Raw genomic sequence first — 284,032 nt, 5'->3', positions numbered from 1 at the left:
GTGTTGAGTTGTAGGACTTCTTTATATATTTTGGATATTAACCCCTTATTGAATATGTCATTTGTAAATATCTTCTCCCATTCAATAGGTTGCCTTTTTGTTTTCTTGGTGGTTTCTTTTGCTATGCAAAAGCTTCTTATTTTGGGATCTCTGGGTGGCACAGCGGTTTGGCGCCTGCCTTTGGCCCAGGGCGCGATCCTGGAGACCCGGGATCGAGTCCCACGTCGGGCTCCCGGTGCATGGAGCCTGCTACTGTCTCTGCCTCTCTCTCTCTCTCTGACTATCATAAATAAAATAAAAAAAAATTAAAAAAAAAAAAAGCTTCTTATTTTGATGTAGCCCCAACAGTTTATTTTTGCTTTTGTTTCCCTTGTCTCAGTAGATGTAACTAGAAAAATGTTGATATGGCTGATTCAGAAAAATTTCTGCTTATCTTCTCTTCTAGGATTTTTATGGTTTCAGGTCTCACATATAGGTCTAAATCCATTTTGAGTTTATTTTTGTGTATAAGAAAATAGTCCAGGGCAGCCCTGGTAGTGCAGTGGTTTGGTGCTGCCTGCAGCCGGGGATGTGATCCTGGAGACCTGGGATCGAGTCCCATGTCTGGCTCCCTGCATGGAGCCTGCTTCTCCCTCTGCCTGTGTCTCTCTCATGAATAAGTAAATAAAATCTTTAAAAAAAGAAAGAAAATAGTCCAGATTCATTCTTTTATGTGTAACTGTCCAGTTTTCCCAGCATCATGTCTTTTCCCTATTGTATATTCTTGACTTCTTTGTCATGGATTAATTGATCATATAAATGTGGGTTTATTTCTAGGGTCTCTATTCTGTTCCATTGATCTATTTTGTGCCAGTATCATATTATTTTGATTACTACAGCTTTGTAGTATATCTTAAAATCTAGAATTGTGATATATCCAGCTTTGTTCTTCTTTCTTGGGATTGCTTTAGCTATTCAGGATCTTCTGTGGTTCCATTCAAATTTTAAGATTATTCTAATTTTATGAAAAATGCTATTGGTATTTTGATAGCATTGCATAGAATCTGATGATAGCTTTAGATAATATGGACATTTTGACAATATTTATTCTTCCAATCCATGAGCATGGAATAACTTTCCATTTGTTTGTCACCTTCAATTTCTTTATTTTTATTTTTATTTTTTTAAAGATTTTATTTATGGGGGGAGGGGGGTGGGCAGAGATACAGGCAGAGGGAGAAGCAGGCTCCATGTAGGGAGCCCGACATGGGACTCCATCCCCCGTCTCCAGGATCAGGCCCTGGGCTGAAGGCAGCGCTAAACCGCTGAGCCACCCGGCTTGCCCCCCGCCCCGGCCCCCAGGCCACCTTTTTTTTTTTTTTTTTAATTCATGAGAGACACAGAGAAAGGGGTAGCAAAGACATAGGCAGAGGGAGAAGCAGCCTCCCCACAGGGAGCCCAGTGTGAGACTCCATTGCGGGACTGTGGGACTTGATCCCGTTGATCCCAGGACTCCAGGATCACACCCTGAGCCAGCTAGGTGTCCCTCATCTTCAATTTCTTTCATCAGTGTTTTATAGTTTTCAGAGTACAGGTCTTTCACCTCTTTGATTAAGTTTATTCCTAGATATTTTATTTTTAGTATAACTGTAAATGGTGGGTTTTTTTTTTTTTCTTTTCTTTTCTTTCTGTGACTTCATTTTTGCTGTATTGAAATGCTACCAACTTCTGGGCGTTAATTTTCTATCCTGTCATTTTACTGATTTGTTTATTACTTCTAGTAGTTTTTGGTGAGTCTTTAGAATTTTCTACATATAGTAGATCATCTGCAAATAGTGACAATTTAACTTCTTTACCATGAATGCCTCTTACTTCTTTTTCTTGTCTGATTACTCTGGCTAGGACTTCCAGTACTATGTTGACTAAGCAGTGAGAACTGACATCCCTGTCTTGTTCCTAACCCTAAAGGAGAGAAAATTCTATTTTTCACCATTGAATATATTGTTAGCTGTATGGTCTATTTATGGTCTTATTATGTAGAAGTATATTCCAGCTAACCCCATTTTGTTGAGTGATTTTAGCATAAATGGATGTTGTACTTTATCAAATGCTTTTTCTGCATCAATATTGAGGTGATCATATGGTTTTTATCCTTCATTTTGTTACTATAGTGTATGACATTGATTTGCAAATATTGAACCATACTTACATCCCAGGAATAAATCCTACCTGATTGTGGTAAATTATTTTTAATGTACTTTTGTATGCAATTTGATAATATTTTGTTGAGGATTTTTGCATATATGTTCATCAGGGGTATTAGTCTATAGTTTTCTCTTTTTGAAGTGCTTTTGTCTGTTATCAGGATAATGCTGGCCTTCTAGAATGTATTTGGTAGCTATCCTTCCTCTTCTATTGTTTGGAATCATTTAAGGAGAATACATATTAACTCTTCTTTAAATGTCTGGTAGAGGGCCACCTGGGTGGTTCTGTTGGTTAAGCCTTTGCCTTCATTCAGCTCAGGTCATGATGTGTCAGGGTCCTAGGATCAAGCCTCATGTTAGGCTCCCTGCTCAGCAGGGAGTCTGCTTCTCCTTCTCACTCTGCCCTCCCCCTACTCATGCTCACTCATCCTCTGTTTCTCTCTAAAATAAGTAAAATCTTCAAAAAATATAAAAAAAATAAATTTCTGGTAGAATTTATTCATGAATCCATCTGGTGCTGAACTTTTATTGGTAGATTTTTAATTATTGATTCAATTTTGTTACTTGTTATCAGCCTATTCAGACTTTCTATTTCTTTCTGGTTCAGTTTTAGAAGACTGTTTCTAGGAATTTATCCATTTCTTCTAGGTTGTCCAGTTTGTTGGCATGTACATTTTCATAGTATTCTTATAATCCTTTGTATTTCTCTGGTGTCAGTTGGTACTTCTTTCATTTCTGATTTTGTGTCCTTCCTCTTTTTTTCTTAATTAGTCTGGCTAAAGGTTTGCAAATTTTATCTTTCCAAAGAACCAGTTCTTGATTTCATATTGGGTTTTTTTTTTTATTGTTTTTTAGTCTCTACATCATTGATTTTTGCTCTGATCTTTATTGTTTCCTTTCTTCTAGTAAAAACAAGATTTAACTTTAAACATGTAGGAGCACCTGGGTGGCTCAGTGGTTGAGTATCTGCCTTTGGCTCAGGTCGTAATCCTGGGGTCCTGGGATCAAGTCCCGCATTGGGCTCCCCACAGGGATCCTGCTTCTCTCTCTGCCTATGTCTCTGCCTCTCTCTGTCTCTCATGAATAAATAAATAAAATGTTTAAAAATTAAAAAATTTAAAAGTAAATAAAAGTGTATGTGGAAATTAAAATTTCTATGTATTTCGAGACACCTGGGTGGCTCACTGGTTGAGCATCTGCCTTCAGCTCAGGGCATGATTCCAGGTCTGGGGATCACATCAGGCTCCCTATGAGGAGCCTGGTTCTCCCTCCGCTTATGTCTCTGCCTCTTTCTTTGTGTCTCTCATGAATAAATAAAATATTTTAAAAAGATTTAAAAAAATAAAATTTGTATACAATTCTATAAATAGTTCTACATATTTCCTATAAAATTAATATTCTACATATCCTGGTTGTAACATTCTAGATGATCAGAACTGAACTCTTTTTTTCTGGCCCTCTCTTGCTGATGTCCTATGCAGTCAACTAGACTATGCATCTGTCTAGTTGACATTCATGAAGGGATGTGTGTCTACTGATGTGTAGGTCCATGGTGAAGGGCTATACAGGCTGTACACTGCACAACAGGGGCCCCTTCACAACGAGGTTATACTGTGAACAGCTGGCCCTGATGTTATGCAGCTTGGAAGACCTGGGATATAGGCACCGATTGAGAATGGCAGCTAAACAAGGCACGGTCAGAGGACCAGAGTACTCTGCCCTGGAATCACTAGAGTACTTATTGAATACAGATTCTAAAGCCTAAAGGTGGAGAGATAGGAGAGCTGGAATGTCTATATTAAACTAAGCATTACAGTTAATTGAGTGTTTTGGTGAAATATGCTAACTACCATTAGGTGAAGTTACTATCTGCTATTTCTCCTCTGCCCCTAAGGAAAACTCCAAATAAGAGAGGCTTGACCTTCTACTCTGGAGAGCAGTTCTGTCCTGGCCTGTCCCAGCATCTGGTCAACCTACTGCAGCCATTGGAAGTTCTTGGTTAAAACAGGGAAGTAGGGCAGCCCGGGTAGCTCAGCGGTTTAGCACCTGCCTTCGGCCCAGGGCATGATCCTGGAGACCCAGGATCGAGTCCCATGTCGGGCTCCCTGCATGGAGCCTGCTTCTCCCTCTGCCTGTGTCTCTGCCTCTGTGTGTGTGTGTGTGTGTGTGTGTGTGTGTCTCATGAATAAATAAATAAAATATTAAAAAAAAAAACAGGGAAGTATAAAGCCGTTGTCAAAGAGGTGTATCGGGAGCCCTGGAGAACAGGATTTCAAGACCTGGACCCCAGTTTCAGTTCTGCCACTAACTAGCCATGTGCACTAGTTAAATTAATAAAATTTTTCTGCACAAGTTTTCTTGTGTGTTTGATGAGAGCATTAAGTCAGAATGTATCTTCTGGACCTTGACCTAAAGCATGTCTTTTTTTCCTAAGTTATGTGGGTGAAAAAAGCACATGCTATGGAGCCACAATTCAGAAAGTATCTCTAAACCTCCAAAAACCTCAATTTCAGAGTGTTCTGATTTTTGGAATTTTAGAACAAGAGATTGTGGACTCGTACCAATGCCAATTTTCATGTCTTAGCTAAAGCTTGTACTTTGGTCCAATATACATCTTTGATGTTAGAGGAGAGAGCAGAGACGAGGAATCCAGGGGTCCAAAGGGCCACAGCACCCTAAGTGAAGAGAAAAAGTGCTGAGATGTCAATTCACAAGCCTGGCCCTTCACTAATTAACTGTGACCTGGGGCCAATTAATTAACCTTTCTGTGCCTTACTTCCCCCACCTGTAAGTCATAAAGAAGTTGTGAGTTGGAAATAATTTATTAGGTTTTCCTTTAGAACACCACTTGGCCTGGATAGATATCAGTTTGCATTATTCTAGGAACTGTTAACTTACTGGTTCTCCTTGCTTGTTTCTATTTGGAGATGGGGCTGGTGAAATGAGGTATAAACCATGAGAGGGTGTGACTTGGCAAAGGACACTGTCAGAGTTTTCACTCTGGTGCACGCTGCAGGACCAGTGTTCAGTAGCTTCCACCTCCCATTTCCATGCACTCACCTTTCCACCGTTAAACCCAGGGAAATCATTCATTTTACCCACCGACAAAGATGATGTAAATAAAGGCAGATTGAATTTTTCAGGAAAGGAGTTCTTATCATTTACCTGAAAGATAAGCTTATTTTTGCCACTAATTTTAGCCTAGATGGGCTGCTAAGAAATGTTAAGAAAGCAGGAACCCAACAGGACTTCCCTTTGTACTTTAAACTGTGTCTGTGTCTGTCTGTTTGGCCAGTGAAGCCAGATGAAAAAATTTCAAAATGAAAACAAACATTCAGTTTCCACGAACTCACTCACTCACCTTCTTCACAGCCCAGGAAATTTTGCTTATGATTTTGAAAGATTGCGGGCCAGAAGTTTGCCCCTCCTCCTGATTGTAGAATTCTGTCTGGATTGTGACCTGCTGCAGCCTCTGAAGTAAACCACTGCTTCTAAAGTCCCGGCTGCTGAAGCAGAGTAGCTCCACTCGAAGCTGAGCTCAGGGTGGAACCTACAAGCTAAAGCCAAGTGGCACATCAACCACTGGACGGTGCTCAGTTAGAGAGGGTGTTTCTCTCCCATCTCATACTATGTGACGAAAGTGTTTTCCCTTTCCCTTCCAAATATGCAGTTGAGGAGTTATTTGTAACCACCCTAGTGTCAGATGTCCATGCATACATGCACACCACAAAGCCATCTCCACCCCAGTCACCTTAGATGGAATCTTTCAAATTTCTCATGGAAAGCATTATTTAGGGAATGCATGCTTTTCTATCAGAGGAATAAAGATTGCTATAGGAAGGGAAGACTGAGCTGGAGGTTTCTTTTTAGTAGTAAATTCCCAAGAATTTGCTTACCTTCTCGCCACTGCCACACAGGACAAGACTTCTAAAAGGGTAAAACAATCTTTCTGTGGTCTCAGATCAGCTGTTTTTAACCCCCCTTCCCTAACTAACTTAATCAGATTTTCCTTAAAAAGAATTGCTCTGGGCTCAAAATTTGTATGCCAAGTTTCAGCCTTGGAGCATTTTTTTCCCCTGTGAAATGATTAACCTCTAAGAAAACTAATAGCTCCTTAATTATACCAATGCTACCAGGAAAAGCCATAATAGTCTTTGATCCCCTTTTCCGTTTGTCACTTTCTTGAATTTTATTTACATTTATTTTAACCAAGGTCATTAATTCAGAACCTTGGGAACATCCCACCCACACAAAGGCACAGTCGCAATGTAGGTAAAGAATCATTCAGTGATTCTAAAATACTCTATAAATAAATTACAAACTTGTAAGTAACTCCATTTATCCATCACTGAAAGATATTTCCTAATGAAGTGGCAAATCACCAAGTTGCCATGTTTTAGGACACTTGGGCAAAGTAGGAGTGAAAAAAAAATCAGTAACTGATTTTGAAAATGAGTATTTGATTTTTTAAAAAAAATCTTTAATGGCCACAGCTAAACAATCTGCTAATGAAATTGTTCTAAACAATTGCATGCCCCTGGGTAAGCCGATTAGTTTAGATCTCTATCTTGAAGGTAACTTCCAGTTCTAACAGGCGACCATGGGGAGCTGTGGTATTCTTTTATATCTTTCCAACTCTAAGACTGTGTTGTATAAATTCTGAAGAAGAAAAAGAAAGAAATCTGTGTAATCCTATTCCTGCCATTAAACCCTTCAAGAAAGATAAGGCTTTGCCTTGCTTTGTGAATCTTGACGGCAGTACCATCATAATGTGTTTTTGCCAAAAATGTTGAATCTGAATCTTACCAAACCTTAAAATTGAATCTTAGCTTAAAGGAAATATGGAAAACCAGGGAAGGAGACAAAAACCATATTTGGGGGGTGTCTGGGTGGCTCAGTCCATTAAGTGTTGGACTCTTGATTTTGGCTTAGGTCGTGATCTCACAGTTGTAACACTGAACCCCATGTCAGGCTTGTGCTGGGCATGGAGCAAGCCTGTTTTAGATTCTCTCTCCTCCTCTGCTTCTGCTCTGCACCCCCCCACACACCCCTGACCATGTGTTTGCGCAGACACACTGTGGGTACACCTTCTCTCTCTCCAAAAAAATAAACATCACCATTTGGAAGCAGGTAGACAAATCCAGAATGTGGACAGTCTATTTGAATACTGACCTGGTCTCTTTAATAATTCATAATAGCCAAATCAGTCTGCAGAATTTGGGAGGGGGATTAAAATTCAAACTGACTATAGAATAACACTTGATGCAATTGGGGAAATTTGAATATGAACTAGGTTTTAAAATATAATGGTAAAATGCCATGATGTCTGAAATTTGTTTTAAACCACTTCAAAATGCAAGCAGATGTGGCAAAATAATACCAGTTTAATCTAAATAGGACATACGGGATTCACACTACTACTTTGTAAGTGAAAAAAAAATTTAAGATTTTACTTATTTATTCATGAGAGACACACAGAGAGAGGCAGAGACACAGGCAGAGGGAGAAGCAGGCTCCATGCAGGGAGCCCAATGCAGGACTGGATCCCAGGACTCCAGGATCATGCCCTAGGCCAAAGGCAGACACTCAACTGCTAAGCCACCCAGGCATCCCTGGAAAAATTTTATAATAAGAAAATCACATGAAAGAAAATTTTAAGACCTTCGGAGACCTGCTTTAATTCCTTTACACTGCTTTTAGTCACCATGTGTTTGTACACATAACCTAAATTTCATACTCATTCCTTTTTATTCTCTCTTTGTGTAGGTACAGAACAAATGGCATTATAACTTGTGGTTCTTGAGACAAGAGGTCCATGGGCTTCTGTATTAATCCTTGAGACCCTTTTAGGAAATACATAAGGCCAAAACTCTTTTCATAATAAAAAGTTTATTTGCCTTTTTCACTGTGTTATTTACATTGAAGATACAAAAAAAAAAAATTGCTGCTTGATAATGTTAAAATAGATTTCCCAAATAGGGAAGCATATTCAAACATTATCATAATCAGCAGTCTTTTTAAACACGAGAAAACCCTTTTTGTACCAATTGTAAAGAGAATAAAATCATATTTTTTTTCTTTTCTCTTCTTTTAAAATAAACATGGAAATCTTAAAAAAAAAAAAGGGGGGGGGTGGCTCAGTGGGTGAGCATCTGCCTTTGCCCTGGGTCATGGTCCCAGGGTCCTGGGATTGAGTCCCACCTCGGGCTCCTGGAAGGGAGCCTGCTTCCCTCTCTGCCTCTCTTCCTTTGCAAATCATTCAAACTTTTCTTAGAAAAAAAGAAGTTGCAAGACCAATTGATTACACAATCTTCCTTTATTTACCATTGTCTGTGAGCTAGCTTTTTGAGAATTTATTCTGATTATGATTTCTTTTCTATCTTACTTTTTGTAATTTTTAGAATAATACATGTTTATTTTATTTTTTTAAAAAAGATTTTATTTATTTACTCATGAGAAAGAGACAGAGAGGAGTTTCATTGCTTTGTCAAAGTCATCTTTGAATAAAATTATTAGCTCTTCTAATATTTCAAAGAACATCGGTTGAACTATTTTTCATTTTTTAAAAAATTATTCAATTTAAACTAAAAAAAAAGCAGATTATCTATTTCTCCCAATCCCAGTCTTTTCTCTGTATTTGTCAGCTTAGTGTTTTATCTTCGTTTTTCTTAAGATTCCACATATGAGATCATACAGTGTTTGTTTTTTTTTTCTATCTGACTTATTTCACTTAGCAAAATGCCCTGAAGGTTAATCCATTTTGTCACAAATGGTAGAATTTCATTCTTTTTAATGGCTAAATAATATTCTGTTGTTATAGACTTCTTTTTCTTTTTCCATTCCTTCACTTATGGACATTAGGTTGTTTCCTTATCTTGGCTATTGTAAATAATGCTGCAACTAAAATAGGGGTGCAAGTATCTCTTTGAGTTACTGTTTTGTGGTTGTTGTTGTTTTGGGATAAATACCCAGAGTAGAATTTGCTAGATCATATGCTAGTTCTATTTTTAATAGTTTGAGAAAACCCATACTATTTTTCCTGGTGGCTGCACCAATACATATCCACACAAACAATGTATAAGGGCTCCTTTTTCCCCACATCCTTGCCAGTACTTATGTTTTGGCATTTTAATACTAGCCATGCTAACAGGTGTGAGGATACCTATCATGGTTTTTATTTGCATTTTACTGATGATTGATGATGAGATTCTTCTTTTTACGTACATCTTAGCCATCTGTAATAAATAAATTATATTTTTTATTGGAGAGGAAAATTGCTGGTATGTTAACATGAATCAAGACACCAAATATACCATTAATTGTAGTCTTCATATGCAGTCAAAAAAAAGAGCTAATAATTTTATTCAAAGATGACTTTGACAAAGCAATGAAACTTAACTTTGTAGATCTACTCTTAAGTAGATGTCTTTTATTATTGTGTGTGATGAAATGGGAAGCACATTTGTTGCACTGAAGTATAATAGTTGTCTCAAGGAAAAGCACTTGTGTTCTTGTTCTGAACTATTTGCTGAACTGGCCACTTTTTCTAGAAAAACAATATTGAAAAAATAACTGACAGATAAACTGGTTATTTAGACTTGAATATTTGGCAATCATTTTCTCAAAAATGAAGTGAATTTGTCAATTCCAGGAAACAATTGATACTTTAGCAATGACAAACTTTGAGCTTTCAAGTGAAAAATACAAATTTTGGAAACTTGTCCCAATACTATAAGTTTAACAGTTTTCCAATACTTAGAAGTCTTTCTAATAAGATTGGTACTGATATTAATGAATGTGACTCTTTAAATATTATAAAGGGTAGTATGTCACAATTTAGAAAATTTGCATAATTCAATGAAGTAATATTTTACAAATGATCAGTGTTTTTTAAAATGTTACAAAATCATGCATGGGTAAAATTTTCAAAATGTAAGATAAGCCAATGGATTTTAATGCAACAAAAAAGTTCATTGATATGGTCTCTAACTCCACATGGCAATTAACTTTTATGAAAATGCCACATCACAAATACTCACAATTACCTGAAAATGCTATTAAAAATATATTTTCTGGGATGCCTGGATGGCTCAGCAGCTGAGCGTCTGCCTTTGGCTCGGGTCCTGATCCCGGGATCCGGGATGGAGTCCCTCATTGGGCTCCTTGCAGGGAGCTTACTTCTCCCTCTGCCTATGTCTTTGTCTCTCTCTCTGTGTGTCTCTCATGAATAAATAAATAAAATCTTTAAAAAAAATGTATATTTGTCAACATTAGTAAATTTTACCTTGATTATATTTTTACCTAACCTATCTGTATTTCAATTTCACATTTTTCTAGTTTTTTTTTTTTACTGTAGGAAGTTATGTTATCTATTTGAGATATTTCTTCATTTTGTAATATACGTATTTATAGCTATAACTTCAGCTTTGAATGCTGTGTTAGTTGTACTTTTATTATTACTTTTCTCATTTTTTAATTGATTATTGAATTGGATATTTTAAGCTCTTGAGTTGTAGTTCTTTACATATTTTAGATATTTGCACTGTATCAGATATATGATTTGCAAATATTTTTCCCATTCTGTAAATTTTCTCATTTTGTTGATTGTTTCTTTCATGCATAAGCTTTTTAGTGAGATAGATATAGCACAGCTTGTGTATATTAGATTTGTTACTTGTGCTTTAGGTGTCCTTTCCAAAAAATCATTGCCAAGACCCTTATCATGGAGCTTATTCTTGGATTTTCTTCTAGCAGTTCTATTGCTTCAGGTCTTCGTTAAGTCTTTAATCCAGTTCAAAGTAATTTGTGTGGGTGATATAAGATAAGGACATCGTTTCATTCTTTTACATGTGAATGTCCAATTTTTCCAGCACCATTTATTGAAGAACTTGTCTTTTCTCCATTAAGGTTTCTTGTCTCCCTTGTCAAATATTTGTTGACTATACATGAATGGGTTTATTTCTGGGCTCTCAATTCTATTCCACTGATCTTTGTGTTTGTTTTTTTTATTTGTTTATTTTAAAGATTTATTTATTTTACAGAGTGAGAGAGTATGCATGAGTGGGAGGGAAAGAGGATTAGAATCTTCATAGGAATTGCATTGAATCTACAGATGGCTTTTGGTAATTTTGACATTTTAACAGTATTTTTCAAATCATAATCATGGGATATCTTTCCATTTATTTGTGTCTTCTTCAATTTATTTCATCAATGTCTTGTAGTTTTCAGAGTAGAGATCTTTCATCTCCTTAGTTAAATTTATTCCTAAATATTTTATTGTTTTTGATGCTATTGTAAAAGGGATCATTTCTTTATATATTTTTTCAGATAACTCAGTGTATATAAATACTGATATTTGTATGTTAATTTTTTTATCCTGTGACTTTACTGAATTTTTTGATTAAATCTAAAAGAAGTTTTTTGCTGGAGACTTTACGGTTTTATATAGATAAAATCATGTCATCTGCAAAAAGATGATTTTACTATTTCCTTTCCAATTCTGATACATTTTGTATCATTATCTTGCCTGGCTAGGATTTTCAGGACCATGTTGAATAGTCATGGTGAGAAGGAGCATCCTTGTCTTATGCCTAATATTAGAGGAAAAATTTTCAGACTTTCACCACTGAATATGATATTAGCTGAATTTGCCTTTATTATGTGAGGGTTTGTTCCTTCTACACCTAATCTGTTAAGAGTTTTTATCATGGGGCCTTGGTTGGTTAAATGGCACTTCAGCTCAGGTCATGATCTCAGGGTTCTGGGATAGAGCCCTGTGTCCTACTCCCCAGTTAGTGGGGAGTATGCTTTTCCTTCTCCCTCTGCCCCTCCCCCCACCTCATTCTCTCTCTTTTTCTCTCTCAAATATATAAATAAAATCGTTTAAAAAACGTTTTTATCATGAACAGATGGTGAATTTTGTCAAATGCTTTTCCTGCATCTATTGAAATGATCATATGGATTTTTCCTTTCATCCTACTAATGTAATATGTCACATTGATTTAAGTGTGTTGAATCATCCTTGCATCCCAAGAATAAATCCCATTCAATTATGATGAATGATCCTTTTAATGTGCTTCTGAATTTGGTTTACTAGAATTTTATTTTTTATTTTTTTTTTAATTTTTATTTATTTATGATAGTCACAGAGAGAGAGAGAGAGAGGCAGAGACACAGGCAGAGGGAGAAGCAGGCTCCATGCACCGGGAGCCCGATGTGGGATTCGATCCAGGGTCTCCAGGATCATGCCCTGGGCCAAAGGCAGGCGCCAAACCGCTGCGCCACCCAGGGATCCCGGTTTACTAGAATTTTATTGAGAATTATTGCACTTACATTCATCAGGGCTATTGTCCTGTAGGGTTTTTTTGTTTGTTTGTTTGTTTGTTTGCTTGTTTTCTGGTATTATCCTTTTCTGGCTTTGGTATCAGGGTAATGCTGGCCTCATAAAATGAGTTTGGGAGAGTTCTTCTTTGACTTTTTTGGAAGAGTTTGAGAAGGATTGACATCAATACTTTAAATGTTTGGTAAAATTCTCCAGTGAAACCATCTAGTCCTGGGCTTTTCTTCTTTGAGAGAGTTTTGATTACTGATTCAAACTCCTTACTAGTAGTTGGTCTGTTCAGATTTTCTATTTCTTTGTGATTCAGTTTTAATAGTTTCATATTTCTTTAAAAAAAATAGAGTAATCTCTAAAATAAGAGATTAAGATTAATCTCTACACCCATGCAAAGCTTGAATTTATATCCCTGAGATTAAGAGTCATATGGTCTACTGACTGAACCAGATAGGTACACTGGTAGTTGTATATTTCTAATAATTTTTCCATTTTTTCTAGGTTATCCAGCTTGTTGGCATATAGTTGTTCATAGTAGCCTCTCATTATTCTTTATAGATCTGTGGTATCAGTTATAATGTCTCTTTTTACATTTATAATGTTTTAAATTTAGGCCCACTCTCTTTTCTCCTTTCTTAGTGAAGCTAGAGGTTTGTCCATTTTCTTTATTGTTTCAAAGAAACAATTTTTTAAAAGATTTTATTTATTCATGAGAGAGACACACACAGAGAGAGAGAGACAGGCAGAGACACAGGCAGAGGGAGAAGCAGGCTCCATGCAAGGAGCCCGACGCGGGACCCGATCCCAGGTCTCCAGGATCACACCCTGGGCTGCAGGCAGTGCTAAACCGCTGCGCCACCGGGGCTGCCCTAAAGAAACAATTCTTAATCTATTTTGTTCATATTCTCTATTTCATTCATTTTTGCTCTTAAATTTATTGTTATTTTCCTTCTCTAAATTTGGGCTCAGTTTATTCTTTTTTCTAGTTTCCTTTCATTAAAAACAATTTTTTTTTTATTAAGTAAACTCTACCCCCAACATGGGACTCAAACTCATGACCCTAAGATCAAGAGTCAATTGCTTGAGCCAGCCAGGTGCCCCTTCTAGTTTCTTAAGTTTATTTGAGATCTTTCTTGTTTCTTAATGTGGATATTTACTGATATAAACTTTCCTCATGGAACTGCTTTTGCTGCATCCCAAAAATTTTGGTATGTTTCTTTTTCACTTTCATTTATTGCAAGTTATTTTTCATTTTTTATTTCTTCTCTGATCCATTGGCATTGGTTGTTCAGGAACATTATTTAATTCCCATGTACTCTTGAATTTTCCCCCATTTTCTCCTGTTATTGATTTCTAGTTTCATGTTATTGTGGTCTAAGAAGATACTTGATATGATTTTAATTTCTTGAATTTTCTAAGACTTGTTTTATGGCCTAACATACAGTGTATCTGGGATGCCTGGGTGGCTCAGTGGTTGAGCATCTGGCTTCCGCTCAGGTTGTGATCTCGGGGTCTGGGGATCGTGTCCCGTATTGGGCTCCCTGTGAGGAGCCTGCTTCTCTCTCTACCTGTGTCTCTGCCTCTCTCTCTCTCTCATGAATAAATAAATAAATTCTTTAAAAACAACATACAGTTTATCCTAGAAAACGTTCCATATGCCCTTGAGAAGAATTGTTGAATCAAATATTCTGTGTGTGTTGATTAAGTCCATCTGATTTATAGTGTTGCTCAAATCCACAATTTCTTTGATTCTCTGCCTGGATAATCTATCCATTGTTGACAGTGGGGCATTAGGTCTCCAACTAATATCTTATTGCTGTTTCTTTTTTTAGTTCTGGTTAGTTTTTGCTTTGTATATTCAGGTGCTCTGATGTTAGACACATAAATATTGACAGTCGTTATATATAGATATGTTTTTAAAGATTTATTTACTTATTTTTAGAGAGTATGAACAGTGGGGGAGGGGCAGAGGGAGAGAAAAAATCCTCAAGCGGACTCTACACTGAGCACAAAGCCTAACAACAGGGCTCCATCCAGGATCCCAAGATCATGACCTGATCATGAGCAGTAGTTGACTGCTCAACTGATTGAGTTACCCAGGTGCCACCAATTATATATTTTTGATGGATTGATCTTTTTAACATTATGTAATGATCTTTTTCTCTTTTTACCATTTTTCACTTATATAGTTGGGTAGAATAGCTGGCTTGGTTTCCTGCCAAAGTGAGGCTATAGGATGGGCTCTGTGGTTGCCTGTACTCTCCAGTCAGTCTAACTAGCTGGTCAAGACTGGATACTAAGGGATCCCTGGGTGGCGCAGCGGTTTGGCACCTGCCTTTGGCCCAGGGCGCGATTCTGGAGACCCGGGATCGAATCCCACATCGGGCTCCCGGTGCATGGAGCCTGCTTCTCCCTCTGCCTGTATCTCTGCCTCTCTCTCTCTCTCTGTGACTATCATAAATAAATAAAAAAAAAAAAGACTGGATACTAAAATCAGCAGTAGGTAGAGCTATGAACTAGCCTCTCTGTCCTGGCAGGACAGGAAGATGGGCCCCAGGGCCTGACTAGCTCATCGTTTGGGGCTCCAAATCAGGCAAGACTGTGCAATGAATTCCCTAACCTGGGTGCTGCAGGTAGGAATTCAGTCACCAAGATCTGAGTTGTCAAGCTCTTTTTTCTCACCAGAGAAAGCATAGGTTCAGGGGGTACCTCTCAACATAGTTCTATGCCAGCAGCAATGCAGTCAGCAAATGTAACCATTTCCTATTACCCTCTAATGTCTGTCTTGGTCTCTATAGTGCAGAGAATGCTTCAGCATCACCTCTGTGTTCTAGGATTTCTCAGCAATGTCTTGTCCATAAATAATTGTTAGTTGTTTTTCTTATGAGAGGAAGCAAAGTCAGGAATGACCTATGTACCCATCTTTCTGATGCTACTCCCTCTGGTATTTCTTTTAAAAATTTTATTTACTTATTTAGAGAATGTGTGTGAGTGGGGGGATGGGCACAGAGAGAAAGAGAATCTTAAGCACACTCTGCGCTGAGCACAGAGTTCAACATGGGTCTCGATCCCGTGACCTTAAGATCATGACCTGAGCCAAAATCAAAAGTTGGACGTTAACCAGATGAGCCACCCAGAAGCCCCTCTAATATTTCTTTTAAAGCACGTCTGATAGCAATAAATTCTGTCAGTCTTTGTTTAGATGGAAATACCTTTGTTTTCATATTTGAAAATTTTTTCTGTATACAGAAATTTTTCTTCTTTCATCACTTTAAATATATCATTCCACTGTATTCTGGCCTCCATGATGTTTAATAAGAAATCAACTCTTATTGTAATTTTTTTTTGTATCTAATGTATTGTCTTGTTGCCTTCATGATTTTTCATTGTTTTTGTCTTTCAACTGTTGGCTTAAGATGTGTCCATGCTTGGATTTTTTTTTTCTTATTCTACTTGGATTTTACTGAACTTCTTATTGTGTAGCTTGTTTTAATCAAATTTGAGAAAAGTGATCAGCCGTTAATGAATGTTTTTCTCTGCTCTTGTGGTAAGTAGAATAATGCACTCCCACTCCCATTCCCAACCTGCAAATGTCCATGTCCTCATCTATGCAACCTATGAATATGTTACTTTACATGGAAAAGAGTACTTTGCAGATAAATTAAGATCAAAGACCTTGAGTTGGAAAGATTAGTTTAGATTATCTGGATGGGCCCAACCAAATCAGAAGTCCTCAAAAGAACCTTTCCTGACTGAGGTCAATGTTGGAATGAGATGTGACTACAAAGAATGAACAGAGATGCAGTATTGCTGGTTTTAAAGTTAAAAAGGGAGCTATGAGTGAAGAAAGGTAGGAGTCCCATAGAAGCTGGAAAATGAAAAACAAAAATTTCCCCTAGAGCCTTGAGAAAGGAATGCAGCCCTGACAACACTTTGATTTTAGTCCCATGAGACATACGTTAGATTATTAACCTATGTTACTGTCAAATAGGGAGTGAAGGAATGAATATATGTTTTGAGCCACTATGTTTTTGGTAATTTGTTATGACACCGATACTAAACCAATAGGATTCCTTTTTCCTCTCCTTCTGGTACTTCAATTATACATATACATATATTGGTATGCTTAATGATATCACAGATGTCTGAGGCTCTGTTCATGGTGGGGTTTTTTTTTTTCTTCTGTTCTTCAGATTGGATGATCCCTATTGATCTGTCTTCAGTTTCACTGATCTTTTCTTTAAAAAAAAAATATTTTATTTATTTAGTCATGAGAGACACACAGAGAAAGGGGCAGAGACATCGGCAGAGGGAGAAGCAGGCTCCCTGAAGGGATCCCAATGCAGAACTGGATCCCAGGAACCTGGGATCATGCCCTGAGCCAAAGGCAAATGCTCAACCACTGAGCCACCCAGGTGTCCCTTTAGTGATGTTTTCTTCTGTCAGCTAAAATCAATTCTTTGAGCCCCTCTGGTTTTTATTCTAGTCATTGTACTTTTCAATTCAAATATTTCTGCTTGGTTCTCTCTCTCTCTCTCTCTCTCTGTCTCTCTTTCTCTCTTTTAAATTCCATTTCTTTATCAATATTCTCTATTTGGTGAGTCATTATCATACTTTTGTTTAATGCATTAAATATGGATTCCTTTTTTTCTTGGAACATTTTTATAGTAGTTGCTTTGAAAGTCTATTAACTCTAACATCTTTGTATCCCCAAAGGCAGTTTCTATTGAGTTTTTTCTCCCCCTGTGTATGGGTACACTTGACTGTTTCCTTGCTCATCTCATTATTTTTAAAAAATATTTTATTTATTTATTCATGAGAGACACACAGAGGCAGAGGCACAGGCAGAGGGAGGAGAAGCAGGCTCCATGCAGAAGCCCAATGTGGGACTCGATCCCAGAACTCCAGGATCATGTCCTGAGCCAAAGGCAGATGTCCAACCACTGGGCCACCCAGGTTTCCCACTCATCTCATTATTTTTTGCTGACATCTGGGCATTTAGATAATATAGCAATTGTCAGTTCTTATTCTGTGTTCTCTTATTCTCCAACAAGTTTTTTGTTGCTGTTTTTTGTTTCTTAGTGACTTGATCAGACAAAATTTGGGAAGTCTATTTTCTCTGCATTGTGTAGTCTCTAATGTATGTCACTGTTCATTTGTCTTCCTTTTTCCTTTTTAAGCTTCCTAGACATCACCCCTGGGTTAGCTTAGCTTAATGGTCAATGATTCGTCAGAGGTTATGCTTAAGCCTGCTGAGGCAGAAATGCTTCCAATCTGCTGTTGGATCTGTTTATAGTGTGTGGACTGCTATCAAGGTTCAAAATTACAAGCCTGCTCCACGTTCAGACAGGGACCAGTAACTTCTGGTTATTTGTGTGAAGTCTAGCTCATGTGTGTAACTTGTCAAATGAATAGGGATGAATGTGAATAGGCTCTCTTTGGCTCTTTCCCTAAATCTCCTGCTGAAATTTGTGACAATACAGTTTTATTTACCATTACTAGTAGCACAGAGATGTTATCCTTTCTTGATGATTTGTCACTGATCTCTAACTGTTCTTAGCAATGTTCCTGGGCATGGCTTTTTCCATTTTCTACTTCAAATAAAGTTAACCCCTCTAGGCAAGGCCAGGCAGTTTCCAGTACTCATGATGGTCCATGACCATCTTGCACAGAACCTCCACAATACAAGACCAGAGCCATGGGTGTGGAGATAGCAGCCACTGGCCTTTCCAACCTGCCCCAGCCTTTCCTGGAGCAGAACCTGTGAGGGAGAATGGGAGCTGTCATTTCTCAGAAGCTGGTCTACCCATAGTTAAAATTTCTGTAACATGGAAGTAGTGATGATGGGAGCAGCGCCACTGGTTTCAGTGATGTAGAGTCCCACTCTTCTTACTGAGATGCATAGATTTTCCTGAGCATTTGCTTCTCAATTTGTTGTATGCCCTTTTGTCAATTTCCAGAGACTTCTTTAAAAATATTAATTTGTTTATATATTTACCTTGTTTTACCACTTTTTCTCAGAGGAGAGGATCTGTTAAGCTTCTCAAATATATATATATATATATATATATATATATATATATATATATATAAGATATTTTTTCAGCATATAATAAATACTTTATTAGCCAATTGCAAAGATGCAAGAAAAACATTTAAACAGAATGTTTTATTGACTTTAAGTCAGCTGGGAACAAAAACCTGTATTTATGTTCTAAGACATTTCATCTCATTGGGAAAAAAAAGATAAATGTTGTATTAGAGATTTTTGACTTTCATGTGTTTTCTGCTCTGGGTTGAGAAAACATTCAGCTCTTCCCTGAAAGATGTGTTTCAGTATTACAACTCATCAACAAAAGGTGTATGGCCCAAATTTCCGCTTGCTGCCATGGACTTCCGGCCAGAAACAAACTTCTTTGCAGCATTTACGATATCAGCGTCAGCTACGGAATCAATCTGCTGAAGGACCGTGGCTGGCGGTGTGTACAACGTGTACAGCATGTATTTATGAAATATAAATCCCACTGTTTAATCAAATCTTGACTGTGATGGTTGCAAACTACTGATTCTCCAAGTTCAGGATTCTCTCTCAATTTACAGGTAGCACTTGGCATTTTATTATAAACAAGAGCCCCTTTTCCTCCTTCCTTATTTACCTGTATTATCACTCTGGATTCATGAGTTGCTATTCTTTTTCCTAATGGTTTATACTTCATTATAATGTACGTAGTAATTTTTCAGCTCAGTTTGTCAAGATTTGACTAGACCAAGTTCTCAGTGCTAAGTGTGCTCTCTGATACTGTAGTATCTTGGTAATGGGCAAAACTAGGAAATTTCTCTCTATATAAATATATACACACATATACATATACATGCACACAGACACATATTTAGAAATCATGGGTTTACATTAATATCATCAACTCTAATTCATGCCCACAAAGTTGGTTCTTGCCTTTCCTTATTCTGTATTTGTATGTCCTTTCTTCCTCAATGAAAATAATGTATTTATTATGTATTAATCTTAAAATTCATTCAAATTTATTTCAGAATTTCATTGCCCATACTACTACCTAGGACAACCTTACCAAGAAAAGATTTAAGGATATGCTTTCAGTTCAGCCTAGCCATTCCACCTCATCCAAGACTGTGAGTATATAATTGAATACTATGTTTAGAGTAACTTGGTTAAGTTTGTTCTTTTTCCTCCCTTCAGTGTAATTATGGTTTTCATTTACCCATTGTAGGTATAGTAGGTATAGTGCTTCATTGTTTTCTGGTTTTCTCTACTTTTTACACTAAGGGAGATATATAGGATATATATATTTTTTTAAGGGAGATATATATCTCCCTTATACTTGTTACTTCAGTAAACAATGTGTGCTAGAAATCACTCCATATCTGTTCATACGAATTTTCCTCACTCTTTTTAACAGTAGTAAATACCCAATTGTGTGAATGTTCCATACTTCATTCACTTAATTTCTTTTTTTTCATTCACTCAATTTCTAATGCCTATATATTTATGTAGTTTCTAATATCTTTATTAGAGTTAAAGGTATGATTAATAAAGTTAGCCATACATAATTTTATATTTATTGAAGTGTATCATCAAGGTAAGTTCTCATAAGTATGATTACTGAGTCAAAGAAAACATAGTTAAGTAGTTTGTGTGTTGTTGCTGAATTCCTCCTCATAGAGGTTGTGCCATTTAGTATTCATAGCAACACAAGAGCGTCTATTATTAAATCATAGCCTCATCAACAAAGTATATTGGATTTTGACTTTTTGCCCGCACAATGGATGATAAATGGTATCACAAGATATTTTTAACATTTTCCCTTGTTTGGATTAAAGTTACATTTTTACATAAGTCTCAGGGCCATTTTTGCATGTCTGAATTCACTGTTCATGACTTTTGCCCATTTTTCTATAGGATTTTTGTCTCCCCACCCCAATTTCCCCCCCCCAAATTCTTAAAAAACCTTAGTATATGAAGGATTAGTCCTTTAACTGATATATTTTACAAATATTTTTTAAGTTTATTTGCCTTTCAACTTTGCTTATGAGTTCTTGTCATTTCAAAAATTTTTATTTTTATATAGTCAAACTTGTCAATCTCTTGTGTTGCATCTGGGATTTTAGTTATAGTTAAAAAGCCTTGTATTATAGCTAAAAAACCTTTCCTTACTGAAGCTATAGACAAATTCACCCAGATTTTCTTTTAGAATATATATAATTCCTCCTCTCTCCTTCCCCTTTCTTTCCTCTTTCCATTAAAACTCTGATCTCTTTGGAGTTTCTTCTTATATATGGTGTGAGGAATGGGTCAAATTTCCTCTTCTCCAGTTGTCCCAATAACATATTACTAAAAGATCATCTTTCCTCAAATGATGTAAGATCTCACCTTTATCAGATACCAGATTTCTATTGGTAGTTGGTCTATGTCTGTATTTTCTATCCCATTGGCCTGACCATTCATGCTCAATACCAAATTGTTTTAATTATAGACATTGTAGTATGTTTGAATATCTAACAGGGGTAGACTTCACTCAGAGGTTTTTTTTGTTTTGTTTTGTTTTGTTTTCAGTTTTTTCCTAGCTATTCTTTTGTTTTTGCATACAAGTTTTGAGAAATTCTCTAGACTCATATACAAATTAACTGGGTTTTAACTGAGAAGACATTAACTTTATAAATTAAGGAAAATTGACATCTCTGTGATGATGACATGTTCTGTCAAAAAGAAAGGATATCTTCTCATTTGTTCAAGTCTATATTGTCTTCCATGAATGTTTCATAATTTTCTTCATGGAGATCTTTGACAATTCTTATCAAGTTTATTCCTAAGTATTTTATCTCTTATCTTTTTATTGTTATTATAAATAGTTATCTATTATAATGGTTATTATTTGTATAAATGCTATTGTTTTTGTTTCATGGTAAAAAACACATAAAATTTGCCATCTTAACCATTTTGAAGTGTATAGCTCAGTAGTGTTAAATATATTCACTTTGTTGTGAAATAGATCTCCAGAACTTTTTCATCACGCAGAACAAATTCTCTATACTCCTTAAATAATAATGCCCTACCCCATGGCAACTGCTATTGTAATTTGTCTCTATGAGTTTGCTTAGTCTAGATACTTCATATAAGTGTAACCATGTAGTATTTGTCTTTTTATGGCAAATACTTAGTATAATGACCTCAAGGTTCATCCATGCTGTAGCATGTGATAGAACTTCTTTCCTTTTTAAAGGTGAATAATCCATTTTATATATACACCATGATTTATGAATTCATATGCCGATATACATTTGGGTTACTTCCACATCATGGATATTGGGAATACTGTGGCTATAAAAATGGATGTGGAAATGTCTCTTCAAGGCCTTGCTTTCAATTCTTCTAATAGGTACCTAGAAGTGAGATTGCTGGGGTACCTGGCTGGCTCATTCGGTGTAGCATGCAAATTTTCATCCCAGGATTGTGAGTTTGAGCCCCATGTTGGGTATAGTGATTTCCTTCTTTTCTTTCCTTCTTTTTCTTTCTTCCTTCCTTCCTCTTTCTCTTTCTTTCCTTCTCTTTTCTTTCCTTCTCTTTTCTTTCCTTCTCTTCTCTTCTTTCTCTTCTCTTCTCTCCTCTTCCTTTTCTTTCTTTTCTTTCTTTTTTATTTATTCATGAGAGACAGAGAGAGGGGCAGAGACATAGGCAGAAGCAGACTCCCTGCAAGGAGCCTGATGTGGGACTCGATCCTAGGACCCTGGGATCACCACCTGAGCCCAAGGCAGATGCTCAACCACTGAGCCACCCAAGTGATCCTGGGTGTAGTGATTACTTTTTTAAAAAAAAATCTTAAAAAGAAAAAAAGAAGTGAGAGGTGCCTGGGTGGCTCAGTCATTTAAGTGTCTGCCTTAGGCTCAGGTCATGATTCCCTGGATGGAGCCCCATGTTGGGCTCCCTGCTCAAAGAAGAGCCTGTTTCTTTCCCTCCCTCTACCATTCCTGCCTCCCTTACTTGTGCCCTCTCCCTTTCCCCCAAATAAATAAATAAAATCTTTTAAAGAAAAGAAGTGAGATTGCTGAATGATATGGTAGCTCTATTTTTTGAGGATAATTTCATATTCCCACCAACGATATATGTCTCAATTTCTCCACATACTAACCAACACTTGTTATTTTCTGCAATTTTTTGTTTGTTTTTAACAGCCTTATATCATAATAGGTTTAAGGTGACATCTCATTATGGTTTTGATTTTCTATTTTTCTAATGATTAGTGATGTTGAGCATCTTTTTACCCATTTTATATATAATCTTTGAATAGATGTCTATTCAAGTCATTTGCTCATTTTTCAATCAGGTTATTTGATTTTGTGTCATTTAATTCAGTTTTTCTTTTAATTTTCTAGTTGTTGCCTTAGAGTTTTCAATATGCACTTTTGCTTATCTAAGTCCACCTTCAACAAAAACTGTACTGTTTCACATGTAGGGCAGATACTTTGTAACAGAGAATTCACAATTTCTCCCTCCTGTGCCTTATTATATTGCTGTCATTCATTTCCTTCATCTATAAGTCATAATCACTCAGTACATCATTACTATTCATTATTATTTTAAACAATTATCTCTCAGATCAATTAAGAGAAGTGTAAGATCTTAATTTACTTTGAACCTTCTATGATACTTTTCTACTTATCTGATGTTTCTCTGACATTTGTATATATGGCCAAATGGTACCATAAGTCTAGTTAAATTTCATTACCATATACAATTATTTTTTTTCCTGTGATGAGAACCTTTAAGAGCTCTCTTAGCAACTTTCAAATATGTAATAGTTTTATTAACTACAGTCACCATAATGTACGTTATATTCCTGTGACTTATTTATTTCATAACTGAAAGTTTTACCTTTTGAACCTATTCACCCATTTCACTCACCTCCCACCCCTTGCCACTGGAAACCATCAATTTGTTTTCTGTATCTGTGAGCTTGTATGGCTTTTTAAAGAATCCACATTTAAGTAAGATCATACAATACCTGATTTCTTTCAGGTAGCCTAGAGATCCATCCACATTGTTGCAGATGGTAAGATGTCATTCTTTATGTCTGAATGATATTCCATTGTATGTATATAACACAATTTCTTATCTATTATACACTGATGGATACTTAGGTTGTTTCCATATCTTGGCTATTGCAAATAATGATGCATGAACATGGGGATGCACATATCTTTTTAAGTCTGTTTTTTATTCTTTGGATAATTACCCAATTGCTAGATCATATTTTAGTAGTAATTTTCATTCTTTGAGGAACCTCCATACTGTTTTCCATAGTGGCTATACTGAAACACACTCCCACCAATGGTGCACAAGGATTCCCTTACTCCACATCATCACCAACACTTATTTCTTGTCTTTTTGATAGTAGATGTTCTATCAGGAATTAGAGGATATCTCATTGTGGTTTTGGTTTTCATTTCCCTGTTGATTAGTGAAGCTGAAGTTCATGTACCTGTTAGCCATCTGTATGTCGTCTTTGGAAAAATATCTACTGATAGTCTCTGCCTATTTTTAATTGGATTTTTTCCCTATTGAGTTGTATGTATTCTTTATATATTTTGGACATTAGCTCCTTATCAGACACATGATTTGGAAATATTTTCTCCCATTTAGTAAATTGCCTTTTCGTTTTATTGATGGTTTCCTTTACTGTACAAACCTTTTTAGTTTGATGTAGTTACATCATTTATTTTTGCTTTTCTTGCCTTTACTTTTGGTGTCAGATCTGAAAAGTAATGACTTTTGCCAAGACTGATGTCAAGGAGCTCACCGTGTACATTTTCTTCTAGGAGTTTTATGGTTTTAGGCCTTGTGTTCAAGTCTTTAATCGATTTTGAGTTAATTTTGTATGTGCCAAAAGGTAGTGATCCACATTTATTCTTTTGTATTTGGCTGTCCAGTTTTCCCTACACCATTTATTTGAAGAGACTATCCTTTCTCCATTGTGTGTTCTTGGCTGTGTTGTTGTAAATTAATTAACCATATTACATGGGTTTCTTTCTGGTCCCTTTGTTCCATTAATCTACTATTTTTTGTTTTGCTTACTATAGCCTTGAAATATAGTTTGAAATCCAGGAGCATTATGGCTCCAGCTCTGTTCTTTTTCAAAAATGGTTGGCTATTTGGAGTCCTTTGTCCTTTTCATGCTAATTTTAGGACTCTTTGTTCTGTTTGAGAAAACCTGTTTGGAATGTTGCTAGAGATTGAATCTATAGATTGCTTTAGGTGTAATAACATTTTAATAATATGAATTCCTCCAATTCAGGAACATGGAATATCTCTCCATTTATTTTTGTCTTCCTCAATTTCTTTCTTCAGTATCTTCTAGCTTTCACACTTCTTGGCTTAATTTAATTTTTGGTATTTTACTATTTTTGATACAATTGTAAAAGGAATCGGTTCTTAGTTTCTCTCTGATGTTTGTTAGTATATAGAAATGCAATGAATTTTTACAAAATGATTTGTATCCTGCAACTTTACCATAATCATTTATTAGTTCTAACAGTTTTGGAGTGGGATATGTAGGATTTTCTATATATAATACCATGTCATCTGCAAATAGTGACACAAAGACTTCCAAAACAGTATTAGTAACAGCAGTGAGAATGGGCATCCTTGTCTTGTTCTTGAACTTATAGGAAAAGTTTTTAGCTTTTCATCATGGAGTATAATGTTAGCTGTGGGCTTGTCTTATACGGATGGCCCTTATGTTGAGATAATTTCCTCTATACCCACTTTGTTGAGTTTCTTTTTCTTTATATTAATGTAGGGCTGACACACAATGTTACATTAGTTTCAGGTATACAACATAGTGATTCAGCAACTCTATCATGTTATGTTCACAAGTGTAGCTACCATCTGTCACAACATTATTATAGCACCATTGACTATATTCCCTATACTGTACCTTTCATCCCCATAATTTATTAACTCCAAAACTGGAAGTCTGTACCTCTCATTCCCCTTTACTCATTTTGCCTATTTCCTTATCCTCCTCCCCTCTGACAGTCACCAGTTTATTTTCTGTATTTGTGATTTATTTCTGCTTTTTCTGTCCATTTGGAGTTTTTGTTATTTTGGGGTTTTTATTTTTTTAGATGCCACATATAAGTGAAATTATATGGTACTTGTCTTTCTCTGACTGACTTATTTCACTCAGCATAATTCCCTCTGAGTCCATCCTTATTTTTGCAAATGGCAAGGTTTCATTATTTTTAACAGCTAAATAACATTCTGTTGTATATCTATACCACTTACAGTATTTCTATTTTTAATTTGTTGAATACTCCGTTTTTGTATCTATGTTCATCAGAGATATTGACCTATAATATTCTTTTTTGTTTTTTTAAGTAGACTCCACCCTGGGCTTAGAGCCCAAAGTGACCCTGAGATCAAGACCCTAGCTGAAATCAAGAATCAGACGTTTAACCAACTGAGCCACTCAGGCACCCTTCCCCCACATTGGGCTCCCAACTGACTGAGGAATCTGCTTCTCCCTCTACCCTCCCACCTGCTTGTGACCTCTCTCTCTCTCTCTCTCATGCTTTCTGTCAATCAAATAACTAAAATCTTTTTTAAAAAGTAATTATTGATAGGCATGTATTTAATGCCAATTTGTCACTTTATAGCTGTTTTGTACTTCCTCTGTTCCTTTGCAGTTTGATGACTTTCTTCAATGGTATCTTAGGGTCTTTTCTCTTTTGTGTATTTACTATAGATTTTTTTTGTTGGGGTTACTCTAAGGCTTACATATAACAATTTATAACATTGCATTTTCATCTGATAATAACAAGTTTAAATGCATTCTAAAATTCTACATTTTTACTCTCCCATGTTTTATTTATTTTTTAAAAGATTTTATTTATTTATTCATGACAGACACAAAGAGAAAGAGAGGCAGAGACACAGGCAGAGGGAGAAGCAGTCTCCATGCAGGGAGCCCGACGTGGGACTTGATCCTGGGTCCCCAGGATCACACCTGGGCTGAAGGCGGTGCCAAACCGCTGGGCCATTGGGGCTGCCCTCCATGTTTTATTTTTGATGTCACATTTTACATCTCTTTATATTGGGTATCGCTTAACTAATTATTGTATTTGTCTCTTAACCTTAATACTAGCTTTGTAAGTGATTAATCTACCATCTTTACTCTATACTGACCTTTACCAGTGAAATTTATACCTTTATGCTTTCCTGTTATTAATTAGTGCCCTTTGTTTCAGCTCAGAGAAGTACCTTTAATACATCTTGTGAGACCAAATTAGTGGTGATTAGCTCCTTAGCTTTTGCTTCTCTGGAAAACTCTTTATCTCTCTGTCAATTGTGAATGGCCATTTTTCCAGGTAGAGTATTCTTGGTTAAAAGTATTTTTCTTGAGCAGCCCAGGTGGCTCAGCGGTTTAGTGCTGCCTTCAGCCCAGGGCCTGATCCTGGAGATCCAGGATCGAGTCCCACATCGGGCTCCCTGCATGGAGCCTGCTTCTCCCTCTGCCCGTGTCTCTCTCTCTGCCTCTCTCTCTGCATTTCTCTCTCTCCGCCTCTCTCTCTCTCTCTCTCTCTCTGCATTTCTTATGAATAAATAAATAAAATCTTAAAAAAAAAAAGTATTTTTCTTTCAGCATTTTGAACATAGCATACTATTCCAATATGTTTCTGCCCCCAAATCTGCTGATTGTCTTATGGGGGTTTCCTTGTACATAACAAGTTGTACCTCTCTTGTTGCTTTTAAGATTCTTTCCTTGTCTTTAACTTTTGGCATTCTAATTATAACGTATCTTGGTGTGGGTCCTTGGGTTAATCTTACTTGTAATGGTCTTCCTGGATCTAGATGTCTGTTTACTTCTTCAGATCAGGTTTTCAGTCATTATGTCTTCAGATAATGTTCTGTCCCGTTCTCTCTCTCTCTCTCTCTCTCCTTCTGGGAGCCCTATGATGTGAATATTAATCTGTTTGGTGTTGTCCTACAAGTACCTTAAGCTAGCTTCACTTTTTTAAATTACCTTTTTTCCCTCCTGCTCTGTCTACGGCCTTGTCTTTGAAGTCACTGATCCTCTGTTCTGCTTCATGTAGTCTGTTCTTGAGCTCCTCTGGTGTATTTTGCAGTTCAGTCATTATATTTTCATCTTTGTGGCTTCTATTTGGTAGTTTCTTGTGTTTTCTCTTTTGTTGAAGTTCTTAATGTGTTCATTCTCCTCTCGAGTTCATTGAGTATTATTTTGAAATCTTTAGCTGATAAATCCCTTATCTCTGTCTCATTTTGTGAGGTTTTATCTTGTAACATATTTCTATTTCTTCATTTTCTTTTACTGTCAGTGTTGGCTTCTATCCATTAGAGAATATAGTCACTTCTCCCAGTTTTGGAGGAGTGGTATCATGTAGAAAATGAACCTCATCTTTTAACTGTGCCCTAGCTCTTTTTTGTCTCTCAAACCTTGCAATTGTTTAAGCAGATTATTTTATTTTTTATGGCTGCAAGTAGATGAGGTTGTCCAGGACTTTTATTTTTTATATATGATCTACCTTCTGGCATTTGGCTTTTGTTGTCTTCTTTGTTGGAATTCTCTCCATATATTTCTTTGAATGGTGTAACCTAAAGCAGAGTACAATGTGTACTTTCTTCTTTAGAAGTTTAGCTGAAGCAATTCTTCATTTAATTTATCCTTTGTTTAACCCACAATGAAATTGCATTATGCACTCCCAAGGGTCCTTCCATACTGTTACATATTTACTTAATTCATATTCAGCTATGGTACTCTCTGATCCTACTCACCACTAGCAATTTTGTTTCTTATGTAACATTCAATCATTCCCTGTCTTGTATTTGTATGATTTATAATCCTGAAATGCACTGCATTGTGTGTCCTTAGGTGAATTGTCATTTGTAAGAAAGACTAAAGCATCCTTTAACTATGGCATATATTATTTTAGATTCACATGGAGATCCCTTGCTAGGACTCATTTGATTGTTTTATGTCTCCAAGATGTTTCCCTCCATTTAATGATTATAAACTGGTATCAAGAACAATTTTGTTTGGTTTTCATATTTGTAGGCCTTACTTTAAATGGATTTAACACTTTCAGATTGGCTAGCTCATGTTTTTTGCCAATTATTCTCATAATTACATGAAAATACTTTATTTAGAACCTCACTATCACCACAGGCCCAGAGCACATAAGCCCAGGAGACAGGACTGCCTCCACCTTGATTTCAAATGGCAGTACAATGCTGAGTGAAACTGGGAGTAGGCAACTGGCAGAGGCCTGGTGGAATAACCTCCACACCACAGAGAAGTGTAGCATGGGCATGACCACTGCAAAGAGCCATGGGTGGGCCATGCTCTCTGAATTGGGGGGAGAAGGGGTAATAATGCCATACCAGTAGATTTGGAATGTAGGACCACCAGCCCAATGAGTCTGAAGGATAAAACATCCAGCCAGAGAATTATTCTTAAACCTTATGGTTTAATGTTTCCCTTGTTAGGTTTTGGACTTAGTTGGGACCCATAAGCCCTTTTATCTTTCCTATCTCTCCCTTTTGGAATAAGATGTCTTGCCTGTTCTTGTTTATAACTTTATGAGGAAGCATGTAACTTGTTTGGTTTCACAGGTTTACAGATAGAGTAATTTGCCTCAGGATGAATTATATCCTGAATCTCACTCCTATTTGATTTAAATGTAGATGAGATTTTAGACTTAAGAGGTGATGATGGAACAGTTTAATAAGACTTTTAGGACTGTGTGATGGAATGAATGTATTTTGCATACAAGAAGGGCATAAATTTGGAGGGTGTGGTGATGGAATGTTATGGAATGAATGTTTGTGTCCTCCCCACCCAAATTTGCAAGTTGGAATTCTAACTCCCAACATGACGGTATTAGGAGGTCAAGTTGTTGGAAGGCAACTGGGTCATAAGCTGTCATGAATGGGATCTGTAACCTTTTAAGAGCCCGGAGAGCTATCTCATCCCTTCTGACATATGAAGAAGACACAGTAAAAAGTTAGCTGTCTGTGAACTGGGAAGTAGGCCTTCACCAGAACCTGACCACGCTGGCACCTGGCATCTTAGACTTCCAGCCTCCCGAACTATAAGAAATAAATGCTGTTTATAAGCCATCTATTCTGTGGTCGTCCATTATACCCATCTGAACTGACAAAGATAGGAATGTATAATACAAACTCCTGACATCAATTTGAGAGACTAAAACAATACCATTCATGAAATCTATCACTGTTTAAAAAAAAATGTTCACCCAGAAGAGCTGTTTAAAATTATTGTTTCACCTTGTGACTATCTTCATTGGTTTTAGACAAAACATAATTTCCTCCATTTATACATATTTTATTATTCTAAGGATTATAAAATCCTCATATTCAAACTCTTAAAAGTTTTAGGAGCTGATAATTATGTATTGATAATAAAAAGTATCAGCAGGTATTATATTGTAATCTATTGGTTTCTCTAGATATTTCATTTAAGAGTAAATTTGAGTTAGATATTAACAAACCTAACTATCCCATATCACTGTACCCATACATTATTTCATTGACTTCCTATAAAACCATTAATTCAAGTATTTACAACAGGTCACAGGTCAGCTAAGTCTTGTTTATTCTTAATTATAAGCACAACCTTAAAAGTTAAACTGTATGCTATTTTACTTAAGTCCTACTCCTATTTGTAAGCATCCTGCTTTATCTTTCTATCTCACATTATGATTAAGGGTTTAAAAAAAAAAACTACTTAAATAGAAATCCTAGAAGGCACACATAAATTTAGCCTAATGTCTGGCCACAAGTAATATTTAATGAGTGATGTGAATCATGAAGGAGAGTGCCCAACATTTATAAAGTATCTACTAAGTACTTTTCAATTTCTTTTTTTTTAATCTTTTTTTTTTAAATTTTATTTATTTATGATAGTCACACACAGAGAGAGAGAGAGAGAGAGAGAGAGAGAGAGAGAGAGAGGCGCAGAGACATAGGCAGAGGGAGAAGTAGGCTCTATGCACCGGGAGCCCGATGTGGGATTCGATCCCGGGTCTCCAGGATCACGCCCTGGGCCAAAGGCAGGCGCCAAACCACTGCGCCACCCAGGGATCCCAGTACTTTTCAATTTCACTTGATAACACCAAAGGTGTAGAGGTCAAGCAGCACATCTGACACTTGATTTAAGAGTTGTCTTAAGATACAGATGCAGTGAATGCCGGGACACCTGCACCCCGATGTTTATAGCAGCAATGTCCACAATAGCCAAACTGTGGAAGGAGCCTCGGTGTCCATCGGAAGATGAATGGATAAAGAAGATGTGGTATATGTATACAATGGAATATTAGCCATTAGAAACGACAAATACCCACCATTTGCTTCGATGTTGATGGAACTGGAGGGTATTATGGTAAGTGAAATAAGTCAATCAGAGAAGGACAAACATTATATGGTCTCATTCATTTGGGGAATATAAAAACTAGTGAAAGGGAATAAAGGGGAAAGGAGAAAAAATGAGTGGGAAATATCAGTAGGGGAGACAGAACATGAGAGACTCCTAACTCTGGGAAACGAACAAGGGGTGGTGGAAAGGGAGGTGGGCAGGGGGTGGGGGTGACTGGGTGATGGGCACTGAGGGCGCACTTGATGGGATGAGCACTGGGTGTTATGCTATATGTTGGCAAATTGAACTCCAATAATAAAAAAAAAAGTTGTCTTAAGAATACTTTGATTTTGGTTCTCACCAAAGGGGATATTAAAGCTGATAAATTTATTTATTTAAAAATTGCTTTTAGGGGCAGCCCAGGTGGTTCAGCGGTTTAGCGCTGTCTTCCGCCCAGGGAGTTATCCTGGAGACCCACGTCGGGCTCCCTGCACGGAGCCTGCTTCTCCCTCTTTCTCTCATTCTCTCTCCTCTCTCTCATAAATAAAAAATCTTTATAAATAAAATAAAATAAAAATTATTTTTAACTGAAATATACTTGATATACAGCTTATATTAATTTCAGGGGTACTAATGATTTGACATTTATGTACATTATGGAATGCTTATCATGGTAAGTGGTTACCATACAAAGTTATCACAGTATTATTGACTATATCCCCATGACTGACTCTGTGTGTACCTCTTAATCCTCTTTACCTATTTTGCCCATTCCCCTACCTCCCTTCCCTGTGGTAACCACCAGTTTGTTCTATATATTTGAGTCTATTTGTTTTCTTTGGTTCATTTGCTTTTGAAATTTCACCTATAAGTGAAATCATATGACTTTTTTTTTCTCCTTCTGACTTATTTCATTTAATAGAATATCCTCTAGGATCATTCATGGGGCAAATGGCAAGACTTCATTCCTTTTTATGGCTAATGTTCCTTTGCATGTATCTTTTTTATCCCTTTATCATCCATAAATGGACACTTAGGTTGCTTCCAAATCTTGGCTATTTATTTTATTTTATTTTTTAAAGATTTTATTTATGAGAGAGAGAGAGAGAGAGAGAGGCAGAAACACAGCAGAGGGGAAAGCAGGCTCCATGCAGGGAGCCCGACGTGGGACTTGATCCCAGGTCTCCAGGATCACGCCCTGGGCTGAAGGTGGCTCTAAACCGCTGAGCCACCCAGGCTGCCCAAATCTTGGCTATTTTAAATAATGCTCTGCAATAAACATAGGGGTGCATATATCTTTTTGAATTAGTGTTTTCACTTTCTTTGGGTAAATACTCAGAAGTGAAATTACTGGATTGTATTACTAATTTTAATTTTTTGAAGAACTGCCATACTATTTTTATAGTGACTCCACCAATTGACGTTCTCAACAATGCATGAGTGTTCCCCTTTCTCCACATCCTCGCTAACACTTGTTATCTCTTGTTTTTTTTTTTTTTTTTTTTTTGATACTGGCTATTCTGACAAGTGTGAGGTGATGTCTCATTGTGGTTTTGATTTGCACTTCCTTGATTAGTGATGTTGAGCATTTTTCATGTGTCTGTTGGCTGTCAGTATTTTCTTCCTTGGAAAAAGGTCTACTTAGGTCCTCTGTCCATTTTTATCACTTTGGTTTTTTGGTATTGAATTATGAGTTCTTTATATATTTTGGATATTGACCCTTTACTGGATATATCATTTGCAAATATCCTCTCCCATTTAAGTAGTTTGCCTTTTTGTTTTATTGACCATTTCCTTTACTGTGAAACTTCATAATTTGTTATAGTCCCATTATTTATTTTTGCTTTTCTTGCCTTTGCTTTGGTGTCAGATGTGAAAAGTCATTGCCAAGATTGATGTCAAGGAGCTTACTGTTTTCTTTCAGAAGCTTTATGGTTTCAGGTGTCACATTTAAGACTTTAATCCATTTATAGTTTATTTTTATGTATGGTGTAAAAAAGTAGTCCAGTTTACATGTGGCTGTTCAGTTTTCCCAACACCATTTATTAAAGAGACTGTCTTTTCCCAATTGTATATTCTTGCCTCCCTTGTTATAGATTAATTGGCTTTATAAGCATGTTTACTTCTGGGCTCCCTATTCTGTTTTGTTAATCTGTGTGTCTATTTTTGTGTCAGTACCACACTGTTTTGATTATTATAGTTTTGAGGAAGTTTAAAATCTGAGATTGTGATACTTTCAGCTTTGTTCTTCTTAAGATTGCACTGGCTATTTGAGCTCTTTTACAGCTCCATACAATTTTAGGATTATTTGTTGTGGTACTGTGAAAAATGCTGTTGGTATTTTCAAGGGATTTCATTGAATCTGTAGATTGCTTAGGGGAGCATGGACATTTTAACATTATTTATCCCAAACCATAAGCATGGTGTATCTTTCAATTTGTGTCCCTTTCAATTTTTTTCATCAATGTCTTACAATTTTTAGAGTATAGATCTTTCATCTCCTTGGTTAAATGTATTCCTAGGTATTTTATCCTTTTTGATGCAGTTGTAGATGAGGTTGTTTTCTCAATTTCTCTCTCTGCTATTATTAGTATATAGGAACACAACAGGGGCACCTGGCTGGCTCAGTTGGTAGAGCATGCAACTCTTGACCTCAGGATTGTGAGTTTGAGCCCCATGTTGGGTACAGAGATTAAAAATAAAATAAAATCCTCAAAAACCACAAAAAATTTCTATATATTAAATTAGTTTTAATACATATATTTTTTCATGGAGCCTTTAGGCTTTTCTCTATATATAGTATCATGTCGAACTGCAAATGTATGGTGACAGTTTCACTTCTTCCTTACAAATATGGGTATCTGGGATCCCTGGGTGGCGCAGCAGTTTGGCGCCTGCCTTTGGCCCAGGGCGCGATCCTGGAGACCCGGGATCGAATCCCACGTCGGGCTCCTGGTGCATGGGGCCTGCTTCTCCCTCTGCCTGTGTCTCTGCCTCTCTCTCTCTCTCTCTCACTCTCTCTCTCATAAATAAATAAATAAAAATTAAAAAAAAAACAAACAAATACGGGTATCTTTTCTTGGCTTCAAGCAGGCCAAACTTTATCATGGTCTGATCAAAATGGTTATGCAACTATTCAAGGGAACTATTCAAAAGGAGAGAAAATATGAAGTCTCATTGTGATAAGATTGTTGGCTTTTTTATTTTATTTTATTTATTTATTCATGAGAGATAGAGTGAAAGGGTGGGGGGCAGAGGGAGAAGCAGGCTCCAAGCAGGAAGCCTGATGCGGGATTCAATCCCAGGGCTCCGGGATCAGACCGAGCTGAAGGCAGACCCTCAACCGCTGAGCCACCCAGGTGTCCAAGAAACCAAGAAAATTGGTTTTACAGACTTGTATAAGTTACTCCCTATTTTGACAAGTTTCAATTAGATCCATTATTATCTTTGAAGGTCTTTCTAAAATGTTATCATTCATATACACACTGATAACTGTACTGCCAAACAAACTTATCAGAGAGATTGACAGTTTAAGGAGTGAGATAGTTCTGGGACATTTTTCATGGCTTTATTTTCCTATGTTTTGGATTATCTAGGTGAGTCCTAAATGTAATCACAATGTCCTTATAAAAGAGAGGCAGGAGGTAATTTGACTTGAGGGGAAGAAGGTAATGGGACAAGTAAAGCAAATGTTCCTGGCTTTGAAAATGGGAGGAAGGCAGTCTAGAACTGAAATAGGCTAGGAAATGGATTCTCCTCTAGATCCTGTGGAAGGAGTACCCTGCCAACACCTTATTTTTGGCCCATTGCAACTGATTTTGGAGTTCTGACCTCTGAAGCTATAGAAAAATGTGATGTCCTTTTAAGCTACCAAGTTTGTGACAATGTGTTACAAGAACCATAAAAAACTAATATGAGGACTAAATAACTTTATAACTTAATAACAGAGCCACATTTTCTTTATGAAATTGCATCCAATTTTCTTCAATTTCCTGTTCTGATATTCTAATAATCTTGATCCTAAGCACCTAGCAATGTATAAAGAGGTATGCAGTCTGTTAGTTTTATTAGACAAATCCTTTTCATTAAAAAACAAAACACCAAAATCTTACATTGATCTCCTCTATTCCTTGTTTGCCACTTCTTCTTCACCAAAAATATTTTCTCAATCCTGTACTTGTCACTCTACTCATTGCTGTAGCTTGATTACTATACAGCCAATTCTCTTGAACTATCCGCTAATCTCCAGACCTATACTTTCAATGGTCTGCCATACATATTCAGCTGGTAGCTCACTGGCATCTTGTATTCAATATAACAAAATGAATTCATCTTCCCAAGATAGATTTATAAACAGAAAACCAAATCACACCAGGAAATGAATGCTTCATCAAATAAGGCATGTTAAGAATTTTGTTTTGTTTTGTTTTACACAATAATGGAAAACTAGAGGAGTATCTGATTTGGGGAGTTTTGCAGATGTCAGTTTTGAGTAATATTTTTCAGCATTTCTTCACTTTGCTTTGTCCACATGGACAATTCTCTTTATGGTGCAAATGACTATAGGAATGGAAAAATCTTTTAGACTATTCTGTATTTGAATTATAACAATACAATTTTCTCTAGTATCAAAAACTTTGTATATATAGTTGATTGATTTTCTACTATAAGCCATACTGAAATTCATTGATCATGACCTCACAAAGTACTGCTTTGACGACATACTCACGTTTGTTTTCATGTCTCAATCAACTTTATTGAGGTATACTTTACATACACTAAGATGTATTTAAGTAGAAAACTTACTTTTTTTAAATTTTTTTTAAATTTTTATTTATTTATGATAGTCACAGAGAGAGAGAGAGAGGCAGAGACACAGGCAGAGGGAGAAGCAGGCTCCATGCACCGGAAGCCCGACGTGGGATTCGATCCCGGGTCTCCAGGATCGCGCCCTGGGCCAAAGGCAGGCGCCAAACCGCTGTGCCACCCAGGGATCCCCTGGAACACTTTCTAAAGTATAATAAGTAAAAAAAAAAAAAAAAAAAAAAAAAAGAGCAAATTACAAAACAGTATATATAGTATGCTTCCTTTTGTGTAAGAAAGCAAAATATGAATATGTATATATTTTTGCTTTCTTTCACAAAACAAAACACAGGAAGGATAAAAATAATAAAATTGGTTAAAGTGCATAGAGCAGTTGAGAATGGGACTCCTTAGACTACAACTTTTTAATACAATTTTGCTTTAAAAAAAAGATTTAGGGCAGCCTGGGTGGCTCAGCAGTTTAGTGTGGCCTTCAGCCCAGGGCATGATCCTGGAGACCCGGGACTGAGTCCCACGTCAAGCTCCCTGCATGGAGCCTGCTTCTTCCTCTGCCTGTGTCTCTGCCTCTCTCTCTCTCTGTCTCTCATGAGTAAATAAGTAAAATCTTAAAAAAAAAAAAAAAAATTGAGAGAGGGGTACAGAGAGAGGGAGAGAGAGTCAAGCAAACTCTGCACTGAGTGAAGAGCTGATGAAGCACTAAATTTCACAACCCTGAGATCAGGACCTAAGTGGAAACCAACCAAGAGTCAGGCACTTAACCGACTGTGCCACTCGGGTGCCCCTATCATTTTGACTTTTGAACCAGGTTAAATTTTACATATTTAAAAAATAAGTCAAGAAAAAAAAACATATAGATGAATACAAAGGAACAAAAGAACCTAACTGTGCATGAAAATTGACAATGTAAAGAATGAATTCATATAACTTGGAACACAGTGCTCTTCTCTGTAATTATTTTCTGAAGACAAGAATTATGTAAAAACCTTGAATTTTACCTTGTAGTTTGTTACTGATGGTATTAGTGATTTTAAACCAATTTTGTGTGTATTGTAGGACAGAATAAATGAATAATCCATTGATGTAAAGTACCAGGGTTCTCATTTTGAGAAAAGGGTGATAAAATGAAGCAGGATACAGGGGGAGAGGAAGAATTCTGAGCTACCAGAATGAAATTGGATGTTTTCATCATGATGATGTTGATAATGATGTGTGTGTATGTTGGACAGTGATCTTATGTGCCTCCAGAAGTAATTTTTTGAGAATATAAAATCACTAATTGTTGGTTGGTGATCACCTGGTTAAAGCCATCATAAAAGTACTTTTATCTCTTTTAGTTAATATGTAAGTTATGGGTTGATATTTGAGATTGCATTAATTTTGTTTTCCAACAAAGTTTCACCAAATTCTTTTAGAGTCCTCTGGATTGTTACCAAAATGTTTAACCTGAATCATCTCATGAGGAAAAAATGAGAGAAATCCAAATTGTGAAACACTGTATGAAATGACTAGCCTGGATTCTTCAAAATTGCCCAATGTCATAAGAGAAACAAAATAGCAGGTAAACTGTTCAAGATTAAAAGGGACTGGGCAGCCCGGGTGGCTCAGCAGTTTAGCACCGCCTTCAGCCCAGGGCCTGATCCTGGGAAACCGGGATCGAGTCCCACGTCAGGCTCCCTGCATGGGGGCCTGCTTCTCCCTCTGCCTATGTCTCTGCCTCTCTTTCTCTCTCATGAATAAACAAATAAAATCTTTAGAAAAAAAAATAGGATTAAAAGAGACTAAATTAAATGCAGGACTATTGAGTGCATCCCGGACTTTAAGAAAATCAGTGCAAAGAACAATATCAGAGCAACTTCACAAAATCTGAATATTGTTAAACTGCACCAGTGATCAATTTTTTTTTAATTGTTAGAATGTTATTGTGGTATATAAAAGAATGGTATCTTTTTTCAGGATAGACACACCCTCAAGCATTTAGAGATGATATCATGATGTATGCACCCTACTTTTGAATGAAAGTTATGTACAGGAAGGAAAGGAAAACGCATAATAAAATGTTAACTAATAAATTCAAGTGAAGCACTTATGAATGTTCAATGTTTATTTTTTAAATAAAAATTTAGAGGAAATTCCAGTGAAAAGAAAGGACTTTAAAAATATTACCAGTGACCTTTAGACAAGAAAACTATTAAGTTATAATACATTATTATTATCACATACCATTGTTGGCAAACTTTATTCCCAAAATCAGCATCATGCGCTTCTTACCATAATGAAATCTCCTGGATTTATTTTTGTTAAATTGACAACTGGAGACAGTGAAGCTTTTCATCAGGTTCCCAGAATTGCCATAAATTCCAGCATTGTTTCCTCAGCCTAAATCTAGCCCAATCAGGATCCAAAGCACAAATGTAATTATTTCTATATTTATGGGTGATCAATTATATCACAATTAAAACCTAACTTTTTTTCAATTTTGGGATTTAATTTTCATTAGCCATGTAGATTTCATATTTATCTTTCAAAGAAATCCACTGTAACATATAATAATTAACTTTCTCCCAGATTGAGAATTTATTGAAAGTTATTTAAGATGAAATATAAGACTGTTTAAAAAAAATAAAACCTGACTCCTAAAATTTAAAGAAAAATAACATTTAAAATAACTCCTTAGGGGCTGCCTGGGTGGCTCAGTCAGTTAAGCATCTGCCTTCAGCTCCATCTTAAGATCAAGGCCCCCCATCAGGCTCCCTGCTCAGTGGGGAGTCTGCAGCTCCTTCTGCCTCTGCTACTCCCCCAGCCTGTGTTCTCTCTCTCTAATATATAAATCTTAAAAAAAAACAAAACTCTTTAGAGGTGTTTGGTTGGCTTAGTTGGTGGAGCATGTGACTCTTGATCTCAGTGTTGTAAGTTTGAGCCCTACATCTGGTGTAGAGATTACTTAAAAATAAAATCCTAAAAACTAGTAACTCTTTAGTGCCTGGTGCAATTTTTATTTTATTTTTATTTTTTTATTTTTAAAAATATTTTATTTATTTATGGGAGACAGAGAGGCAGAGACACAGGCAGAGGGAAAATCAGGCTCTACGCGGGGAGCCTGATGTGGGACTCAATCCCGGGACTCCAGGATCATGCCCAGGGCCAGAGGTGGTGCTGAACCACTGAGCCACCCAGGGATCCCCCTGGTGCAATTTTTAGGTGAGTGTAAACATCATCCACTCAAGCAGCTACTGACTAGAGTCCCGGTAAATATCCACTGACAATTTCAAAGACATTATCAACTGACAACCAGAAGAGAATAAGACATATCAACTTTGATATGTATTCAGAATCCCCTATATAATTAAGTATTGAGTTTTCCCATCAATGAGCCTTTGTGGAAGGCACTGAGAAACTACAATTCTTATTACTCTTCTCATTTATGGTATGGCTGGAGAGATGTTAGATTTGTAAAAATATAATAGCAAAAATTTAGAAAAATCAATGTTGGAAAAAAAAAAGTTAAATTAACCATTAAATATCATGTCATAGAAAAATGTCATTGGAAAACTGAGTTGGTATCAGTTAAAGTGATACCGATTCAATTTGATTTTTAAAAATGTATGTACAGGGATCCCTGGGTGGCGCAGCGGTTTGGCACCTGCCTTTGGCCCAGGGTGCGATCCTGGAGACCTGGGATCGAATCCCACGTCGGGCTCCTGGTGCATGGAGCCTGCTTCTCCCTCTGCCTATGTCTCTGCCTCTCTGTGTGTGTGTGTGTGACTATCATAAATAAATAAAAATTTTAAAAATGTATGTACATTATTGTGATTTGTTTTATAAAAGCAAAGTATATGTAGGGAAGAGAAAAAAATACTAGAAACATACACACCAGTTGTACAACAGTGGTTGTGCTGGAATGGGAAGAATTTGCAATTTATCTTTTTGACTTCTATATAGATCAAATATTTTTGCAACACTTTTGTAATCAGAGTACAAATATTAGATTTTATTTGAGAGAGAGTGAGCACGTGCAGGGGGAGGGGCAGAGGGAGAAAGAATCTCGAGACTTCATGTTGAGTGTGGAGCCTCACTCAGGGCTGAATCTCAACACCCTGAGATCACGACCTGAGCCAAAACCAAGAGTCAGCTGCTCAACCAACTGAGCCACCCAGGCGCCCCCAGAGTACAAATATTTTAAAGAAGAATTCCACGGGATACCTGGGTGGCTCAGTGGTTGAGCTTCTGCCTTCAGCCCAGCGCGTGATCCTGGAGTCCTGGGATCAAGTCCCACATCGGGCTCCCTGCATGGAGCCCTCTCTCTCTCATTTATTTATTCTTCATTTTAAGAATAAATAAAATCTTTAAAAAAATAATGTGAGAAAGTAAGACAAATTTGTAATGATAATATGTTAGAACTATTGATAGTGTTTGTTTTTTGTGAGTTTTCTTTTACATACAGGCTCCCTTAGCATAAGACAGAGACTATAAAAATGAGAGCTATGTTATTCTTTCCTTTCAGACTTATCATACCCTAAAAGGAAAAAACCTACTCAAAAACAAGGGGGCCCCTTGATGCTAATCTTACAGATATAAATGAAATTTTAAGTTATACTAAATATGAACATAAAAGTCACTGCATCGGCTGCAACTATAGAGTAATGAAAAAGAAGGAAACAACCCAGGAACAGAGGCACGTTGATTTATTATGTAAATAAGGACCAGATATTACAAAAGAACAATCCTTTTGCCAATGCATGAGGTTGCCTAGGAAGTGAGTTCTTCCAGAGTAACAGAAATAAAGAATGCTATATTATATTAAAAACCAAAGTGAAGGTGGAATGCTGAATCGCTTTTGGGAAAAAACCTATTGTATTGCCTTATTGTATAGAATACAAGTTTCTTTTACTGAAATTTAAACTTATGTTCAATGAAGTATCTGTGGAACTTCTTAAAAGCTATATTTTAACATTTTGTAGAGTTTACTGTTTACTTGAAATAAAATTCTAATTAAAGTATTAAAAAAGTAACATGTATAATTTTCAAGCTTAAGATGGCAAGGTATGAATTGTAGTGTATAAATAATTATAGTTATGTATATTTGACTATTCAGCTAGTACATCCTTATAGTAATATATTTAAATACTGTATTAAAAGTTGGAAGAGGGGATCCCTGGGTGGCTCAGCGGTTTAGCGCCACCTTTAGCCCAGGGCATGATCCTGGAGTCCCAGGATCAAGTCCCAAATTAGGCTCCTTGCATGGAGTCTGCTTCTCCCTCTGACTGTGTCTCTGCCTGTGTGTGTGTGTGTGTGTGTGTCTCATGAATAAATAAAATCTTTAAAAAAATAAAAGTTGAAAGAACTGGGGAGCCTGGGTGGCTCAGTTGGCTAAGTGTCTCCCTTTGGATCAGGTCATGATCCCAGAGTCCTGGGGTCAAGACCTGTGTCTGACTCACTGCTCAGTGGGAAGTCTGCCTTCTTCTCCCTCTGCCCCACCCCCTGCCCTGCTCGTGCTCACTCACTCTCTCTCGAATAAGTAAAACCTTTTAAAAAAAAAATTGAAAGACCCAAGACTGTCCCCTCTCAAAATCAGTGGTAAAGTCACGTTACTAGTTTCTTATGTTATCTTTCCCAAAATATTCTAGGGGCATATATGTGTAAGCACCTGCTGCCACATCTCACCCCCAGATGTTACCTACTATTCCTATATTTTTCTACTTAGCAATGTAACTTGAACATCATTCCAAACAGCTCATAGCTATTTCTTGTCCTTTATAATAGCTGCATAATACTCCATTTAACTCCATTCCTCTTAATAAACATTTGGATTGTTTCAACATATTAGCTATTAGAAATCATATCTTTGTACAATCACCTCTGTGTATATCCATAGGCTATTTGTTAGGATGAGGATTTTTAGAATTAAGTGGATACAGAGTTAATGTTTTTGAAGAGATTACTCTTCAAAAGAAGATTGTACCAATTTATATATACTTTGAGGTGTTTTCTTTGTTGGGCTAGGTCAATGTGCTATTAGTGTTTTTATGAAATGTAATTGTGAGAAGAGACATAATTGACATAGAACTTTCATAACAATTTATTAGCAATCCAAAGAATCATCTGCCATGAATCAATCCTATTTCTCTATAACTAAAGTAATTCAAAGAATGGGATGTGAAGACATGAGTTCAAGTCCTAGCTTTGGCACTTAAGATCTGTGTGATTTTGAGCAGGTTATTTGGTCCTTTTAAGCCTTGATATGTCTTTGCAAAAGGGGGCAATAATAGTGCCTACCTAACAGAATTAGGAAGATTAGTGTACAGAATGAGTATTGAAGAGACTGACAGGAGTACGTGCTTGATAACTCAGTGGATGACCTGAGTGATTAACACACAACAAGAGCATTATCTATGTCTATTTGAAAAAAAAAAACAAAAAGATATCAAATAATGAACTAATTATTTTCTCAGAGTCTTTCAATTCAGAAGAATATAGCATCTTCATCTGAACCCCTCACAGTCATGAATGTGAATTTCTGGGCAGAATTTAGTATGGAACACAATTCATTTACAATCAGACTCAAACTCAGAAAATATGAAGTTCTAATTGAAGAAGAACTTCAGAGGTGCCTGGCTGGCTCAGTCAACTGTCTGATTCTTGATTTTGGCTCAGGTCATGATCTCAAGGTTATGAGATCAAGCCCTACACTGGGTTGGGAGTGAAGTCTACTTAAGCTTCTCTCTTTCGTCTCCTCTTCCCACCCAAGAAAAAAATTTTTAAAGAAAAATAAACAAGAGAACCTCAATAATAGGGAGATTTGGGTTTATGAGATTGCAATATAATCCAAATTTCTCTAATCTCAGAACAAGCAAATTTCTAAGATAGCATTATAATAATGGTGGCTGGTAATTTATAAACACTCTTAACTTGAGAATGGCTATAAAGAACCAAGTGTAAAACTTCAATGTTGCAGCTGATTTCAAGCATTCCTTTTAATGGATTTTATGTACTAAAAGTATGATCACCTCAAATCTCTATAAATAGGAAATTGAAACATGTTCACTTTGATACATCAAAAAATATTAAAATAGGCACCGCAAAATGTACTTGTGGTTAAAGGTCAAATTTATTAGAAGATTAAGAGATGTATTATACCTGGACTATAAATACTGCACAGCTGACTTTATTCACAGTCAAGCACAGAGATATAGTCAGTGCCAACCTATTTTGTGGATACTCTTGTTCTCTTGTTCCAAGAAAAATTTGCACCATAAGACTTGGACTTGGGTTTTGGAACCTTCCTCTCTTCAATGTCATAGCTCCACCCTACAAAACAAAAACAAACCCAAAGAAACACAATTAGAGATATCTCAAGAGCACAGCAAGTAGAAGCTAACTTTCATAAATTTAATGTTCATTTATTATGAAGAGTATGTGTCAGCACATCTGAAATATACTTAATGTTTTCCCTTATAATCCTGTGACAAGAGAGTCCAAAATATTGCCTGAAGATGATTTATTGTATCTCAAAACTGTCACCCATGATGTGACTTCTCCTTGTTCAATATTCCTTGTTCAATTACTTATGGTTATGTATTTATGTAAAATTTTCTATTTCTCTATGTGGTATAATATGCATCCTCTTTAATAACTGCAGTGCAGAGCATTGAGCAATATAATCTGTCTCACTGTTTTCTAAAAGCTCATGTTTTCACAACAGTTTGGATCTCACTCAAAGCAATACAGGAAAGTGTACATGGTTATATACATATCTATGTACATAAATAATGGATTCGGAGCATTAAAAGATTACTTGGTCTAGCTCTTTGGACTTTGGCAGGCTACTGATTAAATTCAAGAACTTTTTCAGCATTTGTATCAAGGGCTATCTATTTAGAATCCCATGGAAATACTTGATAACAACGCAAATTCTTTGTCCTGATCAAAGGCTCGCTGGATCTAACACCTTTTTTTTTTTTTAAATTTATTTATGATAGTCACATAGAGAAAGAGAGAGGCAGAGACACAGGCAGAGGGAGAAGACACAGGCTCCATGCACCGGGAGCCTGACGTGGGACTCGATCCCGGGTCTCCAGGATCGCGCCATGGACCAAAGGCAGGCGCTAAACCGCTGCACCACCCAGGGATCCCAGGCTCACTGGATCTAATTTCTGGTACGGGCTTGAGAATCTGTACTTCAACTACTGATGCTAGATTTTTATGCATAGAGGTTGAGAACTACTGGCCTAAACGATCTATTCTCTTCTGAGAGTCTTTGTATCTTCTCTCCAAAGCCCTTCTTATTGTTTTATGATTTTGAAAAGTAGATTTATTCATGTCCATGTCTTCTGCTTTAGCAGTTACTCCGTTCTTCTAAGTTATGGAGAACAACCCTTCAACTTCCTTCTCTTTGAAAATCATTCTATTCCCTAGTGCGAGCAACCTCCGTAACTTTTACTTTTCTTCATAAGATTCATTTTCCATTCCTGTAGTTTATCATTCTATCTGAGGATTTTCTTCAAATAACTCATCTTGAAACACTTGATTCATTACTGAATCATGCAGTCATGTAAAAATGTCCACCAAACTCAGTATTATATGTCTTATTAAGTAAACTTCTTGATCTTGTGAGTCATTCTAAGTTCTAGTGCCTCTTGGTCAGTACAGTATTTGCTGCCACAAAAACTTATATTTCAATAGCTCCCTACAATGCAATTTTGCCACCAAAGTGAAGCCTGTGAAAATCAAAGCATATTGCTACTGCTGCTTATTTTAGTGTCCAAAAAGAGAAGATAATTAATAATTCCATTGCCAAAACTCCATCTTCAAAGAAAATCCATGTGCTATAAGGAAATTGAGGCAGGAAAGCAAATGAAACAAATGGTTTAAAAATACAAACAAAACATCAGAATCCAGGAGACAATATATTGATTCAATTTACTTGCTTAAACACAGCCTTACTTTCATGGAGTAAAGTTTTGAGTACTTTCTAATCCATTAAAACAGAAAAAAATTAAAAAGCTGTCTCTTACTTTAGGAGGACCTGAACTTGTAAGTACATTAATAAGTGGCAAATAGCATTTCAAAAACTTTACTAATGGGCCTAAGAAAGTACCTACTTCATAGGTTGTCATGAGGATTAAACAACCTTGTTCATGTGAATGCTTAGAAAACACCTGGCCCTTAATCATTTATTGGGTTCTATGAAAAAGGTACTTTTCTAAAACCTTTATATGAACTAATATTATTTCCTTTATATAACTAAGGAAACTGAGGCACAGAGTGGTTAGGTAACTAGCACAAGCTCACTTGGCTAGGAAGGGACAGAATCAGGACTTATAAACAAAGACAATCTGGGGCGCCCAGGTGGCTCAGTTGGTTAAGCATTTGCCTTTGGCTCAGAGTCCTGGGATCAAACCCCACATGATGCTCTCTGCTTGGTGGGGAGTTTGCTTCTCCCCCTCCTTCTGTCTGCAGCTTCCCCTGCTTGGGTGCTCGTTCTCTCTCTCTCTCTCTCAAATAAATAAATAAATAAATACATACATACATACATACATACATACATACATACAAATCTTATTTAAAAAAAGGACAATCTGATTCCGGAGCTTCTGCCTTAACAATTGTGTCTCATGTGGTTTACAGCAAGCACTTGATAAATAAGCTATTCTTTCTGTCTCAAATTTGATTTGCAACTTTCTAGCAACATATCTTCTATATGAAGTGAAGCATTAATGTGAATAAAATTTCCATCACATTGGAACCCATTACTTTCGAATTAACTATAGAAAGGAATTTTGGTAAGCAAATTAATACTGTGAACTGAACATGATAACTTTAACATTATAAACTTCTCAAGCACCTCCTACATTAACCAACAAATGATGCTGCTAATTATAAAAAAAACTCAATTAAATAAAGCAGGTATAACAATATTTACTGAGCATTTGCTATTCATTTAATAAATATTATTAATTGCATACTGTATGTCAGGGACTGCTGAGACACCAGAGGTAAAGCTGTGAATAAATCCCCAAACTACTTCAAGTTAGCAGAAGAGAAACTGGTAAGTAGATGCATAGTATATTAGGTGTTAATATAGTAATATCTATGATTAAAAATACATAATTTATGCTAATGAGCACTAAAGAGAAAACACCTTAGAGTGGGTACACAGGGAAACCCACCCTCCTTGAGAAGGTCGCATTTGTCTGAACACCTGAAGGAGGTCAAACAGCCATGTGGATGTCTGGGAAAAGAGCTTGAGGCAGGAGCATATCTAGCATTCTATGTTGTTAAGTCTTCTGCTAAGTGCTTTAAATGTATTCTTAGGGGATCCCTGGGTGGCGCAGTGGTTTGGCGCCTGCCTTTGGCCCAGGGCGCGATCCTGGAGACCTGGGATCGAGTCCCACGTCGGGCTCCCGGTGCATGGAGCCTGCTTCTCCCTCTGCCTGTGTCTCTGCCTCTCTCTCTCTCTGTGACTATCATAAATTAAATAAATAAATAAATGTATTTTTACAGAATTTTAAAAGATCGTAGGTTGCCTGGTTTATAAAGTAGGCATTATATATACTCCAATTTTATATCTAATTATTAAGGAAAAATAAAGCACAGAGAAGGTAAATAAGCAGCCTAAAGCCACACAGCTAAGTGGCAAAGTCAGTGTTCTAACTGAGGTTGACTTTAAAATTATGGACCGAATCACGTCATAGTTTAAACTGCATTTCTTTAAATGCATCTTGTAATTGTAATTTTTATCTATTTCACCCATTTCCTTTCAATCTTTGTGATTTTTAACTGCCTCCCCCCCCCCCCCGTTTTTATAAATGTGTCTCAAGAATGCCTGGAAAGTAAGTCTATGTTCATCATATGTCCTCCCACTCCCACCCCAGTTGTGGAGGAAGGAAAAGGTTTCTAGTGCAGATGCTACGTCCTGTTATAATGATTGTTGCTAAGTTATCCAAGGCCTCCATGATCTCTTCTTGCCAAATGATGGGTGAGAGAATCTATGCTCCCTCCCTACCCCTGCTTCCCAATATATACTCTCCAGCCCAATAAAGACATTATAAGAGGAACTGAAGAAGAAATGAGGAAACACTTGGACATATTTAGGAATTGGTATTATACACAAATACATACCTGATACTCTCTCATTTACATGGTTAATCTTTCAACCACTGGGGAGAAAAAAATTTTTTTACTGCATCAGAATGCAGATGTAGCTCTATTATCTGTTTTGTTCATGGAGTTTCAAAATGCTGTCGGGGTCACTGCAATGTGAGATGACTGGGATTTTGTACACATAAAAGAACAACTGGTTTGGGTTTTCTCCTTTAACAAAGGAGTGGCCTGGCTCTTGGGAATTGTGAGCCAGATTATAGTTGCTGTTGATGGTGATAACAATAAATAGAAGTATCATTATAGGGACTGGAATGTGGACGGGAAAAACACAAACACGTGGAAGAAACTAACATTTGCTAAGAATACCCATCTCTATATTATTATTGCTCTACCACAGCCACCATGATTATTAGGATGTAGAGGGGGGAAAACCCTTTTTCTCGCATTTTTCTGTTAGAAACAACTTTGTTCCCAAAGCTGCACAACTAATACACTTCTCTGATTAAGTAAAAGAAGGGTATGAGGAAATCTAATGATAACTCACAAGAGACTGAAACTCAAGTCAGAGTCTACATAAATCTCCATTTGGATTTTGTATCACCGAGAAAACTTTTCTACTATGTAGGACTGATGCTAGGATGAAAATCTGCTCTTTTGAGGGGGGGTGGGAGGGTCCTCTATTACAAATCAGACCACATTTCCAAGCATTATTCTCCAAAGTATTTACCTTACAATGTGTAGATAAATTATTTTATTGGTCCCACTATACTTCATACTACATACAATCTTTCCCAAGTTATTTTTTCTAATATTGTGGCAATATACCGGCTACTGGAACAAGCAGTGAACTTTAGCTAAAAACACAAAATAACCATAAGAATAACAACACTTGAAAGGACTGCAAACATTTGTATTTAATGGATAAGTTACATGAATTATGCTTATTTTCTATTTCCTATTTGGAAGTTGTTCTTAAAAAGAACATAACCTGGAAGAAACAACATAAAAATTTAAGAATGGAATTTTATATGTAAAGTGTTAAGCTTCTATAAGAAATTTCTTTTCAACACTAAGAGCTTTTTTTAAAAAACTCAAACTTAAGTTTCTGTATTAGATCATGGAAGTGAAAACACTTGCATTCTCTGAAGAATGCTTATACAAAATCAAGGTGTAGTGTATGGCAGTGGTCCCAATATGTTGTTCTATTAGGACACTGAAAACCAGCCCTTACTCTTCCCAGCTGTGCAACAGAAGAAGATCAAAGCAACTGAGTCCAAAGCAGCTGCCCCAGGGATGGAGTAAGCTCCTAGGGCTGCCGTCACTTCCCACTGAGGAGAGCAGCCATATGGCATGGATTAACCACAAATCCAACCACCAGCACCTAAATGATGAGAAGCTGACTCCCTTTGCTGTTTCACACGCTGGAATGCTTTCACAAAAATATTTTGATCTTTAAGCCCTAGTATCAGAGAAGTACCTCTGGCAAATACTGTAGTAAACTTAAAATGTGACCTGTAATATCTTATGCTCAATTTCATTTTTGGAAATATGCCCATTTATTTTGTTGATCTCCAGGCTGTGGTTGAGTTATTCTACTTCCTGCAATATGAATGTTTGGTGAAATCTTTCAAATGCACCTCCATAAAAAAGCCCCAAACTCAAAAATCAAAGACCAAAAAACAACCACAAAAGGCCTCTGAACAAAACGAGACCATGAAAATTAACTTGTGAGTTCTATGTATGAGACAGAAAATTGATTCCATTCACTTTTATATACAGAACCATTTTATTTATGGTTCATAATGCAAAAATAGAGAAATATTCATTAGTGCTTTTATTGCTTGTGAAATATGTTACTTCTGGTAACCTTGGTTCAAGTCCTATAAAATGTCTTTCTCCTGTAATAATCTAATCTCAAACCCTGATAGTTCAGAAGTGAATAGTTTAATAGTTTTTCCTACTCTCCTTCTGTGTACAAAGCAAGAAGCACTGCATAATTTGGCACAAAATGACATAACTGGGAGTCACTGCTAATAGAGGCTTTGGGAAGCCAAAGCAAGATATATTGATACTTGAAAGGTTTTGTATCCATATTATGCCTCCGTAAAAGCACAGCATAAACTTTTAAAATATAATTTAAAGAGGGGGGAGAGGGCTGTGATAGCCTTTGAGGGATTTCACTTTACAAGTCTTGGGCCAGAGCAGCCCAGGTGGTTCAGAGGTTTAGCGCTGCCTTTGGCCCAGGGCCTGATCCTGGAGACTTGGGATCGAGTCCCACGTCAGGCTTCCTGCATGGAGCCTGCTTTTCTCTCTGCCTCTCTCTCTCTGTGTGTCTCTCATGAATAAATAAATAAAATCTTTAAAAAAAGAAAACACTAAATTAAAAAAATAAATAAAAAAAGTCTTGGGCAGCCTGGGTGGCTGAGTGGTTTAGCACCACTTTCAGCCTGGGTGTGATCCTGGAGACCCCAGTCCCACGTCGGGCTCCCTGCATGGAGCCTGTTTCTCCCTCTGCCTGTGTCTCTGCCTCTCTCTGTGTCTCTCATGAATAAATAAATAAAATCCTTTAAATGAGTGAGTGAATGAATGATAAGTCTGTCTACTTTGAAATTCCCAAGTACCTAATATTTGGCAAGGGAAGAGGTTCAGATTAATTTGCAAGCATCTTAGATCTTCTTTTAGAAAATACTATGGAGAAATAATAGGGGTTGGGATACATTTGCAAAGTAACTCTTTCCATAAAAATTATATAAAATTATTTAAACAAGCAAATAAGGTGAAAATGTGAGGCACCTGAAATATTTATTAGATTAGTAACATTCTACACCTGCCACAGCTGCAACACCTCAAAAATAAACCCACCTTTGATGTGATAGTCAATGGCCCCCTTAAATTTTATCTTTTCAAATAATATAGTTGCTATACAGTATTATTTTTATTTTCAAAGCAGTAATTGGAACCACATTATTCAGAATTTGCCACAAAATAAACTGGTCAGTGTTCCAAAAGTACATGTGAAAATCAGTCATTAGAAATTGAGAACATATTTTTTCTAGAGAAAGAAACTATACAACAGTGTCCATGTCCAAAAATCACTTTCAGAGATTTTGATGTAATTGGTTTGGGTGTGGTCTGTGCATAGGGATTTCCAAATCCCATTTAACCCATAATATACTAGGAACCTCACTAAGCCACCACGTATAACCTTATCTCCATGAGAAATATTATTTTAGACCTCCAACAGGAAATGTAAATCTCTCTCCCCACCCCAATATTGTCTGTCTGTTTCTCAGGAAGCTTAGTAGTTCAGGAGTCAAGCTGAACATTTTCCTGGCCACAAGACAGTACCTGGGACTGGGGATTGAGAAGAAAGAACTACGAAGAAGAAAACTAGGGCTTCAACAAAAAATTATGCAGTGTCTATAGCATGCCAGATCTTAGCCCTGATTGTGGTCCTTGAGGTATATTGAAACCTTATAAGATGTAGGTACAAATAATCCTCATAATTTGTGGATTCTGTATGTGTGAATTTGCCTGTTTACTAAAATTTACTTGTAAACTCCAAATCAATATTCATAATGCTTCCATGGTCATTAGTAACATGCACAGAGCGATGAAAATTTGAGTCACCCAACATATCACTTCCTAGTTGAGATCAAGCAAGGTAATGCTCTGCACCTTCTTGTTTCAGATCTCATACTGTAAACGAGTGTCTTTTTCCGTGGTCTATTTACAGCTACGTTTTTTGCTTTTTTGTGCTTCTTGATGATTTTGCTGTTTAAGACGATGCCACAAGTGTAGTGCTCTAGAGCTTTTTAGTGTTCCCAAGTGTAAGAAAGGCTCAGATATATCAATATGTATGCTAGATAAACTTCATTCAGGCATAAGTTACAGTGCTGCTAGCTATGAATTCAATGTTCATGAAATCAATAATATGTATTAAACAGGTGTTTTTAAACATTTGAACATTGGAGACGCCTGGGTGGCTCAGCGGTTGAGCGTCTGTCTTTGGCTCAGGGCATGATCCCAGGATCCAGGGATCAAGTCCCACATTGGGCTTCCTGCATGGAGCCTGCTTCTCCCCTCTGCCTGTCTCTACCTCTCTGCTGACTCCCTGTTTTTCTTTTAAACTTTGCTCTCTACTAAGTTTGGGAATTGGTTTTATGATCTAATCATTTGATAATTCCCTTAAATGAATTAATGGTTTCAGAGATCTGTTGTCTAAACAGGGTGAAAAAAAAGACAGACTATCTGGTCTGTTGGACTTTGCAGTCTATTTGAGCTCAAACAAATGAAGAATTTGTATTCATTAAGAGAACAGCTGTTTAGTATGGATTACTGAATTTCCTAATTCTGTTACCTGTGACTGAAAGTTTAGAACTAAAGTTATAAGCTGTGTGACTGACTACTGACTGGTCTGTCTATATGTGTTAATTCAGAAGGGTCTTTACCTCTCATTATATGTATGGATAATGTTTTTCCACCTCTACATGTTATTAATGAATTAGATTATAAAATCTCTTAAAGGGGCTCTGTTCTGAATGGCTTATAGAAAAAAATAATTCCTAAAATTCTTAGAAAACAAGGAAATTCAACTTCTAAATAGTCTTAATGTGGTAGCTCAATAAGGCATTCAACTCTTGATTTTGGCTCAGGTCATGATCTCAGGGTCATGAGACTGAGCCCCAGTGGCCTCCACATTCAGTGGTGAGTCTGCTTGAGATTCTCTCCCTCTGTATCCTGCCAGCCCCTGCTGGGACTCCCCAACTTCCCTCCCCTTCCCCCGCCTCAAAAAAGTAATCTGAGAGACAGAAAGAGAGGGAGGCAGAGGGAGAGGAAGGCTTCCCACAGAGCATAGAGCCCAACGTGGGACTTGATCCCAGGGCCCTGGAATCATGACCAGTGCTAAAGGTAGATGCTCAACCGACAAAGCCATCCAGGCGGCCCTCAAAAAAGTATTCTTAAACATCTAAGGAATTCGAGTTCAGGGCAGCCTGGGTGGCTCAGTGGTTTAGTGTTACCTTTGGGTCCCCAGTGTGATCCTGGAGACCCAGGATCGAGTCCCACGTGAGGCTCCCTGCATGGAGCCTGCTTCTCCTTCTGCCTGTGTCTCTCATGAATAAATAAATAAAATCTTAAAAAAAAAAGAAGGAGGAATTATTATTATTATTATTATTATTATTCAAATTCAGATAACATAGATGAGTCTCAGGGTGCCTGGCTGGCTTAGTCAGAAGAGCAGGCAACTCTTGATCTGAGGGTTGTGAGTTCGAGACCCACACTGGGTGTATAGATTACTTAAATGAATAAATAAAAACTTAAATAAATACTTAAGTCTTTGAAAAATACATATAGCTGATCTTTGGGAAATAAGACAAATTTAACAATTCTGATTTAATAAAAGCAGCTATGTTTATTTAATAAAAGCAGCTATGTTTTCTTTATTAGTGTTAAATATAACACAAGCACAGAACTTTATTCTATTTCAATATGTTCTTTCTAAACTTATTTTAAATTTACTGATCAAATAAGCTAGCATTACTTCTGTTTAATGTTTATAATCCTAAAAAATATAAATTTGCATTTATCCAAAATCATTCATTATTCTGGTAATTTTAACAGTAATTATGTTTTATAGTATGCCACTTTGAAAAATAATTTCCAAGATCTTTGGATAACTTAAAACCTTAGATGATGTTAATGGATATTTATTAAATACCTAGATCATTTCTAAGAATACTGAACTACCGATTACTAAGCAAAAATTTAAGTTTATATACTTTTGCTTCTTGATTTTATATGGTACAGAGAGGTTGTACCTTTGGGTTTGTTAATGGACACGTTCATTTTTGCCATTTAGAGAAGTTCCACTATAAAGAGTGCGTGTGGTTGTAGAAAGTTGTTTTGTGAATTTTAAGTTTTGCTAGCTTATTTAAATATTAGTGTGTAACAGTTTTCAATGATCTCTGTTTCCTCTATGAAATCAGAGTAACTTTGGTTAAAAGATATAATTAACATACGAAATTTTATTAGAAGCAATAGTGGCAAAGAGGTATAACTTCATATGCAAGGTAATGAGATGTGTTTCTGTTCTTCAACAGAAAAAAACCAGTATAGAGAGGTCCCTTTCAGGCAACTGACCTGAATGATGGAAACTTGATCAAGAGAAAAGGACCCAGCGTGACCACCAAGCTCATGGTAAACAGGCTCACTAAGCTACCCACCTCAAAATAGCCATAGGCCCTAACTGACCAATTACAACTAGGCACAGTTCCTAAGATTACCAAAAATTCCATACTCTTCCACTCTGCCCAATAACTGTGGTCCCTCACCACCTCCTCATCTCAGTCTTTCCTTTGCGGTCTTGTCCACAGCTTCCTTGCAGTGTATTCAATAAACCTCTATCTCTTTTGTTCTGCCTTGGGTGAATTCTTTCACCTCCTGCACTGTCACATCCACCCTTATTAGGTCACCCCATAGTTAAGTCCTAAAGCTAATGTTCAGAATGAGAAAGAGAATGGTGAAGGACAAAACCTGAATGGATGCTGAAAGTTATGTAAGATTTGCAAAAAGAGAGTTGTGTTTGGCTTACGGTATGTCTAAAAAGTCTGAAAAGCTATGAAATGTGTTAAAATCTTAGCAAAGTTTGCTCAGTTTGGGTGCGCTTATTTCATTAGTTCACTGTTTACTGCCTCTATCTACAACACGAAGGGTTATTCTTTTTGTCTAATCTGCCTAGATTTCAAAGTTTCTGCGGCTTACCAGAATAACTTTAAATGCTTTATGCTGACTTTAGGTCCTTGATGACGTCCGTAAGAGCTCAGGATCTTTACAGTCATGTTACCTTTTATGTCTGTAAGTTTTATCATCCCTTTGAAATGAGCAGTCAAGTACTGTTTGTCCAGCACCCACGATCCTATTCCTATCCTAAGTGTGCAAATCTACTGACATTTTTAAATTTTTGCCTTCCCAAAATAACAGCCTAAATGTAAAATAAGATTCAGATTATCTTTGTACCTAAGAAACTATTTTCATGATTCCCCAGAGGGCCTCTGGAATATCACAAAGATGTATTCTTTCAACCTTGTGAAAAGAGAGATACTGGAAATAATTGGGTTTATTTGACATGATACTATTTACGAGTGGTACTATAAGAGTTATCAAGTCAGAAGATGCTTAACCCTCCTAAGGTTAAATCTATATGGGTAAAATGTTAATAGAAATATTTCAGAAATTTATGTTATATGCTAAATATAGATTCTCAGTGCCCAATAGTCCATGATGTTTTATTTATCAGACACAATTTCACTTATCTTTAAAAACATTAACTTGATTGCATCTTCCATAGTTTGGATCTCAGATCACAGAGGCCAGTATATGCAAATTGGGAATCCAGATCACTTATCAATGGAGTTTTATTAATATGCAAATATTTAGGATCTGCCCCAGACTTACTGAATCTCTTTACTTGATTTTCTTGACATATTTTTGGTATATTCTTACTATATGTTTGACACATTCAGGGTATATTATATCTTAGAATTATTTCTCTGTAAATATTATGTTCATGTATTTTTATAAATTAGATGCACATTCACTGTTTTCTTTGAAAACAGGCTTTATGATTTAGCACCGCCTTCAGCCCAGGGCCTGATCCCAGAGACCCGGGATCAAGTCCCATGTCGGGCTCCCTGCATGGAGCCTGCTTCTCCCTCTGCCTGTGTCTGTGCCTGCCTCTCTCTCTCTCTCTGTCTCTCATGAATAAATTTTTAAAAATTAAAAAAGAAAAACAGGCTTTAATACTGATTACAGATATTTTGTCTATAACATTTTTGGTATGACTTTAAGTTGCATTATTCTTATTTTGAATGCTTATATTTCATTTCTGAAATTTACCAGTAATGTTAATTACAGCCATCTTAAGTTTTTTATCACTTAGGAATAGATTTTTTTTGTTTTATCCTGATGCTATCCTGAAATCCATTACAGGCCAGAGTGCTTTGTCTTCAACAAAGAAAGAACCTCAGAGCTCCATGGAAGACTTAGGTATTCTTGGGTATAGGCTTCTGATGCCGTAAATAATTGTAAGACCATACCAGTAGACTGAGTCAGGATTTCCAGAACTCTAGCTGAGGAGCAGACAAATTTATGACACAGTGAAGCCAGAGTTAATGATACAGGACTGAATGCATTGATGAAGGCTGAATATAGTTTTTGTTTGGAATATTTCTGATATTGTTTCAATGTTCTATTTTCTGGGCAGTTAAGGAAGTCCTTTCCCTTTTCTCCTGGGGTATCTATAATTTAATAGACAGTGTTTTGTAAATTAAAATTTGAGTCATTTGTAAATGATATTAGTTTCCCTGCATGACCCCTACAGAACTGGGTAACTCTTGTTGAATATTCTTATATTCATGGCAATATAGCTATTGGCACATTTTCAATATGTCCTCCTTTTTATTAGAAAATAAGTGTAATCAGTGGCTATGCAATGAAGGCCTTACCTAGATTGACATATTTGACAATGCTACTCATTTAATCAGATATGATCACATACCTTTAAGGAACTAAAGTTGACAAAAATCCTTCTAGGAAAGTGGCCTGGCACCAGGCTAACAAATTAAAAATTCCTCAAGGTAAGAAGGAACCTTATTTTGAGGACTTTCATATTTCCGTGAGAAGGGAGGGAAAATTTGCCCAAAGTAATAGGTATCACAGAAGAAATCTGGTGGCAAGTTATTGGTTGTGAAAAGCCTAACCTGATATTCCTTATGAAAAATTTCAGCAAAGCAAACTTAAGAAAGCTTATATGGTGAAGAGCAGCAGAACTGCGGCCTCCCAAAATGCCTTTTTGGCATACGGATTTGGAGCTGGTTATTTAAAAAAAAAAAAAAAGTAAACAGAAGAAAATCTCTGAAAATGAAGAAATTGCCCTTTTGTGAGGGGACATTTACATTTATAAGGGAAATCTCCATTTGTAAAGGTGTCTCCCACTCTGTATTAGGAAGCAGAGGATGACTAAAACTCTGGAAATTCACCAATGGAGAAGCCTTGGAATTAAATCTGCCTAACAGTTAAACCCTTGTTTATGGTGCATTGCTTCCCAAGATGCACTCTTCCCAGCATCCTCTCCCCAGATCTATTGTCTTTACCTGGAGATTTTATTTAGGTGGTGGTAAAGGTCATTCTGGAGTTACACAGTTTTCCCGGGTGTACAGGAGGTATACATGTAACTAAACCTGTTTTTTTCTCTGTTAATCTTCCAATTATGAGGGCAGAGGTCTCAGCCAAGACCTATAAAGTTAAATGGAAAATTATTTTTCCTCCTCTACAATTGCAAATTATTCATTCTTGCTATACCTAAATAATCAGGCCAAATATTAGCCCAATATTTTGTGATCATTAATCTTTGGGATTTTCTTTTTAACAAAGCGGAAGGGTAGAAACAAATTGTTTCAATAGAAAACTGCATTATCTATAGTATGCCTTTCCCCTTCCAGGTTATCAGATTTCAGTTTAATTCCTAGTCTTTCAGCTATTTTATTTCTTTTTAAGTTGTATGACTGATAGATATGCAAATTATGTCCTGTGTCCTACTGGTAGTGATTTAATTAACTGCCCTTCCCCCACAAAACATCCATCTGTCTCCATTTGCATTCCTTTTTTCCACATACATTTGTGCTGTTTTGACTTTTACTTTGAACTGGTTATAACATCTACCTAGTTCCTTTGTATCACATGAATAAAATAAATTCTTTAACATGAATTTTTATATCTGTAGGAGTCCTGATTCTTACCTTTTGAAACAAAGGTGTCTTTTTAACAAATGAGTGAATGTTAGCTTGAGACCCTTGTTAGTAGGTTTTAAGTTAGGTGGAAGTCCAGACTTTGCTGATGGGTCTACTTCTGGGATAATTGTAAATCCTGGGTTGCAGCTCCAATTACCTCCATATTTTCCTCAATCCAGGGCTTGACCTGTCTGCTTCCTCCCCTGCTTCTACCTTCTATTACTTCAGAGGCGGGTTTTCTTCCCCAATAGATCCACTGTGGACAGAATGCAGTTTCACAGTTTATCCTCTATCCTCCTACTCCTGAAAGAAACCCTCCTCTATTTTGAGAATTTCAAAGAGTTTTTACAGCTAACAACAATGAGAAAAACACAGGGGGTAAAATGACCTACCAAAGGAAAGTCACAAAGTTTCAAATCAGATCAAACGGGGAAAAGGCCATTTCTGGTTTCATTAGCATGTAAATGGTAGGAGACCCTAGCCTTCTACCACTGACATTTTTCCACGACCATCTTCTCCGGCTCTCCTAGATGCAGCTTCCTTCTCCTCCCCGCCCTCACCCTCAACCCTATAAGGAAACACTAGGAAAGACAAAAGCCACAATGGGTGAGAAAGGTAGGTCTTTTCAGTATACAAAGAACTAAAGTGAGGTTCATCTACATTTCAGAGGAAACCCCAGATACTCTTTTCTCTTTTTACAAAGAAAGGTTATCTTTGAAGAGTTCCTCTGGAATATTTGCTGAGCTCAAAGAGAGACCTTCAGGAGGAGGCCCTGGGGTTAAAGCCAAAAGACACAGGGGTATTTATATTTTCTTTACTTAGTGTGTATGGGGGAGGTTGAGAAGACTTGGAGGAGTGGAAGGTAGGGAGCAGGGAGAAAAGCCACAGTGAGGGCATTCAGTCTTTTCTCCTTTCCCATACCCTAGTTTCACAGAATTAGCCCTCTGAAGAAGCGAGATATGGTGAGAAGAGAGACCTAAGCAAAACAGAAGCAGGGGGGTAGTTACAGGAGTTATTAATAGCAGGAAGAAGAGAACTTCTTTTAGTCTCAGAAATTATATATTCTTACATAAAATTCTTATATAAAAAGATGAACCTGCACAGTACCTTATATGGTTAAGAAATGAAAAACGGGTGATTAATGGGATCTTGTGGTATAATATAGGTCTCTTTTAGCTATTTTATTTCATTATTATATTACGTGTAACATAAGAGTTTCCACTTATCCTTGATTCATACTAAGAGTAAAGAATAGAACTATATTTCTCAAAATACAAAATGTGAAGTTTTCAAAGTTGGATAAGGTTTTCATATTTATGATATTCACTATAGAATATGTATTAGTGATTCAGAATATGTATACAATGTATATTCTGTACATTGCTAATAAGTACTATAGATCAGTGCTGTCCAATAAACATAATGTGAAACACAAATACTTTTAAATTTTCTTTTTTCTTTTCTTAAGTTCATTTAAGTAATCTCTATACCCAATGTGGGGCTGGAACTCCTGAGCCCAGGATCAAGAGCAGCACAGTCTTCTGACTGAACCAGCCAGGTGCCTCAATTTAATTTTAAATTTTCTAATAGCCACTTTAAAAAAATGACTAAGGAAATATGTAACACTTATTTTAATTGTATTTTCCTAGCCCAATATATATCCAAAATGTTATCACTTAAATATGTAACCAATGTAAAAACTTAAGTTTTTTTTATACCAAGTCTTTGAAATACAATGTATATTTTACACTTATTGCACTTTTCAATTTGAACTAGACACATTTCAAGTGCTATACAATCTCATGTGGCTACCGTATTGGACAGTGCTGACTTAACTGATGAAGGAAACAAAGGCAAAAGAAAAAAATTAAATTTCCTTACTGTCTACAGCCTATTGAAAGTCTTTGAAATAGGCAGAATGACCTTCCTCAGAGAGCTTAGCTGCCTTGATGGTGACACTTTGCTAAGCGCAAAAGGCAATCTTATCCCCACCCCCACGATCCTGTAAGTCTTCTTTAATATATAAATATTTCTTTGAAAACTTCCTTTATCTCTACCCCCCAAGATACTTAGCAAACATATGGCCCACTGACATACATCTGAAAGGTCTCAAGACTGAGTTTTTACCAAACAGTAATAAATGACCTTTTCCTAATAGCTAGCCCCCTCAGGATCCTGGAAACCTTGTTTCCAAAATACTCTGGAGGCTTGTGCTGTCCCTTACCCCTTCCCAACCTGAAAGTATATAATCAGTCACCCAGTACAACCTCAGAGCTTTGGGTCCTGTCCCTGTGGGTCCTGTTCCCGTGCTTTTAATAAAACCACCTTTTTACATCGAAGAAGCCTTGTTCCTCATTGTACTGATTCTCAAATAGCCCCTGAGTATACAAACTATCTTTTCCTTGAGGCAGTTTTACCCTAACTTCCTATTTCTTGACATTACTAAAAGGCAAACATTTAATACTCCTAAATACAGCATAACCTTTGCCAGGTTTTTTCATTATCAACACAGAATCATCTGTATTCAACAAAAACACATTTTCCCTCTAGAGCATAAAATGGATAAAGTAAAGAAATAAAACTGGATGAGTTGGCCCATGAGCTTAATTTCCTTAAACCTGTAGTTTTTGAGTATTATCTAATCCAACTTTTCATTTCAAAGAGGAAGGAATACGGTTTATCAAAGGTTAAATGTAGTGAAACAAGACTTGTTCAAGATCTCCTGTATAGCAAGCAGACAGTTATGGAATGAGAATCCTAGTTACTAATCTCAATCCAATAGTTGTTACATATTAGTGCTTCTAAATTCTTTCTAATGCTTTCATTAACCAGGACATTGGTTCATCCAACCTTCAATAGCATTACCTTATAAAAAAATGATGTGGAGAGTGGATCCTTTTGTATGTCCCCACCACTATTCACCTACCCAAGAGAGGCAAATCCGAATGTGATAAGATGCGGGTAATTTGGAAAAGATCCTCAATCCCATGATTCTGTACCATTTCAATGATTTGCTTAGACTTGCTGCCTCAATAACTAGAGAAACAGGACTATCTATATAAAGTCTCTTTACATAAAATGATTTATATTGCTGACTTAAATAAATGAGGCAGCTCACAAGTATTATAGTGAATTCAAGGGTGGAATAATCAGCTTCAAATTCCTTTTGCAGAGAAATGTATTTTACAAAGTCCGTAATTTAACCACGTATCGCATGTGCATTAAATAGGTTTTGTGCGACGTGTTGGAGACAAGGCAGTGGCTAAGATGGATATGATTCCTACTACACTGTAGGTTAAAATTCCTGATCCACTGTTAGCCTGCAGTATTATACGACACTACCCACTAAGCTTTTTCAAGTTATACTGTTTATTGACTTTGATAACGTTCCTCAATTTTCTTGCCCAGGGAGCAGAAATCAGAGTGGGAAAGTACCTGATTTCAACAGCAGCAGAGACTAGTTCACACCTGCAATTCACATGGCAACTGTAGTCATGTAGTCCTGGTGACCACTTAGACATTAACCAGAGATTTAACAGTTTAATTAGATTTCCTGTTATTAAACTCACATTGCAGACCTCAAATGAATAATTTTCAAGGTGTCAGACATGAAATATGGTAGGCTGCAAAGATGGAAAACATTAATAGAACTGTTTTTGATAAGCTATATTAGTTTAATTAAAAAGCAATTTAATTTAAATCAAAATAATATTTTAAAGACTATGATCACTTTGAGAATAATTATATAATTAAGAAATTTAGAAACTGCCAAGAACATGTTTTAATAAGAAGCTTTACTTACTAAATTTGTTTTTAGATTTTAAAAAGTCTACTACAAAGAATAGGATAAACTTATAAACGATTATAACTTAACTATGCTCTAAACACTTATTAACTACTTCAATCCTTATAACAATGCCCATTGTACGTAGGAGAAAATGGAAGTGCAAAGGCATACAAATACTAAAAGAGCAACATGGATCTAAACTCAGGCAGTTTGGCTTCACACTCTTAATCATAAGCTATGTAACACTAAATACTAAAAGGCAAGTATTTTAGATAACAAGCTTTATATATATAGTACTTTCACATTTATATGTCAAATATGTTACATAACACTAATAATATTTTACATTTACATATTGCCTTAAATTAACAGCTTACTTAGACATTATCTCATTCAAATAGATAACTTAGATTCAAATTCACCTGATCATTTAGAATAGAAGAATGCATTAGGTAAAAATACATACTAGTGCTTGTAAATCCAACAGACATACAGCAGAAATGTCAGATGGAGAGAGCTAAGGGTCAGAACTAATAATTATCAAGTATCTGTCATGTATGAGATACTGGGCTAGGTACACTATGAGTTAAGTATCATGACTTCAAAGAAAAAAAAGTCCATTATGAAATTAACCCAAAATCATGTAGCTTCCAAATGGCATAATAAGGATCAGAATTCAGACTGGACTGACTCCAAAGCCTCTCTTCACTACCATGTTGCATGGCTTAATAGATAATGAGAAAAAAAATGTTTGCATTTTTGTTTTAGGAACATCAATATAAACAATAGTTTTAGGTGGCTACCTCAAAAACTAATACCCTCTTAGGCTGCATTAATCTAATTGCAGAGTTGAGATTATGCTTGGTACTATACCCATCATATCTAGAAAAGTAGCCTACAGACATTTAGGCTTACATGAAGTTTTACAGAGAATAAGGGAGCAATAACTATTTTCCAAATAATCAAAGAGCCATTAGGTAGCATTATAGATTATAGATGGAGATTTTTGTCTCAGAGTAAGAATAATAAACAGGTATCAAAACTAGGATAGGCTGCCTGCCTTATGAGATGTTCAACTAGAGTTTATAAACTAAATGTTAGTGATTTTTGCAGAGGGAGTCCTAAATAAGGTAGGAGTAGAAGTAGTTTTACTCCTTGCCTCTATTTCAAATTAGAGCATTTTGGCTCTTACAGGTTATGTGGGCATTCCATTTTAGACTTTTTTTGGAGGGAGGAGATGTTCTGATGGTATTAAAAAAAAAAACTAAAAACCGCTGGATTAGATATACTACAAAACTTCTCTCAACTCAAATTCTATATCCCTGACTGGTTTTGATTAAGGTCAAGAATATAAAATCATATCTTGATTTTATTTGTCAAAGCAAAACAAAAACAGACCAAACATACCATTTTTTTCTGCAAAGGCAGCTGCATCTTCTTTAGTACTGAAGGTTAAAACCATGTTGGACAAAGGGTCAGCCCTGTAAGAAACAATTTTTTTTTCCAGGATTTAGCATTAAATTTGCTTTAAAAAACAAAACAAAACAAAAAAACACCATGTTTAAAATACAGTAAATGTTTAGAAAATAAAATGGTACAATATCAGATAAGTATACTATTGAAGGAATATCTTATTTTAAAACTGTTAACTCCTTGAATATCTTTTCCTATGTTAAACTGAGATTTTCTTTTTCTTTTTAAAGATTTTATTTATTTATTCATGAGAGACACAGAAATGGGCAGAGACCTAGGCAGAGGGAGAAGCAGGATCCATGCAGGAAGCCTGATGTGGTATTTCGATCCTGGGACTCTGGGATCACGCCCTGAATCCAAGGCAGACGCTCAACCACTGGGCCATCCAGGCATCCCAAACTGAGATTTTCTACACTATACAGTCAAATTTAAAAATTTATAACTGCAAAGACATTCTGCAATTTTTGGGCTTTAATAAAATCATTTATTCACCTCTTCAGGAAAAAATAATAGAATTGAATATTTAAAATCCCAACAAAATTCTCAAATTGACCTTATAAATTCAATATCAAGAAATTTACTGGTGAGTGCAATTGTCAGTACTATCATTACCCTAAAAAATAGATGGCAACAACACCCACTCTTCTAAATGAACCTTCCAGCATTACAGACAATAATTAAGCATATGACCAGATGAAAAATTAAAGCTCCAAGAATTAACATCTGATTGAGTTCTTCAATACAGGATTGTGATAATGTTTACAAGTCTACAAGGAAACTTCTTGGGTGCCTGAGTGGCTCAGTTGGTTAAGTGTCTGCCTTTGGCTCAGGTAATGATCCCAGAGTCCTGGGATGGAGCTCCACCTCAGGCTCTTGGCTCCAAGAGGAGCCTGCTTCTCCCTCTCCCTGCTGCTCCCCCTGCTTGTTCACGTATACGCACTCTTTCAGTGTCAAATAAATAAAATTATTTTTTAAGAACCCAAGTTTATATAGAAACTTCACAAAATGCACAAAATATATTATTTCAGAAATATCACTTTTATCAGTACATTTATAAAAAGGTAGAACACTGTTTGCTCTAAAAGTTTATTATAAATCTCTCAAAGGCAAATACAGCATTCTGTGAAACATCATTTAGAAATGTGGAAGCAAAAAAGTAAAGATTTAGAAAGTAATGTGGATAATGGGAAGATATGAGATACACATAGGGAGAGAATTTATGGGAAGTAGCCCTCACTGGAATTAAGATCCATAAATTATTGCTGCTGAAGTTCTAGTCCTCTACTATGGCTCCTTTGAGATCCTCATAATGATAGGTATTTTTACCATGTCCTCTCCCCCACCTTGTAAGGAAAAAATGCTTTATACATTGGTTAGCTATATTAGTACCAATAACAAGTAATTTATTGACCTCTCCTTTATGCACAAATGGTTTCTCAGTTGATAATTTGGATAAAATATACTGAGAACAAAAATGGCTACATAAATATGATTCAGTAATTTTTTAAAAAGATTTATTTATGAAAGAGAGAGAGAAAGAGCAGGAGGGGCAGAGGAAGAAGGAGAATCTCCAGCAGACTCCCCACTGAGCACAGAGCCCAACACAGGGCTCAATCCTACAGTCTGGAGATCACAGCCTGAGCCAAAACCAAGAGTCAGACGCTTATCTGCACCACTTAGAAGCCTCTGATCCAGTAATTTGATAAGCACTGACATTCATGTTAGCTTCGTTGAGAATAGGAAACAAAACAAAAACTGTAGGAAAAAATTAGGAGCCAAAGCTCCATTTTCTGCAAAGGTGGTATTGCCATTATTATTCTCCTCATTTTATTCAGGAAGAATTACACACATAGGTTGAACAGTAACAATGTGCATCAATAAGCCAACATTTTTCCAGCACTCCATTTCTATCCTTTTCATCCTCCATCACCTACATTTTGAAGTTCTTTTCTAAGTATGTTGCCACTACCAGCGTTCACCCTTTCTTATCCTTTCCCCAAACTACCAACTTTCCTAACTAATCTTTCTTCTCCCTCCTTGACTCCAATCTACCCTTGACCATGTTGTCAGCTTAATTTTCCTAGTTTGATTTTCAAATTCACTGTCCAACTAGAAAACTTAAAATAGTTTCCTCTGTTTGCCACATGAAATTCAAAATCTCCTACACTTTAGCATTCCAGCACTTCTCCAATATGATCAGAACCCACTTTCTAGTCTTCTTTTGAATTATGCCCCTTGGAGGTAACCAACTAGTCAAACAGATTGCTAAGTGTTCCTCTAAATGTAGCCTATATGTTCCCACCAGCTCAATCTGTTCCTCCCACTAGAAATATAGAGGAAGACCAATATACAGCATAGAGAAGTCCATCCCAACCATCTCTCATGGTTTACAATGAATATCAGTCTTTTCTATGAAGTATTTTCTTTTATATCCAACTTCCTCCAACTATAAATAACCTCTTTTCCATCTTTACTAAATATAATTTGTACTTATGTTTTTAAACTTTACATGCTCAATCCCCAATTACTGAGGTTCCAATTTTGGTAATGGCAGATTTACCTACCATTAAAATAAGATTCATCTGCCTAACAATTACATAATAAGCTACGGAAAAAACAAAAAAAAATCCAACTGTCTGAAGGGAAGAGCGTGACCAAATGCAGGAATGAAAATGGAAAGGATTAGACCTTTGAAAGAAGGGAACCACAATGGATTAGATTCAAATTGATTGAGTTTTCCCCCTAAAGATATTCTCTGGTACAGACATTAAAACCCATCTAGAACTCAAGCAGAAAGCCATAGTCTTATCAGCACAAGGAATCTGAGGACGGGAGTTTTTAGGATTGCCAGAGCAGCTGCAAAGTTGGGGAGGAAAGAGTGAAAAGGAGGAATTTGCAGAGGAGGGAACTTCTGCAAACAAATGGGCAGGGCTCTAAAACAATAGCTGAGAAGGCTGAAAGAATTAACCAGAGATTTCAGCAGCTGTTTCCTGGCTACAGGGAAGACTGAGTTTGGAGTCCCAAAGAGTTAGAAGGACTTGGTTAAGTACTTTGTGCTTTCCACCAAGACCTGCCTTTTTATTATTATTTTTCAAATTTTAAGTAGGCTCCATGCGGGGCATGGAGCTTAACCTGGGGCTTGAACTCATACCCTGAGATCAAGACCTGAGCTGATATTAAGAATCAGACACTTAACCAACTGGGCCACCTATGCATTCCTATACCTTTTTATTTTTTAACACTATGTTTCTAGGACTATGACTACAGAGTAAAACTGAAACAGACCCACCCTAAAAGCATAAAATATACCCTCTACAAATTCAAGGTAATCTATTTGTAATTTAACTGTCTGCTGGAACAAAACTCATCACATTACCAGTGTCATTAAGTGGATAGGCATAAGGATAGAGAATTTAGAGAATTATACTTTTTTTTCTTTTCCTTTTTTCAGAATGAAACTTAATAAAAATTGGCTTGATCAGGATTAATTAGCATATTAATAAAGTCATAGGTTCACCTGATGTACAAGAATCTTCACTTTAGTATTATGCATAATAACTCCAACTGAAAATTGTTCAAAAGACAGCAAGCTTGGGGGCACCTGGGTGGTTCAGTAGTTGAGTGTCTGCCTTCGGGTCAGGTTGTGATCCCAGGGTCCTGGGATTGAGCCTGCCTCTCCCGCTACCTATGTCTCTGCCTCTCTCTGCCTCTCTCTTGAATAAATAAATAAAATCTTAAAAAAAAAAAAAAAAGACAACAGGACTAAAATGGAGTCACTTGTACTTAGCCCCATATCAGCAAATCAGGACTTGACACCTATCTTAACTGCAATTTCAGTTTCTCTCAGGAATGAAGTCTTAAACTAGTCAAGCTGGAATACCAATCAGAGGCAAGGTAATCTGTTCTTTCCTTGTCCATGTCCTTTTTTGCCCATAAGTCTTTCATTCTGTAAAGCTTTTAGAAGCTTCTATTTGCTAGATGGAATGCTGCTGGATTCATGAATCGCTGAATTAAGCCAATTTGATCTTTAAATTTACTCAGCTGAATTTTGTTTTTAACCAATTTAGTGGCAGCTGTGGGATCTGAAGCAAATTTCTGATGGCATTCAGATACAATAAGCAACAGGTGTCGTACCCACAAACCCTTGAATTCTTGGTCTTTTTCATCATTTCCAAGAGCCATGGGTAAGTTTCTCTTGATTCTGGGCTCCACTCTCTCTGCACAATCCCAATCTAATTGGCTTACAAGCCAGTTCCATGCTGGAATTCTGGCTTAACTGGTGGAAACCCCCAGTTCTTGATTCTGTCCCAAGACCCATGTGGGAACTGTTACTGGCAGCTGCAGTTTCCCGCTGATGTGGAGCCTCCAGTCCCCATCTGTTGGTGTCAGCTAGTTTAATCCTTTCCCCAGTCCAAGGTTCCATGGTGGAAATCACTGGTGGTACACACAGGACTATCTCATGGCCAAGACACAGTAACATCTCTTAGTTATTGCCAATATACTACGATATACATGTTTGTTTGTCTTGGGTAAAGGCTAATGCTAATGGGGATCTTGGAAGCGAAGAAGCTGCAAAAATTGGTAGGAACATATTGAGCACTTAAAAGCTGTTAGAGCATCCACTAACTCAAAGATCCCCACGTTAGTATAAATTGGCTGCAGAATGGATTAGATTGACACTATATCACTGCCAACCTCAAAATATCTGTGCAATGAGGTACGCTGCAAAATATCACAAAATCCCCAGTGTAGCAGCACATCCCTTTTAGGTATACGTTTGGCTCTGAGAGATCCAAAGATTTAGCTTTAAAAAGAAAAAAAAAAAAGAAAGAAAGAAAGAAAGAAAAAGAGATCCATAAATTCTAAAAAGTTAAGCATGCCACCTTCTGGCTCACCTGCATATTTTGTCTAAAAACTATGGTCTCAGAAGTTCTAGAGCTTGGCGAAATATCTACAAAAATGTCAAAATTTTATTAGAGACAACCTAGAATTACAATGGCCATTATGGAAAACGTTCCAATTAGATGAGATCATTCATTTAAGAAATGCACTTGAAAACAAGGGTTCCTGAACTGAACAAACAGAATGGGATACGTATTTTAATTGGTATTCAGAAGATTGCAAAATGTATCAAGATTCCAAAATTAATTCATTAAAAATATGAAGCAAAAGGCTAATGAAAAATTAAAGACACAAGAGGTACTTTAAAAAGACATAAAACCGGAATGATTCCTATTGCTCCCCTCTAATCTTCCTTTACCTTAGTATTCAACATTCTACTGATCTATCTAAACTACCTTTCCACCCTGAAGAGACTATTCAAAGGTTACCTTTTATGATAAAATCATTCTTTCACTCCTTGGTCAAAGACCAAACTAAAAACCATAAAGAACTTCCTAAACCCAAGGATGATCCACAAGTTTTCTGAAGAATTTATTCGAGTCATTATGAGGACTTATGACCACAGGCTGCCAGATCTTGTGCATATGCTGGTGGGACCTGGGGAAGCCCAAACAGGATACAAAGCAGGATGATATCCCAGATCCTTAACCTTCAACCTGGTTCCCTTGTGGACAAGAAAAGGCTCACAGAACATCCCACTGATTTTTTTTTTTTAAGGTTTTATTTATTTATTCATGAGAGACAGAGAGAGAGAGAGACAGAGAGACAGAGAGAGAGAGAGAGAAAGGCAGAGACACAGGCAGAGGGAGAAGCAGGCTCCATACAGGGAGCCCAACATGGGACTCGATTCTGGGTCTCCAGGATCACACCCTCGGGCTGAAGGCAGCGCTAAACCTCTGAGCCACCGGAGCTGCCCCCACTGATCTTTAAAAGAGATTCCTAGAGTCTTCCCTGTTCACATTGGTAAATTATTCAAAAGTGCAAGCAAAAGAAAGATGAATCTACCGCAGACTTTAAGCTCACTTGGAAGCTCTCTTCCTGTAGCATTCTGGGCTCTATACAATAATTGAGGTCACCCAATTTGCTCTAGCTGTCCTATTTGTAAATGGATTATCTCTTGAGATTAGTGGATTGACAAACAAGCAGAAAACAGGATGGGAGACAACTGACTGAACCTGTAATCATAGCTGAGCACTTTGAAAGGACTTGGGAACAGCACCACGAACAGAAGTCTGCCAACCTACTAGCCTTTACAACTACAATAGCTCCAAGGCCAGGCACCTAAAATAATGTCCAGGTCCCCCATATCACACCCTCCTAGGGGTCCACAAACAAAACAATGGCCCAAGTGTTGATGCTTCATTTGCAATCAACCAGGACACTAGAAAAAAGTATTCTCAAAGGTTCTATGCAAATCTGTCAACATCAGCTCAAGTGAAGATGTTTCCTCCAGAAACATTAGTAAAAAATTTTTAAATATATATTTTTTAAGATTTTATTTATTTATTCATGAGAGATACAGAGAGAGAGGCAGAGACACAGGCAGAGAGAGAGAAGCAGGCTCCATGCAGGGAACCCAACATGGGACTCGATGCCAGGTCTCCAGGATCACGCCCTAGGCTGAAGGCAGGCGCCAAACCGCTGAGCCACCCAGGCGTCCCCAGAAACATTAGTAAAATCTTTAGCCAACTGAGCAGATAACCTTAATTTATTTTATCTACTAGAAAAACAACTTAGATTCAACTTCTTTTATAACTAGTGAGTTATATATTACTACTGTACCTGATTCATGGCAATAATTTTAAAATAGAAGTTGTAAGTTCTCTATTACATCTCTCTGTAGATCTATGTGTTGCAAATAAGTTATTTTTTTTATCTCTAGACGGTATTGGTAAAATTAATTTATAAGAGTTCTATTTAATTGGCTTAAGGAAAATTAAGCACTTATATGAATTAAGGTATTCCTAAAATTCTCAGATAGACAATAGAAACTAATCCAACTGTTAACTCAGATTCATGAGATCTGGGAAAATATTCAGCATCAAAGCTAACTTAAGTTTGTTGGTTTAATTAAAATAGTTCTTTAGAATTATCAATAGTGAATTTAATGCAGACATACAACTTTTATTCTATTTGGGCTTAATAGTCAAGTATGTTCATATTATCTCTGTTATGGAACTTGTCAGGAAAAAAAATAATATGATGAATTTTCACAAGTGATCTAAACATAATTTTTGAAAATGAGTGAATTAAAGATTTATTTATTTTCGAGAGAGCACACATGTGCCAGAGAGGGAGGAGGAGCAGATGGAGAGAGAGAGAGAGAGGGAGAAAATTTCAAGCAGACTCCTCACTGAATGTGGAGCCTGACTTGAGGCTCGATCTCATGACCCTAAGACTAAGATCATGACCAGAGCCAAACTAACAGTCAGACACTTAACTGACCAGGCTACCCAGGTACCCTAAGAACAAATGAATTAAAATAGGCTTAAGCAAGATAAAAAGTTTTAAATGAATTCTTAGAATAGTTTCCCCAGATTTTTTTTTAAGATTTTATTTATTTATTCATGAAAGACACAAAGAGAGAGAGGCAGAGACAGGCAGAGGAAGAGAAGTAGGCTCCTTGCAGGGAACGTGATACAGGACTTGATCCCAGAACCCCAGGATCACGACCTGAGCCAAAAGTAGACGCTCAACCACTGAGCCACCCAAGTGCCCCTCCCCAAATCTTTTCTTAACCCGAGACCTTAAAGTTGTATTAAATTAAGTGATGGAAGACCATTAAATCTCTAGATCATTTACAGATAATATAAAAACTGAAACATTACTGAATATACGTTTATCTACTTTTGGCTTCCTTTTACTGAGGAATTAAAAGTATTTGGATCTATTAGTAAACATGCTTTGTGCCTGAGAAAATTATTATGAGAAAACCAGCATTTCCAGAAATAACAAAAAGTTTAAGTAGGCCAATCCACAGAATGCTAAAGACAATTCATTACTGTTTACTTAATTTTCATTAAAAATTAAAATTTTTAGGGGCACTTGTTTGGCTCAATCAATAGAGCATGCAACTCTTGATCTCAGGGTCATGAATTCAAGCTCCACATGGAGTATGGAGCCTACTCAGGTTTTGTTTATTATTTTTTTTTAAGGTTCTAGGGTTAAAAATTCTAACATATATAATTAAAGCCACTAAGGTTTATGGAAAAGGAATTTTTGGACAGGAATATTAAGCATGGTCAAGACTGGCTAAGACCAGAATGACTTTAAGTGAATGTTTTATAGTAAGCTAGTGCAGGAGTGCCTGGGTGGCCCAGTCCATTAAGCACCTGACTCTTGATTTTGGCTCACGATCTCAGAGTTTTGAGATCTAGCCCTACATTAGGCTCCATGCTGAATATGAAGCCTGCTTAAAATCCTCTCTCTCTCCCCAATGCTCCTCCCCAAATCACATGATAGATAGATAGATAGATAGATAGATAGATAGATAGATAGATAGATGGAACTAGTGCAAAATCAGAATGTGGTTTTCACTCTGTTAAAAGAACAAAGTTTTCTTGGACTATTTGGTCTGCTTTTGATGAGAGACTAAAAGATTCTTTTTCCTTTACCTTTTTATATAATCTGCCTAGAAAACAAAGATTTTATCTTGTCAAAGTAATTTCCTGTGTTTCATGCTTTTATCACATCTTTAATTACTTAAGAAAACTGAATCTTGGGCAGCCCGGGTGGCTTGGTGGTTTGGCGCTGCCTTCAGCCCAGGGCGTGATCCTGGAGACCCGGGATCAAGTCCCACATCAGGCTCTCTGCATGGAGCCTGCTTCTCCCTCTGCCTGTGTCTCTGCCTCTCTCTGTCTCTGTGTCTCCCATGAATAAATTAAATCTAAAAAAAAAAAACAAGAAAACAAAAAAACCCTGAATCTTCCCCATTAAAAGAACTAAGATTATTATTTTGCAATGATCTAACTTTTTCTATTTGCCTTCCAAGTCTTTAACTGTCACTACAGTTAATTGGATAACTACTGTTTCACAGTAACCTATGATCCCACCTGACCAAGTGTTTTCTAATCTGTGATTTTTTTATCAACTTCCCAAAAATCATAGTATTTCTGACCTTAAACTAATTTTAGTATTTTTCTAGGGGGGGTCCCTGGAAAATTGGAAAAGATTTGTATTCTCTCCTTATAAAAAGGGAGATGTTAAATTAATTAATTAGGCCTACTTGAAATGTTAAATGAGGAGAAGCATTGTCAAATAGTATTAAGCCTTCTTTATGTTGTTTTTATATGGGCATGTATTATAAGTGTTCTAAAAAATTATACGAAATTCCTAGAAATCTGACGTCCTGGTATAATGTTATATCATTCATAATTCTACTTATCTTAAAATGATGTGTAACACACACACACACACACACACACAAAAATTTCCTTGTCTATTCCATTTTAAGGGACTCTTGTCAGACCTTTAACCACAGTTAAGTCTTTTAAGGCTTCTGTCACTCAGAGATGTTGTTTTACTCTAATGCTTAAGTGTTCCTGCAAAAGTACTACACATTCATGAAAAGGATTTTGACAAGTACAGGTTATTTTTTTTTTTTTTAAGTAATCACAATACCCAACATGGGGCTCAAACTTACAACTCCAAGATCAACAGGTACATGTTCTACTGACTGAGCCATGCCAGGTGCCCTGCCAATGACAGGTTTCTGATAACTAAAATCATACAACTGAACTAGAAATTCCTATTTCCAGAACTATTAGAAAAAACTGGATTCAAGAATTAATAACATGGTTGGCTCAGTTCAGAACATGTGACTCTTTTAAAAAAAAATTATTTATTTATTCATGAGAGACAAACACAGAGAGAGAGAGAGACAGAGAGAGAGAGGCACAGAACAGGCAGAGGGAGAAGCAGGCTCCATGCAGGGAGCCCAACATGGGACTCGATCCCAGGTCTCCAGGATCACACCCTGGGCTGAAGGCAGGCGCTAAACCGCTGAGCCACCTGGGCTGCCTGAACATGTGACTCTTAAAGGCCATGAACCCCATGTTGGACACAGAGCCTACCTAAAAAAATAAAGAATAACATAGGACTGAATGAGGAAAATTATAATTTTTATCACTTCTTGTTTGAAATACTGCTGGTTCTTTAATGTTTTGCTTTTCCAGACTTGGCAATTTGGTAAAGTATACCTTTAAATAAAGATGAAATACTAGGGGATCCCTGGGTGGCGCAGCGGTTTGGCGCCTGCCTTTGGCCCAGGGCGCAATCCTGGAGACCCGGGATCGAATCCCACGTCGGGCTCCCGATGCATGGAGCCTGCTTTTCCCTCTGCCTGTGTCTCTGCCTCTCTGTCTCTGTGACTATCATAAATTAAAATAAAAATAAAAATTAAAAAAAAAAAGAAATACTAAAGTATTCTTTTTTTTTAAGTAGGCTCCACACACAGTGGGACTTGAACAAATGACCCTGGAATCAAGAATTGGCTGCTTAACCAACTGAGCCACCTAGGCACCCCAGGAGTATTCTTTTCATAGTAATATAGTTAGTTATTTACATAACTTCAATAAAAGTCTGTTCTCCTTATAACCTAACTGAAAGTACTGGTTATGGGACGCCTAGGTGGCTCAGCAGTTGGGCATCTGCCTTCAGCTCAGGGCGTGTGATCCTGGAGTCCTGGGATCAAGTCCCACATCGGCTCCCTGCATGGAACCTACTTCTCCCTCTGCCTATGTCTCTTTCTCTGTGTGTGTGTGTCTCTCATGAATAAATAAATAAAAATAAAAAAAAATTAAAAAAGGAAATACTAGTTATGTCACCAAGGCTTTAACTGGAGGTTTTACAAGTAAAATTTGATGGCCAGTCCTTCAGAGGCTTTTGAGAGTCCAAAGATTCCTTAATAAAAATTTCAGCAAAGCAGTCTTCAAAAAGAGCTTATGTGGTCAGTCACTATTCTCACTGCACTTATATACACTTATATAAACAATCAGGCCAAGTTTACTGTAAACAAATGAGTTTTACGGTGATTATCTTGTTTGTTTTTTTAAAAAAAGAGTGGAGTTACTTGTAGAGAATAAGATGTTTGTACCTTTTAAATGTCAGATTCTGGCCCTATTAACTATTGAGGTTTTGTTACATGCCTGCATGTATCCTGAATTTTTCTAGTTTCCTCAAATATCTGGCTACAACTCTCAAAACTAGTTTTTCTTTTCTTTTTTTTTTTTTTAAGATTTTATTTATTCATTCATAAGAGAGAGAGGAGGCAGAGGGAGAGGGATAAGCAGGACCCTGGGACCACGATTCAAGCTGAAGGCATACACTTAACCGACTGAGGCACCCCGGTACCCCTAAACTAATATTTTCAATTCTCTCCCACCTTTGGGATCACTAAGACTGCCCTTCAATCTCCTTGGAAAGGTCTCTACCAGTTCCCCCTCACCACCTAGATGGCAGCCAAACTCCAAGGACTAGAAGAACCCCAAGCACATATTTCACAGCTTGAAAAGGCTTCGCCTAATATCTAGTCCTGTGAAAATGTTGGAAACCTTCAAATTAAACTGAAGAAGAGAAGTAGGTAACATTGATGTATGCTACTTCCTCCCAAGACACCAGATCAAGACCATACTTTAGCCAATATCCTCTTTGTCATAAAAAACTCTGATCGATATACTAAAGACCCCTCAGTCCATTTTCCTGTCTTTTATTAACCTTAAAACTTGGGGAACTTTGCATCCAGGCTCTATATAAAGAAAAGGACACGAGGCAAGGGTAACCAGAATAAAACCACAAGTGCGGTCTACAAACCATTAAAATATTACTGGCTTCCATTGCTGATGCCTTTCCAGTCCAGAGCCACAGATTAAGATGGGAATTACTGGGAGGCATTCAGGATTCACTTCCTTTGGCAGGACTCTACTTTCCCTGGTCAACACCACCTGCTATGGATTACCACTTCTGAGGAAGTTGAAACTCAGTTACATAAGATCACTGAGAAAGCCACTTGGCAAAAAAAGGTGAGTCCCTCCAGGGAGTCTTTCTTTGACTTAATTGATTTTGATTGGTTTGGGTCTTAGAGAGTCCTCGGTTCTAAAGTCCAATCCAAACACTGGGAATTATCTCACTTATTATAATCATACTAGTTTTCCCTGATATGCTGTATTCTCTCAAAGGCTTTAAATGCATGTTCGTAGCCTCTACCCACTAAGCAAATGATCTCCCTAAAACTGAAACATCAAAAAAGAAAAGAATGACCAGCTTAAAAATATGAACCTGAAGCTGGGGTCTGTCAAAGAGATCAAGACCTGTGAAGACACACAAAGGATCAACAAAAGCTGTGAGAACTTTAAAAAGTGGTAGCTGGGAACAATGCTAATGCCTTAAATTTTAATCATATCTCTCAGTTAAACTGAGAGTCTAATACAAAAGGTGAGGGGTCGGTGGGGGTGCGGGGCAAGGATTGTTAAAAAAATAAAAATAGGCCCAAAATGGGGTCACTTGTGCTAAGCCTCACATCAACAAAGATTTCATACCTAACCTAACTATACTTTCAACCTTTCCCAGGAATGTAATCTTAAACTAGTCAATCCTCGAATTTCCTAGTCAACAATAGTGAGGTAATCCTCCCAATAGGCCTCTTCTGTCCCCAAAGAAAGATGAGGTAATCCATGCTTTCCTTATCTCTTGCCCCTTCTGCCTATAAAAGTCTTCCATTGGAATACCTGGGTGGCTCAGCAGTTGAAAAGTCTGCCTTTGGCTCAGGGCGTGATCCCGGAGTTCTGGGATGGATGGAGTCCCACATTGGACTCCTGCAGGGAGCCTGCTCCTAACTCTGCCTATGTCTATGTCTCTGCCTCTCTGTATCTCTCATGAATAAATAAATAAATAAATCTTTAAAAACAAATAAATAAAAGTCTTCCATGTTGGAGGCGCCTGGTTGGCTCAGTCAGTAGAGAATGTGACTGACTCTTGATCATGAGACTGTGAGTTCAAGCCCCATGCCAAGTGTAGAGACTACCTGAAAATAAAATTTTAAAAACATAAAAAAACAACTTTTCCATTTTGTATAGTTCTTTAGAGCTCCTATTAGCTAGATGGGATGCTGTCTGATTCATAAATTGCTAAATAAGGCCAATTTGATGGTTAAATTTATTAACAAAACTACCCAAGTACCATCAATAAATAGTGCAATGGATATGAGTCTTACATATAGAGAAAACATATTAAAGTCCCATGTAACTTAAAGAGTAATCATGACATTTCAGGGGCACCTGGGTAATCAGTCGGTTCAGCATCTGTCTTCGGCTGGGATCATGATCCCAGTAGTCCTAGGATTGAGCCCTGCATTAGGTTCCTTGCTCAAGGGAGTCTGTTTCTCCCTCTTCCTCTACTCCTACCTCTGCTCCAGCTCCTTCTCTCTCTCAAATAAAATCTTGAGTAAAAAAAAAAAAGGAGTAATCATGACATTTCAAATACTGAGTATGGATACCTAAAACTCTTTATATATTATTTTACAAATAAGATATAATTCTATATATTTTGTTAAGATATTTTATTTATTTCAGAGAGAATACAAGAAGCATGAGTGGTGGGAGAGGGAGAAGCAGACTCCCTGCTGAACAGGGAGCTTTAATGTGAGGCTCAATCCCAGGACCCTAAGATCCTGACCCTAAGACCATGATCATGAAGGTAGACTCCTCACTGACTCAGCCACCTAGGTGCCCCTATAATTCTATTTAAATTCCAACATGGCAGATGCCTTAAAAACTCTCCGGGTACTTTGATAAAAGAAGATGTTAAATGTCATACTTTTCTAAAATTGGATATAATTTAAATGGATAACCACCTTCAGCTGGAGACTGAACACATAAAATGTTCTAGAGTCTCAATTAGATTGATAATTTTTTGGGACGCCTGGGTGGCTCAGTGGTTGAGCATCTGCCTTCAGCTCAGGGCGTGATCCCAGGATCCGGGATCTGGGATCGAGTCCCACTTTGGGCTCCCTGTGGGGAAGCCTGCTTCTCCCTCTGCCTCTGCCTCTCTCTCTCTCTGTCTCATGAATAAATAAATCTTTAAAAAAAAAAAAAGACTGATAATTTTCTAGCTTATCTGGCTATTTTCTCTAGTAGCAGCAGCTTGTATTGAACTAGGGGTAGTTCTGCTATTTAACACAGATATTCTATTGTGTTCTACAAAGAACACAGTTCTGCTATTTTATTCCACCACAGATATTTAGGTCATTGACTTACTTCACTGGTGCCACAGAATTTATAACCACTTTGTTCCAATGCACTGTAAATCTGTTAATCACAAGATCACAGGAACTTACAAGTTTCCCTCAAAATAGCTAATTTCTAAACTCGTCTCCTTACAAACAATGACAAAAAATAATTTAAAAATAAACAAAAGTGTTATTAAATTATTAACACTATTCACACATCGTATCTTAAACTAATATACAACATTTGAGAACATACTAACAGTGCTCACATTATCAGCCATTTCATCCAATAAATACTCTGAAAAGACTGGTTCTAGGATTTATTGTGCTGGGCCACACATACATAAATACTGAATATATATGTCTATCATTGAACACGATATCTACATAAATGGATAAATGGTCTCTCAAAAAGTACTATCAAAGGATACTGTACATTAAAAAGTTTACAATTCAATATATTTACAAGGAAAATCTATACAGAAAGAGGGCAGAAAACAATATTCAAATTAAACCAAAGTACTCACGTTGATGCCCAACCCATCAAAGGATTTTCCCATCGCTCCCTGGTATCAAACTCCATCTTCCATTTCTTTGTGTTATTTACTCCAGACTGCATGTTATTGCGAGCAGGAACAAAGATCCTGACTTTTCTAGTTTTGATATGCTCTTCTGGAACACCAGTTAAAGTAGTAATATCCTACAGAAAAACAAGCAAACACATTTCTAACAGCTCATATACACTCTGATGTACTTTTGCTGCTTTGTATACCCATATAACCCTATTCAGATTTCCCAACTGGGGTTTTTAGCTTTCTGATTTCACTAACTCTACTATTTACCCTATATACTGCTATTTTGACATCTGAAAAATATATATTGGGAGTAGTTAGGGTACAGTAGAAAAGGGTTCATGAAAAAAAAATTTAGGTGCCTTCTGTCCAACAAAACATTGGTAATTTCTGAAGTGTTTGCTGGTAGATGAACCTGTCATCAGTAGACTCTTATTTCATGAGCTGGTATAACTAGTAAGAGAGAAAAATTGTGAATGGAGTAAGGAGATATAAAAAACTGATAACTTTTAAATAGAAAAAAGTCCATTACCAGTGATTTCTGTGTCAAACTGCTTACAACAAGGCATTTCTTTAGAGAAAGGCGTAAGCCTTTTGGCAAACAAAATCAATTAACAACTTTAGATACTACCATTTTATCTCTCTTTGGTGAAATCTACTGAAAAAAAAAATGATACATCAAATCTACTCTGCAAAAGTAAACCAAAAAAGTTACCATTGTTTTCATTTCACCTTTCTGCAAAAATTGTGTAACTTTCTCTTTTTTAAAAAAAATTTTATCTAGTAACAAATGCTCAACTGATAAATGCATATAATTCTGATACCCCAGTTTAGACCTATTTCTCAAATATGGTACAATCAGGACACAAAATAGTAAAGTAATTCAGAATTTAAGTCTCCATTCAGTAATAGTAGAAACACTATATTTAATCAAAGTAAGATCATATATCAGAGTTAACCATATTCTTATAAATGAAGCATTATCATATCATGGTTCACTTACTAAGGTAAATTTTAAACAACTGGTTAAAAACAACAGAGTAAACATGAAAATGATACCAAACTTGTGAAAACCGGAAAATTTTGTGAATTTCAATTTAATTGTAAAAAATCCACTAAAGACAAATGTTTATTTAATTTATAGTTCCACTCTAAACAATATTATGGACCAAATAATTGTGTTAAACACTTGGTGCTGCAATAGGTACTGGGCAAATACTATATATATTTCTGACTGCACTGGCCTTCCTACTCAGACTTAAAAAAATTGTTTAGGGGCACCTGGGTAGCTCAGTCCATTGAGTGGCTGCCTTGGGCACTGGGCAAAGGTCAAGATCTCAGGATGCTGGGATTGAGCCCTATGTCAGGAATCCCTGCTCAGTGGGGAGTCTGCTTCTCTCTCACTCTCTCTCTACCCCTCCCCCTGCTATGCTCAGGCTATCTTTCCCATAAATAAATAAATAAATAAATAAATAAATAATAAATAAATAAATAAATATAAAAATAAATAAATATAAAAATAAATATAAAAATAAATAAATAGTTTAGGGTTATTTTAGCTGGCAACCAATCTTCTGCTTGACATGATATCTTTCTACTTACACCAATAACTAGGTGTGGTTACTCTGTCACAGCTTGTCTGGAGAAACTACCAAAATAACCCATATAAATATTTATTATACAAATACGCACTTCTAGTACATACCTACATTTTTAAAGTCTCTTTGTATACAGGATAAAAGCAAAATATGCACAACACTCATAATTTTTAAACATATAACTAAGTTTTAGTTGATCATTTTTAATTGTCAAGTTCAATTTCAAAGAAATTTCAAGTATGATGACATCTGATGACTTAAAGAGCTTAAAGAAACTCCTGGGAAGTCCTCAATAATTTGTCATATTAACTTATTTAATATTATATACTGATGATAAATATATATATTTATTTTATTTTTTTCAGCTAGAGCTGAAGTGGTATATAAACAAACAATGCACATGTATTATAAAATTACAGGATAAGGTATCATTTCCAAATTCCACAGCAAACCCTCCAATATGAGTTGAGTCCATAAACACTGGATCTATAAGTTAGCTACTTTTTAAGACTTACAGGAAAGGAAACTATTAAACTCTTAACACTAATTAATTAGCTCAGGAAGATGAGATGACAGGAAACATTACTTTCTCTTTATAATCTCCTATATTGTGAGGTATACACACTAAAGTAATTTTTTTAAACTTTTAAAAAAGGAAATAGCATTTCTTGATTTGTACTATTAGAATAGGCAAATGATTTTTTCTTTAGGATGGAAAATCTCTCTTAAGTGGCTATAAAATGTTACTGAGCTCTTTTTATTTTGAACAACCATGAGTGCCTCCATAGCTTCTCAAAGTATAGCATTTTTTAAATTGATATTCCCCAATTTAAAGTTGATATTCCTCAATTTAAAGTTGGCACTGGCACAAATAAGTTACTGAATTTTGAAGACCAAGTTGTCCTGACACAGAATCTGTTTTTGCCGGCAAAAGACATGTAAGGTACTGCAGCCCAGTTGAGCTGCTGCCAAAGACGAGGATGAAAAGGCTTGGCATCGCTCACATACTTGACACCTAAAGGGCACAGAAGCTCTAAAATTCCTAGTCCCTGTAGGCACACTCTTAGTCTAGACAAACTGATTTCTCACACTTTTAAAATGCATTACGACACTATTGTTATCATTTCATCCACACAGCTTCAGCTAGTGACAGAAGAACCTGTCCTTTAAGCCACATTTCAATGGGCTAAAAGCTCCCACTCCAAGATTCCATTAAAACAATGTAATACTTGAAAAGAACTATGAGGCACTATATTGAAATCTTTACTTATGTCTTGAATTCTTTGCTCTCCCTCAAAATAAATAAATAAAAACATCTGCAAACTAAACTACATTGAACCAAAAACCAAAGACATCAACTCTAGACTTCTACTCTGGTATTGCAATTTGGATCACCTGTGTTTTAAAAACAAAACAAAACGCTTATAAAAGATATGTTTTGAAGATGTCAATATTGCCTTTTATAGATTTCTCATTTTACTGGTAAAATATTTATAAATAACAATTCATGATATTCTATGACCACAGAAAAGCTAAATCGCATTTGATAGGAAGTCTTAAAGATTTTACCTGAAGAAACTCAAGACTCACTAGCTAATGATTATCTATAAATTTTAATACATCAAGTTACCCTTTGGATAATACACACTAATTTACTGAATTTCAAAACTTTTAAACAGATGAGTAAGCATAAAACCTATATTCCGATTATTAAAGAATGTCATTATCTTGTTTCACAATCATAGGTATAATAATGTGATTTTTAAGAAGCAATAATTAGTGATTTGTAGACTGAAAGGCATTCAAATATCTGCTACTGAAAAGATGCATATCATAATTCCAAAGTTCCACTCTTTCAGTATCATCTCTTCTACAATTTTAAATTCTGGAAGAGCGTACAGCTTACCTTCTATTTCATAAGTTCATAACTATTTCATAGTTCAATGGAAGAGGAATTTTAAAAATCATTAAGAAAGTATATGCCAGCATATGTAAATAAACTTTATTCTTTCAAACACCGATTTCCATTATAAAATATTAGTTTTCCATATAAAAACTGTATGATTCGGTTATCAACTGTCCCCATTTATGTTGTGTGAATTCAACTTTTTTTTTTTTTAACAAAGGAAGCAGGGAACAAGCAATGGGAAGTTGGTGTCAAAATGCAGAAAAACCTCCCAGCAAGCTTCTTGCAACCACCCAGGATTTAGAGTCTTGCTGGTCGCTCTCTTTTCAATACCAGAATTTCACACATTTCAATGACTATTATGACTTCAAAGAATCAAATTTTCATCATTGTCCGTCATCTGCCGGTTGATTTGTATAAAGGAGTTCTTCTGCATGCACTCCAAACAAAAGCCTCCTTACTTTTGTGGCTATATATCAAGTTTAAAAGTTTTGTTTGTGACAGTTGTGTCTTTGGTAAATTAGGGTAACACTGAAGGAGTGCAGCTGCTCTGCAGGAACCTCCTTTTTGGCACCATTTCACTTAAATAAAAACTGAATAATTAGCTTCTGCCTTTATTAAACCACAAAAATGCCACTGGCCTTAGTAATTACTTCCAGTTGCCCCACCCACTTAACCTTAATAGTTTACACTTGTCATAAAGAGAAATAAATGAAAAAGGTTTTCACCACTTTGGGGAATTTTTGATCTCCCTGTACATCCGTAAGAGCCAAAATTTTAACCAGGCTTTTTGATAATAAGTTCACTAAAACACACTGTTGAAAAGTTTTAATAAAGCACATACTGGAACATTAAGTACAAATATTGTTACAGAAACTTGTTCTACTGCAAACTTTTAGTTACCAATTATGTATTTAAATTTATTCCAGGGCTAAAACTGATCTAAATTTGAAGACTGCGTTTATATTCTACTTCAACCATGAGAGATGTTAAAAAGAAAACAATTTTAGATCTGTAATAAAAACTTCCTTTCAAGTACCCCACAGATACTTAGCACAAGAAATTCATGAAATGATCTCATAAATAATGAAGGGCATTTTATAAAATAAATTTTACACTTTGAAAAATATAAAGAGTTGACAGCATAACCAACAAATGTATTTAGTTATCACGGAAGAACTTGAAGCACTTCTAAAAAGAAAAAATCAGTGGCCATAAAAATTAAGATACAAATAAAAATTGCAAATGCACCGATGTGGGAATCCAACCAGGTGATGAAACAGTGTTGGAATGTAACATTACATTTTGCATACTGGGTAAGGCTATCATGGAACCAAAAGTTTTAAATAAAATGTTAAGATAGAAATAGTAACATGCAAATGCTGCAAATCATAAAACAAGTAAAAAAAAAAACCTAAGAATTAGAGACATTTCTCAATCTCAAACCATTTTCATTACTCCCAGATCCTTCTGAGCAGGACCAATGGTTAAAGGCAAAGGGCTGAGTCCCAAATGTGGGCAAATGAATAAACTTTTCTTAATTTGCTAGCTATACAATCAACAAAATGAGGTAAAATGACAACTAACATATGTAAAATGCATACCTCAGACAACAAAAAGAATATATCTCATTTACTCAACATATTTTTCAGCACCTACCATGTTATTGGACACAATGCTCAAAACAGTACATGCATCGTCTCTATTCTCATGAAAATTAATATGAACTTTTTAAAAAGGACAGGGTGAATAAATAGTAAGAAGCTGGTATTAAGATGCAGAGAATCTCCCATCTTCCTTGAAAACTTTGTAATCAAAATACAACAAAGGGTTTTGTAATTAGAGTCAGTAAATTGCTACAAGTCTGGAGAAGAGAAAAATGTAGCTTTTTCAAAGAGCTGAATGTCCCATTTGTTGGATACATCAAAAACAGAGTCAAATATACATTAAATTGGTTTTACAAAGTATGAAAACACATACTAGTAAGCCTATGACACTCATGTAATTGAAAGAATAAGATATAATTTGCCTTTATTTGTTTCAACTCAAAATCAAAGATCCTACCATGCCAAGTTAGTTATGCCAGGGGCTGCAGAGCATATAACGACAAAATTTTGGGACACCTGGGTGACTCAGTGGTTGAGCATCTGCCTTCAGTTCAGGGCGTGTTCCCAGAGTGGTGGATAGAGTCTCTCACTAGGCTCCCCGCAGGGAGACTCCTTCTCCCTCTGCCTGTCTCTGCCTCTGTGTCTCTCATGAATAAATAAAATCTTAAAAAAAAAAAAAAGACAAAATTTTATTCCTAAGTTTACAATTTGTACACCCATAGTGGGAGTAATGTGTGGGAGAAATAACTAAATAATCATATCGTGAAATACAATATTGGGTAACAGCAAGGAAGTAGAATTCAGATGAATCTGGAGGAAACCCAGACAGCTCCACCATTTGTTACATGTGCAATACTGACAAGCTATTTCACCTTTCTGTATGTCCGTTTCCTCCTTTAAACTGTATCACAATACCTGTGTCATAGCACTGTTTGGAAGGATTAAATCAGGTTTTAAAGGTGAAAGAGTATCAGAAAATACATAATGATGAGGGACAAAAAGATGATTCCTTCAGGATACTTATGATTTTAATGAGACTGGTAAACACTGTAACAGTATTAAAGAGAAATTTATAAAAATATATCCATATGCCTAACACCCTAGTAACTGTTTTAAGTGTTTTTACCTACCAATAATTATCCATATACATATCCACTTTACATAGTTAAACCAATATTTTGCACTGATTATTTTTAAGTATCATATCACTACGTTTTTTAACATATAGTTACCCAGTGTTCATATTTGTTTTAATGGCCTCATTAAAAATCTATTAAGTTGATATGTCACATTGTCTTAGCCATTTTGTCAGGGAGCCCTCTTGTTTAACTATAGATGCCAATAGTTAACCAGAAATAGACAAGACTGCTTAACTCAAGTTCTAACTAAAACCCATTGTGCTTATTTCTTATTGCACTTCCTTCAGGCATTGACAAAGACATTTTGCAATGACTGGAACATTCCAACACCAGACCAGAAAAGCCGAGATAGTAATGGAATGCCTAGAAGACCATACCCCACGTATCCCCTTCTCAGCCCATATGGGATCATGGTCTAAACACATATGGACTGCCACCCATGATCATACACTCTGCTTGCTTTCTTGTATGGAACCCCCACCCTCCTCAAACTCTCCCAATAAAACTCTAGGTATCCATTTTGCCAGCAGAGAAGTAGGTTGTAAAGGCTTGTGCCTGCCACTTGCAAAGGCTGCTGGCACCTGAATTAAATTTCTCTTTCTCTTTTCCAAATCCTTGTCTCTTGAGTTATTGGCTTCTGTCGCAACAAGTTTGTTCAGCAATACTGTTGGCAAACACAGCTAGAAGCTATGCTTCAGATTTGTCCAGGCCCCTCAGGAATCCCTGGGATGGAGCAGTTGGCTAACACAGTGCACGGGGATTCACTCATTTATTTCCTGAGTTAGTGGCTATGACAGACTGATCAGCAACAATTTCTCATTGTTGAAAAATCAAATTATTTCATTATTATTGCCTTTCAAATACACTGCAATGAAAATCTCAGTAAGCTGATTCCTTTAACTGTCATGGAGGGTAGAATTGACAAAGTCAAAGGTTATAAGAATTTTCAGGGTCCCTGAAATGTTATCAAATTGCTTCCCAAAACTGTGGTCAAATTTTATATTGCCACCAACAAGATAGGCCAACTTCCATTTATTCTTTAAAGGCATAGAAACACAGGTATATATTAATTGGCTTGAATTTATTTAGTGTGTATTCTCCCACATGGAACTATAAAGGAGAGGATGAGTTTGGTGTTTGACTTGTAAAAACATATCAAAAAAATTAACAAAATTTCTTCAAAATTGACGCAAGTGATATTATGTTACTTTATAAGAGCAGCTACCAGAAGAAACCAGCATGAGATGGTAACACTCACCTAAAATCTAACTACCTAAAATATAATTCTGAAACATCATACAAATATGCAATCTCTTTGTAATTGTAGGGACCAAGAGCAGGACATCTCGAGACAGGACAACTTGGCATGAACATTATTTTGATTTAAAAACAATCAAGGGATCCCTGGGTGGCGCAGCGGTTTGGCCCCTGCCTTTGGCCCAGGGCACGATCCTGGAGACCCGGGATCGAATCCCATGTCAGGCTCCTGGTCCATGGAGCCTGCTTCTCCCTCTGCCTGTGTCTCTGCCTCTCTCTCTCTCTCTCTCTCTCTGTGTGACTATCATAAATAAATAATAAAAAATAAAAAAAAATAAAAAAAATCAATCAAAACCCAGCAGATTTAGGAAAATCTCTTTACTTCCCCCCTTAACTTCCTGCTTGTGCCAGAAAAAGAGCTATTAACAGAGTCCTCTTTACTAAGAAACTTATGTATACAATAAGGCAATTTTTTTTTAACACCTCTTCTTACTTTCCCACTAATGGTCTTTCTGCCCATTGTAGCTTCAGACTCCTACCCTCTCCTTAGCTCAGATAAGCATCACATTGCTCAACTGTGTTTGGAATTCCATGTCTATGTGAATTGCCATATGTACACTATTAAATTTGGTTTTCTCCTGTTAATCTGTCTCATGTCAACTTGATTCTTAGTTCATCCCTGAAGGACCCTGAAGGGCAGAATAAATTCTTCTTCCCCAACATAATGGTGTGGGGATGGCAAAAATTTTCAGATCAGTACTGTACACAGTCTATTTTGTAGTGCATGATTTGACATACAGGGTAGCTAGATCAAGTCTGCTAAGCACTATTTCATGACAGAATAGTACAATTTTTTTTTCAGAATGCTACAATTAAAAAAAAATGATACAGAAATAAACTTCTCCCCCCCAAATCAGGAAAATCCACTGGAACACATCAATCAGTTTTACAGGGAAACACTTGAAACAATCTTTATTTTCTATAAACTTTGAAACAAGTGAAAGTTACTACAAAAGTCATGCTTCACAAATAAATGATCAATATTGCCTCAGTGAAAACCAAGATGCTTCACTGAAGCATTCTTAAGTTATTAAGCTAACAATTTTTTAACTTAACAAGAAGAAAGTTATAATAATAATGATCAACTTTTTAAGAATTAAAAAGACTTAATTTTTGCTTTTTAATCCAATGCTCCCAAAGGTTTTGGATTTTTAAATCACTAAGTCATGTAGCTATACAAGACATGCGAGAGCTTTTTCAGAAACTGAAAAGGACAAAAGAGTGTAGCCACAAAGCACTTGGAAGTCACATATTACAGTTTGTAAAGATCCAATTTGTATTTTTTAATCAAATAGTCCTCCACATACCCTGGTAACAAATTAAAAGGCTAACATACATTAAAAATTATTACAAAAGTCACAGCAGTAAAGAACTAAATAACTGCTGATTAATATTAAGGCAAAGGAATAGACGGTAAATAAACTTCTTAAAATCAAGAGATGGTTTAAGCAATAAATGAAATTAAATCTGGAAAGGAAGCTGGAAATAATAAAAAATAATGGATCCAAAGCTAAATGCTTCTGGTTTAATAAAGCAATATTCAAGAGGCAATGATATGAAAGTCAAACTACATTGTGAGGAGGCACATAAACTATATATAAGACAATTTCTTGTTAATTTAATGTAAGAATAAAAGTGAAAGTACCCAAGAGAAGTCTCCTTTTTGCCTTAGGAAATGACAGTTAACTGAAAATATTAGTGACAAGAGGGGACCCCTAAGCATGTAAATATATACATGCACATATGCACGCATGTGCATACATATCCATTCATACCTTAAACATTGTATTATAACTCAAAAAGCATACATGTACATCCTTTTAATAAAATAATAACAGGGCCAGTACTTAACAGGTATAGGTCCAGTGAGTAAATTCCAAATGTCATTTCTTACACTAGCCACCAAGAAAATATATCATATAGTTTTGGCTTCTTAAATATGAAGTTAGAATATAAAAATATCTGTGAAACACGTTGGGTCCAAAATTTGTTTAGAATTTTGTGATTTCTTTACACTACAATCTTTTATAATTGTTTAACCTCCACTTAATTCGACAGAAATTGTTTATTAGAAATTCACCAGTATTGTCTTTTCAAAGTATTCAACAGAACTGTCACGAAAAGAACTTTGTCCCCTATATAGCAATCAGATCATAGTATTCAATTAAATTATGTAATTACAATTTCAAGTAAAACTGGCATAAAAATCTGTGGAAACAAACACAACTGAGTCTTAGTAAGCATATGAATCAATTACAAAGACCTGAAGTCTGGAAGTATACTAAAATGAAACCTAAATTAAGCCATAGTATGTAGTGTGTTCAGGTGTCAGAAAGTATGTTTTAAAGAAAGAACTGAATCAGTAACTGAGCAAATTGTTAAAGATAGGTTAAAAAAAAAAAAGGTGAAAGATTCATTAACAAAGCCATTATTGTACAAGAACTGTCACAATGTAGAAAGTACATGGACTTTTACTGCCACCTATGATGGAGTAATTATTACCAGACTTCCTCTTGCCATATAAAACTGGGAAAATTATTTTAAGCAACTATTTTCAGGTACTGGACAACTAGATAGTAGGCAGAATCATACTGTAATCCCTGGAAAAAGAATTCATGATGTAGCCCTTAACTGTCTCAGCTTTATGCTTGGAAGCACAGTGCAGACCACTGGGAAGCCCAAGCAGAACACAGGAGTTCTCAAAGCAGAGTAGGTGGGGATCAGTTTAGGGATGGTGAGGTAACAAACATTTGTGAAGCAGAGTTCTAAAGAGGAGCAATGAGATAAAAATGAATAAAAGGCAACCGAATTAGAAATAAAGAAGTAAAATCATCTCTGTTCACAGATTTATAGGATTCCATATACACTCACAAAAACTGTTAGAACTAATGAACAAGTTCAGCAAAGTGGCAGGACAAAAAACACAGAAAACATAGTTGTGTTTCTAAATGCTACCAATAAACAATATGAAAAGAAAATTAAGATATAATTCCATTTATAATAATATCAAAAAGAATAAAATGCCTGGGAATAAACTTAACCAAAAAGGTGAAAGACATGTACACTGAAAACTACACAAGACTGCTTACAGAAATTAAAGACGGCAAAAATAAATGGAAAGACATGCCATGTTCATGGATTGAAGTCTTAATATTATCAAGATGATAGTATTACCCAAATCAATGTACAGACTCTATCAAAATCTCAGTGATATTTTCTACAGAAACAGAAAAATTCATCACAAAATTCATATGGACTTTTTGCTTCAAAACAATCTTGAAAAAAAAGAAAAAAGTTGGAAGATGCAAATGTTTTGATTTCAAAACTTATTACAAAGCTATAGTTCTTGAAATAATATAGTACTTGAAATAATACTGGTATAAGTATGGATAAAGGCCAATGTAATAGCCCCAAAATAAACTCTTACATATACGGTCAACTGATTTTTTTTTATTCTTTTTTTTTTTAAAAGATTTTATTTATTTATTCATGATAGACAGAGAGACAGAGAGAGAGAGGCAGAGACACAGGCAGAGGGAGAAGCCAGCTCCATGCCGGGAGCCTGACACGGGACTTGATCCCGGGACTCCAGGATCGCGCCCTGGACCAAAGGCAGGCGCCAAACTGCTGAGCCACCCAGGGATCCCCAGGTCAACTGATTTTCAACAAGAGTATCAAGACTGGTCTACTTCAAGGTTTATTAATAGTGAAGAAAGAACGCTAAAGCAGAAAGGGGACTTCAGGTACCTTCTAGAGTGTGAGACCCAGTGCCTCTCTCCCACTCTCCTGAAGACTTTTGTCTCCTTTGACAAATATTGTATGACTGTGCTCATAAGAGGAACCAATGATAGGCAAATTCATAGAGACAGAAGGTATAATAAAGTTACCATAGATGTGGTGAAGTGGGTAATGGGGAGTATATGGGGTAACCCATTTAATGAGTTCTGTTTGGAAACATGAAAAAGTTCTGGTAATGGATACTGAGGATGTCTGCACAACACTGTAAATGAGCTTAAGGCCACTGAATCATACACTTAAAAATGGCTAAAATGGTGAATTTTGTGTTATGCATATTTACCACAATTAAAAAAAAAAGAAAATGGAATGGCATCTTTAAAGTGTTAAAATAAAAACCTTCAACCTATATCCAGTGAGAAAGTCCATAACATTCAATGTCCCTTTACCCCACAAATTCATGTCTTGAAAGCTTAATTCCAAACATGATGGTATTTGAAGACATGATGGGTCTTTGGGAAGTAATTTGGTTTAGATGAGTTATGATGTAGGGTCCTTATAATGAGATTAATGCCCATATAAGAGATACCTGAGCACGTGTTTGCTCATGCCTACCCACACACATTCACTCTCATTCTCTCTCTTGTTCTCTCTCCCTCCCTCTCACTCTGCCATGTGAGGACAAGGTAAAAAGGCAGCCATCTACAAGCCTTGGAGTTTGTCCTAACCAGAAACCAACCATGCTGGCATTTGGATCTAGACTTCTAGCCTCTAAAACTGAGAAAATAAATTTCTGTTATATATATATATCCCTCAGTCTATGGTATTTTGTTATGGCAGCCTGAGCTAAGACAAGGTCTTTCAAAAGCAGAGGCAAAATGAAGGCATTTCCAGATACACAAGTGTTGAGAGATTCTGTCCCAATAGAACTGCACTACAAGAAGTGTTCAAATGAAGTTCTTCAGGCTGAAAGAAATACCAAAGATATAGAAATCTATATATGGAGGAATGAAAAATACAAAAAATGGCAAATTAGTGAATAAATATAAAAGATTTTTCTCCTTGTTTTGTAGTTTCTTTAAAAATAACTGATTGTGGGATCCCTGGGTGGCTCAGCGGTTTAGCGCCTGCCTTCGGCCCAGGGCGTGATCCTGGAGTCCCTGGATCAAGTCCCACATCAAGCTCCCTGCATGGAGCCTGCTTCTGCCTCTGCCTATGTCTCTCTCTAAGTGTCTCATGAATAAATAAATAAAATCTTTAAAAAAAATAAATAACTGTCTAAAGCAGTATTAATAATTTACTATGAGGTTTACAACATTTTTGGAAGTAAAATGTATGTCAACATTAACACAAAGGACTAGAGTAACAGATGGAAGCAGTGTTTCAAGGTTATGTTACATGTAAAGTGATATATTACTAGTTTATGGCAGAATGTAAAAAACTTAAGAATGCATACTATAAATCCCTAAAGGAACCACTAAAAAAAAAAAAGAGGTACAGATAAACATTGACAGAGGAGATAAAAAAGGTTTCTAAAAATGTTTTTAATCCAAAATTATGAAGGCAAAAGGGTAGAGGGTGAAAATCAGATGGGAATTAAAAGGCAGATTATACTTTAACAGAAATATACTATATTAACAAAAATGAAGGATAAAAAAATGAAGGATAAAAATTATATTATCAACTCAGATGCAAAAAAGCATTTCACAAAATTTAATATTGATTTATGATAAAAATTCTTTTTTTTTAAAGATTTTATTTATTTATTCATGAGAGACAGTGATAGAGGCAGAGACACAGGCAGAGGGAGAAGCAAGCTCCATGCAGGGAGCCCGACGCGGGACTCGATCCTGGGTCTCCAGGATCACACCCTGGGCTGAAGATGGTGCTAAACCACTGAGCCGCCCAGGCTGCCCTATGATAAAAATTCTTAACAAAGTTAAGTGTAGAGGGAATGTATCTCAACATAATAAAAGCCACATGACAAACCCAAAGCTAACATCATACTCAATGGTGGAAAGCTGAAAGCTTTTCCTTTAAGATCAGAAACAAGACAAGTATGCCCACTCTTGCCACTTCTGTTCAACATAGTATTGGAAGTCCTAGCCAGAGCAATTAGGCAAGAAAAAGATATAAAAGACATCCAATTAAGAAAGCAAGAAGTAAAATGGTCACTATTCTCAGTTGACATACTATTACATATACAGAAAACTAAATACTCTACCAAAAAACTGTTAGGAGCACCTGGGTGGCTCAGTTAGTTAAGGATCTGCCTTCAGCTCAGGTCATGATGCTGAGGTCCTGGGATCAAGCCCCATGTTGGATTTTCTTTCTCCATCAAGTAAATACATAAAATCTTTAAAAAAAAAAAAAAAAAAAAAAACTGTTAGAATTAGAAGTGAACTTAATACAATTGCAGGGAACAAAAGTAATATAAAAAAAACCTGGTGCATTTCTACACACTAGCAATAAACTATCAGAAAGAGAAATTGAGAAAACAATCCCATTTCAAATAGCATCCAAAAAAGGTCCCTGAGTGGCTCAGTCAGTTGAGCATCTGACTCTTGATTTCAGCTCAGGTCATAATCTCAGGATCATGAAACTGATCCCTGTTTTGGGCTCTAGCTCAGTGCAGTCTGCTTGTCCATTTCCCTCTGCTCCTCCCAGTGCCTGCGCGTGCGCTCTCTCTCTCTCTCAAATAATAAATAAATAAATAAATAAATAAATAAATAAATAAATAAATGTCTTAAAAAATAAAAAGTATGGGGACGCCTGGGTGGCTCAGGGAGTGATCCTGGAGTCCCAGGATCAAGTCCCCCATCAGGCTTCCTGCATGGTGCCTGCTTCTCCCTCTGCCTAGGTCTCTGCCTCTCTCTGTCTCTTTCATGAATAAATAAATAAAATCTTAAAAAAAAAAAATAGCAAGAAAAGAACATATCTAGGGGTACCTGGGTGGCTCAGCCGGTTAAGGATCTGCCTTCAGCTAAGGTAACAATCCTGAGGTCCTGGGATCAAGTCCCATGTCATGCTCCCTGCTCATCAGGGAGCTGCTTCTCCTCCCTTGGTCCCTCCACACCCCCATATTTGGGCGCGCACACTCTCTCTCTCAAATAAATAAATAATCATTAAAAAAGAAAATTCCCAGGAATAAATTTAACCAATTGTATAAACTATATACTGGAAACTATATGATATTGATAGAAGAAAATGATGAAGACATAAAAAAATGGAAAGATAGTCCATGCTCAATGGATTAGAAAAATATTGTTAGAATGTCCATAGATCCCAAAGCAATCCACAGATTCAACACAATTCCTATCAATATTCCAATGGGGGTTTTCTTAAATGGAACAAACACAGTCCTAAAAAGGACCCCAAATAGCCAACCATTCTTGAGAAAGAACAAAGCTGGAGGAATCATACATCCTGATTTTTAACTATATTGCAAAGCTACAGTTGGCATAAAAGTTCACATAGAGATCAACGGCACAGAGTAGAGAGCTCAGAAATAAACCCCTTATGGTCAATTAATTTACAACTAAGGAGTGAAAAATACAAATGGAGAAAGGACAGTTTCTTCAATAAAGGCATTTGGGAAAACTGAACAACCCATGAAAAAGAATGAAATTAACTACTATCTTATACCATATACAAAATTCTCAAAATGTATTAAAGAATAGAATGTAACACTTGAAACCATAAAACTTTAGGAAGAAAACACAGACAGGGGTGCCTGAGTGGCTCAATCAGTTGAGTGTCTGCTTTTGGCTTGGGTCATGATCTCAGGGTTCTGGGATCAAGTCCCACATCAGGCACCCTGCTCAGTGGGGAACCTGCTTCTCCCTTTCCCTCTGCCTGCAGCTCTCCGTGCTTGCATTCTGCCAAATAAATACATAAAATCTTAAAAAGGAGAAGAGGAGGAGGAAGAAGGGTTGGAGGAAGAGGAGGAAACACAGACAATAAGCTCCCTGACATCAGTCTAAGCAATGACTTTTCAAATTTGACACTGAAATCAAAGGCAAGAAAAGCAAAAATAAATAATTGGACTAATCAAATGATAAAGCTTCTACACAGCAAAAAAACCACCAACAAAATGAAAAGGCAACCTATTGAACAAGAGAAAATGTTTGCAAATCATGTATCTGATAAGGGGTCATGATATATCCAAAATATATAAAGAATGCATACAACTCAATAGCCACAAAAATAAAAAATAAAATAACAACCAAACCAACCTGATTTAAAAATTGGCAGAAAGGGGTGCCTGTGTGGCTCAGTCTGACTGACTGACTCTTGGTTTTGGCTCAGATCATGATCTCAGGGTCTTGAGATCAAGCCCCATGACAGGCTCAGTGCTTGGTGTGAAGTCTGCTTAAGTTTCTCTCTCCCTCTCTGCCCCTCCCTCTGTCCTTGCATGCTCTCTCTTAAATAAATGTCTTTTTTAAAAAATTGGCATAAAATCTGAATAGATATTTTTCCAAAAGGTACATGAAAAGATGCTCAACATCATTAGCCAGCAGGGATTTTAAATACAAATGAAAATGATAGGACACCTGAGTGGCTCAGTGGCTGAGAGTCTGCCCTCAGTTCAGGCGTGATCCTGGGTCCAGGGATCAAGTCCTGCATCCAGCTCCCTGAAGAGAGCCTGCTTCTCCCTATGCCTATGTCAGTGCCTCTCTCTCTGTGTGTCTCTCATGAATAAGTAAATAAAATCTTTTAAAAAAAAATCAAAATGACAATGACATATTGCTATACACTTGTTAAAGTGGCTACTATAAAAAAGACAGGAAATAACCAGTGATGCAGGTATGTGGAGAAAAGGGAATGCACTGTTGATGGAAATATAAACTTGTGCAGTCGCTATAGAAAACAGTATGGAGAGTCCTCAAAAAGTTAAAAATAAAACCACTATATTATCCAGCAATTCTACTTCTGGATATTTATCTGCAGAAAACAAAAACACTAACACAAAAAGATACATGCACTCCCATGTTCACTGTAGCGTTATTTACAATAGCCAAAACATAAAAACAACCTAAATGCCAATGAATAGATGAATGGATAAAGAATTCATGGTGTGTGTACATAAATGGAATATTATTCAGCCATAGAAAAGAATGAGACTTTCCCATTAATGACAATATGGATGGACCTCACAGAAACTGTGCTAAATGAAATAAGTCAGAGAAAGACAAATACTGCATGATTTTTTTTATGTGTGGAATCTTAACAACAATAACAAAACAAAACACCAAGTCCACAGATAGAGAACAGATTGGTGGTTGCCAGACATGAGGACTGGAGTGAAAGAAATGGGTAAACTTGACCCCTCCCCCCCAAAAAAAAGAAAGAAAAGAGAACTCACATGGGGATTAAAAGGCAGAGATTGTCAAACTAGGTAAAATAAAAGAGCCAAACTTTATTTATTTATTTTTAAAGATTTTAATTATTTGAGAGAGAGGACACAAGCAGGGGGAGCAGCAGGCAGAGGGGGAGTGAGAATCAGGCTCCCCACTGAGCAGGGAGCCCAATATGGGACTCAATTCCAGGCCTCTGGGATCATGATCCAAGCCGAAGGCAGACGCTTAACCGACAGAGCCACCCCAGGCGCCCCTACACGTGCAAGAGACAAACTTTAAATATAAGCTCACAAATAGGATTAAAGTAAAGGGGTTAAAATATGCACCATGCAAAACTATGAAAACAGGAGCAACTATATTAATATCACCAAAGGAGACTTCAGAATAGGGATTAGCACCAGGAAAAGGAGGACAGTACAGAGGGATAAAAATATCAATTCATCAAGCATACACAACACTCTTCAATGTTTACATATCTAATAGTAGAGCTTCAAAGTAAGTGAAGCAAATAAGTGACCAACATAAGAAACAGACAGGGATCCCCGGGTGGCGCAGCGGTTTGGCGCCTGCCTTTGGCTCAGGGCGCGATCCTGGAGACCGGGGATCGAATCCCATATCGGGCTCCCGGTGCATGGAGCCTGCTTCTCCCTCTGCCTGTGTCTCTGCCTCTCTCTCTCTCTCTCTCTCTGTGACTATCATAAATAAATAAATTTTAAAAAAATTTAAAAAAAAGAAACAAATTACAGTTTGAGATGTTAACACTACTCTCAGTAACTGACAGAAGATACAGACAAAATTATTAGGAAGGATGAAGAAAATCTGAACACTATTAACCCCAACTTAAAACTGAACTGAAATTTATAGAACACCAAACTCCAAAACTAGAAAATGCACATTCTTTCCAGGTATACATGGAACATTCATGAAGACAGGCCACATTCTGAGCCATTAAAAAAAAGTCTCAAAAATTTTCAGAACTGAATTCAGAGTGTGTTTTTGACTACAATAAAGTTAAATTAAATTAGAAACCAATATAAATGTAGTTCACCAAAGAGAAGTACTATAGACATTTTAAAAAATGATCACCTGCATTGTTCTGGAAAGGCGTTGTAACAAGAAAGAATGTAGACTGACACATAAGATAGGGAGAATGCTTCTTTCTTTTTTTTTTAAGATTTTTATTTATTTATTCATGAGAAGCAGAGAGAGAGGCAGAGACACAGGCAAAGGGAGAGAAGCAGGCTCCATGCAGGGAGCCCAAGGTGGGACTCAATCCCAGGTCTCTAGGATCATGCCCAGAGTGGAAGGCAGATGCTAAACCGCTGAGCCACCCAGGGATCCCAGGGAGAATGTTTCATAACTTCCTCAGACACATTCTTTATACCATAAACTCTGTTAAAATGTATTATAATAGTAACAGCAGTACTGTTATGCATTTTATATACATTTATGATAGAAATCTCATCTAGAAATCGATAGTACAAAGACAGCTAACTTCATAATGTTGATCTTCAGGATGTACTAAACTTTGAAGCACTTTCAATGCATTTAAGTATTATGTGTTTTTGTTGTTCTCTACTTCTTAGACATATTAGGTAGAATCTGTTATACCCATATGCCAGAGTCTGAAAGGTATCCATAGATGCTAGGACCATGTATGCTAGGACTATGAATGTTAGGAAAAAAAGCACAGGTTATGAAGAGCCATATCCCTAAAATTATACAGAGTTAAATACTAAAAACCTCAGAAGTATTCTGTATCAATTATCTTTAGGTATCAAAAATATTTGAAATATTGATACTAACCCCTTTAATAATCCTACTCAAAGAATCAATCCTAAAATAATGATGTTATCAAAGCCTACACTTAGTTACGAAGTTGTTCATTCTAGCGCTGTGTATAATGTGAAAAATTTTAAATAATGGGAAGTATAACAATAGATGTTATTATGGTATAGCCATACAATGAAAGAGTACATATCCATATATCCATTTACAATTATGCTTTTGAATAATTTTAAAGATATTCACAATATGTCAAATGAAATGAAAAAATAGGATATCAAACTATAAAGCATGATTTGTGTTATATATAAATATGTTGGATGTTGGTGTGTGAATTTTTATATTCATATAAAATTATATTCATATATATATTATATAAAAAATTATATATATAATATATATATATATAATTATAATATAAAATTATATTCATATTCATTCAATTTTATATTTTTATATTCATATAAAAATGGGAGTAATATCACTAAGATTGAAATTAAAGATGATTTTAATTTTCTTTGTATTTTTACATTCCAAGTTAATATTTCTACAATGTACTTATTTTACTGTTAAAATCAGTAAAGTTTTTTAAATTATATGACTGTAACAACTGAATATAATATATAATAAGATGAATAAGGCCTTCAGAAACTTCTTTGTAGTAATAGTTTAAAATTCCCATTAAAAACAGGTTATAAGCAGGGCACCTAGGTGGCTCAGTCAGTTGAGCGTCTGCCCTCAGCTCAGATCATGATCTAGGATGGAGCCCCATGTCAAGCTCCCTGGTCAGTGGGAAGCCTACCTTTCCCTCTGCCTCTCCCCCAGTTCATGCTCATTCTCTGATCCTTTTTTTAAAAAAGTTTATAGGGGGATCCCTGGGTGGCTAAGTGGTTTAGCACCTGCCTCTGGCCCAGGGCATGATCCCGGAATCTAGGGATTGAGTCCCACATCAGGATCCCGCATGGAGCCTGTTTCTCCCTCTGCCTGTGTCTCTGCCTCTCTCTCTCTCTCTCTCTGTCTCTCATGAATAAATAAACAGACTCTTTAAAAAAAGTTTATAAATGACTAACAAACCTTCTCACTGAGGGGTGCCTGGGTGGCTCAGTCGATTGTGCCTTTGGCTTACAGAGCCCTACTAGTCTGATGAACTCTATGCTCAGCAGGGAGCCTGCTCTTCCCTCTCCCTCTGCCAAATAAATAAATGGAATCTTTAAAAAAGAAAAAAAGATTCTCATTGAAACAAAACTATATATCAATACATCTATACAACTGATTGTCAGAAACTATATAATGAGATAGTTATATCAAAGATGATTTAGTAAAATGCCACAGGCTGTTAGAAGGCAAGTTACATAACAAAAATAATTAAATACACACACATACATACACAAAGAACACAATGATGTATTAACATAAGACCACTGTAACTGAGGTCAATATTTTGCTCCAAAATCCCCTAGCACTCAAGTGTCTGAGTAGAAATGTGACTCAGAATAGTAGTCTTCTCAACACTTCAGATTCAGTTATGTATCACAATCGTAATTTCAGTTTGCTTCTCTTCATACAAACAACTCCACATAGGGGGAAAAAAGGAAGGAAAAGAGCTTTTATTGAATGATGAAATAAATAAGATATTGTATCTCCTCTTGTTTAAAGTAGATATCCTCAATTAACTTCCAAAACAAATCTGAAGGGGATCCCTGGGTGGCGCAGCGGTTTGGCGCCTGCCTTTGGCCCAGGGTGGGATCCTGGAGACCCGGGATCGAGTCCCATGTCAGACTCCCTGCATGGAGCCTGCTTCTCTCTCTGCCTGTGTCTCTGCCTCTCTCTCTCTCTCTCTCTCTCTCTCGAATAAATAAAATCTTGAAAAAATAAAAAAAATAAAAAAATTTAAAAAATAAAAAAAACAAATCTGAAAAGGTGTTTTTATTTTGTAAGATGAGGACACAGAAGTTAAATAACTTCCTCAAAGTCTTACAATTAAAAGAACGGATTTGAAGATCTAGTGCAGTCCAGTCTTTCCAGTGTCTCAAAGCCTCTTACTAGAGTGAAAATTTCAAAAATATAACGTACAAATCATGACATTCTTTTTCCAGTCAGTAAATGTCTTCAAAATCCTATACATTCTCAAAGAGAAAAATAAGGCAATGAGAAAAGAAAGAGAAAAATAGGCTCTACCTATTAGAGGGTAGGGCCGTCTCTGTCTCTTCTCTCTAGATCTCCCAGTATTTTGGGGAGAAGAAAGAAGTATGAAGAAAGACAAGAGTAAGAAATGCGGAAGAAACAAGAGAAAGGGAGAAGAATAAGAAGAGTACAAGAGACTTAAGAGACATAATTGAGTGGAAAAAGGAAAAGAAAGATAATGTCCAAAGCCTATTTCTTTATAGCCAATTGCTGAAAGGGGAAACTGAGAGGGACAAAGGAGAAACACAGTCAGAAAGCCAGAAAGATGGCTGTCAGCTTCAGAGACAGCAAAAATGAACAGTGTCACAAAGACAGGGAACTAGCTATATAAATACTAGAGAGAGAGACAAATCTCAAAAAGCAGAGAGAAAGAAAAAGAAAGGAATGGCAAAGAGAGAGAGAAGTAGAGTCAAAGTTAAGACAAAGACAACTGTCACCACTGGCCCACACCACAGGCTGAAGCAAGGTACAGAAGCTTAAATGTATTTGGGGCTTTGTCAGCACCTACTTGGTGGACAGCAGCTCAGTTAATTTATCTTCCTCACAGTGATGACAGATCTCTACTTTTTTCCCCTTTTGATGGAGGAAGGGGTGTGTGTGTGGAAGGCCCATAGAGTGGAGAATTAGAGGAAGTAGATAAATTTATTATTTCAGGTCCCAATATGATCTTTAACAAAAAGCATTTCAAGTTGAGAAGAGTTTTTTTAATAGGAAGAATCACTGAATTGTTATACCATATGTAAAATCTAAAATACAAAGGCAAAAATCAGGATCCATTTTTAAATGGCTGTTAAAAATTCAATCACTTGTAGAAAACTTTATGTAGGAAAACTTCATGAAAACTATAAAAATTATCTCATGAATGTCAAAAAAAGACATAGGAGTAAATAAAAATGGCAACAAGTAAACCACTTCTTTGAACTTCTCTGAAGTGCTCTTTAACCATCAAGAGCTAAGTAATTCTTAAGCTTTTTTGATCAGTAAATCAGATCAAATCACTTTCCTACTTAAAACCCTAAATTCAAACTTCTAACCATCAACCTAAAAACTGTATCTGATTCAATCCCTGACTACCTCTTTGACCTCATTTTGTTTAATCTCCCCCCTCCCATTATGTCACAGCTTTCCTTCTCCTGACTACTACCAGCTGGCTTACACTTCGGAACATTAGCTTCTTCCTCTGACTGGTATGTTCTTGGATTCTCACATAGCTGACTCCTCACTTCAGATCTTAATTCAAATATCATACCTTTTCAAAGTGGCTTGTCTTAATTACCCTATAAATAACCTCCATTCTACCCAAACCCCGTAGCTACTCTCTATCCCATCACTTTGCTCTTTCCTATGATATTCATTAATCTATGGACGTATCTTAATTATTTATAAAGTTGGTATACGCTTACATGTGAGAATATAAACTTTAAGGGTAACAATGTTGTTCCATATTTACAGCTATATGCTCAAATAATACATACAGGTGCTCAGTTATGGTACATATGTATATATACATATGTATACACACACATATATACTAAAAAATGGAATACAAAAATGAAAAAGTACGGTAAGATTTTACGCTATAAATAAGAGACAAGTAAAAAAAAAATCTCTTATAGGATCTTCAAAACTACAGGCTGTCATAGTTGAATATTCCTAGCCCTAGGGGCACCTGGGTGGTTCAGTTGGTTAAGCACCCATCTTCTGATTTCAGCTCAAGTCATGATCTCAGGGTTATGAGATTGAGCCCTGTGTGGGGCTCTGTGCTGGGGGTGTAGGCTATGTAGGATTCTCTCTCTCCCTCACCCATTGCCCCTCCCCCACCTTCCTCTCTTAAAAAAAATTTTTTTAATATAAATAAAGAAATAAAAAGAAAACTCCTAGCCCTAGAGTAGCTTTAATTTCTAAACACTCTAGGCACAGGCTACATCAGCCATATGTGAATGGTTAATACATTATGATGCTTACTAAACTAGGAACCTTATTTTAATAAGGTTTTAATTTCTTGGATATCAAATCTCGAACTAATCAATTATGTCTAAAAATCTTTTTGACAGATTTTAATTAAAACAATGTATGCTTAGTGGTCATTGTAATAGATGCAAATCTGTATACTAATCAGATCCTCAGTTCTTGAAATTACATTAGTGTTCTCAGCCCAACATATGTCCTATGTGTTGCTTAAAGAAAGCCAATATCAAAATTTTTATATTTGGTGGAGGCATTAAGACTTAAAAAACTCACTCAATTACTAATACGCAATATACTCAAAGCTGAAAGAAGTATTAAACATGAAACAGGAATGGAACAAAAAGCCTATTCATACATTCTTGAAAAGTATGCCTTATTGAAGAAGCAGAGTTTTGTGAAGACAGTACACTGCATATAGTAAGGGTTCCATATCACTATCCATTTTTTAACTTCCTCATCTTGTAAAACATGAATGATATTTGCAAGCTTGCCAGTGGTATTTTAAACAGTTAGAATCAGCATAGACTAAGTCATATAAAATTAAAAGGCCTGAATGAAGAAACAGAATCGAAGTTTGCTAGTCTTGAATTCTGAGGTCTGCATTTTCCTTTCCTTTGCTCTAATTCTATTCCCTGAGATACATGAGATAAAGAGAGAAAAGTAACTGTCACCAGAAGATGTTACTCTCATTTTCTTTACTTTCTCTGACCTCTGCATTTGTTAGGTACTTACTATAATATGATGAACATCAAGCTTTCACAAGTTTGAAGCAGATATTTGGATGTATTATTGAGTTTTGAAATTATCTGGGTAAATTGGCCAACTAAAAAAGCAGTAACTCTAAAAACAAAATACTCTACTACCAAATAAGCAACAATTAAAAAACTCACCTGTACTCAAACACAGTATAAAACATCATGTACCTACATATTCTGATATAAACACTGATGATGTTTTTCAATTATATTCAGTCAAATGAATAAATTAAACAAGCAATTTCCAAACAGATAACATACAGTTTCTGTACCTTGAATTCATTAAAGAAAAACAGATAATGTATTTTACATATAAATTGTATAATCTCTAAAATATGACCCAAAAATTTTAATCAAAATCCAAACAAGTAAAATATTATTAATTCTACTTTATTGAGGGCCAAAGCTCCTACATAATAACATGCAAGAATTTTAAATTCATGAAAGCAAGTGTCAAGTACTACACACAATTTCCATACACAGCAGGTAGTAAAGCAAGAAAAGAACTGACACAGTTACTCTCCTTAAAAGAGACATACAATGGAGAACTGTTATACAGCGCTAGCATACTACAGATCTATGCATTAAAGATGTTGTGGCTATTAACAGTTTAAACCTTTACTGTATTTTGCTAATTGGTACATAGAACTTTAAAGCTTTTGAAAGATAAAACATTCCAGTCAGTTCAATTCTCCAGCATTGTTCAAGTATTCCAAGTAGGAACAAAGAGGAAAATAAATCTGCTTTAATTGCTGAAGAATCACAGATAATAGAGATGGCTGAATACTGTAGAGGAAAGATCTTTTGTTCCTTGAACAATTTTAATATAGAAAGATCATTCTCTATTTTAAATTAAATGGTTCCTGTCTGCATATAAAAATTACTATTAACATCCATTTCCTCTGTAAGTACATAAGTACAAGTTTTATATAACTTGATAATATGTGAAAATAACTTATTTTAATTGGGAGTGTGTTTCAGGCAACAAAGTTATGTAATTAGTGTGATTTTATTAAAATAACTCTATAAAAACGATCTGACTTGTTTTAATCACTATTAAATGTACAAGTTAACTGAAGTTTTAAAATTGATGTTACTAATGAGTAGAAATATTTCTATTTTAAATGATCATTTTACTCTATTTAGATAAATCTTCAATAATTTAAGAGTATGTTTCATCTGTAAACATAAAAACAGGCTATTTTAATATTAGTTCATAGGCTTAGGTATATATATAAGATAGGAATATTAAATGCAATTTAATAACCTTCTAAGACATATAAGCAACCACTTATGTGATTAATATTATTGGTACAAAATACATTTACGGATTAATCTATCCCAAATGTGTAGGAAGAACATTTCTTCTGAACCATACCAAATCTTAACATTTTTTTATTACTTCAGTTTTTGATATTTTCCAAAATCAGTTATCTCTTCCCTTTCCCTCCTCTCCCCTCCATCTCTCCCTCTCTCCCCCTCTATTTCTTTCTCTCTCCATCTCACACACACTCACACAAAATAGTGCTTGAAAAAAGGCCAATTAAAGAATGGCCATGTTACTATAAAATTTACATTTCCAAAATCATTAGTCATTACTTCTTAGAATTTTAAGTAATAGTATTGCTACAATTTTAATAGGCTATTCAACAATTTTCTTCAGTAGCTAATGGGTAGTGTAAAACCACAGAGAAAAGTACATTGTAAAAAAAACTAGTTGTTTTTAAAACATAAAACTATATTGCAAACTAACATTTATATTTAGTAATGCTTTTTCTCTTTTTATTTTAATAGTCTCATCTAAATACAAGAATATAAATAAGCATCTGTAGGCTGAAAAACACGAAGAAACATTATTCCATATTTAGTGAAAGTCTTAAAGAAAAAAAAAACCCACATGCTAAACTGCCACCATAGAAGGTTCTCAAAGACTGCTATTCTTTGATGTAAAATGAAATACTACTTAGTGAATAAAACATAAAAAACTCCTGTCTACCCTTCAAAGAGACATATCCTTTGACCCAGTGCTCCAGACTAAAGCCTTGAAATTTTTGCACAAGAATGCTGCATGAGGAAAGTCCAGACAAAACAGACACTTGAGATGCTAGAAGGCTGTATAACCCCAACTGCAGACACTAGTCCTTCCAATAATCTAGCAGAGATAGCGCTGCCATGCACCAAAAGTAATCTCACCAAAAGAAAACTGACCCCCCACCCCCACCAAAAAAGCAAGCAGTCAAAGCAAATCTAAGCCTTTAACTTAAGTTTTTATCTTTTTGTACTGGTCACCTCTTAATGATTGATTTTTATTTCAAGTTTGCAGATTTATAAAGTTTTCATCTGTAAACTTCTAATATGTTAGGAAGTAAAAACAACATAAAACAAGTACTTGTGTAGTAAACATCTTTTATTTCTGAAGGCTTGCAAACATTCATTTTTATAAATTTCTTAGAGCAAAATCAAGCAATGAAAAAATTTTAAACCTATTAAAGTGACAAAAAAATTCTATTCAATAACTTGCTGCTGGCAGACATTCTAAAACAGCAACATTATCACTCAGTTGACTGAGCATGCTACCAATACCATGTACTTAATCAAATAGCAGTTATACGTAACAAATTATCAGCAAGTAACAAAGCTTTAACTGGTGCTGTTATTGCTCTGTGGAAGAAGCTGTCAAGTAGTAAAATAACAAATTAGTAATATCCAAAACACTCTATTTTACATGCATACCTTATTTTTAAAGAAAATAAATACAGACTACTTAAAATGTCCAAAATATTAGGATTTTATATTAATAGTGTATATTGTAATTTCTCAAGAAAAAGCTTAGAAATGATACCAATCCTCCCGGCTCCAATGACTGGAGTTGTATTACAGACTGCTAAATGTTTCCTTTTTCCTATGTGTTATTTGCGTTGAGGATGCAGGGATAACTAACCATAATTCCTTTGTAAGATTTTAAAAAGGTAGTGCTTAACAGGTTTTAAACAAAATAACTAAGCACCTAAAATAAAACAAGCCATTCAAATTTATATGTGTCTGGCACACATAAGTGTCCAATAAATATTTACTGACTAAATAAATGAAAAATGAAGAAAAGATGGCAGCCAACATAATTTTACAGATTATCCTAAGGTACAAACTCATCTCACATGTTTTATTAATAAATTAAAACAATTCTTACATATTATGAGTATTTTTCTGCTTCTGTATTAAAATTTTAATTATAGCAGTAGATAGGTAATAAAGGTAACTGCGACAAACAGGAACTGGTATTTAAAAGAGGTAATAAAGATGATTAAAAACAAACAAAAAACCCCCAATCAAAAACATACCTTTTAATGTTTAAAGTTTAATATATGCCTTAGTTGTTTTGTGGGAAAGCACCTACACAAAATCTTTAAAAGAGTACCAAAAATTTAATTTCTTTTTGTAGTCCAAGTGACTACAGAAAGACAACATGTTCATGAGACTTGCATTTTCATCAAAAGTATTGATTGAAAGGAGATGGAGGTGAGGTGGCATAAAAGAAGGAAAGTTACTCTCTTAATAAAACACAAAGGCAAAAACATTCTTCACCTAATCTCTATGGCAAAGCAGCTCCTGCAACAAAAACTAAGGGCCAAAAAACCATTAGAAAGCTTTCCTTATCACTTTTAGGAAGTATCTCATATTTGGAAATAATAATGGTGCAACCTATGAAAAGAAATTTTTTTAACACTGTGCTTCTTCTACATGAATTGACAAGATTATTTTAAAATGCTGTCATCTCTTTTGATATTTAAAATTTTACTAGTTCATTTATTAGTAAATGAAAAAGACAGTTTATGAACAAGAGAAGACATGCTTATGATCGACCAATTAGAAATTTACTATGTGCTCTGACATAAAATTTATTATTAACTGTAATTCAGGAATTACAATTTTATTCTCTGAAGATTTGTTCTCCAATATGTCAATTCTGTATATAGTTCTAAAATTAGAGAATAGATTCTTTACAATAGAAAATGCCAGGCAGATTTACCCCTTAAAAAGAAACCAGAAAACATGTTGTCAATATACAATTGCTGCCCAGAATAAAACATTTTATTAAATTCTGCCTGTCAGATGTGATAGGAAAAAAAAAAAAAAAAGCTTCACTTGATTAACATGCTGTTTGAGCTAATCTAAGAATAACAGTTAAAAATAAAAACAGCATATATTTAAGAAGAAATAAAACTGACTTGGTAACAATACAAATAAAAAAGGATCTGAGGTTTTAACTATTCATGAAATCCACATTAAGGATGAAGTATGAAAACCTAAATTTTAAATTGCTTTATTAGAATTGCTGAGATTAAAAGAAATAGAGGTAATAATCCCTGCCATACCCTGCACCACACACCTAGAGTAACTTAAGAAATCCTGGCAACAACATTTAAAAGGGATTCAGTCAAACTAGAAATTAATCAAGAGGATGAATTAACTGGAACTCATGTGAAATGAATCAAAGCCCTGGAGATGTTTAACCCAGAAAAGAGAAAACTTAGGATAATGATTAACAAACATTTTAGTCTCAGGATTTGTTTATAAGCTTAAAAATTATTAAGTCCCAATGAGGTTTTATTTATATGAGACACCTATAGATATTTACCATAAAAGAAATTAAAATAAAGAAAAATGTAAATATATATTTAATTTAAAATAAATTGATTATATATCTACATAAATAACATTATAATGAAAAATATATTTTCAAAAACCAGTAAGAGTGCCACTGATTTGCATTTTTGAAAATCTCTAATAATCTAGCTTAATAAAAGACAGCTGAATTCTAACATGTTTCTGAATTCAAACTGTTGCGCTAAATTGTCTTGGTTTCAATAAATGAAGAAAATAAATGTAATGAGAAAAGGGAGCGATTTTTTCATAGTGTTAATTTTTTTTTAAGATTTTATTTATTTATTCATAGACACAGAGAGAGAGGCAGAGACACAGGGAGAGGGAGAAGCAGGCTTCATGCAGGGAGCCCGATGTGGGACTTGATCCCGAGTCTCCAGGATCACAACCCAGGCTGCAGGCGGCGCCAAACCGCTGCACCACCAGGGCTGCCCAGTCTTAATTATTTTTATGCCCAGTTACATTAAATTCATTGCTATAAATATATATATATATAAATTCATTGCTCTTTCTTGCACTTTGAATGACACTTTTACCCATGCATGATTTTAAAATATCATATATTGGTCTATGGAAAATACTATTTCATAGAGGTATGCAGGATCTTACGATTGTTAGCACGTTTCATGATATGTTCGTTAAAAATCATGTTTGTTAATAAGACCACTGTGCTCACTTTGGTAGCACATATACTAAAATCGTTAATACTACCACCAATCCTATTAGAACAGTCTTTAAGTATTGAAAAGATGTCAAGCTTTCAGATCAGTGGTAAAATCAAGTTCTACAAAAATTCTAATTTTCACTTGAAAGTTTGCAGTTTATCATTGGCAACATTTCCTTGAAGTTCGTTTTTGAGAAAATGCCTGCCATGTAGTAAGAACTGAAAAACCATCATTTGTCTGTCATCTGTTACTGTTTTATCACTTAAAAGGTGTTTCATGAAAAACGTGGCTAGGTTGTTTGCAACAACTCAACCATACAGATGCTTTGCCTTGAGACAATTGTGGTACTTTAGCAAGAGTGTTTTATGGGTGTGACTTCTGTTTCTTTACATGGAACATAAAAAGATGTTTATGCAGCATTGAAATTTTTTCAACTAATAATTTTTGCTGATTTATCAAGGACATTAAGTGAAACTGGAGTTTTTTTAAATCTCAAATGCAAGAAAGTGAAATACAAAATAACTAGTAGTACAGATGTACTACAGCTGCTTTTGTACCTTAAATGTCAATGTAAACACATCCTTGTATAATTTTTAGAAGTCTGATCTGTGGACTCTTATGAGGATCTTAGGCCAATCCCCACCTCCACCCTGCTCAGATCACCCTTTGAGAACCACAGAGTTAGGATGACCAAAGAGCTGTTCTCAAATACACAGGAGGCTGTCACATAGAAAATGGCATGTCCTATATAGTAAGGCAGACCTTGAACCAATGGATATTAGTTATAAAAAAGCAGATAATCACCAAATTAGGAAACAATCTTTACCCCTTTTAAAAAACTGAGATGTAATTTATAAACAAAAAAATCTATCCTTTAAAGTTTACACTTCTTTGTTTTAAACAAATGAACACAAATAAAAGATTTTGAAGAAAGAATCAACACCATAATCCCGATATAGAACAGTTACATTACCCCCACCCAAATTTCTTAATGACCTTTTTAGTATACTCTGCTTCCACATCCAGTCTTGACAAACAGTGATCAATTTTCTGCCTCTAGAGTTTTGCCTGTTCTAAAATGTCAAATAAATGGAATCACATAGTATAGTAGCCTGTGAGTCTGGCTTCTTTTACTTAACATAATGCACTGGAGATTTATCCAGATTTGTTACTAATTGGTGAGTAAAAGTCTATTATATAGGTGTACTGAAGTATAAGTTGTGGTACTTCCAGTTACTGGAATGATGAATAAAGCTATTAAAAACATTTGTAGGGATCCCTGGGTGGTGCAGCGGTTTAGCGCCTGCCTTTGGCCCAGGGCGCGATCCTGGAGACCCGGGATCGAATCCCACGTCAGGCTCCCGGTGCATGGAGCCTGCTTCTCCCTCTGCCTATGTCTCTGTCTCTCTCTCTCTCTCTCTGTATGACTATCATAAGTAAATAAAAAAAAAAATTAAAAAAATATTTTTATCATTAATGTTGATATACAGTAGATCCCACACTCTTGTAGCACCTCATCCATGGTTTCTCTTTCTGTAGTTTCAGTTACCCACAGTCAACCACAGTAAGGAAGCTAATGATTGTCTTTCTAACATATTTGTCTGGAGGTCAGTAGTAACCTAACATTACATCACAATGCCTACATCATTCACCTCACTTCCGTTTTATCATCTCACAGCATCACAAGAAGGGTTAAGCACAATCTAGTAAGGCATTTTGAAGAGAGACCACATTCACATAAATTTTATTAGAGTATAGTTACAATTGTTCTATTTTATCAGTGTTGTTAATCTCTTACTGTGCTTAATTTGTAAATTAAACTTTATCATAGGTATGTATGCATAGATAAAACATAGTATATATAGGGTTTATACTATCCATGGCTTTAGGCATCCCCTGGGGAGTCTTGGAACATATTCCCTGTGGACTGGGGGAAGACTACCATACATTTTTAGAATAATTTTTGTTCGAAATGCAAATATAATCAAGTCCAACTGTTCAATATTTCTAGAAGTACTCTTTGGCCACTTGCCATTATACTATCAACTGAACCTTTCATCCAGTAGTGTATGGAAACAAGACCTGAAACTCCCTATCAACATGTTATCTATTTGATTATTTAATACTTGTATTTTAATATAAATCTAAATGAGGGATGCCTGGATGGCTCAGTTGTTGAGAGTCTACCTTCATTCAGATCAGGACGTGATCCCAGAGTCCTTGGATCGAGTCCCACATCCAGCTCCCCGGAGGGAGCCTGCTTCTCCCTCTGCCTATGTCTCTGCCTTTCTTTGTGTGTCTCTCACAAAAGAATAAATAAAATATTTTTTAAAAAATTTTTAATGAAAAATCTTAAGTGAATGGCTAAAATTCATGTCTGAAAATTACCTATGGGATTCAGTTATCTGTTTAAATATTATTTCAACTATGAATAATTTATAAGTAAGACTTGAACTGATTTCAGCTGGAATAGACATGTTAACTAATACACTTCAAAAAAAGAAATAACAAAGCTGGGAAAATTTATACAGGGCAACAAAATTTGTTGGAAGCATGCAACTGATTTGATTTAATGAGATAAAAAACTCAAAGTAGACTGTATACCTCTCTGATATGATTCACAGCATCTTGTTTAGAGGAATAGATTGCTACCTCACTTATTATTCTTCAAACCAGAAAGGAGAGAACTTAGAAGCATTACTAATAAACTCTATAAAATTTGAAAATCTTATAAAGAGTAAACCCCACAATATTAGATAAGGGGTTTAAAAGATGGTTACTGAAGGGATGTCTGGGTGGTTCAGTGGTTGAGCATCTGCCTTCAAGCTCAGGGCATGATCCCAGGGAGCCCGCTTCTCACTCTGCCTATGTCTCTGCCTCTCTCTGTCTCTCTTATGAGTAAATAAATAAAAATCTTAAAAAAAAAAAAAAAAAGATGGTCATTGGAAAAATTAAGATAGTACCCTCAATAATTAATGAACACGTCATATGTAAATCATCCTCCTCTTACACACATACATGTCTCACTTCCTTTATACTTGACTAAGCAAGTGATGTTTGATTATTATTTGAAGAAGTAGAACGTCCCTGGATAAGAGCTAAGGGATTAGTGAAAAGCATCTAGGCAGAGAGAACTGGAATGTGAATGCCCTGAACGAGGGAAAGGAACAGCAAGTTCCAGGACTGGTGTGGCTGGAGCAGAGTGTATAAAACACAGTGGTACAGGGTAAACTTAGAGAGGAAGGCAAGACTTAAATCATGCAAGACCTCAAAAACCATATTAGGATTTTTTTTCCCATGTGAGGATTTTAATGCTTACTTTTAGGTCAGTAAGAAAACCAATGGATCTTACACAAGAAGTGACAAAACTAGCATTTAAAGACTATTCTGTTTATCCTTTGGAAAATGAATTAAAAAAAAAAAAAAAAAAAAAAAATAAAAAAGGAAAATAAAGAATCCATACCTCACCAAAATTAAAACAAACAGCATCACTAAAACCCCTTCCCTTAATGATTGTCCCACGCCAATTCATATAGTCCATACACGCAAGATGCACTAACACTTATCTATCTACCCATAAACCACAAACGCCTGCCTAACTCCTAAGCAACGGAGTATTACCCAACAACTACTCCCAATGACTACACATAAACCCCAACACTCAATACAATACCCATAAACACACAAACTTCGTACAATCATCATAAACTCTCAAACCTATATCACACAACAAAACCCATATTCAAACGTCTCTCCCAGCTATCACCCCTCCCATACCCCATTCCTCCCTTCTCCGCCAGCCCCACACCCCAATGCACCATTACCCCCCTCACCCCCATCCCCTCCTAGATAACCCACTAACAGCCAATAACCAAGACTAAGCCTAATAAAAAATACCATAAAAAATACCCCAAACCGCAAACCACACAAATAATCCACAAACATAAATCCCACACACCTCCCCCAAAAACATATCCCTACACCATCCAACAAACTTGCACCTGATATAACAGAGACAACAACCTAATTAGCAATAACACATCACACAAGCCACCAAACTACCAACCATACCATATTAATGAGATAACCCCCACAAAAACCCACCCCACCCCCCCCCCCAAACCAAATTTTAAAAGCCCAAAACCACCCCAACACCTACGAGTAAACCCACCCCCATTTTAAAACACACAAAACACCCCCTTCGATACCCGATACCCCAACCCCCCCCCCCCCAACCCAACCCGAAACACAACCAATAACCCAACCACAACCAACCAAAGACCCATAATAGCCAATCACCAACACCCCCCCCCCCCCCCAGTCCTCCCAAAAACCCCCAAACCACACCACACATCACATCCAACCACACATACACACCATCAACCCGCCCCCAAACCCCCCACAAAAATACCACCACCAAACCACAACCCCAAACACACCCTACACTCACAACCCCAACCCCACAAATATCCCGAACTACCCAGAACACCCTCTTAACCCTCATCAAGAATCACCCCAAACCTTCATTGCAGCAACCAAGCAGAGTCACAAAGCAAAAACTAACCAACATTAAACCAAACAAGCAGTTTCTGCTAATTGCGTGTCTCGAGCTTGGTCCTGTGCCAACCTCCATGTGGAAGTGCTTAATGACCTGCAGTGCAAGACTTTAAGTTAAAAAATGATCCATGCAATGAGAAAAGAGAGGCAGACAAATCTTACACAAATGAGCTACTTAACAATATCGTCTTATAAAACAAAAAGAAACGCCATCCCGCGCCTGCTTGTCCGCCCCCCACCAAACACACCCCCAAAAAACTGAACAAGCACTCAAAAAAAATGCCGCCAACCCAACGATAACCCCCCCTTCTGCCCAACAGTACATGAGCCGCACCACTTCACACCATACCCGCTCCCTTCCCACCTACCCCCTCCACCCCACCACCCATCATACCCCTACGCACTACGATACACACCGCTTCCCCCCCCCAACCCCTCCACAACGCCCACCCACTGGACTGCAGCAACAACCATCACCAAAACCTCCAGCCACCGCCCCCAACACCTAATCTACCCATGCATCCCGACACACAAAGAACTCCAATCCAACACACCCATAACCCGCCCATCATAAACAACCCGACACACCAAAACCCCCCGCGCCAACCTAAACCCACTCCCATCAAACACGATCACATAACCCACAATAACAACTAAACTACCATACCACACCAACCCCTCCAACCCTCGCCTACACCCACTATAACCACCCTCCCACAACCCTACCTCCCACACCAGTTCCCCCCCACACCTAAACCAAACACACCCCACCAGCATCCCGCAATCCCCATCCCCAACCAACCCCCACCCCACAAAAAAAACCCAAACCACACCCCCCATACCAAACAACCACCATCCATCCCAACATACCAAATAACCCAAAACCTCCAAAACCCAAAACACCACATAAACTCCCACCAATGCCGATAACTCCAACAAAACAAAACCAAAACCCACCATGAACTCAGGTTTCAAAACTGACAGAATATACAGTATTAAGTTCTTCTTTATTTCTTTTAAATTTTTTATTTATTTGAGAAAGAGCAAAGAAGCAACCATGAGCAGGAGGGGAAGGGCAGAGGGAGAGCAATCCCAGGACCCTGGGATCAGGACCTGAGACAAAGGCAGCTGCTTAACCAACTGAGCCACGGAGGTACCCCAAGTTGTTTCTTTTTTAAATGAAGTATAACTACCATCGTAATTCTGACACAACATAAACACTAATACCTAATGCAAACCATCATGCCTTCAACAGCTAAGGTGTACACAGCTTTATAGAAAATCTATCTACTAATAGCATAATTTAAAGATAACAATCCAAAAGGCCTTTTTGCTTTATGAACATGTATTTTTTTAAATGCCAGTTATTTCCAAAAATTCTTTATTATTTTAAATACTTTGCTCAAATCTGTACATTCAATGCAATCCCTATGAAAATACCATCAACTTAATTCAGAGTTGTAACAAATAAATCCTAAAATTTGTATGGAACCAGAAAAGAACCCAAATAGCCAAAGGATAGTTTAAAAAGAAAACTAAAACTGGTGGCATCACAATTCTGGACTTTAAGCTCTATTACAAAGCTGTAATCATCAAAACAGTATGGTACTGGCACAAAAAAAAATACATAGAACAATGGGACAGAACAGAGAACCCAGAAATGGGCCCTCAACTCTATGGTGACTAATCTGACAAAACAGGAAAGAATACCCAATGGAAAAAAGATAGTCTCCTCAACAAATGGTATTGGGAAAACTGGACAGCTACATGCAGAAGAATGAACTGAACCATTTCCTCATACCATGCACAAAAATGGACTCAAAATTGATGAAAGACCTAAATGTGAGACAGGAATCTATCAAATTCCTAAAAGAGAACAGAGGCAGCAACCCCTTTGACCTCGGCCACAGCAACTTCTTGCTAGACACATCTCCAAAGGCAAAGGAAACAAAGGTAAAAATGAATTATTGGAACGTCATCAAGATAAAAAGCTTTTTGTACAGCCAAGGAAACAGTCAATAAAACCAAAAAAGGCAACCTACAGAATAGGAAAAGATGTTTGCAAATGACACATTAGATAAGGGGCTGGTATCCAAAATCTATAAAGGACTTATCAAACCCAACACCCAGAGAATAAATAATCCAATCAAGAAATGGGCAGAAGGAAAAAAAAAGAAAAAAAAGAAATGGGCAGAAGACATGAACAGACATTTCTCCAAAGAAGACATACAAATGACCAACAGACACATGAAAACATGCTCAACATATCACTCAGCATCAGAGAACTATAAATCAAAACCACAATGAGATACCACCGCACACTGATCAGAATGTCTAAAATTAATAAGTTAGGAAATGGCAGATGTTGGGGAGGATGTGGAGAAAGGGGAACCCTCTTACACTGCTGGTGGGAAAGCAAGCTGGTGCAGCCACTCTGAAAAATAGTATGGAGGTTCCTCAAAAAGTTGAAAATAGAGCTATCCTATGACCCAGCAATTGCACTACTAGGTATTTACCCCAAATATATAAATGTAGTGATCCAAAGAAGCATCTGCAACCCAATATCTATAGCAGCAATGTTCACAATAGCCCAACTATGGAAAAAGCCTAGATGTGCCTCAACAGGTGAATGGATAAAGAAGATGTGGTGCATATATATAAAATAGACTACTAATCATTAACTCAGACCTCCCGACCTACCTCCCTCCCTCCCTCCCTCCCTCCCTCCCTCCCTCCATCCCTCCCTCTCTCTCTCCCTCTCTCTCCTTCCCGTGGTCAGCTGTCTGCCTTCCTTCCTTACTGTCCTTCCTCCTTCCTTCCCTTCCACCATCCCAAATCCCCTCATATTCATTCCCACTCCTCACAACATCACCTATCCCACCTACCCACCTCGCCCTCTCCCCAACACCTCATCTCCCACCCACCACATATTCCAAACCTCCCCCCGCCCTCACCACTTTTTCCTGCCTTCCCGCCCCACCCCACTCACCCACGCGCGCCCTTCCACCCACCGCGCCACACGCCACAACTGCCACACACAGCTTTACAAATGGCTTTGCTGCGAACGTTTAAAGGAGGCAACAGTGTAAGAAGCCCAGACAATGGCATATGACATATGAAGCACATGGGGAAATAACACATGCCATAAGCAACCAGCTGACCTGCACTGCCCACCTACCTCGAAGCCCAATACATTTCCATTATTCTTAATTAGCTTGCTTACTAAACTTTTGCTATCAAATCTCCTGCTCAGAAATACATATACACAGGGACACCTGGGTGGCTCAGTGGTTGAATGTCTGCCTTAGGCTCAAGTCATGATCCTTGAGTCTCAGGATCAAGTCCCGCATTGGACTCCCCACAGGGAACCTGCTTCTGACTCTGCCTATGTCTCTGCCTCTCTGTGTCTCTCATGAATAAGTAAATTTAAAAATCTAAAAAAGAAAAAAAAAATTACATTTACACATCTACATGGAAATTATTTTAATTGATACAGTTAAAATACATGTTATGTAAAGTAGTATGATTAACACTCTTAAAAATCAATTTATTCTGGAAATCATTAAGATCAACAACAGGACAATAAAAACATTCTGAATACTCTTTTTTTTGTTTGTTTGTTTTATTTATGATAGTCACAGAGAGAAAGAGAGGCAGAGACATAGGCAGAGGGAGAAGCAGGCTCCATGCACCGGGAGCCCGATGTGGGATTCGATCCCGGGTCCCCAGGATCGCGCCCTGGGCCAAAGGCAGGCGCCAAACCACTGCGCCACCCAGGGATTCCCCCCATTCTGAATACTCTTAACCAAATTCATATACTGTAAGGGAAAAAAATGACGTAATGATAAGGGAACTCAGGAGAACTTAAAATATTGGAAATATTATAAAATGTAGCTACATTTCAAGAAAATAAGGCTGCAAAGCTCCTCTAATGAAGAGGTGCTAAATCAAAATAGTGTAAATTATTCCACATAGATTACAACTCTATGGTAATAACATAGATTAAAATTCTATAATCCATGAACTGTGTAATTTTGGATCATACAGTGAATTTGATTTAAACAATTTTCTTGGGGATCCCTGAGCGGCTCAGTGGTTTAGCACCTGCCTTCGGCCCAGGGAGCACTCCTGGAGTCCCAGGATCAAGTCCTGCATCCGGCTCCCTGCTTCTCCCTCTGCCTGTGTCTCTGCCTCTCTCTCTCTCTCTCTCTCTCTCATGAATAAATAAATAAATAATCTTTTAAAAAATATATAATAAAAAATAAACAATTTTCTCTTAAATTGTGTAATAAAATCTTATTGTATATTAAGTCATAACCTAAAGCAAAATTTTAAAAGCATAAAGATCTATTTTTTAAATTTTAGATTAATCTCCAACTAATCATAATAATGAAGTTATATATCACTTTCTGAAAACAGATAATAACTTTTACAAACAAATACACAGACGAAAAATCATATCTTTATCAGACTGTATATAAAAAACAACAATTAAAAAGTGGCAAAAGGGTACCTGGATGGCTCAGTAGGTTCAGTGCCTGCCTTTTGCTCAGGTCATGGTCCCGGGATCCTAGGATTGAGGCCCACGAAGGGCTCTCTGCTTCTTCCTCTGCCCTTCCCCCTGTTCATTCTCTCTCATGCTTTCTCCCAAATAAATAATTAAATAAAAATCTTTTTTAAAAAAAAGTGACAAAAGACATTAAGTAACCCTACCAGAAAGAATTAAAAATGACAAAACTTTTGATAAGTTTTCTTACTTTTGATAAGAAAACACTTTTTTAAAAAATGATTTTATTTACCCATTTGAGAGAGAGAAAGAGACAGCACAGGCAGAGGGGAGAGGCAGAGGGACAAGGAGAAGCAGACTCCTCCCTGAGCAGGGAGCTCAACGTGGGGCTCGATCCCAGGACCCAGAAATCATGACCTGAGCCAAAGGCAGATGTTTAACCATCTGAGCCACCGGCCCCCCCAAAAAACCTTAAAGATAAACCAGACTGCAAAGAAATCATAAACAGGAATTCTTATTATTTGAAACTATATTCATATCATTTATTACAGAAAATTTTGCCTAAGAACACACACGTAATATGTGCATATGTATACGTGCATGTATGTGTTATTAGGTGTTATTAGGTCATGTGCTATGTAGCTGCTCCCTAAACGTAGAAACAGTAATTATTTTCAAAAAATCAAATCTCAGATATGGAGAAGGATTTTCCTCCAATTATAAATAGTTAAGGTAGGAACAAAGATCTAGAGTCAATTATAAACATAGTATTTAATTAATTATACCTATAAAATATAAGCTACAGTTATTTTTATTTTTTTATTTTTTTTTCAGATCTGAGCTTTTAAAAGATTTTATTTATTTATTTATTCATGAGAGACAGAGAGAGAGAGAGAGAGAGAGAGAGGTAGAGACACAGGTAGAGGGAGAAGCAGGCTCCATGGAGGGAGCCTGATGTGGTACTCGATCCCAGGTCTCCAGGATCAGGCCCTGGGCTGAAGGCGGCACTAAACCGCTGAGCCACCTGGGCTGCCCCTACAGTTATTTTTAGATTAGATGCAAAATATAGCAAATATCTATTTGTGGATTAGCCTTTAAAGAATGTTACATCAGTAAATTGCTAAGCAGGAAATAAAGTGTTTTTTAATAATATGAGTATAAAAACATTAAACCAGAAATAAAACCTAAAAAGTATAAAAGAAAAAAATGACAAAATATAAAAACTTCTAAACCAATGATACTATAAAAGAAGACAAAAGATAACAAACAAGAAGAAAATATCTACAATATAAAATAGTAAAAAAATCCAAAACAGGTTAAAAAGCTCCTAGAAATCAGTAAGTAGAGAGAATTCTTTTTTTTTTAAGTAATCTCTATGCTCAGTGTAGCGCTAGAACTCATGACCCCAAGATCAAGATTCACATTGCTCTACTGACTACATCAGCCAGGTGCCCCCAGAAGGAATACATCTTAAATTTCAAGAGGGAGTCACATGACAAAAAATCAAATAGCCTAATTAAAAATGGGAAAAGGATGGAAAAGGACTTGAATGGCATTTATCCAAAGATCTATAGTCAATAAGCACACAAAGAGATCCTCAACATTACTAATCATTAGGAAAACGTAAATCAAAACCACAATGAGATACGACTTCGTACCCATTTGGATGGTTATCAAAAAAATAAGTGTTGCTGGGATATAAAGAACTAGAACACGGCGCATTGCTGATGGGAATGTAAAATCATGCAGTTGCTATGGAAAGCAGTATGGCAGTTCCTAAAAAAATTAAACCAAGAATTACCACATGATTCAGCAATTCCACTTCTGGATATATACTCAGAAGAATTAAAAGCAGGGACTCAAATAGGTATTTGTACACCAATGTTCCTAATAGCACAATTCACTAAATAGCCAAAGGCAAAAACTGCCAATATATTAATAATCTTATGTTATTGGGTAATGTATCACAAAACTAAAAAGTATACATGTAGAAATGATAAGTAATCATTAGTAAACAGGTAGTAATTTTAACTTTGCTATCACCTATTTTTGAGAAATTAGAAGTTTTATTTGTCTCATGAACTTGCCTTTCTGTGTACCTGTTTTTTAAGTGGCCGTTTCACATTTTCAGGTTTCTTAAGAGTCAACTTTAATTCTCAGCCCAAAGGATAAACTCTCAGGGCTGTGACTGTTATTACCAATACTGTTATTATACTGAGTGTGTCATTTATTATATTTAGTTTTCCTGTACAAGTTTCCCATAAGAAAAGGAGATATCCTGGAAATGGAAAACAAGAGGTCTTATTTCCAAACTCTGGTTTTAGTACCTACTATTTCTGTTTATGAGCAAATCACTTAACCTTTCTGCACCTCAATTTGATTCTTTGTAAATTTATAAAATAAGGACTTGCTCTGAAGTTTGTGCTAGTGGTTTCTGTGATTCTAGTAAGTCGAAAGAGTATAGTTCTACTTTGTTTCAATAATCCCTTATGGAGGGGATCCCTGGGTGGCGCAGCGGTTTGGCGCCTGCCTTTGGCCCAGGGCACGATCCTGGGGACCCGGGATCAAATCCCACATCGGGCTCCTGGTCCATGGAGCCTGCTTCTTCATCTGCCTGTGTCTCTGCCTCTCTCTCTTTCTCTCTCTGTGACTATCATAAATAAATAAATAAATAAATAAATAAATAAATAAATAAATAAATAAATAAATAAATAAATAAATAAAAATTTTTTAAAAATAATAAAAATCCCTTATGGAAATGCTAGGTAATAAATAACTCATAATAATCTGTTTTTCTTTAAAACTCTAAGGAGTTAAAACTTTCAAAAACATATATACCACATTTGTTTATCCATACACCTGTTGATGGATATTAAGGTTGTTTCTGGTAATGACATTCATATGCAGATTTTTGTGGGGATGTAAGTTTGCAACTCATTTAGGTAACTACCTAGGGACGCAACTGCTAAACTGTATGTTATGACCATGGTTAGTTTTAAGAAACTGTCAAACTGTATTCCAAAGTGGCTATACCATTTGTGTTCCTACCAGCATGAATGAGAGTCATTGTTGTTCCACATGCTTGTCAGTATTTGGCGTTGTCGGTTTTTTGGATTTTAGCCATTCCACTAGGTGTGTAGTGGCATCTCACATTGTTTGAGTTTTCAATTCCCAATGAAATAGGATGTGGAAGACCTTTTCATATGCTTATTTGCCATCTGTATATCTTTTTTGGTGAGGTGTCTGTTCAGATCTTTTGCCTGGTTTTTTAAACTGGGTTGTTTTCTTATTGTTGAATATGAAGAGTGCTTTGTATATTGTAGATACAGGTTCTTAATCAGATACGTGTTTTGCAAATATATTCTATCAGTCTATGCTTGTCTGTTGTCTTAAAGTATCTTCCATAGAGCAGAAGCTTTTAATTTTAGTGAAGTCCAACTCATCTATATTTTCTTTCATGGATTTTGCTTCTGGTGTTGTATCTAAAAACTCAGAAGCAAACCAAGGTACCTAGAGTTTTATGTTATTTTCTAGAAGTTTGATAGTTTTGCTTCTTACATTTAGGTCTATGATCCATTTTGAGTTAATTTTTGTGAAAGGTGTAAAGTCAGTGTGTTAAGTTCGTTTTTCTCCATGTGGATATATTTTAGTTCCACTTGGTGAAAAAATTATCTTTTCACCATTGGATTGCCTTTGCTCCTATCTCAAAGATCAATTGACCGTATTTGAGTAATCTATTTCTGGGCTATTGTTCATATTCTATTGATCTACTTGTTTATTCTTCTGCCAATGCCACTCTGTCTTGGTTACTGATAGGTGTAGTGAGAATGAAATCAGTGTTTAGGGGATCCCTGGGTGGCGCAGCGGTTTGGCGCCTGCCTTTGGCCCAGGGCGCGATCCTGGAGACCCGGGATCGAATCCCACGTCAGGCTCCCGGTGCATGGAGCCTGCTTCTCCCTCTGCCTGTGTCTCTGCCTCTCTCTGTGTGTGTGTGTGTGACTATCATAAATAAATAAATAAATAAATAAATAAATAAATAAATAAATAAATATCAGTGTTTAATCCTCCTTGTTATTTTTTTACAGTATTATGTTGACTATTTTGGGTCTTTTGTCTATCCATATGAATTTAGAATTGCCTTGCCAATACCCATGAAATAACTTGCTAGAATTTTTATTTGGAAGTGCTGGATCTGCAGATCAAGTTGGGGAGAATTGACATTTTACTAATATTGAGTCTTCCTATCCACGAACATGGAACATACCTTCATTTATTTATTTTGTGATTTATCAGTTTCCTAGTTTTTTTCATATACATCTTATATATATTTTGTTACATTTACCTTCATATATTTATTTCTTTATTGGTGCTAATGCGAATGATACTGCATTTTTCTTTAAGATTTTATTTATTTATTTGAGAGAGAGTGTGTGAGCAAGCATGAGCAGGGAAGGGGCAGATGCAGAGGGAGAAGGAGATTTCCCACTGAGCAAGGAGCATGATGTGGGCCTCAGTCCCAGGACCCTGAGATCATGACCTGAGCCTAAGACAGAGGCTTAACCAATTGAGCCACCCAGGCGCCTCTGGTATTGCATTTTTTTTTTAAATATTATTTCTTTATTCATGAGAGATAGGTAGAGAGACAGACAGACACAGAGAGAGAGAGTGAGAGAGAGAGAGAGGCAGAGACATAGGCAGAGGGAGAAGCAGGCTCGATCCTGAACCTCGGGATCACCTCCGAGCCGAAGGCAGATGCTCAACTGCTGAGCCACCCAGGCGTCCCTGATATTTCATTTTTAATATCAAATTCCAATTAGTCCTTGATGGTGATACAAGAAAGCAATTGGTTTTGGATATTAACATATCTCATAAATTGCTATTATAATTACTTTTTAGCTCTAGATTGTTTTTTGTTAATTCTTTGGGATTTTTCCTTACAGTGTTGTCATCTGCAAGCTAGGACAGTGTTATATTTTCTTTCCCAATATGTTTAGTTATCATTTCATCCTCTTGCCTTATTACCACTAGCGAAGACTTCTAGTACAATGTTAAATAGGATTAGCAAGAGGGGATATCTGCCTTTTCCCAGTCTCAGAAGTAGTTACTCATCATTAAGTATGTTTGTTGTAGATTTCATGTATATGTTCTTTATCAGTTTTTGGAAGCTCCCCTATATTCTTAAGTTTGCTGAGAGTTTTTTTAGTATGTTGGGTATTGGATTTTGTCTTTTATGTGACAATGTGATCAAGTGATTTTTAGATTGTTGATATACTGGATATTAATTGATTTTCAGATATTGATCCAGCCTTGCATATCTGGAATACATCCTACTTGGTTGCGTTTTATAAATATTTTTATTTTGTTGAGGATTTCTGCATCTGTGTTCATAAGAGATAATGGTCTATAGTTCCCCCCTCCTCCGCCACCCTTTTTTTCCTGGAGTTGGTGGTTAAGATAATGCTGGTTTCATCAAATGAGTTAAGACATGTTCCCTTCTGGAAGAGAGTGTAGAAAATTAGTATCATTTTTTTTTTAAATATTTGGCAGAAGCACTGTCTGAGCCTGGTGCTTTCTTCTTCTTCTTTTTTTTTTTTTTTTTTGGAAGGTCATTAATTACTGATTCAATTTCTTTAATAGCTGTAGGCCTATCCAGATTATTTCTCTTTGCATCAGTTGTGGTAGTTTGTGTTTTTCAAATAATTAGTTTATTTCCTCTTAAGTTATCATACTTGTGGGCACAGAGGTATTTATAATTCTTCTTTATTATCTTGAATGCCTAGGTGTCAACAATGACTTGCTTTTGTTTCTGATATTGGTAATTTTTGTCTTTTTTTTTTTAAGATTTTATTTATTTATTCATGAGAGACAGAGAGAGAAAGAGGCAGACACACAAGCAGAGGGAGAAGCAGGCTCCATGGAGGGAGCCCGATGTGGGACTTGATCCTGGAACTCTAGGATCATGCTCTGTACCAAAGGCAGGCACTAAACCACTGAGCCACCCAGGGATCCCATTTTTTTTTTTAAGATTTTATTTATTTATTTATTCATGAGAGAGACAGAGAGTGAGAGCGAGAGCACACGCAAGAGTGAGCAGAGACACAGGCAGGAGAAGCAGGCTCCAGGTAGGGAGCCTGATGCGGGACTTGATCCTGGGACTCTAGGATCACGCCCTGAACCAAAGGCAGGCACTAAACTGCTGAGCCACCCAGGGATCCCCTTTGTCTTTTTTTTTCTTGGTTAGCCTGACCAGAGATTTATCACTTCTCCGATCTTTTCAAAGAACAGGTTATGGTTTTGTTTATTTTTATCTATTTTAACAGTTCTAACAATTTACCAATTTCCTGTTTACAAAGTCATTAATTTCTGCAATAACTTTTATTTTTTTCCTCTGCTTGACTTATATTGATTTATATTGCACTTTCCTATAGTCTCCATTGGCAGAATCTTGGATTATTGAATTTACACTTTGTCTTTTCTGATGTATATATTAAGTGCTAAGTTTTAAACACTGCATTTGCTGCATCACACAGATTTTGAAAAGCTGTATTTTCATTTTCATTTAGTTCAAAATATTTTAAAATTTCTCTGAGACTTCTTTTGACACATAATTTATATAGAAGCATGATGTTTGATCTCCAAATAACTGGGGATTTTCCAGTTTTCTGTTACTGGTTTCTAGTTTAATTCCATTGTTGACTGAGAGTATACTCTGTGTGATTTCTATTCTTTTAAATTTGTTAGGGTGTGTTTTATGGCTGAGAATGTGACTAACTTGGTGAATGTTCAATGTGAGTTTAGAAGAATGTATATGCTGCTGTTGGGTGATGTATTCTGTAAATGTCACTTAAACCACGTGCAACTGATAAATTGAACACCACATCTGAGGCTAATAATGTACTGTATGTTGGCTAATTGAATTTAAATTTTAAAAAAAGTAAAAAATGCCAACTAAATCTACTTGATTGATGTGCTCTTCATTTCAACTGTATCCTTACTGATATTCTGCTGGATGGCTCTGTCAGTTACTATTAGTATAGATTATTTGAAAATCTTTTTCTTTTTTTTTTGAAGAAGAGTGTTGAAGTCTCCTAATGATAATAAATGAATTTGTTTCTCCTTGTAGCTCTTTTGGGTTTTGCCCCACATTATTTGACATTCTTTTGTTGGTCCTACATACCTGAAGTGTTGTTGATATCTTCTTGGAGAACTGACCCCTTTCTAATGATGTAATACCCCCTCTTTATTCCTGATAATTTTTTAAAAGTGATCTCTACACCCACCGTGGGGCTCAAACTCATGACTCTGAGATTAAGAAAGAGTCAAAGAGTCAGATACTCTACCAACTAGCCAACCAGGAACCCCATTCCTGATAATCTAGTTTATCTGAGATTAATATTGCTATGGCAGTAACATTTGATTACTGTTAGCATGGCATATCTTTCTCCATCTCTTCACTTTTAATCTGTCCATGTCTTTATATTTAATATGGTTTTCTCTTAGGTAACATATAGCTGGGTCTTGTTTTCTTTTTAAATCCACTCTGACACAGTTTCTCTTTCAATTGGTGTATTGAGACTATTCCTAAAGTGATTATTGATATAGCTGGAATTAATGTCTAGCATGTATAGCTCCTCTGCTCTCTTTCTCTTTTTTAGGCGATTTCTGCCTTGGTTTCTAAGAGTCCTTTATATATTCTATATATTAGTGTTTAAACTGCTGTATATGTTGTACTTTTTATGATATTTCCTTCAGCTTGTAGTACACTTGTTCAGAAGTTATTTTTCTTTCACAGTTTGTGGGTATTTTGCCTTGTGTCTTGGTTAAGAAAACTTTTCCATCCGAATGCTATTTTAAAAACTCTTATATTTTATTCCAGTAATTTATACATAACACAGTGTGTGTGTGTGTGTGTGTGTGTGTGTGTGTGTATGAATCCATCTGGAATTCTTTAATAGATGGTAGAACTATTTTATTACAGGATTCAAACATTTTTCTTCCATGAAAGACTAGCCAATCATTTCATTATTATTTATTAAATAGTCCATCCTTTCGCCACTAATTTGAAACTGCACTTTTATTATATAATAGACTTACAAATCTACATGATCTGTTTTTGTATTCTGATCAGTATTGTTTATTTGATCTGTGTGCCTGTGCTAATACCGTATTTTAATTATTGTAGCATATTAGTAGGCAAGGCAAATCCTGCCTTTTATTTTCAAAATATTCTTGGTTATTTTTGTAAATTTTTTCTTCCCAATGAGAATTATCTAATTTTATAAAAATTCTGTTAGAATTTTTTATATTTAATTTGTAGATTAGGGACGTGTGGGTGGCTCAGTCAGTTGAGCATCTGACTTTAGCTCAGATCATGATCCCAGGGGTCCTGGGATCAAGCTCCACATCACGGGCTCTGTGCTCAGTGGGGAGTGTGCTTCCATCTGCCTCTCCCTCTCTCCCAGCTTGTGCTCTTTCTTTCAAATAAATAAATAAAGTCTTAAAAAATAAAATCTTAATAATTGACATCTTGAGGTGCCTGGGTGTCTCAGATGGTCAACATCTGCCATGATCCCAGGATCCTGGGATTGAGCTATGCATTGGGCTCCTTGCTCATCCTAGAGCCTGCTTCTCCCTCTCCCTCTGCCTGTCACTACCCCTGCTTGTGCTCTCTCTGTCAAATAAATAAATAAAATCTTAAAAGAAATTGACATCTTACAGTAAATTTGCTTCCAATTATTTACAAGACATTGTAAAGTACAGCAACTCAGTTCCTTTAAGGCATTCCAAACCAGAAGAGTTATTTTTTATTGGCCACTATACCTCAATGATTTGACCTTCCTAAACATGTACTTTTCATATATTCATTGTATTTTGTAATATAATTACTATCATCACCATGACATCTATATTTCTTATTTCTTTTATTTTTACTCATTTAGGTTTATTTTGCTACCTTGTTGTTACAAACTTGGGTAGATTTGTTTCTCCTTTCCTTTTTCATTTTCCATCGCGCCCTCCAATTTCTTCATTATCACCCTCCAAAACCTTGATCACATTCTCCTTCTTTTACTCCTCAATTTCATTCCAAGGTCTGTTATGTAATAAGCATAATTACCCTTATCCCTCTTGCACAAATCTTTCCTTCATCTGTTGGATGACACTCAAAGAATTAGTTTAAGTTTTTGGCTTGAGTTGTGTTCAGAGGACAACTGCTATTAGTCTGTGCTGTAAGTTCCATCTGGCTCAGAAGAATGGGAAAAAGGATACCTATGCAAGAGATCGTTAATTTTTATGCACCTGACAAGGGGAACAGTTTAAGATAACATTAAGTATGTAGGTAAAGAGTAGAAATTTTATGATAAATCTGAATTAGAATCAAGGAACTTATTTGTGACTAGATTATAAGCTATTTTCACTGTTATCTCCACTGAATACCAGAGCATTTGTAATATCCTTGCCTTTCCTTTCACTACACATATTTCCACACTGAAATGGTCCTTTGAACCCCTCATCTTTATTTTTTCCATTAACAATTACTTCTTTCTTGCTTCTGCATAGTGAGTACAGTATAATGACAGTTTAAGTTTTCTCTATTGATTAAAGATCTTGAATCTTTAAAAACAAAAAAAAAAGGGATGCCTGGGTGGCTTAGTGGTGGAGCATCTGCCTTTGGCCCAGGGTGTGCTCCTGGAGACCCAGGATCGAGTCCCACATCGGGCTTCCTGCATGGAGCTTGCTTCTCTCTCTCCCTGTGTCTCTGACTCACTCTCTCTGTGTCTCTCATGAATAAATAAATAAAATCTTTAAAAAAAAAAAAAATCTTGAAGACTTCAAGAGCATTAGCTTGAAGGTGACTGACCCAAATGCCAAAGTATTTTAAGTCTGAGATCAGTATTGTGACATGGAGAGTGTATATGTTTTTATTGTAATTTTCAGTTAGAACTCTTAGAAATATTTTCTTGTGGTTTCTTAATATGGATTCTTAACGCTTCTTAATGGAACTGAATACTTTCTGGTTTAATGTGAATTTGGATTAATTCAATTTGCAGTAAATTGACAACAGAGGTAGTAGATTTAATCAAAAGGTTGAGGATTAATTAATTCCCTAATAATTTCTATAGGATTAGGAATTTTACTTTTTCTAGAAGTTGATCAGTTCATTTCTGGTCTTTTAAAGTTATTGGTTCAATTTTAATGTTTACAAAACCATCTTCAGTTATTTGTACAGATGTTTTTATTATCTATAGTTGGATACAAACTACTCTAATACTCAGTTCCTTAAAACAACAAGTCATTTGGTTTGCTCACAAATCTGCATTTTAGGCAAGAGTTTGGCAGGGAAGTTTGTCTCTGCTCCATGTCGTATCTGCTGGGATGGCTCAACTTGGGCTAGAGGATCATTTACATGGCTGGCAAAGTGATGTTACTGATGTCTCCACATCTGGGTCTCTCTGTGGGGCACCTTGGACTTCTTCACAGTATGGTGGGTGGATTCCAATGGTGAATATCCCAAGAAGCAATGTTCTAAGAGACAGAAGCCTGGAAATACACATAGCCTCAGTTTTGTATCATATTGATCAAGTAGTCACAGGGCTCAGATTCTAGGAATAGGGAACCTGCAGCTGTTGAATGAAGGGAGGAGTGTCAAATTTGGGGCCATGTTTTCAATTTGCTACATGGGATATGAAGGATGGGGATTTTATTCTCCTTAGTTGATAAAGTTAGTTTGCTTCAAAGGGAGAATAGTGTTAGTACTTTGAATCAGTACTGTTTATTCTTATTCAGATACTATTTTCTTTTTTTTTTAAGATTTTATTTATTTGACAGACAGAATACAAGCAGAGAGAATGTCAAGCAAAGAGAAAGGGAGAAGCAAGGTCCCTGCTGAGCAGTGAGCCCCACAACATGGAGCTTGATCCCAGGACTCTGGGATTATGACCTGAGCTGAAGGCAGATGCTTGACCCACTGAGCCACCCAGGTGCCCCTCACATACTATTTTCCATTGCTGATGTTTTCTTTTTATCTTTTCCCTATTAAAACTTTTTGAGGATTATATTTTGAGGTAATAAAAACAGCATTTGCAAGGTGTATATGATGAAGTTAGAAAACTCCAAAGAAATCAAAGATCCTATAAATACATAGAGATAGGAAGACAACATTGTTAATGTCAGTTCTTTCCAACTTAATAAGCAGATTCAACACAATCTCTTTCATTAAGTGGAACTAGAATATCCACATGGAGAAAAACGAACTTACACACTGACTTTACACCTTTCACAAAAATTAACTCAAAATGGATCATAGACCTAAATGTAAGAAGCAAAACTATCAAGCTTCTAGAAAATAACATAAAACTCTAGGTACCTTGGTTTGCTTCTGAGTTTTTAGATACAACACCAGAAGCAAAATCCATGAAAGAAAATATAGATGAGTTGGACTTCACTAAAATTAAAAGCTTCTGCTCTATGGAAGATACTTTAAGACAATGAACAGACAAGCATAGACTGATAGAATATATTTGCAAAACACGTATCTGATTAAGAACCTGTATCTACAATATACAAAGCACTCTTCATATTCAACAATAAGAAAACAACCCAGTTAAAAAAAAAAACAGGCAAAAGATCTGAACAGACACCTCACCAAAAAAGATATACAGATGGCAAATAAGCATATGAAAAGGTCTTCCACATCCTATTTCATTGGGAATTGAAAACTCAAACAATGTGAGATGCCACTACACACCTAGTGGAATGGCTAAAATCCAAAAAATCGACAACGCCAAATACTGACATGCATGTGGAACAACAATGACTCTCATTCATGCTGGTAGGAACACAAATGGTATAGCCACTTTGGAATACAGTTTGGCAGTTTCTTACCATGGTCTTAACATACAATCCAGCAATTGTGCTACCAGGATTTACCTAACTGAACTAAAAGCAAATGTTCACACAAAAATCTGTACAAGAATATTTATCATAGCTTTATTTATAATTGCCCAAAACTGGAAGCAAACAAGATGTCCTTCTATAGGTGAATTGATAAACTATGGTAGAGCCATATAACAAAATATAATCCTGTGAGAAAAAGAAATTGGGGCAGCCCGGGTGGCTCAGCAGTTTGGTGCCACCTTTGGCCAAGGGTGTGATCCTGGAGACCCGGGATCAAGTCCCACATCAGGCTCCTTGCATGGAGCCTGCCTCTCCCTCTGCCTGTGTCTCTGCCTCTCCCTCATCCCCCCACCCATGAATAAATAAATAAAATCTTTTTTTAAAGAAAGAAAAAAGGAAATTTGCTAGAGAAAAGTATTTGCAAATTACAATAATCTGACAAGGGATATCCAGAATATATAGAGTATTGCTAAAATTCAACAATGAAACAACTAACCCAATTCAAAAATGAGCAGAGGACTTGAACAGACATTTCTCAAAGGCCAATAAACACTTGAACACTGTTCAACACATCACTAGTTATCAGGGAAATGCATTTTCCTTTTAGTTTTAAAAGGCACAACATGATACTCATTAGAATGACTAAGGAAGGGAGGCAGGGAGAGGAAAGAGAAAATGCTAGCAAGGATGTGGAGAAAATGGAATCACAGGCAAGAGTGCAAAATGGTATAAATACTATGGAAAACAGCATAGCAATTCATTAAAAAATTAACAATTACCATATGATCCAGCAATTCTACTTCTGGGTACATACCCTGAAGGACTGAGAACATACAGCAGCATTATTCACAGTAGCCAAAAGGAGGAAGAAACCCACAGATGGGATGGATTAAAAATAATTAGTATATACATACAACAAAGTACCATTCAGCCTTAAGAAGGATGGAAATTCTGACACATGCTACAACACAGATGAACCTTAAAGAAATGATAGGTGATATAAGTCAGTAACAAAAAGGCAAACTGTATGATTCCACTCACAGGAAGTACCTCGAGTACTGAAATTCATGAAAACAAAAAGTACAATGGTGTTTGCCAGGCATTGAGGGGAGAGAAGAATAAAGAGTTATTATTTAATAGGTAGAGAATTTCAGTTTTAGAAGATGAAAAAAACATTCTGGAGATGTATGGTGGTACTTAACGTCACTGAACTACACTTAAAAATGGTTAAAATTGTAAATTGTGTATTATGTATATTTTACACTTTTATAGAAAGATTATGCCTTGTAAAGAAACTGTTGACCCTGTTTACAACCACTAATAAAGAGGAATACACACATGCAAGTTTGTCAAAGCCAAAGATTTATAACTGCCTAGAAAACAGCTTCTTTAGGTATGTAGAAGCATATCTATATACATAATCAATCATCTCCACAAATTTTTCAAAGATCAAATTGAAGTTGTTGAACTTTAATATAATCACTCTCTGTACTGCCTCAGGTAGTATATTTTCCAAAAAAGATCTATAGTGCATGTCTGTATAACACTAAATAAGTCATACTTCACTAACATACTTAATACCAATTACCACCCTAATGATTTTTCAGACCTTTGATTTAGCACCATTATTTAGCACATTTTATATAATAGTTGATACTTTTTATGTTATCAATAGTTGTTAAAAGCAAAATCTCTTCAATATATTTATGAAGTTGTAAAAAACAAAACACAAGGAAAAGCAAGCCCAGATGAAAGAACGGACTGGTCAGTTAAGTAACTACTAGACATATTCAATTATCTACCTTGTTATAACCTTCAGCATCAAGATCCTTAATTCATTGTAGTAGTATTACTTCAGAGGTACTATCTTTAAAAAAAAAAAAAAGATTCTACTAATCAACTACACAAAATTCTCTATGTTCCTCATAAGACTATATTATGTGTTAATCACTACAGTTGTGCCGAGTAGTCTAGTTCTCATTCCAAGCATATGGTAAGATTATACCTCACTGCCATCTCTAAAGTTTGGTGTGGGCATGTGACTTAGTTCAGGCAATGAAAGAAAAAGAAGTGACACTATCTAGTAGCTTTAAAAATCAGTGCATAAATGCCTCTTTTCCCCTGTCAGAGAAACCAACAGTGGTTAGTCTGGGTCCCCAAGTGAGGACAAATAGTGGAGGAATAGAGCTTCTGGCTATCCCACTAGGGACATAAATCATGAACAAGAAATAAATCTTTGTTAGTTTAAGCCACAGATATTTTTGGATTTAGTATCTTGACTGATACAGCTTGATAAGCAATTCTCTATTCATGTATTTCTCTAGGGAATGCCATATGAGAACTTATAGGATGTCTGTTTCACATTGACTGAGGTTGGGAGTATTACATATTGAGAGTTTACCATTTTCAAGTGAATCAAGATGTCACTTTTAAAAAGCCCGTTTCTGGTCTTCAAAAGCAACATGATTTTTTTCTTATAGCTCCAAAGCTTAAAGGGGTCAAAAGCTCTAAGATGATTTGCTTCATGCCAGCTTTAATGCTACTGTTTCATCTTAGACAGATTACCTAATTAAAAAAAAAAAAGTTATGAATTTTATCCTCATTTATCTTCACTTAGAAGTATTCCAACTTGTTGCTTATTTTGTTCAGCTTAGGAATCTTTTGGTTTAAAACCTCTGCTATAAAACAATTGTGATTATGTCTGTATTAAAAATATTTTTTAAAAGATAATAAACAATAAATTTGACCACAGATAATGTGCTGAAATTATAAGACATGAAAACCGAACAGATTAGTATTCATCATCCAGCAATATTCCATCAAAGAGAACAGCTAGTTGGTAGGTGCTGCTCACTCTTCAATTCAAAGATGAAGTATCTGTCCCTTAGCAAACCTGGCACCCTGGGTCATACAATTTCTTACAGGCTGATGATTACATGGTTAAGAATAATTACAAATACGTTCAGAAGAAAAAAATCACTAACATCAATATTTTTTAAACTTCCTGAAACAACTTAAAAACTGTCATATAGTGACTTCAAAATCAGTCAGACCCATGTTAAAATTCCAGATCTGCAGCTTAAGAGGAATATGATCTTGAACAAACTACTTCACAACTCTGCACTTCAATTTCCTCATCTGCAAAAATAAGGATAATAATACCTCACAGAATGACCCGCAGAATTATACAGCATGTTAAGTAACTGGCATGGAGTGCCTGCTAAGAGAGAAATGTTCGATTCTTTCCCTCTAGTAACATTACCAGCTCATTTAGGAGTAAAAGAGAAAAGGCAACCCTACAAAAGATGAACAAACACATCTTTTCAAGAATTACTCTAAAAAACATAAACTAAGTTTTCTTTTTCTATCCAATTAACCATAAACTTCTACCAAATCCACTGATTCTGTCCTTATTCCCTCCCACCTTCACTAATAAAACACTTACTTGATCTCCCTGACTCTAGTCTTACCCTTTTTTTTTTCCTAGTCTTATCCTTAAAGGCATCTTCCACCTCACCAAGTAATTATACCCAATCATTCCACTCCTTTGCTTAAAATCCTTCATTGCCTAGTGGTAATTTATCTCAAAATATGGAAGTATTGGGGTGCCTGGGTGTCTCAGTCATTAAGCATTTGCCTTCGGTTCAGGTCATGATTCCAGAGTCCTGGGACTGAGCCCAGCATTAGGGTCCCTGCTCAGCAGGGAGTCTGCTTCTCCTGCTCCCTCTGCTATTCCCCCCATTTGTGTACTTGTGTTCTCTGATTCTCTCTGTCAAATAAATAAATAAAAATCTTTAAAATATATATATGGAAGTGTTTAGGGATGGAGTACCATGACTTTTATAATTTACTTTCAAGTAGCTTAGGTAGAAAAGAATATATGTTTGTATATTTTGCTTATAAATAAATATATATATCTCCATTTTGCTTACCTATATACATATAATACATAAAAGCAAAATGAGCAAAAAACACACCAAAATATTAACAATCATAAATCTAGGTGGTGGGTTTATGAATTCATTATAGTCTTAACGTTTTTGTATATGTGAAAATTGTAATAAAAAGTTGAAAAATCGAGGGATGCCTGGCTGGTTCAGTCAGTGGAGTGTGCAACTCTTGATCTCAGGGTTTTAAGTTCAAGTTCCATGTTGGGTATAGAGATTATTTAAAATAAGAACTTCTTAAAAAGTTGAAAAACTGAAAGGAAAATGGAAAATATATTAGCCAATTATTTATATTACATTAAATAATATAAATGCTTTATTTATAGAAAAATGGAAAGGAGTAAAGTATTTGCTTAAGTAGCTGCTTGAATATGCACAAACTCCAAACATAAGAAACTAGTAACAGTTCATTTCTTGGAGAGTGAGGAGAGCCGTGATAAATGAGCAAATGAAACAGAGAAGAAAAAGCCTCCTAAAATTTACTTTATATATACAGAATTCTCTGACCGCATTATCTCTTCAAAATATTACATTGAAAAGTAATGTTGACCATATTTTTACTCACTGCATGTGGTTACTCTGAGTATTAAATGAGACAATGTATATAAAGCTTTAGTAAGTGCTTGGCATTTGGTCAAGATTCAATAAATGTTATCTAGTCCAGCTGTTGAAGTAAGAAAAAATAAATGTTCAGTATTAATAGTCCCATCTCATACTTACAAGTTAATTTTAATCTACACCCTCAACAGTTAGTTGTGCTCTCCAGAGGTGATTGCTTATTTGATGTGGTCTGAAATGGTGGGGTTTGGAGCCAACAACCAAGAAAGAATTCTTGAAATGTCTTCTGTGCAAAAAAGGTGTATAAGATTTTATTTATGAGAGAAAGAAAAAAGAAAGAGAGAGAACAAGTGGAGGGAGGGGCAAAGGAACAAGCAAGCTCCCAGTTGAGCATGGAGCAGATATGGTGCTTGACTCCAGGACCCCAATATCATGACCTGAGCTGAAGTCAGATGCTTAACTCACTGAGCCACCCAGGCACCTCAAAAGGTGTTTTATAATTTCAGTACCATGGGGACAGGATCCATGGGTAGAAAGAGCTGCACTGAGGTCATATGGAGCAGCCAATTATATACTTTTAAGTTCAGAGGGGGTCAGGGATTGCATTAAGTCTCTAAAGAATTTTGGAAGCAAGGTTGCCAGTACTTTGAATAGACGAGCTATTGTTAGGAAAAGATCATTTATTACTGTTTAGTAAAAACTCAGTCACGAGACCCTTCAGATGTGTATCAGTGGGCTATATGCTTGGAGGATGATTACCAACCAGTATCCTGGGGAACAGAGATAAAGGAAATTTCCAAAGGAATTATTTTATATATTAAAGAAGACTTAAGGATTCAAGGGGGTGGGGATAAGATTGCCTCTTGCCCTTAGCAAAGTATTAACACTGAGGCAGCTGAGTCCCTAGAGGAAGGTCATTCGGTCTGTTTCAAGGACTTGTCAATTGTAAGTAGTAAGGAAATTTCATTTTTCTTTTGCCTTTGTTTCTCACATAACCTATGGAACCTGAATTCCAAACATCACTATCAAATTTTGTACCAAAAGATTTTTCTAACTGGTGTAAAGCAAGATTGAAATTATTTTTCCTTGATAAAATGAATGATATTTGAAATACATGATTGCTAGGAAAACTGTAAGGGCACCACAATTTAGCAAGCTCAGCAGTCTAGACTTTTAGAACACTCAAGGTCATTTGGACCTAGATCTCCCACTTCAAAGAATGCACTGTTTGGATATGTGGGTGGCTTGGTCAGTTAAGCATCTGACTTCCACTCAGGTCACGATGTCAGGGTTCTAGAATCGAGCCCAGCATCCCTGCTTGTCCCTCCACCCCCCCACCCCACCCCCATGTTTGCACACGTGCTCTCTCTCTCTTACACACACTAATAAATAAATAAAATCTTTTAAAAAAAGAACACACAGTTGTTTGACATAACCATTCTTGCTATCAGACTATTGCTATTATATATCTTTAGTCAACCAAGTATCTCATCATAGGGCCTGTGAACCACCTCTTCATGAAGGAACATGCTACCTGACTTGACAGCAGCACACCATTCTGCTACAACACACACAAAAAACACAGACCCAGAATGGAGTCATTTATGCTGGGCCAAGTCACCAAACTGGGGCTTAATATCCAACTAATTGCACTTTTAACCTCCCCCAGAAATGTGGTTTTAAATAGTCAGTCTGGAATTTACTGGCCAGCACCAATGAGGTAATACAGGCCTCTCTTCATCCCCAAAGGAAGATGAGATAATCAACCTAATAAGACACCCCACTCCCCCTACCCAAAAGGTAACCTACCGGAGAGAATCCTTTGTTCTGTTTATAACTTCTTTGTCTTGCTTTTAGAAACGTTTCCCTTCTGTACCCTAATTCATGAATTAGGCAGCATGCATCCTTCTACTTGCTAGATGGCATGCTGCCTAATTCATTAATCAATTAATAAAGCCAAATAGATTTTTAAAATTTACTTGGTTAAATTTTCGTTTTAAAGATTTTATTTACACAGAGAGAGAGGCAGAGACACAGGCAGAGGGAAAAGCAGGCTCCCCACAGGAAGCCTGATGCGGAACGCGATCCCACAACCCAGGGACCATGACTGGAGCCAAAGGTGGATGCTCAACCGCTGAGCCACCCAGGTATCCCTAAGTTTTTGTTCTTTAACAATTCCTATCATCAGAAGTTGTTACCATCTACCCTTAGTGAGCCAAGGTATAGCCTCACAGAGTTACTGAAAAGATTAAGTCAGGTATAAATGATAACAAGCACTTAGTGATCTATTAAGGCATCTTTTTAATGTACAGTATACTGATCTATTCCAAGTAACATTATAAGCCATCATTACTATTACTTTAGAGAAACTAAAGCTGTTAAATTAACAATTCCTTTGAGAAGTTTTAAGTTTTGCAGGCGCCTGAACGGCTCAGTCAGTGAGCATCTGACTCTTGATTTTGGTTCAGGTTGTGATCTCTGGGTTGTGAGATACAGCCCTACATAGGCTCTCCACTCACCGCAGAGTCTGCTTGTCCTTCACCCTCTTCTCTTCCCCCTCCCCATGCCTGCACACATGCATGCTCTCTCGCTCTCTCTCAAATAAAGAACTTTTAAGTTTTTATTAGATTAACCCTAAAATTCATATCAATTCTAAGACAAGGATTCTCCCTTAGGCTCGGGCATGATCCCAGTCCTGAGATTTACCCTTCCTTAGGCTCCTTGCTCGGTGGGGAGCCTGCTTCTCCCTCTCCCTCTGCCACTCCCCATGCTTGCACTTGCTCTCCCTGTAAAATAAATAAATAAATAAAAACTTAAAAAATTGTTTTCAGATTAAAAATAACTCAATAAGGGTGGTTGGGTGGCTGAGTTGTTTGGGCATCTGCCTTCAGCTCAGGTCATGATCCCTGTGTCCCAGGATAGAGCCTCACATTAGGTTCCCTGCTCAGGAAGGAGTCTGCTTCTCCCTCTCCTTCTGCCTCCCCCCTTCACGTGCACGCACACATGCACTCTTTCTCTCTTAAATAAATAAATAAATAAATAAATAAATAAATAAATACATACATACATACATAAATAAATAAATAAATAAGATATTTTTAAAGATAACTAAGTAACAATTCATTTCCCAAAACAGCTATAGTAGATATTTGCTACCTGTGTCCTGTTTTAGAGCAGTCCTTTTTTGAAATCAGGCAAAAATCAAATAAAGATTTAGTAATAAATTACTGTAAATAAAGATAAGTTGTTAACAAAAGAAAAACTGAAAATATTCTGTACCTGTTTAGCCAAGCAGTACCACTCTGAAATACCGTATTAGTTTTAGAATAATGCATGTCTGGAGCACCTGGATGGCTCAGTTAAGCAGCTTTCTTTTGGCTAAGGTCCTAATCCTGGGGTCCTGGGACTGAGTCTCATGTTGGGCTCCCTGATCAATGGGGAGGCTGCTTCTCCCTCTCCCTCTGCCCCTCTTCATTCTAGCTCTCCTCTTCTCCCTCTCCAAAAAAATAAATAAAACCTCAATAAAATGTAAAATAATACATGTTTGTATAAAGTTAACACATCTATTAATCTGTTTTAAAAAATTCAAATAGGGGTGCTAGAGTGGCTCAGTAGGTTAAGCGTTTGCCTTCTACTCAGGTCCCGACCCCAGGATCCTAAAATCAATCCCTCATGGGGCTCCCTGCTCAGTCAGGAGCTTACTTCTCCTTCTCCCCTCTGCTACTCCCCCTGCTTGTGCTCCCTCACTGTCCAATAAATAAATAAAATCTTTTTTAAAAAATGAAAAAAGTCAAATAGAATCTAAAACAACCAAAAATGTAAAATATGATCTAGACTTATCTTTTCATACACAGAAGACAACAAAATATATATGCACAAAAGCACAAAAGGCCATGTAAAACCAAAGCCACACACACACAAAACTTGATAGTGGTTAGCTTATTAATAAATGAAAAAGGATGCTTATTATTCAACTAGTCATTTTATGGCCTTCATACCACTTTAAAAAAAAAAAAACAAAACAGGTAGCCCGGGTGGAGCAGTGGTTTAGTGCCGCCTGCAGCTCAGGGTGTGATCCTGGAGACGCGAGATCAAGTCCCACATCAGGCTCCTTGCATGGAGACTGCTTCTCCCTCTGCCTGTGTCTCTGCCCCTCTCTCTCTCTCTCTCTCTCTCTCTGTCTCTCATGAATAAATAAAATCTCTAAAAAAAAAAAAATCACTATAAAATTTATCCAAATCCAGTCAGTAAAACTGTAGACTGATAATCCTGACCAAAGTAATTAAAAATCCCACCAACTTAAAAAAATTAATAAAATAAAATAAAATAAAAATAAAAATCCCACCAACTGGAGAAAATACTTAGCTAACACCTAAGTCTATGATGTTTAAATAAATGTTGTCATATGTACAATTTTTTTAAAGATTTTATTTATTTATTCATGTGAGACAGGGGGGGGGGGCAGACACATAGGCAGAGGAAGAAGCAGGCTCCCCACAAGGGAGTCGGATGTGAGACTCGATCTCCGGACTCCAGGATCATGCCCTGAGCCCGAGGCAGACGCTTAACCCCTGAGCTACCCAGGCATCCCTGTACATACAATTTGATTTCAATCACAAAACTAATATAATCAATAAGAAAATGAGACTCAGGGGCCCTGGGAGGCTCAGTTGGTTGAGCATATGCCTTCAGCTCCAGTCACGATCCTGGGGTCCTGGAATCGAGCCCCACATTGGGCGCCCTGGCTCAGAGGGAAGTCTGCTTCTCCCTCTCCCTCTCTCTCCTCCTCCCTGCTCATGTTCTGTCTCTCAAATGAATAAATATTTTTTAAAAGAAAGAAAATGAAAAAAAAATGAGACATGAAAGCAGTACTTTTTCCACTGACTTTTCATAATTACTTCAACCTTTTAAAAACATTCACCTAAAAAAATAAAAATCACCTAGGTGGCTCAGTTAGTTAAGCCTCTGACTTTGACTCAAGTCATGATCTCAGTGTCCTGGGATCTAGCCCTGTATCTAGTTCCCTGCTCGGGGGGGAATCTGCTTCTCTCCCTCGGCTCTTCCCCCTCCCTCTGCTTCTGCACTTTTGTGTACTCTCTCTCAAATAAATAAATAAAATCTTTAAAAAAAAAAATTCACCTAAAGAGGATTTTAAGTATAACTGACATAAGCTGTGTATTAGTTCCAAGTGTACAACACAGATTCAATATTTGTATGTATTGTGAAACGACCATAGTTAACATCATCTTACAGAGTTCCAAATTTTTTTCTTGTGATGAGAACTTTTAAGACCCACTCTTTTAGCAGCTTTCAAATATGCAATAGTGTTATTAACTGTAGTGCCTATGCTGTATCTTAAAAAGATGCCTTAACTTAAAAATAATTTAGGTTATGTTGATGAATACCCAGGCAATGAAATATTCTTTGAAGAAAATTCTAAAAGATCTGGCAACAGCTATAATACTTCAACTACAAAATAGTGTATCTATGTTCAATAAGCCTGGTTAAACTTTGTTGACTGTTTATATTTAAGAAATGTCTATCAAGATTCTAATTCCTACTCTTAATTAATCAAAAATCTATTGAGAGGCAGCAAGCTGGTGCAGTCAGGTGGAACATCAGACTCGTAGTTTCTGCTCAGGGCAAGATCTGGGGGTTGTGAGATCCAGCCCCACCTTGAGCTCATGCTCAATGAAAAGAGTGTTTAAGATTCTCTCTTTCTCTCTCTGCCTGTGCCTTCTGCTTGTGTGCATGTGCACTCTCTCTCAAATAAGTAAATAAATAAAAAAAACAAACAAACAAACAAATAAATAAATAAATATTTTTTAAAAAAAAAAGATCTATTTGAACATCTACTATGTCAAGGTGCCTGGCTGATTCAGTCTGTAGAGCATGCAACTCTTGATCCTAGGGTTGTTAGCTCAAGTCCCATGTTGGATACAGAGGCTACTTAAAAAAATAAAATAAAATCTGTAAAAAAAAAAAAGGGGGAAGAAAGAAACATCTACTATGTCTTATGCACAATGCTAGACTCAGTAGCTGGTTTTAAAGATTTTACAAGGGAAAGGCATAACTATAAACAACATCAATGTTACTGCTTTGAATGTTAATGGTAATTCCTATTGATAATGGTATATTTAAGGTGCTTTTCTATTTATGGAAAAACAACTGTCTCGGAGAGTGGGAAGTATGGTAGGATATGGAAGGACTGTCAAGGAAAACTTCTTTAACAATTTTGCCTGGACTGTCCAGATACTTTTGTTTTTACCGAGATTTCAATGCTGCAGGACTGAGAAGATTAAAAAAATGTTTAACATATTATTTGATCCATTCACAATTAGTGCCTATTATATATGACACAGTCTTGGCAAACATGCTCACAATTTATTTTAAAATTAGGTATAGTACTACAAAACCAGTAGTTTAAATTTTAGCATGAATTCTTTCCCCCAAAATGTTTATTTTTCCACCACTGCTTATTTTACCTCCTCCCAACTCCCTCTCTCTCAATAAATTAAATACTAAAATTTAACAATATCTACAATATTCCAAAATGCCTTAACCTCTGATAGATTCCATTTTTTAATTCATTTTATTTCCAAAATAAATAGCACTGAACAAATTTTACTAAGTAAAATCACGTGGTTTCTTTAATGTGGCCTTAACAACAGAAAGTGTAATTCTCAACCTTAAAAGTCAGGGTATGTTCTCTATATCAAGCATTCTGCCATTACAAAACCTATCGTTTAATAGTTATGCAGCTACTTATTACAGAAAAAAAATTCTACTGGCAATTACTTAAATTTGCAATACATGCTCATCTTTTCTATTCTTTCTTTGATGAAAAATTTTGGGGTCCTAATAATAATCCAAATCATACAAAAATCTGTCTTTCTGACAAAATTCCACTTATACATTTTAGTAAATGTTGCCTTAAGATAAAGTCTGCAATACTATTATTTATATGAAAAAAGCATAATTAAATAATTAGTCATTAAACTGTAAATCATTTTTCAGTAATCCATAACATAACTGCCCATGATAGTGCCCATGATAGTTACATTTAAAAACCTAAATGGTTGCTTTATAAGGAAAACAAAAATCTAAAATGCTATCCTGCTTTAGAAAATGCTGCTATGGGGGCAGCCTGGGTGGCTCAGCGGTTTAAGCGCCTGCCTTCCGCCCAGGGCGTGATCGTGGAGTCCCGGGATTGAGTCCCCCCACATCAGGTTCCCTACATGGAGCCTGCTCCTCCCTCTGCCTGTATCTCTGCCTCTCTGCCTCTCTGCCTCTCTCTCTCTCTCTCTCTCTCTCTCTCTCTCTCTCTCTCCATCATGAATGAACAAATAAAAAAATATTTAAAAAAAAAAGAAAGAAAATGCTGCTATGATGGGGATCCCTGGGTGGCTCAGCGGTTTAGTACCTGCTTAAGCGCCTGCCTTTGGCTCAGGGCATGATCCTGGAGTCCCAGGATCGAGTCCCGCATCGGGCTCCCTGCATGGAGCCTGCTTCTCCCTCTGCCTGTGTCTCTGCCTCTCTCTCTCTCTCTCTCTCTGTCTCTCACGAATAAATAAAATCTTAAAAAAGAAAAAGAAAATGCTATGAAATATTTTTATATGTTCATACTATTCCATAATCAAATGAGCCCACAGATCTTAAGTGTATCTGTTCTTTGCTAAGGACTATGTTATGCTGTGAAAACAAAGGTGAGGAAGAAATAGTTCCTGCTCTCAAAGAACTTAAGTCTAGTGGAAACAGAGACAAGAAAATAAGCAATCACAATGGAGCATAACAAGAACTAGTAAAGGTAAAAGTTAACACCAGAGGATTCTAAAACCTTAAGATTAGTATTATAGTCTAAACTTGTAAATTCACATAATGCTCCTCATAGAAAGTGATGTTTAAAGTGCCACCTAAAGGTTGAATAGGACTTCAATAGGCAAAGCATGCTGAGGTAGGGTCAGTGCAAGGAGGACAGAGCAGAAAGAAGAAACAGTGTAGGCAGGCAGAACCTTAATTGTAGGAGGGAAGAGAGAGAAAGATGGGGAAAGAGAGGGGTGAGGAAAGACAGAAAGAGGGGGACCAGAAGCAGGGAGGTGGAGGGGGGGAGAGCATGACCAGTCAGGGATTACAAGTAGTTTAGAATCACTAAAATATAGTTGTGTATGACTGGGCCAGAGTGGAAATGGTGAGAGGATGAATGCCAAGGAATGAATAGAAAGTGTGAACAGGGAATATGAAGGACTCTGTGGCATGCTGAGAAGTAGGGACTTTATCCTATAGGCAACATGGAGAAAAAATTAAGACTGATGACATGGAGACCAGTTAGGAGGCAGGATGATACTAACTATGGCTACAGTAAGGATGGAAATTGAATGAGCTAGTAAAATGAATACTAGGATTGAATGACTAATTGAGAAGAAGCCTAGGAGAGGGAAGAGACAAGAATGATAGATAGATTTCTGGCTAGATAACTGGCAAGTTATTGGTGACAGTAACTAAGGGAGTGGTGGAGGAGATGCTGATCATCAAAGTGTTCCAGATATTCTGTGATTTAGAGGCCTATGGAAAATCCAAGTGGAGACACCCTGATTAGATCTAAGGGTCCAGAAGTCTAGAAATTCAGAAAAAGATGCAGAATCACATCTTAATGGAAAGTAGGTCCTAAAGCCAGTGTGTTAGGCAAGAACTACAAAGAGTAAAAATTATCTTCAGAAATCCTGTAGGAAGCCTCCCACCAGTAAAGATACACCATCTCTTTTTTTATTTCAAGTTTTTCTATTAAATTCTAGTTAATTAACATATATGGTAAAATTGTTTTCAGATACAGAGTTGAGTGATTCATCACTTATATATAACACCCAGTTATCATCACAAGGGATATACCATCTCTTCATAAGCCAGTCCTCTAGCACTAGACCAACTCTATTCCTTAGTTGAGTACTAAATAATAACTAAGTAGAATAGTGAAAGAATTAAGTTGAATTTTTAAATGTTTTTAAAACATTTTCTACCCTTAGTTGTGTACTTTTGAGTGAAAAGTATATATGATGCAAATGAACTACATTTAGCCTTTAGTGTAAAGAGATGGTAACTGAAGTCATAGTAGACAACAAGATACAAGGAGAGCATATTAGTTTTCTACTGCCTCTGTAACAAATTACCATAAAGTTGGTGGATTAAAACATCAATTTATTCTCTTATAGTTCTAGAGCTCAGAAGTCCAAAATAAGTTTCACAGGTTAATAATGTGTCAAGCAAGACTAGGCCAAACTTAATCCTACCTGCAAAGTCCCTTTTGCCATCTAAGGGAACATTCACAGGTTCTGAGGATTAGGACATGGATATATCTGGAAAGAAGGGACAACTATTCAGCCTACCACAGAGTGTATGCAAAGAATAAAGGTATTAGTTATTCTCTAGTTCTTAAATTGGATGATGTGCACACATGAATTCACTTTGCCATTATGCTTCCTAAAATATGTTACATATATTCAAGTGTATATAAAATATTACAGTATAAAACATTTTTAAAAGAATAAAGAGCTATTAAATCAAATGAGAAATACTGACAGTTCAAGGAATAGGCAAAAGATTCTGGTACACTCAAAGGTAACTGAGGAGGAGGAAAGCCAAAGTAGAAGTCAAAGGAAGAATCTTTCAATAATGAGAAAGTCATCTCTTTGGATTGCAAAGGTCACATAAGATAAGGATTGAGAAGAGCTTATTAATTTAGCAACAGGGTCACTGTCGACCTTGATGAAAGCTATTTACGTGGAATGGTGGATGCCAAAAATAGATTGCATTGAGCTGAAGAGTGCAGGGGAGGTCACAATCTGGAAAAAGCCAGGTGCAGATAATTCTTTTATATACTCATGAATAAAATATGTAAATAAACAAACAAAATCCAGGTTGCTCTCATAATCCAGGAAGAACTAGAATCTATGAAAGATTTATGAAAGGAAAAAAAAATAAGGTAAGGAAGGAAAAAAAAGAACAAAAAGGAAAAGAAAAACGCCACAAAAGAAAGAATAATAGGGGCGCCTGGATTGTTCAGTGGGTTAAGCATCTACCTCCAGCTCAGGTAATGATCCCAGGGTCCTAGGATGGAGCCCCACATCAGGCTCCCAGCTCAGCTGGTTGTCTGCCTCTCCCTCTCCCTCTACTCCTCCCTCTACTCATGCTCTCTCTCACGCGCTCAAATAAGTAAATAAATAGGGGGATCCCTGGGTGGCTCAAGGGTTTAATGCCTGCCTTCAGCCCAGGGTGTGATCCTGGAGTCCTGGATGGAGTCTGCTTCTCCCTCTGCCTGTGTCTCTGCCTCTCTCTCTCTCTGTGTGTCTCTCATGAATTAATAAATAAATAAACTTTTAAAAATAAATAAATAATAAATCTTTTTAAAAAAAGAATAATAATGATGTTGATAACATTATTGTTATAATTTATCAGGCACTTAGCATACACCAGGCACTGCTGTAAGGACTTTATATACTTTATGAAAGAGAGATTATGATGTCCATTTGTAAAACAGAAAACAAGCACAAGGTAGGCAAAGAGCTAGAAAGTGGCATAGGCAGGACTCAACTATAGGTGGAACTGACTCCAAAACGTGTTCCTAACTATACTAGACTGAAATGTTTGACTGGACTGATGCATGAAGTGAACTAGAAAAGTTCAAGTATGAAGCTAAGAATATAGCCTGGCAGCATGGTTAATATTAGGAGTTAATATGTCTATCTCTGGAAAGCAGTTTTTCCTGCAGTTTGGGTCAAGAACACTAGTAAGAGTTTATTAAGGGGACTGGCCAAATTAACAGTTTGAGCTTGAAGTCGAAAGACTGAATTTGAAACCAAAGTAAAAATCTGAGCCCTAATGAGGGGTCACTTACAAGCAGTAACTAAGACATACTTAAACCATGAACTTCAATCAGCAACAGAATAATCATGTTTTAAGTCTCAAAGGAAGAGGAAACCAAAATTTGTAAAATAACCTCAGATGCATGTTATAGCCATTCCAAAACCAACTATGCACTAAACTCGTATGCTGAAACACATTAATAAGATGGAAGACTAAGCTACCACCGTATGAACAGTCAGAGATGACAGTGGGACAGGAACAAGAGGCTAGGGCAGCCCAGGTGGCTCAGCGGTTTAGTGCCGCCTTCAGCCCAGGACGTGATCCTGGAGACCCAGGATCGAGTCCCACATCAGGCTCCCTGCATGGAGCCTGCTTCTCCCTCTGCCTGTGTCTCTTCCCCTCTCTCTCTGTATCTCTCATGAATAAATAAATAAATATTTAAAAAAAAAAAAAAAAAAAAAGGAACAAGAGCCTAAAATGCAGCTGTAGGAAAAAAAGTTTTAATTATCTTTGAATCATTCAGGCAGTACTAGTAAAGAGAAAATATATGCTCAACCCAGAGAATCAGATCATGTAAATTACCAGCCACCAGCCTTACCTATCAACATTCTCAAATCCAAAGGAAAATCTGTAAGTTGATCTCTAATTGTCAACCTTGGATGTCATCTACCTAGTACATAGCAGAGCAGTATTCTGCCGTCGTGAATTTCTTAAACATGAAATTTACAGAAGAAACCATCTCTTTCCTAGAGAACTTATATTATTTTTTAGTTAAGTAAGTTGTAAGACCTAAGTTTCCCAATCCTTTGTCATGTCCCTCAGAGTAATGGTGAATGAGCAAATTCCAATAAATGTGAATTATTTACAAGCCTGGGAATAAACTATAATTGTCAAGAAATCATCTAAACTGATATCATTCATTTTCATGATATGGACTAACATACCTAAATCAATTACCTCAGCGCCTAAGTGCTCAATAAATAATAGCTATTAGAATTCTTATTATTAGCACCCTCCCTCCCAAAAATCAGTTATAGAGACCCTTGAGTTATAAGGAAGCCTGTAACCAACACCTTCCGTGCTCATGTCACAGCCTCTTGGCCTCTTTTTCATTTGCTACAGCTACAGAAACTCAGGATTCAGTTATCAACCAACATTCCTTGTCGAGTGAACATTATGACACAGATCTTCAGGAGCACAAGTATAGCTCAAAGTACATTAGAGTTAATAATACCTTCAACCACAGGTGAATGACAACTGTGGATAAATGTTCAAGTGTTCTATCTTTCAAATAGACAATACTGAGGGACATTCTGTATTTTCTCAGTAAGTTCCAGGGGAACTGAGCCTCTATCGCTTACAGAAGCAACTTCAGTATCACAGGGAAGTATTCTTCCTTCCCTGTTTCCTAAACTCCTCATTTTTAGTTCCTATGTCAACTCAAATAAATCACCTATACTCATAACTCTGCCTCAGACTCGACTTTAAGAAATGGCAATCTGGGGATCCCTGGGTAGCTCAGCGGTTTAGTGCCTGCCTTCGGCCCAGGGCGTGATCCTGGAGTCTGCGGATCCAGTCCTGCATCAGGCTCCCTGTGGAGAGCCTGCTTCTCCTTCTGCCTGTGTCTCTGCCTCTTTGTCTCTCTGTGTCTCTCAGGAATAAATAAATAATATCTTAAAAAAAAAAAAAAAAAAGACAAGGCCGATCCATAAGACCCAAGAAACGACCATCTAGCCTGTGCTTGAATACTTCTATCCTACACATTCATCTCCAAAGCAAATGTTCCAAAAAACATCAAGGCAGATGTTCCCAGTAAAAGCCTGTAGAAATGGCAGTCCTTTGGAAATAGAAAAAATTACAAATATTTCTGAATGAATGAATAAACCCAGCAAGCAAAATTCCAGAGTTCCTTAAGGAAAAAGGTAAAAAGGAGAACCTGGGTTAGCTCAGTCTGCGAAGTGTCTGACTTGGGCTTAGATTATGATCTCAGGATTCAGGGATCAAGCCCCACATCAAGCTCCATACTCATTGGGGAGTCTGTTTCTGCCTTTCTTCTCCTCCCCCTGCTCCTGCACTTTCTCTTTCTCATATAAATATATAAAATCATTTAAAAAAAAAAAAAGGTAAGAAGCCAGCCTACACAATATATACACACATTATTTGTTCCCTAAAGATCCCTAAAGATATCTCAATATAAAATATTCCTGTCCTTAATTTTTGTTCAGGAGGCCTAGCTTTCATTACACCTAATATCCAATGTCATACACACACACACACACACACACAAACACACACACACACACACACACAAGTAGAATTACAAAGAATGACAATATCATAGTAAACCCTTAGGCTATTTACTCTCACTAATTATTTCTCCTAACATTTTTATTTTATTTTTAAATGATTTTTATTTTTTAATTATTTATTTATTTATTCATGAGAAACAGAGAGAGAGAGAGGCAGAGACACAGGCAGAGGAAGAAGCAGGCTCCATGCAGGGAGCCCGACGTGGGACTTGATCCCAGGTCTCCAGGATCATGGCCCAGGCCTAAGGCAGGCACTAAACCACTGAGCCACCCGGGCTGCCCTTATTTCATTTTTTTTTTTTTAAGATTTTATTATTTATTTGAGAGAGAGAAGAAGCAGGAGGGGCAAAGGAAGATGGAGAAGCAGATTACCCACAGAGCAGGAGGCCAGACACAATGGCAGGCTCTGATCCCAGGACCTTGGGATCACGATCTGAGCTGAAGGCAGATGCTTAACTGACTGAGCCACCAGGTGCCTCTCCCCAACATTTTTTAAACTTGGTACCAAAGAAAAGGATGTTCTGTCCCTCCCTGCAGTATGTGCACGCTCTCCCTCTCTCTAAAATAAATCTTGGGGCATCTGGATGGCTCAGTCAGTTAAGCACCTGCCTTTGGCTCAGGTCATGATCCCAAGGTCCTGGGATTGAGCCCCGCATGCATCAGACTCCTTGTTCAGCAGGGGCCCCACTGCTTCTTCTACCTCTGCCTGCAGCTCCCCCTGTTCGTGTGCTCTTTTACTCTGTCAAATAATTAAAATCTTTTAAAATAAAATAAAATATTTAATAACAACAACAACAAAAGGAAAACAAACAGCCCAAATAAAAATGGGTAAAAAATACGAACACTTCCCCAAAATTCGATATCATTAGCCATTAGGGAAATAAATATAAACCACAATGAGTTAGCTATCACAGAAATACAAATCAAAACCACTAGATACCGCTTCACCAGATGATTATAATAAAATAGTAACAAGCGTTAGCAAGGTTGTGAAGATGCTGGAACTCTCATTCCCTGCTGGTGGGAATATAAAATGGTGCAGCCACTTTGGAAAGAGTCTAGCAGTTGTCAAAAGGCAAAACAGAAAATACAACATTATCCAACAATTCAACATTTCTGTATATTCCCAAAAGAATAGAAACATATGTCTACACAAAGCTTGTATAAGCATGTTTTATAGGTCATTAATCATAATAGCCAAAAGCAGAAACAACCCCAATGTCCATCAACTAAGGGATAAATAAAATGTGGTATGTCCATACAACAGAAAATTATTTAACAATAAAAAGGAATAAAGCACTGATACATGCTACAATTTGAAAACATTACGCTAAGTAAAAGAAGCCAGTCACAAAAGATCATATGTGATTCCATTTATAGGAAATGTCCAGAGTTGGCAAATCTACAGAGACAGAAAGTAGATCAGTGATTGCCTAAGGCTGGGAGAAAGGGAGAAACAGGAAGTAACATCTAGTGGGCATAGAATTTCTTTTTGGGATAATAAAAATGTTCTAAAATTGATAATGAATGGCTGCACGACTCTGTGAATATACTAAAAACCATCAAATTTTACTTTATGTGAGTGAATTTTATGGCCTATAAATTCTATCTCAATAAAGTGTTATTTAAAAATCACAATGAAGGGATGCTTGGGTGGCTCAAACATTTTGTAATGGGGTGAGCACTGGGTGTTATACTATATATTGTGTATACTATGTACTATATATATATATATATACACACATATATACACACACTAGGGTGTTATACTATATATTGTATATACTATGTACTATATATATATACACACATTATATATAAATTCAAAGTGAATTAAAATTAAAATTAAAAATCAAATAAATAGGGCAGCCCGGTGGCACAGTGGTTTAGTGCCGCCTGCAGCCCGGGGTGTGATCCTGGAGACCCGGGATCGAGTCCCACGTCGGGCTCCCTACATGGAGCCTGCTTCTCCCTCTGCCTGTGTCTCTGCCTCTCTCTCTCTGTGTGTCTCTCATGAATAAATAAAAATCTTTTTTAAAAAAGTCAAATAAATAAACAAACATCGACTTCGGTTCAGGTCATATCTAGGGGTCCTGGGATCAAGCTCATGGGAGGCTCCACGCTCAGTGGGGAGTCTGCTTGTCTCTCTGACAGCACCCCACCCCATTGTTTGTGCTCTCTCTCCCTCAAATAACTAAATAAAATCTTTTTTAAAAAATAAAACCCACAATGAAGTATCATTATACATCTACTAAAATGGCTAAACTAAAAAACACTGACAATATCAATGTCAATGAGGAGGCAAAGCAACAAAACTTTCATACATTGCTGATAGAAGAGCAAAATGGTACAACCACTCTGAAAAACGTTTTAGCAATACCTTGTAAAGTTAAATATATATTACCAATGACCCAGGATTTTCCCTCCTGGGTAGCTACTCTAGAGAAATGAAATCATGTTCATATAAACTCCTATACACAAATGTTTATTGATAGTGGCTCTATTTATAACTGTCAAAACCCAGAAATAATCCAAACGCCCTTCAAGGAGTGAATGGATAGATTATGGGACACATCCACACAACAAAATATGTACTACTTAGCAATAAAAAATGATAACTAATGATAAACACAACAACTTGGATAAATCTCATGCTGAGTCAAAGAAACGAATCTTCACAAGACTATACACTGAATGGCTCCATTTATATTACAGTCTCAAAATTACAAAACCATGGAGATAAAGAAAAGATAACTTACTGCCAGGGATTTTAAGAGTAGGGAGGGATAACATGAGGGAGTCTTTTGGGGTAATGAAGTCTTTTGGTACCCTGTACCCTGAATATTGTGGTGATTACACAAGTCTATACATGACATGTATTAAATTCTAAAAACTGTACCCCAAAAGGAAAAAGTGAATTTTTCTTTATAATTTTAAAGATAAAATTTTTTAAATTCCAACTTAAGAGTCAACTTTTTTTCATTAATTCAATTTTAGCTAAGTTATCAACTCTGATAATCTCATTTAGTTAATAGTACAGTATATAGCTCAAAGAACAATACTGGCAAAATGGAACCCATCCTCAGGAGTACCAAGAGGTAGAAAAGCATTAGGAAATCTGGTGATAAATTAATAAAGGGTAAAAAAAGAAAAAAACAGATATGTTAAGCCTGGAGTACAGACTCCAGGGGAGAATGGGTAAAGACAAAGGTTTTCAATTATCTATCTGCAAGGCTAACATGTGCATGGGGGTTAGAATTTTTCTATATAGTATTAAAGGGAAACATCATTTACCAATGAATTTAAAAGTACAGATGGTTTTCTAGGGCTACCAAAAATTCAGCATTTATTCCTCAATTGTTAGATAATAAAGAAGCAGGAAATTCTAGAAATTCTTGCATTAAACAAAAGGTCAGGCAGGATGATCCTACAGTTTTATCCCAACTCAAACACTGTATGAATCTATGGACTATAACTTCTAGAGTTAACCTAGCAAAGTAGAAGGCAATGAACATCTAAAAAGGTAATCCTTCCTGCCAAAATATCACCTGTCATTGAATAAAGGTAAAAATTATAGAGCGCTTTGAGTTCCAAATTTTTGACTAAATAAATATAAAATCTTAACAAAAGCCATATTGAGACCTATTTTATTTCCCCAAATCTGATATGTCCTAAGAATATTAAAATTAAATTCAAATTACTAATGCCTAATTAAATATAATTTCATTAAACTTAAAAGACCAAAGTTACAAATATAAATTTCATGCAAATTTCTATAAGTATAGTGAAAAAATCTCCTGAAAAAGAAGTGCTCTTTCCACACAAAAAGTGGTAGTCCTCAAAAGAGCCAAAACATCTGCATTCACTTTAAAGCTCATCAAGACAGACTGACATTTTTAGGAGAAGCATATGGCTTGCTGAACAGTCATCTAGAACAGGATCTTTTGTCTAGTAAACCCTATTCAAGGACCATTTACTTATGTATGGAGTGGCTGAATAAAGGAAAGAACATATTTTCGAGTCCTAGAAGACACAAAGAAATAAACTCTTCATCTAGCTTTGTTAAGGATATAGCAAAACATATCACAAAAGCAGCCACATCTTTACTCTCAGAGACTGCTCTCAACGTCTGAAACAATTCTATGAAAACACTGAAACAAAAGAACTCTAGAAAAGTAAGCAACTTTCTTAGAGAACTATATCTAGCCAAAGACCACCTCCCTAAAAAAGGCATTTCCATTTTAAAGGATAAAACACTTTCTTCTTAAAACTTCGAAGGGCAGAGTTCAACAGCTGCGCTATATTAAACCTGAGCCCTTCCAAAAGGAAGAACAAGAGTCTCTAGAGAGCAAGTAACATGGCCTGCTTTCTCCAAAATTATCAAAATGCCTGCTCTGCCTCAAAGGAAAATTTCTCCAAGAAAAAGCCTCCATACAGTGTATCGGAGAAAAGCATAAAACTTAATTTAGATTAGGGAAATATGCAAAAATGGAATTTTTCTTTGTTTCTGGAAATCTCCACCGACCCCCCCACCCCCCCAAGGAAAAATGCGTTTTGAAGTCTTTAAGATATAGCATGGAAACTATTTTAAAACTCACCAAGAGTAGTTTCCAGCCCTAGCTTCCCATCAAAATCACCACAGAGCTAAGCCTCAACCTAATTTACTGAACTACTATATATTGGGGCCAAGGTATTTGAATTTTTTATGCACACACAGGTGATTTTGATGCACAGCAAGGGTTTAAAAACCACTAAACTGATCATAATGCCATAAAAGAAAAAATTAAGTCTAATGAATAAAGACAAAAATAAAAAGGTCATATCTGACAACTAACTAGTTCTAAAGAACCCAAAATTGTATTCACCTATCCAAATAACAGAATGAAAATTTGAAATAAAAATTCTAAAGCGCACTCATGCCACTACTTAAAAGACAAAAGACAGAATAGTTTGCTAAAATATCCAAATTTTTAGATGAAAGTCGTTGTGAAGAATTTGGCCACTCCATAATTCAGGTATCATAAGGTTCCACCAGGGTCTTTGGATACTGCAAACTAAAAAAGAAAAGTTATAATAAGAGCTCATGTATTATATGTAATTATCTGCCAACCTTAAAGTTCAAGGTTTTAATCACAACAATATAAATTTCAGCCATCATCCTTCATTAAGCCTACTTTATTTTACACAAAATCCTAACAGTTTACTGGCTTGGTATTCAAACTCATGATAAATGAAAAAGGGTAGTGAAACTGCTAAAGAGAAGCAAACGAATCAAAAAAGGACACAAAAACACTATTAAAAAGCAGACAAAAGAACTCAGAAAGTATAGCAAACACTTGATAGTTTTTAAAGGCATCAGCATACAATAACTTTCTCCTAATGATCACTGGAATAAGAAATATATGTTCTGTTTACCTTGCTTAACACATATCACATGCATTTTGTTTAACAGGGTAAGAAAGTATAATAAGCAAGTCACATATACAAAGTTTCTCACCAAAAAATAATTACAAAACCTAAAGGAAAAGAATAAAACAAAAAAAGTAGCTCTCACTGTACAAAAGGCACAGTGGAAGTGCCTTCACAGTGGAAGTGAAAGTAAAGAGCATCAGATAGTTTCTCAAATAAACACATTTGCTAAAAGAAAAACAGAGAAAACACTCAGGTTTTAATTACTATTATCAGACATATATTTCTCGCTACTGAAGTCAACATGTTCCTTTAGACTGCTTAAACCAGACTATTTCCTAGTAATGCACATTTTAAAATCTGTTTCCTCATCTGTTATGTTTCCTCATCTGAAAAATAAGAACCTTGGTTCATAGGATTACTGTGAGAAATAAATAAGTTAACACAGGTAAAGTACTGGCGCAGTGGCTAATATACATTGAGACATAAATGTCAACTATTAGTAATTTGTGCTCAGAACAAATCCCATAAAAATGATTCTCAATTTTCATCAAGGTATATATATTTTTAGAAGCTTTTCCATTTGAAATTGTTTTATTCTATATTCACCCCATCCCAGAAAACATGTATTACAAGGGAACCAAACTGTTCCTTCTTTCTCCATTAAGTCCAATGTAACATTAACTTTTTAAAATTTCAAGTGAAGTGGCTTACAGAATGCAAATTTAATAATCACATTTAGTTACTCTTATTCCTAAAAAGTACTCATGTTCCATGAATATCCTTTCCCAAATAAATTCATTTCCACTTCTTTTTAAAAATTTGAATACAGGGATGCCTGGGTGGCTCGGCGGTTGGGCGCCTGCCTTTTTATTTACCCATTCATGAGAGACACAGAGAGACCGGCAGAGACATAGAGAGAGAAGCAAGCTCCCTGTGGGGAGCCTGATGTGGGACTGGATCCTGGGATTCCGAGATCATGCCCTGAGCCAAAAGCAGATGCTCAACTGCTGAGCCACCCATACGTCCCTATGTGATAAACATTTACCTGTTATTTGTGAACCATTACATGGGTGCCATGAAACATACAAAAATAGGTAAAAAAAAAAAAAAAAAAAAAATTTCCAGGCCTCCTAAAGCCTGTGGCCTCACTCAATAGTGCTAAAAACTGCTCATTTACAAGTATGTATGTATGTGTGTACGTGTAAAAAGGGGTTAGTATAGGTTGTTTATGTTGAGGCAACCAACAACCCAAACATCTCTGTAACTTACAACAAACACTTTATATTTTATATAACCTGTAAGAATCAGCTTCTAGCTTTGCTCCATGTGATACCCATTTCAGGATCTAAGCTAAAAGAAACAAAAATCCCACCTAAAATGTCCATCTCATAGGCAGAAGGAAAAGGGACACGGCAAAACATGGGACAGCTCTTAAAGCTTCTGCTTGACATGGCATATTATTGCCAGTAATATTTCATTGGCCCAAAGAAATCGACTAGCTAATGAGGTAGAGATGTATAATCCTGTCACAGAGAACACAAGCAAATATTTTAAATAATATCATCTACCACAATATCTATCATGAAGATTAAAGAAAAAAAATATTCAGATATTGGAACCAATAATAAAAGTAGTGTTTATTTAGGCAAGGTTTACTATGTGCCACTATTACCATTCTAATATTTATTAGTATTAAAATATTTAATTCTCCTAAGAAGAATTCAACAAAGATGTCTACTACTGAAGAAAACAGACCAACTATGGATATTTCTTAATGAGGAAAATAAGCAAAACAACGAAACCTATTAGAAGGTATTTTCGGGGTGCCTGGGTGGCTCCGTTGGTTAAGCATCCAACTCTTGATCTCACTCAGGTCCTGATCTCAGGGTCATGAGTTCAAGCCACACCTTGGGCTCCATACAGGGTGTGGAGCCTACTTTAAAAAAAAAAAAAAAAAAAAAAGACATTTTAGAGATATTTCAAGCTCACTAAACCTGGCTTTGATATGTTTCAGAAACAACAAAAGTAGCTGCCCTTCAGAGAGGAATTTATCCAGCTTATCTGAAGTAGAAGCCAACACCTGGTTTTATTTTTATTTCTTTAAAGATTTTATTTATTTACTCATGAGAGACATAGAGAGAAAGAGAGAGGCAGAGACACAGGCAGAGGGAGAAGCAAGCTCCATGCAGGGAGCCCGACGTGGGACTCGATCCTGGGTCTCCAGGATCACACCCTGAGCTGAAGTCAGCGCTAAACTGCTGAGCCACCCGGGCTGCCCATGGTTTTAAATATCCTAAATGTTTCTCCAAATTGATCTGAGACAGTTTCCCAGCAAGGTGTAATATACACAGAATTCTGGTCAACCTTAGGATTGTCAACTTTACCACATCTTACTCACTGGAGGTTCCTGAAGACTCATGATTTCATACTGGCTTATCTAATGCTGGAAAAGGAAATAGGGCGACACAACACAGCCCCAGATAGAAGCACAAAATAAGCCTCACAAAAAAGATCCATCCATACACTTAGTTCCCACAACAGTCATTAATACCCTACGCAGACCCTAAGGAACTGTGCTTGAGGTAAACACGAGACTCAGTTCAAAATGAGAAGTGATAAAACAGGGCTAGATAAGTATCTGTAAATAGGTTAAAGAAAACAAAAACTACTGCATCAAGCATGGAGTCCAAAGTATCGCTATTTGAAACAGAGCACCAGTTTATCTAGCTTTTAGATTAAAATCCTAAATTGTTAGCCTTACCGTGAACAATTCCATAGAAAAGTCAGGGAAAGTAAGAATACATGTAGGCTATTTATCCAGGTTTCCCCCCCTTCTCATTCAATCCAGAGAAATGAGAAGCATGTGGAAACTGAGACACTCTAGAGCATGAGCTCAGTAACTAGAACAAGCGAATCATCTACACTATTTTTTTTAAGATTTTTATTTATTCATTCATGAGAGACACAGAGAGAGAGAGAGAGGCAGAGGCACAGGCAGAGGGAGAAGCAGGCCCCATGCAGAGAGCCCAACGTGGGACTCGATCCCGGGTCTCCAGGATCACACCCTGGGCTGAAGGCGGCGCTAAACCACTGAGCCACCCGGGTTGCCCCATCTACACTGTTAAAATAATTTTTAACCCTTATGTATGTTGGGTTTTTTTGTTTGCTCTTATTTTTTACTGATATACTATAGTTAATTTCATACAAGTTAATGTAACTGCTTCTTTCCTTCTACTGATAATTCTTTTCTTCAGTATTTTTTTTGTTCACTACTCCCCTTCTTACCAAATGCCTGATTCTATCTTCCTCATTTTACTCGAGTGATCTGAAATGTTACATTACTTGCAAATGTTTTATAAGCATTACAATAAAATGAATTTTAGATTTAGATTATCCCATTAATTGGTGCTTTCCTTTAAAAAAAAAATAATAATAAAGGTTGTATTTTATTTGACAGAGAAAGCACAAGCAAGAAGAGTGGCAGGGAGAGTGAGAAGCAGTTTCTCTGCTGATCAAGGAACCAGACACAGGGCTTGACGCGCAGCTGCATCCTAGCTAGGACCCTGGGATCATGACCTGAGCAGAAACCAGACGCCTAACCCACTGAGCCACCCAGACACCCAAAATGGCTCGCTTTCCACCCACAAACTTTTCAGATCATTACTTTCAAATCATAATGGAAAGAGAAAAATTAAGAATGAAAAGCTAGGGACGCCTGGGTGGCTCAGTGGTTGAGCGTCTGCCTTTGGCTGGGGCCATGATCCCAGGATCCTGCGACCGCATCCTTCATCAGGCTCCCCATGGGGAGCCTGCTTCTTCTCCCTCTGCCTATGTGTCTGCCTCTGTCTGTCTCTCATTATAAACTTTAAAATTTCCAAAATGCAGCACCTTAAGTTCAACTACAACAATAGCTGACAAAATGGCTGTGACCTAAGCTTAGATATACAGTCTTGTCTTCAATTAGCCACGCACCAGTGGATCCTTCCCATTTGTTTTGAGTTCTAGGGCTACTGTGAATACATTATTAGTTGGGAGTGCAAAATTAATCTCCATAACGTCTAGGAGAACAAGAACTAACCTGGATCACCTCTCTTAAGAGCCTGACTCAAACCAGCGGGGCATTTTACTTAGAGAAGCGCTTAGCCGTCTTCAAGTTCCCCACATGTAGAATGGTTGACTACAAACCTGTTTACCTTTCCTCAATCTTAGCATCCTTATGTTTGAACGACTACATTATGTGCATATCTACCAGTGCCTTCAATGCTCCAATGCTTTTCGTAAGCCACCCACCCTACACACCCAGAACACCCTCCTCTCCCCACCTCCCCAACACCGACCATTTAACCCCCTAAAAAAAAAAAATCCTCTCCAGTTAACTCTCCTTCTAATTCTCTGCATTCCCTTCATATTTTAATATAATTAGCATTTGACTAGATCAATTCCTAACCACTCCCAACTGTCCATACAGTCTTTCCAGGTCATTCTAAGTAAGCACTGAGCGTAGTCTCTCCAGAGCCTGCATAAGGATATTCAATATACACACCCTGGTTTCTAATAAGCAGCGAAAACAGCGATGAAACATTATTCTTCGCAGACAAAAATACTAGAGTGTGTGTGTGCGTGTGTGCGCTGCTGCTGCTGCTGCTGCTGCTGTGTCAGTAACAAAGTCAGGAAAATTCGGAACAGGGAAACCGAGAATGAAGTGATGCAGTCGAAATAAAACCACCATCACAAAACAAAAAAAAAAAAAAAAAAACAACGCTGCAAAGCAGAACGGTAACAGCAACAATCCCTGAATCACTGTGGAGCTTTCAGTAAGATTCTGGAGAGGAGACACCCCGACATCACCCTTTAAAAGGCCTTTTAAAGATTACCTTCCAAAGATTACTGCCAGGGACATGTCCACTAACCATCAATTCCGGCCAAGCGGTCTGAGGAATAAAACAGACAATCTTTCTGCACAGAGACCCACTAATACCACCTAAAGCCGAGGAAGGGAGAGAGGGGTTTAGGGTTTAGCCTTCCCACAAGGAGCGGAGGGATGGGCCCACAGGTGAAAAACGGAGGAGCGCGCAGAGTAGGCAGAGTGAGGAGGAAGACTCCTCCCCTCCTCTGGGGGCGAGGGCTCGGCCCACAGCCCCGGAGACGACCCCACCCGCAGACCCTCTCTCACAGCTACGGGCCGGGAGCTTCCTCGAGGCCGTGCGTCCTCCGCCGCCGTCCCCGCACTCACGCCCCCACTCGCGGGGCCAGCGCCCCTGGAGCGCGGCTAATCCCAACCCCGCCTGCCCTCTCCGGACCAAGGGGTCAGCGGAGAACGCCTTCCCCGAGGCCTTCTCCCGGACCCAGTCAGCAGAGACCTCCGCAGAAGTGGAAAGACCCCAGAAGCTGGAAGAAGAAGAAGCCTCACAATCCCGTTACCTGGTAGGAGCCCTGGAAACGGAAACGGCGGCTGCAGCCGCGGCCCTTTTCCCCCACAGCATTCGCCTCAGCGCCGCTGACATTGAGACCGCCGCCATCTTGCTGCAGGCTAACGCCAGGACGGGTCTCCGGAAGGGACAAACTTCCTTCGATCTCGAGCCTCTGCAACTGCCGCGTCCTAGGGTGTCCTTTTTTTTTTTTTTTTTTTTTTTTGTCTACTTCATTTCTGTTGGGCGCTTCGTGAAATACTGCAGTTTAGAACTGAGGTGAAAGGTTTGATTGAAAGAAATAAGAAGGCAAAAGGATGGGAGAAAATGCAGTAGTGCATTGAGTGTAAATACCACTTCCATAGAGTGGAATCCTTGTTTGTTGTTAGGACTGGTTATTTGATGAAAAGACACAGACCCCTCCCACCCCCAGCACACACACACCCAAAAAACTGGAAAATTTAAACACCTGCAACTCATAATTTTTTCAAAGGACTGAGCATAGAGGGCTCTCCGGGTTCTTGAGAACCTAAAGTAGCCCTTTTCCAAAGTGTTGCCAGATTCAGTATGTAAGCCCTCAGGAAAGGACTGTATTCAGTTTGATGTTCTCTAGTTGTAAAGATCGTATTTTCCACTTTGGACATATGGCCTGGCAAAGGGTTATTTTTTTTGACGTGTGGGTGTATATGAAAAACGAATGGAACACAATATTTGATATCCTTGTCTTCCCAGTAAATTCTGAATTCGCTATCATCATCTAAACACACCAAGAATATTATTAATGCTTCATGCATATAATGCAAAAATGATCTTCTGAGACCGGTGTTGGAAACATCTTTGAATTGTAGGCTACTGACCTTAAAAACAATGATTAACAGAGTTATTTTTTTTTAATTCTACTTTTTTTTCTTTTTTCTTTATTTATTTATGTTAGTCACACAGAGAGAGAGAGAGAATGAGGCAGAGACACAGGCAGAGGGAGAAGCAGGCTCCATGCACCGGGAGCCCGACATGGGATTCGATCCCAGGTGTCCAGGATCACGCCCTGGGCCAAAGGCAGGCACCAAACCACTGCGCCACCCAGGGATCCCCAGAGTTCTTTAAAATACAAAAGTTAGGGGATCCCTGGGTGGCTCAGTGGTTTAGCACATGCCTTTGGCCCAGGGCGTGATCCTGGAGTCCCAGGGATCTAAGTCCCACATCAGGCTTCCTGCATGGGGCCTGCTTCTCCCTCTGCCTGTGTCTCTGCCTCTTTCTCTCTGTGTGTGTGAATAAATAAATAAAATCTTTACCAAAAACAAATAAATAAATAAAAATAAATAAATAAAATACAAAAGTTAGTTTTATGGAGTTTGTTTTTAAAGAGATTTTTTTAAAAAAAGAGAATGCTTCTGCTTTTATTTATTTATCTATTATTTATTGCTTTTAAAATTAAGCACTTGAAAACATAACCTTTATTAAAAGAATAGGATTAGCAGGAGGCTGGAGAATAACTTGGTTCTGCATTATGGCCAGTTAAAAGAAAATGCAATACATATGGAAAGAGGGGAAAGAAAGAGATTCAGCACCCTAATACCTAGCACCTAGCTCTAAAGAGAAAACCATGTCCAGGGAAAGAGGAAATGCACAAAAAGATGAAAGAAGGCAAGGGAGAGATGATGTCTCAGAGGGAGTTTTCTTTTAAAGTTTTTATCTTGAAATAATTAGAGATTTCACAGGAAGTTACCAAAATAGTACAGAAAAGTTTTGTGTACTTGTCACCCAGTTCCTTCCATTGATTACATCTTATGTAATTATAGTACATATTAAAGCCAGGAAACTGACATTGATATAAATGTTTGGATAGTCCTATTATCATTCTATCACATGTGGCAATTCATGAAAACACTACCACAGTCAAGGTACGGAACTATTTCATCACCACAAAGATCTCCAGGGGCTACCTTTTTATAGTAACATACAGGGGACTAAGTCTTGGCCACCATTACAGTTGACTCTTAAACAATGCAGGGATTCAGGAGACCTGCATAGTCAAAAATCCGTACAATTTTTGACTCCCCAAAACATAACTGCTAATAGCCTACTATTGACTAGAAGCCTTGACAATAACACAGTCAATTAACACGTATTTTGTGTGTTATATGTATTTTATACTGTATTTTTATAATAAAGTAAACTGGAAAAAAAGAAAATGTTATTAAGAATTCCTTGTGAGGGGATCCCTGGGTGGCGCACCGGTTTGGCGCCTGCCTTTGGCCCAGGGCGCGATCCTGGAGACTCAGGATCGAATCCCACGTCGGGCTCCCAGTGCATGGAGCCTGCTTCTCCCTCTGCCTGTGTCTCTGCCTCTCTCTCTGTGTGTGTGACTATCATAAATAAAATAAAAATTTTTTAAAAATTAAAAAAAAAAAAAAGAATTCCTTGTGAGGGATGCCTGAGTGGTTCAGTTGGTTAAGCGTCTGACATAGGCTAGGTCAGGATCTCAGGGTCCGGGGATCCAGCCCAGCCTTGGGCTCCCTGCTCAGCAAGGAGTCCACTCCTCCCTCTTCCTCTGCCCCCACCCTAGCACTAGGACTGGAGTGCATATGTGCTCTCTCTCTCCCTCTTTTAAATAAATTAAATCTTTAAAAATATTTGTGAGTTCCAGCCCTATGGTCGGTATAGAATATACTTTAAAAAAAGAAAGTTTCTGTTAAAAAAGAAAGAGAGAGGAAAGAAAGAAAGAAAGAAGAAAGAAAGAAAGAAAGAAAGAAAGAAAGAAAGAAAGAAAGAAAGAAAGAAAGAGGGATCCCTGGGTGGCGCAGTGGTTTGGCACCTGCCTTTGGCCCAGGGCGCGATCCTGGAGACCCGGGACCGAATCTCACGTTGGGCTCCCAGTGCATGGAGCCTGCTTCTCCCTCTGTCTGTGTCTCTGCCTCTCTCTCTCTCTCTCTGTGTGTGACTATCATAAATAAATAAAAATTAAAAAAAAAAGAAAGAAAGAAAGAAAGAGAAAAGAAAGAAAAAGAAAAAATCATAAGAGAAAATATATGTATAGTACTATACTATATTTACTGAAAAAAAAAAAAATCCGTGTATAAGTGGACCTGCATAGTTCAAACCCATGTTGTTCAAGATTCAACGATGTTGTTTCCATTCGTGTAATTTTGACATTTCAAGAATGTTATATAAATTGACTCATGCATTGTATGACTTTTTGAGATTAGCTTCTTACACTCAGCATAATGTCCTTGAAAACCATTCAAGTTAATGCATGTATCAACAGTGCATTCCTTTTTATTGCCGAGTAGCATTCCTGGTGTATTAGGATCCTCCAGAAAAACAAAACCAATAAGATATATGTATGTACAAACTTATTTTTTAACTATTCACCTATTACAAAATATTTTGGTTGTTTCCTGGTTTCGGCTATTACAAATAAAACTGTTGGGAACACTCGTGGCTTTTTGTGTAGACATAAATTTTAATTTCTCTGGGATAAATATCCAAAAGCACAATGCTGGGTCATGTGACACATGTATGTTTGTTTTTTTTGTTGTTGTTTTTTTGTTTTTGTTTTTGTTTTTAGAAACTGCTTAGGGGAAACTGGATGGCCCAGTAGTTGAGCATCTTGCCTTCCTTGCAGTTTGTTATCCTGGGATCTGGGGATAGAGTCCTGCATCAGGCTCCCCGCCCCCCCAGCATGAAGACTGTTTCTCCGTCTGCCTATGTCCCTGCCTCTCATGAATAAACAAATAAAATATTTAAAAAAAAAAGAAAGAAAGAAACTGCTTAACTATTTTTCAAAGTAGCTATACCATTTTACATTCCTATCAGCAATATATGAGATACATTTTCTCCTTTTCCTCATCAGCATTTGATATTTTGCTGTTCTTTATTTTAGCTCATCAACATTAATAATAGGTGTGTCATGGTATCTCATCATGACCTTAATTTACATTCCCCTAATGGCTCATATTATCAAATGTCTTTTCATGTGCTTATTTGCCATCTGTATATTCTATGCAGTTAAATATTTCATTCTTTTGCTCATTTTCTAATTCCATTATTTGTTTTTTACTGTTAGAATTTGAGAGGTCTTTATATATTCCAGATATGAGTCCTTTATCAGATATGTGGTTTGCAAATATTTTCTACTATTCCTTAGTTTGTCTTTTCATCCTCTTAACAGTCTTTTGTTCAGTAAATATATTAAATTCCGATGAAATCTAGATTGGTCATTTTTATTTTTTTTATTTTTTAAGATGTTATTTATTCAATTGAGAGAGCATATGTGTGTGTGCTTGGGGGGGGCGGTACAGGCAGAGAGATAGAGGGAGCAGACTCCGTGCTGAGCAGGGAGCCTGATGCGGACCCCATCCTGGTGCTCCAGGATCATGACCTGAGCCGAAGGCAGATGCTCAACCAACTGAGCCACCTAGACACTCCTAGATGGGTCATTTTTAAATTCATGGTTTGTACTTTTAGTGTCATGTCCAAGTACTGGTCACCAACCCTATGTCCTAAGCATTTTCTCCTATGTTTTCTTCTAAAACTTTTTTAGTTTTACCTTTTACAGTTAAGTCTATCATCTTTTTAAAGTTATGTCTTTAGTTAATAAAGTGTGAGGTTTAGGACGAGGTTGAATTTTTTACCTATAGATATCCAGTTGCTCCAGCACTCTTTTTAAAAAGACTTTCTTCCATTGAATTGCTTTTGTACCTTTATCAAAAAATCAATTTGGCCATAGTATTTCTGGGTTCTCTATTTCAGGGGGAATTTTAAGCCCTTGGATGGTATTAATGTTGGGTTAAATTTTAATAGAGGTGCCTTCTTTATTAAGGGACTTATGAGGGACACCTGGGTGGCTCAGCGGTTGAGTGTCTGCCTTTGGCTCAGGGCGTGATCCACAGTCTCAGGATCGAGTCCCACATCAGGCTCCCTGCCTGGAGCCTGCTTCTCCCTCTGCCTACATCTCTGCCTTTCTCTCTCTGGGTCTTTCATGAATAAATAAATAAAATCTTTAAAAAAAAAAAAAAGCAACTTATGATCTGTCCCAGTGTTCATCAGGGCAACTTACTGTAGCCTTGTTCCTAGCCCCATTGACTAAAACTCAACCTCTCCACCTACCACCTATTCCAGTCCCTTCCTTTTGTGAATTTGGAATTTGAGGGAAGTCTTCACTGGTCTGTTTGCCTTTCTACACACCCTTTGATCCAAAATCAGCATTGCCAACAATATGCTCCTGTAGAATCTCTGGTTCTCTTGACATTCTGCGGGATTCCCTCAGCTACCCATAACTGCAGTCCTTGGTGATCTCACATATAGGATATATGCCTAAGAACGAAACAGGAATAACTTGTTTTGTGCCTTTATTTATTTAATTTTTTACAATTTCACCTAACTATAGACTCTACCACAAAGCTTAATAAAATGTCTAGGTCTAAATACCAGTTTAACATTTCAATAGAAGTATTAATATTGACTTTACTTTTTGCTTATATTTCATGTATGGTGACCAGAAACCTCCTTCTGAACAGCTTATCATTGCTAAACAAAACAAAATTTTTTAAAAAGATTTTATTATTTATTTGAGAGAGAGAGAGAGAATGCTTGCATGAGCAGAGAGATGGGCAGAGGAAGAGAGAGAAGCAGACTCTCAGCTGGGCAGGAAACTGCCCCCCTTTGATCCTAGGACCCCAGGATTATGACCTGAGTGGAAGGCAGCCACTTAACTGACTGAGCCACCCAGGTGCCCCAACAAAACAGCAATTTAAGACACTTGTTTTACTACTAATTAGTACTCACTATCTAACGTTATCTGACTCATCAGTAGTTCGGCATAGCTTTTAATTCACTGAGCATCTTTTTTTTTTTTTTTAATTCACTGAGTTAATTTAAACCGCTTTAACCACATTTCCCAAATGACATTCTGAGGAACAATAATTGTAAGAGACATTAACAGGTACTCCTAAAAATTGCTTCCATAATACTAATGCTTCAAGGAACAATTGTTCTCATTCTGCAATAAATATTGATTGAATAAAATAATTTTAATTTAATTTACAAAACTTAGTAAACTATATAATTTTAAACCTTATTTCTACCTGGAGATCTACACTGGGTCCTACGAGGTTACCACATTCATTCTGGCCTCCAGTTTACACTCTGTCCTGGAAACAAACACATGATCATGTCACCTGTATGAATCCCTCCAATGGCTTATCATTGCTCTCAGAATAAAATCACTTCTCCTGAACTGACAAGTTCTACATGGTTTGTCCCTCACGTTTCTCTCTAGACCATTGACTGTCTTTTGGTCCTGCCCCAGGGCCTTTTGCAAACTGTTGCCTACTAAAGTGCTCTTCCTTGCCTCTTCTCTAGTCATCCTCCTTGTTCAGATCATAGCTAGAGACTCCTTTGGTAGAAACCGTAGGTATCTTATAAACATTTCCCATCTTCGTCCTCCTTGCTGACAGAGCCTGACTCCTGCTATAGAGGCTAAAAAATGTAGGATAATTGCTTTCCCATGAGCTTTTGCAGCCAGAACACGGGCATGCCAAGGCCAAGGGCATCTGAAATCTCTTGTGGGTAAAAAAAGCTTCTGGAAAAAGGAGATACACAAAGAAAAATGCCTCCTTTTCTGCCTTTGAATGCAATTGTATGAAGACATAGAGCTGTGGCATCCCCTCAGCATTAGGGACTAAGCATATGAACCTACCCAACCAGAAAGGATGGAATAGCAGAGAGAGGGAAAGAGCCTAGGGTTTTAATGGCATTATTGAGCTTCTGAATAAACCTTGATCAAAATACCTCCTCCTTCTTGTTATAAGAAATAAGTGCCTTGAACTGTTTAAGTCTCCATCAGCTAGATATCCTGCAGTGGAAAACATGTTTATTGATCCTCTTACACAAGGAAAATTTCTCTGACTTCCCTGACCACACCAATTCCTCTTTTGGTAGACACACCTAGCTCCATGTCTTTCTCCTTGGAGCACCTTCCATGCTATTTTAATGCAATGTAATCATCACTTTCTCCAGAATGTAAAGTAATTTCTCTGTGGACAGGGATCATATCCATTTTTGCTGTTCATTTCCCATACCTAGCCTAGGCCCTGCCACATAATAGGCCCCAAAGAAGGTACAGAATAAATGAATTAGTGAGTGAATGAAGGAATGAATAAATGAAGCTAACTAGAACTGTAAAAATGTGGATAATGGGGAGGGCCTTTTCTTTTTGTTGTTTTTGCTTAGATAAAGCTTGTAAAATTACTTTTCATGTGGCTGTCCTCTCACAAATCTTATTGGTTTCTAATATTTCATCTTTGATCAAATGTCATTTCCTGAAGACTGGGTTGGGATGTCGGGGATAGAGGCCTCATGTTGCTGGCAAGAGACCTGAAACCATAAATCTACCTTTTACTAGACTTGCATTAAAAAAGAAAAAAAAGTTTAATAACCCCTTTCATTTCCTTATTTCTCACATTTCAAATACAGGATATAGGCCTGAAATGAAAGAGAAATAATTTGCTGTGTGCATTTATTTTATTTTATTTTTTTACAATGTCACCTAAGCTATACGTTCTACCGCTAGGATTAATAGATCCTAGGTCTAAATACCATTTTATTATTTCAAATAGGAGTATTAAAACGTGAGTCGATTTTACTTTTTGCTTGCATTTCAAGCATGGTGGCCAAAAGAAACATTTAGTTTAGACTTTCTGATGGCATGTGAAATTTACAGTGGATCTGAAGTTGTCTGGTTTTAATTTTTTCCCCTTGCACATGGGTCTTCAATAAAGCATCCAGAAGAAAATAAATTAAAACCAGACATTTCTATCAGAGGTTTCGCATGCAATCGCTACAGACATGCAAAATTCCACCATCACTTATTGGCTACAAACTAATATTTTAAATCACATCTTATTTTTCAGTGCTAATTTAATTGAAAACCTTGAATTAATACCTTATCATCTTAGAAAATTATCATGACATCTGGCAGGACTGCTGAGGCTTTGTCAACAAATGAAATAATTTCTACCTAGAGTGAAGAACTGCCGCTTGAAATTACTTTTGAAAAAACAAAGGGTACAAACAATCAAAATTCCTAAGAACTCAAGGAATTTTTTTTCAAGGAATTTTTGTACATAATTTTGATCACATGTCCCATCACAAACTGGACTTCCAATCCTAAATTTTCAACTGCTTATAGCTCATTCTCGAACTTAAAATGTAGAAATCCAAACTACTTATATTCTTTCCCTTTTCCTTACCCAAAGCATATCTGTTCCTCTCATCCAGTATTGCCTATCTTGGCCAGATACCACCATCTTTATTCCAATATATGATGTTATCAACTGTAAAATGCATCATTATTTTCTGTACTATTAACTACAGAAAAATAGAGCAAGTAAGCCATGACACAGTACCGATTATATATACTGATTTCAGAAAGGCAAAGTGTGGGGAAATGCACATTTTAGATGCAAAGAAATATAGAACTATAAACGTGAAGACTCAGATTCGAAAGTCAAGATCTCTGTAATGAGCAAATAATGAGGTAGAAGGAGCCTGAATACTCCAGCCATCCTTCAATTCTGTAAGAACTGCCAACCCATTATTCTACCATCATTTCCCTATTCTTCACTCCCTCCCTTAATGAAGACTCTCCCTTCTTCTCCAAATTAAATTCCCTGGCCAGTAATCATGATTATTTTCTTGCTTACACTCACAACTCCCTTGCCTGTCTCTCAGTTTTTTGTACTCAGCAAAACTGAGTCCAATTCTCTTTCCATCCTACACCTACATTCATGCAGCTGATCATGACTGGGGAAAAGCATCAAACCATACCAGTTTGCTGTTTGCCTCACTTGACCACAAACCTCAAACTGACCCTTAACACTATTTGGCAATCATATTAAACTTTCCTATATTCTTATAATCATACATTTTTAACCTCATTCATCTTCACATTTTATTAAATGACTCTTTCACACCTTCACTCTCCTCAAATGTCTGTTACATCTTCTCCCATCCTCACTTTTTAAAAATATTCCTTTAATTTTTTTAAATGTTTATTATTCTTTAAAGTTTTATTTATTCATTTGGAGGAGGAGGGACAAAGGAAGAGGGAGAGAGAAAATCTCAAGCAGGGTCTGCTCTGAGTGCAAAGCCCCATGTGGGGCTCAATCTCATGACTGTGAGATCATCCCCCTAGCTGAAATCTAAAGAGTTGGATGCCCAACCGACTAAGCCACCCAGGTGCCCCAATTTTTTAATTTTTTTATAAATAATCTCTATGTCCAAAGTAAGATTCAAACTCATGACAAGATCAAGAGTTGCATGCTTTACCAGCTGAGCCAACCAGGCATCCTTATCCTCACTTCTTGCCGATGACTTTCCTACTTCACTGGGAAAATTTTATTCTTTTTAAAAATTTATTTATTTATCTATTTATTTATTTATTTATTTATTTATTTATTTATTTTAGTAATCTCTACTAAATCTCCACACCCAGCATCGGGGCTCTTCTGACTGTGCCAGTCAGGCACTCCTATTTCTCCCATTTTAAAAAATAAAACTGACCTTGACTCAATTTTATCCCACTAACGACTGCCCCATTTCTTTGCAGCAATAATCTTCTAAAGGTTGTCTGTATACACTATCTCCATTTTCCCATTCTCTCTTCAACCTACATAGGCATGCTTTCTCTCCCACCTCTGCACTGACACTGCTCTTTCAAGGTCACTAATATCCTCCATGTTGCTAAAGCCAAGGATCAAATCTCAGACTTCACCATATTTGACTTATCATTTGATACAATTAATGACTCAGTCCTTAATAGTCCTTAATACACTCCTTTCACTTGGTTTTCAGGACACCATACTGTCCTGGTTTTCCTCCTATTTCATTTGCATGCTCCTCCTCACATTCCAGTGCTGGTTACTTAATATTGGAGTATCCCAGGACTCAACCCTCAGTCTTCTTTACATCAACCTTAACAATCTCATTCAGGGGGCGCATGGGTGGCTCAGTGGTTGAGGTCTGCCTTTGGCTCAGGTGGTGATCCCGTGGTCCTGGGCTCTAGTCTCCCATCAGGCTCCCTGCTGCCTCTCTTCCCCTCTGCCTCTCTCTCTCTGTCTCTCTCTCTTTTTTTCTCTCTCTCTCCCTCTCTCTGTCTCTCATGAATAAATAAATAAAATCTTAAAAAAAAAGTCATCTACCAACGGCTCAGTGTTTTCTCATGAATTGAAGATTTGTATTTCCACTTATTTACTTAATTTCCTCACTTGGATACTCAACAGATATCACAAACTTAACATGTCCAAAACTCCTAAATTCCTGATCTCTCCCAAATTTGTTCAACTGACAGCCTTTCTGTCTTAATTTTATCATTGCAACTATTCAAGCTAAAAATTTTAGAGTCACCCCTCCCTCTCAGGAATGCTAGTTCTGAAATATCTTGGGATGTTTCTGAAAAATGATTCCATACGATGGAGTGGCCACAAAGTCCATATATATAAGACTCAACAACAGGCAGTTAAAGATCTAAAAACAGCTACCAGAGACTGCTTTGATGACTCTCAACCATCAACACTGAGAGATGTCCAGGTGAGCATAAGGAAAAAAGTTTTTATTCAGTTATTAGAAGAACTCGTTCAGTTAACTCCTCACTACCATGCTTAAAAACTTCTGGCCACTTTGTATATCCCTGGTTAGATATTCACAACATATTGGAGTCTTCCTTAACTCCTCTCTTTTTCTCTCACCCAAATAAGTTCCTTGAAGGCTCTACCTTCAAAGTATAACTATAGTATGACCACTTCTCATACCTCTGTTGCTAGCTCACAGGTCCAAGCTACCATCACCTCTTGCCTAAGATGCTGCTAGTATCTTTTAATATATCTCTCTTCTTTTGTCTCTGTCTCCCACACTGTATTCTCAGCACAGCTGCCGCATGGTCTTTTTTAAAATATAAGGCAATTCATGTCACCCCTTTGCTCAGAACCATCGATAGGTCCTCACATTAGAGATTATCTAACTCTATTACCTCTCTTAGCTTATCTGCTCTTCTGCTCTTCTTTCCTTCCTCACTGTTTTCTTCAGCATACCGGGCATTTTCTCACCTTAGGGCCTTTGCATTGATTGTTCCCTCACCTAGAACATATTTCCCCCTATATACCAACATGGCTAACTCTGTCCTCTCATAGGTCTTTGATCAAATGTCACCTTTTCTTTTTTTTTTTTTTTAAGATTGTATTTATTTATGCACAAGAGACACAGAAGGAGAGGCAGAGACATCAGCAGAGGGAGAAGCAGGGTCCCTTCAGGGAGCCTGACGCAGAACTCGATCCCAGGACCTTGGGATCATGCCCTAAGCCAAAGGCAGATGTTCAGCAACTGAGTCATGAGCCGCCCAGGTGTCCCAACAGATCAGACTTGAAAGGGGCACACATCACTTCTATCCACATTCCAATGGCCATAAATAAGTCATAAAGTCATATTTAACTACAAGAGGAATTCTGGAGAAAGTAGTATATCTATGTCCTTTGAAGGAAAAGGAAATGGACTTCAGTTAACACATTATAGTCTTTGCCACAGTCTACTCTTCTGATAATTAAAAATCTCTTTTCTCTTTTCTCCTTGTATATAGAAGACACCCATTCCCCTCCCAAGGAAACAAAGCAAAGCAAAACAAGTTTCATGCAGAGGTTGCACCCAGATGAAGCTGATAGTAACATACTAACTTGGTGCCTACCAATATGAACCAAAAAGACAAGTTTTATGTCCCCCAATGCCATCAACATGTATATGCAAGTTACAATGGTGGAATTGTGACAGATAACTGCATTAAACACTCCTGGTCAGGAAAGGAAAAGATTAGAGATACACGGCTATCAATACAATACACTTGGCAACTTTGAAGTTTTGTTGAGCAAACATTTTGAAGGTCCTTACCTTGATTACACTCTGATTCTTTTCTCTAGTAGAAAGTCCCTTATTCATTGTTCTCTGCGTTTTCTAGACCCTTGCGCTCTGGGAAGTACTTCATTGTCCAACATGCTCCATAGATACTCCTGCAATATGCCTTTCTTGGGAGCTGCCCACTTGTTACTGCTTGCTCCTAATGTGCAAGTTTGGGCTTGAAATTATGTTAATAGTTCAATTCCTTCAAAATTTCAGTACATTTCTGATTGATGTACTTTTTCCTCAGTTTCATGTGTGGGTAGCCACACCTAAAAGTCCTTCCTAGGCATAACTTTCAAGCCTCATTGATTTTTTGCTTCCTTGCTTCTTCTAATAAATCATCTTCCAGTTAAATGCAACTACTGAGTGACCCTCACTGATTTCTTGTGGAGCAGAGATGAGATGTCCTCATGGAGCTGTTTCCCAATTATACAATTGCTAGCAGATAAATGGTTGTGTTTTAATCTACCAAATTGGGGGTTGTTCATGATACAACAATAGATAATATATTATGTCACATCATTACGTTTTCTTTTAACTGGCCAGTTACCTTCGGGGCACCTAGACTTTGAGTAGGAACGCCATACCTGTATTCTGATTTTTGCCTCAGAAGAAGTCATAGTAACACTATTAATATTTAGGCAGAAACAACAGGTGTGAACTATCCTGAGCAAACCAGAACATAGCAGATGTTTTATAGCTCTTTGTTGTCCAAAACCTTTATTTTCCTTCAGTCTTCTTTCCTTCTCTATAGGGTGTAGAAGTAGCTGACTTTTGGAATTTTTTCAGGAACTAGATTTCTGGACTCGATCCTCTTTCATTTCTGTTTGCAAACGGTGATTCTTTTCTGAGCACATTGGTTTCCTGCGATAGCTTGCTGATAGCTTTCCCATTCACTTCTACCAGCGTCACAGAGGTTATAGGGTCTTCCTTCAAGCTATCACTGGAGATAGTTTTGCCATGTGTTTTACTTCTTGATAACATGATTCTGTTTCTAGCCTCTGATTACAGTCTCCTCATTGCTTGATGTTCGACTACTAAGCCAACGTCACACATTTTCACTTGTTATTTTTGGCAGAATCCCACATCAATAAGGAATGTTCAATAGTTCAAAAATATTATTTCTCACTCACATAAAGCCCCAAATAAGTATTCCTGGTTGGGGGGAGGAAGAAGTTCTCCCCTAAGCTAGTTCTATCTTGTGGCTCTGCCCTTTATACGGTAAGTTTGCAGTCACCATGTTCTGAGTCAGGCTGGCAGATGGAGAAACAGCATTAAAAGATCATATGCAGGGGACTTTTATGGGGCAGCCCTGGCAGTGAAGCACATCCTATTAGCTGAGTACATCCTATTAGCTGAAACTCAGTCACATAATTATACCTCATTGCAAGGAAGGCAGAAAGGGTTGTATGGTTGTATAGTCTAGCTGTGTGCATGGGGGCGGGTGGGGGGAGAAGAAGAAGAAGAAGAAGAAGAAGAAGAAGAAGAAGAAGAAGAAGAAGAAAAAGAAACTTTTCTGAAAAACCAGCCAATCTCTGCTACAATAGGTCACAGAAGTAACAAGATATTCTCAGTTTGCAGTAATTCACTCATTAGGAAAAAAGGCAAATTTATGGATAATATAAATGTCCGTAATCTAAAAGCATTGTGCATTGAACTTTGATTTCTTCATTTCCTCTCTACATTTGAATATGTATGTGACTGGTATTCTTGGAAGATTCCTCTCACCAAATAATATGCAAAATATAGATCTCATTCCTGTAAGGCTGATTGGTTTCATAATTTTCTCACCCCTCAGCAGCTCTTCCTTTGGTAACACTGGCAGACTAATCTAAATTGGATCACCTTTTGAATCTTCTTTGAAGCTAAATGTTCTATTCCAATAAACTTCCCTATTAGTTTGCAGGTAACGTAAAATAAAAATAAGACATAATAAAAAAAGAAGTAGCTAGTCAGCGTAGAATCAGAAATCATCTAGTCTACTTCGTTTAATTTTCAAAGGATTGTTTTGTGCTTATTCTACTATATTATGGGTGCTGGCAGTTAATAAGCACAAAAAGAATATATTCAAGATATGCAAAGGAAATCAGTGCTGGGTAATAAAGAGTTCACTATACCAAAAAAAAAAAAATACTACAAACATTTCTATAGTTAATTCAGTTTTGAAAACTTGCTTCCAAAGTGCGATTGTCACTGTTCTATGCAGAATTTTTAAAAATGAAGAACATGACAAAGCTGTCAACAGTTTTTCCAAACACATTAGACTTGTCTTTTTAAACTCTTAAAACATAATCATGAGAGAAGCTAGCAATTTTGTTTGCTGAGCCTTCTTTTTTCTCATTGCTCAGAGTTTCACTAAGACTGTACCTCTTTTCAGGCATTAAAGAATTGAGTAAGAGTCAATAGATTATATTACCAAAAGGAATATTAATTTCTGGAAGACATCAAGATTCCAAAGCTTGCCTTGAAATCATCAGTTAGTCACGTGGCCCAATTGCAACAATTGAGGAAAGCAGGATGGAGCTATCCCATGCCACTAAAAGGCTTAGCATACTAATGGCCCTTTGACACTACCAGCCATTCAGAAATCAGACTTTGTCATGCTGAAGAATAGACCACTCACCCCCAACAGGAAGCATTGGAGAGGGAAACGTGACAGTAATTCCCTGTCAGATGAAACTGAGGTATTGTTTTGGATTCCATCATATGTGAAAAGAATTACCCAGTCATAAATTTAAAATATTCTTTCTTTACCTGTTAGCCACTTGTTTCTTTACTTGTTAGAGTTAAGTATCTGTGATGAGTTAAGGTTAACAATTTTGAAAATCTAGGTGTTTTTGAACAGGTTGTGAAAATCGGGATTTGGCTACCTGCTATATTTTGGTAATCAAAATATTGCTAAAGATTACAACTGTCTAAGAAAAACTGATCAAGATTCAAGTGTTTTCTACCTTTCCTTAGCTAATAGGAGACAGAAGACCGTGTGAAAAAATAAGGCAAAGTTAGAAATAATCTGCTTTAGAGTTATTTTTCTCTTTATTTATGCAGCTTTAAATGACCTTGTATTAACATGCAACAAAACACTAGAAACAATTCAGTGGAAAGCCAGCATAAAAACCCAGTAATGGTCCATGGAAACTTGGGGAGGTGGGGAACTCACACATTAACACATCAAAACTAATTTGAAGAGGATTTAATTGATCCATGGGCTGTCAAAAGAAGACTTCAGCTCGTAAATTACAAGTGGTTGTCTGCTCATTACCTTTTTTCTTTCAAAAATAGAATAGATATAATCTAGTGTTTTGTCTGTTTATATTTATTTATTATTTTCCACTTCTGTATTCAGTACCTTATTTTGTCTAATTATCTTGTGTTTGAATCATTTTTCAAAGGGGGAAATATTTATTTCAGGGAGATTATCTCTTGTTCCATGAAAGAGGAAAAAACAGGTTCAAATCAGGGAGACTTCATCAAAGAGAGTTGTAATCCCTATTGTGTCTGTGTATTCTTCCCATCGGTTTAGAGAATGTGATAAATATCTCTTTGAATCAAGCACTGGCATTTACTTTTTCAGGCTCCAACAATTTAAATGTGATGCAAAAATAGGATATTCAGATACAGTAATTTACTACACTGAGTTGCTTTTCGGTTTTGAAACACTACTTGTGTTCTTTTTTAAATGTCCTTTTTCGCTGGAAGTAAATTAATTTTTTTCTGTAATTTTAATTTTATAACTATTTTTTAGGGGAAAAGAAAAATAAAACAATATCATTCTTTGTGATCCAACACATTTCACTGAACCCAAGAAATGAATAATTGCAAAAGAAAAAGAAGCCTTTTAAAGTTTCATTTAGCTCTGAAAACCCTCCCCAGATCCTCAGCTCCAGCTCTTGCAAAAAGATACGTTATTTCAGTTTTCGAACACTGTTGAATAGCAATATAGAATTTATTTTTCTTCACTACTCAGTCACCAAAAATTTTTTTAAATATTAATTTTTAAATTGTAACTTGGTTGTCCTGATCCTCTTGCCAGGTTTCCACATGGTTTTAATTTAATGTTCCTCAGTTGGTATCTTCATTACTTCATGCTCCTCTCTTATTGAAATATACTGAGTAATTATATTTTTCTTTTCTAAACAAAAAGAGTGATAGAAGTCATGAACAGATTTGAAATTTTTAAATGTTTTATTGAAAGTTTTTCTTTTCTTAATTTCAAAGACTGTAAAGCAGTTTTCTTAAGGGAGAAAAAATGTGTATTTTAAAGGATAACATTATTATCTGAGAGAATAGATACAAGTTATAAATTTTGTTTTGTTGTCCTGGAAGAGAAGGAAAAAAAAACCTTATTTTAAAACTAAATTTGAGGGGATCCCTGAGTGGCTCAGCGGTTTTTGGCCTTTGGCCCAGGGCGTGATCCTGGAGTCCAGGGATCGAGTCCCACGTTGGGCTCCCTGCATGGAGCCTGTTTCTCCCTCTGCCTGTGTCTCTGCCTCTCTCTCTCTCTCTCTGTGTGTGTGTCTTTCATGAATAAATAAATGAAATATTTAAATAAATAAATAAATAAATAAATAAATAAATAAATAAATAAAACTAAATTTGATATTGTGGTGATTTATGAAATCTGGGGCTTATTCATTTTCTATTTTTTTTTATTATTCATTTTCTAGTAAGCAACCGTAAACATTTAAAATTTCACAAAATATTTGTAATAAAGGTATAATATGGGGCACCTGGGTGGCTCAGTTGGTTAGGTGTCTGCCTCCAGCTCAGGCCATGATCCCAGAGTCCTGAGATCAAGCCTCACATGGGCTCCCTACTCAGCAGGAAACCTGCTTCTCCCTTTCCCTCTTCCTGCTGCTTCCTCTGCTTGTGATTTCTCTCTCTCTCTCCCCTCTGTCAAATAAATAAATAAAATCTTTAAAAAAATAAAGATATAGTATTGTCAGAATACCCATTAGATTACGACATACACAGTCTTTTGAAATAAAAAATTTATTTCAGCTTTATCCTTGTTTTTTTTGGATGTGCTGAATAACTTCTTAGTAACTGTGTTTTGCTGACCTTACCAGTCCATAACTGACCTTTAAAAATACTACTTTCTTTTTTTAGGACTTGAATATACAAAAGAACTAGTAAAATGAACAACATTTTAAAAACTAAGATCGAGGAATGCCTGGGTGGCTCAGCGGTTGGGCACCTGCCTTCGCTCAGGTCGTGATACCGGGATCCAGGATCAAGTCCTGCATCCGGCTCCCTGCATGGAGCCTGCTTCTCCCTCAGCCTGTGTCTCTGCCTGTGTCTCAGTCTGTGTCTCTCATGAATAAATAAATAAATCTTAAAACAAACAAACAAACTATGACTGAATGCATTCTATGACATTCTATCATGTGTTTTCCTTTCCTGTGATTTCCATCAGGTGCCCAGGCACCCTGGGCAAAGCTGGAGCCTCGTTTCACAAGAGTAACTCCTCTCAGTGACAAGGATTCTGAGTACTTCACTTTCAATATGACTTTCTTCTCTGCTGGGATGGTTTTCCCCACTCCCTCAACCGATCAGGCACTCAACCCACAAGGAAAATGTGACCAGTCTCTTCTTGGAGCGTCAATTTTACTCTAGGATAAATATATTGAAACCTATTTGGCATTAAATTTATTGAGATATGATGGAATACAATACAAAACTCTCATAATGTTTTAGATCAAACATAAGACTCTAGAGAAACTTCAAGATTGTGAGAGAGCCTTCCAGGTTCTTCATTCTGCAGCTAGGGTACTTAAGCAGAAAAGTGTGAGAAACACTGAATCAACACTCAGTAAGGTGCAAACTTTTTTTCCCCTCCCCCTGGCTTTACAGTTCTTATATATACACCATTATCTTCAATGAGTTGTTTTTTGTTTTTTTTTTTTTTAGATTTTATTTATTTATTCATGAGAGACACAGAGAGAGAGAGGCAGAGGCACAGGCAGAGGGAGAAGCAGGCTCCACACAGGGAGCCCGGGACTCCAGGATCACCCTCTGGGCCGAAGGCAGGCACCAAACTGCTGAGTCACCCAGGGATCCCATTCAATGAGTTTTCTTTATCCAAATTCTTCTATCTCTAAAACAAACCCAGTGCTCTGAAGCTAGGATTTCTGAACAAGAGAAGACCTGGAATAGTAGAGCAAATTCTACTGAAATCTAAATTGAGTGATGAATGGTGTTTCAAGGATATTGCATTACTGGGTCACATGTAGGGAAGTAATATTGTTATTATTGTTATTTATTTGTTTATTTTTAGCTTTTATTTATTTATTCATAAGAGACAGAGAGAGAGAGGCAGAGACATGGGCAGAGGGAGAGGAGAAGCAGGCTCCCTGAGAGAACCCTGATGAGGGACTCGATTCCAGGACCCTGGGATCATGACTTGAGCCAAAGTCAGATACTCAACCACCGAGCCACTCAGGCACCCCTCTTGTTTTTCCTTTTAAAAAAATGAAAATGTTTTCATACTTCTAAATATATATATTTATTGGGACGCCTGGGTGACAGTAAAGAACTAGTAAAATGAACAACATTTTAAAAACTATCGAGGGATGCCTGGGTGGCTCAGCGGTTGGGCGCCTGCCTTTGGCCCAGGGCGTGATCCTGGAGTCCCGGAATAGAGTCCCACATCTGGCTCCCTGCATGGAACCTGCTTCTCTCTCTCTCACTCTGCCTCTCTCTCTCTCTCTCTCTCTCTCTCTCTGTGTGTGTCTCTCATGAATAAATAAATAAAATCTTAAATATATATATTTATTTATTTAGAAAAAACTAAACAATATCAAGAAAGAAAAAGAAGGAACTAAAATTCACCCTAGGCCTTATCACACTGAGATTAATGTTGTTCGTTGAACAAAATATTTATTCAATGCTCACTGTATGACAGAGGTGTCTTTCTATACACACACACACACACACACACACACACACAGAATTTTACATAAATATATACCGTGCTGTTCTAGTACTTCCTTTTTATAACAAAATAGCCACAGACAACAAATATCTCTATATCCTCATTTTTAATAGTTGTCTAGTAATTCTTTATGCAGTGCTGGACTATTTACTTACCCATCGTTTTTACGGCTTTTCTTAATTTCTAATCCCCACACCAATCTTTTGAGACTGAAGCTTTCTCAAGTTTACTCCAAAAATAAATATTTCTGCCATTTATGAATTTTTGACTGAAGAATGCAAAAGACAGGCCTTGTATATATGTATAAGTTTATATATTCATATATGAATATATGTCTGCAATATGTATATATGCTTGACATATGTATGTACTTATTTTTGCCATATTTATTTTTAAGTATTTAAAATTATCCTCTCCACAGGTTATGAAAAGAAAACAAATATCTTTACCAATTCCATCCAAATAATAGGTTGTCTGCAAAGCAAGCCAACATAAGTCCTCTACTTACAACACAATTATTTCCTTTGAAAGATGTCTTTCCAAACTGTAACCACTGTCTTGAGGATGAATCCACCTAACTGGGTCTTAATTCTCAGAAAAAATGCACAACTTCAGCATTGTCTTCCTTGGTTTTTCTCGACCCTTTCTTTGTGCTTCATCTTCTCATGGAGTTAGTCACCCAAACTGAATTTCCTCTGGGGAAACTGTATGCACATTTTCTGCATAATCTCTTGAGGTTAAAGGCTTTGAGGATCTTTGTACATAATGGAAGAGGAGAGTCCTTTGACTACAATTGTCTTAATCCTTAAGATGTTTTGTGTGTAGTGAATGGGGAAGCCATCATTTCTTCTAAGGCTTCCTGAGACAGAATCTGCAAGATATTTGCTTCTTGGTGATTTTATTGAGTAATGCATTGAATGGATGAAGTTAATAATTACTAGATAAGCACATGCTAAACAAGTTCTCTGTAACTATATTTTAAGGTTAATTGGTGCCCTCAGGTTATATCTAATTATATGTGACAACATTTCATAATGAAAAAGACATTTGTCTTGTTGAACTAACTGATTTCTTTAGTTGAGGATGCAGGTTGAACACATTACTCCTGGCTAGATTTGGCGTATTAAAAAAATTTCTTATTGTAGGGGAATTTTATTTTTTTCACTCTATTTTACACAGAGATAGTCTTTTGCTTAATAATTATTTTGTTTTCAATATCTTGATCTTAAATCAGAGTTCATACAGGAGTCTGTTATAAATGGAATCATAAAATAATTTCATGCTGTATGTAGCTAGATTTAACAGAATCAAAGGAACAGTCTCTCCTTTGTTTCTTTAATTGTTCCCAAAAGAAAATTCATAGACTCACATCTCTCCTCCAGTTACTTAACCTGCAGAATATTGTCAAATATAATTGATATATTTAAGAACTTGGAAGCCCAGTGGAAATATTGGATTTCTCTCTCTAGAATGCTTTTTTTTTTAAAAAAAAGAGACTTTTATATTTTTCTAGAGTGCAACTGCTGTCTTTCGGTAATAAAATGAACAAGGTGATTCCTGAGTTTGCTTTAGCCTCATAACAGGGTGATTTAGCAGACCATACCAGCTTTGCTTATTTTTTTTTAAGATTTTATTTATTTATTCATGAGAGAGAGAGAGAGAGAGAGAGGCAGAGATACAGGCAGAGGGAGAAGCAGGCCTCATGCAGGGAGCCCAATGTGGGACTTGATCCCAGGACTCCAGGATCAGGCCTTGAGCCAAAGTCAGGCACTAAATGGCTGAGCCACCCAGGGATCCTCTGCTTATCTTTCTCTTATTTTTTATTTTCTCCAGAGATAGATGAACCCCAGCACATTAAACAGGGGATTACTCAAAAATCCCAGAAGTTTGATTTCCAGAGTCTATTTTTTTTATTATGTCTTGCTTTGGTTGTGGAAATATAGACAAATAGGATTTGAAATATTTTGGAAAGTAATTCTCAAATCTTCTATGACTAGTCATGTATTCCTTCATTGTGACTCAAACTCCAATCTACATTTTGTAGGATTAAACTTGAAAATAAATTTAAATGACTATTAAACTAATGCATGCTTATCATAAAATATTTTAAAGGCATAGATCAGTATGAATAACTATGTCCATAATACTACCATCCAGAGATACCATGATGGGCATTTTGATGCATTTTTTCCTAGTCTCTTCTCTGTATGCATATACATTTTTATGCATATATATGTGACTCTTTTCTTTGTCCATATTTAAATGTATTTGTCTAAGATAGATTCCTAGATGTGAGATTACTGGATAAGAGAATTATTTTTTTTTAAGATTTTATTTTTAAGTAACCTTTCAACCCAATGTAGGGCTTGAACTCACAACTCCGAGATCAAGAGTCACATGTTTTAATGACTGAGCCAGCCAGGTACCCAAAGAATGGATATTTTTGGTCTTAAGTGGTCTTAAGTCCTATCACATTGTTCTGAACTGATTTGTAACAATTTATAGCTTCACCAGCTGTGGATGTGTATGCCTCTGTTTTTTTGGGGGGGAGTCATTTGCCTATATTGAATATTCATTCTCACTAAAGCTAATTTGATAGGTATAGTGGGTGGCTCCTCAAAAACATAAATCTAGGGATGCCTGGGTGGCTCAGCGGATGAGAGTCTGCCTTCAGCTCAGGTCATGATCCTGGGATCCAGGATTGAGTCCCATATCGGGCTCCCTGTGGGGAGCCTGCTTCTCCCTCTGCTTGTGTCTCTTATGAGTAAATAATAAATCTTTTTTAAAAAAAGATTAAAAAGACCATAAATCTATACCTTAATATTGAGAGTCTGTGAATATTACCTTAGGTGGCAAAAGACAGGATTAAATTAAAGATTTTGAGAAGAGGATTTATCCTGGATTATCTTGGTGGGCCTTAGGTGCAATCACATGTATTTTTTTAAAAGATTGTATTTATTTGTTTATTTATTTTATTTTAAAAATATTTTATTTGAGAGAGAGACAGAAAAAAAGGGCTTGAGCATAAGCACAAGTATGAGGGAGGGGCAGGGGGAAGAGGGAGAAGCAGACACCCCTCTGAGCAGAGAGCTTGACAATGTGGGCTCTATCCCAGGATCCTAACATCATGACCTGAGCCCAAGGCAGAGGCTTAACCACTGAGCAACCCAAGTGCCCCGACATATATTTCCATAAGGGAGAGGCAGAGGAAGTTTTGAGGAAGACGTGCAGAGAAGACAATGCGAAGACAGAAGCAGAGATTGGTGTGTTGGGGACAAAAACCCAGGGATGCTATGCCAGCACTCTCCAGATGATGGAAGATGTAAGGAACAGATTTTTCCTGAAGGTCTCAGGGGAATGTGGCTTTCCCAACACCTTGATTTTGAACTTCTGCCCTACAGAACTGTGAGAGAATAAACTTCTGTTTTTTTTTTTAAGATCTTATTTATTTATTCATAAGAGACAGAGAGAGAGAGAGAGAGAGAGAGAGAGAGAGAGGCAGAGACACAGGCAGAGGGAGAAGCAGGCTCCATGCACGGAGCCCGATGTGGGACTCGATTCTGGGTCTCCAGGATCAGGCCCCGGGCTGAAGGTGGCGCTAAATGGCTCTTCTATTGTTTTAAGCTACCAGGCTGTGGAGATTCATTATAGCAGCCACAGGGAAGGAATTAAACAGGTAAAAATCATATTTCAGTGTTGCTTTTATCTACATTTCCCACACCAGAGACCTGGTTATTTTATTTTAAAAATTTTTATGTGCTTGCTTCGGCAACACAAATACTAAAATTTTTTATTATATTTATTTATTTATTTATTTATTTATTTATTTATTTATTTATTTATTTATTTTTAAAGATTTATTTATTTATTCATTCAGAGAGAGCAAAGAGAGAGGCAGAGACACAGGCAGAGGGAGAAGCAGGCTCCATGCAGGAAGCCCGATGCGGGACTCGATCCTGGATCTCCAGGATCACACCCCATTCTGCAGGCGGCGCTAAACTGCTGCGCCACTGGGGCTGCCCTATTATGTTATTTTTAAAAATCTTTTTAATTAAAAAAAGTTTTAAAGATTTTATTTATTTATTCATGAGACACACACAGAGAGGCAGAGACATAGGTAAACGGAAAAGTAGGCTCCCAACAGGGTGCCTAATGTGGGACTTGATCCCAGAATCCTGGACCATGACCTGAGCAAAAGTAGATGCTCAACCACTGAGCCACCCAGGCGCCCATTTAAAAAACTTTTTAAGTAATCTCTACACCCAACATGGGGTTCAAACTCATGACCCCAAGAAAAAGAGTCTCATGCTCTACTGGCTGAACCAGCCAGGTGCCCCAAGACATGGCTATTTCAAATTTTGTTTACTTGGGGACCCCCGGTGGCTCAGCAGTTTAGCGCTGCCTTCAGCCTGGGGCATGATCCTGGAGACCCGGAATCGAGTCCCACGTCGGGCTCCCTGCATGGAGCCTGCTTCTCCCTCTGCCTGCGTCTCTGCCTCTCTCTCTCTCTCTCTCTCTCTCTCTCTCTCTCTCCCTCTCTCTCTGTGTGTCTCTCATGAATAAATAAATAAAATATTAAGAAAAAAAGACTGTGAAGAAGGAGATGAGGATAATGAAAAACTGTCCATGACTGTACCATTTATTGAGATAGAAAATATAGAGGAGGAGAAGCAGGTTTGGAGAGAAAGTAATGAATTCAGTTAGAATGGCTTAAGGTGCCTGTGAGACATCCATGTAAATGTGTCTAGTGGGCTGCTGGCTGCAAAGCTAGAGTTCAGGACAGAGATCTTGGCTAAAGCTATACATTTGTAGGTCATCAGCATTTTGAAGCTGTCCACAGGTATGAGATTTTTCTAGAGGGAGTTAGATACAAAACAAACAAGGCCTGTGATAGGACCCTGAAGAAGTACATAAGAGAGGTGTTCAGAGAAAGAGAATCTTAAGAAGCTGAGAGAGTAATAGAGGCACATCAGAGAAGAACAGTTTTTAAGGGCAAAATGACCAACAGCATTAGGCTGACAGAGGCCAGCTTGGAGCACCTCCAGAATCTCCCTTAGCTTTCAGACTGAGACCCCGCTCAGCTGATGATGGAGCATGATAAGGGAGTCAAGTCAGTCCAGTTGTTTCTGCCCAGTACACAGCTTTTTTAAAGGAGCAATTTTTGCCCTAGAGCTTCCTGTTGAATTGACTGAGAATTTTTCAGGTTTGCATCACTATCTGAATGTCTTCTATGCCCCCATCCGGCTCTCTCCCACTTTCAGAATTTGCAGACACTATTCCCAAATATACCTCTTAGACTCCTCACTCTGTCCACCTTTGACACATGATTTTGCAAACATTTCCATGGAATTAGAGGAATTAGAGGAAGCTGAAGAATAAATGCATTGTGGAGTTAAAGACCTTTGATGGTGAAGAGGAGGACAATAGCAACTGGAGGGGGGCTCAAGCCAATAGGGACTTCATATTAAGACAGGATGGGCATGCCCTATTTCAATCTGCTAATTTGTCCCAAGATCCCTGAGAAAAGTGAAAGGATGGAATCCTGAGCATAGCTGGAGGGATTCAGCTGAGAAAGGAGAAACCGTATTCCATCATGAGAGTAGGGAAGAAAGGAAAGATAGGCAGTGAAATTTGCAGCTGCTGTAGTGGGTGAGATCATCTGCTGAGGAGAAGGGCCCAGGGCATAGAATATTCAAGAACATTCAAGGACACCTTAAAGGGTTCATCTACAGGGTGGTTAATGGTGAAGCGCTAGAAGCATTCCAATTTCCGCAAGGTCTAAACTGATGGTAGTATTCATGAACACCACTTGTATCAGGTACGGTTCCCAGCAAGAGACAGACAACCCACTCAAGTTGCAATATCAAGAGGAGAAGGTAACAAAGGGAATTTTAAAAAAAAAAAAAGATTTAATTTATTTTTTTAAAGATTTATTTATTTATTCATTCAGAAAGAGCGAGAGAGAGGCAGAGACACAGGCAGAGAGAGAAGCAGGCTCCATGCAGGGAGCCCAATGTGGGACTCAATCCCTGGTGTCCAGGATAACACCCCGGGCTGCAGGCGGCGCTAAACCGCTGAGCCACCGGGGCTGCCCAACAAAGGGAATTTTTTTTTTAATTGTATTTACTTATGATAGTCATACAGAGAGAGAGAGAGAGAGAGGCAGAGACACAGGCAGAGGGAGAAGCAGGCTCCATGCACCGGGAACCCGATGTGGGATTTGATCCCGGGTCTCGAGGATTGCGCCCTGGGCCGAAGGCAGGCGCCAAACCGCTGCGCCACCCAGGGATCCCGGGAATTTTTATAAAGGTTTGGGCGGCATATAAAGGAAACAAGAAGGCAAAGTGCAGCACCCCAAGACTGGTAACCCAGGGCACTGCCATAAGTGCCAGGACTGAAGTGGGGGAAAGAGGAAACAACTACTGGAACTCAGAGGCTGAGAGAGCTGCACAGAGAGGCTGGATTTTAGGAGCAGGGACCTTTGATAGGACGGGAGACACAGCCCTTCATAGGGATCCACAAGTCGGGAGTTGGGGGGAATAAACACTTAGACCTCACTCTCCTTAATCCCTTCCATCTGTTCTTTCTTTTTTTTTTATAATTAATTCCATCTGTTTCTTGACCACTCCCAATCATAAGCTAGAGAGCAAAGGAATCTGTATTGTGGTTCCCAACAGATCAGCCTCCTCAGGGCAGATCAGGGTGGAGAAGGGTGAATCTGGAGGATTATGATATGTCCTGTATTAAAATGTACCATAAAACTACGAATAAAAAAAAAAGTGTGTTACTGGCTCACAAATAGGCTTATAGAAAATGCTGGTGAGCCTAGAAATAGGACAAAGTATAATATATGTGTATTTATTATACAGTAAATATCAGTGAAACAAATCAGTGAAACAAAAGATGAATTATTCGCCAAATTATATTTGAACAGTTGGCTAGTGATTTAGGAAAGATGTTAGGGGCGGCTGGGTGGCTTATTTGGTTAAGCATCCGACTCTTGATCTCAGCTCAGGTCTTGATCTCAGGGTTGTAGGTTCAAGCCCCATGTTGGACTCCATGTTGGGTGAGGAGCCTACTTTAAAAAAAAAAAAAAAGATAAGTTAAATCTCTACTTTTAAATCCCTATAAACCTAAAGATAAATCAATGATTTAAATGTAAAAGAACTTGAAGAAGAGGATGAGGGATTAAAAGAAAAAAATACTTGAAGAAAATATAAGTGTATATATTTATATTTCATTGTTCACATGTCACAGAAATAGAAAGTACATTAGATTTCAAAACTATGATAAACAATAGTATGATAAAGTTGATATATGATAAAGAATAGTATAAACAAGCTGAAGGATGAATAAAAAACTAGGAAAAATTCACAACTTATGTTAAAAGATTAATAACCATTATGTACAAATGAAAAAAATTATATATAAAAAAAGCTCAAAAATAGCAATGATAGGTTTTAACAAGCCAATGATACATGGAAAAAAAAAAAAACGCAATTGGTGGGGCACCTGGATGGCTCAGTAGGTTGAGCACCTGACTCTTGATTTCAGCTCAGGTCATGATCCCAGGGTTACATGATATATTTTTTTTAAATTTTTATTTATTTATGATAGTCACAGAGAGAGAGAGAGGCAGAGACACAGGCAGAGGGAGAAGCAGGCTCCATGCACCGGGAGCCCAACGTGGGATTCGATTCCGGGTCTCCAGGATTGCGCCCTGGGCCAAAGGCAGGCGCCAAACCACTGCGCCACCCAGGGATCCCCCAGGGTTACATGATATTAAGTTCACATCAGGCTCCTGTGCTCAGTGAGGAGTCTGCTTAAGACTCTCTCTCCCTCTCACTCTGGTCCTCCCCCCAAAAACCATGTGATAAGTAAATAAGTAAATAAATCTTTAAAAAAATGAAAAAAACCCACAATTGGTAAATAAAAATGAAAATACACTCAATTATATTAATAATCAGACATGTAACTAAAAATAATTGTAAATATAATTACATCTATAAAGTTTTAAAACGTTAAAACAACCCATTACTGGGAAGCAAAAGGCAACATACTCTCTAATTCACTACAAATATATAAATTGTATTGACAACTTTTTTTTAAGGCAAATTGATACTGTTTATCAAGATACAAAATGTATATCACCTTTGACACACCAGTCTCACTTCTAGAGTTTACTCCAAGGGGTAATTTAGACAAGTGCGAAATGATATAGCTCATTCTGAATGAGTTCATTGAATGCTCACTTCTGGCTTTGTTTTTGCTTGTTACTTTGTTTTTGTTTTTAGCCTCCTCCCAATCCATTAATTTGAAACTGGATGAGAAGATTAGGGTACAATCTACAGTGGAATACTCTGTGGCCATTAAAATTAATACATTTTTATTTAATTCATGTGAAAATATATCCATGAGATGCTGTCCATGAAAAAGGAACCACATATGGAATAATGCCATTTACTTAAAATTGATTATTGGGGCACTGGGTGGCTCAGTTAGTTAAGTGGCTGCCTTCAGCTCAGGTCATGATCTTAGGGTCCTGGGATCCAGCCCCACATCAGGCTTCCTGTTCATCGGGAAGCCTGTTTCTACCTCTCCCTCTGCCACTCCGCCTGCTTGTTCTCTCTTTCTGTCAAATAAATATTCTTTAAAGTAAAATTGATTACTAAGCATACAAATCTGGAATCATAATATCTGTAAAAATAGCCACAAAATTGTTAGCAGCAGTCATCATTTAGGTAGTTGGTACTTTGGGTGCTTTTTCTTATTTGGCTTTTTCTATCCTCTGAATTTTTTTTTCTTTTTTTAATTTTTATTTATTTATGATAGTTACACACACAGAGAGAGAGAGGGGCAGAGACATAGGCAGAGGGAGAAGCAGGCTCCATGCACCAGGAGCCCGATGTGGGACTTGATCCTGGGTCTCCAGGATTGCGCCCTGGGCCAAAGGCAGGCGCCAAACCGCTGCGCCACCCAGGGATCCCCTATCCTCTGAATTTTTTTAATGAATAGGTGTGATTTTACCATATATATCTATATAGATATTGCTATGGTTATTTTTAATTTTTAAAAATATTTTATTTATTTATTTGAGAGAGAGAGAGAGAGAGAGAGAGAGAGAGTGAGAGGATAAGCACCAGCAGAGGGAGTGGCAGAGAGAGAGGAAGAAGCAGACTCCTCTCTGAGCAGGGAGCCCAATTTGGGCTTGATCCTAGGATCTGGAATTATGACTTGAGTGGAAGGCAGCCACTTAACTGACCAAGCCACCCAGTTGCCCTACTATAGTTATGCTTAACATATAATAAAGGAATGAAATAGCTTATGTGAGGACTAGAAGCAATTGTTATGTAGAGAATACAGAGGGATGCCTGGGTGGCTCAGGGATCAAGCATCTGCCTTTGGCTCAAGGCATAATCCCAGAGGGCTCCCTGAGTCCCACGTTGGGCTCCCTGCGGAGAGCCTGCTTCTCCCTCTATGTCTCTGCCTCTCTGTGTTGCTCATGAATAAATAAATAAATAAAATCTTAAAAAAAAAAAAGAATACAGAATTTCAGGAAAATATTGACAGTCCAGGTAAAATGGAAATCATGCATCTATGTCACCAATGTTAGTAATGATATGGTATTCTATAGTAGAGCTTAGTGTCTCTACAGTCTATCTTCTGAAAATTTTCCTTTGAGGGGTGCCTGGCTGATTCAGTCAAAAAGGCATATAATCTTGATCTTGGGGTCATGAGTTTGAGCCCCATGTTGTGTAGAGATTACTTGAAAAAAAAAACTTTAAAAAATTCTCCTTTGAATATCAGGAACTGATATCAGGAACTCAGATTACAGAGTTTTACTATAAAGTGTGGAGAACATGATGGATGGAAATTAACCATTAGACAGGAAGAGGAAAGAAAAAGGTTTATGTGATGGGAGAAAAGGAGACAGATTTGGAAGGAATTCAACTAGAGAGACAAGCATAATTGGATCCTTAAAGAGAGATTTGGTGAATCATTATTCTGGCCCTAAAGGAAGGTGTAGCAAGATGACAGAAACTCAGATAGCTTGAGAAAAAATCTAAGAACCTCCAGGCATGTAGTCTGACTCATTGCTTTATCTATCATAGCTTTGGAATGGTAACTCAGCAAAGTCCTGAGATATTATCCATAGCATGTGACCTTCATATGCTAATTAGGGGTAGGAGAGATGCTCAAGGATTTTAAGATTTGTACACTCAATTCCAAAGTGGGTGTGTTGGGGGAGGCTCCCCACATCACCAAACAAGCAATTCCCAGACACAGCTGCTTGCCCTACAGTAATTCAACTCAATTCTCATTCTATCTACCCAGAGATTAGTGTTAGATTCCACAGGTCAAAGGTTCAGTCCTGCAAGACTGCCCTGTTCCAATTCTCTTTCTTACTCCCAACTTATGCCCAATTCAGATGCCAATTGAAAGTCGAAGTTGTTACCCGTGCTTCTGACCAAATGACTATGCATCAGAGATTACCATGACCCCCTCCTTGGATATACTTAATTTGCTAGAGCGGTTCACAAAACTCAGAAAAACGTTTTACTTACTAGATTACCCTTGAGTTAGGTAAAGGATATAGCCCAGCCAGATAGAAGAGATGTATAGAGCAAGATATGAGGAAGGGCTCAGAGCTTTCATGCCCTCTCCAAGCATGCCACTGTCAACCTGGAAACACTTCAAATCCTGTCCCTTTGGCTTTTTATGGAGACTTCATTACATAAGCACAATTGATTAACTCATTGGTCATTGATGACTGATTCAATCTCCCACTCCTCTCACTAGAGTGATAGGGGTGGATAGAAAGTTCCAATGCTCTAATCTCAGGGCTGGTACTCCCAGCAATCCATCCCTATTCTTACGTGAGGTTAAGAAGTTACCTCATTAACATAACAGATATCTGTATCAGCTCTCATCACAGGAAATTCCAAGGGTTTTAGAACCTTTGTGTCAGAAATGGGGACAAAGTTCAAATGTAGATGTCTTTTTTTTTTTAAGATTTTATTTATTTATTCATGATAGGCATAGGGGGAGAAAGAGGCAGAGACACAGGCAGAGGGAGAAGCAGTCTCCATGCAGCGAGCCTGATGTGGGACTCATCCGGTGACTCTAGGATCATACCCTGAGCCAAAGGCAGGCGCTAAACCACTGAGCCACCCAGGCGTCCCCACACACAAGTTTTTAATATTAAACACTTCAGAAACAACAGCCCTGTAATAAGTCAGTGCTATTCAAAGCAGCACTCAAGGAAATATGCTTCTAGCACTCAGGGGAGTCATTTTAGTCCTTCAGACACATTGTTAAGATAATAAAGATATCTAAATAAGGTTATAGCTTCAATTCTGATTTTGGATGACTTTACACAACCTTAAACTTATCATTTGTTTTTAATCATAGCCCTTTAACATTGGTTAGGCACATGGCTTTTTCTCTTGTTCCCCTATCTTGAGAACTTTGATATTGATATGCTGTCATTTAAATCATCTTTATGCTGCTAATTTTTGTGTGTGTGCTGAAAGAATAGTTCTTTGACCAGAAAGTCTCCCCCCCGCTGCCCCTCCCACCTCCCAGAAAGACTTTTATACCTTTGCTGAAGAATTCAGTTTAAAGGGCATTGTATCTAGTCCAAGAATGAGATCACTTTAGTAATTATGATTCTACTTCTCAGAGGCTTCAAGGAATGACTTAAGCTCAATTATTTATTTATTTATTTATTTATTTATTTATTTGGATTCAGTTAATGTATTTATTAGAGAGAGAGAATGAGCATGTGAGAAGCAGAGGGAGAGGGAGAGAGAGAGGGACAAGCAGAGTCCCCACTGAGTGTGAAGCCTGACTCAGGGCTCAATCCCCTGAGATCATGACCCAAGTCAGAATCAAGAGCCTGTTGCTCAGTTGCTCAACCCACTGAGCCATGTAGACTCCCCAAGTGTGAGTAATTTCTTTATGTGGGTCCAGCTATGGGAAATGATATTGTTTAGTGGATTAGGCAGGTATATGGCAATTTTTTGGTGTGAAAAATTTTATATACAGAAATCTATGTAATGATGAATTAAGCTAAAATTACGCACAGCTATTCATTCCACAAATATTTATTGAGAGTTTACCATGTGCCAGACACTGTTTTAGGTGTTGGGCGAGCTGTGGTGAACAAGACAGACATTGTTTTTAAACTTGGAGTTTAGAATCTAATAGATACTAATATATTGAATAAAATGGTTGAGATGAACTTAATCTCACTTAAGGGTGACCAGAGATTTGCTGGCGCATGCAATATTTCTTAGACTAATGGCAAGTAAAACATTTATTTAGTTTCCATTTTCATATTCCATTTGAAAGGAAATCAAATTTTGGGTTAGGTATGTTACATTCCATAATGCTACATCCCATAATATTTAGCTTCACAACAAAGGAACCATAAAATCTCAAGTTCGTGGCTGGTTTGGTGTTTAAAGTACAGGCTGATGGCTTGAAGTTTTGTTTAGATTTCTTTTCAGTCTGAATAATGTTTTATTAATAGTCACTTTTTTTTTTAAGCTGTCAAAATTAGTCTGGGGGAAAGTGCATACTCTCTTTTTATATCTCCTCCTTCACACATTGCTCAAAACATCAGAAAAATGTTTAAGTATTGAGAAAATATGAGGGTTCTTGTTTGTTTGCTTTTAAGTCTTGATTCTTCGACTAATACCCTTGGAGAACTTAAGTATTTTTTTTTTTTAAGATTTTATTTATTTATTCATGAGAGACACAAAGAGAAGCAGAGATATAGGCAGGGAGAAACAGGCTCCTTGCGGGGAGCGCGATGCAGGGAGCCTGATGTGAGACTCAGTCCCAGAATTCCAGGATCACGCCCTGAGCCAAAGTCAGATGCTCAACCGCTGAGCCACCCAGGAGTCCCTGGAGAACATAAGTATTAAGACTAGGCTCAACTTTGAGATTGAGGAAAGGTGTTATGTGTATACAGCAAATAGATAACATGTATTTCATAAAACCATTGCTAGTTGTGTGATCTTTTTTTACAGTTTATAGTCCAGATAAAACTCTGTAGATAATGACCTTCATTTGAATCTGAAGCATGTTGCAAATCAGCATAGAGAAGAGAAGCTCAAATAAATGTAAACATTTGTAATTTTAAAAATAAAAATACCCCTGTTTGCAAAAAACAGCCATTGCTTTGAAGTTTTTTTTTTAAATAGTGTTCTGTGTAGAATCAAATCATGGAAAAATGAAGAAACCAAATGGAATGAGCATTAGTAAGTGTACAGTAAAAAAATAAACATCAACTAATTGTCTTTGTGAAAGGGGATCTGAATCTAATAAGCAATGCTCCCCAGTCATTGGAAATGAAATGGTGAAAGTTACAATCAAGTTGTGGAAAGAAAACACAAATGATGATAAGGAGAATTTATTAAAAAGAGCTTACTCTCTAATATATTTACCTTGTTTCCACGTTCTCTAAAGAGAACACCAGAGAAGTTCTAGAGCATGGTTGGCATTGGGAAGCAGCAATCTCTGTGCAAGGAGAACACAAGAAGGATGCAATGTTTCCTCAGATAACCATAAGTATAGCAACTGAGATGGTTCTCTAACTGTCCTCCTCCACCTACCTATTCATGTCTCTCCACTTTCTTCCTCCTCCTCCCCAATCTTACTTCCTCAATTCTGCAGACTGTAGAATTTTTAAAAAATTAAAAAAATCTGTTGATCTCTTTGCTCTGCTCAAATTCTTTAATGACCTCCAATTGCTTTTTGGATAGAAATTTAAGTCCTACAAGTTTCTGCACGATCTGGCTCTTGCTCACCTCTTCAGCTTCATTTTCTACCTGTCTTTGCCTCTCTCACTGAATTTCAAATTCAATGTCCTATTTGCTGTTTCTCAAATAAACCAAACTCTTTGATCCCTGAGTATTAGCACAAGCTGATTCTGTCTGTCTGGGAAAATCTTCATCACCACTCCCATCCCAACCCAGGCCATCACCGTCTGCTAGTTCCTCCTCAAGCCCCTTGTCTCAGTGTAGGTTAGGATATATGTTATTACAGTGTCCTATACTTTGCCTTTATACATATTCCTTGTATAAGTAAAATTACTCAAATCAATAGTAATTTTAGTAAAAATGTGATAGATTGTTTATTGTCTCTCTCACTAGAGTTTAAGCTCTACCTTGTTTATTATTGCATACTACATGCCTGGCATTGTGCCTCATGGCTGGTGCTTGATAATTATCTCTGGAATAAATAGGTTGTAGTGTAAGACATGACAGGGCTCAGTGGAAAACCTCGTCATTGCCTTGTCCATTTTTACCCATAATCAAGAATCTCAGCTTTTTGTTTTATCTAAAAACATTAAATCACCAGAGAGGGCTGTCTGGCTGACTCAGTTAGAGAATGTGACTCTTGATCTTGGGGTCTTGAGTTGAAGTCCCATGCTGGGTGTAGAACTTACTTAAAAAAAAAAAATCACTGAAGAAAGTGAATGATACAGATTTTGCTGAATACTTTTTTAGTGCTGAAGAAGAGAAAGATCATGTACCACACAGTAATGCTTAACTGAAAAATTCCTATTAGACAATTCCATTCTTCCTCTCAAAGTTCCTTTTTAGCTTGTTGTCTTACCTTTGACCTTCCAAGCAGCCTGTACAGCTTCCTGGACTCTTAGCCTTCACTGCTCTGATTTTACCATGTCAATGACGATCTTTCTCTGTTTCTTTTCTAAGGTGGAATATTGTAGCTTCCATCCTTGTATTAGTTTGCTAGAACTGCCATAACGAAGTACCATGAACAGGGTGCTTTAAAGAAGAGAAATGTACTGTTTTATAGTTCTAGAGGCTAGAACTTCAAGATCAAAGTATTGGCAGGACTGGTTTCTTCTCTGGACTGTCAAAGAAAATCTGTTCCAGTCTTGTCTAACCTCTGTGGTTATGATGGCAATCTTAGGCATTCCATGGCTTGTAGAAGAATCATCCTGACCTCAACTTTCATCCTTATATGGCCTTCTCCCTATATGCATCTGCATCCAAATTTTCCTTTTTTTTTTTTTTTTTTTAAGATTTTAGTTATTTATTCATGAGAGACACACACAAAGAAAGGCAGAGATACAGGCAGAGGGAGAAGCAGGGTCCATACAGGGAGCCCGATGTGGGACTCAGTCCTGGATCCCCAGGATCAGGCACTGGGCTGAAGGTGGGACTAAACTGCTGAGCCACCTGGGCTGCCCCAAATTTTCCCTTTTTTTTAAAAAACGATTTTATTATTTATTTATTCATGAGAGACAGAGACAGAGAGAGAGAGAGAGGGAGGGAGGCACAGACAGAGGGAGAAGCGGGCTACATGCAGGGAGCCTGACATGGGACTCAATCCTGGGACCCCAGGATCACTCCCTGGGCCGAAGGCGGCACTAAACCACTGAGCCACCCGGGCTGCCCAAATTTCCCTTTTTATAAGGACTCCAGTAACATTGGTTAGAGTCCACCCTAAATGGCCTCGTCTTAACTAATTACATTCACAATGGCCATATTTCCAAGTAAGTTCACATTCTGAGGTATTGGAAGAAGGACTTCAATGCATCAATTTTTAGAGGGCACAATTCAACCCATAACAATCCTCCTACTCCTCATCCCCTTCCATAAAGGAAAAACTCTCAGGCTCCATCTTCCTTATTAAAAAGGTTGGAGGGAATTATTGGTAAGGGAAATTGTTAGTAGCAAATACATTTTGTGTTAAAAATAATTTCCTCTTACAAGGGACTGAAAAACTAAGAAGTCAGTCAATCTTTTCTATTGATTTATCTTCCAAAAGTATAGACCATTTGACATCATTCTTTTGCTCAAAGATTGAGGGTAGGTGACATCTTGTTTCTCTTGGTAACCATTGCATCTCTAGTAACTGGCTTCCTGCCGGTCACATAGTCGGTGTTCATAGATATTTTTTAATGCAATTAAAGAACTTTTTTTTTAAGATTTTATTTATCCATTCATGAGAGACACACACACAGAGAGAGAGAGAGAGAGAGAGAGAGAGAGAGAGAGAGGCAGAGACACAGGCAGAGGGAGAAGCAAGCTCCATGCAAGGAGCCTGTTGTGGAACTCGATCCCAGGATTCCAGGATCACATTCTGGGCTGAAGGCAGGGGCTAAACCGCTGAGCCACTCAGGGATCCCCCAATTAAAGAACTTTAATGACTGTTTTTCACTTTCAGAACAAAAACCAAATTCATCAGTCTAACCCACAGCAATTTGACTACAACTTATCTTCGTAGCTGATCTACTACTCTACTCCTTTATTATTATTAGTTTTTTCAACCATATACCTTTAGCTGTAAAAACCGTTCTGCTATGGTTCTGAGTACACTCTCCACTTTCACTCCATTCTTTTTTTTTTTTCCACCTACATCCTTTAATTCAAACTTTTCCCTTTGCCTGGAATGTGTTTCTATCTTCTAGCTAGCCAGCCTTTAAGGCCCAGCTCAGACAGTCCCACCTCTTATGATAAATCTTTTTTCCTCTAGGCAGAATTAATCTCTTTATCAGATAGCCTCGTAGCACTTTGTGTACTTCTGCCAACAGATCTCCTGGTAGGATTATTTAGAATTGTGTCTATCTCCCAAGTAGATTAGAATTCTTGTAGGATGAAGGACGTGTCCTATTCATGTTGTTATCTTTCACAAAGCCAGAAACACTCTTTGTACTATAGGTATCAATCAATATGATTTTAATTAATGAGTTTTATTTTTTTAAGTAAGCCCTTTACCCAACATGGGACTTGAGCTCATGACTCCAAGATCAAGAGTTGCAAGTTCTACTGACTAAGCCAGCCAGGCACCCCATAATTAGTGAGTTTTAAATTATTAGACTTGGGCAGCCCAGGTGGCTCAGTGGTTTAACGCCGCCTTCAGCCCAGGGCCTGATCCTGGAGTCCCAGGACCGAGTTCCACATGGGACTCCCTGCGTGGAGTCTGCTTCTCCCTCTGCCTGTGTCTCTGTGTCTCTGTGTCTCGGTCTCTCTCTCTCTCTCTGTCATAAATAAATAAAATCTTAAAATAAAAAAATAAATTATTAGACTTGTTCTCATGCTAACTATTTCATTTTTTTTTTCCACTATAAGAACTCTTTTGGAATAATATTTTTTGGACTTCCCTGAAAAACTCTAGAATGACAAAAAAATTACTATAAATTCAATAATATTTTAAAATAAATTTGTGTTCTATTAATCACCAAAGCATCTACAGACATAGGAGAAAGTAAGTGTTCATATTTTAATGTTTGGTATGTATGTGGATTTGTGGACTCTTTACAAACTCAGAAGCTTACAAGTTGCAAATACTTTTCTAGGAAATAAAGGCCCACCGAAGCTTTTCGGTTGGGTAATGACAAAGTTAAACCACCCCAAAATGAGATACATGTTTTTCAAAATAATCTGTCGTGCACTCATATCTTTTTTGTCATCCAATGAATATTTTCAGTATACAGGAGGTACCAGGTAGTACCACCGGAGATGAGGAGAGGTGTTTGGATTCTGGATATATTTTGAAAGTAGAAGTAGTAGAAGCAGTCCATAGGATTATGGACAGATTAGATGGAGTGTATGAAGGAAAAGAGTCGGTGATGACTCCAAGGCTTTTGACTGGAGCAACTGGAAGAACAGAGTTGCTGTTTGCTGGAATACAGAAGACTGTTGGGGGAGAGGTTTGGGGATGGGGCTAATCAGGAATTTGGTTTTGAATATATTCATTTGAAATAAATATGAGTCAAGAGAAAATGTATGTAGGTATATGCTAATGTGGGTATCTCTTCAATGAATATAAAAAAAATTTGAAGTGTGTTAGAGCTGTCTCACACCAGCTCCTAAGAGCTGATCATTACATTTTTAGGCATTTTTGAGCCAGTTAAGAATTAATAAGCTGTTGGGGCACCTGGCTGGCACACAAGTCTTGACATTGGGGCTGTAAGTTCCAGCCACACATTGGGTGTAGAGATTACTTAAAAATAAAATCTTTTAGGACACCTGGGTGGCTCAGTGGTTGAGCATCTGCCTTTGGCTCAGGTCATGAACCCAGAGTTCTGGGATCAAGTCCCACATTGGGCTTCCTGCATGGAGCTTGCTTCTCCCTCTGCCTGTGTCTCTGCCTCTCTCTCTCATGAATAAATAAATAAATAAAATCTTAAAAAAATCTTTAAAAAAATAACAAGCTTTTATTAAAAATTAAGCTATACGAATGTATAAAGTGTATTAAAGAAATTATAGGGCAGCCCAGGTGGCTCAGTGGTTTAGCGCTGCCTTCAGCCCAGGGTGTGATCCTGGAGACCCAGGATTAAGTCTCACATCCTGCTCCCTGCATGGAGCCTGCTTCTCCCTCTGCCTGAGTCTCTGCACACCTCCGCTCCCCTTCCCTGTGCCTCTCATGAATAAATAAATAAAATCTTAAAAAAAAAGAAATTATACTAAGACAAATACATGTACATATGTATATATATTCCCTTTGCCTCGAATGTGTCATTCACACACACATATTTGTGTGTGTATGTGTGTGTGTGTGTGTGTGTGTGTGTGTGTTATAGGCTCTATGCTTAGTATGGAGCCCAATATGGGGCTTGAACTCATGACCCTGAGATCAAGCCCTGAGCTGAGATCAAGAGTCAGACACTTAACAAACTGAGCCACCTAATCAGTCACACCAAAAGTTTTAAAACTCATCACTTCCTAATTATTTAAATGTTGTCTGTGATGATGAGATGAGGTTAAATCTTTTGTATCTATTCAGTGCAAGTATTATAGAACGATGTGCATCTCTTTTCAATTCTGGTTCAGGTGATATCACATTGGTAGCTTGAAATTAACTATGATAGGATAATTACCAAATGCCACAAACCAGGTTTTTTCTCTCTCTGGAAAGCTGATTGTTAAATCATGCTTACCAGTGCAATACTGAAAAATCCTCAGTGGAAATAAATTGTCTCTTAACTCTCATATATCCTTATTACATCATCATCATCACATTCGCTTTTATTTTTCCTGCTATATATGTGAAAACAAAGCAACAAATCAGGAAGGTGGACAGAAGATAAAGGGTGGGTGAGTAGCTAGTATAGTGTATACCAAGCAAAAAAGGTCTTATAAAATAGACCAATTTTGGTACATTTATGCAGCTTACCACTTTGTCTTAAAAATAAAATAAAATAAAATAAAATAAAATAAAATAAAATAAAATAAAATGCCAGTTCCACACCGATGGGGAAAAGTCTATAAGATTTAAAAAGTAAACAAAATAAAGTACAAAATGGAATTTACAGTATGATACTGTTTATGCAAAACAAAATGAAACAAGAAAATACAGGTACATGCTTGTTTATGCAGTGAATATTTCTGAAAAATATACAGGAAAGTGATAATTTTAGCTGCTTCAGAGGAGGGGAAATTGTTGACCAGGGTACAGGAGTGGGAAAGAAACATACTTTCCCTAAGTATCTTTTTGTTCCCTTTGAATTTCATAGCAGGGGTATACATTTCCTATTCAAATCAAACAAAAATACTTATAAAAAAGTACTTAAATGGTTTTAAGAACATGATGTATAAATAACTCAACCTAAGGTGGGAAGAGGAGTAAGTTTTTCCACGTTAAATTTGTATGAATTTTGCTTTTTCAAATTCAATTATGATTCCTTAACATGATTCTGTTAATATGATATGCATCTTCTAAATGTAAATGCTAATTTTTTGGTTAACAATTTAACCTATAAAAAAAACAAAAAAACAAAAAAAAAACAATTTAACCTATAAACTTAAGGCTTTGTTAAGCTCAAAGCATGTTTAAGTTTGCTTACTATAAGAAACTGTATGTGTTAGAATATTTGTTACATAAAATTATAGTCACTTACTTAAAGTAATAAATATATTTATCTTAGGAATTTGAATATATTTACCTTCCTTTGATAATGAACACATTGAATATGATCTTACTGGTCTTATAATTATCCTCTCCATCATATAAATAGGATACGTTCCTTTGTTAATTACAAAATGTAGCAGATTCTGAGTCTAGACTTTTCTCTCAGTTTTGCAAAGAAATAACAGTGCTTATAGCAGACTCATTATCAAAAACACAAAAGAAAAACTTGTGCTTTCAGGCAAATCAGTACTGTAGTCCTAGAGACGAGTCTGAACAGAGGGTGGTGGAATAGATTGCTTTAGCCCCAAAACTGGAGTGTGCTAATATAACACGTGAAGAGGTTGCATGAAACCTTCGTTTTGGTTGTCAGTGGAAGCTGCCGGTCTTTGCTGCTTAGTTTCAATCGGAGAGCCTGGAACTGCTGTGTTCACTAAATTAAGTACAAAAAGATAAATGCGCACATTCAGGTATGTTGGGTAAGGAACCAAAGTTTAGAAGCAAGGTCAGCAAAAGCAGGTTTTTTTTTTTTTTTCTTTTAAACTGTGTGATATGAGGTAGATCGAACTGAGAAGCAGTTTTACCAGGCTGTGGTAGAGAAATTGTTCTTTTCTTCAATGTTTTTTCGCTCCCTTTTCTGTATGAATTAAGGATTGATCAACCAAATATCAGGTCTGAATAGGAAGTCTTAAATGGCGCCTGTGTCAGTCAGGGTTCTGACAGGAAGAGAGTATTCACCCCAGATGGTTTGTCTGAACCTACATTCAGGACAGGACAACTACTCACTGTGGTGTGGGGAGAAGTAAGAGAGTAAGCAAGCTCTGTGAGGCACCTGGAACAGCAACAACCGAAAGCCCTTACTTTCCCCCATAGAGGAAGGGACAGGGGAAGAAGTAGAGTTCTGGAGCTCAGAGAGAACTGGGAATGTGTACATACAGCTGCCCTGCTTCTCCTGGTTGGTCATGGAGGAAAAGTGGATACAGCCAGAGAGTGGTGCTGAAGCAGGGAAGGAGCAGGGAATAGATACCCTACATCTCTCTCCTCCCATCCTCTGCTCTCTTCTCACTGGCCTGGCTAACCTAGGAGGAAAACTAGCCCCCAAAGGGTGAATGGAAGATGCAACCCACACAGTCCAACCTTCCAGGAAACAGAGCAGGAGAGAGGAGGATGAAGAGTGGACAGAGAGTGGAAGTGCAATAGAATATAAAGTAATCTCTGTGCCCAGTGTGGAGCTCAAATTCTCCACTCCAGGATCAAGGGTCATATGCTCTACTGACTGAGCCAGCCAGGCAACTCATATGGGATCTCTATGTGAATTGAGGTAGGGTTTTGAGGAAAGATTCTCTCTGGATATCTGTCCATTATATATGCATATGCATCGTTGCCATAGGATGTTGCATATCATATGTGGAGATATATAATTAATATTCTACATAAACAGCCAAGTGCTTGCATAAATTTTCAAGTTTTTTCGCCCAGAGGAATTGAATGATCAAATTAAAAGCCAGAAAAAAAAAAAAAAAAAAAGCACATCCAACTTTAACTGAAGAATAAGAATCTGAGTAAGATTGGAGGATTTTGTGAAGATCATATAAAGGAGAAAAAACAGTTAACTCTTCCCTTCTTCCACATTCTGGAAGGGAAAGCTGCAATTCAAACTGTAATTTGTGAAAAATAATTTAAATGAAGGAAAATTAGCATTTAGATAAGGTCTCATTTTCTTTTTTTCTTTTTTCTTTTTTTTTTTTAAAGATTTTATTTATTTATTCATGATAGTCACAGAGAGAGAGAGAGAGAGAGAGAGGCAGAGGGAGAAGCAGGCTCCATGCAGGGAGCCCGACGTGGATTCGATCCTGGGTCTCCAGGATCGTGCCCCGGGCCAAAGGCAGGCACTAAACCGCTGCGCCACCCAGGGATCCCAAGGTCTCATTTTCTATTTAGTTTCTTTTTTTTTTTTTTTTTTCTATTTAGTTTCTTTTTAAAATTTTTCTACTTAGTTTCTAATGGAGAGTTAAAGCATATTTCTTTTGGCTGTGAAAATTTTTCTTTTTTTTAAAGATTTATTTATTTATTCATGAGAGACACAGAGAGAAGCAGAGACATAGGCAGAGGGAGAAGCAGGCTCCCCAAGGGGAGCCTGATGTGGGACTCCATCCCAGGACCTCAGGACCAAGTCCTGAGCCAAAGGCAGATGCTCAACCGCTGAGCCACCCATGTGCCCCTGTGAAATATTTTCTTAAGGAATAACTTGCTCTTATCAGAAAGAATGGGTATGTATAAATACATTTGCCAAAAAAACTTGCAAACTTTTTATTTCCAAGATGGAATATAACAACTAAAACTAAAATACTACAATAGACTGGGGCACCTGGGTGGCTCAGTCGGTTAAGCATCTGCTTATGGCTCAGGTCATCCCAGGGTCCTGGGATTTAGCCCTGTATCAAGCCCTGCATCAAACCCCACATTGAGCCTGCTTCTACCTCTCCCTTTGCATCCTGTTTTCATTGCTTGTGACCTCTCTGTCATATAAATATATAAATAAAATCTTTTTAAAAAATTACAATTGATTAAATTGTTCAGTACTAACAATTATTTTTTCCAGCATCACTTTACATCCAAAAGGGAGAAAAATTAACTTCTGTCCTGATAGAAATTGGCAGCACACCAATAAAAGCATGTGATAACATAATTAATTGCTTTAAGGCTGCTGGACTGTGTTAGTAGCCAGGTGGAGCCAAAATTATTCTGTCTTGTTAAAGCTTTTTTTTTTTTTTTTCTTAAGATTTTATTTACTTGAGAAAGAGATAGATCAGGAGCAGGGGGAGAGGGAGAGGCAGACTCCTGCTGAGCAGGGAGCCCATTTAGGGCTCAATCCCAGGACTCTGGGATCATAACCTGAGCAGAAGGCAGACACTTAACCGACTAAGCCAGCCAGGTGCCCCCTTGAATAAAGTTTTAATATGAATTTGGTTGTTATTCTTTAAATTGTATGCTAAATACTTTCAGCACCAAGCAGTATGTGATAGGACAGGAATTTCTATTGCTTTCCTAGTCTGAGAATTTTCTTAGGAATGTTAAAAGAAACGTATGTTGGTAAATTAAATTGTTTTTTTTTTTTTTTCACAGAATTCTGACTCCTTTCCCCACCTTCTCTGTGTTAATGTGGCTACTATAGTCATAAAACTGGGTATAAATGTATGGCATGTTTTTAATCCATGAAAAGATTTAAGTTTTTTTCCTACTGAAGCTCAAAGAACTAAATTTTCTACAACTCTAATTTTGATGCTTGGCTTAGGTTTACCACCTTCAAAACTGGTATTTAAGGGTAAAGAATTGTACAGTAAATATGGGTACACTAGAACGTGTTGAAATGTGATGTCTCTTATAAACTGTTGTAAAACTGAAACAATTTTCAAGTGGGACTATGAAGTTCTTTACTTAAATTATCTGGGTAATTAAAAAAGTAACAGCTTTGTTATGGATAAAATTCATATACATTCAATGTATCCATTTAAAGTGTACAATTTGGGGTGCCTGGGTGGCTCAGTCAGTTAAGTGGCAACCTTTGGCTCAGGTCATATCTCTAAATCCTGAGATTGAGCGGGGAAGTCTGCTTCTCCCTTTCCCTTTGCCCCTGCCCCCTTCCTGTGCTCTGTGGGGCTCTCTCTCTCTCTCTCTCTCTCTCTCTCTCTCAAATTAATAAATACAATCTTAAGAAAAATAATAAAGCATACATGGTGTTTATATATTCACAGAGCTTTGCAACCAGCACTACAATCAATTTTAGAACATATTCAACTTCTGAAAAAGAAATCTTATACCCCTCAGCAGTAACCCTAATCCCCCCATTTTTAAAAAAGATTTTATTTATTCATTCATGATAAATACAGAGGGAGAGAGAGAGAGAGAGGGAGAGGGAGAGGGAGAGGCAGGCTCCATGCAGGGAGCCCGATGTGGGACTCGATCCCAGGACTCCAGGATCATGCCCTGGGCAGAAGGCAGGTGCTGAACCGCTGAGCCACCCAGGGATCCCCCCTAACCCCCCCATTTTTAACCCATTCTCTCAGTCCCTGGCAACCACTAATCTTTCTGTCTCCAGATTTATCTCTTCTGGATATCTTAGCAAAAAATTACTTTGGCAAACTTTTAAAGGTGCGTTATTTCTCTGACAAATTCTGAATTTTATATTGATTTAATATATATTTCTTATTAATTTATTATCCATTGATATACATTTGTCTATATTTTCCTCCTCATTAACTACTGAAGCTTTGTATTAATTTAATAGGTCATATATAAGATTTTTTAAAGATATTTTATTTATTTATTTGAGGGAGACAGAGAGAGAACACCAGTGGAGGAGGGGGTGCAGAGGCAGGGGCAAGGGGCAGAGGGAAAAGGAGAGGGAGAAGCAGACTCCCTACCGAGCAGGGAGCCTGATACAGGCTGATCTCCAGACCCTGAAATCATGAGCTGAGCAGAAGTCAGACGCCCAGCCAACTGAGCAACCCAGGCGCCCCACATATAAGATTTTTGAAAAGCTTACAGTTGATCTGAAAACTGCTATCATAAAATATAAATAGATGACACTTGTGGGTTTTCGTTGAGATGCAATACTGGCCCATAAAATCTAGACCCCTTAAGGAGAATTTTAAGCAGATATATCAATAAGTCAAAAAACCAGCTTTTATAATGTTACTTTAGCCCATATTCATTTTGTCTGCTCCCACTGGAGCTATATAGGTGAAGACAAATATTTATCTTGATCTGGCCTTTTTTCTTTTGTCACCAGGATCTTTGGCCCATGTCATCAGCACTGGAGATCTCACTTTGCTAACGTCGGAGAATTCTTACATTTTCACTAGCCTTCGCTTGAGGGTGAGTTGGGAGGTGTCGTAAGCGCTAGCTCCTGCACGGTTCCACCAGAGACTGAAGGTCAGGAAGCTTTCACTTGCAAAGCATTCCGCCTTTTGTTAACTATTGTTTGTTATTTGGGAAATTGCTTCTGTCTGTTTGCTTCATGTCGTCATTCTCTGCTTTATTTCTCTGCCCTTCCCATGTTCCTCTACCTTGGGCTGGGCTATGCAGCGTGTTTGGGGGCTGCCATCCTACGGGATGGAGCATTCGACTGGTAGTAGATTGTGAATGGCTTCCTCGTTGAGTGCTTCTGAGAAAATACTCTTGAACTGATATTGTTGAATTCTGTAGTTTCCTTCTGGCTTGTAGTTCTACTTTTAACCACTCAATGCCTGGCTTTTGTTTAGATTAGCTGGTTGTATCTACCTACTGTTGTGGCTGCCAGGATCTTTGGGACACCCTCTCTACCTTATACTTCTCTATGCTGATTTCTACCTTCCCAATTTAGAACTTAACTCTAAATTTCCCATCTTTTTTTACTAGGACTTAGGGACTTAGTTTTGCCAATCAGATATACTCCCATAAGATTTTGATTTGGAATCTATCTGAGGAAAGAAGAGGGATGAAGGACTTCTCTTTGTTGGGAGCAGAGATTTTCTGGGTCAACTGTACTGTAGAAGTGCAATTTCCTGATCTTAGAAGAGGAAGCATAAGCTCCACTTAATGCCAGGCTGTTCATAGAGTTTTGTTTTTGTTTTGTTTTGTTGTTTTTGTCAAAGAGTTCTGCATTCACTAGCATAGGAATTGCAGTGAAAACCACGATGATATTGAAATACTGTGGAAGGTACAGAAGACTGTGTTGCTTGAAAAGCTAGGGAGTGGAGACTGGAACTCTTGGCCTGCAAAAGGCAGAGCATTTAGATGTGTGAAGCATACAGATGTGTGAAGCAAGCCAGGTGAAGGGTAACAGGGAAATGGGAAGTGCAGTGAACTAGGGAAAGCATAACTTAACCAGAGGGGAGATTTGCCACCCGCTGTCTGCTCTGCTCCTGGTAATTGTATCTGTGTGGTGTCAGGCTTCCTGATTTTCCAAGAAAAAGTAGAAATCTAGATTTCTTTTTTTTTAAGATTTTATTTATTTATTCATGAGAGAGAGAGAGAGAGAGAGAGAGAGAGGCAGAGACACAGGCAGAGGGAGAAGCAGGCTCCATGCAGGAAGCCCGATGTGGGACTCGATCCCGGGACCCCAGGATCATGCCCTGAGCCGAAGGCAGATGTTCAACCCATGAGCCACACAGGCGTCCCAAAAATCTAGATTGTTTTTTTTTTTTTGGTGGAATTTCCCAAGTCTTAAACATTCTCAACTAATTCAGAATTATTTTCCAGGTTTGTGTGATCCATAAAATATAAGTCAGATCTCGTCCACAGGTTGCCAGGTTTTGATCTCTGTTCTTGGTGAGAGAGAGCACGGGCTCATAAAGAAGCCCCACAAGAATGGTGAGATAGGAAGGTGTGGAAATACAAAAGCCAGAGGAGGGGCAACGGGGTGGCTCAGTGGTTGAGGGCCTGCCTCGGGCTCAGGTTGTGATCCTGGGTCCTGGGATTGAGTCCTGCATGGGACTCCCTGCATGGAGCCTGCTTCTCCCTCTGCCTGCGTCTCTACCTCTCTCTCTCTCTCTCTCTTTGTTGCTCATGAATAAATAAATAAAATCTTAAAAAAAAAAAAAAAGCCAGGAGAATTGACAAGAGTAGAGTTTGGTTAACAGTGTACAAATCCAAGAGAAGTCTGTTAGATAAGGATAGAATAATGTCCATTGTGTCCATTGTATTGGGAGCTTGGAAGTCATTGATAACATTTGTCAAACTCTTCAGCTGACTAACAGAAGAAGAGACCAAATTGCAGAGGGTTGAGGAATAAGGGGGAGGTGAGGCAGTGGAGAGGCAGTGGAAACCCATCGAAGATCATTCTGTAGGTTGTTTCTAGTGGGAGACACAAGGAGGCTTTTTTTTTTGAAAGCCGAGCCAAGGCTGAAGTTTTTTTTACATACGTTTTTGTGCATGTACGTGCATCTTTGAAATAGGCAAGACTTATGAATTACATTATTTCAATTTTCTATCATTTTTTTAAATTTTTATTTATTTATGATAGTCACACGCACACAGAGAGAGAGAGAGGCAGAGACACAGGCAGAGGGAGAAGCAGGCTCCATGCACCGGGAGCCCGACGTGGGATTCGATCCCGGGTCTCCAGGATCGCGCCCTGGGCCAAAGGCAGGCGCCAAACCGCTGCGCCACCCAGGGATCCCAATTTTCTATCATTTTAATTAATTAATTACTTTTAAGGAAACTCTATGCCCAGTGTGGGGCTTGAATTCATAGGTATAGGTGTGGAGAAGGTAGATTTCACTGAGCCACAGTTAGGATTTTGGCCAGAGAGTGTATGTAATTGGACAGGAATTCAAAGAACCACACAGTTCTGATGAGAGAATCATTGCAGTGTTTGAACTCCTTCAACACTATGAGACTTTAGAGGAGCAGAATGGCAGGACATTGAACGAGAGGCCCTTCTAGTCTTGGTTCAAGCTATGAACCTTGGGACATTGTTGCATCTGGATGCATCTCTTGGAAGATGTCACTTAAAATTGTTTCAAGCCTGTATGTCTATTACATGTGGTTGTTTGGATCTCCCTGTTTTTGGAAGAGGTGGGCCAGATGAGTAGCAGTTTTTGCCTTCTGGCACATGGATGAAACTCAACCACTACTTTAAAAAGATGATGCAGAACTCCTAGATGTTGCCAGCAGGTGCCAGGGAAGGGAAGTGGACCCAATGTCAATTTAAAGGAGGACCAAGGGACACCTGGGTGGCTCAGTGATTGAGCGTCTGTCTTTGGCTCAGGGAGTGATCCGGGTTTGGGGATCGAGTCCTGCGTCGGGCTCCCTGTGAGGAGCCTGCCTGCTTCTCTCTCTGCCTGTGTCTCTGCTTCTCTCTGTCTCTCATGAATTAATACATAAAATCTTAAAAAAAAAAAAAAAAAAAGAGGACCAAGTCTGGAAAGTCACTACTATTCATTCAAAATTTAAATCTCTAGGAGCACCTGGCTGGCTTAGTTGGTAGAGCATGCAACTCTTGATCTTGAGATTGTGAGTTCAAGCCCCATTTTGGGCATGGAGATTACTTAAAAAGAAAAAATTCAAGTCTCTTCTTGATAAACTTCTCAATTCATCTGGCTGAAGGGATGGTGAAGGCAAGTCCACAACTCCTAGCCAGCCCAGCTTAAGCCTCCTGGGGAAGATCTCACTTAATATAGTGAAAGATGAGGGCAGCCCCGGTGGCTCAGTGGTTTAGCGCCGCCTTCAACCCAGGGCCTGATCCTGGAGACCCGGGATCGAGTCCCACGTCGGGCTCCTTACATGGAGCCTGCTTCTCCCTCTGCCTGTGTCTCTGCCTGTGTCTCTGCCTCTCTCTCTCTATGTCTCTCATGAATAAATAAATAAAATATAGTGAAAGATGAGAATATTAGGGAAAATGTGCCTTGTGCTATCTCCAGATAAGTACCTTTATCACCAGGAGGCACACTGGCTACATGAGGCCACATTATGTGTGAGAATCATGGCCAGATCAGGCTGGGGGAATAGGGCTGAACATGGCTTCCCTGGACCTCTGCCAGAGACCCATTACACATGGTTTTTTTTTCTTTTTTTTTCTTTTCTTTTCTTTTGTTGTTTTTTTTTTTAAGATTTTATTTATTTATTCATGAGAGACACACACACACACAGAGACAGAGACACAGGCAGAGCGAGAAGCAGGCTCCATGCAGAGGGCCCGATGTGGGACTTGATCCCGGATCTCCAAGATTAAGCCCTGGGCTGAAGGCAGCCCTAAAGTGCTGAGCCACACAGGCTGCCCTCTTCTTTCTTTCTTTTCTTTTTTTAAGATTTTATTTATTTATTTATTTATTTATTTATTTATTTATTTATTTATTTATTTGAGTGAGAGAGAGTGAGCACAGAGGGAGAGTGAGAGGGAAAAACAGACTCCCTGCTGAACAGGGAGCCCAACAGGGGGCTGGGTCCCAGGCCCCTGGGATCATAACCTGAGCCTAAGGCAAATACTTAACCAACTGAGCCACCCAGGTGCTGCTATAAATGAGTTTTCAGACTGTCTTTGGAGCATCAACTAGCCAGGGCTTATTTGGAATTTGAAATAATTCGAGGGCAGTAATTCTCAAACTTTAGCATGATTAAGAATCACCTGAAGAAGTTGTTAAAATGTAGATTCTTGGACTCTATCCTCAGTGAATTTGGTTCAGTGGTTCTGGGGTAGTGTTCCGGAACTCATATTTGTAACAAGTTCCCGAATAATGTTGCTGCTGCTGGTCCAGGCATTACACCACTCATGTAGCACCAATTATGTTTGGGAATTTTATTGACTGGGTTTTGGTTGGTTCCACATATCCAATGAGTAAATTGTCCATTTTGATGACTTCTCCTGGGTTTCTGATCCTGTAGAAGACTCTGCCTTAGGAATTCTAGGTATTGTTGGCCTTTTAAGTAATCCAATGCTTCAGGTACCTGTTGTCATTGGGACATAAACCCATAGTAATCTCAAGAAAGTATAGAGACTGGCCTGTATGGGATGTATCGTGATCGTGATATTGTCCCATCAAAATTTTTTTTTTTTTGGTGCTGAAAAAGATAGCAATCTATCAAGATTACTTCTTCAAACTAGAAAAAATACAAAGCATCCTCTTCCTCACCAAGATTGTAACTTTTCTTCTAACTTTTTACTTGCCTCAAATTATTGAGAAAAGCTTATACGCATTCTTTAGCCTCAGCCCTGGGTCCTTAGGAAATTAATACAAGAGACTTTAGGTGGGAGTGTTTCTGGCTTCCAACACTACCAGTTGGTTCCTGGGCCATATTCTTAAAATAGAAAAATGACCAATTACAGCTCTGCCAGGACTACATTTGGTGTAATCCAAAGAATATGTTTTTAAGTGTCTGAAGGACTCAGCCACAGGAATCTTGATGGTACCAGCCAAGATATCTGAGGTCCAGGGATGGCAAAACTCAGGGACCATTCAGTACTCATGGGGGGATTCCAGCTTAATAGAAGCTGGGATTGGGACATGTCTGGGCAGGTCTGCTGAATATGCAGGGCAGGCATGCCTGGAGTCTATTTACATGACAACTTTTGGCTGAAGAATGACTGTATGCTGATCTGAATGGAAATTGGAGTGGGAATAACAGAAATGTGTCTGTTTTAGGACCCAGGTTTTGATAAATGTTCTTAAATAAATGAGTTTATTAATGAAATAATAGGTCATCTTTTTGTTTCTTGGGATCACACAATTTATGTTAAGATTCTTGACAGTTTGAAAATAGCTTGTTACTATCTTTAGGAATCTGTAGTCCTCATGTAGGAAATCATATCAAAATGAAAGAAGATTTATTTAATTTAGTTGACTACCTGGGATTATATTGGGTGTGTGAGAAAAGGACAAAGGACATATTTTGTGGCTTTGGGAATATTGGTGGATTCGTGAATTTTTAAAAATTTCCATAGGAAATAATGTATTTAAACATTATTTTGAACTGTGTACTCTTGCAACAGTACTGGAATTTGTGAATTGTGTCAAATATTAACATGGATAAAATACTTCTAAACTACATTTACCTTCCTTTTAAAAACTGTTCACAATTGTGCTTCTGGTCTTGATTGGTGCCATTCCTCATTCATTACATTTTCAAGATAGAGTTTGGTTGATGAGCCACAATTCCACTTTTGTTTTTCTTTAATCAATAACAATTTTACTATCTTAGAGGACACTCATTTTTTATGTGCCAGGCACCCATCTAAGCTTTTACACTTCTTAACTCTTTGAAGCCCCATGGCATTATTAAGGGGAGACACTTTCATTATCCTGACTACATACATGGGGAAACTGAGGCACATAGAGATTAAGTTACTTGTCCAAAAAATATATAGCAAACAGTGAAGAAAATCATGGATTTAGGGCAGTTGCAGTGTTTTAGCATAGTTACTAATCTCTCTAAATTTACTAATCTCTCTAAATTTTAAGATGACTTTAGAAAAGAAAAGGCGTGTCTCAGTTTGGGTATGGTTTAGGTGTCATGAACTCTCTCATTGCCAATTTTGATTCTTTAAGTAGTCTTGGTAAAGTCAATGGAATTATTTTCCAGAGACTTATGGTTAAATAAATAAATTTTTATTTATTTTATTTTATTATTTTTTTAAAAGATTTTATTTTATTTATTCATGACAGACACACAGAGAGAGAGACAGAGGCAGAGACAGAGACACACAGGCAGAGGGAGAAGCAGGCTCCATGCGGGGAGCCTGAAGCGGGACTCGATCCCGGGGCTCCAGGATCATACCTTGGGCCAAAGGCAGGCGTCAAACCGCTGAGCCACCCAGGGATCCCTGAATTAGACTTTTTTAAAAGATTTTTTTTTTTTTAAGATTTTATTTATTCGTGAGAGACAGAGAGAGAGAGAGAGAGAGAGAGGCAGAGACACAGGCAGAGGGAAAAGCAGGCTTCATGAAGGGAGCCTGACGTGGGACTCGATACTGGGACTCCAGGATCACGCCCTGGGCCAAAGGCAGGCTCTAAACCACTGAGCCACCCGGGCTGCCCTTTTTAAAGATTTTTTGAAACATAGTTGAACTTATAACAATAGCCTAATGATATTAATCTAATTTTAACTTTAGAAAAGACTTCAATTTTTTGCATCTAATTAATCAAGTACAGGATTACTGGAAAAGTAGGGAACTCCAAGAAGAAAACTGAGATACTGTCTAGTGTGTAAGAGAAATGATTGATGCTAACAAATATAACATAAAAATTTTAAACAAATCATCAGGATGTTGTTTAGAGGCAAGCTGCTGATTTTATCACTCCCCCTTGCTAAGACACACATTGGTCGCTGTTAAATCTGACGTTTTTACTCTGATTGTCAATGGCAGCTTTAAAATGTCTGTAGCATCCCAGGACAAAGTAACAAATCAACTCCAGGAAGGGCTGTGAAACAGTATCTGCTGGCTCTTTCCTTTCCCAAGAGCCCATCCCTAGTGGCAGGCCAGTAGCTTCTGAGCATTGGAGAAGTTATGACCCTTGTCCTCCCCAGGGTTGATGGCAGCCTGTTTGTCTTCTGCAACTCCCTTTCACCTTTCTCTGGGAAGCTGGGGGTGAAGGCTAACAAACCCTACAGGTTTAAACTGCCTTATTATTTAAACTGCCTACCCAAGAGGCCCCTCTGCCTTCACCAAATTTGGTGGCCACAGTTGGGAGCCAAGAGTCCCCTAAAATCATTTTTAATAGTTAAGAGTAAAGAGGGTTTTCAGAAAAGGGACAAAATTTTACAAAGATCTTAGGTCATGGTTTTTGAAAAAAAGATTGTATCTATTGGTTGAGCAATGTTGGCAATATTGACTGTTTTTTGCTCTTCCGTCCCACAGGCCCAGACCTCACTTCTTTGCCTCTTGCATTCCTTTGATATTTTTAATACACTTAGGCAATGAATTAGCACTCAATAAATTGAAAATTCGTATTATCTAGTTACATATTACTATGTATTACAGGGACCACCAACTGGTGTCCCCCCAATGTCAGACTTAGGCTCAAGTAGTGTGACTTGGCTGTCTTAATGTAACCTGCAAAATATTGACACACATTCTCGAGTGTCATTACATAATCCCGATAAATCATGGAGGTCACTGTGGCAATCCACCTCTGCCCCATCCTCACCCCAAGTCCTTAGAATTCCAACCCTGTAATGCCTATTTCTGTAGTTGACATTCCGATTTCTAGAATGTGCTTGTCAAGTACTAGTCTATTTTCACTTCTCCTTATGATGTGCTTTGTTTTTTAGAGATCTAAGATCCATTTTATTAAGATGAAGGAAGATAAGGGGTTCTCCTGGCTCTGGAGATGAGCTTACAAAAGGACAGCTAAGATGGTGGTGTTTGTAGGTATGCAGTCGCTCCTGCAAACGGGTTGCTGGACCTTACATCCCTATATTTTTCAGACTCCACTGAAGTGATTTGTAGTTTACTTTCGAGTTGCTATTGTCCTGGCTCACTCTACTTTTCAGCAAATGTATCATATACACTTTAACTTGAAAGCCCAAACACCTTCTTTCACATCACCAACAATTGAGACCATTGGCTTTTTAAAATTTTTTTATTTTTTCACTCATCATTTATTTACAAATACACATTATAACTTTTATATACATTGCACATTTACATGGTAGAAAAGTACAAAACTATATATTTAAATGAATTTATATTTAACTTGCCATGTTTGAAAATATAAAATTGCATCAGAAAAAAGTATTATGAAAAGCAAGAAACTTGAACTGATAAAGCTTTGATATAACTTTTAGTGACACATTGTTTGAAAAAGAACTAATTTAAGAGGTACAGCAGACTAGCTTAAAGGAAACACCTAACAATAGGTTGAATGTATAGCATTCCCTTCCGTCAGCCTCCAGATACCCACATCACTCAATTTCTTTGGATTTGTAACATCTCAAAAGTACATTATGGGAATTCTAACATTACTATCACCCTGTCTCTCACAAATCACAAGAGAACTGAACTAGGAGTTTCCTCAAAGGTGTATCCCCTGTACCTTCTATTTGAGTCAGTTATAACGCCTTTTGGTCAGTCAAGATTCCTTGTAAACAAAACCCGAGGGATCATGTATGTACAGAACAGGCAGCAGAGAATCCAATAAATAAACATGACAGAAACTGACATGCAAGTTTGTTAAAGTGGAAAAAGAGTCTAACGACGGTGAGATGGGAGGGAGACAGATGAGTGAGCAAATAGTAAGGAATGGACTTAAATGGTTTACAAGGAAAAAAAAAAGCTTTTACTTTACAAGCAAGAGACCTCACAATAAATAACAACTGCTCTTCCTTTCACGAATAAATTTCTTCAAAAACAAGGTGTACAGTCAACCAGACATTTTATGTATAAATTATAAAACATGACACAGTATAAATAAATGTCTACAAGTCTCAACTATGGGCCTCATCCAGTAGACCTCACAATGCCTGCCTCTCCGTGTCCAATGAGTAACAAGGTGGCCTGGGAGAGAGCTCTAGGACAAAAGTCCTTTATGTATAGTTTCCCCCCCAAATAAATAAGCGTACACTTATTTACAAGTATGGACAATATATTTTTTTTCTTTTTTCTTTCTTTCTTTTTCTTTTTCCTTTTTTTTTTTTTTTTTTTTTGCCAAAGGCTATGTCAACACTGAACATTGGTGGAGGGTTTACCACTCTAGAATGGAAGATATAGGAAAGCTGTAGTCCTGGTCTTCATCTTCCTCTTCTTCCTCGGTATCTTCCGAAATGGCTAGATGGGGGAATACAGGGGAGCTGTTGTTTAAATACGGACAACAACAGCGCAGAAGCAGCTCAGTGTATGTTTTCAAAGCCCTCTGATACAGCCATATTACAGCGTTGCATTTTTATGTGACTTGCAGTAAGATGCTTTGTTTTTGGCATCTGCTGTTATGCAATAAGTTTAAAAAAATTTTTGTTTTAAACATAATCTATGAAGTCAAAAACTGCAGAAAGTTCTGAAGAATCAATGGCTCAGGTTTTACGGGCAGATTCCTGAAATTAGATAAAAAGCGCTCTTGTGTTCTAGGTATAACTGCTTTGGGTCCTTAATTCAGAGTTAGTAGAGGCAACTGCGAAAAGCAGCAGCCCATGTGTGATAATATAAAACTGTCTTTGAAAAAGGAAAAAAAAAAACTTCTGAAGCAGTTAGTTTAGATTCAAGTGTTAATAAAGCAAACGGCAAAGCACATAACTAAAGCAAAATAATTAGGGGCAAATGACTAGGAGTGGGTTTTTAGAGGCAAGCCCGTTGATGATCCTTGGACAAGTCCTAAAGTCAGGAAACATTCCAGGGAGTTTTTCTGTGGACCACTGAATTGCTGGTGAAATTTAGCAGTTACCTAAATTTAAGGAGAAATGGGCTTATATTGGAAGGTTTTCGTGCTTTTCATGTTTCCATTCCCTAGGGCTTGCCTGGGAAAGCCTCAAATTGCAGCAAGGTTAAAATTGCACTTACAGTTGCAAGATCCGGAGTGCTTTACTTCCAGCAGCACACCTGAGGAGCAAGCAGCTTCCTTCATGGCACACTCGCTGGCATACGTGGCATTGTCACTGGCACAGACGGGCTCCTCAGACTTACTCTCAGGGCACAGCTCATCACAGAGGGAACACCGGCCTCTGCCAACCTTGAAATCCCACAAACACTTTTTTCCACCGGTGCACTGGATATCTTCACAGGACTTTGCTTCTAGGATATAATATGCCTGTGATAAGTAAATTGATTTCCCCTTTTCCCCATATCTCCCTTTCCTTAGTCCCATCAATAAATATAAATACACAACTTATTACTCACTAATAGGATAGTGGAGATATCATGCAAAAATGCTTGATAATAAAATCGAAACTCAAACACACACGTTTCCTGCATATCTTATTGGTACATGAAAATAGTATTTTGGGGTACGGATTATCACAGGATCCTTGAGTTAAATATGTATTTGATTATTTCCCACAAGTGGAATCTTTTGAAAGCTAAAGCATTCCATCAGTTATTAGAATCTGGTAACAGATTTTAGGAGCTGTTAAGCAATTATTTCTTGCTTCCAGCAAGTCTAGCACCTAAAATATGTGTAAAATCGAGTGAGTTCTAAGTTTCCTAAGACAGAAAATTGTTTCCTGTTTCTTGCTGGCATTCAACATATATGCCAATGCTTCTGGAAGATAACGGTTTCCTTGAGGAATGCTGTGTTTACAACAGTTTCCCCAAACTGGACAGTATGTAGGTCTCCCTTTGGGGAAACGATGCATTAGGAGAGGCTTGGGGTTTATTTACTGATTAACTCCGCAGTTTTAACACTACACCCAGCCTTTCTGATCCTGTTTCCATTTTTCCTTCCTTAATCCAGAATACCTACTGATACACTTTCCCTCATAGGCTAATCCAATCGATCTGCCCAGTAGGCAGGTGGCCTTTCTCAGGTGACAGGCACTGGGGTAAGTCACTCCGTCATTCCCACAGAGATACTGTTCAGAGGAGGTGGGCTCTGGGCACATCCGGTTACATGTCACACAGTAGGCATTATTAGTCTGGTCCACCACACATGTGGAACTGCCTGGACAGAACACATCCCGACAGGTCTCTGAAATAAAGAGGGAAACCGTGTCAAAAACCGGCACTTCCTGGCCCTTAGGCAATGAGCATTTGGTATTGCCAAAGAAATCCGAAAAGGTAAGGACCCAGCTTTTCAAAAAGCAGTTTGGGAACCTTGTGGTTTTCAAGAGAGAAATCTATGACTCTAGGTTGACCCCCTCAGTGTTCTGAAGAAGCCTTCAGAATATATATAAAGGACTACTTTATTTTGCATCATTATCATCATAATTATTAGGCTCTTATAGTGGGGCTGTACCATCCCCCAGGGGTCTTCCAGAAGGTCCACCTCCGGCAGAAAGCGGGAGGAGGGGAGCCAGGTAGGACCTACTTTTACATTTGCCCTGGTACTGGACTTCCAGCTCCGGCTGCTCTTTACATCTGGCCTTGAGGAGCGCACATTCGTTACGGTAGGTTTTCCCGTCCAGCCCGCAGACTGGGCCCTTCCAGGTGATGTTGGAACAGTCTGGGGCACAGACACAGCGGGGTTTGTTCTTCTTGTTCATTCGGCATTTTTTCCCGGGGCCACAGTCCACGTTTTCGCAGGTCTCTACGAGGTGGAAAGGGGCATGGATCAAAACCTGGGCCAGGCAGTCTGCAGGTCAGCCAGGAGGGTGGTGGAGACCTTGTACAGTCGGGTGGCCAGGAGTTCGCACCAGAGGGGGCCGGCTCTCTCCTAGAAGTTGAGGAGGGGGTGGGGGCCGTGGTCTGCACCCTATACCCGAAATCTGCCATCGAGTGGGATTCAGCACCATACTTGGCTACTAAGTCCAGGAAACTTTGGCAACTGTGTTTAGCCGGAAGATGTGTAAACAGGTGAGATTCAACCCGAAAGGCTAACCAGGGCTGGGGAGGGGGGCGGTTAGGGTGGGGGAACAAGATAGAGGGAACCCACGGACAGAGCTCGGCGGGACCCAAACCCCAGCAGGGCAATGGGGAAGGTGAGGATAAGACGCCCTCTACTGAGGGCCTGCACACTGGGGAGGAAGAGTCCTACCTTTGCAGGGGATGCAGTTGGGGGCGCCCCCGTTGAAAATCATCCACTTGAAGAGCGTGTTGTCATTTACATCCTCCTCGGTCCACGAGGTGCTCAGGCGGCCGGTGCTGCAGCACTCTTCCTTGCTCAGTTCTGTTTTATATAGGACCTGGCAGCGGCCGTTCTTTGCTTGGCGGAGCCAGCAATTCCCAGCTGCGAGGAGACAGGGGTGGGAGGTGGGTGAGCGAGAGGCGGGGGTGGGTGGGGGGTGGGGGGGAGTGAGAGGAGGGAGGCGGCGGGCTGGGGAGGGAAGGAGACCCAGCGGGGATGGGGAGGGAGTGACTGTGGAGGAGTAGAGAGAGACGGCAGAGAAAAGCAGAAAATAAATCGAAGGGAGTGAAGAGGTGGGGAAAGGGGGGGGGGAGGCGGCTGCAGAGGTGGGAGGTGGGTGAGGGGGAAGCGGGGCGCGAGCCAGGAGCCAGAGCGCCCCAGCCCCTATCAATGTCAGTTACCAGTGACCCAGACACAACACGTGCAGCTTGCATTGACTTTTACTAGACTGTTTACTTTTATTCGTCCCATTTCATAACCTGCAGCGACTCGAAGAGCAGATTAAAGAACCTGACAAAAACAGGATGCGACGGATGTTTTTACATGTCGGTTTCACGTAGGCGGCACGGGTATTATTTGTGACAGGGGTTAAGAAAGTAGGAGAACTTGAGAGAGGAGGAGAAAGAACGAGGAGAGACCCACACCGACACGCACAACAGGAACACATCAAGGAAAAAGGAAAAAAAAAAAAAAAAAAAAGAGGCACTTGGGAAAAATGAAAGCAAAAAAAAAAAAAAAAAAAAAAAAAGCCAGCGGGCCCTGCCCGGAGCTGCCCCGCGCGGCCTCGAGGCGCAGCCCGCCCGGCCGGCCCGTTTTGCAATCCGCCAGACCCGGAGGACGCCCGCGGCCACCGCGAGCTTTCGAAATCTCCGAGGGCTGCTTTCGCCGGCGCCCACGTCCGCGGCACCCGGGCAGCGCCTCGCCCCGAAAGGCGGGCAACTCCGCCGCGCGGTGCCGGCGGCGAGGGGGCAGTGCCCCGGGGGACAGTTTACAACACGCTCAGGACGCTAACGCCAGGGCCAGGAAGGCTCCAGGTCTGCCTCGAGCACAGTGTAGGGGGGCTGGGGGGGGGGGGAGAGGCAAAGGGGGAGGCTTCCTGCTCTTTCACGTACACCTATCTCCTACCTACCGAGAAACCTTTGCAAGTTCATTTTCCCTCCTTCCTCCCCCCTTTCACGTTCGGATTTTGGTCAGGAAGACTTCTTAGGAATCATCTATATAACCTGCACGACAATTGGCCGGCAAGCTGCTATTATTATTATATTACTATTATTAATTATCATTCAAAAAATTGTGCCAAAAGACTTAATTGGAATACATCTAATTTACAAAGAAGAGACCAAACTTTAGTCATTTGCTCTTTATGCATCTCAGAATTTAGAGAAGTTGGGAGCTCCTCGCTCTTCTACCTAAAGTTGGTCGGAGGAATGAGGCACAGGCAAAAAAAAAAAAAAAAGTAAACTACTCAAAACACTCCAGGGGAAAAAAAAAAATCTTTTTTTTTTTTTTTTTGCGGGGTTTGGAGGGGGGTGTTTGGGGGTTTGGAAGAAGCATCCACTAGGCAGAAAGCTACTCTTCCCTCTAAAATTTTCAGCATCCACATCTCCAAGTTTGGGCAAAGTTGCTGAAACCGCGTCCCCCCGGCCACCAAAGACATTTCAGGATCTCCCCCCGCCACCCCCCGCCGCCATCCCCCGGTCATTTTTGAAAGTATCCAAAAGACGTAGGAGGGGAAGAGGGGTAGATGGCAAACGGATCGACTGAAACCTCCAGGCTACTGATGCTTGTCCCCCTCTCCAGAGCCAACACTGGGGAGGTAACATCTCAACTCATTATGTCCACAACTTGGAGCATCTAACCCTAACTACTGAGCGAGGCTCGGGCTTCCTCCCTTTTCCTCTTCAAGGATGACCGCGCTGCAAACTCGGCTGGCGGTCCCAAAGTGCCACTGCCTTGAGCCTTCGCGCTCCGCTCCATCCCGGAGTCGCTAAGTTGGCCCGACATCTCCCGGGAGCAGCGGTGCCGAGAGCAGACCCAGCGCCCCCGACAGAAAAGTACGAAGCCCCGGCCGCAGCCGAGCCTCCCCTCGCGGCGCATCCCCCCTCGCTCGCTTACCCTGGGCGCTGCGGTCCTCCATGAACTGGCACAGCAGCAGCAGCAGGAGGCAGAGCCCGCCGGGCGGGTGCCGGGGACCGACCATCCTGGGGGCAGGCGCGGGGCGAGGAGCGCGGCGGCGCGGGCAGCGGGCGGCGGGCGGCGCGGGCGGCGGGCAGCGGGCGGCGGGCAGCGGGCGCGGCGGCGGGTGGCTCCGGCGAGCGGCGCGCGTCGCAGAGGCGAGCGGCGGAGGGCGCAGCGATCCCGGCGCAGCCCCGCGCTCGCCGCCGGCCGCCCGCGCGATTCAATGGACGTCAGAAGCCGGGCGCAGCCGCGCTTTAAATGTAGACGGGGGTCTCCGCGGTTTGCGGTGGGCGGTCTCCCAGTGTGTGGGGCAGCGGGAGGGCGGCCGCGAGCCGGGGTGTGCGCGGCTCCTTGGGGGTGGGGAGCTTTTAAAAGTTCAGTGTGAATCAGGTGACATTTCCCACCTTCTGGAAACGCTTCCCAATTATCTGTCGGAGGTGCCCGAAATCAAAGCGGCAGGAGGGGAATCGCCGAGTTCTTATTTGCGTAGGAGGGAGAGGGAGGGGGAAGGCGCAGGGGCGGGGGGGTGGGGTGGGGGCGACGCTTCGGGGGTGGGGAGCGGGGAAGAACACCCACTTCAAGTCCTGCACGCCGCCGCTCGCAGGCAACGCCGGCGCGCCCGGGGTGGCGGGTGTGTGCGCGCGTGTGTGAGAGTGAGTGTGAGTGTGAGAGTGAGAGGGGGGCGCGCTGGGGGCGCTGGAGGCGGCGGGCGGCGCAGGGGGGAGCCCGGGAGTTGGTCTCCGCTCCGCCGCTCCGCCGCTCCAGGAGGACTTTGCAGACGCCCCGAGAGCCCGGGGCCGCTGAGACCGCCGCCTGCTCGCGGTCGGGGCGGAGCGCGGGGCCCCTGGCCGCCGGGGCGCAGCCGGGGGCGCAGCCGGGGGCGCAGCCGGGGCGCAGCGCACGCTCTTAGGTCCCCGCGGCCCGGGCGCGCGCCCCGCGGGGTTTTGTGTCTGGGTCGGGGCTGGCCCGACTCTGCGGCCACCCCCGGCCCGCAGTTGGGGCTGCGAGCCCCAGCCCGGGCGCCTTCCACCTCGGCTGGGAGGGGCCGAGACGCGGCCCCGGGTCTCGACGAGTCCGGAGCAAAAGAAAAAAAAAAAATGTTGAGCACCCCAGGCCCAGCCCCCCCCCCCCCCCCGTCACAGTCTCGCCCTCTCCCTTTCTTTTCTCCCCTTTCACTTCGCGGCGTCTGGAGTCGGAGCCCGGAGCGGGGGCGCCGACGTAGGCGGTCTGCACCCCCCACCCCCACCCACCCCACCCCCACCCTCCCCGGCGCGGAGACTCCCCAGTTTCTGTCCTGTGTGCCTCTGTCTGTCTCTCCCAGTCTCCTTCTCGGCTCTGTCTTCTCTTTCTCCCTCTTTTCTCTCTCTTTCTCGGTCCGCGGAATAAAAAAGATTGCAACATCGATAATGAACTTCTGTAGCCTCAGTTTATTAAGCACAGTGCCTGGCATTCTTCGCTGAAAGTTGGCGGGTCTCTCATTTATAACATTTTTGGCACCGCTGAATGAAACCGAGGAGGCGATATTTCCTTTTATATAAAACGATTACTTCACGGAAAATGCTATATTGTTTATTCCAAAGCTGCCTTTTAAATTTCCATTCTTTTCGCTTCTGGAGCCCGAAGGACAACAGACAGCGAAGTATGCAGACAAAATTCTTGGACATTCGCAGGTCACTGGGATTTGTTCTACGGATTTCAAATCCGCCCCTCTTCGCCCTCCCTCAAGCCTCCCCCCACCCCCGCCAGACCGCCACCCCCCCATTCCTCCTCTCGCCCTCCCCCCACCACCTTCCATCAGCCCCCCCCTCCACAACTGCAAATAACTCAGTGATAACAGATTTTTTTCCACCAACTGCAGGAGATAGTGCTAATCTTTTAATAAAAGATCCCATTACAATGGGATCTGTCTGGACAGACTATAATAGATCCCGAAATACAGCCGTGCTAATATTAGAAGACAGTTGTTTGGGTGCCTCTCAGACGGGCCCAAGCCCCCCTTTGAAAGTGGGCATGAATCACAAAGCCCCGCGGCCGCCGCACCTGCACCGCGCGCATTCGGTGCAGCAGGCTGGTAAAAACGGGTGACCTCGCCGCTGCTTTTCGCTTTATAATTACCGTCCTGAGGACGGGAGAGGAGGGGTGCCGGCGGCCCGGGGGTGGAGGGCTGGCTTTTTGGTGACTTCAGACGGCTCTGGGGGCTCCACATCCTTCTTAGTTTTTTCAGATTTATCTTCTCTCTCTCTCTCTCTCTCTCTCTCTCTCTCTCTTCTCTCTCTCCCTCTCGTCTGCCCACCCTTTCCCTTTTCTGTTTCCCTCCCCTACCCCGAGTCTGCTCAAACTCTCCCCCCTTCTCCCTCCCCTCTTTCTTTTCCCGTCTTCCTTTCTCTCTTCCCTCCAACGCAGCATTAATGTAGGGTTGTTTAGTGCCCTCTAATGGCAGACGACATTAACAATTAATAGCAAACTGTCCCCTTTGCAGGAGCCGCCACTCAATGGCAGAGTTCCAAAGTTGAATTTATTTCTTCTTTATTCAGGGAGGTGGAGAGAGTGCTTATACAGTAAAGTGCTGGAGGGAAAGTATGTTTTCTCCCTTTCAGGTCTTCTTTTTCCCCAAGGAGAACAGTCACAAGAAAGGGGAAAGCTAACAGTTATTGTTATTTGACTTAATGCGTGTAAAAAACTTGTCTTTTAATAGCAGCAAAGAGACGCAGTTTTGTTTTAGCTGGGTTTATCAAACCATGTATCTAGGACTGGATAAATAAATAAATTAGATATTCTGAATAGATAAAACATTCTAGATGGTAGATGGTTGGATCTTATGGCAATGCTACCAAATAGCCGTTAACACGTTTTAAGACCCACACATAACTCTATGAATTTATATTTGTCCCTGTTTAAGGACACTTATTGGTTCTGAATCCACTGTAGTCCCTCAAAACTTGGAAAATGTGATTATAATTAGAGTTTTCACCCTAGGACCATACAAAACACTTAAATTTTACTCATGCTTGGTCATATATGAAGTCATCTTGCTTAGAGGAAAGTAGGGTCACGTTTTAATCCGTGGTTTATTTTCCCAGTACTTCTGGGAATATGATTTTAAAGATCATAATTTCTTCATATTTTATAACATATACCAATGAAAATAGTGATGTAACTTGCATGTATTATTATATTTAGCTTGTTCCATTACATGTGCATATACAGTATGTTGACATAAAAAGAGCATACAGATAGATACAATGACTTTTGGGGGAGAATCTATGTGGATAAATAAAAACAATAGAGTCAGTTTTGCTGGGTTAATAAATATTCGAAATTTTTATCAAAAGTATTTGGTTTATCTGAGTAGTTAATATAGAGAGATAACTGGTGTCATAAACACTTTCTAAATTAACTTAATCCAAGGTGTGTCTACACAATTCTGTATGGTGGGTAAAAAGTAAAAATTCTGTTTCTATTGGATTTTTTGTCTACATAATGCCAAATACTCAGACTGATCATTTGACTAAATCAACTGCATTGACTAATTGCTTTGGCATCATGTAATTGTCTAGGTTGGCCAAAGCAGACGCAGTAGCTCTCTTTGTAAAAAAAAAAAAAAAAAAAAAGCCACCTCTCATAGGAGTGCCCCACTACCAGGGGCAGACCCATACAGGATTACTTCTCGCCCTAGAGAGGGTGGCCCTGCAGGTCAGGGTTGAGGTCACTGGCAAACACATTGTGGAAAACACAAGTGCTGTGTTGCTTTTACCCTTGTGAATAAGCAGCTTGGTGTTTGTTTAATGATACAAGCTCATCCTGTTTTTCAGCTGCACCTTGGATAGTATTGATCTGTTTGGGAGAATGTCTGCTCTGAATCGGCACAGATCAGTCATTAGGACTCTTGTTGGCCTGGGTTATCTTCTGGCCAATTCAAGGAAATGAGACATAGGTCAATATTGGGCCTCCTGTGAGCATCAGCAAGAGATCCATCCGATTTCTGTGGTATGAAATGGTATCACACCTGTTCAACACCATCACAGAAAAACAGCTGCTATATATATATATTTTTTACTGTTTTATCTCCTGTAAATGTTAAATATTGGGTTTGTGGATGTCTAAATGTCAAGAGGACATTTTAAAATAAAAATGCCCTCTTTCATTTTTGTTGTATGCCTCTAAGTTTGACTTCTTATTTTTTTCCTTTCTGCTCTGCCAAAAAAGTAAATGTAAATTATGAGAAACACAATAGGACCACTTTGTAACTGACTTTCTGGGCAGCACACAAAAAGACTGCTGTTCTCTGATTGTTTTTTTGTCAGCTTCAAAAGCTGTCTTCCTTCTGAAGTTTATAAATTTAAAATATTAGAGTTTAGCAAATGATTCAATCTAGTTTCCAAGATAGCTATTTGAAATCATATGAAATTGCTGTTTGAGACCAGGACGGACCTGGTTGAATTTCAGTCTCTAAAAAAAAAAAAAAAAAAAAAGAGAGAGAGAGAATATGGAAGGGGGTGGGATAAAGTTATGCATGGAAAATTTGAAAGTCATGAACTGAGTAGCTTTTACTTTTTTGCCTGAAAATTAAGTGTTCAACTTTTTTGAAGTTAGGTGTTTTGCAAAATGGATATTAAGATTTCAAATTCAGATAAACAATCTTATAGAATTTAAGCACTTGATATAAAGGCTGAATGATTTTAAAATCAGATTTTGTTCTTCTAGGTACAAAAACAGCTACTTAATGCGTCATGGTCTCTGGATTGTGCAACTTCTTAGGCTAGAATGAGGATTTGAAGTGGGGTTGGGGGGTAATAGTTCTGTATTGGCTGAATTGTTGCAGAACTAAAAAGTTAAGAAATGTGAGTACATAAAAGCAATGTTTATTCAAGATGATGTCCAAATCAATTAAGTTTTTAAAAAAGTCACTAGAATGTATGTTTTTTTGTATAGTAGTGAGAAAACAATTGATTACCTGGACTTTTCTCTTTTCAGTGTTGCTTTGGTGTTATGTAGAGCCAGTCAATCATGGACAGCCCTTTCTTTCTGATATTACTTGTTTCTGTATAACATTTTTTAAAAAGCATTTTTTTTTTCAAAGTAATCTCTACACCCAGCATGGGGCTTGAACTCACAACCCTGAGATCAAGAGTTGCAGGGATCCCTGGGTGGCGCAGCGGTTTAGCGCCTGCCTTTGGCCCAGGGCACGATCCTGGAGACCCGGGATCGAATCCCACGTCGGGCTCCCTGCATGGAGCCTGCTTCTCCCTCTGCCTATGTCTCTGCCTCTCTCTCTGTGTGACTATCATGAATAAATAAATAAAATCTTAAAAAAAAAAAAAAAGAGTTGCAAGCTCCACTGACTGAGCCAGCCAGGCATGGTTCTATACATTTTTATTGTCTTATTCTCCCCTCCAATTTTAGAAATATTTTGGGTTTCCAGCAGTCATCTAAGATATGTGGCACAAAGTCACTTAAACTAGTTCTATCAGCATATTCAAGTTTATTGTAATTAAGTCATTAAAATAAACTTTAAAGAAAAGTAAAGATTTCAAATTGTACCTCTGGATAGGAATCATATATTGGATTGATAGAAACTTCTTTTTTTAAAATTTTTTTTTTAATTTATTTATGATAGTCACACACACAGAGAGAGAGAGGCAAAGACACAGGCAGAGGGAGAAGCAGGCTCCATGCACCGGGAGCCCGACGTGGGATTCAATCCCCGGGTCTCCAGGATCGCGCCCTGGGCCAAAGGCAGGCACCAAACCGCTGCACCACCCAGGGATCCCTTGATAGAAACTTCTAAATAGCTAACTGTATTTTAGGTTTCATTTGACAATACAAATGATTAATATATTTAGATGTGACTGAAAGTTATCAGTGTGTGATGTTTAACACTTTTAACCGTTATTTCATTTATACTTTCTACTGCATGGAAAGTGCAAGGTGAGCAAATTAGTATTTGCCGTTTTGTTTTCTTGCTTTATGATTGAAACATCAAAGTCAGAGCCACTTTCCTGATTATTCAGTGGCTGAAGGTGAGTTCGCATGCTGTAGTTACTTTTGTATATTTTGGTTTCTGTTACCTCATTTTAGCTTTCATAGAGTGGCAGTGGTTTGCACATTTAATAATTAGTTCTTTTCTAAGTGCTTGCCTATTCAGTATTGCAGTCAGCAGTTGATGTGATTGCTATCTGATCATCCATGGTGTCATTTGTACTTATTTTTTATTTGACCTGAATCCTGTCTCGTTTCTAATGTCTGATTTGCTCCAAAAGTAAAATATTATATTTATGATAGGTCCAGAGTTCATGAGGCATTATACATGACTTTAGACATCCTATTGCGTCTTTATATACATTTTTATTTGGTCATCTTTCCTCAAAGGGGAATTAATTCCAAATTCATTTTGCCTTTTGCCTTTGCACCTTTGTCAAAAAACAAACGACCCTTATATGTGGATCTATTTCTGGGTTCTTTTTTTTTTTTTAAGATTTTATTTATTCACAAGAGACACGGAGAAAGGTAGAGACATAGGCAGAGGGAGGAGAAGCAGGCTCCATGCAGGAAGCCTGATGCAGGACTCGATTCCAGAACTCCAGGGTCATGACCTGAGATGAAAGCAGATGCTCAACTGCTGAGCCACCTAGGCCTCCCAATTTCTGGGTTCTTCATTCTGTTCCACTGATATGTTTATTGATCTTATGCCAGTATCATATTATCTGGATTACTGTGACTTTATAGTAAGTAATGAAGTCAGATGGTGTAATTCCTCCAACTTCATTCTTTTTCAAGATTGCTTTGGATATTCTAGTTACATTTTCAAATATATTTTAGAATCTACTTGTTGAATTCTACAAAAAGAAAAAAAAGGTTGATGGGATTATGGCCACGATATGTTAATTTGGGGAGAATTGAAATTTTACAATATTGAGTCTTCAAAGCCATGAATATGGTATATCTTTCCATTTACTTATGTTTTCTTTAATTTCTCTCAACTATGATTTGTAGATCCATTTTGTATTTTGACTGTCACTGAAAAACATGCTGAAGGGTAATAAATGCAGTTTTCAACTCTTTGTCTCAAAATAACTCGATGAGTTACAAAGATTTTCTGTGCAGGCTTATGCTTGTCTTCATACTTCCTAAGGTTGATTGTCTGTGGAGAGTCAAAAGACAGTATTCAGTACGCTTTCCAGGAGTGGTGTTCTTACTCATTAAAATCTGTTGCATGCATTCTTTTGATGTTTCTCTTAGATTATAGTCAGTTCTTTAAATGAGTAATTTTTGTCATGATGAGATTTACACTCAGTGAGTGTTAAAAATGATCTTCTAATGGTGAGTATTTTGCTGAATATTATTTCATTATTTTTATGTGAATAGATTCCTATTAAAAACTGAAAACATCATTATGCTTAAGTTTTAAGCAGTGGAAACACGCAGTTCCCATTGTGTCAACATTTGGGTGGCAGTTGCTTTCTGCCTTTATTCTGTATTGGAGAGTTATGGCATCTTTTCATTTGTCATTGCTCTCCCCGATTCATTCATCCTTCTCATAATGTCTCATTTTCCATTCACCAGAAGAAGTAGTACTATAACCTAAAATTGTACCTTTTGCAGCATGTATTGGCTTATTTTTTTTCATGTAAATGTTACATTCAAAAGTAAACTATACTTTGTATTGTTTATCCAACCGTACTATTAAATATTTAACAATGGGTTGAGGTCAAATGGTGATGACACAACATGTGGAAATACGGGACAGATGATGCATTAAGTGTTGAAATAAATTATTTCAACACATGGCGAGACTTGCTATTTTTTAGATTAGAATAGGAATATATATATTATGAAGATTAGTAAAGGAATGACTTAAAGACAGTCTTGGTCAAGTCTTGTGTGTTTAATCTCCCACAAATGGCCAGTCTTTAGCAACAGAAAATTGTTAGTATATAAAGGAGACTCATTTATATTTGGTTCTCCAATACATTAGATAAATGATTCTTCTGAACTGGTCTCAGTGAATTTTCCTTGCAAATAAGAATATGAGAACCATCAACAGGAACCATGTGTTAATGGCTCACGTGCTGGGCAGATGGAAATATAGTGTAGAAGAACCATTTAGTTGAGATCATTTTGACCTCAAGACTTCTAATCTTTGCTTTAGCAGAAAACATTGCTTTGGCCAGCCAGATGACACAACCATCACACTGTCAACATTTTCATTTTTGCCAGAGCACCAGATTTCCTGAAGAAATGTTTAGGCAATGATTCCTAGCTTTTCCTTTTTTTTTTTTTTTGGACGTCAGGCTTTTATTTACTTATTTATTTTTAATTTTTATTTATTTATTATAGTCACACACACAGAGAGAGAGAGAGAGAGAGAGAGAGAGAGAGGCAGAGACATAGGCAGAGGGAGAAGCAGGCTCCATGCACCGGGAGCCTGATGTGGGATTCGATCCCGGGTCTCCAGGATCGTGCCCTGGGCCAAAGGCAGGCGCTAAACCGCTGCGCCACCCAGGGATCCCCGACGTCAGGCTTTTAATACCAGAAAACAAACCATAGACCAAGGGGGTGGTTCTAGTTCAGACTGATTTTTTTTTAAATGATTAACATTTATTTTACTTTGAGCTGCAGAAACATTAGTTGTTTTACATTTTTGCTTCATAGAAATATCTACTATTTAGAAATTAACTATTTTATATGCTTTCTAGCTTATGTTGATTCCAACTTGAGGGGTCTTCTTGGTCATTTGGCATTGACTTTGCGGAATTTATTAGTTTTCCTTAATTTTCTCTGGTCAGTGTTTCTCTAAGTTCTTCAATTTTCTTCAATTTGTCCCTCAAGAAAGTCAGAGTATCATCACCTAATTATGTAGTATTTTGTATCTTCTCAATGGCCCAGAAATGCGTTTTCCTTTTTGTTGACTTTCAGCCCTTCCTGCATCTTCATCCTCCTTTGATTATTTACTTTCTGTCCAAGAAGTGGGTTTGTAGGTCCAGGCGCCACTGGCTACAGTCTTCATGCAGGAGCCACAGTGCCAGATGTCCACTGCTTGCCTTTTCATCTTGGTTTTGCCACAGAAGGAGCAGGTATACTTGGCGTGCTGGCTAATCTCAATCTTCTTCACCATCTTCCTGAGGGAGGTCCCATAACGGGTCCCGTATTTACCCACGATTCCAAACTTCTTGGTGCATTTGGCCAAGTCGCTGCCAAACAGGTCTGAGCCCAGAGAGGAAGCCTAGCTTTTTCTTATTTGCGGTTCCTTTAAGAAGCTATTGAAAGATATGAATAGGGATCCCTGGGTGGCGCAGCGGTTTGGCGCCTGCCTTTGGCCCGGGGTGCGATCCTGGAGACCCGGGATCGAATCCCACATCAGGCTTCCGGTGCATGGAGCCTGCTTCTCCCTCTGCCTGTGTCTCTGCCTCTCTCTCTCTCTCTGTAACTATCATAAAAAAAAAGATATGAATAGTGTACAGACACTCCCCAGAATAGTGTACAGACACAAACACATATATACCCACACAAAATTTTGCATCCGTTTTTAAAGAGGCCATAAACATTTGAAAATCCATGCATAGATCCTCTAGGGTTCCATGAACTCTAGATCACAACCCCTGATTTTGAAAGATCCAACTGCTAAGATGGGCTGATTGTTCTGCCAGTACACTGTGATCGGTCTACTTGCTTTTCAAGAACCATTCAGATCCCAGTGTGTCCTCTTTGAAATAATTCCATATAGTAGAGTGTCTTACAAAATTAACCAATGTCACCATTACAGCAACTGTCTTGAGAGAGTTCAAAGCACACATCCCCCAATATGTATCTACCTATTATTTTTTCTTTAATAATGATGTATTGAGTATCTATCCCATGCCAGGCACATGCAGTATACCATCTCAATTTTTTTTAACGATCTTTTCAGATAGATATTATTTTTTTCAACATCGTGCTATGAGATTCATTCGTACTGCTGCATGTCATAGTTTATACTTTTTAATTAAATGAATATATCACCATTTATTCATTGTGTTCTTGAAGTTCACTTGAGTTGATTCTGGTTTTGACTATTATTCTAATGTGGATATAAATATTCCTGTACTCTGTTTTGGTGCATATATAAACACTGAGGAATATACTGTTAGGTCTATGCCTAGGAGTGGATTGATGAGTTAGAGGTTCACCCATGTTGTTGTGGGCCAGTGGTTTATTCCCTTTTATTGCTGAATAGTATTTCATTTTTTGTGAATATATTGCAATTTTTTTATTTTTACAAATTAAAATATTTTATTTATTTAATCATGAGATACAGAGAGAGGCAGATACATAGGCAGAGGAAGAAGTAGTCTCCCTGCAGGGAGCCTAATGTGGGACTGCATCCCAGGACCCCAGGACCTGAGCCAAAGGCAGACACTTAACCACTGAACCACCCAGGTGCCCCTGCAATTTGTTTATTTGTTCAACTGCTGAGCCATTCCCAGTTTGGGACCATTGCAAATAAAACTGTATGAATATTCATCTTTTTGTGAATATATGTTGTGAAATATTCATTTCTCTTGGGTGGCTATGGAATATCTAGGAATAGAATTGCTGGATCATACAGTAAGCATGTATTTAACTTTATAAGAAACTGTAAAATGTTTTCCAAAGTAGTTCTACCATTTTAAACTTACCAGCAAAGTAGGAAGATTTGAGTAGCTGCTCATCCTTACCAACATTTGTAGTGTCAGTTTTCCCAGTTTTAAGCACTAGAGTGAGGAAAATGATATATCATTGTGGTTCTAATTTGAATTTCCCTAAATGACTAGTTATGTCGAGTACTTTTTTATGTGTTTATTAGCTGCTTATACAGGTTCTTTTGTGAAATGTCTGCTCAAATATTTTGCCTGTATATTTTATACCAGATAGATATTATTATCACTGTTTCCTAGATCCCTCCACAAAACATAAAACAAGGCTGAGTCAGGAAAACTGTATAGCCCAGCATTTAGGAAGGGGATTTACTTTAGGATTTCCAAGGAGTAATGAGCAAAAGAAACAGCACTGTAGTTATTATTATATTCTAAACAACATGCTTTTACAGATAATTTTTTTTAAAGGTGAATTTATTTTCTTTTGATTAGCAGTTTCATAGTTTTTTTTTTTAATTTTATTTATGATAGGCAAACAGTGAGAGAGAGAGGCAGAGACATAGGCAGAGGGAGAAGCAGGCTCCATGCACCGAGAGCCCGACGTGGGATCCGATCCCGGGTCTCCAGGATCGCGCCCTGGGCCAAAGGCAGGCGCTAAACCGCTGCGCCACCCAGGGATCCCAATTTATAGATAATTTTTTTTCTGCTTAGGTTACTCACAAAATCTGTATTTAAAGCACACAAAATATGCTAGCAAAAATGCCTATAGTCTTTCTGTGGCTTAGTTTCCAATATAATTTTAACACTTATTTGTTTATTTATAAAGATTTTATTTATTTATTTGAAAGAGAGAGCAAGAAAGAGAGAGTGCGTGTGCAGGAGTGTGTGTGTGTGGGGAGGGGCAAAGGGAGATGGAGAAGCAGACTCCACACTGAGTGTGGAGCCTCATGTAAGGCTTGGTCCGAGGACCTGCAGATCATGACCTGAGCCAAAGGCAGATGCCTAACTGACTGAACCACCCAGGTGCCCCTTAACACATATTTATTAAATATCTATTATATTCTCCAGCCCTGTGATGGGGATAGAGGGGCAAATGACAATCTAGTTGTAGTTTCCTCCGAATTTTTGAAATGACAGAGAAGCAAATTTTTTTTATAATCAATTTATTTTTTATTGGTGTTCAATTTGCCAATATACAGAATAACACCCAGTGCTCATCCCGTCAAGTGCCCCCCTCAATGCCCGCCACCCAGTTGGAGAAGCAAATATTAAATCAGTATGTACAATAAATTGTGGTGAAGATGGCCAGGGAAGGTGTCCCTGATGAAATGACATTTAGCTACATTTGAGGAGGGGTTGGTCAGGAGAAGGTGCTGCTTGAGGAAGATGGTAGAATAGTGTTTGTGAAGTTCAAGAGACAAGAGAAGAATCATTTGAGGAACCAAAAGAAGTCTGGCAATTACCAAAGCACATATTTCGAGAGGAAGAATGGAAATTGAGAAGATGGAAGAAGTTGATGGTGCAGATTATAATAAGTTCTCATAAAAACCTTGGGTTTAAAAACAAAACAAAACAAAACCTTGGGTTTATTAGTTTTCCAAATGAAAACCATGGGAATATTTTAAGTAGGGAGTGGCATGAGGCATTTTTTTCACTTAGACATGTTCTCTCTGCCTGAGCTAGAGATAGATTTAGAAGGCAGTAACTCTGGTGAAAGGCTACCTTTTGGAATACCATCCCAGTAGCCAAACTCTATCAGGGGATGAAATAAGAATGGATACATGAGATGATTAAAGGTAGAATTGATAGGTTCTTTTGATTGACTAAATGTGGGAGACAAAAGAAGGAGACAAGGATGACTCTTGGGTTTCCAGTATGAATAAATGAGTGGTGGTATCATTTCTTGAGATAGATAATAAGGGAGGAAGGGCAAGTTTCTATTTGGGACTGTGTTTAAGGAGCCTATTGGATTCAAGAAATTTTGAATGCTCTAAATTGCCAGTTTTTTTTAAAAAGAGATTTTATTTATTTATTTGACAAAGACAGAAAGCACAAGTAGGAGGGGGTGGCAGGCAGAGGGAGGGGGAGAAGGGAGCCTGATTTGGGGCTTGATCCCACCACCCTGGGATTATGACCTGAGCGGAAGGCAGATGCTAACTAACTGAGTCCACCCAGGCACCCACCATTTTCATCTTTATGAATAAATCTATTATGGTTAACACAAGTTAGTTTTCCTTTTTCACCCTGGAAACAGCCAGATCTACCTAGATATGAGTAATTACAACCAAGAATACAAAGACTTTGAGACGAACCAACCAAACAAATGAATGAGAATGGGTGGTTTTTTTATAGACCAATAGCCAAGAAAATACATGTTCCTCTTTGCACTTTTTATTTATTTAATTAAAAATATTTTTAAAGATTCCTTTATTTATTCATGAGAGACACAGCGAGAGAGAGAGAGAGAGAGAGAAAGAGAGAGAGAGAGAGAGAGAGAGGCAGAGACACAGGCAGAGGGAGAAGCAGGCTCCATGCAGGGAGCCCAATGTGGGTGGGACTCGATCCCAGATCCCGGAATCACACCCTGAGCCAAAGGCAGATGATGCTCAACTGCTGAGCCACCCAGGCATCCCACTTTGCACTTTTTAAGCACTAACTTTATTTTTTTAAAAAGATTTACTTATTTATTTATGAGAGACACACACACACACAGAGAGAGAGAGAGAGAGAGAGGCAGAGACATAGGCAGAGGGAGAAGCAGGCTCCCCACAGGGAACCCAATGTGAGACTTGGTCCTGGATCCTGGAATCTCTCCCTGAGCCAAAGACAGACACTCAACTGCTGAGCCACCCAGGGGTCCCTTAAGCACTAACTTTAACGGGTAGCAGCAACTCAAGATATAAAACTTACACGAGTTGAAGAGCAATGGGGACCAAGCACTCTCTCAAGGCATACAACTGTGTGGAATCTTTGTCTTGTGCAAAGTGACCTTGGTCTATCTAGGGTTCAGGGCCTGGGGTGGAGATGGAGAGATTGGAAGATGAGAAATCTATCTCAAGCTACCCCTGACATTTATTCATACAGTAAACAGTATTTGTTTTGTGTATAGAATTAATTGAATATAATTGAGTACCAATTGATAGTAAAATCATTAGATGGGTGATTGTGGGGGAATTGACATTTACACGGTGCCAAAGAAACCAGATGATTTCCTAGTTTAAGAGGGATACCACAACATAATGGAGGGATCTGACCCAAATCCACTGGTAAATTTTTGTATTGCCAAGATAGGGCAATCAGCTATAGGTGTGTTCTGTTGTAATAGAATGCAAAGAAATAACATCACCATGATGATAGCCAAAGATGTGTAAATCGAATGTAATCAAGCTGTGGGTTCTAATTTCTCATTTTTGGGAAATTCAGGAGAGAGAGGAACTCCATCTCAGGGAAATGATCAAATTCTGAAAGTGGGTCATTCTACCAAACAACTGACCTGGTTTCATCAATGTTGGAAGCCTATGGATAAATACTCCCCCTTTTTCTCCCAGATAGATAGTCTTGAGAAAAAGTTTCAGGTTATTCTGTGGGGTTTAGCAACTAGTCCCTGTAAAGGTGATAATGTCAGCTTGATAATACACGCAATTTAGTGGCTTGTAGTATATTCACAAAATTGTGCAAACATCACCATCATCTAATTCCCAAATGTTTTAATTACTCTAAAAAGAAACCCTGTATGCATTAGCAGTCACTCTTGTTCCTCTTTTCCCCTAGCCCTTGGCAACAAGGATTTTACTTACTGTCTCTATGGTTTTGCCTATTCTAGACATTTCATGTGAATGGAATCATACAATATATAGCCTCTTGTACCTGGATTCTTTTACTTAGCATAATGTTTTTAAGGTTCATCCATATTTTAGCCTGTATTGGTACTACACTCCTTTTATATGGCTGAATAGTACGTCATTGTGTGGACATGCCATATTTTGCTTACCTATTCATCAGTTGATAGACATTTGGGTTGTTTCTACTTTTTAGCTGTTGTGAGTAATACTGCTATGAACACACTCATACAAGTTTTGTGTGGCACATGTTTTCATTTATCTTGAATTTATATATCTTGGAGTGGAATTATCAGATCATATGATATCATTCAATATACTTATCTTTTTGGGATACTACCAAATTGTTTTCCAAGCAGCATTTTGGAAACTGTTCATACCATTTTATCTTCCACTAGCAATGTGTGAATGTTCCTATTTCTCCACATTCTCCCCAACACTTGTTATTAACTTTCTTTTTGATTATAGCCATCTTAATAGGTATGAAGTGATACATAGTTTTTCCCCCCGAAATAATAAATTCTATTTGAAGCTAAAGTTATATAAAGAGACCTTTGAATGAGGAAACAGATGACAGCAACCTAATAAATTTCCAAGTAAAACAATTCAAATGCACAACAGTAAACTTTGGTACTGGTGGTTGTAGTTGAGGAAAGTAGCTTATAGAACTTGCAGCACAGCATAAACATCCATTTCAGGAAGAAACACATTTTTCAGGTAGAGTGAAAAACTGTGAGATTACAAATAAGCAGTCCCTATCAATACAGAAAGGTCCAAGTCTTGCAACTAAAGCACCAGGAGAGGATGAGTGGGTGGGGTGGGAGGGAGAGACTTCCCAAGCTGAAGGGCATTTAGTTTTGTGTCTAGGGCATAATTTCCTGTGTCCTGCTGGAAAGCCTCTTTGTGGCTTTGATTTACATTTTCTAATTCAGTTTTTTTAATCTTTAAAATATTTTATTTGTTTGAGAGAGCGAGAGAGAGCACGAGTGGGGGCAGAGGCAGAGAGAGAGAGAGAGAGAGAGAGAGAGAGAATGAGAAGCAGACTCTTTGCTGAGCAGGAGCCCCCAGGGAGCCAGATTGTGGGCTCCATCTCAGGATCCTGGATCACAACTTGAGCCCAAGGCAGCTGCTTAACCAACTGAGCCACCCAGGCACCTCTTCTAATTCAGTTTTAATATACCTTAGTTTAATTTACTGTTTTGTAATTTTAAAAATTATTTATTTATTCATGAGAGACACAAAGAGAGGGAGAGAGGCAGGCAGAGGGATAAGCAGACTCCATGCAGGGAGCCCAATGCAGGATTTGATCCTGGAACCCCAGCATCACGCCGTGGATGGAAGGCAGGCGCTCAACCATTGGAGCCACCCAGGCGTCCCTGCTTTGTAATTTTTAACTTAAATTTTTATTTTATAATTTTCTTGGTGCCATGAAAATCTTGATTCCTTATATGATTAATAAATCATTTATTTTCCTTGTTTTATGTTTCAACATCTTACTTTTTTATGTTATAAAAGATGTTAAAACCTTTTAAAAAATGTTTTCTTTTAGGATTTGTTCTTAGATTTTGGCCTTCTTTGTGGAGAGAAAGTTCTTTTTCACCAGGCTAGATTTGGAAAAGAGAAAGGAGAATTTACTGAAGCAGAAACATAGGAGAAGGGTAATGGTATATCTTGGTGGTATTAAGGAAAACACAAAACCTTTTCTTTTTCCCTGAGTACAAAGAATTATGTTTTACTGCAGAACATGTGGAAATATAGTAAAGGGGAAAATTGAAATCATGTGTTTCCTACCACCCAGAGATAGTGATTATTAATGCTTTGGTGTATATGCATACAAAGTTTTTCCAAGTATAAAAGCAATAATTCAGAGGATCACCAATACCAGTCCAATCAGGCAGGCAGAACTTTGCCAACAAAGACCTAGGTATTCTAGAAATATTTCTAATATTTCAAGATTCTTGTTAACACGCAGGGTCTAGCTCTGGGAGGGGAGTAGACAGGGTTCAGGGAAGGTTCTTAGCCTACAGACTGAGTTTTGAGCAGGGTTCCAGATCTGTCTATCAATGAAGCAGGTATAGAGGACAGGATGGAAGGCTCCTGGGTCCAAGGGAACTGGTTTATTGCCAAGGTCTATAAGAATAGTAGGGTTATAGCTTCTGTGGGCATCTTTTTCCTGATAGGGCTGTCTCAGGAAAGCAGATAGACTTGACCTCTATAGATGGAACTCATCAGAAGTTCCAAACTTGGGTTTGGAAGAGAAAGACAGGCAAACCAAAACAAGGACTAACATTGTGCAGGTTGAAAATGAGTCTTATTTCTAATTATATTATACATTTTCCGGCGAAAAATATTTAAAAGTGTGTTTTAACGTGGTGACTTTTTTTTTTCCCTCTGAAGCTATTAGTGGGCTTAGTTGAATGTTTAAAGGAGAGTATCATAGAGATGTGCTCACAGAGTATGTTAATGACTATTTTTAATGGTAGAAGCAGAAAATTGCATTGTGTTATGGGAAGCAATTAGAGATATTTGAGGAATGTGTGTTCTCGTTGCCCTTACAATAGCTACACAGCTTTTAGGTTTCAGTCAAAGTGTCCCCTCCCCCCGAAAGTTCTAATAAGATGCAAACTATACATCAGTGGAGAGCCTGGTCCAGTCGTGGGTGTTCAATAAATATTAAACACCAACAACAATTGTTGAAGTTTCCTATGTTATGTCTGCTCCAGAAAGGATTTCTTTAGCAGAACTATGGATTAAGGATAGCCTGGGGCTGCAAGAAAGAGAGACATAGAAACTTTGCCCACAGCCCAATCCCACACACCAATGTGTCAGAACAAAAGATCAGTATATGGCAGTAGCCTCTGCGGTCCTCTGGGCACACTGAGCTGCCTTTTCTTGCTATTGGCCTTTTATGAATAAGGAGTTGAATCAGCCTGTGATAAGGCAACTGAGAAGTGCTGACATTTTGAAAGGGATAACCTGTGAATATGGTCCTGGGTTTTACTTACATATTTACATCTCCTCAGGTCTAACTGCAACTTGAGAAGAAGCTGGGAATAAGGAGATAAGTATTCTTTGGTCCAAATGAAGGGCAGAAGTCAGTCCCCCCTCTGATCTGCAGTCTGGATCTCATATCTGAGAGTTGAATCTCTATTGCATGCAGGACAAGTGCAGATTGTGCAACAGAGGGCCCCTGTGTGCATCTGACAGGAGAAGTTTGTTCCGAGTGTCATAGTGTTGCTTTCATCTTGATAGACCAGTACAGTCTGGGTGAAATGGTTGGGGGAGGGTGCTGGGGAAAGGAGAAATGCTCAGGTAGCTGAACAATGAGAGCTTACATGCTACATGGCCAGAAATGAAAGGGAGCACACAGATGGCTCAGTGAAACTACTGGTTAGCTAAGGCAACTGAGAAAGTGGAGTGGGGAATTCAGAAAAAAGAACATTTGTGAAGGCTGAAAATAATCAAAGGGCTCAGAAACATGTACTGGAAAAGTGATGGGAAATACAGTTATATGTCCATTAACCACAGCACCATCACCATCAATCATCTTTAGTCTATGATGAAAATTCAAAACTCAAGAGAGACCAGTCTTGACTTGTGTCTATACTTCACGTTGGAGTATTTATTTTTGTCCTCAGTATTAGAAGACACTGCTGCTGATGGCATTACTATTCATGTGTGTGAATGCGGTGCAAAGCTGCTCCATTAATGACACACAGTCCCATCTTGTCTAAGTACACACGTAGACAGTCTGTCTATCAACGTTGGTGGCTTTCCCTCTTCACCTCCAGGGCTGCATGAAATCTCAGTTAACAAAAGCTCCTCTACGTGTCAAGTATGCAACGTCATCGATCTGTTGCCTGCTATGGTTCCCAGGAGTCAGAGGATATTCTGCATCACTAACTGTTGTGCTTCTGCACATTCTTCCCGCTTCTCTATTGTTGACCCTGCTTCTAATTAAGCTTCTTTGGCTTGTAGTGGGTGCAGCGGCTGATGTTCAGGGGCAGAAAGTCATTGAGCAACAGCTTAGAGCCTGACGGAGTGACTACATTCTGGATCGTTGTTTTTGGTACTCCTATGTTTCCACTGATGTTAATTATGGTCTGTGGGTGAGGGCTGTGGAGATTGAAGAGGGAAACAAGTGCGAGCCCAAGCTACTGTCATTCTTCCTCATTTTGAGAGATGCTTACAATGCACAGGTTTAATTTAGTTGACTGGTGCCATGCCTTGGTCTTTTTGAAGTGAGGTCCACAGAAAGAAGTTTTTTTGAAGGTGTCCCCCACCCCCCTTTAAACTACCATGCATCTCTGAACAAGTTGCCTAGGAGGTGGTATTTGCATTTAGTTCTCCCGGTGGATTTCTGGAAGTTTTCTCTGTGAGGATGGCAATATCACCTCAGGCTTTGGATTACATTTTTCACATTGATATGATTTTGTATCATCTAGGACAAAATTCCATGGAATTGAATGTTTTTTTCTTGCATGTTGGGTTTAGAAGTACAGCCACTGAATATATAGAAGTTCCTGAATGCACCAATGTTTTATGATACTGCCTTCTGTGCTGGCTTGATATTTAAGAGGATGCTGGGCATAGTCTGATTCTGGCTTTTAGAAGCATGGTTTTGTCTAGCACACTGCACAAATAGATGTACCCAAATTCAACTGGTGGTGGAGAGCAGATTTCATAGCTGGTGTAAAGTCTGCCACCAAATCTAACATGCTGGCTTCATTATTATTTTAGGAGTTTAGGGAAATTTTCTTGTCAAGATACCTACTTGTTAAGAATCTGGTGTAAGAATCTGAGTTAGGCTAACAAAATACATTGAACCAATAGTATCAAAGATGTGGAAGTAAAGTAGGTCAGGGTTAAGTTTAAGAATTAAAGTTCTGTGCTTTTTGATGATAATGTCTGATACCACAAAACTTGGTCCTCTTGCTGCACTGACGAAAAGAGCATGTTTCTAAAACAGGTGTGACATTTAGACACTTTTTAAAAAAAGATTTATTTATTAGAGAGAGAGAATGCGAGAAAGCGCACAGCAAGGGGGACGGCCAGAGGGAGAAGCAGACTCCCCGCTGAGCAGGGAGTCTGACATGGCACTTGATCCTGGGACTCTGAAATCATGACCTGGGCAAAGACAGAGGCTTAACCAACTGAGCCACCCAAGTGCCCCTACACACCTGTTTTCTTTACCATTTTCCATATTCTGCTTTTATTGAAACTGTTCTTTTCCATAGAGGTTTACATGGCTTGGTCAAAATACAAATAAAAGAGATGAATAGAAATAGGAAGATTTCTATTATTTATTAAGTAGAGTGGTTTATATGATATGGGCATAAAAATTAGAAAAATATATATTGGATAAATATGAAACATTTAATATATATATAAATGAGATGTATTATACATTATTACAATAATAATAAATTACAATATTAGGAGGTTAAAGAGGGATTTGCCTTTCTACTTTCAGGTATTATTTGGATTTTTGTAATCAATATGTTAATTTTGTAAAGAAAAACACATATGTTTATCAATTATCTTTGGCTATCTTTGAGGATAATCCCTAGTTCTCTATTAGGTGAAGCAACATTTTTTTTAATAGATGTTCAGATTTTTAATAGATTTTTTATAGATGTTCAGGTGTACAAGGATAAAAGATATTTTCAGACAGACTCTTGGTCAGAAGAGAGACCCTTGAGTATTGGGGGTTTATCAATCTTGAGAGATATAATTGAAGAGAATAAACATTAAGAGTTAAAGTATTTAAATAAAATATGATGGTTACCCCTGGTCATAAATATGTGGCTATTCATTTTATTATATACAGCTAGTGTGACTGATGCTTTTGACCCACAAGGAGACAAAAGAAGAGATAGATGTGATCTCATCCCATAAGGATTATCTAATTAAGGCAGAGAGTACAGACCTGAACAGCAATCGACTAATCCCAAAGCAACCTAAAACCAAGTGCAGAACAATGTGGTGAGCATGCTATACATAATTTAAAAGAATTCAAGATAGGAGAACACTCAGCTTAGTTAGTCATGGCCATTATGTGCCCAAGAAAGGATCATTTGAAATCAACAAATCTAATTCAAAAAATAAATATTAGGATGAATAAGTCATACTTAGTGTTCCTCAGAAGATTATAATTTTTATAATCCTTGGAGATAAAATGCAACTGGAGGATGGAGGAATCTATAGTTAATTTTTCTGAAAGACATCGAAGTGTCATGACATACGGAAAAGACCTCAAAAGATGGAAATTACTTTATTACAAGAAGCATGGCTAGATGAATATGCAGGCGAAAGCGCAGTAAGCAGCATCAATGTACGAAGGGTATAGGATTCTTTTTTTTTTTTTTGGGTATAGGATTCTGAGGCAGGTTGTTGACTGGAGTTTGGGAAGATTAAATGGTGCAGGTCCCAGAATAACATATTAAGACACTTAGACTCTATCCTACAGATAATATAAAGTCATTGAAGGCCATAAAACACGAGTAGGTCTGAGTAGTTACTATGAAATATATACAAAAAATTGTAATTCTGAAATTAAAACAACAGTTCTGGCCTGCGCAGGCGCAGTCCTGCTTCAGGGTACAAGATGCGTGAGCTGCTTCTCCGACCCAGCAGAAGCTGCCACCGGGCTGCTGGGAACGAGGCTGCCTACCTCCTTGGTCCGGAGTTCCCAGCCCCGCAAATCTGAGGGCCTGACGGTGACCTGCTCAAGCGTGGTCACATTCATCCTCCTCCCCCCCCCCTCCTCCTCCTTCTTCAAGATTTTATTTACTTATTTATTTATTATTTATTTATTTATTCATTCATTCATTCATGAGAGACACAGAGAGAGGCAGAGACACAGGAGGAGGGAGAAGCAGGCTCCATGCAGGGAGCCCGATGTGGGACTCGATCCCAGGTCTCCAGGATCAGGCCCTGGGCTGAAGGCTGCGCTAAACCGCTGAGCCACCTGGTCACCTTCTATATAGACTGGCCAAAGTGTCAAAAGGGCATTCAAAGTCTGCCCCCACTGTCTTCAGAGGACCCTGAGGGTTCCCAGACCTTTGTCATACCCACTGTCATCCTTCGAGGCTCAAGGAGAGAGCTTAATGCCATTTCTGAAATCTCTTCCAAGAAAGTAAAATGAGCCAGCTCTGTCACTGCTCCTCCATCATCTCAGACAGACGTTCTGAGTCTGAAGATACCTTGAGTCTCCAAGGTATCAAGATACCAAGGTATCTCACCCTGTGAGACAGCCACAGGGTGTCTGGGAGCAGAATCTCAACCCCCAAACAGCCGGCAGATGAGCTGTCAAAGCCCTCAAACACAGAAGAGGAGCCTGCGACCCCTGGGCTTGAGGCTCTGCCCACGGCGGTGGTGCTGATGGAGAAGCTGGGTCCCTCCAGAGACAGGTCACTAGGGCGTTGTCTATGAGGGTACACTCCGTTTACAGGCGGGCAGGTGCTTGGCCTGGGCCGACCCATCTCCGAGCCAGGGCAAGGAGAGGGGAACCCCTTTTTGAGAATGGGAGTGCAAGCCATAGCCCAGCTGCAGACCTGCCTCTGGATAGCTTTCGCTTAGACTCTGACAGCAAGTCTATCCATCTACAGGGATAATGAAGGTGCAATTTGTGTAACATAAAATGCAGTGTTTTAAAGTGTACATTCGATGGGTTTTAGTATATTCCTGATATTGTGTAACCATCAGCAGTGTCTAATTCCGGAGCATTTCCATTACCCCAAAAGGAAACCCTGTACCTTTTAGCAGTCACTTCCTAGTCTTCCTTCTCTCCAGCCCCTGGCAACCACTAATCTAATTTCTGTTTCTATGGATTTGCCTATTCTGGGCATTTTATATAAATGGAATCATACAATAAAAAAAAAAAGCAAAACAAAGCATAAAAATAGAAAAAAACCCTCCACTTCAGAAAGAAAGCCTAAGAAATAAGCTCATAGCTTCTCAAACAGGTGCTATTGACATTTCAGGCATGCCTATTTAACTAATCACACCACAGATGATTCTGACCAAAAGATATTACAATGTATACAGTTTTTGGCACACTAAATCCTTTCCCATATAGCACTGAAATAATGTCTGAAAAATAATAGTTTTATTTATAGTCACAGCTTTTTGCTTCATGTTGTACAAAAAAGAAAATCCCCAAAGCAATATCAAAAGGAAAACAAAAGGTTTGGGGCACAAGAAAATCACAGTTTTACTTAAAAGCTGTTCTTAGTTTCTAACTACTATTACTATTACTACTACCAATTGCTACTTACCTTTTATTGAGTTCCTGCTATGGGATATATATATATATATATATATATATATATATATATATATATAAAATATTTAAAAATATTTTATTCTAGAGAGCATACTTAACATGTTAAGATCTACCTTCTTAACAAATGTTTAAGTGCACAATATATGATAGTTGACTAAAAATACAATGTTGTACAGCAGATCTCTACAGCTTATTTACAGTGCTTTATGAAACTTTATGGTTGTTGATTAGTAGCTCTCTATATCCTCCTCCTGCCTCCCTAACAGCTCTTGGCAAACACCCTCTGCTCTTTGATTCTATGTATTTGACTATTTTTGATAACTTATATAAATGGATTCATGTAGTATGCGTCTTTTTGTGGCTTATTACACTTAGTATAATATTGTCAAAGTTCATGTTGCATATTGCAGAATTTCCTTTTTTTTTAAAAGGCTGAATAGTATTCCATTGTATGTATTGTATGTGTATACTATAGTTTTATACTATAGTTTCTTTATTCATTCACGTCTAATGGACAGTTAGGTTGTTTCTACATCTTGGCTATTGTGAATAGTGTGCTGCAAAGTACATAAGAGTGCTAGTATCTCTTTGAGATCTTGAGTTCATTTTTTTGGATAAATACTCAGAAGTGGGATTACTGGATCATATGGTGGTTCTATTTTTAATTTGTCTTAAATATTTTATTTATTCATGAGAAACACACACACACACAGAGAGAGAGAGAGAGAGAGAGAGAGAGAGAGAGGCAGAGACACAGGTAGAGGGAGAAGCAGGCTCTATGCAGGGAGCCTGATGTGGGACTTGATCCTGGGTCTCCAGGATCACACCCTGGGCTGAAGGCGGAGCTAAACCACTGAGCCACCAGGCTGCCCTCTGTTTTTAATTTTTTTTTAAATTTTTTTTTTGATTTTTATTTATTTACGATAGTCACACAGAGAGAGAGAGGCAGAGACATAGGCAGAGGGAGAAGCAGGCTCCATGCACCGGGAGCCCGACGTGGGACTCGATCCCGGGTCTCCAGGATCGCGCCCTGGGCCAAAGGCAGGCGCCAAACCGCTGCACCACCCAGGGATCCCACTGTTTTTAATTTTTGATGAACTTCTATACTGTTTTCCATAGTGGCTGCATCATTTCTGCATTTCTACCAACAGTGTACAAGGGTTCTAATTTCTTTACATTCTGACCAATACTTGTTATCTTTTGTTTTTTGATAATAGTCAACCTGACAGGAGTGATATGACATCTCATTATGGTTTTGAATTGCATTTTCCTGATCATTAGTGACATTGACCATTTTGTCATATACCTATTGGCTATTTGTATGTCATCTTTTTTTAAAATTTAAATTCAATTTGCCAACATTTAGTACATTATTAGTTTCGATGTAGTTTTCAATAATTCATCAGTTGCATATAACAGCCAGTGCTCATCATATCACATGCTCTCCTTAATGCCTGTCATCCGGTTACCCCATCCCCCCACCTATCTCCCTTTAAGCAACCTTCCATTTGTTTCCCAGAGTTAAGATCTCTCATGGTCTGTCTTCCTCTCTGATTTTTTTCTATTCAGTTTCCCCTCCTTCCCTTATGGTCCCTTGCACTATTTTTTATATCCCCCATATGAGTAAAACCATATGATAATTGTCTTTCTCTGATTGACTTATTTCCCTTAGCATAATACCCTCCAGTTCCATCCACGTTGATGTAAATAGTGGGTATTCATCCTTTCTGATGGTTGAGTAATAGTCTATTATATATATCCATATCTCTATATCTATTATCTATCTATCATCTATCTATCTATCTATCAACTATCTATCATCTATCTATCATCACATCTTCTTTATCCATTTATCTGTTGACATCTTGGCTCCTTCCAACTTTTTTAAAAAACACTTTTTTTTAAAAAAAAGTGTTTTATTTTTAAGTAATCTCTGTACCCAGTGTGGGGCTCAAACTCACAACCCTGAGATGGGGAGTCCCATACTCCACCAACTGAGCCAACCAAGTGCCAGAAGTTGTGTCTTCTTTGGACAAATAATGATGCAAGCTCTTAGCCCATTTTTAAATTGTATTATTAGTTTTTTTAAATTATTGAGTTGTAAAAGGTCCTTATATATTTTGGATATTAACTCCTTATCAGACAGATGGTTTGCAAACATTTTCTCCTAACTTATAGGTTGCTTTTTACTCTATTGATTGTTTCCTTTGCTGTGTAGAAGTGTTTGATATAGTCCCACATGTTTATTTACTTATTTATTTTTGTTGCCAGTGCTTTGGGTGTCAAATCATTGCCAAGATCAATGTCATAAAGCTTTTCCCTTATGCTTTTTTTCTAGGAGTTCTACAGTTTCAGGTCTTACATTTAAGTTTTTATTTTGAGTTGATTTTTGTGTATGGTATAAGACAAGGATCCAATTTCATTCTTTTGCATGTGGATATCTAGTTTTCCCAATACCATTTGTTGAAAGATTGTTCTTTCGCTATTATATATTTTTGGCACTCTTGTTGAATATCAGTTGACAGTATATGCATGGATTTACTTCTGGGTTCTCTTTTCTATTATATTGGTCTATATGTCTGTCTTTATGACAGTACCATTGCTATACTTTATGTTTTGAAATCAGGAAGTGTGATACCTCCACCTTTGTTGTTTTTTCTCAGGATGGATTTGGCTATTTGTGGTCTTTTGTGGTTCCATATGAGTTGTAGAATTGTTTTTCCTATTTCTGTAAAAACTGACTTTGGGATTTTTTTTAAAATTTTTATTTATTTTTTATTTTATGATAGTCAGAGAGAGAGAGAGAGAGAGAGAGAGAGAGAGAGAGAGGCAGAGACATAGGCAGAGGGAGAAGCAGGCTCCATGCACCGGGAGCCTGATGTGGGATTCGATCCCGGGTCTCCAGGATCACGCCCTGGGCCAAAGGCAGACGCCAAACCGCTGCGCCACCCAGGGATCCCCTGACTTTGGGATTTTGATAGGAATTGCATGGATCACTTTGGATAGTTTGGACATTTTAACAATATTAAGGTAAGTAAAGTAAGCCCATATATTATTCTAAATGCATTACCTATAGGAATATTCAAAAATTTTTTCTAATTCTAAGTTTTGCTTTTTCTTTTTAAGTAGGCTTTTTTTTTTCTTTTCTAAAGTGGAGTCCAACATGGGGCTGAACTCACACCCTGAGATCAAGACCTGAGCTGAGATCAAAAGTTGGAACTTAACCAACTGAGCCATTCAGGTGTCACACTAAATTTGTTTTTTAAATGAACTGTTTATTTTAGAATAGTTAAGATTTACAGAAAAGCCTTGAAGATAGTACAGAATGTTCCATATACCTGACACTTAATTTCCCCTATTATTCACATTTTACATTATTAAGGTACATTTGTCACAATTAATGAATCAATATTGGTACATTATTATTTTTTTAAAATTTTTAAAAATTTATTTATGATAGTCACACATTGAGAGAGAGAGAGAGAGAGAGGCAGAGACATAGGCAGAGGGAGAAGCAGGCTCCATGCACCGGGAGCCCGACGTGAGATTCGATCCCGGGTGTCCAGGATCGCGCCCTGGGCCAAAGGCAGGCGCTAAACCGCTGGGCCACCCAGGGATCCCCTGGTATATTATTATTAACAGAAGTCCATACTTTTTTTCACATTTCCTTAATTTTTCATCTAATTTCCTTTTTCTTTTCTAGGACCCATCCAGGATACCACATTTCCTTTAGTCATCATATTTCCTTAGGCTACTCTTGCTGTGATGGCTTATGATAGTGTTCTTAATTATCACAATAATTCCATGTGGTAAGACTATAGGTTGCTTATTTTTTTACAGGTGAGAAAACTGAGGCTAGGGTCACATGGAAAAGGAAGTCAACCCTGGAAATCTGGGCAGACCCCCACTCTCAACCAGCGTACTGCCCTGCTTCTAATATTGGCTATTGGATACAAGGTTAATCAATGTACTACAACAAACCTGAACCATGATATAAGGAAACTTGTGATAAATGCTTTAGAACCTCCAAAGGTAAAGGTTACTTCTGGTTTGTAGGAGCTTAGTGAAATTTGAGAAAGATTTTTTTTTTAAAGCAATTTAAATTTTTTTTAAATTTATTTATGATAGTCACACACAGAGAGAGAGAGAGAGAGAGAGAGAGAGAGAGGCAGAGACACAGGCAGAGGGAGAAGCAGGCTCCATGCACCGGGAGCCCGACGTGGGATTCGATCCTGGGTCTCCAGGATCGCGCCCTGGGCCAAAGGCAGGCGCCAAACCGCTGCGCCACCCAGGGATCCCTTTGAGAAAGATTTTATTTTATTATTATTTTTTCATTTTTATTTATTTATTTGTTTTTAATAATAAATTTATTTTTTATTGGTGTTCAATTTTGCCAACATACAGAATAACACCCAGTGCTCATCCCATCACGTGCCCCCCTCAGTGCCCGCCACCGAATCACCCCCACCCCCCACCCTCCTCCCCTTCCACCTCCCCTAGTTCGTTTCCCAGAGTTAAGAGTCTTCCATGTTCTGTCTCCCTTTCTGATAGTTCCTACCCATTTCTTCTCCCTTCCCCTCTATTCCCTTTCACTATTATTTATATTCCCCAAATGAATGAGACCATATAATGTTTGTCCTTCTCCGATTGACTTATTTCACTCAGCATAATACCCTCCAGTTCCCATCCACGTCGAAGCAAATGGTGGGTATTTGTCGTTTCTAATGGCTGAGTAATATTCCGTTGTATACATAAACCACATCTTCTTTATCCATTCATCTTTCGATGGACACCGAGGCTCCTTCCACAGTTTGGCTATTGTGAACATTGCTGCTAGAAACATCGGGGTGCAGGTGTCCCGGTATTTCATTGCATCTGTATCTTTGGGGTAAATCCCCAGCAGTGCAATTGCTGGGTCGTAGGGCAGGTCTATTTTTAACTCTTTGAGGAACCTCCACACAGTTTTCCAGAGTGGCTGCACCATTTCACATTCCCACCAACAGTGTAAGAGGGTTCCCTTTTTTGAGAAAGATTTTAACAATGAGATGAAGTTTGAGCTGGGCCCTAAAGATTGGGAGGAGTAATTGTATAATACTTTATAGTTATTTTTAAATATGTTAGAATACCTGTCCCAATTCATTTTTATAACATCTTCAAGGATAAATGATTGGTTTTGTCCTGGAGTGAATGGCTTGAAGACAAGAAGTTTTAGGTCTTGGTTTGGTAAACTTTCAATATCTAAACAAAGTCATAGAATTTTATTTTACTTGCAAAAGGACAAAACATTTTAAAAATAGGTTTTTTAACCTATGAACATTTAGTCTTAGAATTAGTTTGATCACATTCCCCAAATCCCAACCAATTAAAGATGATGATGAGGTCAATTTTGTTTCATTAATTCATTGTTGATTCTTTTACACCATTCTGGCACCTAGAAAGTATTGAATAAATATTTGTTGAATGAGTGAATGAACCCTGATTCAATTCAGAGAAATGTTAAAGATTTCTTGATAATAGACTTAGCAGATGGAGGCTAGTTAGGGTTTCCCTTCTCAGATAAAAACACTGTTAGAGAATTCTCAGCATCTTTTAGGACTTGTACATGTTCAGACTCTTTGGAATCTCTATAAAGGAGAAACAGAGAAGTTCTAGAGAGTGCCCTTTTGCTCTTCCCACCAACTTTTCCATCACCCCGAACCCTAACCCTCTGAATTTGTAAAAATTCATTCTCAGAATGTTCTAGGAATATGTTCTATTAATGTTTATAACTCTTCTAGAAGGTAAGAGGTAAGTCTTAGTATATGAAGTTTATGTATTTGAAATGAACTCTAGTCAGCAATTATTTTTAAATGACAATTAGTAGCTTTTGTATTAATAAACTATGTTCACCTGGGGCAACAATTAGGTGATTCATAATTGGTTTTATAAAGTAAACTTTTTAAAAAGGTCCATTTTGGTTCAGAGGAGAATGTGATATATTTGTCATATATTTGATCTTTAGAGTTTGGAGAAAATTACTAAAATTTTCAAATTTGATATCAATGACAGGGAGGATTGAAAATATGTCCTTTGGAATTATGACCTTTTCCCCTTTGCCATCTTCCCCCAACTAAGAGGTTATGTTTTAAAAAAGAAAAACTAGCCAGTTGGACGTAGTCCTGGCAGATTGAATCTAACCTTGCATGAACCTGGAAAACTGCCCTCTAGTGGGACTTATTGAAATTTAGGCCTAGAGGGTTCCAATAGAGTTTTGTCTTGGGGTCAAGGGTTGGATAAAGTTCTCTCTCTCTCTTTTTTTTAAAAAAATATATTTTATTTATTTATTCATGAGAGAGAGAGAGAGGAGAGAGAGAGAGAGAGAGGTAGAGACACAGGCTGAGGGAGAAGCATGCTCCATGCAGGGAGCTGGACGCGGGACTTGATCCTGAGGCCCTAGGACCACAGCCCAGGGAAAAGGCGGTGCTAAACTGCTGAGCCACCTGAGCTGCCCATGTGTAAAGTTCTCTGTCTTTTCTCAGATCTAAAGCAGTGATAGAAATGGCAGCTTAAAGTAGAAAGAATAAAGATCAAATATGATCCATAGAATATGCAAACATTTTATTATTCTTTTTGTTTATCAGCTCATGTTTTAGTAAGACCTGTATTTTCCAAGTGGTTATAAATATGTAAAAAAGATACTATAACTCAAAATAAAATTAATAAAATTGAAAAAGGTGTAGGTAGACTAATTTTATGAAGAATAGAGGCATGGTCATTTACTATGTGGTAACTGGTTTTGATGTTTGATTTTGACTGTGACTTTGAGAAAAATGGTAACACCTTTATTTTATTTTAAAATTTTATTTATTTATTCATGAGACACACACAGAGAGAGAGACAGAGACAGAGACAGAGAGAGAGGCAGAGACACAGGCAGAGGGAGAAGCAGGCTCCATGCAGGGAGCCTGACATGGGACTCAATTCTGGGACTCCAGGATTACCCCTGAGCTGAAGGCGGCGCTAAACTGCTGAGCCAACCGGGCTGCCCAACACCTTTAAATTTAAACTTAAATTCTCTTTTTTGTACAATTATGTTCCTATGTGGATACCTTGGAAATATTCAGGCAATTCAATGGCTCTGTCCTGATAATCAAGGCAGAAATATGTATTAGCACCATAAAAGAGAAACTCTGAGGGTCAACCTAATGGGCAGGGAGTAGTTGTCTCTTACAGGGTTTGGTTTGACCCCTATTTGTTTATAAGATGAAGGATGTTGAATGGGAGAGCACTGAATATCTTTCAAATATTCATTCTCTAGCCAGCAATTGGAGATGCATAACTTCAGTTCTACATACCTCCAGTCAATTCTTTGTCACCCTACCTCTGGGAAACAAATAAGGGGTGGTGGAAAGGGAGGTGGGTGGGTGGGAGGGTTGGGGTGATTGGGTGATGGGCACTGAGGGGGGCACTTGACAGGGTGAGCACTGGGTCTTATGCTATATGTTGGCAAATTGAACTCCAATAAAAAAAATACCAAAAAAAAGGAAAACTAATATTGTTAAATAATTTCACTGGAAAAAAAAGAATTATTTGTCAAAACCTAGGCCATTATCAATGAATACTTTAATTCCCAACAAACGGCCAAGTACAGTGATCAGCATCAGAATCACCTGGAAGGTCTGTTAAAAACAGTGACTTAGGGGCCTGGCCCTAGACTAGTTTGGGGCAGAATCTCAGGGTGGAGAGATGAATGAACCATAGCGATTCTTATATCCACTGAAGTTCTGGAATCCCTGAAGTGATATATTGAGAGCCCCTTGAGAGCAAATTTCATTAGAATACAGGATAGGTACCTGAGAAGGAGGAAAGACTCTGCCAAGATGAAGGGAAGAGGAGAGATGGGGTGAATGGGAGATAGCAAAGGTGAACTTCAGCCTTTTCATGATTCTGTTCAGGATCCGTCCCCAGAAGAGTTAGTGTTATTCTGGTTAATGATTCTATGACTAATTTCCCTCATCAAGAAAACGAGAGACATGAAAAACTTTTGGAAATGGCAGTGGTAGCCCATTAGAATGCATTGAAAAACAAAGAATTCTCAGAGATAAACTTAACTGAGCCCCAAGGGGTAGAGGCTTTTCATTTGTGCTAGCTCTAGTGACATGTGGTGTAGATCCAGATATGTCCTGTGTCTTGTGATTACAGTCTTTCTTTTGAAAACAGTTGCTGACAATCTGTCACTCCTTTGTTAAAGCTCAGCCCGTTTGAAAATGCGGGGTATCAGCTGCTGTTGCTGTAGGTCCATTTCTGTTTTCCAGCAGGTGGGTGTGTCTGTTTCTTTCCTTTCATCTCCATCCAGGCTTTCTTCTTTCAGGCACTTTCCGGTTTGTCAAGCCAAGTATGCCTGTCATGTTGGAACCCAGCCCTGGGACACTCACCAACTTCTCTTTGTGTTAGTATCTCCCTTGACTATGTTTCCACTCTTCCTTATCTTCCTAAAGCCTACCAATCCATTTGTATGGTCACCTACATGTCCTATTCTCTTTATTGTGGGTGCTCAAAAACCACCAGTTTCCCTGCTGGCCTCACCTCTGTGTTTTCACTTCTTTTAGACTACGCCAAGCACAGGCCCCATAACCAAGATGTTCAATACACAGCAGCTATTATTATTCATATTATTTTTGTATGAAAATGTTCCATGTTACTATTGCTCATAATGCTTTTCTTTCTTTGTACTTGTGTGGATTTTCTTGGATTTGGGGTTCCAAGAGAGATGGGAGACTAGGAAATACAGCTCTTACTCATGTGACCCAAGAATAAGGGGACTGTGGGCAGGAAGGAGAGCTGTGATCTATAAACATGCTATTCACTGCCTACTCAGAAAGGGGTTTCTCTCAGGATCAGGCCCTTGGTGACTTTTACCTGAGTGTTGAAGTGGTTTCCTCTTTAAGCACAAGCCATCCCCAGAGGAATTTGCTTGCTGGAAGACACATGGTTCCTTCAGTTACACTTTGTTGAGTGAAAGCTTTGAAGTCCTATTTGGATCAGCTCAGAATGTCCTAGGTAAGTCCTACCTGGTGGGGCAATGGAGCCTCTACCATATTATGGGTTTTTGCTATGTCCTGGCTTTGATGGTAACATAATTCTCCAGCTTCCTGATATGCTATTCCATTGCTGCTGATTTCTGCTATTTTGCACAAGAATTCTCTAGATTGAGGAGCCTATAGATAACGATGTTCCTGGCTTATTAATTTGAGATCCCCAGGAATGAGCTTCCAGTACAATCTATTCTTTCTTTCCTTTTCAACTTCCAAACTACAACATGAAAACATAAATACCTATACCTAGGATTCTTTGATTGGTGTCTCCCTATAACCCACAGGTTCTCACACATTTTCTACTCCAGGGGTTCTCAAAGTGTTACCACGCAGGGGAGCTTTTTCCATGGAATTCTATGTCCTACTCTTTCACACTTTCTCTATTAAAGGTTACTAATTCCCATTAGTAATAGCCTTTAAGAATGTTGGGAAGGAGCACAGACTGATTAGGACTCTTTGATAGAGTGAGAAAAATATTTCTTATTTTTCTAGTTTTATTGGTATAATTGACATATAACATTGTATAAGCTTAAGGTATACAGCATGATAAAAAAGGTATACAACATGGGTAGCCCCAGTGGCCCAGCAGTTTAGCGCTGCCTGCAGCCCAGGGTGTGATCCTGGAGACCCGGGATCGAGTCCCACGTCGGGCTCCCTGTATGGAGCCTGCTTCTCCCTCTGCCTGTGTCTGTCTCTCTCTCTGTCTGAATTTAAAATAAATAAATAAATAAAAGGTATACAGCATGATTATTTGATGCTTGTATATATTGTGAAATGATTGTCAGAGTAAGGTTAGTTAACACCTCCATTACCTCACATAATTACTTTTTGTGTGTGTGTGTATAGTAATAACATTTAAAATTTAGTCTCTTAGCAACTTTTAGGTATATAATACAGTATTTTTAACTATAGTCATCATGCTGTACATTAAATCCCCAGAACTTATTCATTTTATAACTGGGAGTTTGTACCCTTTGATGAACATCTCACTATTTCCCTACCCCCATCTCCTGATAACCACCAGTAGAAACTCTCTGTTTGATGACTTTGGCTTTTTAAAAATGCCACATATAGGTGATATATAGTATTTTTCTTTCTCTGTCTGACTTATTTCTCTTAGCATAATGCCCTCAAGGTTTATCCATGTTGTTGCAAATGGCAAGATATCCTTTTTTCCTTGTGGCTCAATAATATTCTATTGCATGTATATATACCACATTGTCTATATCTATTAATCTGTAGACACTTAGGTTGTTTCCAGGTCTTGGCTATTGTAAGTAATGCTGCAGTAAACATGGGAGTGTAGCTATCTCTTCAAGATTTTGATTTCGGGATGCCTGAGTGGCTCAGTGGTTGACCATCTGCCTTTGGCCCAGGGCGTGATCCTGGATTCCCGGGATCGAGTCCCACATCAGGGCTCCCTGCATGGAGACTGCCTCTCTCTCTGCCTGTGTCTCTGCCTCTCTCTTTGTGTCTCTCATGAACAAATGAATAAAATCTTAAAAAAAAAATCCTGATTTCGTTTCCTTTGGATATATAGTCAGATATGTTATTGCAGAATCATATGATAGTTCTATTTTTAATTTTTTGAGGAACCTTCATACTGTTTTCTGTAGTGGCTACACCAATTTATGTTTCCTCCAACAGTGCACAGGATGCCTTTTCCTTCACATCTTTTAAGTATTGTTACTTATGTTTTTAGTGTTAACTGTACTAGCAGGTACGAAGTGACATCTCCTTATGGTTTTGATTTGCATTTCCCTTATGATTAATGAAGTTGAGCATCTTTTCATGTATTTTTTGGCCATTTGTATGTGTTCATTGGAAAAATGCCTATTCAGGTTCCCTGCCTGTTTTTTTTTTTTTAAAGATTTATTTATTTATGATAGACATAGAGAGAGAGAGAGAGGCAGAGACACAGGCAGAGGGAGAAGCAGGCTCCATGCACCGGGAGCCCGACGTGGGATTCGATCCCAAGACTCCAGGATCGCGCCCTGGGCCAAAGGCAGGCGCCAAACCGCTGCGCCACCCAGGGATCCCTCCCTGCCTGTTTTTAAATTGGACTGTTTGTTTTTTTTGCTGAAGAGTTGTATGAGTTCCTTATATATTTTGGATATTAAAGCCTTATCAAATAAATGGTTTGCAAATATTTTCTCCCATTTCATAGGCTATCTTTTCACTTTGTTGATTGTTTCTTTTCCTGTGTAGAAGGTTTTCAGTTTGATGTAGTCCCACTTGTTGAAATAAACCCATGCATACCTTGGAGATATTGCAGGTTTGGCTCCAGACCACTCCCAATAAAGTGAATTCTGTAGTAAAGTGAATCAACTGAATTTTTTGGTTTCCCAGTGCATATAAAAGTTATGTTTACGTATACTATAGTCTATTAAGTGTGTAATAGCATTACATCTAAAAATGTGTATATCTTAATGAAAAAATACTTTATTGCTAAAGAATGCTAACCATCATCTGAACTTTCAGGGAGTCTTAATTTTATTGTTGATTAGAAGGTGTTGCCACAATATGGATGGCTGCTGACTGATCATGGTGGTGGTTGCTGAAGGTTGGGGTGGCCATGGCAATTACTTAAAATAAGAAGTTTAACTCATTGACTGACTCTCTCTTTTATGAATTAATTCTTTGTAGCATGTGATGCTGTTTGATAACTTTTCATCTACAGTAGAACTTTCAAAATTGAGGTCAATCCTCAAATCCTGTCACTGATTTATCAACTAAGTTTATGCTCTGAATCCTTTGTTGTAATTTGAACAGTCTTAACCAGGAGTAGATTCCATCTGAAGAAACCACTTTTGGGGCATCTGGGTGGCTCAATTGGTGAAGCATCTTCAGCTCACATCATGATTTCAGGGTCATGGGATTGAGCTTCATATCAGGCTCCATGCTCAGGGGGTAGTCTGCTTGTCCCTCTCTCCCTCTCCCCACTCATGGTCTCTCTCTCAAGCAAATAAATAAAATCTTAAAAAAAAAAAGAAACCACTTTCTTTGCTTATTCATGAGAATAAACTTCTCATCTCTGAAAATTTTATCATGAGGCTGGGAAAACTAGATTATCACATGTAGAAGAATGAAATTGGATCTCTATCTTACACAACTCAGAACCATTAACTTGAAATGGATTAAAGACTTAATGCATAAGATCGGAAACCATTAAAACTTCTAGAAAAAAATACAGGAATAAGCTCCTTGACATTGGTCTTGGTGGTGATATTTTGGATGTAATATCAAAAGCACAGGTGAAAAAGAGTGAAAATAAGTAAGAAAAATACTTCTTGAGCTTTAAGTTATCTGTCAGAGTAGACGATATAGGCCTTTTCTTTCTATTCTAATTCCTCCTCAACCATTACAGTTAAGCAGGTAAAAATATATCTGAAAGCCAATCAACCAACTTCCAAACAAACAAATCCAACTTCTCTCCCAAATCTCTGAAACTGTCCCAAAGTCAATCTTTCCCCCACCCCTTTCCTGATCTTCCATATTCGATTCACCCATTTTGGACTATGTTTCTTTTGAACTTGCTTTTTACATCACCTTACCCATCACTGGCAGCTCTGCCCTTGTTTTTGGCCACCCCTCAAACATCACTCTCCTGAGAACCCTCAAACAATTATTGTTTGTGCTTCATTTGATGCTATTGCTTAGATGTGTGTGTGTGTTTAATTAGTAAGACTTTAATTTTTTTTAAAAAGATTTTATTTATTAATTCATGAAAGACACAGAGAGAAAGAGAGAGGCAGAGACATAGGCAGAGGCAGAAGCAGGTTCCATGCAGGAAGCCCGATGTGGGACTGATCCCAGGACTCCAGGATCAAGCCCTGAGCCAAAGGCAGATGCTCAACTGCTGAGCCACCCAGGCATCCTAGGATTGTTTGCTTCTTGAAGGTACTGTAGTTTATACCCCCTAGAGAAGCTAGGATACTGACTTTCAAAAAAGCAGCAGCTCAATAAAAGTGTATTTATTGGTAACTGATTTTTTGCCTTAGTTAATACTTTATAATTTTCCTGCTTGCCCAGTCCTGCTTCTAGCCAACATGGGATTATGTATGGCACCTGGAGACAAAAATGACTTGGAGAACTGAAACCTAGGGATAATCCTATAAGCTCATTTAGAACAAAGGTTTAATTATCCCCCTATCAACTGAGCCTTTTATCTGAGCTGAGTTGCAATAAGGAACAAATTGGTGAGTTCCATTTGCTCTGCTTTCTTTGGCTGCTGTGAATAGCATAAGGAACACAAGTCAGAGTGAAGAAGCAAAGAATCTATACAAGACAGGTAGATTTTATTAGTCATGTTGGTCAAAGAGCAACACATGTTAAGTGTATTATTGAAAACATGCTTGACCCTTCTGTGTGGAAAAACAAGCATTGGACAATTTGTTTCATGATAGACTAGGAGTAGTCTGGGATTGTTACTTTCTAGTCCCTAATTTTCCTCATTTATAAAACTAAAGGCTAAGTGGTACTATCCCTGGAAATGGAGGTGGCCAAGTGCCAACACGGGGAATAGAAATAAGAAAGGGGATGTGCCTTTTCACTGCTCCCAAATGGGTGGGCTTTCTCCTTCCTCCTGTGTCCTCACTACCTTCTACCTTCTCAGGTCAATAGCCAGAGGAAGCTTGTGACGGATGGAAAGCCTATTGCATGCTAAAGGGATATTAATTCTACCTCCTAGAAACCTCTTCAGTCCATCTACCTCTTTCTTCCTCCATCATGACCTCCCTAGCAGTGGATTTATATTCAAAATATTTAATAGCTTGTGCAGTATAAGATTCTGACCTTTCATAATGGAAGTTGGTTATAAACCACCAAAATAATCATACTGGTCAGTTCTTTTATTTGGAATCTAAGGTCCATTTGCCTCTGGCCTCGACCCTGTAAGGGCCTCCTAAAAGAACACTACAGTGCACCATAATCCACTGCAAAATAACCAGAGTGATCCTGTTCAAGTGAAAATCTTATTTAGTGATCTCCTTACTCTTACTTCCTAAAACCCTTCCATGGCCGTCCAAAGCTCTTAAGATAATGGCAACCTCCTTAACATGGTCTTTAAAGCCTCACGTAATTTGTCACCTGTCTGCCTGTAATATAATTGATAGCCTGTTTTCCACACAAAGCTGTAAGCTCCATGAGAGTAGGGACCATATTTGTTTTTTCCCACAAGTGGTTCCCTAGTGACTACTTAGTATAGTGCCTGACACAAAGTAGGAGCTCATTAAATATTCTTTGAATGAATAAATAAATCATGAAATAGTCCAACTTTTCCAACATGTATTTTCATATCTAGTCCAGGATTTTTATTGTATATACATGTGAATGTTTTTAATAAATAGTTTTACAGAGGATACTTACTCATATTTCTTATATTGTTGAACTACAACAGTATTTTCCTAGTGGCAGATGTCAGACACCTGGGTGCTATTCTAGGCTTCCTCTTCTGCCCTACCCCCAACTAAATTGTCCTATGGCACTATAGTTCTTATTTCTGAAAGATTCTCCCAATTTTCCCTTTCTCTTCAGCCCTTGGCTTTGCTCTGGTTCAGGTCTCATCATTTCTTGCAGTTACTTCCAACCTGATCTACCTACTTTTTTTTTAAATTCCTCTTTAGTCTGTCTTCTGCAAACCTGCCAGGGTAATTTTCTAAAACTGATTTAGTCATGTCATTCTCTGGCCTTAAATTCTTCAAGGTACCTATCCTATAAAGGATCAAGTTATAGCACAACACATAAAAATTTTCATAATTTGGGACTCCTCTACTATGGTTTGAGATCTTATTCATTTAATAGTTATTGAACACCTACTATGTACCAGGGGATCTCTTGGAAATATGGTGAATAAGATTGTACTTTCTTTGCCCTTATTGATAACACTGTCTAATGGTACGTTCACTCCTTAGAACAGCCATACAGAGCTAATATTTGTGGTTCCCCAAACCTACCACATTCTCATATTTCTTTGTTGTGACTAGAATGCCCCTTCTGTTCCTCACTTCTACTCACATCTATCTGACAAACTCCTATATATTTTTCAGGGCTTAATTTAGGAACCATTTTCTTGGGACACTTTGTCTGATCTCCTCTTGTCTCCCAGGGAGGATTTACTGTTCTTTAATTGTCCATCCTCTATCAGAGTACTGGTTACACTGTTTGTGTTTCTTTATTTTTCTGCACACTAATCTATAAATGCCATATCTCATGATATTTTATCTTAGTCATCTCTTCTTTCCAGAGAATAGAAGAGTATCTTAAGTGGTAAGCAGGAAAAAAAAAAAGTGGTAAGCAGGTATCCAATAGTTTTTTTTTTAATTTTATTTATTCATGAGAGACACAGAAAGAGAGAGGCAGAGACATAAGCAGAGACAAGCAGGCTCTATGCAGGGAGCCCGATGCAAGACTCAATCCTGGGACTCTAGACTCTGGCCCTGAGCCGAAGGCAGATGTGTTTAACTGCTGAGCCATTCAGGCATCCCTTAATAGTTTGTTGACTGAGAAAATGTTTCCTTGGAATGTGGGACCCAAGAAGATATGGTTTATATTATGGGTCCTGTGCCAAACAGTTTCAAGATACTAAGAAATAATAATTTATTGATATATTTTATTTATTTATTTAAAGGTTCTATTCATTTATTTGAGAGAGAGAACACAAGCAGGGGGAGTGGCAGGGAGAGAGGGAGAAGCAGGCTCCCCACCAATCAGGAAGCTTGATGCAAGGCTTGATCCTGGAACCTGGGATCATGACCCAAGCCAAAGGCAGATGCTTACCCAACTGAGCCACTCAGGTGTCCCTATTGATATATTTTAAAGTTCAGTATATTTTAAAATGTAGGGATTCATTTTATTCAATATTCTTTGTTTCTTTAAAAATATTTATTTATTTATTTATTTATTTATTTATTTATTTGAGAGAGAGAGAGAGGAGAGGGGCAAGGGGCAGAGGGAGAAGCAGGCTCCCCATGGAGCAGGGAGCCTGACTCGAGACTTGATTCCAGGACCCCAGGATCACATCCTGAGCTGAAGCCAGACACTTCACCAACTGAGCCACCCAGGTGCTCCCAATATTCTTTGTTTAAATGGAATCCAATTATAAACTGACCTTTTATAATGCTTATTGTAAGCTATGATAATTAGCTTGTATAACTTGAATGATACACATAAAACTGTAACAACAGATCTCATTAGTAAAAATTTTTGTTTGACTCTTTCCCACTTTGATTTATGATGGACTTTGGCATGGTCTGGTAAGGTAAATGTTGATATTATCCCTCTTGGAATTTGCCAGATTTTATTCCTACTGATGGAGATAGACATTTTAGCAATTCATTTTCAAGCTGGGTCTGTCAGCCATCTCTTTTTCCTCAGGACACCTATTTTATTCCATTTTTTGGTTATCTTTAAGCATAAAGTCAACATTAACTACCTTCTGTGATAGCAGAACCAGGTTAGAGCTCTCCAGGGTATGAGGATTCCAGTGGAGTACTAGGGATTAATCTTGTCAGTACCCAAGTATTTATTAAGCATGTGGTCTGTGCCCATCTCTTAGTAAGGTACAATCAATTATTTCTGTTCTATTCTCCACTGTATTTCCAATGTCTAGTAAATGCTTGGTGAATATTTTTTTTAATAAATAAAATTTTGGAAAATATGGATTCTGTTTATGGAGGGGTTGGGAAGAAGAGTAGGGAGAGAACTATTCAGTACATTCCTGCTATGTGCCAGGCTCTATGTTCACACTTGCCACACATTGTAAGTTTTACAAGAGCCCTTTGAGGTGGATGTGCTTATTATTATTTTTTTTTACATTTGTCCCTTGTTTTCCCTGTTGCAGAGCTAAGGAGTAAAATATGAATCATAGAAACAGTATTGTATTCTTAGTTCTGTACATAAACTGCCTCTATTGACAGACTTTAGCTCTTCCAAAGCCCCCCATCACCAGTTATTATGGAAAATGAGGGCATCCCCTATGTAATTATGAAAATTGTCTTGTATTTGCCACTGCCCTTCCTTTTGCCACATTGTGTCTATCATTTTCTTTTCCTCCCCAATATGCTGTGGATATTTCTACCTGCAGATGTTTCCTGGGGTTGGGCTGGGCAATATTCTTTGGCCTTGAGGCTGTTCCATTGTCACATAATGACCTGTTTTGTCTGCAGATGCCAACAGTGTCATCTTGGAGAAAAACAACTAAGTGTCCAGATTATCTCTCTCCAGCAGAGGAGAAAACATCTGGAGGAAAGAGCTGTTGTGGAACAAGACACTCATCTGATGTGCTCTTACATGGGGTGTGGAAATCAGGGGCATGGAAATTGCTGTTATGCTACTGGAGGAGGGAGTGTAGCTGGAGCTTCAGGATAGAGTCCACTGTCTGACTCAGTCTACCTGAAAATAAAGTTTATTGTTAAAATAAGTCTTTCAGCCCCTTGGGAGTAGAAGAGAGGTTAGAGGGATTTTAAAACTGATAGAAAATGTCCTTGGGGGAGCAAGTAGTATATTCTTATTTGTAGATAACCACCAAGGTCTAACTAGGTGAAAGATATGATAAGAACAAAAAAATTAGCCTGGCAGATACTGTTAACCTTTTCCTCTTTCTCTATCTATGAAGGAAGAAGAGGTTTCTGTTTTTGTTTTTGCTTCAACAGTCCCAGGAACTGGGGTTTGTTCTGATCAATGTCTGGGGTATGCTATTTAAAGGAGCTCCCAAAGTCTAAATTGATATCCAGGACACAGGGCAGAGAACTATTCAGGAAGAAAAATATATTGAAATGTAAGGGATGCTGAGAGAAATAAAGCAGTAGTATGGACTAGAGTTTTAAGGGTAGAGAAGATAAGTGAGAGAAAGAGAGAGAGAGAGAGAGAGAGAGAGAGAGAGAGAGAAGAATGATTACTGAGCAGCTGTTATGTTACTTAAGAGATAATAATGAAAAAGAGGATCTTGAGGGTATATGCTTTCTCTTTGAAAAACCTTAGTAAAAATTTAAGGTGTTTCTAAGTGTATCTTTGAGTTTTGAGTTGGACTTCTGTTTCTGTTAGATACAGCACTGGTCTAAGACTGGCCATGAGAATGGTTCAACTTTGTTTCACCATCTAATGGGGAGCCGTTATGAAGCCATGAAACCATTGGCAAACAGTGATGGAATGTGAGGTGCAGACAGCATTTCCAGAGACCAGACAAAGCAGGAATTAATTTGCACTGTGGTTGTTGGTGAAGGTTTCAAAGAGTTTAATGGAATGTAACTGGAGTCAGATCTCAAAAATACATAGGATTTGCATAAATGGAGAGAAGAAAGATTTTGGCGGGTGGAAATTTGCCTACATAAAGGCATGAAGTATGAATGAACATCGTATCTAAGAGGGGCTAGTCACAAGTTTAGCCTAAGAGGAAGAGAAGCAAGAGTGATGAGTAGTAACTGGGAATTAGAATGTATCAGTAAAGTGGGGTCAGGTTATAGAGGGTTTTAGAGACTGCACCAAGGAGGCTATGAAATTTACAAAGAATAGAGTGTATTCTGTAGAGTGATGAAAACTAGAGTTTAAAAAAGAGTCATCTGGAGGAAGTGATTGAAACGGAAGGAGCCTGGAGACTTTTTGTTTTAAATCCGTATGTGTGAGGCATTTAGGGTTTGGATTTGGTGGAGAGGAAACGTTGAAAGGACAAATCATAAGACTTGCAACTAATTAGATATTCAGGACAGATGTGAGATCAGATTTAAATATTCTAATTTTTCTGGTCTAGAGGTTTTGGATAATTATGGCTTCATTCTTTCACATATCAACTTATTTTTCACTCATTCAATGAGTATATATTGATATGTAATATATTTTTCATACTGGAATACAGTGAAAAAAACACTGAAAAGACATTGAAAACTTCCTGAGTTTTTGGAGCTAACATTCAAGAGAGGGAGACACAGAGAATAAAAATGTAAAAAGTAAAATATATAGCATATGAGCTGATGGTAAGTTCTTTAAAGAAAAAATGAAGCAGGGAGGGGGAATGAGTTGTGGATAGGTAAAAAAGTTTACAGTGATAAACAATTGAAGTGGGGGATTTGGATAAAGAACTAGTTGTCAGGGAAATATGGGATTTGGACATATCCATGGTGTTACTTTCTGAGAAATGTAGGCAAATAATTCTTACGGGATATTAGGATTGGGAATGTATATTTGGGAGTCACCAGCATAGCTGTAGTAAGTGAAGTTCTCATTTAATCCTTAAAGAAGCAGGAATTGATGGAAGCCTGAGATCTTAACCCTGAAAGTTGCCCATATTTTGGGAGAATTTCTTGGGAAAATGAAGACAACTCAAAGAGGAGCAGTATTCATGATGTCACCAGAGTTAGAAAGAAAGTCAGGAAAAGAAGAGAACTTTATCCTTAAGGATGTTTTTCTGTTCTTATATAGGTTATAACTGAAAGGTTAAAAGTTTGTCAATGATGTCTTCCTATATCCACAATCTTAATATCCTCTAATAATGTCTTGAGACAGTTTCTACAAGAATCTAGAAGCTTGCTTATTGAAAGGGCGGAGAGCCCCTTTGTTGCCCAGAAATGAATAACCAAAATAAGATTTATTTTTCTCTTAACACCAAATGAACCATTAAAATTACAGTTCCCCAAATAATGAGTACCTTATGGGTCTTTCAGACCTTGTAGAAGTGTTTATTTCACAGCTAATGCATCCATCACTTTGTATTAAACTATAGTGTCCTTCTATGTGTCAGCCCCTAATCTTCAGGTTCATACTCTAGCACAAACACCACTAATGTGGCAGGGCATGAAGGCCCTTTATACAGGGAAAATCTAGTAAGCAAATATAATACATGAAACAAAAAGTAAACAAATAAGTGACTAATACTGTGGTCTGAAGGGAATGGTTTACCAATTAGGCAATGGCTCCTCATCATTTTACAAGGTAATGTTACTAATCCCTTCCTACAAAGTTAGGTCTCCTAATGTACCTGACATTTGTTTCTTTCACATAAGAATCTTTTTATTTTTAATTTAAAAGGTTACTAAGGTAGACAGATGAAGGAAAGAATGCCCTGAGACTCTGAGGGATTGAATTATGAGTCTTAGTCTGTGAATTGTAAAGGCATACTCTTCTGACACTCTTGTGTGAACTTGTAGCTGGTATGATAAACAATGGTGAAGCAACAACAACATAATTCAGGAGACTTTAAATGATTGTGACCTACATCTCATATTACAAAAACTTAAATATCAATGATCTCTTGTAAATTAGTATGTATTTGCGTGAAAATTTAATAAGAAAGAAATGAATACCATTTAATATTGGTCAAAAGTCCTTGAGACACTAATTTAAAAAGTTAATTTACTACCTCTTTGTTGTATTTGTTAACTTATAGGGAAATGATGGCAATGATTGCAACAAAAATTTCTTCTCTTATAATAATGCCCCATGAAATCCTTAGAGGCTAAACATATTTGTTTCCATCCTTAAGTTACACAGACCATCTTTCAGTACTGGAAAGAAGCAAGCAATCTTCCTTAGTTTTGATGCTTATGAATTATGACTCACGCCCTGTTTGGGAACCTGGAATACTTGAATAGTTTTATCCTTGACTTGCAAGCTCAGGTTTTGCTTTTGGAAGGAAATGCTTCCATTCCCACATTCTCTCTGCTCTTTTTTTTTTTTTTTTTTTATAAAGTTCAGAACTAAAAGGAGTAAACATTTTTTTTAAGTATTTTATTTATTTAATAAATGGCTGTCATGAGACACACACACACACAGAGAGAGAGAGAGAGAGAGAGAGAGAGAGAGAGAGGGGCAGAGACACAGGCAGAGGGAGAAGCAGGCTACATGCAGGGAGCCTGATGCGGGACTCGCTCCTGGGTCTCCAGGATCACGCCTGGGCTGAAGGCAGGTGCTAAATCGCTGAGCCACCCAGGGATCCCAGGAGTAAACATTTTTAGTTTGAATATTTTTTTATTTTTCCTTTTCTGTAGATATTAAGCATAATATCACTATTCATGATCTGATAATGACGAATGTTTGAAGACAATGTGATGTCATTTATTTTAGTTGCCTGTTTTTTGTCAGACTAGATATTTCTCTTACTAAAGTTGATTCACTTTTGTATTTATTGTTTTCCTTTGTTGGGAAAAAGGAGTGCTTACTTTTATAAGATATTTATTAAAAAATTAACATATACCAATTCAATATCATTCTCAGTACCATATTTAAAATAGCTTAAATATTGTTTTAGATGTAGAGTTCTGTAAAGTCAAGGAAACAGTAGTTAAATTGATTTTCATAATCCCTCCATAGGATCATCTGGAATATATTAAACATATCTTCCCTTTACCTTACCATAAAATCTACGGGGAAATAACTACTTTTACAAAAGTGAATCATTCTTATTTGGTTACTGAAATTGAGGGCACATTCAGATTTCTTTCTTTGTTAAAGTAACTACAAAGATGCTTTACTACATGGTTTAGTCTGGCCAAATAAAAAGAGAAATTGAGACCAAGATTCAAGAAAAGTATGTGTAGTGTACAATATCTGTGTTGGGATATGCTTTGAAAGACTGAAAAAAACTTTACATATATTTTAACATATCACATATCTTTACATATTATTAACATCTTAAAAAGCTGGACATAAAATGAAATGTGTAAAAGCCAACATTATGTCATGAGGAGCAGAAAAGAGAAGAAGCAGACATTATAACTTTCTTATATGCTTTATACCAAAATTCTTAAAAAAAAAAAAAAAGAAACCAACCAAGAATGTGGCTTGCAGCCATAGGTGTAAAATAGATTATAAATTAATTTGGAAGCAGGTGTTTCCATGGCTGTGGGAAGAACAATGCCAAATGAACATTTCCATAGCATTAACAGAGCAGACTGTGGTTATGCTTACAACAGGCAAGAAAGAGAAATAAGATCATAATGCTGGAACATATTCCTCACTTTCTGAAACAAAACCTGGAGCCATAAATGCTGCAGCTGGAAGAGTTTTGTAGGAGTTTTGATCTTGGTGGGCGAATTCGGCATTAACATCTTTAACTCAGATGCATAGCTTGCAGTAAAATCCATATCCACAAGTTATTTTCTATTCCCAACTGTGAAGTTTCTGTTCTTTCTTTTTCTTTTAAAAGGAAATAAACAAAGACCAAAAATTATTGTATTTGTTAAACTTCAATTTATCATTTCTTGGAGCAGTAAAGTTGCAAAACAAATTCTCAAGCTAGCCATATACATAGTTATGGTATTATTATACTTTATACTCACTGGCACAGAATCCCATTCCATTAGTGAGCTGTGTTGAAGAATAACAATGTCTATGCTTTCATGGGTGATATTTTCCTCTGATAAGAGTTGTGTTTCTACTTGATTATAGATTTCATATACTAGTTTTCCTACACCCAATTCTAGTAATTCTCCTCCCCCATCTTATTTTCATTTTAGGGTGAGGAAAAAAATCTAACATAAGACTCATTTGTCATTTTATTCCCTGGTTGCCTCTGAATGACAACTGTGATATCTTTTCTATTCTATTCTCCATAGAACTTAGACATATTATCCAATACATATACACAAATTAAAGTGAAAAAAGTTACCTGGCCCTCCTAATAGCCATTTGCTTGATTATTAATGAGATTGTAATATAGTACAGTTGACTTCATAATTAAAATATGTAAATACATACACATTTAATATAAAACATATTTGAATATATGTATATAAATACTAAAGATGTAAAGAAATAAATACAAACAGTTGATCTTATTATGTTTTAGTCATAGCTTCAATCTCTGCTTGTATTTTTATTAACTTAGAACTACTAGGCAAAAAATAAATAAATGAATCACGTATCAAACAATTATTTCTTACCATCCTCCTCAAATTGAGTAATCATCTACTGAATTGCCTGGTTATTTAGGTTTGGTTGAATCATATGGCATTGTTATTTCCACAGGAGAAACACAATTGAATATTATCAGTGTCATATGGTTCAGTCTAATAGATTCAGTTTCAGTCAGCAGTCACGTATTTCCCTCGGCTGCTTCTAACTAAAAATATTTGTATCAGAAATCTTTCTTCTGTGCACTTCCATTGTAGGGATTCAGCTTTCCCCCACTAATTTACCATGTATTCTTGTTTTTTCTTCAAAGAGCCCATTTTTTTCTGCCTTCATGTTCTTTTTCCTTTCTTCTATTGTTTCTAGGAGAGAGAGAGAGACAGATGGAGAGAGGGAGAGAGGGTGAGACAGAGAGAGAGGAGGACTAGAGAAAGATGGGGTGTGATCTTTCCCCATGAAACTGTTCCCAAATCCTCCTAAAGGTTCTAAACTCAAAAAATGGGTGTGAGTAGATTTTTGTAGAAACCAGTAAACATACTGGGCTTCCTGCCTAGACTGACGTGTGGGAGTATAGAGGCAGAGCCCAAAGAAACCAGTCTGGAGCACTCTAAAGAATCACGAGGAGGATTTTGCCTTTCACAGTCCTATAGAATTAGGGTTTTTCCAAGTTTAAACACAACTCCAAGTTCCCTATTTGATATATGTTCATTTTGGAGTCCTGTCCAGTATCATTGGCATTAAGGGGCAGACCTGAACCAACAGCACAGCCTTAGAATGACTTCTAAACTGTAGGGTATATTGTACATGGAGATTAGGGGTTTGTTGGATTGGCTAAAAATCCTGATGATTTTGGAAGTTCCATGTAAATTTAGAGTAAAGTTGCAGTAACCATTCTGAGATAAGCAATATAGCCTTTGGGGGAAACTGCACTATTTAATATTGGCTACTTCATAAAGGAGCCAGGTATATGCTGAATTGTAAACAATATGGGTGGTAACTTTTGTCAGTATAAGGGACGTAAGAACATACTTAGGACTTCCTGGTATGCAGTGTGGTTTTGTGAATTAAGAGAAGAGACATTTTGTGGTAAACTCCAACCAACAGGAAAAACCACTGCTCTTTCAGAAATCAAGTTCAGGAAATATGAAAGAAGCCAGAGAGGTGACTACTCCAGCACTGTGAGCAAAGGTGCTCATATGAACACTTAACATTTTTTGTATGTTGCTGAGGCCCTAGAAGAAAGAGCTGCAGAAGGTAGGGGGCCCACTTAACAATATCCCCTCCAGTATGGGTCTGACTCTGAGGGTGAAGAAAATGTGGCATAGGGTTTAGATTGGGAGTTTCACCCCCTTCCTGGGGCTCCCTTAAGCCTGGTGCCGTTGACTGTATTAATGATAGTGCTGCATTCATAGACTTCTCTCTGATTCTTTGGAGACTTGTGCTGCCAGAAAGGACTTTGTGTGTTGGGTTGAGTGTGAGAGACCCTTCAAGTAAATAAAGAGGCAAAGCCAGAAGAGGATTCCAACAGAATTGTTAGAGATTGGATTTCTCTATGGCCATTGGAGAAGAATGGGGAATGTGATGGCTGTAGGGTGAGGAAGGTCTGTGGTATGGAGGAGAACTGCAAACTAGGTAATCCACATGCTGCATTTTCTCCTTACCTTTTTCTGTGGGGGAGAACTTGCTAAAAGCTGTCCAGACTGCTAATATTCCCCTTTTCTCCTTCACTTAGAAGAAATTTTAATAAGATGCAGAAAATTACATTCACTGGAGTTCACTTAGTTGGATAAATGCTTATGAAAGTGCTTGGGGTATAGAATGAGATTCCAAGGATATGGATGGAACTCTTTTGAGCTAGACAGCAAAGAATTTGCTTACTTCTTGGAAGGGAGGAAAGGAGAGAGTGGTACTGGTGAACCCACTCAAATAATGGTGGGTCACAACTCTATAATGCAATCTTTCTTTGTGACTTTAAATTTGTAATCAAGGTAATAAATTCAAGAAATACTTGAGCATGAGTGGAGTTTTAGTGGAAGCCAACAAAGAGACTCCATGTGGAGTCCTGGGAGTGTAGGGATGGGAGAGCATGAAATCAGAGAGAAGGATGTGAAACTTGGACATCACCCAGAGAATTCTGCACTCTCATAGGCTGTATAATTGGCAGCCAAGTTTAACCAGATCCGTGATGGATGTGTGTGTGTGTGTGTGTGTGTGTGTGTGGTCACCTAGCTGCATAAAAGGAGTCATGTCTTCCTGGAATCTTCCTGCTCCAGGACTGTATGTTTCCATGACAACACTTGATACACTGTATTGTAATTACAATCCTTCCGACTTTTTTCCTCCCAGACACAGGCATTTCTAATCCACTGAGCTATCACTGTTCTCCCTTTCAAAGGCTCCCTTGTCTCTCTGTTTCCATAGAAAGTGCATGTAGAGGAGGCAAAATTCTTTCAAATAATTTTAACCTTGTCCCTATCAGATGGATCTAATAAGACCAGAAAAAAAAAAAGGGATCAGGGAATCCCCTTGTAAATCCTATGTGACTGCCATACTCATTTCTGCCTTCATATATTGTTTATCCTAGCCTGCCTAAATGCTTTTATTCTGTTCAAATCTTATCTATCCTTCAAGGCCTACCTAAAGGTACAACTCCTGAACTTCTCTTTAATCTTTCTAGTCCTTGCTGATCTCCTTTCTAGCATTTATCTTATCTCTCTAATTCTACTGCACTCCTCTTTGAGGATGAGGCATATTTTATACTTCTGAAACCTCCATAGTGCCTAGCACAATGCTGAGTGCATAGTACGAAATTCATTTAAACATGTGTTGCTAGCTATGTGCAAATATTATCTATTGATTAGAAATGTAAGCCCCTAGGGAGCAGGGCCTAAGGCTTGTAGGTGTTTTTTGTTTGTTTGTTTTTGTTGTTTTACACAAAGTTTCATATATTTTCATTTATTTAACTATTTTGAACAATGAGGACCATGAAAGCACTAGAAACCTCATTAAAATTCTCAATGGGATGCATGCTTGCTCTGATAACTTATGATGGATATGAAATAGCAATGAGCTATTCTGTAGGAGTATTCCTAGTGGTCAGGAGAACAATTATTATAATTATTACCTACTAAAATTTTAACTGATTTTCCTTTGTGCAAATATTTCTGTAAAACTTCTTAAAGGACCCAGTATTTTGACTTTGAATTCATCTGCATTGAATAATGAATTATTATTACTAAAGGAGAGATAAGAGCAAAGTATAAGTAGAAAATTAGCAACCATTATAAGATTGGAAAATGGAATTAGTCCAGAGTGTCTTTACTCAAAGATCTCATACCTTCCTTAAAGCCTTATGTTATTAATAATAATAATAAAAAACTTTGTCAGCTACTTGGATCCAGAGAGCATTCCAAGACCAACAGAAATGGTTTCATGGAGCCAAGTGTTCAGGGTTTGCATAATTGCTAACACTGTACTTCTCAACTTTCATAAGACAAACCCATCTTCAAAATTTATTTATGAGATGAATAATTGAGCCTGAAAATTTGATTCTGACATTTCCTGTCCCTATTGTGGACCTCTGAACAATTGTCTTAATCACGTTTTTAGTGGTGTCCAAGAATGACATTCTTCTGATGACTTTTAAGCAGAAACCACATAAATTTTTTTAGCATTAAGCGATAGACTCAATTTTGGTAACCATTTCCTTTGGGGCATGCAGTTGTGCCTCTTTCACTTGTGGAGTAGGTCCTACTGAAAGGGAGCGATCACACCCTTCCCCCAATCTTCCTTCATGCCATCAATACGTTGAAGATTTGACTTCATGAAAAGCCTTTCTGTATCATAGACAAAGGATATTCTTTTTCATCCCTGTAAAAGTTATCTTTCCCTGGGAATCACATAGAGAAGGGTTGGGTAAGGCAGGAATGAACTGACTCATTGATATATCTCCCATGAACTCTCTGGATTGCTTTAGAGGGATGAAATTGAGCACTTGAACCACTGTCTAAATTCCAAGGCAGGGAACTGGCTTAAGGACAACAAACACAGTTCAGGCCTACATAAAATAGAGGGCTTTCTAGGGGATCAGAAAAAAACCTGTTTTGCACAGGTGCTACTCTAATTGTGATCCAGAGCTATGGAGAATTTCACAGTATGCTGCAATTCCTGCATTGTGACCACAGCTGCTATAATTCAAGCTCCTCCCCACCCTGTGTGGTGGTCTTGCATTGTTACATAGGTCCATAATAGGATGCACAGAGAAACACAAAGGAAGATATCAAGGCTTGGGCCTGATTCCAGTGAGGGGGTAGCTTTGCTCCCACAGTTAGGTTTTGTTTAATAGGGCTTTGGAGAGGCAGATGTACACATCGAAAATTGCTTCCAATATACAGAACCACTTGTTTTAGCAGTTACCAAATAAAGATTGCACTTGCTTTTATTTTAAGTTAAAGTAGAGGTCAAATGAAAGAAAAATAACTCTGGTATTCCAGAGACTGACACCTAGGCCAAAAGGATATAAGTTTCTGTTAATAGTGCTTTTTGGTATTCTCACCCTTAAAAGGTGGTTAGGTCCTGATTGGTTAGTAAGTCTTTTGTATACAAAATGTTATATTACTACTATTGATTCTGGGGGTAAGAGTAGAAAATGTCCAATTATTTTCTTTAATGAGTTCACTTGATTGAACGTGGGTCATTTGGTGGTCTGCATTTAAACTGGTGGTTGTTGGGGCACTTGGGTGGCTCAGTTGGTTAAGCATCTGACTTTGGCCAGGTCATGATCTCAGGGCCCTGCGATCGAGCCCCATGTCAAGCCCACATCGGGCTCTGCACTCAGCTGGGAGTCTGCTTGTCCCTGTGTCCCTCCCTCTACTTGTGCTTTCTCTCTCTCTCTCTATAAAATAAATACATAAAATCTTAAGAAAAAATAAAAGCAACTGGTGGTTGTGAATGTCCTTGGGTGTTGTCATCTCGTATTGTGTTGGCACAATATTATAACACATTGGGCTTAGTAGAGTAGACCAGTTTTTTTTTTAAGTTTTATTTACTTGAGAGAGAGAGAGAGAGGGAGGGCGAATATGAGCAGGGATGAGGGTGGGCAAAGGGAGAGAGAAAAGCAAACTCCCTGCTGAACAGGGATCTGTACACGGGGCTGGATCCTAGCACCCCAAGATCACCACCCAAGCTGAAGACAGATGCTCAACTGGCTGAGCCACCTGGGCACACCCTGCGTTGTTGTTGTTTTTAAGACTTATTTATTTATTTGAGAGAGAGAGAGAGAGAGCAATGTAATGGTGGTGGTGGTGGTAGGGGCAGAGGAAAGGGAAAGAGAAACTTTAGCAGACTCTGTGCTTAGCACAGAGCCTGACTTGGGCTCGATTTGACAACCCTGAGACAAGGGCCTAAGCCAAAATAAAGAGTTGGACGCTTAACTGGCTGTGCCACCCAAGCACCTGATAGTAGACCACTGTTTAAGATTGTATGTTTGGTTTGCTATACTTTCTGGGATGAGGAAATAAAGGACTTCATCTCTGTGAAATTAATCTTTAAAAAAATCAACAAATAACTTTTTTTATTCAGAACTCCTTTTTGAACTAACAGTGTGATTGCTTTTTAATTTTGAAAATTTTGTCACCTTAGCCTAAGTGACAGATCTTTACTCTTAAGCTATTTGGGGGCATTCCTACCTCCCCAACTTTCTATAGGACTTTTCTTTTGTCTCTCACCTCTTTTTTTTTTTAATTTTTATTTATTTATGATAGTCACAGAGAGAGAGAGAGAGGCAGGGACACAGGCAGAGGGAGAAGCAGGCTCCATGCACCGGGAGCCCAACGTGGGATTCGATCTCGAGTCTCCAGGATCGCGCCCTGGGCCAAAGGCAGGCGCCAAACCGCTGCGCCACCCAGGGATCCCTTGTCTCTCACCTCTATGTAAATTCTTTACTGTCATTTTTTCACATAGCTATATTTCAGTGCGTTTTCCTTCCTGTTCCCATAACACCATATATATTTTATTGGTAAGGGGATTGTAAATTATTTAAAGGTTAGGGACTGTGCCATACTTGTCTTCATATCTCTATTAATCTGAATGCATTTATTAACTCAAAGATTATCCCCCGTCTCTTACTTCTTTCACAAACCTTTGTTTCTTTTTAAAATATACTCTCCTTTTGTCATCCTACTAAGAGATATACTTTGTTAGTAACTTTAACACAGTGGTCCTCAACATTAGGATTATATGGAAAACTTCAAAAAAGTGCTGATTCCTGGTTCCCCTCCCCAGGAATTCTGATTTGATTGGTCTGTGGTGTGGCCTGGGCTGTAAGTTTTTTTTTTTATATATATTTATGATAGTCACACATAGAGAGAGAGAGAGAGAGGCAGAGACACAGGCAGAGGAAGAAGCAGGCCCCATGCACCGGGAGCCCGACATGGGATTCGATCCTGGGTCTGCAGGATCGCGCCCTGGGCCAAAGGCAGGTGCCAAACCGCTGCGCCACCCAGGGATCCCAGGTTTTAAAGGAGCTTTCTACATGATTCTAATATCCAGTCAAAGTAAAGGGCCACTGCTCTAGGGTCCTGTCAACTTCAGACATGAGTTTATTTGAGTTTGCACTGTGTTTAGCAATTTAATTTTGCAATGATCTTTACTTATGATGATGATGATGATGATTATGATAACAATGATGATGAGGACCAGAACTACTAAAAGTTATTGAGCACTTCTTATATGCCACGCACTAAACACTTTATAATTTATTTTACTTTCCCAAAAATAGTAAGAGGTAAGATATGCTATTACTCCCAATTTACAGAAGAAGGAATTTAGACATAGTGAGGTTAAGTAAATTGTATTAAGTCACATAGCTGATAAATGACAGAGATGAGATTCGTACCCAGGCAGGCTAACTTCAGAGCCCACATTCCCAGCTGCAACAGTATGCTATGGTCTGTCACACCTTCTTCTTGGAACAGTGACTCTTGATTAATGGGGTTTTCCAATTACCAGAAAAAAATTGCTAGTCAGTCACATAAATTTCCCATGTTGCCTTCATCTATATATAGCTCTGCTATGAGCAGTATGATGAGGAGGAAATTTCTTTCTTTCTTTCTTTCTTTTTTTTTTTTTTTAGATTTTATTTATTTATGAGAGACAGAGAGAGAGAAAGAGAGAGAGAGAGAGGCAGAGACACAGGCAGAGGGAGAAGCAGGCTCCATGCAGGGAGCCCGACGGTGGACTCGATCCCGGGTCTCCAGGATCACACCCTGGGCTGAAGGCAGCGCTGAACTGCTGAGCCACCTGGGCCGCCCAAGAAATTTCTTCTAAAGAATGAATACACAGATCAAGATATATAAGAAAACATGCCACAGAACCAGGGATCTCAATCATGGCACTTTTGACCAGTAGCAACCCCTTTCTGGTTGTGACAATCAAAAATATTTCCAGACATTGCCAAATGTCTCTCTCATCGAGACCTCATCGAGAATCACCACTCTAATCAAACAGCTTTCAAGCCAGTAATAATAATTAAACTTAAAGTAGTAAGATGTTTTGATTGATAGTGACACTTTTTTCAAAACAAACATATCATAGTTTATTTATTCAAATGAGTGTTTCTACCCAAGTAATCAACTTGGAACTCTTATTTATCCAACAAGATATTTAGAGCCAAGTCTGGTCAGCAAGGTATGTTGATGAAGAGGAACTGTAGATTTTGTAACTCTAACAACATGGTCTCTCTTGTATGACTCATAAACTGTCTTTGACAGCCATCAAACAGGAAGAGTTCAAACTAATGTTCTGATTAGTGATGTTCTTTGCAAGAGCCCTTCCAGAGTTTCTCCTCTAAAGTATAATACTAGGAATGCCTGGGTGGCTCAGTGTTTGAGTGTCTGCCTTTGGCTCAGATCCTGGAGTCCGGGGATCGAGTCCCACATCGGGCTTCCTACACAGAGCCTACTTCTCCCTCTGCCTATGTCTCTGCCTCTCTTTCTGTGTCTTTCATGAATAAATAAATGAAATCTTAAAAAAAAAAAAACCACAAAACCATAGCTGCTTTAGTCTTGTATAAGGCTCTCTGGAGGTGGTGCCTTGAGCCTCTGTGTTTTGTTTTGAAAATCTTCTCAAGACATCTTAATGCATAGACATGTTAGTGAATCAATTTAATAAGACATAAACTTGGTTGAGTAAAGGTAGCCTGCAATCCATGTTTTCCATGACTCATAAAGCAATAGTGGGGCCAGGTCAGGCTTCTGAGCAGGGGAGTAACCTTCTGTAGTTTTGGAGATACCAAGATGATAATATTGATTTAATATTAGAGAATTCAAAAGGGATTAAATAACCTATCTTAGTTTATCTAGCCAGTAATGGCAAAGCTAAGGAATAATTCTCTGGTTTTTTAATTTTAGTTCAGGGGCAGACCAGAGAAAGAATTAAGAAATTTGTTGGACTGCTGGAGTGGAAGAGAAGTTAGAATAATTTGGAAGGCATCTGTATGTTGAGAGGACATTAAAGAGCAGGAGGGAAGAAAACTGAACACCTGCCATATGCTAGTTTGTATCTCATTTAATCTTACCAATATCCCAACAGAGTAGTAGTGGCACATCAAGGGAGCTGAGGCTCAGAGTGGTCAAAAATATGCCCAATGTCACATAGACTGAAAGTGAAACTTAAATCTATGTTTGCTGGCTCCAGAGTTGATGCTCTTTTTACTACCTCATTTGGTCTTTTATCTGAGGCAGTGGTTCTTTACTCCGCACGTTTCCCCCCTCAGGGACAGCTGGCAAGGTCTGGAGATGTTTTGGGTTGTCACAATTTCAGGGTAGGGCGGGACTGCTACTGGTATCTAGTGAGTACAGGCCAGATACACTGTTCTACAATGCACAGAACAGCCATAAAGAATTATCCAGCTCAAAATGGTGCTAGTGTTGAAGTCAAGAAACCTTGACCTAGAAGTATGGTTGTAGCTCAGGAAGTTGGAAATGAAAGGCAACTTTATGAGTGAGATAATGAGATGGCTCCAAACATTCATGTATTAGTTAGGTGTTAAATCAAGCTGTGCTTCATCTCCTTCCACTTGAGAGTTATTTGGGGCTGATATGTTGCTGTCTACATTGTAAATGTGGAAACTGACCTTCTCATGCCTTACTGTGCTTCTCTACACAAGCTTTCCTTTAAGATCTCATATGGATTTACCACAAGAATAGCCTTTGTGACAGTTTCTAACCACCTGTTAAGATGAGGAGGCTTTTGACTCCCTACTTTTCTTTCTTTTTTCCTCTTGGTTTATTATTACTATTATTATTTTTCTTTTTTATGGCCCATTGAGTTCTTGGCAGATCTGTTAGACATTTGCTCCAAGTTTCTCATTTTGGGCCCTTTGTTTGAGGGAGAGGTCCTTGTTTACCAGGACCCAAGTGGAAATGTCTAGAGGCCACAATAAGGCAGCCATTTTTAGTCACTTTCCACCTGGGCTGAATATGAGCCAGAAGATAAGAGGCAAAACATATCCCATTATCAGGCCCCTAAGCCATTGACTGCCCTGATTTCTCTCACGGATATTCTTGTTTCAGTGCCAGTAAGCCCACATACTCTGTTTGTGGTGGCTTGGAGCCAAAATCCAGGTGTGATATTCCAAAGCATTCTTGTAGAGGAGTTTTCAGCTGGTATTTTGTTTACCTGCATTTTTGGCTAGTCTCAATCCTTTGGGAGCCAAAAGCTTACAGAACTGTAACATTTCTAGCTCTTACCATACCTGTCTATAAAATATGCATGAATACAGACTTTACACAATGTGTCTGTAGCCTTTGGTGACCCCTTCCTTGCCTTTATCTTTTTTCAGGAAATTCCAAGAGGCTATGGAAACACCTCCTATCTAGTTCCTGCTTATTGGAAATCTGGTACCCTCATAAAATGCTCTGAGCCCCCTGGCAGGAAAAAAAGCATCTTATAAAGTCAAAGGCTATTATTTTTGGGATTACTTCCTATTTTTTAGTAGAAGATCCTTCTCAAATGTTCATGTTAAGATAGCACTGGAGGAAAATTATAACAAAATATAACAGCCATAAATAAATTTTACCACTCTATTCATTCTAGGAAGAGAACTAAAAATACCTAGATTTGGATTTCAGTGTGTTTGGCTTTGAGATCACAGTCATTTCCTAAACCCTCCTCTTTGGGGCCTTTGTGTTGTTCCTATCATTTGGGGGCTCGGATGTGTGTGTTCTGGCTGGCTCTGTGATTTCCTCCTGCTCTTACCTCTGCTACTGCTCTAGGCCTTTATCTCTGATGTCTGCCTTGGCCTCTGGTTTGCAGGGCAGTAGGGCAGGTAGAGGGCACAGGTCAGTAGACAAAAACAGTGGTAGAGGGTCTGCAGACAAGTTCTGTTCTTATTACTTATTATTGTTGACATGCAGAGTCTTTCAATCTTTTTTCTGTCATCTGTTAAATGGGTATAATGCTGTCTGGCTTCTTCACCCTACACATGAATTAAGAGGACTTTACCTTATTTACTAAATCAATACAATGCCTGGTGCCTAGTAGCCACACAATAACTATGTGTTGAATGAATGGATAAGCATCATGTAAAAGTCTCTAATTCTAAATGAATTTAAAGTACTGCTTTTTGGGGGAGGATGTTGCACTTTAAACTACTCTGTTTTTAGCATACAGAAGATAAAATATTTTGACGTTATTTCTGCCCTAACTTGCTCCTGGCCTCAGGCATGCAACTATCAGAAGAGCACAAGGAATGAGATTATCATAGACCTTTTGATATCAGTAGTGAGGGGCCTTTTAGAGCCTCAGTGCGATTTTAGTGGAAAATGCTATTTATTATGTACTTTTCATGTATAGAATCTTCATCTAGATTTTTTTTCCATCTCAATTTTTAAGATTTATGTGAAGAAGAGTATTAGATACAGGATGTAGGGTCTAACTTAGTTCACTGCATTGTATATTTCCTGGAGACTTTGAAGCAAGGAGAACCCTGGCCTTGCCCTGCAGTTCAGGTGGAGTGAAGCCATCTACAGTCTATGCCTGTCTCTTGATTCATAAGCATGATATATGCACCTTTGGGCTTGCTCATATGTACACAAACACACACACACACACACACACACAATCAGGACGGCGGCAGCTCATTTGATGGCTAACCTTGATGCTGAAAAGTGCAACTTAAATATTAATACTGAGGGGGACAAGTGAGGACCAGAAATAGCCTCATGGAAATTCAAGTCAGATTTTTATAACAAATGTGTTCGCATGAAGTCAGGTTTTGCACCTGAGTTTGTGAAAAAACCTTTTGGATTTTAGAAACTTTTAGATGTTTGGGTTATGGAAAAAGTATTATGGACTAGTGTTTCAAAAACACAATTAGGGCAGCCCCAGTGGCCCAGTGGTTTAGCGCCTCTTTCAGCCCAGGGCATGATCCTGGAGACCTGGGATTGAGTCCCACGTGGGACTCCCTGCATGGAGCCTGCTTCTCCCTCTGCCTGTGTCTCTGCCTCTCTCTCTCTCTCTCTCTCTCTCTCTCTGTCTCTGGGTCTGTCATGAGTAAATAAATAAAATCTTTAAGAAACACAGATACACAATTAGCTTTATTTTTTGGAATTCTGTTGAGACAGAAACTTTGTTTTATCCAGTACCTTGTGGAGGGAGGTAGGTGACTTGCTTAGAGTTTTTTTTTTTTCCTACATAGAAAGTCTATAGCGTTTTTGCTCACAGTTATTTGAAAATAAGTTCAATGTATTTCCTGGTGCCGGCTGTTAAAATGGCCTGGATTCCACTAGAGGGCAGTTGGTCCTTGTCTCAGTGGACTTTATGGTTACCAGATCTGGTCATCACCTAATTAGTTAAGTTTGGCCATTGACAACCACTCATTTCTGTTTCTATTCGGCACTTCTCTGTCCCACTTGATATCACCCACACATCTGTAGGTCAGTGATTTCCATGCTTCCATTTTCAGCCTACACTGCTTTTCTGAGTTCCTGCTAGTATCTCTAGTTGGTTGTTTTAAAGATCACTCATTCAATCTGGGCAGGTTGAGGATTGACCTCAAGAACTCCATTGCCTGTTCTCCACATCCAATTCTCTTCTTCTTGTGTTTCTTGGCTCAGGGAAAGCCACCACTATCTATTTGCTTATGTAAGCCTTGGAACCTAGACTTGCTTCATCCTTGACACTCCCTTTTCCTATATAATTACTTACTGAATCCTTTCTGTTTTACTTTCCAAATATTTCTCATGGTTTGTCTACTTTTCTGTCTCCTAGCTACCACCTTCTTTTACTTGGCTATCAGCACCTAACTGGTCTCCTAGTTCTAGGCATGCCTCTCTCCTTTTTTCCAATTTTTTTTTTTTTACTTCTGTTCCTCCTGCTCCCAACTTTAGACCTTTCAATCACTCTCGTTTTCCTTCTGCACAACTTGTAAGTCTCTATCCACTATGAAATACTGTTTTTTAAGTGTATGAAAATCCAATGTGGAAGAAGGTAGTAAGATCTAAAGTCTTCATAATGTGGATTGACTATCATTTATTTACTATTCCTCTATTAGTGGGCATTAAGGTTTCTACATTTTTTTTTCAATTACAAACCCTGCTTTATTGGATCTCCTATTTTTGTGCACATATTGAGTTTTCTCCTGTATGGAGTCCTGAGAGTGGAATTGCTAGATCAAAGAATTTGCACATTTTACACTTTGATAGATGTTGTCAAATTAAATCAATATATACTATTTGAGAATGCTTGTTTCCACTTTTCAAGACCTAATATTTAAATAATTATTTCAATTAAATACCATCTGATGGATGAAAAATATTTAATTATTGTTTTGGTTTGTATTTCCCGGAATAAAACATGGAGGAGAATCTATGTGTTTAGTGGAGGTCTATCTCTCTCATATCTTTTGCCCATTTTTAAAGACTTTTTTTAATTTAGAAAAGCTTTTCATAGTCATTTGTTTAGACAATAAGCATTAACAACCACTGGCATTATGTAGGCATAATTCAGCTAGGTACTGGGATTTCAGAGAATAAAATACATATATAATACACAGTGCCTACCCTTTTAAGGGTGGTGTGGTTGGTGGGAATGAAGACTTATAGAGAAAATAAGTGCCATAAGATGTTACAACTGTCATGTTAGATGAATTGCCTGCTTAAGAATATTGGGTTGTGGGCAGCCCAGGTGGCTCAGCGTTTAGTGCCACCTTCAGCCCAGAGCGTGATCTTGGAGACCCGGGATCGAGTCCCATGTCAGGCTCCCTGCATGGAGCCTGCTTCTCCCTCTGCCTGTGTCTCTATTCCTCTCTCTCTCTCTCTCTCTCTCTCTCTGTGTGTGTGTGTCTCTCATTAATAAATAAATAAAATCTTAAAAAAAATATTGGGTTGTGTGGTACTTGTTTAACAGTCATGGCGTAACATTTCATCTCTCTAGTAGCTTATTGCTCTATCCTTAAATGTAACTTTTTATACATTTAAATCAGTAATTACTACTTATGCTACTAGTTCTGAAGGCTATAGAACTAAGAATAAAGACTCTGAAGTAATTTAGTGTTTCGATATAAAATGACTTAAAAAAAGATTTTATTCATTTATTCATGAGAGACACACACACAGAGAGGCAGAGACACAGCAGGGAGAAGCAGGCTCCATGCAGGGAGCCCGATGTGGGACTTGATCCTGGGACTCCAGGATCATGCCCTGAGCTAAAGTCAGACGCTCAACAGCTGAGCCACCCAGGTGACCCTCTTGATGAAAGAAATTGAGGGGCACCTGGGTGTCTCAGTTGGTTAAGCATCTGCCTTTGGCTCAGGTCATGATCCCAGAGTCCTGGGATGGAGCCCCACATTGGGGCTTCCCTCCCTCTCCCTCTGCTGATCCCCCTGCTTGTGCTATCTCATGTGCACTGTATCTCTCAAATAAATAAATAAAATCTTTAAAAAGAAAAGAAAGAAATTTAAAGGACATAAACAAAAGGAAAGACCTTCCATGCATAGGGATTGGAAGAACAAATATTGTCAAAATGTGTATACTACCCAAAGTAATCTACAGATTTAATACAATCTCTATCAAAATACCAACATCATTTTTCACAGAACTAGAACAAACAATCCTAAAATTTTTATGGAATCACAAAAGACCCCCAAATAGCTGAAGAATCTTGAAAAAGAAAAACAAAACTGGAGGTATCACAATTCTAAACTTCAAGTTATATTACAAAGCTATAGTAAACAAACGGTATGGTGCTGGCACAAAAAAAGATAAACAGATCAGTAGGATAGAATAGAAAGCCTAGAAATAAACCCACAACTATATGGTCGATTTATCTTTGACAAAGCAGGAATGAATATACAATGGGAAAAGACAGTCTCTTCAACAAATGGTATTGGGAAGATGGGACAACTACATGCAAAAGAATAAAACTGGACCGCTTACCTATACCGTACAAAAAAACTCAAAATGGATTAAGGACCTAAATGTGAGACCTGAAACCATAAAAATCCTAGAAGAGAGCATAGGCAGTAATTTCTCAAACACCAGCTGTAACAACATTTTTCTTGATATATCTCCTAAGGCAATGGAAACAAGAGTAAAAATAAACTACTAGGACTACATCAAAATAAAAGGCTGCACAGCAAATGAAACAACCAACAAAACTAAAAAAGTAAAAATAAACTACTAGGACTACATGAAAATAAAAAGTTTCTGCACAGCAAATGAAACAACCAAAAAAACTAAAAAGGTATGGGGGAAGATATTTGCAAGTGACATATCTGATAAAAGTTAGTATCCAAAATATATATAGAACTTACACAACTCAACACCAAATAAATAAATAAATAAATAAATAAATAAATAATCTGATTAAAAATGGGCAAAAGACATGAATGGATGTTTCTTCAAAGAAGAAATACAGATGGCCAACAAACGAACATGAGAAGATGCTCAGCATCACTCTTTATCAGGGAAATGCATATCAAAACCAGAATGAGATATCACCTCATACCTGTCAGAATGGCTAAATAAAAAACTCAAGAAACAAGTGTTGGCAAAGATGTGGAGAAAAAGGAACGCTCTTGCCTGTTGGTAGGAATGCAAACTTATACAGCCACTGTGGAAGATAGTATGCAGGTTCTGCAAAAAATTAAAAAAAGAACTATGATCCAGCATTACACTACTGGGTATTTACCCAAAGAATTTGAAAACACTAATTTGAAGGGATGTATGCACCCCTATGTTTATTGCAGCATTATTTACAGTAGCCAAATTATGGAAGCAGCCCAAGTGTCCATTGAAAGATGAATGGATAAAGAAGGTTATGGTATATATATACATAATGGAATATTATTCAGCCATAAAAAGAATGAAATCCAAGGGTGCCTGGGTGGCTCAGTCAGTTAAGTGTCTGATTCTTGATTTTGGCTCAGGTCATGATCTCATCTCATGATCTCTGTGCTGTGCATGGAGCCTGCTTAAGAGTCTCTAGTCCTCTCCCTCTGTCCCTCCCCCATAACTCACATGCACACACTCTCTCTAAAAAAAAAATGAAAATTTGCCATTTGTAATGACATGAATGGAGCTAGAGAGATAATGCTAAGGGAAATAAGTCAGTCAGAGAAACACAAATACCGTATGATTTCACTCATGTGGAATTTAAGAAAAAAAGTAAAGAAATAAAGAAAAAAGAGAGAGAAACCAAGAAACAGACTCTTAACAACTGTAGAGAACAAACAGATGGTTACTAGAGGGGTGCTGGGTGTGAGATGGTGAAGTAAATGAAGAAGATTAAGAACACAATTTTTCTTTTTAAGCATAATCCGAGTTTAACAGACTAGACAAGAGGTGTGGAGTGGGCAGGATTATTGGTCAGGTCAGTACAGAAAAGATCATGATGCCTTACTCTAGGCTCTATAACTGTGCTAAGAACCCTCAAAGTGGCAAGGGGCAAGGAGGGTGTCAGAAGTATTATAAAACTGTGAAATGTGATAGTATATGCAATAGTTTATAAACCATGAGTTTATAACCATGTAAGTCATAGATATAATTTTTTTGTGTAAAAATATAAATTCCAACCATGGGCATAGAATTTCAGTTATAGAATGGGTTTATAATCAACAATCTGGTTGGAAAAGAACATGGTTTAAAGTTGTGTTTGCATAGCAAACACCTCGTTTTTGTTTAAATTGTGTGTGGGTTGGTAGGAAAGGAAGCAATGTAGATTATGAGTTGCTACAATACCACATGTATCTCTGGAGATATTCCATGGCACCACTGCTGAACCTCACAAATATTTTGTCAAGATAGACATTGAAGGGCACCTGGGTGGCTCAGTGGGTTAAGCCTCTGACTCTTAATCTTAGTTCAGGTCTTGATTTCAGTGTGGTGAGTTCAAGCCCCACTTTGGGCTCCATGCTGGGCATGGAACCTATGTTAAAAAAAAAAACGATGGACACTGAAAACAGAGATAAACTCTGACCTCCATTTTGTGGAGGGATTTACCATTACCAAGTCAGACTGAGTGTGGTGCTGTAGAGGATGGGCTGAGAGGGAGATAAAAGTCCCAGTCTCACTTGAGGATTCTGGTAGGGACTACTGGTGAGATAAGACCCCCTCAGATACAAAATTTGCTACCTGGCAGGAAAACTATATTACCTGAGCCTGTAGAGGAGGTCTTCCCTTGAATTAATTTAACGTTTCTATAGCATGGAGGATCTGGAGTAGTTTTAAGGGAGCATTCATCATTCCTTATCTCCCTAGCTAGATCCCCTAGCTTGGGAAGGTATTTTTCTCACATTCTCCAGAGTTCAAAGAGCTTACTGAACAACAGACACTCAATATTTATTCTTCAATATTATTCTATTATATGCCACACCAGAGCACATTTGTTTTCACAACATTTAATTAGATTTCCCGGAAAAGGAGAAGCCATTGGCTTTTTTATGGATTTACTATCAGTCTGAAACCCAAGAACCTTTCCAATATTTTAATACAAACCATTCATACTGACTTAAATTAAAGGAATGTGTTCAAAGTAGGAATAACACTGATAAAAGAGGCTTTTGATATGTCCCGGATAGCACCCAGCCTCACAGGATGACATTTTGGTGAACGTGAGTAAGACATGGTATCAAAGGGAGATTTTTCTTTCCTGAAATATTTAAAGCATAGTTTGCTTTTCACTTGGCAGAACAACAATAACAACAACAAAAGAAACCACGTGGTCATTTTTCACTTTGCGAAGCATTCTTTACAGATGCCTGTCTAGTTGTTCTTGGATGGCTTCAGGGCACTGACACCGCATTCATCTTTTGAAAGTTCTCCACCAGGTCCAAATGGCTGTTGTTGATCCCAGGAATGGGTGAGGCACATCATGCCTTCCAAAGGTTCAGCATTTTATTTGACTATAATGTAGCATGCTCACGAACTTATTTGGCTGAAGATTCTGTCTTTCACTGTATCTAGAACCTTGTAAGACAGCAACATTCTATGTTTCTAATGTAAATTTAGCAGCAGTACCTAGGGCAGTGCCTAGCACATAATAGATGCCGAATGAATACTCCAAGACAGAATGGTCTAGCTATTATCTGCAAACCTAGAAATGTGCTGAAATTCTTGTATAGATGTCTACAACAGCCTCCTCTCCTAAAACATCACCCTAAACTCTGCTCTATTGCTATTTGGGACTAGATAATTCTTTGTAGTGGGGAGCTGTCTTGTGCATTGTTGGAGGTTTAGCAGCATCCCTGGCCTCTACCCACTAGATGCCAGTAGCATTCCTCAGTTTTGAAAACCAAAAATGTTTTCAGACATTGATAAATGTCCCTTGGGGGGCAAAAGTCACTCCCAGTTGCAAATCACTGCCCTAAACTAAGCCTGATTGTGTGAAACAGATCTAGCTCTAGGCATGAGTTGAGTCAGCAGTTGTAAATAATGAAATATGATATGAGCACCCTGGAAATGCTCTTTTGACCAATAATACCTCTTCTGCCCACAGCATCCTCTAGGAAAGCTGATCATAAGCACTGTAGTTGGGATAGTTCCAGAAAGTTAAGAGCAAATGACTGAGCAATCAGCTAGGGAAATGGTTCGTTTTTGATGAAAAAAAAAAAAAAAAAGGACAGTCACTCAGGAGTCATGCAATCACTTGAAGAAAGCTGGTGTCCAAGAGGTAATGTGGTATACTGTGGAACAAAAATGGAAAGTGAATCAGGAGACTTGCATTTTAATCCTGGCTACTGACCAGCTGTGTCTTGTAGGGAACCTCTCTTCATTTGTTTGATAACAAGGGGGCTCAACTAAGTGACCCATAAGGGTCTTCTTAATCCTCATGTGTGAAAAATTATGGATTTGTTTATCTAATGAATAGTCTGTTGTTAACCTATTTTTATAGAGGAGGAGCCAGGCTTTGGAGGAATGTAATGCAGGAATCAGAGAGGTAGAGATTAGAAGTATGGGAAGATAAGTAACAGGGTTTGGGGAATGACAAAGTCTAAGATAAGGGTAATGGAATTTGTGCTAAAGGGAAATCAGAATGTACAAGGAAAACACAAAAGCCATTTAATTTTGCTGTTCTGTGTATGAGTGTGTGTGTGTGTGCATCTGTGCACATGTGTGCACGCAGGTTGGTGGGGGTGCTGAGTCGGCCACAGCCAGCAAGCTAGCTTTCCTTATGGCTCCTTAGGGAAGAGAGATTACTCAGGAGAACAGTCTTTTTTGCCAAATATGAAAACCACCATCATAGGTTACTGAAAGCAATGGGCACTATTGTGTGTGTATGGAAGTTCTCACTGGAACATTCAGTGGATTCAACTACATTACCTTATTTTGCAGATGTACATGTCAAAACAGCCCATAAATATTATGTCTTATGGAAACCAATGTCGTGATTCATTGACTAAAAAAAGTAAAATGGCCTGAAAGATTCTGATATTCAATAACACAGAACTGAGGGTACAACAAACCTGGCTGGAATTTGAATGTTTGAAGAGTTTTTCAGCCATTTTGAGCTTGATAAAAGAGCAAGCTCATTTTATGAAGCAGTCTTAACCTTACTTTCTAAATATCATGTGTATTTGAAAGGAAATTCAATCCATATGTTTTTGATTAATTTTACTTAAATCATCAAAATATTATTTCTTAAGGGTTGTTTGATGTCTAAGAAGTATTTAAGCCCTTTGAATAATTTTTAAAATATATATATTTTTTCTCTTTAAAACAGGAAATCACTTTTTAAAGAGTTTAGATGGGTTTGGACACAAATGAGATTCAGACTTGAATCTTGACCCTGTAAGATTAGGGAAAGTTTGAAACTTGCCAAAATAGACTCTCCCATTCCTCCCTAAAAATCAGTACCTTCTGATATTATATTGTCAGCAGAAATATTTTGGGCATTGTCCAACAAAGTAAAATATTTTGTTATAGTGTTCTCTCAGTCATAGGGTTCGTAACCTCAGTAAACTTTGATTCCCCTCTCCCTCCTTTGTATTGGTCTTTGTATCAGGTAAGTCACTAAGTTCTCTAGCTCTTTCAATCTGTCTCTTTCTCTTGATTTTCATTGCCTTCACCCCTTTCAGGTTTTTGTCACATCAGACCTACATCATGGCATTTACCATCTGGCTTGTGCCTCTCCCTTTCTAGTCTCTCCCAGCACCGCAAATGTATATGTTTTTGCCTTTTAATCCTCACCAAAATCCTCGCTGAGTCCTTACTAAAATCATCACTCTCCCACTAAAGAATCTCCAGTGGTTCCTAAAGCCCATGAATCCTTTAGTTTTCATTTGCTGGCCCTGGGATACCTTTTCAAATGTATCAACCTTTGCTGACCAATGGAATATCCCTTCTCAGAGTAGTTTGAGGTAACTCAAACTACACGTGTACTTAGGTCTGAGATGCCCTTCCCCCTCTTCTTCCTGCTCTTTCAGTGAGAACTAACCTTGGTCTCACCTCTTTTCTGATGACTAGTGCCAATGCTATCACTTTATTTATTTATTTATTTATTTATTTATTTATTTATTTATTTATTTATTTTTAAAGAGATTTTATTTATCTATTCATGAGAGACACACAGAGAAAGAGAGAGAGAGAAAGAGAGAGAGAGAGAGGCACAGACAAGGTAGAGGGAGAAGCAGGCTCCATGCAGGGAGCCTGACGTGGGATTCGATCCTGAATCTCCAGGATCAGGCCCTGGGCGGAAGGCGGTGCTAAACCGCAGAGCCACCTGGGCCGCCCTATCACTCTCTCTCTCTCTCTCTTTTTTTTTAATTTATTTATGATAGTCACACACACAAAGAGAGAGAGAGAGAGAGAGAGAGAGAGAGGCAGAGATATAGGCAGAGGGAGAAGCAGGCTCCACGCACCGGGAGCCCGACGTGAGATTCGATCCCGGGTCTCCAGGATCGCGCCCTGGGCCAAAGGCAGGCGCCAAACCGCTGCACCACCCAGGGATCCCCCTATCACTCTCTTTAGAGTTCTTGTATCACTCTCTTTTAAGCCTCTTGTCTCTCTGAGTTTGCCCCTGATCTTATGCTGCTGTAGAGAATCCTTTCACTTCATAATGTTTATGTCTTGCCTCTTTATCTGGACTGGAGACTTAGTTCTAAAGCGTTGGTTCTCCAAGTGTAGTCCCTGGACCATAGCATCAGCATCATCTGAGAATTTGTCAGAACTATAATTTTTTAGGTCTCACCCCAGAGTTGCTAAGTCAGAAATTCCAGGTCTGGGGTCCAGCACTCTGTGAATAAGCCTTCCAGATGATTTAGATGCATGCTCACATTCGAGAACCACTGTTGTAAAGAAAAGGACAAATCTTATGCTTCTTTGTATCTTCCACAATGCCAGGGCAAAGCTGAAATGTAGAAGTTATTAAAATTCTAGATAACTTGAATTTTAAGACAAATGCTCAACGACATGCAAAGAAGAGGGTTAAAACACTTTCAAAAGTTCGTTATAAAAAAAGTTTGTTATGAAATTTTAAGAAATAAAAAGCTACTATTTCTTACTGATTGTCATGCAAGATTATATAGATTGCAAGTTTATTAGTAATTCTCATAAGGAGAATTTCTTCATTTTTTCCCTTTTCTTAAGGATTTTAGTGTTGTTCAGTACTGAGTAGTCAGATGATAGAATTCAGCACATTATGTTTCTAACATTCTTGAAACTCTAAATCTGTAGTTTATGGATGATTTTTTTTTTGGAGGTTGTGTGCTTGGTGGCCATATGTGAGCATGGAGAATAATTTCCTTCTATTTCTTATTAAAATCCTTTATGATAGCTTAGAACTCTCATGCAGTAATGAATGTGCTACAGAATAAAAAAATAATGATATGCAGAGAAATCAACCCTTTGTGTATATCTATACACCAAAAGGGGAAAAGTGAATTTAACTCATTATTTTTTGAGAAATATAAATATTGCATTCTTCTCTACCCTCCTCTAATCAAATTTTACACATCACCAGAATTTACAGGCTTCAGTGCTGAGGTTAGCTTTAACCCTGTTACATCTTTTCTTTACTCCCCAGGAAAGCTGTATAGTCAGTGATGAACCCTATAAAGTCCCTGGGTCTGGCAGGTCTGCCAATTGAGCAAGCTTATAGTAGCCTTGAGCCAACTGACAGTACCCGTACATATGAGCCCAGGAAGATGACAGAGGAACCATGGGTCTACCTTAAGTACAACTGGTAACACCCCGTAAGCCTGTTTTTCGATTAGGGGCAACAAATTAGTGAGTACAGTCTTGGAGGAAGAGTTTGTGCTTTGGAGTCAGACAAACCTGAGTTTGAAGTCCAGCTCTCTATCTCTAATTAGCCATGCTTCTTACTGGCTTCTCTTTTGGAATGAGGTTTCCAATATGTATCCTGCAGGGTTGTTGAAAGAGGACGGCTAATATATGCAAAGTACATGATGTAAGTTAGATGTAGTCAGTAAATGTTGGTCTCTAATAATTACTGTTTGTAATTCTTTTAATTTCAAAGACATAACTTGAATGAAGTCATCCCCTGTTGGGCTTTTTTTAATTTCAGAGAGTTCTGCTTCTAATTCTAATTCAACGCAAGTTGAACAATTTTTCTTTTGTTTTCTCTCTTCTTTATTGAAGCTGCACCTCTTGAGTTTCTGGAAAGCAGGTGGGTAGCTACATTAGTACTATCATTTATTGAGAAATCAAGTCTGTCTGGATCTTCCTTCTTTCATTGAACTAGTATTTATTGGATGCTTATTCTCTGCCAGACTGAAGATACACAAGTGTGCACTGAGTACGGGATCAGAGCATGGTCTGCTTAATTTCAGCCAATAGTCATTTCAGAGAGCTGAAATGCAAACTTGTGACTAGAATTACCGTATTGTTCATACTTCCCTACAATCTCAGATTTGGAGTTGTGGAAGCTGGTATATGCCTGGATGGTGAGATTTAATACAAGGACTCAATACAAGAACATTTCCATCATCTACTAGTAGCATGAGAACCACTGTTGTTCAGGAAGAAACCTGATGTTTCCTCCACTAGAGTTAGTGCTTAGTCAAGGCCTTGGCTCTTTTATTCTCTGATGAAGAAGAATATAAGTTAGAAGTAATACTTTTTCCTTGTAGCATTCTCTGAACACATTAACAAAAATTATCTGATTAGCAAAGCTATGCTTAGTAAAGAATAGAGAATTAAGAGGATAAATGTACTGAGCATTTTCTTTGGAGGCCATCTGGAGAGGACTGTCAGGGCCAGTACAGGCAGGCCTGAGTGGAAGGTCTTGGGCAATTAAGGCCTGCGGTAACTTCAAGATGGCTGCCAGGGATTCTTGCTTCCTGTTAGTTGCACTCTTATGTTGTCTCTATGACTTTGAATGAGGGTTGCTTTTGTGAACCAGTAGAATACTGTGGAAGTGACTCCCAAAAGTAGGTCACAAGACATTGAGGTTTCTGCATTAATCACTAAATGAATCATTCTGGGGAAAGCCAGCTGCTGCGTTGTGAGGTCACTCAAGCAGTCCTTCACAGAGTTTCTTATGGTGAGGAACTGAGGTGTTCTGCCAACAATCAGCACTAATTTGCCAGGTATCTGAATGAGCCACATTGGAAGTGGATTTTCCAGCCTTACTGAAGCCTTCAGGAGACTATAACTCTGAATGACATCTTGACTTCAACATCATGAGAGATCTGAAGGTAGAACTACTCAGCCAAACCACATCCAAATTCCTGGCCTACAGAAACTGCATGAGATAATAAATATGTGCTGTTTTAAGACACTAAGTTTGGGGTAATCTGTTCAACAGCAAGAGATAACTAATACAGAGCCCAGCATATGGTGCTAGATTCCTGGAGAAAAGAGCAAAGTTAAGGAAGCATGTATTCAAAGGGAAGATTAGAGATGCCAAAGACAGATACTTTTCTTACACTTTATAAAGGGGATAGAGATGGGGCTGGGAATGTTGGTGGGTGAGAGGAAGAAAATTTAATATGCAATTCCCAGAGTATGTGAAAGAAAGAAAAAAGGCAAAAAGGATGGATGTTAGTTTAGGAGGGACTCCTGAATGAAAAATTTGGAAATGCATCTATATTGCAACACTAGGGAGGTTTTGAAAATTGATTTTTATTTGAGCATCATTTGGATTTCATCAAACAGTAGAGTCATAGTAATATAGGTAAAAGAAGTCTCCAGAGATTCTTTAGGCCTTCTCCTCCTTCTCCAAGATTCTAGTTAAAGACCAAAGACAATCTAACCTTTTAAGTCAATATGCCAATGAAAACAGCAGTTTCCAAGTCTTGGCAAAAGGTTTCATATTTATTTAAACAAAAAGAGGCTCTTTCTAAAATTATCTCAAACTATATGAAACTATGAGTCACTTTTGTACCTCTAGAAAGAACTTAAATGACATATATGAGCATTTAGGTAAGAAGCTTTGTATTAGAGATTAAAAATTTTTAAACAAATTGCTTTCTTTTCACATGGTTTTATAACTATGAACATCTTATATGTTTTTAGTTGGGGGAAAAGAATGAGTTTCTTTGGAAAGGGGCAAGGCAGGAAATCAGTAGTGATTCATACCACTTTTTCACATGCTTCTCTGAAGAGTTTTAATCACAAATCTGTGTCCACTTGTATAACAAAAACATTAAAAGAGGGTGTTTTAAACTGCTTCTTTTTATTAACCATGTATTTGGTCTTGTAAATAATACACGCAAGGACATCCTTGTTACGTCAGTTGGAAAACCGTGATTAACTACCTAAGCTGTATAACTAGGAGACAAGGATATCTTGCAATTTTATATGTACTTCTTAAATAGCTATGTGTTTTCTCTTGTGCTATTTAATTTGCTTTAGGTACTTTAAATTTTAGAATTCCTTTAATTGATTTTGAATGTTAATGATCATTTCTATCTTACTCTACATTTGATGGCAATTTTTAGGACTCTAAAGATAATTTTCTATGCCACAATAGTCTTTTGAAAGAAGGGCACATTTATTTGAAAGAAATACACTGTTATTTTTAAACTCCCTTGATACGGTTTTACTTTGGCTTTCACTTAAGTCTAATTCCTTTTCCCCTTTGTTTCTATTGGGATGAGATAATCTTAGGTTTGTAGAGTCTTGTGTTGGAAATGACTATGACTACACAGACATAGCATAATATTTAGTAAGAAGAAGAGAAAGAGAAATATCATTAGTAATGTTCACTAACCATTTGAAAATACTTAAGTCCTATATAACCAGAGAGGAAAATGCCTCTTAACATATTTATTATTAATTTGGGTGGCTGAAACATAGTATGTGCACAAAATTATGAACCTAAATTGAATAGGAAGAGAGGAATGGAATTTAAAAATTATGACAAGTGGGAGAAGTGGTTAAGGAGGCTAGATGCATTAACAATGGCAGTAATATAGGACATTTATGAATAAGAAAATTACTTCGAGGTAGACAGCTCAACAGATGAGTAGGGTAGCATGTGAAGGTAGTACATACTTCAGTAGGAGCCTATGGAGTTGAGCAGGGATTAGAGATCTTTTTCTGTAAATATTTTAAGCTTGGGGGCCATAAAGTCTTTGTCATAACCGTTCAACTTGGCAGCTGTAGTTGAAAGCTGCCATGGATAACATGTAAATGAATGGAGGTGAACGTGTTCCAATAAAACTTTATCAGCCTGAGGGCTGTAGTTTATCAATTCTATTCTATAGTATATAATTTTTCTTATTAACTTTTTTGTAGATCAAGAAATTGCATAATGTTTGCAGCAGCTTCTGGTAATCTAAATAATGCTAAATGCTTAAAAATGTATATGGAAGAATCAAGGGACACTGGAAACTGCAGAGATTTTGTGGGTAGGAATAGATTTGACTCCAGTTGACACTACATTGAGTACATCTGCTGCAAATACCAGGGAACCACTTGGGAGAAAAATCAGTGTTTGTGACCCATTCTGTTTTCATTTTAGTGAATATTGCAGCACATAGCCTGTGCTGAGGACCTACATAGATGCCCTTTATATTGGCATTGTTAGGAGCCTTCCAG

The 284,032-nt window shown here is 37.9% G+C and overlaps 2 protein-coding genes across 4 annotated transcripts; both read right to left on the bottom strand.

Moving 5' to 3' along the window:
- Window positions 1-42,848: 42,848 nt before the first annotated feature.
- Window positions 42,849-154,873, bottom strand: NDUFS4 (NADH:ubiquinone oxidoreductase subunit S4). Its single transcript, XM_055324839.1, has 6 exons — window positions 154,755-154,873; window positions 109,872-109,942; window positions 79,117-79,223; window positions 76,566-76,738; window positions 61,848-61,921; window positions 42,849-43,070 (listed from the first exon to the last, which is right to left on the bottom strand). Exons 1-6 carry the CDS (start codon window positions 154,850-154,852, stop codon window positions 42,967-42,969), a joined length of 627 nt encoding a protein of 208 aa, XP_055180814.1. The 5' UTR covers window positions 154,853-154,873; the 3' UTR covers window positions 42,849-42,966.
- Window positions 154,874-207,528: 52,655 nt separating this feature from the next.
- Window positions 207,529-213,353, bottom strand: FST (follistatin). 3 transcript variants are annotated; one of them, XM_055325874.1, is made up of 6 exons: window positions 212,819-213,353; window positions 210,614-210,805; window positions 209,948-210,166; window positions 209,384-209,608; window positions 208,486-208,713; window positions 207,529-207,759 (listed from the first exon to the last, which is right to left on the bottom strand). In XM_055325874.1, the coding sequence occupies exons 1-6, from the start codon at window positions 212,901-212,903 to the stop codon at window positions 207,677-207,679; spliced, it is 1,032 nt and encodes a 343-aa protein (XP_055181849.1). In that variant the 5' UTR covers window positions 212,904-213,353; the 3' UTR covers window positions 207,529-207,676. The 3 variants fall into 3 exon arrangements, with proteins under 3 accessions (XP_055181849.1, XP_055181850.1, XP_055181847.1); XM_055325875.1 differs by having other exon boundaries at window positions 207,529-208,022; window positions 208,486-208,716; window positions 212,819-213,352; XM_055325872.1 differs by having other exon boundaries at window positions 208,486-208,716; window positions 212,819-213,351.
- Between the last annotated feature and the right edge of the window lie 70,679 nt (window positions 213,354-284,032).

The sequence above is a fragment of the Nyctereutes procyonoides genome, unplaced genomic scaffold (assembly GCF_905146905.1).
Source record: "Nyctereutes procyonoides isolate TBG_1078 unplaced genomic scaffold, NYPRO_anot_genome, whole genome shotgun sequence".
NCBI lineage: Eukaryota > Metazoa > Chordata > Mammalia > Carnivora > Canidae > Nyctereutes > Nyctereutes procyonoides.
This window is presented reverse-complemented; position numbering and strand designations above follow the sequence as displayed.

Excerpts from the sequence above, each read along its gene's own strand:
- NDUFS4 (XM_055324839.1), bottom strand. The coding sequence starts at position 154,852 with ATGGCGGCGGTCTCAATGTCAGCGGCGCTGAGGCGAATGCTGTGGGGG. Across the intron at positions 109,943-154,754 it reads GTTTCCAGGGCTCCTACCAG|GTCATTAAGCACTTCCACAT; the intron begins GTAACGGGATTG and ends CTTGCACTGCAG. Across the intron at positions 76,739-79,116 it reads CCGGCAAAAACAGATTCTGT|GATATTACTACTTTAACTGG; the intron begins GTCAGGACAACT and ends GTTTTTCTGTAG.
- FST (XM_055325872.1), bottom strand. The coding sequence starts at position 212,903 with ATGGTCGGTCCCCGGCACCCGCCCGGCGGGCTCTGCCTCCTGCTGCTG. Across the intron at positions 210,167-210,613 it reads CAACTGCATCCCCTGCAAAG|AGACCTGCGAAAACGTGGAC; the intron begins GTAGGACTCTTC and ends TCCACCTCGTAG. Across the intron at positions 209,609-209,947 it reads GTACCAGGGCAAATGTAAAA|AGACCTGTCGGGATGTGTTC; the intron begins GTAGGTCCTACC and ends TCTTTATTTCAG.